Source organism: Rhamphochromis longiceps, linkage group LG12 (assembly GCF_057381845.1).
Source record: "Rhamphochromis longiceps isolate RC_006_pf linkage group LG12, R_longiceps_female_GT1.1, whole genome shotgun sequence".
NCBI lineage: Eukaryota > Metazoa > Chordata > Actinopteri > Cichliformes > Cichlidae > Rhamphochromis > Rhamphochromis longiceps.
In genome coordinates, this window is record NC_140568.1 from 26423005 (window position 1) to 26677960 (window position 254956).

General features: G+C 40.7%; 16 protein-coding genes across 22 annotated transcripts; 7 read left to right on the forward strand and 9 right to left on the reverse strand.

Annotated features, from left to right (window-relative positions):
- Positions 1-2237: 2237 nt before the first annotated feature.
- On the forward strand, positions 2238-14748 carry LOC146657387 (uncharacterized). Its single transcript, XM_085425436.1, has 12 exons — positions 2238-2386; positions 3624-3735; positions 5277-5370; positions 6113-6167; positions 8711-8851; positions 8978-9138; positions 9221-9319; positions 9662-9807; positions 9930-10101; positions 10212-10324; positions 11305-11392; positions 11769-14748. The coding sequence occupies exons 1-12, from the start codon at positions 2275-2277 to the stop codon at positions 11820-11822; spliced, it is 1347 nt and encodes a 448-aa protein (XP_085281562.1). The 5' UTR covers positions 2238-2274; the 3' UTR covers positions 11823-14748.
- Positions 14749-15570: 822 nt separating this feature from the next.
- Positions 15571-32687, reverse strand: aifm3 (AIF family member 3). 2 transcript variants are annotated; one of them, XM_085425435.1, is made up of 20 exons: positions 32168-32687; positions 27295-27509; positions 23984-24161; positions 22739-22848; positions 21823-21932; positions 21678-21722; positions 21494-21590; positions 21246-21358; positions 20705-20791; positions 20465-20556; positions 20239-20369; positions 19730-19845; positions 19406-19477; positions 19017-19080; positions 18827-18903; positions 18634-18751; positions 18433-18531; positions 18148-18223; positions 17912-18016; positions 15571-15819 (listed from the first exon to the last, which is right to left on the reverse strand). In XM_085425435.1, exons 2-20 carry the CDS (start codon positions 27323-27325, stop codon positions 15777-15779), a joined length of 1764 nt encoding a protein of 587 aa, XP_085281561.1. In that variant the 5' UTR covers positions 27326-27509; positions 32168-32687; the 3' UTR covers positions 15571-15776. The 2 variants fall into 2 exon arrangements, with proteins under 2 accessions (XP_085281561.1, XP_085281560.1); XM_085425434.1 differs by having other exon boundaries at positions 23984-24197.
- A 1744-nt stretch (positions 32688-34431) lies between these two features.
- Positions 34432-35275, reverse strand: cldn26 (claudin 26). The gene has a single exon (XM_085426952.1). The coding sequence runs from the start codon at positions 35231-35233 to the stop codon at positions 34577-34579; it is 657 nt and encodes a 218-aa protein (XP_085283078.1). The 5' UTR covers positions 35234-35275; the 3' UTR covers positions 34432-34576.
- A 1864-nt stretch (positions 35276-37139) lies between these two features.
- On the reverse strand, positions 37140-46028 carry lztr1 (leucine zipper like post translational regulator 1). The gene is made up of 20 exons (XM_085425438.1): positions 45740-46028; positions 45439-45635; positions 45289-45351; positions 45150-45206; positions 44688-44767; positions 44488-44596; positions 43649-43732; positions 43508-43565; positions 43261-43400; positions 42973-43174; positions 42415-42525; positions 42227-42319; positions 41672-41767; positions 40493-40676; positions 40227-40396; positions 39411-39694; positions 39006-39155; positions 38286-38391; positions 38092-38172; positions 37140-37655 (listed from the first exon to the last, which is right to left on the reverse strand). The coding sequence occupies exons 2-20, from the start codon at positions 45588-45590 to the stop codon at positions 37539-37541; spliced, it is 2337 nt and encodes a 778-aa protein (XP_085281564.1). The 5' UTR covers positions 45591-45635; positions 45740-46028; the 3' UTR covers positions 37140-37538.
- A 644-nt stretch (positions 46029-46672) lies between these two features.
- gal3st1a (galactose-3-O-sulfotransferase 1a) lies at positions 46673-59582 on the reverse strand. The gene is made up of 3 exons (XM_085425440.1): positions 59055-59582; positions 50101-50251; positions 46673-49841 (listed from the first exon to the last, which is right to left on the reverse strand). The coding sequence occupies exons 2-3, from the start codon at positions 50226-50228 to the stop codon at positions 48698-48700; spliced, it is 1272 nt and encodes a 423-aa protein (XP_085281566.1). The 5' UTR covers positions 50229-50251; positions 59055-59582; the 3' UTR covers positions 46673-48697.
- A 986-nt stretch (positions 59583-60568) lies between these two features.
- Positions 60569-80585, reverse strand: pes1 (pescadillo ribosomal biogenesis factor 1). Its single transcript, XM_085425439.1, has 15 exons — positions 80426-80585; positions 80170-80249; positions 75863-76016; positions 75575-75684; positions 75132-75303; positions 74952-75041; positions 74506-74622; positions 74335-74412; positions 69470-69559; positions 63279-63409; positions 63062-63187; positions 62564-62748; positions 61446-61609; positions 61188-61355; positions 60569-60947 (listed from the first exon to the last, which is right to left on the reverse strand). Exons 1-15 carry the CDS (start codon positions 80447-80449, stop codon positions 60873-60875), a joined length of 1764 nt encoding a protein of 587 aa, XP_085281565.1. The 5' UTR covers positions 80450-80585; the 3' UTR covers positions 60569-60872.
- Positions 80586-85667: 5082 nt separating this feature from the next.
- Positions 85668-93619, forward strand: p2rx2 (purinergic receptor P2X, ligand-gated ion channel, 2). Its single transcript, XM_085425443.1, has 12 exons — positions 85668-87426; positions 87935-88070; positions 88152-88223; positions 88305-88380; positions 88467-88563; positions 89713-89793; positions 89864-90017; positions 90580-90710; positions 90834-90924; positions 91272-91337; positions 91433-91510; positions 92037-93619. Exons 1-12 carry the CDS (start codon positions 87260-87262, stop codon positions 92133-92135), a joined length of 1248 nt encoding a protein of 415 aa, XP_085281569.1. The 5' UTR covers positions 85668-87259; the 3' UTR covers positions 92136-93619.
- A 279-nt stretch (positions 93620-93898) lies between these two features.
- Positions 93899-108934, reverse strand: pole (polymerase (DNA directed), epsilon). Of its 2 annotated transcripts, none has more exons than XM_085425442.1 (48): positions 108694-108934; positions 108441-108576; positions 108273-108353; positions 108136-108180; positions 107963-108055; positions 106975-107105; positions 106741-106885; positions 106557-106637; positions 106346-106453; positions 106149-106259; positions 105976-106061; positions 105536-105655; positions 105120-105252; positions 104907-105020; positions 104579-104791; positions 104373-104480; positions 104143-104271; positions 103958-104060; positions 103723-103869; positions 103470-103615; positions 103211-103359; positions 102979-103071; positions 102544-102846; positions 102269-102464; positions 101895-102109; positions 101378-101480; positions 101198-101278; positions 100967-101089; positions 100682-100891; positions 100334-100546; positions 100097-100240; positions 99861-100001; positions 99622-99775; positions 99315-99421; positions 99005-99181; positions 98679-98902; positions 98245-98465; positions 97961-98165; positions 97691-97864; positions 97302-97427; positions 96069-96201; positions 95662-95863; positions 95450-95581; positions 95135-95328; positions 94842-95042; positions 94628-94753; positions 94322-94411; positions 93899-94238 (listed from the first exon to the last, which is right to left on the reverse strand). In XM_085425442.1, the coding sequence occupies exons 1-48, from the start codon at positions 108756-108758 to the stop codon at positions 94116-94118; spliced, it is 6855 nt and encodes a 2284-aa protein (XP_085281568.1). In that variant the 5' UTR covers positions 108759-108934; the 3' UTR covers positions 93899-94115. The 2 variants fall into 2 exon arrangements, with proteins under 2 accessions (XP_085281568.1, XP_085281567.1); XM_085425441.1 differs by having other exon boundaries at positions 106975-107129.
- A 2136-nt stretch (positions 108935-111070) lies between these two features.
- On the forward strand, positions 111071-139611 carry acacb (acetyl-CoA carboxylase beta). Of its 4 annotated transcripts, none has more exons than XM_085425444.1 (54): positions 111071-111357; positions 115333-115888; positions 120243-120375; positions 120453-120591; positions 120691-120800; positions 120927-121008; positions 121104-121202; positions 122242-122351; positions 122471-122581; positions 122821-123030; positions 123121-123291; positions 123419-123580; positions 123694-123857; positions 124075-124225; positions 124307-124410; positions 124505-124586; positions 124679-124824; positions 124941-125091; positions 125176-125310; positions 125510-125656; positions 125753-125941; positions 126033-126133; positions 126275-126363; positions 126465-126589; positions 126695-126808; positions 127987-128100; positions 128215-128304; positions 128390-128508; positions 128991-129014; positions 131134-131274; positions 131369-131468; positions 131564-131671; positions 131811-131867; positions 132096-132137; positions 132222-132437; positions 132582-132737; positions 133083-133286; positions 133411-133566; positions 133649-133771; positions 133879-134148; positions 134256-134353; positions 134694-134814; positions 134896-135006; positions 135134-135277; positions 135384-135504; positions 135587-135683; positions 135764-135860; positions 135956-136091; positions 136688-136865; positions 136962-137074; positions 137169-137323; positions 137460-137630; positions 137949-138085; positions 138580-139611. In XM_085425444.1, the coding sequence occupies exons 2-54, from the start codon at positions 115353-115355 to the stop codon at positions 138704-138706; spliced, it is 7287 nt and encodes a 2428-aa protein (XP_085281570.1). In that variant the 5' UTR covers positions 111071-111357; positions 115333-115352; the 3' UTR covers positions 138707-139611. The 4 variants fall into 4 exon arrangements, with proteins under 4 accessions (XP_085281570.1, XP_085281571.1, XP_085281573.1 ...); XM_085425448.1 differs by lacking the exons at positions 111071-111357; positions 115333-115888 and adding exons at positions 117957-118446; positions 118877-119051; XM_085425445.1 differs by lacking the exon at positions 128991-129014.
- A 591-nt stretch (positions 139612-140202) lies between these two features.
- foxn4 (forkhead box N4) lies at positions 140203-146761 on the reverse strand. Its single transcript, XM_085425449.1, has 10 exons — positions 146058-146761; positions 145387-145502; positions 143057-143223; positions 142043-142155; positions 141840-141950; positions 141624-141751; positions 141372-141468; positions 141082-141289; positions 140570-140962; positions 140203-140483 (listed from the first exon to the last, which is right to left on the reverse strand). Exons 2-10 carry the CDS (start codon positions 145464-145466, stop codon positions 140233-140235), a joined length of 1548 nt encoding a protein of 515 aa, XP_085281575.1. The 5' UTR covers positions 145467-145502; positions 146058-146761; the 3' UTR covers positions 140203-140232.
- An 8496-nt stretch (positions 146762-155257) lies between these two features.
- myo1ha (myosin IHa) lies at positions 155258-166654 on the forward strand. Its single transcript, XM_085425450.1, has 31 exons — positions 155258-156694; positions 156775-156890; positions 157367-157565; positions 157668-157748; positions 158076-158255; positions 158360-158458; positions 158532-158645; positions 158727-158798; positions 158897-159016; positions 159095-159162; positions 159299-159404; positions 159525-159605; positions 159688-159779; positions 160337-160431; positions 160536-160582; positions 161757-161837; positions 161948-162053; positions 162142-162259; positions 162372-162485; positions 162571-162647; positions 162728-162796; positions 162883-162967; positions 163062-163224; positions 164421-164504; positions 164583-164676; positions 164757-164812; positions 164886-165021; positions 165117-165187; positions 165433-165530; positions 165623-165722; positions 166281-166654. Exons 1-31 carry the CDS (start codon positions 156503-156505, stop codon positions 166305-166307), a joined length of 3141 nt encoding a protein of 1046 aa, XP_085281576.1. The 5' UTR covers positions 155258-156502; the 3' UTR covers positions 166308-166654.
- Positions 166655-166672: 18 nt separating this feature from the next.
- On the reverse strand, positions 166673-171828 carry kctd10 (potassium channel tetramerization domain containing 10). Of its 2 annotated transcripts, none has more exons than XM_085425451.1 (7): positions 171749-171828; positions 170040-170253; positions 169778-169947; positions 168478-168564; positions 168325-168377; positions 168001-168196; positions 166673-167897 (listed from the first exon to the last, which is right to left on the reverse strand). In XM_085425451.1, exons 1-7 carry the CDS (start codon positions 171749-171751, stop codon positions 167679-167681), a joined length of 942 nt encoding a protein of 313 aa, XP_085281577.1. In that variant the 5' UTR covers positions 171752-171828; the 3' UTR covers positions 166673-167678. The 2 variants fall into 2 exon arrangements, with proteins under 2 accessions (XP_085281577.1, XP_085281578.1); XM_085425452.1 differs by having other exon boundaries at positions 170040-170249; positions 171749-171824.
- A 269-nt stretch (positions 171829-172097) lies between these two features.
- ube3b (ubiquitin protein ligase E3B) lies at positions 172098-184459 on the forward strand. Its single transcript, XM_085425453.1, has 27 exons — positions 172098-172649; positions 172803-172971; positions 173121-173238; positions 173447-173506; positions 173598-173702; positions 173801-173897; positions 173984-174069; positions 174183-174265; positions 174399-174504; positions 174599-174719; positions 174833-175010; positions 177981-178147; positions 178264-178431; positions 178521-178692; positions 178784-178902; positions 178986-179100; positions 179213-179312; positions 179389-179508; positions 179595-179771; positions 179880-179990; positions 180098-180235; positions 180343-180408; positions 180493-180551; positions 180689-180871; positions 180981-181092; positions 181193-181285; positions 182040-184459. Exons 2-27 carry the CDS (start codon positions 172811-172813, stop codon positions 182229-182231), a joined length of 3207 nt encoding a protein of 1068 aa, XP_085281579.1. The 5' UTR covers positions 172098-172649; positions 172803-172810; the 3' UTR covers positions 182232-184459.
- A 197-nt stretch (positions 184460-184656) lies between these two features.
- On the forward strand, positions 184657-188154 carry aldh3b4 (aldehyde dehydrogenase 3 family, member B4). The gene is made up of 10 exons (XM_085426953.1): positions 184657-184891; positions 185320-185515; positions 185629-185739; positions 185997-186117; positions 186203-186288; positions 186814-186895; positions 186984-187373; positions 187464-187630; positions 187728-187827; positions 187925-188154. Exons 1-10 carry the CDS (start codon positions 184839-184841, stop codon positions 188122-188124), a joined length of 1506 nt encoding a protein of 501 aa, XP_085283079.1. The 5' UTR covers positions 184657-184838; the 3' UTR covers positions 188125-188154.
- Positions 188155-188284: 130 nt separating this feature from the next.
- mmab (metabolism of cobalamin associated B) lies at positions 188285-190401 on the reverse strand. Its single transcript, XM_085426954.1, has 9 exons — positions 190220-190401; positions 189571-189629; positions 189386-189479; positions 189238-189295; positions 189068-189140; positions 188893-188990; positions 188744-188808; positions 188605-188664; positions 188285-188523 (listed from the first exon to the last, which is right to left on the reverse strand). The coding sequence occupies exons 1-9, from the start codon at positions 190330-190332 to the stop codon at positions 188439-188441; spliced, it is 705 nt and encodes a 234-aa protein (XP_085283080.1). The 5' UTR covers positions 190333-190401; the 3' UTR covers positions 188285-188438.
- Positions 190402-190545: 144 nt separating this feature from the next.
- Positions 190546-203610, forward strand: mvk (mevalonate kinase). Its single transcript, XM_085425454.1, has 10 exons — positions 190546-190927; positions 191182-191329; positions 191830-191974; positions 193591-193746; positions 194177-194280; positions 194425-194470; positions 194611-194701; positions 195109-195228; positions 197101-197254; positions 198164-203610. Exons 1-10 carry the CDS (start codon positions 190850-190852, stop codon positions 198313-198315), a joined length of 1194 nt encoding a protein of 397 aa, XP_085281580.1. The 5' UTR covers positions 190546-190849; the 3' UTR covers positions 198316-203610.
- Positions 203611-254956: the final 51346 nt, after the last annotated feature.

Here is a 254956-nt window from a genome sequence, read left to right on the forward strand (position 1 = left end):
CTGCCGTAAAGTTATGCTCGCAGAAACCATTTACAAAGACTAAATTTTGCACTTGAATCCAAGTTCTGACAAAGTAGCTGCCTACTGTAAGGTGCAGCACATGACCTCGGCTCAGCGTAGAGGCTGATTAAGAGGTTGAGGCACATTCCTGCTGCATGGTGAAGCTTGCTCTCGGGTAAAAGAGGGCTTGTTAACCCAAATATTAAAATAATATTCACTTTGTGTTACACACTTCACACTTACAGCTTGTTTCAACTGTCATGTGACTTTTTTTTAGTTTGGTTCATGTATTGTGGTCACGAGAAAAAATAGTACAATAGGTTCTCACTATATTCAAAGATGATAACACAAATTTATTGTTCAGGTAGCAGAAGATGTCATCTGCTAATTTGTAGTTCCATAAAATTGGATTCTATTTTCCATGGATGACTGCCTCCTAGGTAAATACATATTTGGGTTTGAATTACTTTGGATAAAAGTGATAAAACAAATAATTTCTAAAACGTTGACACTGATTTTATTTCCAAAGTCGCTGCGCTCTTAAATTTGTAAATCATTCAAAGAGTTCTGTAGCTTACCACAAAAAAACAAAAAACGTTTTAATCCCGTGAGAACTTTTGAGACTCTAAAAATGGAAATCTCAAATAGAGTTAACAGTGGATATTTTTTTCAAAATGTACAGCTCAGCTTTAGTTTCAGTCTGTAGTGATGATTTGTTGATCAACGTTAAAACAGAGACAGAAAAAAAAGGAATACTCTCGTGTGACACAGCTTAAAGCTTATTCAAATAAAACCCACTGAAGTTACTTGTAGTACAAAACAAATAAAAAAAAGGTTGCTCTTTGATAAATATGGTCATTATACTGACCACATTTATGAAACAATGACGCAAAAGATCATTCATTCAGCTGATGCTGTGACAGCGCTGTTTCCACAAAGTTTTTACCATTTCGTTGTACATGTACAATGACAATAAAGGGCGATTCTATTCTATCTATTCAATGGACATTCTATTGCACCAGCTCCACTCTATACTACAGACGCAGCAGAGCACAGTCTCCCTCAGGCTGATCTATTCAGGACACAAAAAACGTGTCATTTTTACTGTTTATGAAAAATGTATAAAAAATTGTAAAACTTGTATGATGCTTAACAAGGAGGTGCAGCAGGTAGAGTTACAAACTAAAAGGTCAATGTTTGATCCCTGGGTCCTTCAGTCAGCTTGTTGAAGTATCCTACTGAACCCCAAACTGTCCCCTCATTGGAGTGTGAATGTGTGCAAGGCATGGAATAAAGTGGTGCATGAATGTGAGCACTCTATCTGAGTGCTCACATCTGAGTGCTCAGTTAGGTAAAAGTGTGATATAAGTACCAGTCCATGAAAAATTAAATTTTTCATGGACTGGAGGGAAACCCCTAACCTCATCACTTGACTTAAACTTTTTGATAAAGATAGGGGTGAATCAGGTGACCCTCAACCATTCCTTGGTTATGCTGCTATAAGGTCAGACTGCTTATACCTTTGATACACTGAGCATTTCTTCTTCACTTTTCTTTCCCCAGGTGTTCATACACTACTGCATGCCATTGAATTGTGTCTTTTATCCCCCACAATCTGTGTTTTGTCCTGTCTCCCCGTACCCTCTTTGTCTTTTCTCTTTACCCTTACTCTGAGTTGGTTGCACCAGAAACTGAACTGGTTCTGCAGGAGTTTTCTTCCTGCTAAAAGTGTGTTTTTTCTTTCTCATTCTGGCCGAGTGCTTCCTCATCAGGGGTTATCTGATTGTTGCTGTTTCCTCTCTAACCTTACATTTAAAGCACCTTGAGGCAATTATTGTTGTAATTTGGAATTACACGAATAAAACTGATTTGAACTGTAATAGTTTTAATAATAGTTTTGTCAGTTATAATTTAGCCTATTTATAATAATTGACTTCTTAACGCCCACTTGTAGTACCATTCGGCGCCCACCAGGGGTCCGTGGCCCACATTTTGGGAGCAGTTCGGGAGGGGCGAGAGCTAATTGTAGACATTCAACATGGCAGCAATTTTGTCATATTTCTATGGACAAAGGTCAGTAATACAAACTAATCAGTAAATAATATTTAAAGCCACGCAGGGCATAATAACACCTGTGTGTTCAGATGTCATGATGACGTCTGGCCGCAGGGGGAGCGCTTCTTCAGGACATAACGGCGTTTGTGCAACCCTGAAACCCTTCCCCGTGTGGTGTAGGAAAGGGCAGAGAAGCGGGTTCCCCTGGCGTCGTTAACCATGTCGGGTAGAAAGCCCAGGTCTGTGGCAAACCCCCTGGAGTCTGCGATCACCACACCGAGTGAGAGGATACTGAAGGAGTGCCACAATCTGTATGTGGACAGCGAAAACGGTAAACAGTCGATAATCTGGATTAAGGCTAAAGCAAAGTTAGGACCGCAAAGTAGAAACCAGCCCGCCCTGGCTGTGGTATTATGGTAACCGAGCTGTGCCACTGCTGAAGCCCCCGACTGAAGTTTATGTGGACTTAAAGGTGTAATGCTGCTTGTTTAGTGTGTGTGTCAGTCTGCAGCAGCTGCTAGTGTGTGTCAAACACGTGACGTTGAACATCTCAGAGGCTCCTCTGCAGCCTCGCTGGGCAGTGCCCCATCTGACTGTATGCATTGATGCAAAATCACATACACATAGATATATAGAGACTTCATTGATCCCAGAAAGAGGAACATAATTAAAGTGCCGCAGTCGCATAGTGACGGCCTTATACTGTAAGATATTACAGTTAAAAAAATCAACAATTTAATAAGAAAGCCTCCTGTAGTGTGCTTTTTATTAATGGGAGATTATTATACCCTTCTGGGGTGCAAGCAGAGAAAAGCAGAGAGAATATCAACTTGTTTTCTAGAAGGTAAACATTTGGAAAGGTGTGGTGTCACGAATAATCCTGTAACTCATTTTAGTTACCTTGATCACCATGTGTCCTTTAAAAAACAACAACAACTTATTATAGTGTAATAGCTAAATAAAAACACAGGCTTGTATAATTTGTTATATGTCAACCTTTGCCCTCTCTTCCCCTTCCTTAAGAATAACTTGAGAGATAACAAATGAGAGATGCCTCTAGACCTTTGTATTGTATGTCAAAATCAAGTAGATATATTGGAATTACATTTCTAAAAGAAATTTTTGCTCCAAAGAGGAAAAAACCTTAGAATTTATGTTCATTCTTGGGAGTCTGATTTATAAAACAAACATACACATTGTGACCGCATAGGGTTAGGGTTCAGGTAACTTAGACTTCAGAGGTTTAACATAGTAGAATTTTACTTTAAGCATAACTGTCTTGGAGCTCATGCCAGGCAACAGGCATCAGTTTATTTTGTTTTTACTGTGATAATTGTCACTACTGAGAAGAGTTGTGAGGGAGGACAAGTGGTAGTCATTTCATCTGCCACTTTGTAAAATTTTCCTCTACCTACTCTTTAACCATGTACGATTAACTATGCATCTGTGCAGGCTTACTATTTACTCACAACTACATTATTTTATTTTAAAACCAGTCTAGAGCATCACAGTACAAAGGTACCACTATAGTCATTGCATGTCATGATTGTGTTGTGTGTGTTTTTCAGGCTTGGTAAAAATTGCCAGCAGCCTGGGAGTCCGTCTTCTGCCTCCCAGAAAGAAGATCATCGTGATGATTATGGGTAACCACTCTGCAGGAAAGAGCTCCTTCATTAACTGGTATTACTGATACTTCTTATTGTTGTTGTGATCTAATAACGCTGCCTGACCATCACATGCTCTGCTCTATGTTTCAAAGAGAGACTGGTGTCGAGAACATCCTGTTCACACATGACTTTCTGAAAGCGCTTTGTGGTTTGAATGCAGCCCAGTTTTGCCCCAGGAAGTGTGGATTTACAAAAGAAAATGGGGAAAAAAAACAGGTGTAATTTGTTATTTTGTATGTCAGTTAAATCTTTTGTCACCATCAAAGTTTTGTCCTCTTTTGAATAAATGCTGGGTAGGAAATATGTATGCTGTAAGATTAGTGACCTTTAGGCTACTCCCTTATTCGCGTCACCACATTGGGTGGATCTGCATATTTGAAATGCAGATCGAGGCATACAATGACACTGTAATACTGTCCCACATCCGTGCTAAAAGAAAGAGCATCAAATCACCATTAATAAATACCATATGTACTGAATCAAATATAAACAATGTGTGCAGACATAAGAAGGAGGGTCTTTTCTGAAACAAGCCTTCCTGGGATTTGTGTCTCCTCCTGTCCTTGAACTGGGGACCTTTCACAATCTGGGAAAAACTTCCTCTTCTCCCTTCTTCTTCTTAAGCTTCTTATTTTCCTCTTCTCCTCCTTTTCTTCCTTCTCCTCCTCCTGACCCTTCAGGGGTTGCCAAAGCAGATTATCTCCCTTCCCGACCCTATCCCTAGCATCCCCCATTGTCACTCCAGCCTTCCCCACAACCATGTACATCTTCTGTGGTCTTCCTTGTTTCCTTTACAGACAGTTTAGAATAATCAGTAACCCAACATGCTTGTCTGTGGTCTGTGGGTGGAAGCCCCAGTACGCAAAGAGAACCCACCCAAGCCCCAGCTGGCCAATAGATTCAAACTCGGGACTTTTTATGTTGTGAAATGGCAGAGCTAACCACTGCACCACCGCGCCGCCCCTGATTCTAACTGATCTGACATATTTTAGAGAGAGGGGGCTTTCTGCTGACAAATTGGTTAAGGTGACATTTTTTTTCTATTGCAATATTTGTTAATTTGTTAAATCTTTCAAGATTCTTATATACTCATCTTCGCTAATGTTGAAGATGCTCTTAAGGTCATCACTTTGATTATTACTGCTTAGAGATTGCAAACTGGTTCGAGGAGTGTTTTTCTACCTGACATTTGTTCTCTAGTCTCTTGATGTCCAAATTCTGTAATATCCCACTGATCACACAACTACATCCTTTTAAACAAGCCACAAGCTATATTATTACAGATGGATGGGTTTGTGGGTAGGTAGGTAAATTATTCTAAACATTAAAACATGAAAGAATGAATTTAGTTTCTTGTGGATAAATCAAATTTACCAAGCAAAAATTCAAACAGTGCATTGTTTGAGCTTCTTAAAATGTTAGGATTTGTTTATTTTCCCTTTGATTGTAAACAGAATCATTTTGCAGCGTTTTTTCACATGTAGCTTTCCGCAAGAATTGAGGCGTTGTTGCTTTAGCTCTTTCTCACTTTTGATGGCGTTATTATCTTTCTAGGTATGTTGAAGAGCACATTCAGAAAACTGGGGTGGCCATCGAAACGCAGGGGTTTACCTTCATCACAAGTGGACGCAAAAGAGAATCTCTGACGGTAAGATCAGCGTGGACACGGCCGGCATGTGCAGCTGTGCCACGAAAAGATTTCCCAGCCAGAGCTTAAAAAGGAAAATTGTGACAGTTAACTCTTTTACTTCAGTGCAATCCTTTAATTTTGTTCTCAGTATTTGTTAAGAAGCTTGTTTTTATATTCAGCTATCACCTTTTAGTTTTGTACTCAAGGAGATGTTGCGATTGTTTGACTTCAGTAACATGAACTGAAGCTGCAGTCAGTCATAAAGGCTGATGAAGCAGGGTGTTTGATGTTGGCATTTATGTAAGGCACTCCCTCAGCCAGTGGTGATTTCTCATTCTATATGCTGCTCCACTGAGGGGCTTTGTTGTGTATGCACACACACGCACACGCACGCACACACACACACACACACACACAGAAACATCTTTGCAGCATGAGAACAGGCTTGGGAGACACCTGCCTCTCGGTCGTCTCTGATATCCCTTCCCTCTGCCTCTCTGTTCATATCCTGATGTGGTGAAGGGTAGGAGTATGAATAATACATTTGGAGTGTAGTATGGGACTGCAGAGTAGAAGGATTATCTCCAATGTGCAGGAAGAGCTAAGGCGTGCACACTGAGCCGCAGCACACCAGCTCGTGTAAAGCACCAAGATGAGAGAGGACTCTGTTGTAGAGGGGCGGGAAAAGACTGCAGGGGAAAAAAATGCAGGTTTGTCTCATCGGGTTGTTTCTAACACTGTCCTGTTAACTCTTTCGCAGGGGAATGCAACGCTGCATCTCTATCCTCACTTTCGACCGCTCCTGGAGTTCAAAGGTAAGACTTTACTTCTTCAACTCTTTACTATACTACATTTTCATGCTCTCTCAGTGAATGTGCAGATAGTTCCTTCTGTGAAACATTAGATTTGATATATATTCCACGTGCGGGTAAACAGTAAAAACTTGGGGCTTTGCATCTCTATGCCTTTGATCGTGATATTTCTATGCTCATTGATGATCATCACCAATCAGTCTCTACAATTCGCAAATTATTGGAATCGAGAGTTAAAACTGCAGGAGATGAATGTAATCACAAACTGCAAAAAGGTAGCTGTACCTTTGAGGTTTAAGATAAGGCTCTTCTGGTGGCTAATGAATATTTACCTCTGGATGCTGCTGATCAAAGTCGGTTTTAAAGACGCGTTGTGATCTGTAACATCACAAGAATGTCTGCCTGTTTAATGCTCGGTTACTCGTGGGCTGTTATTAATCCTTATCACAGGCTTCTGTGATTTAAGGTTGGGTTTAGGTCCTTCACCTTGATGACTCAATAGTGAGTCATAAACTTGATGATAAATCGGTCCAGACTCCTGTTTTCTTCTTCTCACACACGTGCGGCGCTCTGATATTGTTTTAAGACAGTTTTGCTCAGATCTGTGCGTCAGCAGCGCTCTGGATACGCCACCGGACGGCCGCTGTGAACGTGGTGATCGTCTACAGAGTCTGGGTGTTGCCTGCTGGCTGAGTGGGGGTGTGCAGCGGAGGGTGGGGGATTGTTGATTGAGTGTTGACAGGCAGTGTGTAGAGAGTGGGGGTTCACTGGGTGCGGACCAGAGCGAACACTGTATGGCGTATGAGTCACACGCCCCATCGGCAGCAGTGCAGTTTAGTCAGAAGGAGCTGCTGAGAAATGTCACAGCTATTAGAGACGGCGCAGCCCAGACTCCAGCAGCAACAGCTTCGCTCCGCAGGCCCGAGCCTCGCAACAATCTGCTGCTGGAATACAAGCAGGATTTTTCTTTTCAATTCATTTCAACTTTATCGTCATCGTCGCCGCCGCCTGTGGAAACCAGCTGTATGAGACATTTGTTTACCTGTCACAGCAGCCGAGGATGACTCATCAGAAAAGCTCCATATATCCATACATGTGGGAGCAGCTGCTGGCTGCACACTTTGGTCTCCTTTGGGATGTGCTTCTTAATTTGGCTTCATACTTAGATCTTTATGTGTCTGTCTTATCAACCTGTTGTCATGGGTTTAGCCTGTATGCTTTGTGGGAACTGACTGCTTTTGCTGCACATTAAAAAATAATCATATCCGCTGGTTAATCAAGGTCTTTGGCTTCTCAGATTCCTGTAGAAGTATTTGCACCATGTCTGCTTTCACCTGTTCAGCTCAACAATTTCTTTTTTGGTCTTGGTCGATGCAGCGTTATTGCAGCCTTTGCCCTTTTCCTTGTGCACATGATCTCCTGCACGGTCCTCTCAGTTACAGTCAGTTCAGGAACTTAGCGCACATTGGCAAGTATAACTCTCATTTTCAGCTGGCAGAACTTTTTTCCTTTCCCGCACGGATCGATGTATCTGTCCCCGTTTGTGCCTGTTTATTTAGGATTATATGGAATAGCTGAAGTGCGGTCTTGCAGCGCTCTAAATTAAAGCTACTTTATGAAATCCGCACACACCTAAACACAAACATACATATTTTTAATGTTTCTTTTGCACAGCAGGGATATCTCGGTACTCAGAGACTTTTCTTAGGCGTGTGATAAGAGGCAGATCTATTGATATTGTGGCCATGCTGATGTGGGAGAAACATGAGGGAATGCTAATGTGCCAGAGGAGCAGTGGCTCTGCTCACTGCAGCACAAGGATGCGATTTGTGCTGGCTGTTGACACCTGCCTCTTTGCATGAAACGGCCTCAGTGTCATCCCAGGCCTCCCTGGTGTGTGTGTGTGTGTGAGTGTGGGTCGGCGTGGGAGGGGTTACTTTGTCACTAGTAGGGATGCATCTCAATAGTGATCCTGTTCTATTTAAGGGGAGGGGGGGTGTTCTTATGTGTGGTGGTTGTGGTGGATTATCGTAACCTCTCAGTGCGTTGCCTCACAGTCGTTCTTCACTGGCTAGCTTTATGTCCCACGCCCCACACTAAAGCTGCCAGTTGAAGAGCTGTTGTGTGTAACCATGACAACAAAGCTCTCCACAGAGGGCAGTGAGGAAACAGAGGCCTCGTTAATATTTTCATGATTAGAAAAACAGAAATAAAGTTTCATGTGCGAGGGTGCGGCTGCTGTATCATCGTCACAGGACGTGAACGTATCTTTTCACACGTGCACAGCTGTGTCTGTGAAGAATACGATCGTTTTGGAGTTAAATTATAGCTGCCGTCCCCAAAATGCAAAGCTCTTAGCATAAAAGTTGCCTTGAGATCTTGTTGCTGATCTCCCTCAGGCTTCCAAGTATTGACCGCACTGCGGCTTCCTGTAGCACACAATATTATAGCCATTAGAGGCGACATTTTCCTGCATGGACTGAACTCGTTACCTTAGTTACTGTGTCTTTATCTTTTTGCACATGCACGCCATCTCTGTTTTCCAGGTGTTACTGACTACCTATCTGCTGAGATCTCCACCTCCAAGCAGAAGAAATTCAGCCTGGTGACTTTCGTGGACACTCCGGGTTTGGTGGACGGGGACATGATCTACCCTTTTGATGTGAATAGTGCCATCACTTGGTTGGGTGTGTCCTTTAGCTTAAACTTGTCTCTTCAGTGGTGATCTGTCTTCTTCTTCTTCTCCTTTGTGTCTACTGTACAGCTGATGTACAGCTGCAGGAATGTAATAAATGCTTTTTTTCTCTGAGCAGGAGAACAGGCAGACCTGATATTTGTGTTCTTTGACCCGATGGGCCAAGCGCTTTGCAAACGCACGCTCAACATTGTGGAGAAGCTGAGCCAAAAATGCGCAGACAAGCTGTTGTTCTACCTCAGCAAGGCAGATGAAGCTGGGAAGGAGACAGACAGACAGGTCAGTTTACCTGATTTGTATAATTTATTTTTGTTTCAAAGAAAGTTGAACCTGTGAGATGAACTTTTTTTTTTCTCATCAGAGAGTGATGATGCAGATAGTCCAAGAACTGTGCCGCCGTCCAGGTCTTAACAAATGTGGCTTTGAGATGCCAACAATATACATCCCGAACCCACAGAAGGTAAAATGATCTGTGTTGGTTACTTTAAACTGCTGTGTTTGTATAAAAATTACTTCTGGTTGTGCAAATATTATAAACCACGGCAGTGCAGTTATCGCTGCACCATCTTATGATCTACAACCACGAAGCGTGCGTGGTAGATTTGTGCATCCCTCAAGACCTCCACTTCATTTCTGCTGAGCGAGTGCAGCTTCACTTTCTGCCAAGTCCACAAGGCTGTCAGTCAGAATGCCCTCAGGATTTGTCATGGAACTTTCCAGACCATCCTTTATTGAGATGTGCAGAGTGTTTTTCATGTTCAGTCCAAATCTGACGTGTTTACGAGCTGTTTGTCTCATGTAGCCGAGCAGGTGTGTGAACCAGATCGATGGCGTTTGTCAGACCATCGAGAAGACCATTAACCAGGCTGTTCAGAAGACACTGAATCAGCTGGAGAAAGATTCTGACCTTATTTGTTCCACTATCAGCAGCAGACTAGAGCAGGACAGGTATGACCTCTTGCAGCCTTGATAAAACATATTATGTGTACACTGAGCAGATAAGCATCACCAGATACTATCAGTTGTGGAAAATGTATGATAGCACATTATTGTTATGGTTGTGTACACAGGGCTGATGTGGCTTGCAACAAAAGCATCCGTCTTCATTCATTCCTGTGCGGTGCTTTGGGTGTTTTCCTGCCTTTACTCTTCATCCTCAGTTTTATTGTGAGCACCTTATCCAAAGAGCAGCTGGAGGAGCTGTTGGGTGAAGGTGCAACTCGAACCATCACTATCTTCACAGTAAGTGCTCTGAATGAATATCAGTTTCATAATATTTCATTAATTACTTCATTAGTGACTTAACATAGTGTCCTGAGCTCTCTGACTGTCTATTACTGTGTGTCTGAAAGGGAATAGTGATGTATTTATGGGACTGGATACCTGAAGATGGGCAAGTAGTCTTTGTCATCATTTTTGGGGCTTTTTGCTACCTCCTGCTTTTCCTGGCAAAGTATTTTGCAGGGTAAGTGTGGCAAAATGCAATTTAACTCGTAGAGATTAATTAAACAGATCGATTTTGTTCATATTGACATGACAGCATCACACAGTTGCTGCAGATTCGTCAGCTGCACGTTAATGATGCAAATCTCCCGTTCCGCCACATCCCAAACAGATAGTGATCTGATCAGTAGTGATCATTTTCACACCCTGAATTGCAGCGTCAGTTTTTGGTTCTTAGCCAACAAGAATGGTACCTGGTGTGGTCTTCTGCTCCTGTAATGTTAAAAGCAGATGGGTTAGAGAGCATTTAGAGATGCTCTTTTGCTCACCTTGGTTGTAATGACTGGTCATTTGAGTCACTGTTACCTTCCTTTCTGGTCATTCTCGTCTGATTTATGACATCAACGAGGCATATTCACCCACTGGATATTTCCTCCTTTTCTGACCATTCTCTGTAAACCTTAGATATAGTTTTGTGGGAAAATCCCAGTAGATTAGCAGTTTGAAATATTCAGACCAGCCTGACTGGCACCAACCACAGTTCATGTGTCCGTTCAATGTCACCCGATCAAGGAGTAAACTAAACAGGGACTGGTTCATTCAAATTTTCAATTTCTTTGTAGTTTTCTGCAAACGGTTTTTCTATTTTTCTGTCCTTTTGAATGCTCTTGATGGTTGAATAAGATCATTATAAGATCGCAAGGGCCTTATGTCGTATCAAGACATTAAAAAGACTCCTTTAACGCTTTAAAGAACTAGGCCTGAGAACCGGCCTGTATGATACGCTCAAACATATAAATCACATTTCTTCCCCCTTCTGATGCTTGGTTTGAACTTTTTCATTTTAATATCAACTTGACCTTGTCTACATGTCTAAATGCATTAAGTTCCTGCCATTTAATTGGCTGGTTAGTTTTGTGTAATGAGCAGTTGAACAGGTGTAGACTGTACATGCAATTACAAACACGAGTATTTTAATGCTGTCATGTTCTTCATTCTCAGCCGGAGGAATAAGACTCTGACGAAGAAGGAGAAGAGGACGATGACAGAGTACAATGATTACATCCAAGATATCGTCAAGACTAAGAAGGTTAGATGTACATTTTGTGTCCTTATGCTCTCTTAACTAAGTTGTTTTTTCATTTGGATTGTGCAAATCTAAAGGCCACAGTAATTAAGTATTTTATTGATTTGTTATTGGTATAAAGGAAATTACTGCCAACTCTGCTGCTTCCCTTCATTTTATGGAGCTTTTTAGTGTTGATCGGGGTTTTTTTAAGTGAGCTGACTGCTAACTAAAAACTAGAATGCTTCATAAGGTAGTAAACTTTATGTCAGTGTTGTGTTTTCAGCTAGTTTAACTTCCCTCGCTCGGCCCAAAAAGAAAAGAAAATCAGTTCATGCGTGTTGTCAATTTATCAAACATCAGGATTGTGAATCTCACACAGGTAACTTTTTTTCCACAGAGTAAATTATATGAATGGTACCTCCAGCAGTGTGCAGCAGAATATGACCTCTGACCCTGGGTAAGCTGAAGACACTTTGCACCAGTACCTGTAAGCTCGCAGGTGTAAGCTCTAAATCAGCCGAGATCACTGCCAGCAATTATCATCTCAGCAGCTGATTTTAAAAGTGCCTTTATTACTAATTATTGGAGAAGCTATGATTGTAGTCGTTTAATGAAAGTCAGACTGTGACTGGATTTTTTTTTTTTTATAGTCTATGGGTAATTATTGCGAGAAAAATATGAAATGTTTACAAATTACAAATTTTGAACTTGGGGCTGCCTTTACCAGCAAACACATTTTCACAGTGTCCTCTATAAAGTTAGTTCTCATTGTTGTCATGTGATCGGTCTTTATATCGCACTACACTGTCCTGAGCACAGTGTTACCAGAATGTGTTTTAAGCAATAGCTACAATAACCAATGCTGTGATTAAAGCCTGGGCATTATAGTTGGACATCTGATAAAAACATGTTTATTGCGTTGAATCCTTCTCTTGCTTCCAAAGAGCCAATCACTTATTTTTATATATAAATCGTTGTCGTGTAATCATTGTTAGATGTTCCACAGACTTTCAGTACAGCACAGTACGGTGGCCTAGAGGTGCCACACACAGCAGCAAAAAGAAACATTTGACGGGAAAGTTGGTGACAACATTTCTTGTTTGTGACCGGATAAAATTCAAGTTCCTGGGAACAGGTTGACTCTATCATTATACGAGCATGTTTGCCCTACCCCCTGTAGAAACACAATATTCCCATTGTTCAAACCAACAGAGGATATTGTATATTTTGGCCTTGTGTCACCATTGTAATGATTTATATGATCCAGTCAAAAGGCTGGATTGGCCTTTTGTTCCCGCCTTACGTTCCTGTCCGCTCTCTACTCTTCTATCAAATAGAGGCTATAAAAATGCCACCTAGAAATCCTTGCTGAGGATCTGCTTTAGCTGCGAATGGTCCCATGGTGGGGATTGTAGCTCTCAGCATAACACAACCTCATCTCTTTGACCATATTTCTTTTAAGTGGGCCTCAGGGCTTTCAAGTAAGGTTTTTATATAAGAGTAGCATAGAAGCTGGAAATCTCTCCCGACTGTAGCCGGCGAACTTGATTTTGTCCAGTCACAATAAAAAATGTTGCCCCAACGCTTCTGAGAAAGGTGAGTTTTATTTTATTTTTTGTAATGTTTTTTGTTTGTTTGTTTGAAGTTTCATTTAGTTCTTGTTGTAGTTTTTGTTGTGTTTTGCACCTCAGGGACACCATAGTACAGTGCGCTGTCAGGTACCTCTTACTTGTGTTAATAAGCACTGAATCCTGCCGGTCCGTTATTGATAGATGTAACTAGTGACACCATATATTGCCTTCACCACACTGTTTGTAGATGTATTTATCAGTGTTGACAGATGTCAACATGTGAGGTGCTTTTTCTTAGAGATGCACTGATCCAATGCTCTACATTACCATTAGAGCTGCTTTTGAGGTTTTCTTTTTTTTAATTGCAGTGACTGATATAAATAAACCTCTAACATTAGTGAGCAGGTTAATCGGTCACATGAAGATGGTTATCAGCTCGATAAGTTAACTCACAATTTTTCTACATGGCTACGAATGTGTTTACATGAACTGCATCTGATCAATCTGTAACAGCAGATCTGTCCGTTTTATAGGCTGATTTTACAATGGGAGGTAAAACTATAATATTAGAACAATATGAAGCAGTCAAACACACACAACACTGGCTGAAAGCAGAGTGTGTGTACGTAATAGAAAGATTATATTATTAAAAGGCACTTTGTGAAGAATTTTGGTCAGTAAGACTGGAAAAGCACTACTACATTAATAAAGCCTGGCCGATTGAAAGCCAGAAAGGAAAGTTGGTATAAATGCTGACTGTGTAAGTCAACAGACATACTAGCATTACAGCTCTATCACGAATAAACAGCCACAGTAAATTGTGGATGAGATGCGTGTAAGGCAATTGTTGCCTTACCCTTTCAGCTGCAGAAAAAATATGAAAAACAGGTCAAATATAGATCTAACTTAGCTGCAAATGAGGTCCACATGCACAAATATGTGCCCTGTTTTAGCATCCTATATGAAGGAGTCTATATCTATATTCCTTATTGATGCTAATGACAGAAAAACTTACTCTTCCAGGAATGGTGATACTATTTCCTGCTCCAGAGCAGATTAGCTGTCTGGCATAAGTTTCTATGGTTATATATCCCAGAAAGATGTGAACTGCCTTTGTAATCCACAAAACCCAGGCCTAAACTTGAAGTTACCTGGCTAAGATGAAATCTTGCTTCATAATACATGATGCACTGAAAGAGTTGGTGGCAAAAGCACTGAGTTGACATTTCAGAATTTTTATCAGAATAGAGAAGTTGGATCGGTGCATCCTTACTTTTATCCAAGCCTCCAGGCTATTTGCAATATAGTTGTGGACACTCCCAGTTTGTTTGTTTTTTAATGTTAGATGGCTCACAATTCAGATTTTTTATATATATAGTTGTGAAACTTCATTTATAAATTCTGTGAAATGTTTGTGCTACTGCATGAAATCTAGACTCAAGTGATTTCATCTATATTTTTAATAACCATGAATCAAAGAATGAAATCTGTCAAGAAAAACATGCAAAAACTACGCTCTGTCACCTCTTTGGAAATCATTAAACATTTTTTTTAAACCTGTTACACTTTTTTTTTTCCAGTTAATACAGTCAAGAACAGACATGCAAATAACAAGTAGAATAACATGAAAAATAAAATGTAACATAAAGCAGTTATTGTTGGAAGACTTTTATTTCAAAGTTTAGTTATAAAAATGCCATTCCAGACATCTCTGCAGGGAGAACAATGCCTTTTTAATCGCTTTGTTGACGTGTGTGTCAGAGCTCAAGTGTTTCGGGATCTGCGGCACTCCAGGATGCAATCAAATATCTGCTTTCTATCATGAAGCGCATTGCAAGCTCTGAACCACTGAAACTGCAGTAACTGTGAGGAAATATTTAAGCAACAAATTCAATTTTTCTGCTTGCAGAGGGACCGGCAAACCCAGGCCACAATCCTCAGTTCCCTGAGTTAGTAACAAACAACGTCTCTACAGGGGTGACGGCTATGCAAATTAACCTTAAGCTACTATTGCTCACTATTCATTTCCGAGGGGTTATACCTACTTGTTAGAAAATACACGAATCTACAATGCAAGCGCTAGTATGTGATCAAAGAATAAGAATTCCATTTGTGCACTCTACTAGCAAGGCAACCATAACAGAGAGGTAAGCTGTGAGTCTAACCATTATAATAAATCACAAATTAACGCTGCGAGTGAGAGTTGGTAAGTAGGTTAAAAGCTGCATTCAGGCTTGTGCTGAAGTGGTAACACAGTTTGTTTTTATTGCAGATTTAAGCTTTGCTCATGTGTCTACATTAAAAAATTTTTTTACTATTTGGGGCTTAATTTAACTCCTGTTATAGCAAGTTATACCATGCAGATCTACGGCCTGTATGCAAGCATACGACCACGTCTGTCATTCACTGGAAAATGTATGCTCTTATTTTGTTACAGTGCATTCAGGATTATAACTATTTACAATATTATCTGTACAAAAAAACTCATTGCCCTTCCCTGGCTTCTTATAAACAAAGTGTACAGGTAGATACATCTTGCAGCAGCACAGAGGCTGATACCGGTATTGCTTCATTGTGAAACAAGACAACATCGATAATAAAAGACCTGCCGACACAGTCGCTCAGTGTTTTCAGGTCGTGCGTGGCTCCTTTTGTTATTTTAAAGTATCTCTTAGGAGAAAAAGTGATGTCCTCAGGTAAGCATGTCCCAAACAGACAGTCATATCAGCAGGTTTGTGTGTGTTGTGAATAGACTGTGATAGCTGCTCAGTATCTCAGCACCATGAGTGTCCATATGGAGGTGTCCAAAGGGACTGGGAACTTCAGATGGGAAGTCATTGAGAGCCTTTGTCAATCAACCAAGAAATGTCTCCAGTCCTAAAACACACACACATAAAATCCCATTACATACAAACAAAAACATGCCAACAAAATCACACGTTAGTTGATAAATTACAGCTCCTTGTGAGTGGCTGTTAATGCGTGAAGCAGAAAGGAGAAAAAGCAGATATTTTTCCATACTTGCCAAGTCGTGTTAACATCCTTCAGGTTTTTTGCAAGCATTATTAGAAACAGAAGACACAACAACAGTATGGTCACAAAAACAAGGAAAAAGTGGACACAGGATTCCAGCAACATCATTACGGTACGGTTCTGCTGCATTTAACAGATCCAGCAGTTCCTGATAATAGTCAAGAAACTGATTTGTAAACCCTCTCACAGAGGCTCCTTAACCAGTGTGTGTAATTTCATAGTATTAATTGTGATTAAAGCTTTGTGTTACCATCACAGTTTTTAATCCTATAGCTGCACAGTCATGAAAAAAAAAGTTTTCACAGGACTTTCTGAAATCCTGTGAAACTCCAAGCACACCCCATGATTCAGTAGTTTGTTGAACCACCTTTAGCAGCAGTAACTTGAAGTAATCATTGTCTGTGTGACTATCTGATTTTTTCATCACCCCTCCAAAACTGTGCAAATAGTTGTTATGATGTGTTTGTGCTTATGTGCATTGTTTGGTTTTCACCAAACATGCTGCTATGCTTTATAAACAAACATCCCCACTTTAATGTGCTGCCCTGTTCTTTATTGAGAGAAGTTGGGTTTTTCTAGCAGCCCTTTTAAACAAATTCTAGTTGTTTGGTCTTGTTCTAGTTTTACTTAATATTATATTACTGTTAATGTTTACTCATAATAGAGAGCATCACAAGCAATTAATTCTTTTTAGAATTTATATACAGTTAAAGGCATAATAGTAGTATAATATTATATATCAATAATATTATTGGTGGTTAAAGTGAAACATGGAAATTACAACTGCTTAAACTATTTAAATACTTCATAACTATGCTGGTTCTTTCTTAAAATGCAAATGTACTCAGTGTATTTGCTATACAGTCAATGAATATTTTGTTAGGTACACCTGTTCAACTGCTTGTTACACAAATGCCTAAACAGCCAATCACATCTCAACAACATAACGCATTTAGGCATGGAGACAAGATAACCTGTTTAAGTTCAAACTCTGCATCTGAACGAGGAATTAAGGTGAATTTGAGTGACTTTAAACGTGGCATGGTTGTTGGTACCAGATGGGCTGGTGTATTTCAGAAACTGCTGATCTGCTGGGATTTTCCCAAACAACCATCTCTAGAGTTTACACAAAAAACATCCAGAGGACAGAGGAAAATGACCAGACTGCTTCGAGTTGACAGAGAGGGAACAGTGACTCAAATAACCCCTTATTTCAACCAAGGTATGCAGTAGAGCATGAATGAATGCACAACACATTAAACCTTGGAGCAGATGGCCTACAGTAGCAGAAGACCACATACGGTGCCACTCCTGTCAGCTACAAACAGGAAATTGAGACTACAATTCATGCTCACCTGAGACACAATATTCACCAAAATTGAGCAATAGAAGAATGAAAGAACTTTGCCTGGTCTGATGAGTCTCAATTTCTGCTGTAACATTAAAATGGCAGGGCCAGAATTTGGCATAAAGAACATGGACACATGGATGCATCCTGCCTTGTATCAACGGTCCAGGCTGGTAGGGGTGCTGTAATGCTGTGGGGGATATTTTCTTGGCACACTTTGAGCTCCTTACTACCAACTGGGTACCACTGGGATGTGGTGGAACGAGAGATTCAACCTGGTGCCAGCAGGGTTTAACTAATTGTCAAAAGAGTGTATATAGTTAGTGGGGAAAATGTGTAATTCTTAAAATACAGTTTTAAAATATCAATAAATCATGTAAAATATCTAAATATATAATTGCTCTGTAGTGTGTTCAAATAAAACAATTTATTTGGCTCACAGAAAACTTCGTATGATTATAAACTCCATCTCTCACTGTGGTTTCTGTCAGATTGAAAACATTTGTCAGGTATTTCTTTAACATAAACCTTAGACACCAAAACTATTATTGTAACCACGACCAGATTCTGGTCCGGAAGGACACTTACTCTACATCTCGCTTCTTAATCGTCTTTCCGGATCCTAGGACCTCTGCCACTCGGGATACAATGGGATCATAGTTCATGCTGGCGACAGAAACCACCTCCTCACTCCTATAGATGGACCAGAGGAGGAAACAATGAGAAGGTACCTTCACAATAAAAGATAAATATTAGTTCACAATAGTTAAAGAACAACAACACACAAGCGTACTAAGATATCAGAAAAATTCCAGGAATCTTACCTTGTATAAAATGCTACAAAGCGCAGTTCATCCAGATCTCCTTGTATAATGACATCATCAAATCCGTCACCATAACCTCCACAAATAGAAACAAATAATCCGACTCAGGCCTAATTCTTGGTCACGGGCTTCATTTTTGTTCAGCTAGATGGCAGTGTAGTACCAATATTTCAGGGCACACGCATTTCCTCTCAGTCTCTGATCTTTTTTTCACAGTCAGTCTTCCTCTTAACACAAATTTTCAGGCTAAAGCAAACACTAAAGATGGTTGGAAGGCCCGCCTACCTGCATAGCGTATGGTCTTCCCAAACATGGCTGACCAGAAGTAAGGCACGGTTTTGACCTCAGTGGCTCTGCCCATCATGCTAAGAGCTGCTACCTTTCCTGTTAGTGCCAGTGGAAACCGCAAACATTGACATAGTTGAGTTATAAAAGCCTTAGTTATGGAGTATGAATGCAGTCAAGAACATGCTACAACAAACTCACCGTGGACATGAGCCATTTGCCAGTGAGGGATGTTCACCTTCTTGTTGTTGCGTGGTTGGAAAGGAAACATCACCACATCTCCTCCAGCAAAGACCCCATCAACATTTGTCTGCATATTCTGGAAGAAAGATGGAAGAATTTAACGAAATGGGAGTCAAAGAGTTTAAGTGAGGCTCCAGGCTCTGCACAGCACCTTGTTTACAGTAATGAAGCCCTTGGAGTCTAAGTGGATGCCGCTCTGTTTCAGGAACCCTGTTGCAGGAACGCTTCCTGCAGGAGAGCAGAGCAAGAGTGCAAAAACACACTTTTAATGTCACCAAAGTAATTTTTAGATAATTAATGACAGACAATAAGGACATATTCTGTATTATGTTTCATATCACCTGCTCCAATGACACACACATCTGCCCGCAGGACTTTTCCACTCTTCAGTACAACCTCTTTCAACTGTAACAGGGAAAAAACAGCTTGCAGTTATGTGCTAGTGTATCTATTGATATGCTAACAACTCTCACGCAAAATAAATGTTAATATAAAAACTGGTATTTTTATTCAGTTAGTTTTTTTTTACTGAGAAATGGGATTATACATGTAAAGTCACGGCGTCTCTCAAAGTTATTTAGATCATTTCCCCCAAGAGATGGATGCAATCTTCAATATCCCAAGTTCAGTGGACACAATGTCTATCTCCTTATCTGAGTTTTGCCACGTTGTCAAACAAGAGACAATAGTGCGTCCGAGCATTGTGCTGTTTCTCTCACTTTCTGAATACCTGTCCATGATGGCCAACCATCTCTGACACCTCGTTCAGCATGTAGAATTTCACCCTGTTTGCCTCAAACAGCTGCGAAGACAAAACGGTTCTAGTGAATACTCGAAAACAGAGAGAAAAAGTTCACCGCTGAATTTTCATGTGTCTGCATGATCAATCGCCGCTAATGAGAAGATTTACACTCCCATTTGTGGCGCAGTATTGACCTGCGAAACATGATTTGCATTTTAACTAATAGTTTCCTCTCAGGGAGAATGCTGATGATAGAATTGTGGAAGTGCTTCATGTTCTGAAAAGCTTGATTTCCCAGGAGGGCGTCTCTACCTTCATTATGGCTTTCCCTACTTTCTCCCCGAGAGCTTTTTTAAAAGGGACCGACTCGATCCCGATGACAGAGACTGAGTGGGCCTTGTCAGTCAGAGCTGCAGCCACCTCCATACCTGCCGTCATAATGAATAAACAGCACTTAACATACACACTAGTTAATGCAGGATGACACAAAACAGTAATACATTAAGAGTTAACACCTTTGGAAATGAGTGGACAATTTTTTTATATGCAAAGCTGTACTGTGAAAAAAACATGAGCAATGAATAGTAGTTAATATATAAAGAAATATATAATGTCTGAATGAATTAATATATAAATAAAACAATAAATGAAAGAATATAATATAATGTTTAAAAACTGTACAGTGTATCAATATATTAGTTTTATCTGTTAAATAAAAGATAAAAATTTGAATATCTGATACTTTTCTTTTCTGAGAAAATCTTTTTTGCGAATTTAAATGTTATGAAAACAATATGTTTATAAATGTGTCTTTGTCTCACCCACAAATGACGTTCCCACAATCACTGCATTCTTGTTGTTGGCTAGCCACGCTATGCTGTTAGCATCCTCGGGCGTCCTGAGGTGAAACACATTCCTGACATCTTTGCCCTTGTAGTTCATTGGTTTTGGTCTTTCAAGCAGGAACAGGAGCACAATCGGGTGTCAGTTTACTCATTTACATTCTCAGCTCTTTGGCATCACGAGAAAAGAATATTTTTTGCTTACTTGCTTCCTGTAGCAATAAAGAGTTTCCTGTACTCCATCCTCAGGCCATCTTCAAATATCACAGATTGTGTTTTCACATCTATTGCCACCACCTAAAAAAACACAAAACAAAAACAATGAAGGTGTAAATTGAAGTTTTCCTTCAGTTTCTTTTTTTAAAAACAGTCCTAACAAAAAACAGATATATACATATCATTAAACATTAATGAATGATTAATTAAACATTTAAATATTAATCACCTCTTTCTCTTTGAGAAGTTCAATGTCATGATCTTGCAAGAAGTCCATGGAGCGCAGTCTCAGCTGCTCTGCCGTGCTCTCTAAGGACTGAGGGGTAGCAAGTTAGCACTGAGCAAAGCAAACAGTTGGAACAAAGTCTAGAAATGTCATTTAACCCTTTCATTCCCACGCTATTGCTCGAAACTGCAAAGTCACAATTAATCATATTCAGCCTGTTGTAAAAACACAACAGATCCTGCAGTCATTCTAGTCACAGAAGTAATAGGCAGTCTCTTTTTGACTTGGCAGCCTTTAAAGTGTGTTCTTACACCAGATATGACTGAAAATCTTAGTCATATTTGGAATTATGAATTATTTATATATATTTTTTATGTACAAGCCATTTTCCTTTGCTTTGTTGGTTGTTCTGAAGTGTGTAGCTTTTCCTCAAAGAATTGTTTTAGCAGCGCTGACCACAGCAGCACCTCTGCGGTCTGTTATGTAACTTTGGTGGCTAAGTGAGGTCTATCTCATTGTATGTGTTCAGGGTCTGTGTACAAACCTTACTCAGTTTAGGCCTGTCATATGGAGGATGTTTGTCCATAGTGCACATGACAATGCGATCCGTGAAGCCCTCTTCCCTCAGTGTTTCTGCACACACCAAACCGGCTGGACCTGCCAGTAAGTTAACCAAAACAGATGCACATAACATTGCAAAGAAGAAACTCAAAGAAAGATGGAGTTATTTAGGGTCAGCTGTGAGACATAAAACAATAAAGAGGATATACACACACACACACACACACTAACCTGAGCCAATAATGAGAACATGGCTGAATCCTGTGTTGGAGTTAATGACTGCTGAACATCGGGCCATGGGCTTTGACCTTTTCTGTGACTGAAGAGCCTGAAAATCATTAAAGAAAGATCCTAGGTTAATCAGGTGGTCAGCTGACTTTTCTGCATGAACTCTTCATCTTCTTCTTCGTGTTACCTGCTTGTTTGCCCGAATGATCACCTTGTCCTTTTCAACTCTGACCTGCAAACAGAATTATGTGATGTGTACACTTTTTGATGATCATTAAAAAGATGATTAGGCAGGAAATGTGTTAAGAGGTAGCACCAGTGTGGAAGGTCACCTGAAAGATGGGCAGGCTGTCCAGTCCAGGGAAGTCCTCAATGTCTCCTGTTGCAATGTTGAAACATGCACCATGCCAGGGACAACGCACATGTCCTTTGGACAGCACACCTGAAATAACAGCATATGGCCCATCCATACATTTTGTTTAGCAGTCTAAGCAGCGACATCCAGACATCTCATCCACTTCACACTCAACTGTCACTGCCTGATGAGGACAGAAGAATCACAATATCTGCAAGGACCAGAGATTTCATCCTGAGGCCCCTAAATCAGAAACCCTCCATCACTAGTCTACACCTAGAAAATCCATAAAAGTCATGAACAGAATCACTGACAAAGAACAGTCCTGGTCTTTGAGTCCAGCTTTTACTGGTAACAGGTTTACTACTGGCAATGTGGACCAAGCTCTTGCTGTGGTTATACGGGGACTGAATGGCCCTTAGTTACTCCCTACCCTCAAAGCATTGCCCACAGGAAAAAACACATAGACTGGTTGAGCAAACAATCACGAAATCTATCATCATAGAGTGTCCTGGGGTTCATTATACTTACTGACATTCTCATGCTCAAACATTGTGTTTGTTATGGACAAACTGTGGTTAGCACATAAGTTTAGTAACACAGCACCACTCAGGTTCAGATCTGTCAGGCTGCCCCTCCCAGTCATACCCCTCCTGGTCACACTGTTGTTGCCAATATGAGTATTAAAGTCCTTCAGCAGAACACTTTTAAGCACCACGCCAAGTAACTTCAAAAAAGATCAGTACACTTGATTGTCATTCAGCACAAACGATGGTCAGGACCTATTCCCCCTTCTGAGGGTGCAGGGAAACAGCCTTCTCATCCACTGTGGAACACTATGTGCAGACATCGAACTCGCCCCGTCACTCCATAACTAAAAATATATATCTCACCTTTAACCAGAGGTGCTCCATAGTGTGGACACTTGTGGCCCATGGCTGTGAACTCCCCATGTTCTTTAATCAACAGAGCCCTGCCGCTTCCCAAATCAACCTCTCGCATTCTGTCAAGCACACAAAATAAAATGATAGTCAGATCCAGAGTAACTGGACAATGACACGCTTTCTGTAATTTTGCCTCTGTGCACCAACTCAAACAGCTAAGATGTGATTGATGATGTGATTGATGTGTAAACTTTACTTTGAAAGGATTTTACAACCTCAATTCCAAAAACATTGGGACACTGTATAAAATGTAAACATAGAAATAAAGCACAATAATGTGCAATTTGCATAAATTGATATTTTATGAGATTTTATTCACAGTAAAATATAGAAGGTGTGATGGGGCAAACAAAAGGCTGGAAAAGTAAGCGGTACTTAATAGATACAGCTGGAGGAACATTTTGTAGGTAACTAGGTTAACTGGTAACAGGTCAGTAACATGATTGAGTGTAAAAAGATCATCTTTTAGAGGCAGAGTGACATCTCTTTGGACTTCATATAGTCAGTCCTGGTGAACTATCACCACTATCATCAAGTTCTGGGAATCAAGTCCAGATCTTTCATCTGCTCAGTTTTTCATTAAATTACGTGGGAACTGGCCTCACCTAGTTATTAAACTGCTTGTCACTCAAGTGTCCAACCTATTTTTGAGCTTCTGAACATCAGACACTATGTATAATAGATGTCTTTAATTCCTAAACAGTTAATTCAGTACTTCTGTTAAAGTTTGAGCTAAAGCAGAAAGTCTGCACTTCAGCCAAATTTTGATTAATTGATTTAAAACTCATTGTTTCATGTACAAAACTACAACACTATCCCAGTGTGTATGGCTATAACTGCATGTGTTTGGTCATGGATGCTTCTAACAAACAATTTCTGCACTTTAAACAGGAGGCACTGTATTTGTGCTACATCTATGCAGGTCACCTAAAAACACTAAAAACAAAGAATTCATTCATTCTGGGTGACCTCCAAACGTCCTCACAATTTAGTTCTTAACTACCATTAACGCTGGGAAATGAAATTTCGCCTTATCTTAACGGAAAAGGAAACACAATCCTGATCTCACAATTTAAGACAGTCTTACTTAATTCAATACTTCCCAAGCTTTGCTTTCCTTCAGTATTTTAACATATTTAAAATGTGCATCAACAGGTAAGTGAATAAAAAAAAGCTGCGTGATCACGTTCTTACTGTCCATTTTCCAGATCTTTAACGTGGCACACAGAGGCCTCCACATAGTCCCGGGGTTTGTGGTAGAGAGGGAGCAGGGTGGAGTCATCGTCAGAGCCGTGAGCCAGGGCCCCGTTAGGTCTGCATTCAGCAAAGGGGCTCGCTTTGCCATTAGGCGACAACCCGTCCACCTCTTTTTCTTTATCCAGGAGAGAGAGTTCCACTTTTACTTCAACTGCACAGCAGAGACATGGTCCAATCAGAAAATGTGCGAAAACGCACAGCTGAATAAATGCAGTTGATGCAGAATTATGGTGTGAAGGTTTAAAATGAAAATGATTTCAGGGGATATTGATGCTAACGATCACCAGTGGACTATCTTTATTATTCCATAAACCTGTTCTGTGCTATTTCATTTCTATCCTTCTCTAGAATTTATAGCAGCAATTTTCCTTACAGCCTAGAGAGATGTCTACAACCTTAGGACAAATTGACTCCGACATCCACAAAGCTCAAACAAATGAAAGCAGGAAGCATGTGCAACCCTGTCTTCTTTTTTTCTCTCCCTTCTAGTGCATACCTCTTATTCAGTTGTTTCTTTGGTGATGTGGTATAAAAATCCCCAAAATAGGGAGATAGTTTGACAATTTGCATTTAAATAAAAAAAAAAATCATCAGTTCATTCTCAAAAATACGATTTAACCAGGTTGAAGAGGCTTTTTAAATGATGCTCGTTAAATAATGCGATATTCATGGGAGCGGTGGAGATTTAAGTGCAGCTTCAGCTCTCCCAAGATGACAGCAAAAAATACAGACTGCAGCAGCACGGAGCACATTAATCTATGTATTTTGGAGCCACTCCGTTTTCTCTGATGCGCTGCTGTTTGCTTTGTATTTGCGAACATTAAGAAGCGGTTGTGTAACTCCTTTTTCACTGCAGCAGGCTTTATCTGTTCGGCTGGAAAAATGTGCTGATCATCCGGTTCTTACACAGTAATCTGGCTGGAATTTTCTCCCGCTGAGCAAGTCTTAATTAAAATCAATGGAAAATCATAGTAGTGAGTGCATTTGCAGGAGAAAAGAAAGAGAAAGCTTTCCACGGCTGAAGAGAATCTCCAGAAGCAGCTGTAATATCTGAGGCTAAATAAGACGTCGTCACACTGATGCTTCATTTGATCAGACTAAGTAGTTATCAGGGTTATAACATACATAAATATATTTGATCTAATTCTTGTAAGTTGCCCAGCACAGACTTACATTTACTCAGTAGCAAGCATGGCATAGATAATTATGTAAAATGTTCAGATTTTATATTTATTTTTTGTATTTCTTCACATTTTTAGGCAAATGAAGATGGTACAGCAGTTTGTCTTTAAAGGCCTCCCTCCATCATAGACTTTCTAATGGTGCAAATTTACTCCCACTTTTTACTCACTTCTATATAAATGTGAATAAATGATCCTCTACAGTATTTACTGTATATTTAGAGTGGGAGTCATCCTTATTTATAAATCATAGTATAAAGTATCCGAATAAGCTACTTTATAGGTTTCATGTTAATAATGTTCTTTTCCATCTCATGCTTTAACACGGCTGCCTGGGTAGAAGATGCTCTAAATCGCATTGTACATGTGTATAGTGACAATAATAATCTTTTCTATTCTTCTCATTCTATTAGAACTTGAAAGTGACTTCAGCCTTTGACCTGAGACATTTTTCCAGTGTAGATAGTAAATCTTTGTTGTGCATTGAGTGTGCATTAGTAGCTGGAGGTTACACTGTTATCAACACTTATTACTGTTCAGCTGCCTGACAGTCATCATTTACATACAACTAGAGTCTCTGAACAGATGATGAAATCTTATTCAGTGCACCTGAATGTGAAGTCGAGTATGTTATTAGAGTACCTCTTAGCAATGCCAACACTGAGGTGATGCATAAACAGATCTCACACATACTGTACACATGTCAGTTTTAGATATTTGTGTCTCAGTATGTAGTCCTTAATAACCAAAGACAGTAGGGAGAGCATTTAAATTCCTCCCCCACACACACACACACACACACACACACACACACACACACACACACACACACACACACACACACACACACACACACACACACACACACAAAATAAACTGCAAACAGAGGAGGCTGAGGGGAAGTGTATAACAGGATTTGGAAGCAACAGCTCTGAAAATGACAAACAAAGACACCAAACGGTCCCGATTTACATTGAAAAGCTTCATAATTTTAACCTTGTATAGAATAAAAATTAAAATAGTGTGCTTTTTGTATAATTATTGTGTTATATTTTCTTCACTATCCTTACAACTACTACAAGGACTACAGTATTTCTTTAAAAAACATTCTGCATTCATAATGCCATCAGTTTTAACAAGATTCCCAACATCACTGAGTGAAACAGCCCCAAACCACAACAGAGATTTCATCATGTTTTACAGATGGCTGTAGACACTCACTATTGCACCTCTCTCCTGCCCTGACGTACATATTAACAATTTGAATGAAAAATTTGGCTTTTTGACAGCCACGCTTCAATTGAGAGCATTGCTGATGAGGCTTTGGTGAACAACTGAAGGGTTAAATGCATCACTCAGGTCGTGCCCCAAGTCTTGTTCGATTTTTTCCTATTTCTTAAGGACGTTACTTTCACATACTATTCATGTGCTGCAGATAGTTTATAGGCAGGCTTCTTCTTCTGTCTGGCACTTGTCCAGTTTCTTCACATTTTTTAAGGACACACTGTGCACCATGCTGTGATATGGCATGTTTTTTTTTACTAAAAGCTTTTTGGGAATCACCTTGTTAGTGCAAAAATACAATTTTATATCCATCAGTCTTTGTTACCTTTGGCATTTTTCATATATTCAGCTAAAGAAATTGGAACAAATTTTGTGTTTTTGGACGGCAGTGACAAAGTGCCTATTTAAAATAGTTTTTTTTTCTAATGAACACTGGTTTATCATTGAGTTAGGTCCCTTGTTGAACAGTGTTAAACAAAAAGCATTATTTTGAAAATGGTAAGGTACAAGGACTGGAGTGAAATGAGAGAAAGCAGCCAATAAATCCAATACATTTTTGAAAGACCTACAGAAAACCCAGAAAACCATTTCTTAAGACCACTTTAAAAGAATTAAAAGCCTGGCTCCTTTGAAGCAAAATATAATGAAACGAAGGATGACTCAAGGCTTATAAAGATGTATATAAAGACAAAAAAAATATCCAAAAAAGTAAAGGACATCATACAGCAGTTGTGGATTTTACAAAATTTACTAATGCTTGAATTGGGCAAACAGGCTGTTTACCTGGTTTGGGTTTGGAGAAGCATCCTCCCATGGTGGGCCCAGGATTGAGGGACACCCAGGGAGAGGGAGGGAGAGGGGGAGAGGAGAGGAGGGGAGGTACAGTCAGATCGTGGAGCTGGGCTGCTTGTTTTGGAGGTAACGGTAATGCAGAGCTGGAGGTCTGAGAACCTGCAGGTCCAAGCTGGCCATCGCACACGTCAGCTCCTCCACATAATCTGAATGCACAGAGCGAGTGAAATTGTAAACAACACACACACCGTCACACTGTGATGACTTGCTGTTAAAACTACAAGCGGTAGAAAATGTACTTGTGTTGTTTTTATCATTACCAAACTGATATTTGTCTTTATGTCTGTGTTACTAATGTGCAGCTGATGTCGCTCTGTGAAGGACGCAGAAGTCAGACCCTGAGGAGAGCCCAGCCACTGTTTAGCTTTGTCTATGTAACCTGTTAGTGCTTGTAAAAAGGAAGCAATTGTGTTAATTAGGAACATGTCCACACACACTGTTGCCTTTGTTCATGCATATTGCATGGGAAACTGTTAAATATTAACAGCACTCCGACACCTATTAGCTTTCTCGTCACACTGCGCTTTACAGGGAAGCAGGGGCCCCTTGAGTTTTAAAATCCCCCTTGTTTTGTTTCCACATTGCCCTCACACATTTCTGCCAGCTCTGGTATTTCACCCACACATACTGTAGCTAGTTACTCACTGGCTGCTATGAATCTCAGCATACACAGGATGGCAGGTGTATCACTCAACGTGGTGCAATCCATCACCAAATTATCCTATTGAGGTTCAACCAAAAGGACTGCTTGATATTCTGAGCACATCTTAATGTCCTTGAACTTTAGAAAAAAAAAACTTTGCAGTACTGAATGGAGCGCTGCTTAGAGAAAGTTCCTGAAGACAAATGAGAAATGGAAAGATCTCCTCTAATTGGACAGAAATCTGCAGCTAACAGTGTGTTGGTGTTGCATATGTAAACTGTATTTATTTGCTCTGGATGAAGGTAGATTTACTCAAGTACTTATGATACTTAGGATGGTCCTTAGGTTCTGAGGTTTGGATTCTTAGTTAATGCAATTGAGTTTAAGGGCTCTGTTTGAGTTTTATTGTTTTTCTAGTGATGAGATTGAGATTCAGTTTTGTAATCCTTGGTTTTGAGATTTTCACCTTTTTTTTTTAGGATTTTTAGTTCCCTCTGGTTCCCCTGTCTTGTATCTGTGTTTGATATTTCATTGTTGTGTTATTTTCTATTTTCCTTTAAAGGTTAACCTTAGTTTAATGGTCTGTTTTTCCATTAGCCCCGCCCTAACTGTATTCAACTGTGCTGATTATGTTCAGTTGTGGCTCATCCCCACCAATCTCCTGTTGCCTCTCAGCCCTCTCTGTGTGTATGTGTAGACCCGCCTTCCCATTATTTAAAGCATCTGTTTATGTTCCTCTCTAATGCAGCTCAGTTTGTTCCCATATATTTTGGCTCTGTTTATTTTGGACATACTCACTGCGATAAAGTCTCTCTTTTATTTTCCTCCTTCTGGTCTCGTATGCTGGATTCAGGCTCTGTTTATACCACCAAACTTGACAACTTAAGTTTATTTTTGAGCTACTAGTGCTGCACACAAAAATATTCATTTTATGCTCTGCTTTTCTTCATTTCCAGAAAAAGTTTAAATTAAAATATTTTTAAAAATAAATAAATGGATGTTAAGTGCTCTGTCCAAAATTGACTCATTTCAGGTGGGAGGCGCAGTAGTACAGTGGTTAACGCTGTCACCTCATAGAAAGAAGTTACTGGGTTTGAACCTCCTGGGCCCCTCTCTGTATGGTTTCCCTGGCCCTGTGAGTGCTCCAGGTTGTCCCCAAAACATACGTGTTGAGTTGACTGGTGACTCTAAACTGGCTAGAGATGTTGATGTAATGTGAGGTGTTATATCCAGAGTGTATCTTTCCTTTTGTCCTGTCAGCTCAGATAACCAGGCTGGATAAGCTGATGGATGATTTGACCTTTCAGACCTGCAATCTCTTACAAAGGGCAATTTGTAAAGACCTTTTGCCAGTGTTAGCTCTTAGTCTAAAGTTGCTTTCATAAGGCGCTATAGACTGAGCGTGAAGTTGCATCTGATAATGGAAATATCTTAGCAGGTTAATTGTACATTAAGCGGTTTTTAACCTGCCAGCTCTGTTTCTTTCAATGTAACAATAGCACAGGTATTGTCCAGTGAAATCACAGCATATTTCACTCCTGCCTGCTGTGTGCTCTAACTAGACAACACTCTTCCCTAAACCTTCTGAAGTGTTGCCAGTAGTGAGAACGCATGTGAGGTGTATCATCTCCTGCTGTGTGCCACATATGAAAAGGACAACTGCAGATTCTACAAACATTATTTGGAGTTCAAACACTTTATGAGTTGTAAGTGTTTCAACAAGAGACAGAATCCCCAATAAACTTTTTAAATGGTTTGCTAATCCAAAGACGTAAAACTATCCCAATACTTCACCAAAAGCCAAAGATGGCCTTTTTGTGAAATATTGGCTAGATCTCACTTCATTAATCATCTCAGGACTCTTCAAATGTATGTCATGGCCCTTTAAGTAAACCCTATATTGGAAATTGCTACTAAAATACACTTGTGCACATTTTTTTGCTAATCATTAAGTAGGGTCTATTTTTCCGTTTTTGTTTCAGGACTTTTACTTAAATAAGGATAATATTTTAATGTAGGAAAACTTGCCCCTTGCTTGTTGTCCCTTAAATAATTCATCACCACTGAAACTTTGATGAACAACAAATTGGATCACAAATAGCTACCATACTGGAGCTCCAGTAAACCCAAGATATTTTGTGCAAAACTAAAGTAGGTTAAGCAGATTTGGTCCTCACAACATATGACGCAGATCCCTCACTCTTTCTCACTGTTGGGCCTGTCCCCAAGCAGTGCTAATAATCCTGCCTGCAAACAAGCTGTCAGCTTCACTCACTTCCCTACAAATGCAAAACCTGTTACTGGAATGTCAGAGGGGAGAATTAGCAAAATGCCAACTCCTGGTTGGTGGAAAAGAGGCTGATCTATAACGTGAACGTGAGTGAAACAAATGCCAGCCCTTTGATGGACACACCCACTGAAATTACCACGCAAACTGTGATAGCATGTGTAACGTTAGCAGAAGAGGAACATGCTGCGATCTCCATATGTACTAAGAGAAGATCAGCTTTTCATTGCCTCATTCACTTCATAACACCTCGACTATTTTAAAACACCTGCTTTGGCAGGTATCCTGACAGGTTAGCCTGTAGTTAGAGTTCTCTGATCCTTGGCTGATAAAAGGCCTCATGCTGCTTAATATTTGACCACGCTTCTTTCTTTCCCTCACAGTCAGCTCTTCTGGTTTGTGAAATGCAAGATAAGCCTGAGGAGTCATCCTGCAATTGCGCAAACCTGCTGCTGAGCTGACAGGCTCTTACTGACCATTTATTTTATTTACTAGCAATTTAATGAAGTCTTCAGTGCCCCTGACAAATGTATAAAAATGAAAGCATTTTAATCCTTGATCTTTTTTTGTTGGTGTCTTTTTGCTGTTCATGTGTTAATTGTTTGCAGTGAAAGGAGACAGGAGGGACAGGGAAGTGCAGCAAGTGTCCCAAGCCATGTCTGAAGTTAAAGGTGTTCCCTGAAATGCCACCAAGCTTCTGATTGACTTCTGTTTACTCCAGTGCCTACGTGTCACAGACTATGAAAGAAAAAAGTGTGGATTACAGTTACCACAATCCCCATTAGGAGGCTCCAGTGTGTGTGTGTGTGTGTGTGTGTGTGTGTGTGTGTGTGTGTGTGTGTGTGTGTGTGTGTGTGTGTGTGTGTGTGTGTGTGTGTGTTGAATTTCATTCAGATTATTCAGAGCAGTGTGTGTGTATAGTCTTGCTTTTGTTTCCTTTGAGTTGAAGAAATAAATTCAGCTCCATGTGACGCCAACAGAAACGGGAATATAATGTGTGATAAATAAAGTATACATTTACCTGATTACAGAGTCAGGTACAGTCCTAATTAAGCTTTTAAGGGGAATTCAAAAAACCTTACTGCTTCACATGATACAGCAGCTGCCACGTGGTTCAAGAAAACAAAGACCAAATAAGCATTCAGTGTTATTTACTGTCCAACAGCACAGAGTTCATGAAGTAGACAAGTTCCTGTGGCTTTATGTTGACTCAGATGCCAATATGTTTTGTATGTCTGTAAAGCTTAAGTTGGTTAACAATGGCACTACATGGCTCTATCAGGTAATTTTGCTGCTACTTTGAGCAATAACCTCTCCATGATGTCATGGAAAACTGGAACTGAGTTCTTCAGAGGGGTGTACACCCCTACAGGGCAGCTGTACTTCCTTAGAGCAGTTCTGAGAGTGACCAGTTTCTCAGCACACACACGCAGACGCATACAAAGATACACATGGCTGCTGTCAAATTATGATTGGAGATGTGCTGTGATATATTTGATCTGTTTTCATTTTTGTAAAAGTTACTGGTGTATATGGACTGGAAAACATTATCTGATATGTGTGAAGCTGGAGAGATCAGAATTTCTCCCAGATTTTCATCTATTCCACTCATGAATGTGTTTTTATTAACAAACTGATTTGTAGAGAAACAGTGCGTGTTTCTCTACAGAAGAGCCCCCAGAGCAAGCAACTTCCTTTAAAAGTACTGTATGTGACCACAGTGCACCAATGCAGGCAAAACCCACTTGAAGAAATAAGTGGGATCTCTCTCGCGCACGCGCACGCACGCACACACACAGCATCACATAAACACATATAAAGTAATTACCTCAAACTCTGAGTCCCTGGTGTAAAATGAATGTGAAGGGTCTTACCCGCGTGCATGGAGCAGGTGCACTGAGATCCTGTCAAAGTCCCTGGTGCTCAGCCGTCCCCGCGGACCACGGCAGCATATTAGCACGGGTCTCCTCGCAGTCTTCTCCCTCTCCGGATTGGCTCTAGTATTCCCAGTCTGCGTGTCCCTCCGTACCCTCCTCCGCACTCCTCTTCTTCCTCTTGATGCAGCAGAGGCTCCAGTGAGTGTGTGGGTGAGTGTACGTGTGTGTGCGCTCTGCCCCTCTCAGAGTCCCCCTCAGCAGCAGCAGGAGCAGCAAGAGCAGCACACTGAGCCGACCGGTCGTGGGAGTTGCTCTCTTTTGCAGTCCAAGCCTGAAAACGCAGCACGGAGGACCTTTGCCAGTTTCTCAGCTGTATGCGGTATTGATGGAGTTGCTGAGGGGATGCTAACACAGCATGAATTCTCACCGTTCCCTGCTCTCCTCCACCCAACCCTCCTCTCTCTTTCCTAAACACACACACGCTCTCTCTCTCTCTCTCTCTCTCTCTCTCTGTGTGTGAGTGCACGCGCGCCAGGCTTGCTTTTCTGTTCAGACCCTTTCAGCCTCGCCTTCAAATGTCAAAGACCTGACTTGCCAGCTAAACCTGATCAAAGACTTAACTACCCTCCCCAAAGCACTGCCCCAATGACTGCCCACCTATTACACTGGCTGCTCCCTGTAAATGCTGCTTCCATGAGCATCATCTGCTGTTAAAACTTACCAGTGTTTGGATTTATTGCAGTTACACTGACCACCAGGGAACATAAAATAAACACCGAAGGTGCACTTACCGTGTGTGTGTGCGCGCGCGCGTGTGTGAATGCTACACTTCTATCAGTGTGTGCAGCAGAGGAAGAAAGCCTAAAAGTGCAGTTGTTGCAGTAAATCCTGGGTTCAGTGAGGGGGTAGCATGGAGACGGATTACAAAGGTATAGCCTACTAAGTCTTATAGAAATGAGCTCTTGAGTTATTTCCATTCCTTATGCTCCCACTGTGGGAGAGATGGGTCAAGGTCATTCACCTGATAACCACACATTCATTTCTATGGAAATGATGATGACAGCAGTGACACGGGTGATGATCAGCATGCAGGACCAAAACCTTTATGGTGTTTTCAGAATGCTAATGCTTTCACTTTAAAAAAAACACAAAACAAAACAAAACATATTATAGAAGAATAGAGATCATATTAGATCATTTCCACTCTCCACATGGACTAATTTGATGTTTGGCAGCTGACAGGTGCACACGCACTGCTCTTGTTTGATGGAAAAAGCATATTTGAGTGAAAGCCAGGGTGGGGCATGTGGATATGCACGACAAGATGAACTATCAGATTCGCCCAGTGTGCAGGGAAGGCCATCTGACATCACTGACACATCACTCAGTTTAATTGAATTGCCAGGGGTCACAGAGAGCTGCAGTATCTAAAAAGCCAGATCAAGAGAGCAGGGAGAAGTGAATGAATCATTCCTGGCTTATAAAACAAATGCTCTGCCAAAATATTAATGCCAGCAGTTATCAGGGGTAGATTTAACCTGTTAATTAGATTTTAACCAATCGGTAAGTAAATGCTAATAACGTACATCGCCCAGCCAAAGAAACATCAGTGCCCTTTTTTGGTGAAATAAAACAAAACAGTTTACATCAGTTCTGACAAAAACAGTGAGCAACAGAGTACATTAAGCTCTAAAAGGAGCTGATGGCACCAAGCCCCCTCCCCATGAAATGAAATTCAACACAGAGGAGCTGCAGCTCAAGAATGCAACCCCTGCTCCTTTACTCACTCCTGCACGGCAGTGAGCACTCAGACTCTGCTCACAACTAATGTGGGACATTTTCATTACCGACCCGAGTGCTGTTTACTTATTGTTTAGTGTGCTGATTTTAGGTTTCTTTAAGTTTCTTCATCTTTCAGTTCAGCTAATAAATCGGTATTATGGTGCTAGTAGGTTCCTTTCTGATGTTTTGAAACTTTATGACATACTTTTGTGCGCTTATTGCACACATCACTCAACATTATAACTAATGCATGAGTAATTCAACCAAAATGTTATTTTGACTAGCTACCATACCATTAAGTGAGGTTCCAATGGTGTGTATGTTCTACTAAATAAATTGTCCTCCAATGCTTTAACAAGAATAAAAACTACAGCAGTCATCTACTGTCTCACATTGTTTTAATAAAATGTGTCGCACACAGTTGCTTCAGATTTTTTTCTTCTAAACAGAGATCACAGAAAAAAAAGTTTTATTTCCAGTTTGAAATCCAGTAAAAAAAAAACAAAAGGGCCCCAAAAACACTTCTGTGCTTCTCGGTAGAACTACTGTAATCTTTCACAGGCTGTCATGCTTTCATATAACGTACATGAACATGCAGATATTACACATATGGGAATATGCAAGTTATAAAACCTCCGTCTTTAGGTAGTGCTGTGTCTTTTGCTTCACCTGTGGGCTGTTTGGTACACTCGATGTCTGCCGGTCGTAGTCGCCCATGCACACAGCTACAAAGAACAAAGTCCCTCCGATGACCAGTGCCAGTCCTCCGAACCATCCGGAGAACATCGCCTCCCCATACTCCCATCGTGGCATCACATCAGGAAAACCCTCATCCCAGAAGTCCACCACAGTTGTATAGGCCACAACAGACACAGGAGCCAGAGTAGTGAGCCCAGACACCCAGGACAGCACCCCACTAAAGATGAGGAGCCTTCTCTTCACACCAGGCGGCTCCATACACATCTCAACCCCCTCCAGACCCGGGAAAGCAGCCAGTACAGCTGAAGCACCAGTACCAATAGACACTGACATGAGCACCCTGGAAATCTGTAGGTCCAACGGCAGTCCCATGATGGAATCGTAGGCCTTACACTGAATTCCCACTTCCTCGGTGTAGAGGCAGGTGTGCCACAGCCCAGAGAACCAGTTCTCCACTTCATTGAGATCAGAGTTCATTGTTTTCCAATGTGGAAGGAAGGTGGTGATCAGAGATGTCACCAAGCCTCCAACTGTCACAAAGAGCGCGGTCCTTTGCATCATTTTAGCTGTTAGAAAAACCATCTTCTGCCTTTGTGCAGTGAAGTCTGTGCTGTGATTCTGTGTCCAAATCTAAGTAAAGTTAGGTAAGCCATCCAAGTGGCTCTGTAGCTCGTCCCACCTGCTGGACAGACCTGGACGGCCCACTTCTTACTTCTTTAAGAAAATGCACCTGATAAGTAGGAGAAAATCTCGTACCACACAACAACGGCCATACTGTTTGGTTTCAGTGTTCAATGTCATCCCAGTGAACAACGAACTCTGTATTTAAATGAAACCAGATATGAGCAGAGGGATTCTGGGCCGTGTGTTTGCACAAGTCAACTTGAATGAAACGAGCAACCTGTGCATGAGGGGCACATAAAAAAGAAAGACATAAAAGTTACTGTTTCACGTGACTGTGAACTTCAGTACAACTTTAAACGTTTCAGCAAAATTAGGTGAGGTATGGTCTTTCGTTTTTGATTATATATTATTTGTTTAAGATATTTATTTTGATTTGCAAAATTTCTCAAGTATCTCTACTATGAATAGCACTTTGTGCTCACTGCAGCAATACAAAAGTCCAAAAGAGTCCAGCACTTTGGGAATTCCTCTGTGGGTTGTTACAGATCCTGCAGTACAACTGCCAGCTTGTAGAAAACCAATATAATGCCTCTGCATTTAGGACAAACATTTTGTCTTAGTCCCATGAACAAAATTTACTATAAACGTTCAGAAAATACTTTTCTTTTAGTTTTATTCATCTCATACTGGGATTATTAAGGGTGACCTCAGTACATACATAAGAACCTATAACACATCTCAAATGAATAATTAAAATTAAACCACTTAATTTAATTTAGATCACGTGAGTAAACCAAAATCGCTGCAGTGCAAAACCTTGCAGATTCAAAAGGAATTCATCCGCTCAAACCAGGGAGTGTTGTCTGAACTTATCATGCATGGATCTGTGGAAACTGAGACCCCTGACGGACATGCTAATTTAATGAAAGGTCAAGGTCTGACCTTCAGCTTTTTCACACTGTGTTTAAGTTGCACTGGCTTTAGTTTGCAACAGTAGTCTGAATTTTAGATTAGCACCAGTAAGGCCAACAAAAGTGTCTTTGAATATTTCACTTTAAACATCAGCTGTTTAAAATTAAAAATTATACTGCTGGACTGGATGAGGACTGCTGCCCCACTTTAACCCCAAACACTAAAAACAGCAAAACAACCTGCCGGCTGATCCAGTCTAATATGGTCCCTGCATAAAGCCAGTGAGGATGGCCAATGCTGTAGTTTTAGGCAAAGCTGACATAATGGAGTTATCGGCTCTTTGCACAGATGGCTGTAGGATTTAAAAGCAGTTTAAAAGTTAGGTTTGGGCTCAAGAATAAAGTCATCTGTTAGAGACTCTAACAGATGACTTTATTCTTTTTGTGTAGTGTTATCACGAATCTAGAGCCCAGAAGATTCGTGATAACACAACGTGACAATAGCTTCTAAAGAGAGGTTAAATCAATCAATTCTGTGGTTTCAGAAAAACTTCAGTTTTTTGACACATTCCTTTGTGTTTATTGATTAACTGACAAAATGGTTGCGCACAAACTTCAATCACGTTGGTATACTGGTGAATCAGAGCACAGGCACAGAACACATGACTCATTCTGTAAGAGATTTATTAAGGCTTCAAGTGCATGATAACAGAATAATATCACTAAATACTAAGTTCAGTATTGTAGGATACACAGATTTTGTTAATGGTAAGAATTATCACAAAGACATGTGCCAGCAACAGTACTTAACACAGAGATATATTATAATTATTTTCATATGATTTGGATTCTTTACCACAAAAGACATATGTAAATAATACAAACTTAAATGAATAGAGATTTAGATAAATAACCCATTTGACTTTAATAGATGTGATGGTTTATTGAGATGATACATCTGATGAAATTGAATCCATTTCTATTGTCACACTTGTGAAAATATACAGTAACCTGTATATTTATAAAAAAAAAAAAAAAAAGCCAAAGCAACAGTGAGCAGAATAATCTCTTTGCAAAAAAGGTCTGTCTGTACAAAATAAATAAAAGCAGAGTTATACATGAAAAGATAATTTTACACTATTTAACAATTCTAGGTACAATCTGGTTCCTTCACTGATTTCATTCCTCGCTGAGATGCAGAGGGACAAACAACAACAACAACAACAACAACAACAATAGCAACTCGATACAGTGTGGATAAAAGGCATCAGTTGAATGGGGTATGACACATGCAAGGAATGATTAGGTGGAGCAGGGATGTATGGCTTCTGCAAGAGTAGAAAAGAGCCGTCCTAAATATCGGAGCACATCTCGGCACACTGTTTGTCTGATATGTGTGTGGCTAGCGACTCAATGATGTCCAACAACAGCAGCTGGCTGAGAGACCTCAGGTTGGGGAGCTTGGATACCTTTGGGAGGGGAGGAGAACAAAAAAAATGAAAAAAAGAACAGCAAATTAAGATAAGACAATGAGTCAAAAATGGGGAATAAGCAGCACTTGATTGCTCATGCACAACAAAATGAAGATAAAAGATAAAAAGAAGATAAAAGCTTAACAGAAATACAGCAGAGCTAACACTCCAGTGAAGTAAAGTGAAAACTGAGTGCTTCTTTGTTCCTTTGGATAACAAACAATAATCAGAGCGACACCTCATCGCAATGTGATGAGGTGCTTGTACAGCCGGCCAGCCTGTAAACAGTCTCCTCTTCACGCAGAAGATGGAGGGTGATCCACTAAGAGGCCAAAGGTGTCAGTCTCCCGCAAAGAAGAGGGGACTAGAGGGTTAGCTCAGCTGCAGTGAGTGGGCAGCAAACCCCCAGGGCTTCGGATACAAGCCCACCCACCTTGATGAACTGGTGGACAATAATGTGGAGACAGTGCTTCTTCATGTCCAGAGCCTGGGTCTTATCAGCTGCCTCAAGAATCTGAGAGAGGATAGCGAGAGAGAAGTGAGTGAAGAAATGATTTATTTTGTACAAAAGTGAGGGACTGCATTGTCCAATTAGGTCACTGCTCCCCCTGGGAGAAAGCACAATACCTGCAAGACATTCTCCACAGTGACGTTCATCTCGAGATTCTGCTTGCAGTAAGCCTGCAGCCTGTTGTTAGAAAACCCATAGTAATATGGTGCAGCAAACAGATAGCTGTTAATCCAGGGTCAAGGATGTAAACCAAGTTTACCGCAATGAAACTCACATTAACCAAAAAGTAAGGCCGGGTGCTTTGACAACCCATGTGGCTTAATTTTCGAAAAAGCTTCAGTGTGATTTAGAAACTCACTATATGAAACTGCAAATTTAACAACTCCATAACAGAAACATTTTAGGCCCTATTTTGTTTCTGGCATTGACATATTTATGAATTATTTCATTGTGTCCCTGAACTTATCTACTTATAAACCATTTATAAACATTAACCAACACTAACTCTTAACTTAAACATCACCATCTTCTAACTTACAGATAAAAAGTTCACACCTTTTTTATGTTAAATATTGAGTTCTTTTGTGACGAGCCAGCAGTTTTACTGTTAGTGATACAAACTGTACTCGATACAAATGTCTCTGTAGGAATATGTTGTGTTTTTTAAGGACCTGAACAGAAGAAAAGTATTGAGGTCTGTTTTTAGACAGAAATTAATTAATTAATCATTATTATTATCTAGGCTATCTTTACTCATTTCATTTTTATTTATATTTGCAGAAATGTTAAAGTTAAAAAAAAAAAACCCCAAAAAACTCTACAATTGAAAAGGATACAGGGAATCCTCTGGAGGCATGTTCACGTCACCATAGTAGATATAACGCAGCATCGACTCAAAGGCCTGCTTACTCGGGACCATCTCACCAATGGATATATTTACTTGACCGTCCACGGGCATGAAGGAGCGGAACATTGCCTCAAAGTAACTGAGGAGTAACAGTATCAAAAGGATAAGTCACACCATTAAGCTGAAATGGACCATGACCAACTGTGATACAACATCAAGCCATTACAGAAAGCAATCAAATCTACTCTAGAGTAGATCTAGTAGTAGTAGACCTAGAGTCAACTATCGGCACAGGAGCATAAAATCCACATTAAATCAAATTCAGCTTAAGTAAGGTACCAAAAATACAAAACAAAAACAAAATAACCCATCCATAAAATCTACGCTGATCTACCTGGACCGAGCTGCTAGTATGGCTTTGTGTGCAGGCCGTGGGTGACCATCTAACAGCAGAATAATGTCACAAAACTCAAAGCCGCTTCCCTCCAGGTAGGCCTTCATGTCCTGCACCAGGGAGGTCCCGATGTCCACAGGCTGGTCAGAGTACACCCTAGGAGGAGGCTGCTGCTTTCGTCGCACAATCTCCACTATCAGGGGAGTGGAGAGATGCTCGAACTCTTTCGTCATGATAACCTGGTTAAAGTGTGACTCCTTAACCACAAAATTAAGGCAATGTTCCTGAAGAAAGAAAAAAAGATGTTGGTATTAGTGTCATAATAGCTAGTACTGTCAAAATTAAAGCGTTAACGCAAATCAAGCCGGCATCACTACTAACGCGGAAAAAAAAAAATTTAACGCATCTGGAGCGCAGAATGACTCAAAATCCCTGAAGTGTTTCTGTCAACGCATTTCGGGCAGTTTGTCCAAGTAGAGTTACCTTCGCACATGCGCAAATGGGCAGTAGATCTGGTAGTGACGGGGAGCTGAACCAATCAACTCAATTTGGAAGATATATAAGTTTTAAACAATCAGAAACAACTTTTTTTGAGTTTTAATGAACAAAATGTTAGCAGGACAGCATCCGTAAACTCTTGTTTGTTTATTTTCCAGACTAGAGTCATATTCATTTAACTTGGCCTCACTCCATCTTTTTACCATGGTCGTCCATGTTCCAGCCCAACAGTTTGAAAAGCAGTGAAATTAAGAAACTTTAACCACTAGAGGTCAGTATAAGACGCTTTTCAGCTGTTAACATTTAATCTGGACGTACCTTGAGCTGGTCGAGCTGCAGTTTGTTGGCATTTTCACAGACACTGAGAACATTCTGCAGGTCGACTGATGCTTCAATGTACTGCACACAGAGCTGCTCCAGCCGGGAAAGCTTAAAGCTAAGGGCCAGTTTGTACACATCCATAATCAGGAGAACATCCTGCACATGACCTGTGTAGACAGATACACACACGAATAAACATTTTCCCTCTCTTTTGCAGCAAGACTGGTAACAACCAAATGTGAGAAGCATGAGCAGAGTGGTACCTCTGCGAGGGTACTGGATCTTGTCTGTGTAGAGAAACTGCATTAAGACTTCAAAAGGCTGAGCCTCCGCTTCTCTGATGGATACCTCCAGCAGCGGCTGTGTGCCCGATGGCCTGTTGCCTGCTGGCATATCTTTTGAGCCTCCAGCTGCTCCTTCATCCTCACTGCTCTCCTGTTTTGTCTTCTGTAAGGCAGTAAAGTATGCAATTATCATTCTGGCTCAGTGAATACACCAGTGACCCATTACTCTTACAAATGCTTATATTATATATCTTGATGCCTCAGACCTACAAGCTTAGATAAATATGTTCATTAAAGCATTAAATGTGCAATATTTATGCTGCCGCACCTTTTCTGTAGTGAAAGCCTCACTGACTTTTCATAAAACTGAAATTTAGAGAATGTAGCTCATCATCCAGTCCATTACATTTCACGGGTTACTAAAATGGGGACCTTGACTTTGCGCACAATTTGGGTGAAGACCCAACTAGGTCAACCTTTAAATTTGATTCAGTTCTGACGAATACTGTAGGACTAGATATTCTTGTGAACTGTGGACCGACGACAGACGCCTCGCCATGGCGGATGAGCTGAAAATGAACTAAAATGATTACATTTGCAGCTTCACTTTGCGCATTAAGTCTGGACTGAGTTAATTTTCTATAAATATGAGTGTCTGAAAAAATACGAGCAATAACTCCTTGATTTTCCCCTTCAACACTATTGTTGGACAAATACCAAACACTAGCCTTTTATTACAGATAATTACCAAATCATTACTCTTTCTTTATGACAATATCGCCACTCTAACCTATTTCAGTGGAGATGGAAACCAACCAATCATGATGTGATCACGACTAATTGTTTCCTCTCCTGCGGTGTTCATTGTTTTAAAAAAAATTTTTAAAAAGGTGTTTCATTTCATGATGCCGCACAGCTTGAAGAGTGCAGGTTGGAGGATGTGGATTCAATTCTAAACCTTTCTGCCATTTAATATTTGAATTGTGACACAGGTGCTTGAAGTTGTGTCACCATTTCACCGTGTTTCTGATTTCCAAGATGTGGAATAGGTTACAGAGTTACATAATCAGCCTGATTTTTCATATTTATAAATATCTTCTGAGATCACTGACAGTCTTGTATGTGTCAGAGGAGATGCACTTGGTGCATTGTCCTAACCTGTCGCTGCCTATCTCGAGCCTGCAGGATTTTCTTCCGCAACCACTGACATCTTGCAGTCACTATGGCGATATGCCCCAAGACTCTCTCTTCACTCTGCAAACAAGACAACAATGTCAAGTCAGACAAGTGGAAAAAAACAACAACAACAAAAAAAAAACAAGTTTGGCAGATCATGTGCGAGTCACCATGAATTTCAAGAATTGCCTTTGGGTTTGTGAGCCTTTATGTAGCTTGCCATCACCAGTGTGTGAATGGGTGGATGACTGGATATGTAAAGCGCTTTGGGGTCATTAGGGACTAGTAAAGCGCTATACAAATACAGGCCATTCACCATTTTTATTACAAGAAGACAGTTGAGAAAGCTGGGGAAGAGGGCAGGGGGAAGCCATGCAGCAAAGGTGTCTGGGACAGATTTGAACCTAGGCCCATGCAACAACCTCAGAGCATACTGGTAACCTACTCAACCCATGTAGTTAAACCGGCACCTCACCTTGACGCTTTAATCAGCAGTTTAGAGGCTTGGCTTCCAGTTTTACAGCAATGAAAACTCACCTCGCCCAGAATAAACTCCACATCACAGAACTGACGGTTCTCCCACAGTTTGCCATAATCCTCATGGAGGGTACACTTTGGGTAGCATGAAAACTACAAAAGTGAAAGTTTTAGCAATCAATCTTAAGGCAGGACAGACTTTTTAACTATGGTAGTATATCTCAGCAATGAGGTGATTTGACACCAACCTGGAATCTGTACATCTCCCCACTGCGGACATTGTTGTCCACAGTCCCGCCAAAGATGTACATGGCATCCAGAATCACAGCAGCAGCATGGAAGAGCCTCCCACTGGGCATCTGAGAAAAAACAAAAACAAAAAAAGATAAGAGTTTAATTGCATATCTGTAAAATTCACCTACATGTGTTTTATATTCCTATCTGGGGTGACACAAAAGGAACACCATACCACTATGATTTACAATAATATAAATTGTCTTGCACAAATTTCTGCAACAAAATGCAGACTGTCTACAGCAACGAAGAATGTAAAGTAAGTAAACTCAAAATGGCTCATCACTCAACAGCTTTTCCAAACATATTGTGTTTGCATTACATTAAGAAATAGTACAATAGATAGGAATGGAGCGTACAGGAACAAAGTGTTCTCGTTTAATAATTTACTGTCCTAATAAATAATATTTGTGATATCATTCATCCACCTCCATATCTACTAACATAGTTCTTTGTGTCAACAAATGAATGATATCACAAACACAATGAACATTTTCCAAATTTTTTCATACCTCACTGTCATGGCTGGGTTGGATCACCTCCCAGGTCTGAGAGTCAACATCATAGCAGTGCAGCTCATTGGGCAGGGTGTTGTCAGCAGCACCTCCAAATACATACAGGTGCCGGTCAAAGGCAACCATAGTGTGTCCATAGCGCCTCTGCGGAGGTGGAGGAGAGCCACGCAGCAAATGTTCGGTTGGTATACGTGTCCACCTGAGAACATGGGAGTTATGAGTGTCGGGTAATGCTGGTAAATATAGTATAAGTAGCTGAATGATATAAAAAAGGGTGCTGCTTACATGTGGCCTTGGAACTCAAACTGAAAGAGGTTGTTAGTAATTTTGGCTCCACTCTGTCCAGAAAACACAAACATCTTGTCCCTGCATACGGCGACAGGGAAGTTGCAGCAAGACGGGGGAATTTCACCACTCTGATCGATCTGATGGACACAAAGACAGAAAGACAGACATGAACAATGACCAAGAGTTTCTGAGTCTTTAACTTTAAATGTTGTTCTCTTTTGTTGTGAAAATGAATGAAACATGCCTCTTCCCAGCACGCGTGCTCTCGGTCCTGCAGACTGATGGTCCACATGTCGTTCAACCTATACGTGGGCGAAATAGTCACCAAGGTTATGCACAAAAACAAATACATCTGCAGAAAATGAAATAAAAAATTCATACATACCTGGCATTTCCATCATAACCGGCAAATATCCAGAGTTTATCACTGTAGACTGTGGCCCCATGTGCAGATCTGGCCACTGGCAAGCTGGAACAGAGATGCAGGATTTTTAGGACTAGTTTCAAATGACAACACTTAAGTATAGTCCCAGACTAAATTTTTATTTGCCTCTGTACCTCAAAGGGCCTTGCAAAGACTTAAAACAGTTGTAGATTTTGCTTGTCCTGGATTAAACTAAGCAGACTGCAAGACTGAGGATTAGAGATACTATGGGATTAATTTGAACCTTAAATTAATTTTTGAAGGAGGTGGGCTTAACTTTTATCAGCAATTTTGCGAAGAATAGAGGATTTTGGAGTTGGGGGGGCTGTCATGCTAGGACATAGTAGAAGGCAACTGTGCACAGTGTGAGGTCCTCCAAAGTTTTAGTTTAGCCAGTAAACATAAAGGCACATGCGAAACCAGCCCACAGTTTTTCCAACATATTTTATCCTCCAGACAACCTAAAGCACGGGTGTTGAACCCCAGGCCTCGAGGGTCGGTGTCCTGGAAGTTTTAGATGTGTCCTTGAGCCAACACAGCTGATTTAAATGGCTAAATGACCTCCTCAACATGTCTTGAAGTTCTCCAGAGGCCTGGTAATGAACTAATCATTTGATTCAGATGTGTTGACCCAGGGTGAGATCTAAAACCTGCAGGACACCGGCCCTCGAGGCCAGGAGTTCGACACCCCTAACCCTAAAGTATTAAGGGTGGGAACCACGGAGGCAAGATACAATAATATCATGGCACACAATAACAATGTTTGGTCATTATTAAAAAGAAACGAGTTAATACATTACCTTCCCTCCACTTTCCATTCAGTCCACTGTCCTGTAGCAAACTTGTACTCAAAAAGGTCATTTTTATTTTTCAGGTTTGAATTTGAGTAAATGTCTCCAGTGTAGCCCCCTAGAAAATATCAAATTTGAACATTACAGAAATGCCACCAGAGTTTAAAATGGATAAAATGAAGGATTTTTATAGATAATGAAGGATTTACCAAATACAAACATGCTGCTGCCATAGACCACAGCTGAGTGGTGGTATCTGGGGGCAGGTGGCGTTCCAGTGGTGAAAGCTCTGTGAATTATAGACATGTGTCAACTTTTATTTTATTATATGGTTAAGATTGTGTATGTTTTATATATACTCTGGCTGATTTGGTGTCTTGTATTGTAATACTTTCAAAAAGTGTCCACTGTGGAAATAAACTGATCTTTATGATTACTTTTTAGTGCTCCTTGTTCTGATACTCACTGCATGCACACTATGATGGTCTTAAAATGTAAATGGCCTATATTTGTATAGCGCTTTACTTAGTCCCTATGGACCCCAAAGCGCTTTACACTACATTCAGTCATCAGTCATAAATGTGTGTTAATCTGGGTTATTCCGTGGATTGTGATATGTATTGCAACGAAGTAAAATCAAACCAACTGCGGCTGTGAGGCTATAGCCTTACCGACACCAGGAACAGTCCTTCACATCAAAGCGAAGCAGATCATTCAGCATGTTTTTGCTGTTGGGTGACACAGAATTCTCACATACATATAATAACACATATATCTGAAAAATGTCTGCAGAAGTCTTGTAGCCCTTACCCATTATCTCCCCCGAACACATATATTGCATCTCTGTAAGCCACCACAGTGTGCTTGCTGCGCCTGCGTGAAGCCGCATGAAGTTCAGTAAAACCACAGGTATTCAGTTTGAGTGAAGATGCTGCTGCTGCTCAGCTGTCCACACCTTACCTTGCACCAACAAACTCATCGCACGGAGGGAGTCTTCTCCAGCGATGAACAGTCTCAAATGGGCCGAAATTAAGTGTCAAATATTCCACGCTGTCAGAGCAGCTGTGGTCGAAATCAACACTCGGAGCCACTTTAGTTGACTTACAGGACATGTTTTTGCTAACTCCCCGGCTCAATCAGATTTCAGGGCCACTCATCTGCAGGGACGTGAACGGTTAACGACGCTGTTAATGCCCCAGGATAAGTGCTAATACTTCTGTCACTACATGTAAATCTGGAGTGACATTGGTACTACTCTTACCCAAGTCTTCTTTGTTAAAGATTAAGGCTGTTGTCCTTCAGAGAACTGTTAGCTACAAAAAAGCTCAGCTAAACCTGGCTAGCTAGCTAGCCTCTAGCTAGTGCTACGCCCCAAAACTAGCAACATGAAGAAGAAAACGACAAGTTAACGAACAACGCTAACGTTGCGTTAAAACATCTGGCCAACCGGTTCGATACCTACGATGTCATGATATTACACAGACAAAAAAACAACACCAAGAAATCAAAAGCAGTGGTAAATCCACGCCCCCCACAACCCTGTATGTTGCGGGTACTTCACTTCCTGTAATATTAAAAAGGCGGAGTCAAAGTGCTTTCAGTCCTGTAATCTTGAGTAGTATGAAACACTATAGGTATTAACGTTAATTTACACTTTGGAGTCCTACTCTAAAAACCTGTCATAGATTTAGCACCGTCTTCAAAGCTGGAATGTGTTAAAGAGTCTTTGAAATTAAAGATTTTAAAGCACGTTAAGCAAAGAAAGAAAATAAGGAAACTAAAAAAGCTGCAGTCACTCATTGCTGCAATGAGTTTTATGTTGAAAACAAGGATATAGTGTCCACTTTCACTCTTTATCTCTGAAGCAGTAAGTGGTTCTCTGTTGTTAGCTATCTGCACTGAAACAGAGGTTAGATAACTTTATAAATGAGGGTTTTGTGGAGGATGGCCTGTTTGAGTCAGGTGCCCCAGTGGCTCACCAAACTGACAAGCAGGAGTCAGACAAAATCCCCTCTGTGTTTGATTTTTCCTTGTCTGTTGGGTTGGACACACCGAGCAGAGAAATCTCAATTCCAATGAAGTCAGAAATGAAAGGTGTAATCTTTTAATTATCAATAATGGCACAGTGTAATATGTCAAATGTCGTTCATTTCAGGTTTTATTTGTCAAATTTTAATTCCTGTCAAGGGTTACATATTTTTTTCCATTACAGTACATCCTGATATGTAAAACCGTAGACTTAACAGTGTTTCTAAGTCTATAACTGTCTTAGCACAAATGTTAAGGACATCTCCAAGCAATGAAAAAGTATTGTGATCATGCAGTTTTTGTTAAAAACATAACCATCCTCATTGAACTTTTCATGTTTTATTTTTTATTTTACAACAGCAAATAGCATTGGATTTAATTACAATCTTCTAACACTGATCTTCAAAATAAATGCTTTATTAGGTCCGTTTGGAACCACTATAATTTTGAGGCATTATCGGCACCAAATGCTCATTTTAACAGGAAACTTGTGAAATGTTATTCACCCATCCATAGGCTGATACAATATGGCCATTTATCTTAACCCACCATTTTTAGGAACATATATTTCTCATTTATTTTCAGAGATGTTGAGCCGTCGTGTACATTCATTCAGAATAATCCCAGGGCATTCAACAAAATTAAATGGTTGTTTTAAATAAACAATATTACATTTCATTTTATTCTGAGACTTAGCTTATCATATATTGCTAGTAACAATGGATTATTGTATGGAGGACAAAATCAGGAAATTGCACATTAGTTAAAATCAAATCATTAATAATACAAAACACTAAGAATAAGCAATACTGAATGGAAAGAAATACTGACTAAATATTATAGGTGAATTTACAAACATAAATTAATGAAATGAAATTGCATTTCTTATGAGTGGTTCTGATAATAAGGCCGTGTAGACATCCGAGTGGTGTTTGACACTCTTGGTCATTGTACATTTAGGTAGGACCTTACTTGACAGACACATGTTTTAGGTTATTTTCCTGCTCTCTACACAAGTCACATCACATTGTCACTTTACCTCCCAAAACAACTGGCAAGAGCAACACATTATTGTTGATTATCATTGAGATTTAAGCAGCAAACAAAAATGGAACAGTAAAGTTCTCACATGAAGAAAATGCAACATTTATCCTATAAAATTAAGGTATTTTTACTGCTAATTACATCATTTTTAATGGCTCTTTCATTTATAGATTCTTCTGTTGTTATTTATTAAACATATTACATGACAGACATGGAGAAACACGTTTATAGTTGATAACATTAATGATGATTTGATTTAGAATTTGTAGTGATAGGACTCTCAAGTAGACTGATAGCTAATGCCATTCGTTTAAAAAATATATATACATATACATACACACACACACACACACACACATATATATACACATATACATATATACATACATATGTATATATACATACATACATACGTGTATATATACATACGTACGTACGTATGTACATACAGACATACATACGTACATATACATACATACGTGTATATATACATACGTACGTACGTATGTACATACAGACATACATACGTACATATGTATATACATACATACATACATATATATAAATAAGAGAGAGAGAGAGATACTCACATACTTTTTAACATCATGACTGATTTTGTCCTCCACAGATTTGTTGCATATTTTCACATATATTTCAGTCCTTAGTGGGGAATCAGTCAGTGAAATGTTTTGACTTTTTCAGGTGAACATCAAAGACTTCATTTACTTCAAACCAACTGATATTCCTGCCATGTTTTCAAAATGCTCAGAAGTTTCTCAGGGATGTAAATAAATATTTCTTATCAATCCATCAACATGCTTTAGAACGTCATTGTGAACTTCATAGTTACGTCAAGTGCTCCATTAGAACAAGCTGACATCTGGGAGTAAGAACAATTAAATGGACTCATAGTGGAGAATACTAAGCCTCGGCTGCATGCAGTAAACTGATTCAGTATTTGTAGAGCATAACTTTTTTTTTTCATAAGCTCTCATGATGTACATCACAGTGCACAATGATGTACAATTCAAACAGGCAAAGAGACAGGAAATATGATACGTCATTAACCTCCCATTCTATCAGCCATGCAGTAATTCTTAATACACTGTTTCAGATTTAAATTGGCCTCTGGTGCTCACACACTCAGTTACCAGTTAATTATATCTCGGACATGGCCCCACAACTTGGTAATCCAAAGGTTCACCCCAAGCTCTGTTAAGTACTGAATCTCAGGCATTAACATCTTGCGACACAGCTTCCGATGTGCTTTGTCTATATTCTTTTTTAAATTATAGCCCATGATAGACTTCTCTCCGATTGGCTGCCAGGGCTGCATGTCTGTCTCTTGGATGCTGCCAGCTTCTACAGCATGGCCACCCTCAATGCAGATAGATGTCATCTCTTTGTTCCTCTTCTTGAGCTCTGCCACATCCGCAGCCATACGCTTCCGCCCGTACGCATCTACTTTCTTCCAGAAAGTTTGATTAAAATGCTGGTATAGCTTCCAATCAATAGCATTCCACTCAAGGGCTCTAGCTCTCAGCTCAGGAGTAAATTTAGACACAGTGGATCCCTTACGGATATTGAGCTTAAAGAAGAGCAAATCATCCATCTCCCAGCAGAGGGCATCCTTTAGCAGGATGAGTGATTCCTCAAAGTGTTCCACTAACATGACCAGCTGAAAACGGTCACTGATGAATTTGATTCCTTCTTCCACTCGCGGATCATTCATATCCAGAGAGTTGTCCAGTCCAAAGTCAAAAAACAGCAGATTCTTGAGGTAGTAAGAGTTGAAACTCTCTGGATCAAAGTACTTGTGGGGATCACGTAGGAACTCAGTCAGCTTGTCGTCACCTGGTATCTTCCAAGTAAAAGGCACCAGGCGGCCAAAGTAGTGGAAGGAGGATTCAAAAAGCTCTGCAGGGTCTCGCAGAATGGTGATGTAGGATGTGTCCACAGGCAGCAACTTGGACACTTCAGGTGCATTGAATCGCATGTGATTACAAATAATATTGAAACACATTCCCGGTCTGTAGTCTTTAACCTGGGAGCGCTGGAAAAGAGATGGGTAGAAGAAGTCATTTCTGCTTTCGGGAAAAGCAAATTTGAGCTGGTGTTTCTCTCCAAATCGGAAAAGGATGTTAAGGAAGGTGCTGCTGGCTGTTTTGTGGGTCTTCATGAACATGATATCAACTTTAGGAGTACAGGTGTAGGCAGTGTCTGAATTGTTGATGGTTGGTTTGGGGTGGGACTGTGTTGGACGGTGGGCGCAGGAATAAGGCACCGGAACCCTACATAGATGAAAAGGAGAACAAACTATAAAGACATATGGGGTTTTGTGGAAATTATCTCTAAATGATGTGACACAAAATAAACAAAAGCATCAACCCATCGCACTTGAGAAACTAGAAAGAAAATATTTGTTTTTAAAAAAAAACTTCAGTTTTGCATTTTTTAAATACTTAAATAATTGAATGTGAAATATATTCCTTGCAGACAAATGCAAATTTTACATGAGGGTTTCTACAGAACACATCCACACCATCTTACTCAGGCAGACTGAAGTGGACCTGTGAAGTGGAGAGGCAGTAAACAAAGATCATGCAGCTTGTCAGGAATGTACCCAGGACCAGGCTTTTGCACATGGACCTCCATTGGATTCTTTGCTTGCCAGTCATGGTCCAGCAGAAGAACAGCTCACCTGAAACGCAGAACAAATCTCTTCTTCATCCTCATAATATGAGGTCTGTAAGATGAAATGGGGCCTGATTATTCAAAATCTTGTAGGATCATTCGATTCTGGATTTGACAAGGAGCCAATCAAGAGAATCCAGTAAAGGAGAAATATGCTCTCTCTTTCTAAACCCGGTCAATACTCCTGCTGCAGCATTTTGGATCAACTGAAGGCTTTTCAGGGAGTTTTTAAGACACCCTAATAATAATTAATTACAATTAAAATTGCAATTAAAATAATGACAGTAGTCTATAGTAATAATCAACTTGTTTCTCATCACCACAGGACAGGATATTTTTAATTTGAGAGATATTGTGCAAATGGGAGAAAGCGTCTACATATTTGTTTAATATGCACATTGAGCTACATATTCTGTTCAAAAACAACTCCAAGATTCCTCACAGCGTTACTGGAGACCAAGGTAATGCCATCCAGAGTAAGCATCTAGTTAGAAAACGTCTAACCATCTATATAAGATTTTTTGCGCATTGTACAATACAGCATCATGGATAGATAAAGTTGGGTATCATCTGCATAGCAGTGAAAATGTATGCTATGTCTTCTATTGATACTGCCTAAGGGAAGCATGCATAAACATAACTGGAACTAATACAAAACCCTGTGGAACTCCATAATTAGCCTTAGTGTGTAAGAGGACTCTAAATTTACATTAAAAAAGTGGAGTCTGTTAGCTAGATATGATTCAAACCACTGCAGCGCAGGGCCTTTAATGCCTATGGCATGCTCTAATCACTGTAAAAAATATTTTTGGTCAACAGTAATGACAACATGCTCTGATTGCTGTAATAAAATATTATGATCAACAGTATCTAATGTTGCTCTGAGATCCAGCATGGCAAGTCCACTATCAGAGGCCATAAGAAGATCATTTGGAACTTTCACTAATGCTGTTTCAGTACTGTGATGAGCTGGAGTTAACCCAGAAAGATCAACTGGAGAAAAAGACTCTAGATAAATATCAATGGTATTGAAAGAAGCTGTACACAATGTAATGTTTTTAAAATGGTCATGAGTATTTTTTTCTCTAATGGATAAATTTTTAGGCAGCACAATAGCAGGGTGGTTAGCCCTGTTGCCTCATGGTGAGAAGGTCCTGGGTTCCACCATCTTCTGCCTTTCTGTGTGGAGTTTGCATGTTCTCCCCGTGTCTGTATGAGTTACCTCAGGGTACTTTCCCATAGATTTGAATGTGAATGCAAATGGTTGTCTGTCTCTTTGTGTTAACCCTGCAACAAACACCTCTCATCCTACGGTAGCTGGGACAGGCTCCAGCACCCCTGTGACCCTGAATTTGCCAAGTGAAAGAATGGATGGATTTTATTTGCAAAGAAATTCATGAAGTAGTTAAGATTAAAAGAATGCTTGACTCAACAGAGCTCTGACTTTTTGTCAGCCTGGCCACAATGATGAAGAGAAACCTAGAGTTCTTATTTTCTTCTATCAGTGAAGACGAGTAAGATGTTCTAGCTTTGTGGAGCGCTTTTGAGAAACAAACTACTTTCCAGGCTAAATCATGATCTTCTAAATTAGCGAGACAACATTTACTCTCCAGCTTACAACTTATCTGTTTTAAGGTGTGCATTTGAGAGTTACACGAGGGAGTCAAATATTTTCTAATTTGAGATTCTCTTTTCAGAGGTTCTCCAGATTCAAATGCATTGAAGATGTAAAATCATTAACAAGATAATCAATTCTGTGAGATTAAAGTTCAGGTACCTGCTCTGCACTCTGCTGGCACAAGGCACTGAAGAAGATAAAACTGGGGGAATTATATCTATAAAGTTAGTTACAACCAGTGTTGGTCAAGTTACTTGAAAAAAGTAATCAGTAACAAATTACTGATTACTTCCCCCCAAAAGTAATCCCGTTACTTTACTGATTGCTTATTTTCAAAAGTAATTAATTACTTAGTTACTTTTTTAAAAACACGATTTACAACCTGAATAGGTGATAAAGCGATAGATCTTTCAGCCCAATTCTACTTTTTCTACATAATCCATCATACAAAATGTAATCAAATGGAAAGGTCCCTTTTTAAAACTTTTATTAGTTTTAATCTTTTAACTTTATGCATCAAGCAAAAATTTGATTATATGCAACATTCTCTGACTGGAAGAAATTTGTTTAATATTCAAACCTATTTTGTGCACATTCCAGCACATACATTTTTTTTTTTGTGTGTGTTTACACTCAGTCTTTCAAATAGATGCAAGTAAAACACAGAAGAAAATAAATAAAGTCAAAGACTAGCGGTCCTGTTGCTCTATTTTCACCTGTAAAGCAGGAGTTGGGTAGGCGGAGGTTTACCCTGGTGCAGGTGTGCCACAGCGGTCAGTGGAAGAATCCGCGAATTTCTCTGTGAATTTCCCATTACCTCGCAGCGCACTCGGTGCTTGCTTGGATGTTTAGGGGTTTTTTTCGCTGTAAAAAGAAGTTTTCTTCCCACGCACAATGGACATTAATGTTTTTGTCACTTTTTATGGAATCAAACTCAAAGTAAGGTCAGTACTTCCACACTTTAAACGCTGCATGCTCATACTCTCTCCCGCACTTGATATGTTATCCATTGTTGATCTACACACAGCTGTTGTCACAAACTCGCACTTGCTTACATGAGACATTCTCGCAAAAAATCACGGTTTTAGTAACGCAGCGTTCCTACGGGAAAGTAATGGTAATCTAATTACCGTTTTTGCAATAGTAATCCCTGACTTTACTCGTTACTTGAAAACGAGCAACGCGTTACTTGTAAGTACTTGTAAGTAACGCGTTACTGCCCATCTCTGGTTACAGCACCTTCAAAAAGACATGTACTGTAATGAAATGTATTCCCCAATTCTGTGTGATCCTTTATTGTAAATTTAAATGTTGGAAAATATCCGACAATAGAGGGTTTTGGGGAAATATTGTTAAATGTTCAGTTTCTGTAGAATAAGTTAGAAGAAGACCTAGAGTGTGGTTAAAGTGGTGGATGGGTTCTTTTACATTTTGAGAGAAGGTAGTCAGAGGTTAAGTTTAAAAATGCCATCCAGAGGCTTTCGTCTTCAGTATCTACATGTATGTTAAAATCACTCACAATAAATATTTTATTTGAGCACTAAATCAGATAAAAAGCCTGAGTAATCAGATGGAAACTCTGAGTAAGGCTCAGGTGGATGATAGATAACAACAAATAAAAAGTTATTATACAGTTAGTATAACTCAGGGGTGCTGATTCATTTAAACTAACATAATCATCCTGCTGTAACCAGGTTTCTGTAGGGCATGGTGAATCAGTTTGTTGACAAATGATTAATGCATGTTCTAACAGGGAGTTAGAACATGCATTAATCTCATATCTCACTGTTTTACTCTTTGGTACAGTTGTATGTGATATATTGGTACTCCTGTGATTTTTTTTTTATGTTTGTAAGAAAGAAGCTGCAGAGAGAAATGTAAGCCTGCAACTTTGCTTCCTGGTCTCAACTCTGGATAGTCATGTTTTGGGGAGTTTAATCAATTTGGCCAGATTCATAAAAATGAGAGCTGGTTTATCCAAAGTGGGATGTGTGTCATCTGTCTTAAGACCAGGTTTGCCCTAGAAAGTTTCCCAGTTATCTGTAAAACATACATAATTATTTTTGACACCACTCAGACAGAAGGCAAATTAAGAAAAACATGCAGCTAAACACGTCACTACTGGTGCGAATGGGGACCAGAGAAAGCTGCAGAGTTCGATATTCTTTTGGCAAAGTTACACACTGATTTAATATTAATTTTAGTGACCTTCGATTGACTTAACCAAGTGTCTTTACTGTTGATGTGAATTATAATTTTACAAATTTATGTTTATCTTTAGCCAGGAGTTTTAGGGTTCCCTCAGTGTTGCCTGCTCTGGACCCTGTAAGACAATTATCTATGGTTGCTGGTTTCTCTAGCTTCACGTCTCAAAACAGAATCACCAAGCAGAATTTGTTCCTCAGCGGGTGTGTCGCTGACACAGCATAACAAGAACACTTGAAATGATTGGATGGATTTTATTTGCAAAGAAATTCATGAAGTAGTTAAGATTAAAAGAATGCTTGACTCAACAGAGCTCTGACTTTTTGTCAGCCTGGCCACAATGATGAAGAGAAACCTAGAGTTCTTATTTTCTTCTATCAGTGAAGACGAGTAAGATGTTCTAGCTTTGTGGAGCGCTTTTGAGAAACAAACTACTTTCCAGGCTAAATCATGATCTTCTAAATTAGCGAGACAACATTTACTCTCCAGCTTACAACTTATCTGTTTTAAGGTGTGCATTTGAGAGTTACACGAGGGAGTCAAATATTTTCTAATTTGAGATTCTCTTTTCAGAGGTTCTACAGTATCCAGATTCAAATGCATTGAAGATGTAAAATCATTAACAAGATAATCAATTCTGTGAGATTAAAGTTCAGGTACCTGCTCTGCACTCTGCTGGCACAAGGCACTGAAGAAGATAAAACTGGGGGAATTAATGATTGATTTAGATAGTTTCTTGGTTATTTAATTGTAATTTGATTACAGGGACTATAATCTTTGTTCGGTTGTGTGTGCAGAAGTGCACACAAAAGCAAAGTGAAAAGAAAAATGCACCACAAAGGCAGGTGAAAGTTGCATTTGTCATTTAGGAAAGGAAGCACTGAATGCGTAGCTTTAACGGTGGTTTTGGTACATGTATTGCTCAGTGGGAACACTCTGACAGAGGGCAGGAACAACAGCTATTTTGGTTTAAAAAAAAATTAAAGAAGCTCACTAATAGCAGGTTTACAAACCAGTAATTTTACATGGACAGCAGTGCTATAGTGTGGCCTATAATTTAAGGTGCTAAAGAATATGAACCCACAGGGAAAGGTTACACTTACATAGTTAACCTTGGCTGTCTAGTTTATTTAGACAGAGTTTCACTGAGATTAAGATCTCTTTTTCAACAGAGACCTGTCGAAGAGCAGGTAGGTACAGATCAATAAGTACAATCTTTCAAAATGCTCCAATGAAGTCAGTGAATGTAGTTTCACAATTTGGTCCAGCTTGTTCAAATACATAAGCAGCAAAGTATTTCCACCTTTTCCAAGTTGAGTGTGAATAAGCGGTAACATACTACATACTGTATATAATGTAATTGTATCTAATGAATATTTTAAACAGAAAGAATTTGAACTGTATGAGGAATGACAAAACAACATATTTGTTTCTCAGCTTCCTGTGAAATAAATAATGCATCAACACGGAAAGTGATATTGCATTCCCTCCTGCAGACTGCGATAAGGCGAGCCATCTGCTCACTCGGCTACATAAGTAACGAGTTGAAACTCACCACCTGGAATTTGTAACATTATCTGAACCAGTGTGAACCCAATGCATATACATTCTTTTAATTAAAAATTAACGACAGCTTAGCAAAACATAGTATTCTTTGGTATCAACTTGTCAACCACTAGTGGAATAAGATCGCTTAGAGAGAAAATTACCAAATTAAACTACCCCTTTCCACCCCCAATCCTCAAAAGGTTTTGTACAGTTTTGTAGTTTAGTCAAATGGTTCCTAATCTGGGGTGGGGCCTCTGCAAAGTGTCTCAAGCAGTGTTGGGTGTAGCGCATTACTGTAATTAAATTACTCTACTTTTTCAGTGGAAAAGTAACTGATTACTGTTCATATTTAGGTATTTTAATTACAGTTACTTACAATGTACTTGCGTTACATTGTAAAATAATTAAACTCGCTGAATATCATTATTTAATTTCAATAATTTATCTTCTTAAGGTAAAAGTAAACTCTGCCGCTTTAACATCACTGTAGTGCAGGTTCACGTCATTTCGCGCCACTTTGCTGCATAGTCGTATTCTAAAGCGGAAGATGTCGGACTCTGCTGGAGCCTGTGGCTCTTTTATGAAATGGACATATTCCCGTCTCTTCACTTTTCTGAAACAAGCAGACAAGAATATTACAGTAATATGTAAAAACTATCGGCTGCTGTTAATAGCACGAGTAGTCTACTGAAGCGCCTGACACGAGAGTATAGACGAACACTTCTGAGTGATCCTTGTTCATCATCCATGGATAACGCCGCGGCAACTCCTGCTAAGCAGGCAAAACTTGATTTTACTTCAGCAGCACAGAAAGCGTCTGAAGGTGAGCTTAAAAAATAATTACAGGCTACATTGTGGAAGAGATGCTACCGCTGCGTACTGTAGAGTCTCCATCTTTAAAAAAAATTATTTATTATTTAAAGAGTTTCATTTCTATTGTTTGTCCACTCAAGGTTTATAGGGATTTTAAGAAGTATTTAGTTAAATTACTTATTGAGTAATTAAGTTACTTTTCAGATACAGTAATTAGATAAGTATTTTAAATACAATATTGATTAAGTAATTAGTAATTAGTAATTAATTACTTTTTTAAAGTAACTTACCCAACACTGGTCTCAAGATATGTGAGTGAGCACAAAATTAATAAAGAGTGTGAGTGTGTATGTGTGTGGGGAGGACTTTTCAGACTTATAGTGAAAGAGAGCAGGAGAAGAATTAGAAATATAGAAGTACAAGGACTTACAAGAAGTACATGTACTTTTGGTAACAGTTGTATATATGAATTATACAGAGCTGACCTCCTTACGGACAGAAGCATTCCAGAATGTTTGGAGCTCTCCAACTGGAGAGATTCTCGAATGTTTCGGAGTTGTAGGAGTGTTATGGCCTGGCCTGTAAATGTTCCAGTCAGTGACACAGGGAGGCATTTTGCCAGCATAGGACAGCTCTGTGTTGTGACAGAACTAAATTGCCTGTTATGTGCTGCTGCTGCTTCATAGACATGTCATCACTGTGCAACTCTGTTTCAGTTGCTGTTTACATTCTTGGATTACTGGTTCCTCTACCATCATGGCGTCAATTAAACACCATCCCACACAATAATTTTGTCTTCGTGAAGTAACAGCATACACAAAAGTTGCTAAAAATTATATTTTTATGTATAATGTAGAAAGATAAACCTATTACAGTGACCATTCTAATAACAGCTTTAAATTAGGTTTCCATTAGAAAATGATCATCTGCGTCCCCTCCTTTTCTGATCAAAGCATAACTCCTTAAATATTTTTTCTTTTAGTCATTATTAGGGATGGGTACCGGTGTCGGTTCTGACATAAACGGTAGTAACCAGACCGAAAAGCAGCGCACATTTCGGTGCTTTTTTTTCCCTGAGCTGTGATACACCTCTAGCCAATCATTTTACGTTTCCGAGGATAGTAGGTGGGTCCAGGTACGTACGTTCTTTTAGAGCAGAGCTACAGATTAAAAATGTCCAAGGCAAAGCGGTCAAAAGTCTGGCTGTACTTCACAGCAAAATATGCAAACTCAGCAGCCTGCAACAAGTGCTTTAAGCTGATACTGTGATACTGTCAAAGGAGGTAACACCTCAAATCCGATGAAACACCTGGCGACGCATAGCGTTTTTTTAAAAGCCGAGAAATGCGCCGTATTTGATAGCTTGCTGTGAGACCTCACACCGAGCACATCTACTGCGGGTGGGTTGCCTGTTATGCAACATCCCCCAAAAACACGAAGAGGAGAGTCCTGGCCCCTAGCCCTGCCAGTGTAGCAGAAATGATGACGGATGATGGCAGCAGCAGCCGTTCTTCTCTGCGTGAGTAGCTTAATGTTGTTCGTGTGTAATTTACGTTGAGTAGGCTAACCACGTTATTATATTAATGCATGTAAGGTGAACTAGCAAACATCATCATAGCTACATGCGGCTGTCCTCTTGTTTGATGGCAGATACTCCCTTCACCCTGGCCAAAAAGGCTAAAATGACCAAAGAAAAAGTGGAAAACAGTTAAACATGAGAGTTTTAGGATAAAGTTTGTGTTTTTTCCATTGTTTAAGCACTGCTTCCAGCCAAGAGTGATACCATATATGCCCCATAGCTGCAGAAAAGGCTAACATTGTTATCTTTTTACGAAAAACAGCTGAACATGAGAGGTTTTTGGACCAATTTTGTGTTCTCCATTCTTTAAGCACCGGTTTGAGCACCGGCACAGTTTCAAAAGTACCGATTTGGCACCGGTATCGGATAAAACCTAAACGATACCCATCCCTAGTCATTATAGTAAGTCACACATGGCAGTGTGCGTTTGTCTGTGCTGAACTGAATCTGACAGTGTTTTTGCTGCTTTAGAGAATCCTGACTGTGAAGTACGTCATTGCTTCTTTTGGACTGAGGCCAACTTTCGAATGAGGTTTAGAGCAGATCTAGCAAAAAGTCCATGCAGAGAAAAGTAACTGTGTTTGAAGTTGGGAATAGATTGTTCGCCTGCAAAGGTGCAGTGAAAACATTTCCCACAATAATATCAAAACACTAGCCTGGATAAATAAAAACTCCGTTGTGAGGGTAATGTTTAGATTTTCACTAAAGCTTGATTTATCAAAAATGCATCCCTGGGTAGGATCAACATTAGCATTATTTCACTTACTTTCCTGAATGTTTCCTCATCTATCATGGCTCTTAAGCTTTGCATAGCTGGACTACAAAGTTTGTTTTTTCTCTCTCCCCCATTTATATGAGAAGGAATTGAAAAGAAAGAGCATAACATTGTTTTAAGAGTAAACATTAAGGGTAACAATTACTAGATTTAGTTGAATCGCTGCATTTCGTGCAAAAACACTGGAGAAAAGGTGTTGGAAAAGTACAACATGCTTAGAATTGAGATTTACTAAAAGATTATTGTGAAAAGAGCGGAGAAGAAATTCTTACCCTTATGCGCAAGTCCAAAGACAAACTAGTGGTAATGGTAATTTATTGACAATCGTTTAGTCCGCCCAGTTCCCAAAAAGTGAATACAAGTTCATCTCCCTCTAACGGCTGTCCTTGTATCTTGATTCAGACAAAAACATGCCACTATTGACCCAGCACAGTCCTGCTGTCCTATCACATGTCCTGTGCAGCGCAGCTCATTCATCTGATTGCGGTTCCTCTTCTCTTCTTTCTCTCCGCCTCTGTACGCACACCTGATGCTTTCAGGCAGCCAGCTGCCTCCTCCCTCAACTTGATTCCAAAACTGATCACGCTGAACAAAGCACTGCAGGGAAGCTCATCAAGCCACCTGTGACGTCAGTAATTGTGTCAAGGGACAAGCACTTGCTAGGAAGCGTAAAAGAGGAGGGGTGAGAGGGAGGGAGGTTGAACTGGTGAGGGAGGAGTGAGACTGTACAGTGCCTATTCAGTGTCTACATACAAAAGACCATTGAGTGTAGACACTGGAGTCTGAGCTGCAAGCTGATATGAGGGGTAGAAAACAGCATAAGAGAAACAAATGTAGAAATCCAGAGCACAAAGACCGAGTGTACTAGTTGATCAAGGCTGCCGAGTATGTGTTGTTAAATTTTACACCACAGATCAGATATTTGATATTTATTTCACAACAAACCTGCACATAAGTTTTTCCAGCTTGTATTTACAAAGGATTGATCTTTTAAATCTCCCTTATCTTTATCTGCAATTCATTAACTAAAGGCTATCGATATTTTAACTCTACATACAAGTTATACCACACTGCCATCCTAGGCAACCATTTCAGCAGAAAGTGAACATTACTGGAGCGACAAGTCTATCTGGCTTTGTGTACAGATACTGCAATACGCTGTCAAGATACCGCCCAAAAAAAACTAAACAAAAAACAAAACCACACTACACATGAACTCCATCTTCCTCTAAACTGATTTCTCGGTTCTTGGAAGGCAGACTTGAGCTGTGCTGGTCAACCCACATTCATCAAGCTCAGGCACAACACCGTTTTTGTTCAGCGGGGAGTGGTTCTGCCTGTAGGCAAACAGAGTGCTAGGCTGAGACTTGAACTGGGTGGGCTTGTGAGGAATGTAGATTTGGGTCCTAGGCAAGGGATGAGAGGCTGCAGCGAGTGTCAAACTGTGTGAGGAAACCAAGGAGCGGAGGGGTATGATGGGTGTAGCCTTTGCCCTCTGAGATGGTGCTTTGGTCTTGTGGTTCTTCGTCATTACCACCCACTACTTAAGTGTTAACCAATCAGCAAAGAGGTTCAACCGACAGCAGCAGCATGACCTGAGCCTCTGCAGATGTGAAATCTTAAGCCGTGCGTTACAGATTATATTCTGACCTTTTGCCATCTTGTCTGATCCATGCACAGCTTTAAAAAGAAACAGCTGCCCTAAAGCTACAGCCTCAAGGATAAATAATCATTTTTCAATATGGCGCCAAGACTAAGAGAATCATTTCTTCTTAGAGATGCAATATCACAAGTAACAGGTTTAATTCAGTCCGTTTAACTGTAAAATGTTTCGGTTACAGATTTTAAAATAAACAGGAAGTTGTATTGTACAATACAGAAAAGTGGAGCACAGATCAAACAGTTACTTTTACAATAATAATCACACAACTAGCATTTGTGACAACCTGCGCTGTTTGAAGTTCTGCAGAGGTCATTAGAGTGCATGTAGCACGCAGAGCTCTACTGCACTTTCAGGTTTTATGGTATGTAAACCTGCAATGCACTGAGTCTCAAAGTTAAAAAGAAAGTCAGTCTGAAGAAGGCACCAGTTATTTTCGGGCCTTTTTCTTTTTTGCTTTTTCTGAATCATCGTGAGCCTTCCTCTTGGCAGCAAGCTTGTTAGCCTGTAAAAAGAGAAGGAGCCCAGTTAATGGAAGATACTCAACACCAGTTACGCAACCATTTTTAAGCTCAGTGAACTCAGCGGGGGTCAACGCTGGGCTGCGCCGTTCTCTCCGCAGCGGCTACATAATACTGGTAAACACTGTGGCCTGAGATAAAATGCTCAGTATCAACACTAAAATATTCAAAGTTAAAGCTTTTAGGTTGAACAAATATTCTTAGCGAAGCGGCAATGTACGCACCTCACGGACTTTTCTTTTCTTTCCAAACATGATTTTGTCATAGAGGTACTTTTCCTTTTTCTTCATCATCATAATGGCCAGACGCTTCTCCTCTGCTTTCTCCTCCTGCTCCAAGCGTGCCTTATTTTCTACCTTCAGCTTTCCAGGTGTCACTTTGACATGTAGAGACTAAAAGGGAACGAGACGAGTCAATAAAGATTCCAAAAGATCTAAAAAATAAAATCACAATGACAAAGAAATCAGGATCTGACATATCACCTTGCCCTGGGATCTTTGTTCTTCCATTTTCTTAAGGTTTTTCTCTTCTGCTACTTCCTCTTCATCATCCTCTTCATCACCATTGTCATCCTCTTCTTGTTCTTCTTCCTCTTCCTGTTCTCCCTCCTCCTCCTCTTCTTCCTCATCCTCCTCTTGTTCATTGCCTATAAAAGGAAGAAAAAGGAATTATTTAAAATTAGTGCTGCTGACATTTCAATCCTGTGTGCCTATATTAAATATTCATCTTTTATTTTCATTACTGTGTGATGCCAAAGTGGCTTTTTAGGACTCTGATCAGATAAACTATAACCTCCACAAGCTGTCTCGCTTACAGTTCTTTTAGTAAATCACAACATTTCGATCCAGCCACCAAGAAAAATTTAATCATCCAATTAAGAAATGCTGGCAGTAATTATTCACATAAGCAGACCATCAGAACAGTTCTGTGTTAAAGTCTCCAAAACAACCCAAAAAAGGAAGCAAATTATTAAACTTTTTAAATCAATCACAAATATCAATTACATTCATTCAGATTAAGAGAGGCCGTGAATGTCTATTTAACTCTCCACATGACATTTTAAAAATTCTTTTATCTGTTTTCAGGTTGTTACATGGCCTCGCTCCAAACCACCTCTCTGAGTTGCTGCACTTGCACTCCCCTTTCCTAGTCGCTCAGATCAGCTGACCAACTCCTTGTATATGCCGAGGACACAGTGCAGGCTCACAGGGGACAGGACTTGGTGTAGTGGCTTCCAAATAGTGGAATTTGCTGCCATTTCACATTAAACAGGCTTCTTTAAAAAAAGGTTTTATTCAAGTGTGTTTTTCTTCCTATGTCCAACCCTTTGCTAAGTGGTTGTTCTTTATAAATAAAGTTGGCTTAACTACTTGATTATGTACAATACTCATAATTTTATGATGTAACAAAATAATGACACGAGACCATGGTTAGAGGTTATGGTTATCTTATAATTTTCCCTCCTATGCATCTGTTGTTCATTCAGATCTGAAAGTATTTTTTGTTTGTTGTTTTTAAAACTAGGACTCTGATCAGAGGGGAAAAGTCAGCGAATTGTGGGCGTGACCTGCATACACACTGAGATATAACTGAACCACACCTGGTTTTTCTCCTCGCTGTAAGGCCATCATCTTCAGTTTCTCTGGAGGCACATAGTCACCTTCCTTCTCCTCCACAAACGGAGACAGGTGAGGGGGTAGAGTCACCCCAAGGAAATAATCCTCCACAGGCAAGAGAATTTTGGCATTGACACAGTCGTATAGCCACTGGGGTTGGATGTAGTATCTAAAACAAGCAAAGGTTTCGAAAATCATCTGTTATGATGGCAAATAAGTGCATATTTTCATGCGTCTACTATGTAATAATGAGAATACAATCTTGCTCTTTGGTGAGGATTTTTTCTGCTGCAGGACCAAGGGGTGGGGGGGATGGGAAATATTCCAGTGAAAGGAGTCATTGTAAAAGTGGGTAATGTACATGAATGACACACTTCCTGTCTCTAGGATTACGAATTCTATGACAAAATCAAATACCTCTATAAGGAAAAAAAAAACAAAAAACCTTCTCATACATGATGAAAAGCACAGCATTTCTCTACCTGTTGATATACTGTTTGCCAACACTGGGCCTGTCAATAATTTGATGGGTGATGGTCTCATCTGTCACATCGTATGTGCTACCAATGCACACAGACTTGTCCCAGGATACCTGACCTCCAAAACACCTGAAAGGCAACAGAAATACACAAAAGTGAAAAAGTCAGCTTCAGGCTTCCGTGGACGTTTCTTTGCTTCACTGTAGCATCTCTCGCTCACCTGATGACGAATGCCAGAGACTCTCTGGGAACTTCTCTGTTGAGGTAAAACTTGAGTCCCTCAAAAAGCTTCTTCTGAGCTTCTTGCTGTTTCAGTTCCTTTTCCCTAGCCTCCATCTTCTCCATGTCCTCCTGTAGCGAAGAAATAAAGGGAAAACATTAATTATTCTTCAGGGAATTTCTATTTACAATTAAATCAGAAAAGTTTAAAGTCATTGCTTTAAAAACAAGCCAGCAACTAAAAGATGATTTTTATTTATTTATTTTTAAACAACTTCCAACTTGTTGATGTATTATGGTGTCTGATCCATGACAGAGGAATTGTGCAGCTAGATTTATTGGGATTACAACCTTAAAAGAATTCCAAAAGGCAAATGTAAAAAAGCTATGTAAAAAGTACAACTCACAACTCGACAATTAATACATTTACTTATCTCTGAATTTAAGTTGCTCAGATTTAACTAAAGAATCACAGTCAGGTTCAACAAACTGTCTGAACCGGTGTTAAATTGGTCAGCAATGGTGATTAGTAGACTCTTTGTTATCTCAGCTGGAGCTGATGCACTTATACATAAAACAGTGGTTGGTGGCATCTGATGACCAATCCCAGACCTGTCTGGAGACTGAAATTTAACATATGAAAAGCAATTTAAAACCAATAAAAACATGTGACATTTAATTAAATAATCAAGGGTAAAAGCAGAAACTGTTGTGTTGTGACAATTTATATCACACTGACTATGCATGCTTTGAAGTCTAATAGAAACGACTACTCAGATGTTGGATAACCAGCTTTAAAGTACCTTATAAATAAAGTTGGCTTGGCTACTCTATCATATGTATAATACTCAAAGAATACAAAATGTAACCGAATATTAGTGCAGGCTTCATCACATAATTTCCTTAGGGATTAAAGTATTCTGATTTTCTTGCATCTTTTCCACCAGCTTAGCTTGTAGTGTTTGTTGCTTGCAGTATTACCAAGCTACTGCTATGCCTCTGCTGACTGGCTATCTTAAGACAGCAAAAACATTAACATCTCCATAACCAGCTCCTTCAGAGCCTAGACATGGCTTTGCTTGCCTCAAGATGTGGCACACAGCACCACTGCCTATTCATATGGGTGGCAGCACTAATTGCATGGATATGGAGTGGATGACCTGGCTTGCCATGTGCCAGTAACAAATGGAGTTCAATGGTCCACAACTAACAGACAAAGTCCTAGTGGTGAGATGCACTGTGTTATCCTAAAATCACCAAACAGATGCCACTGATAAGCAGTAAGCTACGACAGCTTGCCCTTGGGTCTACGTAGACTCATGGATGGCAGAAGCTGATTTTAAAGGAATGCAGTTTGTTGCATCCCCGTGGACCCCCCAGCTCTGAAATGCAACCATGGAAGTTTGCAGCCAGTTTGCTCACTAATTCCAGGTTAGGAGAATTGAATTGGCTTTTTCACCCACAATAGACCTTGAGCATACTACACCTATATCTTGAAGGGTAGATGCATTGTGACCTTACTCCTGACAACCCAGGAATAAAGTCTATGGGACCCTGAAACACCTTCAAATATTAACCTAGCCAGCGGGCAAGCCCCAGTGTGATGCTCCACTCTGGAAGCAAAGGAACTAGAGCATCTTGTAGACGGAGCTGGTCTTTGTGAACAACAGTGCAACCTGTACTTCATCAATAGGAAGTACAGGTTCCTTTATTCTGGTCAGCCTGAACACTAACCACATAACAGCAATACCATCTGTTCCAAGTTAAATTCGTGTTATTGGCTTGAAAGGGGTGTCCTCAAGGATTACCACAGCCTCACTGACTCCGACTAGAGAGTAATACCATCACTGCTCGTGCACCAACTTTCTAACTATAGACTACAGCTACAGTATCATAAATGAACCAACAAACATCTTTGAAATTTCATGCAGCCAGCAGAAAACCACTCAAGGGATTACAGTTCCTTCCTCTGAGATTATATGTCTGTGATTGAGACTCATTGGGGAAAAACCAGAGGGTTTAGATTGTCTCTAAAAAACAAAACAAAACACCAAGCTCCAAAGGAACAGGGGGTGTAACTTTCCAGGAAAAGTGACAGGTTAGTAGGCCGCTTTAATAATGTGCAGATTTTATCTGTTACGTTCTCAGAACACACAGGAACGCCCGGATAAGATTCCAAAGCTCAGGTAAAATTAATACACCAGGAAGTTACACCTCATGTCTAAGTAATAATTAAGTCCTGAAGTTCCCTGCTTTGTAGTAAAGCTAATGTCTCAGAAGCACTAACATTTTTCAACCTAACTGCACGAGAAATAGACAAACAAAAAAGTTAAATAAAAATATGTGCTCATCAGGCATGTAAAAAGTTTGAAAAGAAGCCAGATATCTATAAGATCAGCCACAGTTTCCACAGTTGATCTGTTAATGCCTTAACCCCTTAAGACCGGTCGGAGCGGGCACGCTCCGTTTTGCGCAGCCATTTTTAAATTCCTGTAGAACTGGAATCACATAAGCTAGCACAATCATTTTTTTGCATATGAAACCGGAGGAGTTGTACTTGCATCTTATGCATTCAGCTTGTCCTATGACACTGTTTCCTTCCACATATAGCTTTGAAAATAAATTGAATAAAAAGCATTTGCAGCGACAACAACATAATATTCCAGAAACACGTTTTGCTGATCCGATCAGCTGTTCATAACACTTCCTACGTTGGAATAGACGTCAGCATGTCCGCCATTACCTGCCCGGAAGTGACGTCATTTTCACGGAAAATGTAGGGTTTTTTTTTTTTTTTACCTTCAGGGCCTTATTTTTAAAAGTCATGTTTGACTTTTCCGTATCGTTTCTGGGATGCTTCAAACAAAAATTACACTGCTGGAAATAGTTTATTTTGATGCACATGCTGTTTTTTGGGGGGTAAATTTGCATTATATTTATTTTCGTTTTTCCAGCAGTATATAAAAATTGGTGTATCTAAAAAACAAAAAACACAACTATGAAGACACTCAAAATAAATTTCCTGTGGTTCAAAACTATTTTGTGCAACTTTTGTGTATTTAGTTTTGAGGGATAAACTTCTTAAATTTCTCTAACTAGAAATATATGTTAAAAAACAACCCAAAATGATTTTCATTTTGTAGTTTATTGCACGTTTTTGCAATTTATGTAGTTACTATGCACTTAATGCATATATATTATATAAATTTGGGCTATAACGGTTGTATTGACATATAGCAACTTGAAACAATCCCAAAAATGGCTCTACAGCATGTAAAAATATCAAGATAAGCTCTGGCAAACTTGGCTCTATGGTAGGTCTTAAAGGGTTAATAAAGCACTTTAGTCTGAAAGCTGTAATGTTGAAAGATCATTCAGGTGAGTTGACTTGAAAACTTTATAAAAATACAATCTGTTATTCTAATTTTTTATTCATAAAATTCTCCCGATTAAGTGCCCATGCTTGAGCAAAAAAGTTTTTCCCCCTCTGTAATTGAAAAATTGTTACACAACTGATTGTTTCAGTGGATGAAAATACTGTTTTATTAAACTGAGAACGTATTACTAAGACTTAAACTTTTTAATAAAAATTAAGAAACCCAACAAACAAAAAAAGAAGCAAAAAAGCAGAACTGTCTTTTTTGGCAAAAAACCCAAAAACACGCACACACAAAACAGAATATTTAAATAAATAAATTAAAGCAGAGTTTGAACTACCTACTACTCCTACCTATAATTATAAAAAAGCAGAATGAATTGACAAAAACAATTGTTAACTTCAAATCAGTCAGTGACAACAAGCTTCCCAGGATGAGAAACATATCGTCAGTAGCAACCAAACAAAGCTGTAAATCCCTTGTATCACAGCTTCAAAAGATCAAATGATGTAACCATTAATGTTTAACCTTAGAGACCAATTAGAGCAAAAAGAAAGAATGAAAGTATTTTCTAAGATAAGATAAGACTTTAATGATCGGACGGGGGGGGGGGGGGGGGGGGGGATTTGTGTGTTATTACAGCTCATTTACAGATAATAGAAGAATACAAGAATATAAAGCCAAGAAATACTAAATTAATAAGATGATACACTACAGTGGGGCAAAAAAGTATTTAGTCAGCCACCGATTGTGCAAGTTCCCCCACCTAAAATGATGACAGAGGTCAGTAATTTGCACCACAGGTACACTTCAACTGTGAGAGACAGAATGTGAAAAGAAAATCCATGAATCCACATGGTAGGATTTGTAAAGAATTTATTCGTAAATCAGGGTGGAAAATAAGTATTTGGTCACCTCAAACAAGGAAAATCTCTGGCCCATTCCTCCATGCAGATCTTCTCGAGAGCAGTGATGTTTTGGGGCTGTCGCCGAGCAACACGGACTTTCAACTCCCGCCACAGATTTTCTATGGGGTTGAGGTCTGGAGACTGGCTAGGCCACTCCAGGACTTTCAAATGCTTCTTACGGAGCCACTCCTTTGTTGCCCGGGCGGTGTGTTTTGGATCATTGTCATGTTGGAAGACCCAGCCTCGTTTCATCTTCAAAGTTCTCACTGATGGAAGGAGGTTTTGGCTCAAAATCTCACGATACATGGCCCCATTCATTCTGTCCTTAACACGGATCAGTCGTCCTGTCCCCTTGGCAGAAAAACAGCCCCATAGCATGATGTTTCCACCCCCATGCTTCACAGTAGGTATGGTGTTCTTGGGATGCAACTCAGTATTCTTCTTCCTCCAAACACGACGAGTTGAGTTTATACCAAAAAGTTCTACTTTGGTTTCATCTGACCACATGACATTCTCCCAATCCTCTGCTGTATCATCCATGTGCTCTCTGGCAAACAGACGGGCCTGGACATGCACTGGCTTCAGCAGCGGAACACGTCTGGCACTGCGGGATTTGATTCCCTGCCGTTGTAGTGTGTTACTGATGGTGACCTTTGTTACTTTGGTCCCAGCTCTCTGCAGGTCATTCACCAGGTCCCCCCGTGTGGTTCTGGGATCTTTGCTCACCGTTCTCATGATCATTTTGACCCCACGGGATGAGATCTTGCGTGGAGCCCCAGATCGAGGGAGATTATCAGTGGTCTTGTATGTCTTCCATTTTCTGATGATTGCTCCCACCGTTGATTTTTTCACACCAAGCTGCTTGCCTATTGTAGATTCACTCTTCCCAGTCTGGTGCAGGTCTACAATACTTTTCCTGGTGTCCTTCGAAAGCTCTTTGGTCTTGGCCATGGCGGCGTTTGGAGTCTGACTGTTTGAGGCTGTGGACAGGTGTCTTTTATACAGATGATGAGTTCAAACAGGTGCCATTCATACGAGTGGGGGACAGAAAAGCTTCTTACAGAAGACGTTACAGGTCTGTGAGAGCCAGAGATTTTCCTTGTTTGAGGTGACCAAATACTTATTTTCCACCCTGATTTACGAATAAATTCTTTACAAATCCTACCATGTGAATTCATGGATTTTTTTTTAAACATTCTGTCTCTCACAGTTGAAGTGTACCTCTGGTACAAATTACTGACCTCTGTCATCATTTTAAGTGGGGGAACTTGCACAATCGGTGGCTGACTAAATACTTTTTTGCCCCACTGTATATACAACAGTAGCTGAGGTTCTATGTACACTTATACACAGTATGTGTTATGGATAGAGGGTTGTGGAAATATGCAAGTAATAAATTTAACTATTCTACTACTACTATCCCTGTGTAAGTAACATATCTATAAGTACCTGTAAACATAGGCATGTACATGCTCAATTACATTGGTGGGAACTACTGCGTTAGCGCAGTTAGCTTGTTAACGTGTTAACGCCGTCCAGCCCCACGGTAAGTCGTTAACGGAGATTTGCCGCGTTATGGCGTTAATGTCATTTCAACGAGATTAACGCTGACAGCACTAGTGGGGACACAACGAATATGACTGCACATTTATGCCGACATCATCCTAGTGCAAAGACAAGTGGAAGCAGACAAAACCAACGAGCACGCATGCTACAAACTTTACCCGAGCAATTTACCATGACACCACAGTATCGCACACACGTCCATAGATTTATAAGAGGCATTATGCATGAAGTGGTGATCTGTGTGTTTTGATTATATTTCTCAATAACAAATAGTTATGCCTTGCCTGAGTAAATCGTAAGATACATGTGATGTGTCGTGTTTTGCAAGTTAGCTTTCTTACCCCTTCACTGGGAAACTGGTCCAGTTGAGCCTCCTCCTCATCTGCAGAAGAAACCACGCGTGCCAGACTGGCACTCAGAGCTGACAGTTTCTACAAAATCAAAAACAAGGTAAGCACAAGTGTTAGCATTTACACCTCAATGTGTGCGTACTTAATAGATTTAGTTAGTTTAGTCAACAGTTTAATTTAAGCATGAGGCTTTTAAAAACATGAGTTTACACAATTTCTCTATTAGCATACTGAATGCTTTTAGGTAGACTACATGTTGAGCTCTAATTAAAGTGTCTGAAATGATATAGGGCAAGACCTCATGTTAAGTGTACTGTATGTGTAAGTTAAATTAATACACTTACAAGTTGCTTTATTACAGACACCATAACAGTTTATTTATGCAAATACCTAATCTGCCAATCACATGGCAGCAACCTTTCTTTCTGGCCAGGCTGGTGATGTCAAGGCAACAGAAACTTGAATAACCACTTATTACAACCATGGCAGAAGAGCATCACATCAATTTCGTGTAAACAACATGAAAGCATGGCTCCATGCTTCTTTGTATCAATAGCTCAGTGGCGAAATAATAATGTGGGCCCCTTAACTGGTCATCATTTAAACCCCACAACCTACCCGAGTATTGCTGCTGACCATGCTCATCCCTTTATGACCAGTGTAACAATCTTCTGATGTTTGCTTCCACCAGGATAACACACCATGAAACAAAGCTCAGATCATCTAAAACTGTTTTCAACCTGAGCATGACCATGAGTTCAATGCACTTAAATAGCTTATAGAAGTCAGCAGATCTCAATCCAATAGAGCTCCGCTGGGATGTGGTGGATAGGGAGATTTGCACCAGGGCTGAGCAGCAGACAAATGCACTAAAATCTCTGAGGAATGTTTCCCCCAACTTGTTGAATCTATGGCATAAAAAAATTCAGGCAACTCTGAAGCAAAAAGGAGGTCCAACCCAGGCGTAACGCAGTGTTTCTCAAACTTTTCACATCGAGTACCACCTCATAAAATATATGGCTCTTGAAGTACCACCCCTATGACCGACATTAAAGTACAATAGTATAGGCCTACTGAACACCATATACAGTTTACACGAAACAATTTTATTTCTTATATGAATGTTATTTATTTTAACTGTCAGAAACAGAATGTGACAAGTGATAATAATAACAACAACAACAACAACTATACTGCATTAAAACATTCACAGCAGGTAGGATATCCAATCTTTAAGTGATGCTGCATGAACCCTGCTTCTGGGTACTCTGCGTTTATTAAGGCTGTTGGGTTTTTAACATGTTTTACTGCTTTGTATTTTATTCTATTTCATTTGAACAAGCCCCTAAAAAAAGTCAGTGATCACTGTCCGCCTGTCTCGGTTTTTATTACCACTAGTCATTTTAAAGCCCAGTTTTTATAACCTTATGATGTAACTACACCCCAGCCCACGCAGCAATATATTAATGACTAACCTCGCATTGTGGATGGATTATCGCAGTTGTTCTCCTGACTGAAGTTTGGTCCGTTTACAGCAGGGGTCCCCAATCCCAGTCAACGAGGACCGGTGTCCCTGAAGGACATGCGTCCTTGATCCAACACAGCTGATTTAAATGGATAAATTACCTTCTCAACATGTCTTGAAGTTCTCCAGAAGCCTGGTAAAGAACTAATCATGTGATTCAGGTGTGTTGACCCAGGGTGAGATCTAAAACCTGCAGGGACACCGGCCCTCACGGACTGGGATTGGGGACCCCTGGTTTACAACATCCTGCCGTGCGGTTACATTTGTCCCTAACCATCAGGAACCCTCACGTTAGCTTGTAGCGAGTGGGAAAATGTTAGCATTCATCCTCCAGCTTCACTGTGTTTATATTATGCTAACCATAGCTGTGTAGCTGGCCACCACATAGTATATCATTATATACCAGCTAGGTAGGACTGGGCAATATGGCCCCAAATTCATCTCGATATTTTTTAGCTGGATGGCGATATACGATATATATCTCAATAATTTTTTTTAAAGTCATAAAGTAAGAAAAGAGAGTTCTTAGTCAAAGCTGTGTCCCAGATGTCACACAGGCACTTTTGGTAACATACAGCATATATGTACATTAAAAAAAATTACTCAAAAATAAATAAATACATTATTAAATAATAATGCTTGATAAATAAAAGAAAACAATGTTGTTGTTGTGCACAACAAAAAGCTCACAATTGTGCAGTCAAAATGTAAACTAAAAGATGCTGAGCATAATAACAAAGAGACACATTTCGCAGCTGCTCTGTTCCGAAGTTCTACTGCGTGACTGACAGCCTGGAGTTTGAAATCCGCTTCGTGCCATTTATGGTCCTTATACACACAATACGGTAATAGACTATGTGCACGTTAACATATGCTACTTCTGGTGCGGAAACTCCTGTTGGGAGCTTGATTTCCGGTGTCCTATTCGCGCCTTGTTTACGGTCCAAAACAAGTTAAGCAAATGAATGAATCAAGCGGCGATTTACATTTCTATAGATGTCTTGAGCATTTACCCAATATATCTGTAAATGATGTTCATCGACTTGTCGATATTTTTTACCCCCGCGCCTCAGAGCAAAGCGATTCAAATGTTATATTTCTCAGCTGTCCCTCGTTTATCGCGGGTGTTATGTTCTAAAAATAACCAGCGATAGGTGAAAAAAAGTAGCCAATTTTATTTTTTGACAGTGCAAAACCTTTCATGGACATCGTGGACATACAGCACTGCACTTCAGAGTCACACTGCTAGGGATCGATGCAGCGATTCTGTACTGTACAGGAGAGACGTCACGGAGGAGATCGTCTGCAGCGATCAGGACGCAGGACACAATGTGACGTAAAAAAAAATAAGCATGCAAACTTGCACTAAAAAAAAAAAAAAAAAAAATCTGTGAAACAGCGAGGTGAAAGGTGAACCGCGTTATAGCGACTACACTTGACTAGCTGATATCGACATAACGGGGGAAACATCTGGTTTGACTATTCTTCACCTGTAGTTTGAATTCTGAACATTTGCCTGTTTAAATCATAAGACCAGTCACTGTACAGAGATGTGTTTCTGAATGTGGACGATGTGTCTTCTGCTGCAGTAATGCAGTTCTGCTTGTGTTGAGTGATGTAAACAACTGATCATCTAAACTCTTTAAACGTCAAAATTGATCATTAGATTTTTTTTTAATGACACAACAGTGGTGAGTGTTCCCACCTTCTGCTCTTTGTAACTTAACGCGATCTTTCAGTTTTCGAGTTTTGGACATGATTTTGGAGTATATCTTCGCAGTAGCGATTGACCGCAAAGTAAAGCTACCGGAAATTTACAACCCTACATCCGGTCTCAAACCAGGAAGTTAGCATTTTCTCGTGCACAGGGTCTATACTACGTTGAAGCACAGTACGTATTACTCCGCGAGGCTCCAGACTACGGTAGCCGTAATGCTCCGACAATCCATCAAGCGGTGCAGCTCCGTAGCTTAGCAAAGTCATATTAAAACATTTTTTGACAGATTGCTGAGCGCTGTGTACCACATAAAATTGGTTTGTGGTCATCAAGCACAGAATTCATACATAAGGCGTGCTGTCAACTTTTGAGAAAATGAAAGGATTTTAGGCGTTAGCATGATTAGCTCGTTAGCACGGTTAGCTCGCTAACACGTTGACGCCGTCCAGCCCCATGTGCGGGGCGATGCGCGGTAACTCGTTAACGGAGATTTGCCGTGTCCATCTTGTTGTTGCCTGCAGGTGAAGCGATGGGGGAGGGGGAGTTGTGTTCAGTGAAGGAGAGAAGCGAGGCCGAGTAACGTTGCGTAGAGACAAAAGTGGACGCAAGAGAGGCAAACCTGCGGCTCCACAAGTATAATTATAACGTAACATAGACTATATCGATATAAAGGATATTGTCACATCTTATCTCGTATAAAAATATATCGATATTTAAAAACAAACAAAAAAAAAAAAACCTCAATATAGCGCCCAGTCCTACAGCTAGCCCAACTTCAGCAACCCTACAAAGCCACTGCTGTTTAGTTTTGTCTTCGTTTATGTCAGAAGTGATAGCAGAGTTGTACGTTTTAATTCAATCCCTCAATCAGAACATGGTATCATGGCGTGTTGGGAGTGACTAGTTATCTCCAATCATGCCTTGGGAACATGTGTTGCCGTTTAAGCGAGGAAACTTGTGTTATTTACATCTGTTATTGTTGCGTGACTCTTAACTGTTCCTGTTAATGCTACAGTGTAAATGCATTGGCTGACTGAGCGGGTGAGTGCATGTAGGGGGTTATTGAACCTCTGAAGCACTGTGTAGTACAGCTAACTATTCAATAAAGAGCTCCCCCTGAGCTCCCAATGACAACCCCACTGGATATAACCTAGTAAGGAATATGGATCATATTCAGCAGAGCACAAGTCTAAACTTTATAAATGCACATTAGCACATATCCCAGTTTTATGTCTCAGTAAAGCTGAGGGAAAATAAAGACGACTCCTGCTTGAATAACAGAATGCATTGTCTTTACAGATTGCTGAAGCCAGGAAAACAACGTACCCTGTGCTTTAAAAGCTTGTTTTAGAGGTCACCTGGGACATGTTTTTTCCCAAAAAGCATCAACAACGCTTTTGCTATCCTTCCTGGAGAAGTTGTGTGACCGAGTTCTCTCTGCCACTGAAGTGGTGATATAGTTTTAACAAAACTCCAACGCTGCTTTATGCCGGATGGTTTAAGTGAATTTATTCTGTCACTCTGGATAACCAACAAGCCTCCTTTCAATGTAATGAGCACCACAAACAAAAGACATCAGAGGTCTTTTACACTGTTTAAAACAAAGTGACTCACCTCTAAGTAACTTTCTGAATTCATGGCATAGTCATCCTCACTCTCTTCCTTAGGCTCTGACTCTCCATTACTGTCCAGCTGCAAAATGAGAGGCAATATTAACTGAGGGCAGGTCTGGTTACATATGATCAATTTATCATAAATCCTTTTTTATATTACAGTCCACGATACCTTTGGTGGGTAGACCAAGTTGAGGGAACTGTAGAGCCTGAAACTGACAAAGCCCAGCAGAGTGGTGTACAACTCTGTGAATGTTGCCATTACTCTGTAATCAACATCAACGGGGTGCTGAAAGAGAAACAAATATTAGTTTGACCATATTTCAGTGATATATTTATAAGTGTGAGTTCAATCAGAGTCACTTCCAACATAATTTTTAGTATATTCTAATTTTAAAACAGACAGGCTGCTCACAAGTTAAAGCCATCAGCAAAGTCAGTTTTCTTGTTCATAAGTGCCACACATTTTCTGATTCTTAATGAGCAGGTAAGACATTAAGGACAATTTTTTATTTACAATGTTGGCCTGGCAACCTACATTATAACCCAACAGTAATAAAGTGACTGTTTATTATTAGCACTGTCCCTGTTGACTGCAATTTGTCAAACTGCACTTACATCATGGGAGAACTGATATGGCACCACCCATGTAATGAGCTGTCCCATCACCTCAGCCTGATAATATATTCCCTTGATGGAGAGGAAAACCTATCAAAACAGAAACGTTTAGCACATTACAGAACACAGGTCAACCAACTCTCACAGAGTCAGATCAATAACAGGCTGGTGAACTTGCACCTTTCGGAGAGAACGTGATGCGATCACATAGTTCATCCACTCCACAGTGAGGCGTCTGCACAGCTGGATTGTCTGCACATGACATTTTCCTGTTCGAGCAAAAGTGGAGAAGAGGAAGCACATGCAGAGGGCATCGTCGATATCACGGAGGGCATCAATGAAGGTTGGATACCTGCCAAACAAAGAAGCACAAGCAATATTTATGAGGTTTTGTTTTGACAAAAACATCTTACCTTTGAAATAAAAATAAAAAACAAAGATAACTTGCATGTTAAAAGCTGTAAAAAAAAAAAAAAAAAAAAAAAAATACTGACAGACTCCTAAAGACTCTGTTCTACTGTTACCCTACAATTTCAATTTAATTCATATAGTGGCAGAGAAAAAAAAAGAAAAAGAGATCAACTATGCCCTCTTATGTTCAGTGTGAAGAATAACCACCCCACCTTTCTTTGATGATGTGATCCAATTTATAGGTCGGCTTGTTCTCTCTCAGTCTTTCCACTGCAGACCACTCTGTTTTTCCATAAGCCTTCTTAAGCTTACGCACAAATATCTACAAGACAAAAATAAATGTTGAAAATAACACAGGTACCAAAAAGATTGTCAACCAAATTGAAATCAAACGATAAACCAAAGACATGATGAGGAAAAACTGATTCAAGCAAAGTGATTTAAATATCCTTTTTATAGAGGTAAAGAACACTAAGGTACTGGTTTCTTATGTAATATACCTTGTACTCTCTGAACTTTCCAACAATTGGCTCATGGAGCAGAAAGCGGATGTCTTTGAGCAGGTAGAAGGTCCTTGGGGCTGTAGATCCCTTGTTCACCTTCTTCTTGTGTTTTGGCTCATGAGGGTATATGCCTTTGAGAATGCAAAGTCGCCTGAAAATCAGAGAAGAGAAATTATTTGTCTGCAACAAGGCACCTTTCTGAGAAAGGCTGGAAATCGAGATTTGGAACAAACTTGGAGAAAAGTAAGTTGCTATGATGGTATTTAAAAATAAAAAAAATGTATTTTTATATATATATATATATATATATATATATATATATATATATTAATTAATATTAGGGGTGCAACGATACACAAAATTCACGGTTCGGTTCGATACTTTGGTGTCACGGTTCGATATTTTTTCGATACAAAAAAATGTTCATGCCTTTTTAATTTGTCATTTATTAAAATTATAAATATATATTTTAACTCAAAAGTACAGTTTTTAAATTTAACCCTAACCCTTGTGCGCGTTTTTTATTTTGACAGCGAATGCGCACCTGCGGACCACTTATGTGCAGCCCTGGTTATTTAGCTCGTCATATTGCAGCCACAGAAATTCTTTTGTCCATGAAACCATAAAGCTGCACTTTCTTTTTGCCTTATAGTCTCATTTGTCATAACTTCTCCGTTTTGTGGTAAGCTTTTCTTTGGCTGTCACTTCTTCACCCCGACCTGTCTTATTTGGCTCAGCAGAACTAAAATATATATACTGCTACTTTTACACACGGACTCACATAAGCTCAGCGATTCTCTGCGCGATCAACCTCTCACATGTTTAAGCTTGCTGCGGGAGATTTCACTTGTCATGTTTGCATAGTAAGCTAACGATTAATAAGACGATGTCAGAGGAATTGGTGCACAAATTATCATCACTCACAGATCAGTGCTGTCATTGCAAAGTGAAAGCAAAAAAACAAGCGCAAATTCAAACGCGATTTCAATATGTCACATATTGACAGTGGCTCACCGATGCCAATGACATAATTACCCAGCTACATTTCTGAAAGAATGCAAAAGCATTGACATATATTTTTCCTACAATAGCCCGACGGGCAGGGCAGAGAGATTTTTGTAGCCCGACTGGAAAGATCGCTAGCTCCGGGACGTCGGGCTAGCGATTTTGCAAGCCCTGTATCTGATTGAGGAATCACTCATCTTTGGAAAAGAGAGTTTATTACAGAGAAATGTCTCTTTCCAAAATAAAAGCTATACTATCCGCTTCTTCTGGGCTATATTCTCAGCAGCATAAGGAGAATCATGTGCTAACAGCTGTCTAAATGACTCGGCTAAAGTTAGTAGCATGCTTGTTGTTTTTGTCTTTGCACTAGGATGATGTCGGCGTAAATGTGCAGTCATATTCGTTGTGTTCCCACTAGTGCTTTCAGGTTAATCTCGTTGAAATGACCTTAACGCCACAACACGGCAAATCTCCGTTAACGAGCTACCGCCGATCGCCCCGTGCATGGGGCTAGACGGCCAACACGTTAACGAGCTAACTGCGCTAACACACTAGTTCACACCAATGTAATTAAGCATTGCATGGCACATCCAACATACTGTTTTACTTTAGTCCATGACTCGCTTACCTTCAGGGTCATACGTCACATGAAAACCAAAATAATTCCAAACGCCAGATCTGAATGAGGGTGGGGGAGGTCCATCTTGCAAGGAGAGCTTAACTTCTGTCTCGCTAGCTTGCCCTGCGCTCTTCCTCCTGACTATGCTGTCTGTGTTGAGCGCTCAGTGGATCTGCGCTCGACAGTGCAGCCTAGGCGGAGTAGTCGAACGCAGATTCACTGAGCGCTCAACACAGACAGCATCGTCAGAAGGAAAGTTGATAAAATAAATTACAAATGTTGTATTGTTCGATACATATGCGTACCGAACCGAAAGCACTGTATCGAACGGTTCAATATCGATACGAATATCGTTGCACCCCTAATATATATATATAAAATCTTATTAGGGGGGGAAAAAAAATAATAGTTGATTGGTCCATTTTTGAAAATTTAAATATTGTTACATTTGAATTGCTGGTTTTACAAAAAACAAAACACCCAAAAAAAGTAATATTGGCATGGAGAGTAGGGCTGCCACAAACGATTATTTATATAGTCGACTAGTCACTGATTATTTTTGCGATTAGTCGACTAATCAGATCATCATCCATTGGACGTAAAACGTACAGCTTATTGCACCAGCAGCATCTGCTCTAATATAACTATCATTAGCTTACAGCTTTAAGTGTTTAAGGTCTATGCTAACTAAAAATAAAGACAAGATGATAGTTTATTAAATTTTAATGAAATTTGCAGATTGTTTCGGTGAAGTTTAATAAACTCCTTGCTATCTAAAATATAACAGGACACCATAGTATATTCTCGAGCATCTCACACTTCTGATAACCAGCTGTCTGCTTGATGTTTATTTAGCTGTGTAAAAACTATAACTTTAATCTCAGACAAACCGATTTACTCAGGAACAAATAAAATACTAAAAAAAAGCCAAACAATAACATTGTTAAGTTATCTAAGTGACTTATATATCATGTTTAACCTGAGTAGCGGGTTTGAAAACAATTTGCCAGGAGTCCGGTGTTCTCACGGCTCTAGTGAGCCTAGCCCCCGGCTCGCTATCGAGCTAGTGGGTAACAGACGTCTCTGAAAACGTCAGAGCGCTTTTGAAAATATGTGGTGTCCTGATAAACTGAGCAGATATTTGAGGTTTACACAGCTACATTCTCGCCTGAAAATATGTTAAACGTTTATTTTGTGACCCAGAAAGAATAATAAGAGTAATATTAAAACTAACTAGCTGCCGCCATTGTTGGAAACTGAGCTGGGCCGCGCTATGAATTCTGGGACACAGCTTCTTCTTCTTCGGGGTTTAACGGCAGCTGGCATCCTTGTACATGCAGTGCTGCCATCTTCTGTTTCAGTCCGTTATTACACTCTTAAATCCTACTACTTATTCCTGCGTCTTTTGGGATCTTACAAAGCTTCAAACGACGCGTCGACTATTAAATTAGTCGTCGACGATTTTGATAGTCGACGTAATCGTGACTAGTCGACTAATCGTGGCAGCCCTAATGGAGAGTAACACTTTCAGAACCATGGATTTATTTTGAAATTACCAACCACTGCTAAATATTCTGATCACATTCACTGAAGATGTAAGACACCTCAGAATTACTTGTTAAATTAATTTATGCACATTATATGTCAGATGTGATTTATGGATATAGTGTTGATCATAGAGAATATAACTAGGTGCAGATTCATTACTAACTACTAACATAACTTTGTCTCACTAACTTTGGCGTCAATACATTCTTTCTTGTTGATGGTAATGTTTTTACTGATGTGCTAATTAAATTTTGCTCCACTTTCGAGGCTGCATTAATACTTTTTGCATTTCACTAACTAGGAGCAGACGCAGTGAAAGAGGATGAGTTTTAATGCTGGGGTCAACCATCCAAAGCAACAGTGCACAAGAGAAGTGAAGAAGAGAGTTCAGGGAGGGTGGAAAAGATGGAAATGAGAGTCAGGGGTGATTTGTGGCAGAAGGATAGCAGCAACAATGACAGCCAAGTATTGCAAGATGGTAGTGAGACGTGCTGTGAAGTATAATTTGGATGGGAGGCCAAGCTGGTAGAGCTGTAGATGCTGAGACTCTCAAATTTACAGTAGGAATGTAAGAATTGAGTACATCAAAAGGACAGCTAAGATTGAGAAGAGACAAAGTTAGAAATAGAAACAAGGCCGGGATGGTTTGGACGTGTAGAGGAGGAACAGTGGATAATTACTGGACAAAGGATGTTGATGAAGGAGCTGCCTGGCAGGTGGAAAAGAGGAAGACCACAGAGAAGATTCATGGATGTAGTGAAGGACATGCAGAGCGTTGATGTGAAAGGAAGATGCTAGTGACTGGACTACTGTTGTGACCTCAAAAGCCAGGAGCCGAAAAGAAATGCACTTTTGTTTGACCCTGCACAATTGTCTACCTTGTTCAATACAAACGCATGAGTTTCACAGCACCCCCCCCCCCCAAAAAAAATAAAATAAAATAAACTCACTCACTGAGTTTTAAAGACTTTGCGTCATAAATGGGCCCTCGCACCTTTTCTCACTCAGAAAGCGTTAGCGTTACTATACAATAACGAGAAACTAATACAGTGCCGGCGGGGTATGACTAAATCGTGATTTAAAACACACACACACACACACACACGTGTACAATTGCTAACTGCAACGTTACCTGAAATCTGGGAGGCTGAGCTGCAACTTCTTTCGAGCTCTGTTTCTTGTGATGTAGTTGGTGGCAGAGCCCCTCTCAAACTGAAAAACATAGGAAGATGCTCATATTCAACTTGTGTTAACAAGGCACATAAGCTCATCCGCGTCCAGAAGAATCTACTGTTTGAGAAAAACAAACTTCAGCTAGCTGTTAGCTAACGGGATAGTCAGATTTTTGGTAATAAGACGCCCGACATTACGCGAACACCCACACCAACCTTTTTCTTTTGAAGACCTCCCATTTAGAGACAGTTTCTAACCCTCCACGGAGTTTTATCCAAATGTAGTTGTGTACAAATTACACAATTCGCAAGGGTACACAACAACGACCGACACAACACGCAGGAGATGCACGTGTGGCTTGACATGCGCGAAAGAGAGGCCCAAGCAGTAGGACCCAGGGGTGGGCCGTTTATTTGCCTGTTTACAAAGGAAAGCCGAAGCAGTGTTTGCACGTGAAACATTCGTACATATAAAACTTATACTCATCTTTGGGATTTTGTTGTCCACAACAAACAGCATATAGCCAACATGATGAAAAGCACCTTCTTTATTAAATCCGCAGTCATCTAAAAATAAAATGTCGTGCCAGGAGTAAAGGTTTACATACACTCATCAATGGTGTGCTTTTAATGATTTCTTTGAACTGTTCTTTTTCCTGAGTGGAATGGTTGTACAGCACACATCGTTAATGACTTTAAAAACCAAGAGCTGGGTACAGAAGTTTGATTTTCTTTTGTATTTTCTCTAATCCAAACAGTAGATTATACAAAATTGTACATACTGGTTTAAATAAATACATACAGCCCCACTTATAATTAGTTCAATGTCACTTAGCAAGTTACACCTCAGCCTCACACTTGATAGAGTTCAGTTATCTTGGTTTGTTTCCCAGCACAGACCTGACTTATAAGGGTCAGTATTGGACTTTTCCATCACTCTGAGAATTGGTCAATAGAATAAGTGCTTTTTTAAAAAAATCCTTTTTATGCTGGAAAGAGAAACTACCACTTGTAGCCAATCATTATCACTAAAAATAAGTTCATAGGTCATCATAGAACTGTCAGCGTCATTTATTAAAAGATTTAACCGAGTGTACGTATATGTTTAAGCCTGTGTGTATCATTTTGAACCTGTGTGGATTAGAGAAAATCCAAAATAAATTCAAACTTGTGCACCCAGTTCTTGTTTCATCTTTAAAAGCTCAAAATTATGGCGTTATTTTTGTGCCACTATTCTGAGCACACGTAAAAAAAAAATTGCAGGTGCAAAGGTTGCATTTTGAGAAGAAATTTATTTTGAGGGAAGAAAAGCTAAATTTGAGTGAACAAAATGCATTGCTGCGTGCAAAAAACGTATTTCAGTGTTTGCTATTATCCATACACACACAATAGCAGCCCCTCTCGCTCAGTTTTTGCATTTGCGCTTGCTCGCAATGTGCTGCTTGCGCTCTCAACATTTCTGCCCATTCGCGTTCAACTCTTTCTGTACACCGTTATATTTGTGCCACAAAACCAACCAATCACAGACTTGGATGCAAAAAAAAATCAGATTGGCTGTTTTGGTCTCCAATCAGCTCGAAATGACGAAACGCAATATCCCAGAATGCATTTCGTCCAAAACTCAAACGAGCTACCTTTATAGCTTTATCGAAAAAATATATAGCTATATACAGTGGGGCAAAAAAGTATTTAGTCAGCCACCGATTGTGCAAGTTCCCCCACCTAAAATGATGACAGAGGTCAGTAATTTGCACCAGAGGTACACTTCAACTGTGAGAGACAGAATGTGAAAAAAAAATCCATGAATCCACATGGTAGGATTTGTAAAGAATTTATTCGTAAATCAGGGTGGAAAATAAGTATTTGGTCAATAACAAAAATACAACTCAATACTTTGTAACATAACCTTTGTTGGCAATAACAGAGGTCAAACGTTTACTACAGGTCTTTACCAGGTTTGCACACACAGTAGCTGGTACTTTGGCCCATTCCTCCATGCAGATCTTCTCGAGAGCAGTGATGTTTTGGGGCTGTCGCCGAGCAACACGGACTTTCAACTCCCGCCACAGATTTTCTATGGGGTTGAGGTCTGGAGACTGGCTAGGCCACTCCAGGACTTTCAAATGCTTCTTACGGAGCCACTCCTTTGTTGCCCGGGTGGTGTGTTTTGGATCATTGTCATGTTGGAAGACCCAGCCTCGTTTCATCTTCAAAGTTCTCACTGATGGAAGGAGGTTTTGGCTCAAAATCTCACGATACATGGCCCCATTCATTCTGTCCTTAACACGGATCAGTCGTCCTGTCCCCTTGGCAGAAAAACAGCCCCATAGCATGATGTTTCCACCCCCATGCTTCACAGTAGGTATGGTGTTCTTGGGATGCAACTCAGTATTCTTCTTCCTCCAAACACGACGAGTTGAGTTTATACCAAAAAGTTCTACTTTGGTTTCATCTGACCACATGACATTCTCCCAATCCTCTGCTGTATCATCCATGTGCTCTCTGGCAAACTTCAGACGGGCCTGGACATGCACTGGCTTCAGCAGCGGAACACGTCTGGCACTGCGGGGTTTGATTCCCTGCCGTTGTAGTGTGTTACTGATGGTGACCTTTGTTACTTTGGTCCCAGCTCTCTGCAGGTCATTCACCAGGTCCCCCCGTGTGGTTCTGGGATCTTTGCTCACCGTTCTCATGATCATTTTGACCCCACGGGATGAGATCTTGCGTGGAGCCCCAGATTGAGGGAGATTATCAGTGGTCTTGTATGTCTTCCATTTTCTGATGATTGCTCCCACCGTTGATTTTTTCACACCAAGCTGCTTGCCTATTGTAGATTCACTCTTCCCAGTCTGGTGCAGGTCTACAATACTTTTCCTGGTGTCCTTCAAAAGCTCTTTGGTCTTGGCCATGGCGGCGTTTGGAGTCTGACTGTTTGAGGCTGTGGACAGGTGTCTTTTATACAGATGATGAGTTCAAACAGGTGCCATTCATACAGGTAACGAGTGGGGGACAGAAAAGCTTCTTACAGAAGACGTTACAGGTCTGTGAGAGCCAGAGATTTTCCTTGTTTGAGGTGACCAAATACTTATTTTCCACCCTAATTTACAAATAAATTCTTTACAAATCCTACCATGTGGATTCATGGATTTTGTTTTCACATTCTGTCTCTCACAGTTGAAGTGTACCTCTGGTGCAAATTACTGACCTCTGTCATCATTTTAAGTGGGGGAACTTGCACAATCGGTGGCTGACTAAATACTTTTTTGCCCCACTGTATATATATATATACGGCAAATTGGTCCTGGGTGAGGGACCAGACAAAGAGCGATTCAGAAGACCCTTATGAAGAGAACATCGAGGGAACAGTTTACCCTGCCCGGCATAGGGTTACCGGGGCCCCGCCCTGGAGCCAGGCCCGGGGAGGGTGCCCGAGGCCGGGCCTTAGTCCATGGGGCCCAGCCGGGCACAGCCCGAAGAGGAGACATGGGCCCATCCTCCCGCAGGCCCACCACCCGCAGGAGGCGCCATAGGGGTCGGGTGCATTGTGTGCCGGGTGGCGGCCAGGAGCGGAGGCCCTGGCAGACTGATCCCCCGGCTGCCAAGACTGGCAATAGGGACATGGAATGTCACCTCTCTGGTGGGGAAGGAGCCTGAGTTAGTGCGTGAGGTTGAGAGGTACCGGCTAGATATAGTCAGGCTCACCTCTACGCATGGCTTGGGCTCTGGAGCCAGTCTCCTGGAGAGGGGCTGGACTCTGTCTCAGTCTGGAGTTGCCCCTGGTGAGAGGCGGCAGGCTGGGGTGGGTACTCTAACATACCTTCGGCTTGCGGCCGGTACGTTGGGGTTTTTCCCGGTGGATGAGAGGGTTTGTTCCCTGCGCCTTAGGGTCGGGGAACGGGTCCTGACTGTCATCTGTGCTTATGTGCCGAGTGGCAGTTCGGAGTACCCAGCCTTCTTAGAGTCTGGGTGCTCCACCTGGAGACTGTCCCGCTGGGAGACTTCAATGCTCATGTGGGTAACAACAGCGAGACCTGGAGGGGCGTGATTGGGAGGAACGGCCTCCCTGATCTGAACCTGAGCGGTGTTTTGTTATTGGACTTCTGTGCAAATCACAGTTTGGCCATAACAAACACCCTGTTCGAACATAAGAGTGTCCATAAGTGCACGTGGCACCAGGACACTCTAGGCCGCAGGTTGATGATCGATTTTGTAATCGTATCACCAGACCTGCGACCATATGTTCTGGACACTCGGGTAAAGAGAGGGGCTGAGCTGTCAACTGATCACCACCTGGTGGTGAGTTGGATCAGGTGGCGGGGGAGGACGCTGGACAGACCCGGTGCACCTAAACGCGTAGTGAGGGTGTGCTGGGAACGTCTAGCAGATGCCCCAGTCCGCGAGATCTTCAACGCACACCTCCGGCAGAGCTTCAACAGCATTCCGAGGGAGACTGGGGACATTGAGTCCGAATGGACCATGTTCAGCGTCTCCATTGCCGAAGCTGCTGCATTGAGCTGCGGCCGCAAGGTGGTTGGTGCCTGGACACCAGAGGTGAAGGGAGCCACCAGGCTGAAGAAGGAGTCCTATCGGGCTTGGTTAGCCTGTGGGACTGTGGGATCAGATCTCGTTCTTTCGGTAGTGACCGAAAGAACGAGATCGCAGATACAAGCGGCAGAAATGAGTTTCCTCCGAAGGGTGGCTGGCCTCTCCCTTAGAGATAGGGTGAGAAGTTCGGCCATCCGGGAGAAGCTCAGAGTAGAGCTGCTGCTCCACATCAAAAGGAGCCAGCTGAGGTGGTTCGGGCATCTGACAAAGATGCTTCCTGGGCGCCTCCTGGGTGAGGTGTTCCGGGCATGTCCCACCGGGAGGAGGCCCCGGGGCAGACCCAGGACATGCTGGAGAGATTATATCTCTCGGCTGGCCTGGGAATGCCTTGGTGTTCCCCCGGATAAGCTGGAGAAGGTGGCTGGGGAGAGGGAGGTCTGGGCCTCTCTGCTTAGGCTGCTGCCCCCGCGACCCGGCCTCGGATAAAGCGGATGAAGATGGATGGATGTATATATATATATATATATATATATATATATATATATATATATATATATATATATATATATATATATATTTTTTTTTTTTTTTTTTTTTTTTTTTTTTTTTAATTAATTTATTTATTTTTTAATTCCCCACTCGCCCTGTAGGCAGGCTTTATCCTTCAAGCTTGGCTCCCCTACCAGAGGCCTGGGAGCTTAAGGGTCCTGTCCAGTATCTTTGGTGTTCCCAGAACTTCACTCTTCTGGACAGTGATCATGTCATTCCTGGGATCTGCTCAAGCCACTCGCCCAGTTTGGGAGTCACTGTCCTGAGTGTTCTGATTACCACTGGGACCACTGTTGCCTTGACCCTCCACATCTTCTCGAGCTCTTCTCTCAGCCCATGGTATTTCTTGAGCTTCTTCTTTCTGATGATGCTATCCTAGCTACATCTATCACTATGGCCGTCTTCCTCTTTTTGTTCACCACTACTTTCAGACCATAAATGACACAGACATATCTGTATATACCAGCTTCCTGGTTATGGCATTCCATGCATGCGCTACCTGCTACCATCTTGCACCCTGGTGTTATGTGTTGGATTGTGTCAGGGACATCTTTGCACAGCTTGCACTTGGGGTCTTGGCTGGTGTGGTACACCATGGCTTCTATGGATCTTGTACTTGCAGCTTGTTCCTGCGCTGCCATGATTTGTGCTTCTGTGCTGTCTTTCAGTACAGCTTTATCCAGCCATTGGTTGGATTTCTTGATAATAGACACTTCTTCTATCTGCCGGTGGTACATACTGTACGGGGGCCTGTCCTTCCATGATGGTTCCCCTTCTTGCTCTTCTTCTTTCTCATGTTTCTGATGCCTGAAGTGTTTGCTAAGCACATGGTCATTTGTTGGCACCTTCCTGATGTACAGGGTTGGCTGTAGTTCAGAAGCTAGAGTACCTACTAATTGGATTCTTGGTTGTTTGATCCCTGGCTGCTCCAGATTGCATACCAAATATTCTTGTGCAAGATATTAACACCTCCAATGCATCCATCCAAGTGTGAATGTTAGATAGAAAACACTTAAGTATAGAAAAAGGGCTTGTATTAATGGGTGTGCATGGGTCAATGAAGGATGCTGTATAAAGCACTCCGAATGCTCTGATTGATTAGTAAAAGTACTCGTACAGTTCTAGGCATTCCAGGATCCACGTGTGAGTCATTGAGTCAGAGGCTTTCTTGAGGCTTTCTAGCTTCTTTAGTCAGTATCTGTGTATCATGTCAAGGCCTGGTGCTGTCCAAATCTTCATGCTTAAGACCCTTTCTCGGATGTCTACTACTAGCCACTGAGCATTATTGCTATAGGTTGCATCCATCCCCCACATGGTCTTCCAGTATTGCTAGGTCTCCAGCATTGGTGGGGCTGTTGTTCTCATATTGTTTCCCTGCCACTAAGAGTGCCTTGGATGGTTTATTCTCCTGGCTTCAGTCTTTCTGGTATACCTTTCCAAGCAGCTACCCAAGGCTGCGAGTCTTTGCTTGGCAGTTTCTAAGACCTTAGGTATGGACAGGTTATTGTACTTCTTTGGCATCCCTTTTTTCATCATACCTTTCTGCAGGTTTGACAGTTGACCATAAACATCCAGACCAACACACAGGGGTCAAAGCCAGTCATTTCAATTTAAAATCGACAATTTAAAAACTGTTTATGTGCAAAGTAAGCCATTATTTAAAAAAAAAGAAAGATAAAAAAACTAATAACAAGAAAATGAAAGTTAAAAGAGTCTTGTACAGGGAGAAGCTGATCCAGGCATAAAGCTGATTTATCAGAATAGAGTGGCATAAAAAAAAAACGAAGCCTGCTTTCAACCACATCAGGACCCCACCCCCTACTCTCTCGTTCACTCGCTGGTGCCAGGGATGCTTGAGAGAAATGCAGGCTGGAGCGGAGAAAAAGACACAATGACAGATATTTAAAGCTAAATATACAGATTCAATCGTAAGACTTCACAAGAACATCTGAGGATATGACGGAAACGTGCCATAAAATCATCATGGGGCTACATAACTTCCTGAAGGAGTATATTCATGGCTTTTGGGACTATGAGACCCCCAAGGTGATGGTGGTTAAGAACAGAACTCTTGGCGTAATTTACAGGGGTGTTCAGTTTCTTGTGATCACTTATTTCATATGGTAAGCTTCATGTTTGTACTTTTGCATGTCTAATGACCAGGTGTGTGGACAATATATGAAATTCAAAGGTTTATTTTGTCTTTTCTACATTTTTTCTGTTAGATCTGTTGGTTCTTTTAAATTTAATTACAGTAAAATTTTTAATGAATAATATTCATGCAGATAAAATAAATACACTACGGCTTTAAATTTGAACTCATGTAGTGCAGTTTTGTGGGGAGGAAATGCATCTCATTTGCAATTAACAGCATAAAATTCAACAATCCAACTGAGTGTGGCTCATCCCCTCTCTATATTATCAGAGATTTAAATGCTATCCAAGGAGAACAGATGTAAAGTGTTTCAGATTTGAAATAAACGAAATGCCCTGAATTAAAGTACATCATTACCTTTTCTTGGCTTCAGCAAAGAGGGCTGAGCAGATCCAGTGTAACATGACACCTCCAATAAAAACTGACATCATGGTAGAAAATGTGATATTACCGCTGTCTCTTCTATCATCCTGAAGGTATGTCTTTATAAGTCAGAAAGCATACCAAGAGAGCGAAACCCGTCCAGAGAGCTCTGTTTATACTCTCATGAAAGGCTCAGCAATTCATGGAGATGAGATCCTGGACACTGTGGAGTATGCCCAACCCTCAGAGGTGATTTCTTCATTAAACTTGTGCTGCATAGCTCATGCTTGAGTTAACCACTTTAAGTCTTTTTTCCCCCTTTTTGTTTAGGGTGGCGATGTGATTAGCACAATACTGAGACGAGAATTCACGTTCAATCAGAGACAAGGCACCTGTGCTGAGGTGAGAGGTCAACTAAAATCTACTGAGTAACAAAGACACCTTTTCCCTCCCATCACTGACATGTTTCTCTATTCACTTTAGCATTTTAATGTTGCCAATGCCAACTGCACCACCGATTCTGACTGCGTTGAAGGGGAAGTCAACTTCAGTGGCCACGGTAATGTTTTCACTTCTCATCTAATTTTTCTTCATGCCTTTTTTGGTTTGCATTTGCCACCCTTTGTTTCAAACACTTTCCTACAGGCAGAAGGACGGGCAGATGTGTTCAGTACTACAACCACACCTTTAAAACCTGTGAGATACAAAGCTGGTGTCCGATTGAGGAATACGCTGTAGTACGGTAAGATGGGTGCTACAGAATCATCAGCATCATGTCAGGTATATATGCATTGCTCTAAAAATCCATATAAGTTCTAAACAGACTCAAACTGAGCCTAAATATCCAAAAACATGGGAAACTAACATGAAATAAAATACGAATTGGTGCAGCGATTTATTAAAACATGTGCAAACATACATGGAAATGAAGGCAAAAACAAAATGGTACAGTCCTAACAAGCTTGAAAGTCAATATTTACTGAACACACTCAGCCAAGCTTTCTTGTAATTTCTTTTAGTAGTCTTCAGGAATTGAGAGGCCGGTGAAGAATATGTAGGATGAGTTGTGTGGTAGGAGTGACAGATGTTTTTAAAGTGGAGGTGGGATTACATCAGGGATTGGCTCTGAGCCCTTTCTTGTTTGCAGTGGTGGACAGGCCGACAGATAGGGTCAGGCACGAGTCTCTGTGGACTGTAATGTTCACAGAAGGCATTGTGATCTGTGCTCAGAGTAGGCAGCAGGTGGAAAAGAGCCTGAAGAGGTGGAGGTATGCTCTGGAGAAAAAAGATATTAAAGTCAGTGGAAGCAAACAGAATGCGTGTGTAAATGAGGGAAACAGATGTTACAGTGAAGCTGCAAGGAGGAGAGGTAGTGAAGTAAGATGAGTTTAAAAACCTGTTTAAAAACATTTAAATCCACAGTGCACAAGAGAGGCGAAGAGGAGAGTGCAGGCAGGGTGGAGGGTGTCAGAGGTGATTTGTGATTATGATAGCAGCAAGAGTGAAAAGTAAAATTTACAAGAGATTTGGCTTGATGCATGATTTTGACAAAAAGACAGGTGGCAAAGCAGAAAAATTAGTAAAGCATTAAATATTAAGTCATCATTAAATACAGCTTGGAAAAAAAACCTAGTCATCAAGACACATCCACATGAGTAAAACACAATAAAGTTCACATATTTTGGGCTTTATGAAAGAACCAAGAACCTTCTCTATGTGAGAAAACAGATCGACTGTGCTTCCTTGGAGACAAGATATTATCAGTTGCTTGGTCACTACTTTGACCAAATGATGACCAAACCAGTCAAACAAATTGTGTAACCTGAACCAGATGCAAGAACCACTTCAAGGTCACTTTAAGGAAATGTTAAATATTTGCTGTCTTCAACAGAGAACCACCATTAGAGGAGGCCATCAATTTCACAGTGTTCATCAGGAACTCTATCCACTTCCCCAAATTTAAAGTGCTGAGGTAGGGTCACATAGAAGTTAATACTTCTGGACATTTAAGCTGCAGATACTGATGTTCTTGTCTTTGGCAGGGGAAACATTAAGGATGCCCGAAACAAGCGAGACATTAAGAGATACCTGAATAAGTGTCACTATGATGAGGAGCGTGACCCCTACTGTCCCATCTTCCGCTTGGGATACATCGCAGCACAAGCGAGGGAGAATTTTAGTGAGCTCTGTAACACCGTGAGTATGATGCCTGCACTGCATGGTGTTCACAATATTTCATTTGTGGAGAGTGTTTCTCATTTAAAAATGTGTGGATCAACATCAACCCCCAGCCAGCAATCTAAAATTAGAACAAATCTTAGAATTACAATAGAAATTAGAATAAATTTATGTCTCTATAAATAAAATTCATATAGACATAAAATAGACATATAAAACTTAGACAGAAAGGCCATTCTTGCAATTTGTCCCAAATCAGCTATTGTAACACTTCAGTAAATATGAAACTTATTTTATAGTTTTGCAGATTCTTATGTGGTAATATCATTATGGTTTGTGCCGTCTCTATACAAATTTCTCATTAGTTAATTCTAATCTGATTGGTGTCTTGGTGTTTGAATTTTCCCAAGATTAATTTTAGGATTTGCCCAGAAAGTACTCAGGCACGTATTTCATTTGTGTTACTGATAAAGTTTGAATACTTTATATTCTTCTCCTGGGCTATTGCTGTTTACATGATGTCTTAAGAATGGCACCCACGAGGGTTAAAAATGACTACTGTCATGCTGTCTGAGTTCAGGGAGGAGTGATCGGTGTTTTCATCAACTGGAAGTGTAACTTGGATCTGGATCCCTCACACTGTAAACCCACATACTCGTTCCGTCGCCTTGACCTCCGAAAGGATCTGCCCGACGCTGGTTATTATTACAGGTTAGCACCGGCGTCCAACGCTGACTTTTATACTTTATTTTTAAAACAGTCTTTAAAACGCTCTTCTGCTGTGCTCACCTGTTTTTTTTTTCTTGTTGTAATAATTTATGTGTAATTCTACAGGTTTGCCAAATATTACAGTAAGGATGGGGAAGAAACTCGGACACTAATCAAGGCCTTTGGTATCCGTCTAGACATCATAGTTCATGGACATGTGAGTAGATTCTACTTTAGACCTGCTTATTGTTGTATCTATCAAAATATATTTTTTTATGTTATGTTTTTTTTTGTTTATTAGGAATTAACTCTTTAGTATTACAAACATTTTCAATTTTCTACGATTTTTTTCCCCCAATATTTCAATTCAATTTGTGCCAAATCACAACAACAGTCACCTCAACGTGCTGTAAGCTAAAGACTCTACAATAATACAGGGAACACCGCAACAATCAGAGGACCCCCTATAAACAAGTGCTTCAGTCTACTGAGTGTGGGAACAAAGAAAAAATCTATCTATCTAGATGTACAACTCCATAACAACTGTGTGTCATTTTTGTGCAGGCTGGTAAATTTAGTCCTATTCCAACCATCATCAGCACAGTGACTGCTATGACTTCTGTTGGGATTGTGAGTATTGACTAATTTGTTTTTATCCTGAGACATTAAAGCGGCACCGTTCAATTAGTGTAACTGTTATTCTGCTTCATCTCCCCTCTCTGTAGTGCACAATAATCTGCGACTGGATCATGCTGACATTTATCGACAAGAATGAAGTCTATAGTGAGAGAAAGTTTGATGAAGTGAGTAAAAAAAAGAGAGCGTTATTCATTAAACGCAACTCAGTTTCATTTGTTTTTGTGAATCTGCTTCTATATCCAGTAGAAGACTTTTATAAATAGAATGAAATCGTCCATCCAGAGAAGAAATCTAGTTTGTCTCCAGGTCTTGTGGAGAATGCTGTCAATTATTAGCTCATCAGCCTGAAGGACTGATGAGCTGAGGTCATGGGGAGGCGTCTGTTGTATATCTTTTCACAATTCACAAGAATCGCTGCTCCTACAATATTGTTCAAGATTTAATCAAGCATAGACTTAATGGTCAGCTAATGGGTCTTCACTTTAACTGTGGTCAAAGTCAGGGCTACATTTGTCATTTTATGGACAATAACCATGAGACTCTAACACACGTTGTGAAACTCACTGGCTTCATTACTTTGCTCCAGGCACAAATCATACAACTGTATAGCTGTGTTTTGGTGACTGTTTTCTTATTTTTAGGGACTATTTTGTGAGATGTTTGTCTAATAACATCTTCTGCCTTTCACAGGTGATCAAGGAGCCCACAAATCCCATACCCACAGAGCTCAGCTACATCAACAGCTTCGGCTCAAACCATTCTGACCTGTCAGACGGCGTACCGCTGTGACCAAAGTCCTCGCTGGCCAAGTGCATGGACTCCCCACCACCAACTGTGGCAAACAGCAACTGCATCTCAGGTGTCAGTGACAGCTCACTTTGACACTGTGCTGATGTTAGTGGGGATAAAAACGGGCAAAAGAAAGAGATCCCTGTGGAAATCTTTGCATAAGACAGTTCTCTTTAACTTGACACGACCTCAGAATATATTAACAGCATATAGAGAATGTGTTTATTTTGAAAACAGGAAACCATTTCAGTACACTGTCATGAGAAAAAGACTGGCAGCACTTTATAACAACGCCACACTAGGAAACATTAGTAAGTGCTTAATTCATCATTTGTATGTCATTACTTCTCCTTAGTATGCCGTTTATAAATACAGATGTTTATCCATCATGCACAGCTATCACTGCTACCACATCACTGCTAGTAATAATCATAGTCATAATAATATATCAGTATTTATAAAGGCCATACTAAGGAGGAGTAATGCTATGTAAATGATGAATTTGGTCACTTGCTAATACCTTAATAATGTTTGATAGTATGGCATTATTCTAAAGTGCTACCAAAAAATAAAAACCATACAGCATATGTCGATGTATTGTAGACATTCAATCCAACAATAAATAACCTTTAACTTGGTTCAAACATAAAGACTGGTGGGACTTTTTAAAAAGGAAAAACAAAATCATGAAATTGTGACAAAGATAAAACTGAAGCATCTGAAGGCTCTGATTCATTTCCTTCTTTCAGTCTGATGTGCTCAGCACACAGGAGGAAACTACCAGGAGAAACACAAGGAGGGCAATGAACAGTAATCGAATAATGCAGACATTTCCCATAAAATGGTTCCTGTAACAAGATTGTGGGGAAGTGTGAATCCATCTGGTTGCCAAGGAGCAATACAGATGTCAGTGGTTTAAAACAACAAAAAAACCCACAAAAATTTAAGACTCAAGTTGAATGATCAATATCTGCTATGAAGGTTGGCAGAAAGTCACTTCATTTTGGAAACTGTAGACTTGCACCATATAAAAAAAAATTGTGAAGATTCACAGCATACAGCTTAAATAGCTTTTTGTAATTTGTCTGACAAACCATACTAACTAAATGTAACATTTGCTGAGATCCTGATGCAAATAAGTCATTTAAGAGCACAAAATTGCTCTCATCATTTCATTTTATCAACATACATGCAGAGCATGTCTATGAGAACCTCAAAGAAGTGAAGCTGATTGTACAGCAGTTAAGTCTGAAATGTGATTACTTGTCTGGGAGACGCCCACCAGGTGGTAACGTGAGTCATCTGTGAAACAATGAACTTAAAGTGAAGGGGATGTGTGGATTAAGGCAATTCTAAAGCAGACATACATAACGTTCACTACCAGATACATATTTCCCATATGGGATAACGACAAAAAAAACAAAAAAAAACAATTTCCAACCAGCCAGAAATTCATCTTTTTCAGTCTGCAAGGTTCAAATTTGCTCAACAAAAAAAGGAAGTTAGATTTGTCAAAGTCTTCTTCACTGTCGCCAAACCAAAGAAACAATGAAAGATTACGCAACATGCAATGAGGCAACATTAGTCACGTTTCACAGCAGAAGAAATTAGAGTGGATGCAGGTCATGTAATTGAAGCTGTGCGCAATTTACAGCAGACACATTAGCAGCCGAGGGAGGGAGGAGAAAACTGAGACAGCGTAACGACAGAGTAGATGTAATTTAGGAAAAATACAGAACTGCAGCAATCACAAGCAGACCAAGACACATGAAAAACACATTTATTATCAGTGAAGATCTTCATACACATGCATAACTAATACAATCTAAACATATTTACAGGGGAATCATCTTGGTTACACAATCACACAGCAAAAAGCAGAGACCGATGCTGCTGAAGTTTGCTAAAACTCAAAAATGAATTTCAGCACTCTGTTTCCTGATTTGGATGGAGTGAAGGAAGTGTCAGTGAAGCTCATATTCAGTGAACACCCTGGTTGATCTGAGGGCTCATAACGAGCAGCCAGCCTATGGTCTCCTCCAGGAAGCTCATGTTGTAGTGGGATGCTATGTTCCTAAACACCGTGATCTGCTCAGAGAAGCTCTGTAAACAGACCAAAAACAGCAGTGTCAATAATATGCGTTCAACGCTGAACAGAATGGTGCCGTGTGCTTCAAAGTACGAACCTTGGCTGGGAAGGTGAGGTCAAAGTCTCCAGCACATTTGCAGTAGAGGGTCATGTTGGTTTCCTTCACTCCCTTACATTTGCTACACACCTGAAATTGAACAAAACCTGTGAGGCACCTTCTGGAAAATGGGCTGTCAAAAAGCATGCAAGTTAGATTTTACTGCCAGGCAAACTTTGCTTTTTTAAGAAAAACAAACAAACAAACAAACAAACAACCAGAAGTAGTGAGTGCATTTTTTTTTTTATCATTTCATTGCTTAAATTTTGCCAGGTGTTTTGATATACTGAGCACTATTTTACCCACCAGATCCTGCAGCGTATAGCTCATCAGTTTCTTCTGCAGAGCTTCTACCAGAGCCATCTCAATAGACTCGGTGTCATACTGCGCCTGACAGTTGGAGCAGAACCACTGAGGCAAAACTGAACCATCCTGAGGAAAAGATAACAAGTTTATCTCATTTAGATTTCTGACTTTCACAGTTTCGAAATGTGATTATCAGGAGTTATTGTACTCTTACCTGTGCCACTGACGGGTCCTTGCAGAGGTCAAGGTCCCGACAGAAATTGCAGTGGTGACAGATAACCTCTGGCAGGATGTAGGAGTTACACGGGTCACGGAACTGGGCTTCCTCTGAAAACTCTCCAACATCCACAAGACGTAGGAGGTCTCTCTTCAGCTTGTTCACCTGATTTACAATGTTGGCGTCTAGTGAAAGAACCTAAACAAGGGAGGGATGGGGGAAATATAAATAACCGCTGAGGAAAAAAAAAAAAAAAGGAGCAGATTTCTTTTCTTTTCTTTTTTTTTTACCTGGCAGACATATTTGATAAACTCCAGTGCTGGGTTGTTGAGTGGAAGGTGTGACCCAGGCAGGATGGGGAACATCTCTGAGGTGTGGGTAACACTCCTGGTACCAGTGACCTTCTTCTGGATTTTCTGAGTGATGGTGAAAATGTTCTGTGTCAGCTCGCTGGACACGTACTCCTGGGAGAAGGAGATCATTCCTGTGGAAGAGAATTTTTAAAGCCGTAAACATTAAACACTCGGCTGAGCGTAATCTGCAGTCCCAGAGAAATACAACAGAAGTCTTTAGCACATACAACAGCTTCCTGATCAGCTTCTTACCAGGAAGTGCACTCAGATCCCCAATTGCCTGCTGGGAAGCCTGGCTGTTGCCACGTCTCTTTACTGGTGTTGCTCCTGGGCCGTTACGTCTCAGCTCCTCTTTCATACTGTGATAGACCGCTGCAATGTACGCTGGCAAGGTAAAGGTGTTTTGAGAGTTAGTAACTTAGAAAGCAAAGAAAAAGAATGTTGGGAGATTTTCCTTCTTTTACCTGAGACGATCATGAGGAAGTACTTCTGACAGGAGGCGGTTTGAGGAAGATACTGCATGATATTCCAGTTACTCTCAATCAAATCCTCTACTTCATCTGTCTCTCCATCTCCGTCCTCCTCCTCAGCATTTTCTTCATCTTCATCCTCACTGCCATCCTCATCCCCCTCCTCTTGTCTGGTTTTCTTCTGTTGGGCTCCTTCCTACAAAAAAACAAAACAACAACATTGGAGATGGATTCAGTTCAGGGCCTAATCGCAAAAAGAGTCGCCTCAAGGTGCTGTAGTTTGTAAGATAAAGACCCCAAACCCCCAGCAATCAGACATCCCTGTATGAGCAAGCACTTGGCGACAGTGGGAAGAAAAAGCTCGCTTTTAACAGGAAGAAACCTCCAGCATCTGGCAGTACCTCTCCATACATGACGCTGGAGGGCAGTTTGCCCTTCACGCCACCATAGTTGGCAGGGTCCATCCACAGCAGGAACTCCCAGCACCGCGAGAAGGAGATGGACAAAGAGTGGAAAATTTCTTTGGAATGGATGCTAGAAGAGAAACGGTTAGAAATGTGAGATGTTGTGGTTACACGTAAAAGACTGGAAACAGGAAATTAGACTTTCAAAAGTTGTAAACAATAAAAGTCAAACATTTAAAAGGTATTGGTGCTTATTTTAGTCACATACTTTCAGAAAACCAGGGAAAAAAACCACAACAATATTTCAAGAACCAAAATCCCAGGAGGTATGTATCTCTGAGTAGCAATATTGATTTTATATTCATATTTTGTCATAAAGTCAATATTTAAATGTCACATCCATTATTTTAATGGGCAGTTCTCCCATTTTGGGTTTAATTTACAGAAATCACTTCAGCTGATGGAAACCACAACAATCCCTGCCGTCTCGCTCTTCTAATAGATTATTTTTGTTTTTCTGATTTTAGTGTTCTGGCTCTTGCTTTGCATCATGCATCATTTTACTAATATACTATTGTTAATATGTCAAAATAGCCAACAGCTGTGAACACATGCATGCATTTTTACATCTGATTGGATCTGATTTTCTCCAGTAGTTTACTAAAGGAGACGTGCAAAATCACTTTAGTTTGTGATCCAATCAGAGGGAATGAATTTTATTGATAAATGATGTTAACAGCCTACAAAAATGGAACCGATCAATTTTATTATCTGTTTTCTATCAGCTAAAAATCAAACAAACTTAGCAGCAGATTAAGATCAAATGTAACATAATTACATTTTCTGCATCATCAAGAAAATACATTCAATTTCCAGTGATGTGATGCACTAATGTTACAGCTGGAGTTTATTCTGTGAGGTTGCAAATAAAGACATAATTCTTACCTGTTGCCATCAAATGTTCAAAATTAAGTGTATTGACACTTGGACTATTTTCACTTACATCTTGTCTATACAGTTAAAGTACTGTTTTAACTTTAGAATATTTAATTTAAATTTAACATGGCACTTTTAGGGCCTCAATTGTATATATTGTTTTATAAACAAAATTTGTGTATTGAAACAAAATAATTTCTCACTGGGATTCATTCTGATTTTGAAAATAAAAACATGTGAAAACTAAAACTCTGGTCATCCCAGATCAGACTGGAGAATTTAAAAAACACTGACCTGTTGGTGATATACTCAACATAGCCAATGGCATCATCAATCCTGCGTTTTTTAGTACACAGAATGATCCTATTAAAGTTTCCGTACACCACAGTCGAGCCGAGACGTTTGAACTCTGCAACCAACCTAAGGCCAGAATGCGAGAATGAGGTCTGGATAAATGGAAACTGAAAGCATTATTATGAATCAGAGTTCACATCGTCAAATTTTCTAATAAAGTTTTACGTTTAAAACGTAAAAAACAAAAACACAAACAACACCAACAGCAACAACCTAAAAATACCAGGGCTTTCTCTTAGTGGTGAAGTCCTACTGATGTAGAGTTTACCATTATTTCAAAAGAAAGCTTTCAGATTTCATTTTTGAAGTATAAAGGATTTGGCACTCACTGCAGAAACACTTTCTTCATCATGTTATGCAGGGTGCGGTGCAGGGCGGGGTCATACAGCAGCGAGCTGGGGGAGCGCAGCCAGCGGTAGAAATGCATCACCTGGTTGTCTGCATACACATTGTGGTACTGTGTGATCTCCCTGACCCATCCCACCACCATGCTCTTTAAGATCCTGCTCAGAGAACCCAGAAAAATTAATCAATGAAAATTGTGGTTTGAGCAAAACACAAAACACAAATCCTGCGCTCAAACACAGAAGTTTACACACCTGAAGGTGTTGGAGCAGAGAGCTGTCTCATCGTAGCTAGCCAGAGCGCTTGCTCCCTGGTTTCCTGACATCATGTCCTCCAAAGATGCCTGCTGAATCACATCAAAACTGACGCCCAGGCTGGCTCCGCCCTCCATGTCGTTGACATGCTGAGACTGGAGGATGGTGTTCACCGCCAGGCTCTGCAGGTCCAACTCCACACATGCTGCACGAAAGATGATGATTAAGACAGACTTCAAAAATCCCTCTAGTGATTTCCTTTTTCTTCCTTTTTTTTTTTGTACCTGTTGAATAACATCCCTGAGCATTGATCTCCACAGAGCCTCTGTCATCATTTTCCATCACCAGACGGCTGTCATCAGCCTCTTTTCCTCCCAGGTCAGGCCTGGATGTGGGTGAAAGCCATAGCAGGTGGTTGTGCTTCCGTAGATGTCTTGCCAAAAACAAGTCTGAGCCAAAGATGGACACATCCTGTGGCAAGTTCCCCACAGGTAAGTGGTAATATCTGAAAGTAAAAGAACAATTCAAAAGTGCTTGAAAATGTTTTACAACAATTTCTGCTGCCTGGATAAATCTTTTATTAGAGGCTACAACCACAAAGTTAGCATGTAAGACGTTTATAGTGTCCTCTTACAAAAAAAAAAAAAAAAAATCTTCCTCTCCGTCTGGAACAACCTTATGTGTGAAGGGAAACTCAGCAGAAACATGCAGATCATACCTGGCCATGTCAAAAGCCTGTGACAGACAGCTGTCCAGGTTGAGGTAGTGGCGGATCATGCGCCGGGCACCGAGCCGTTGCCAGTCCAACACATTATAGCTGATCTCATCAACCACATGAACCGGAACGACCGGGAACTCCTCGAGCACCGGCATCCCGGCCGTCAATCGACGCAACTCCCAGTTTGACTGCACTGCGATGAGGGTGGGCCCACGGCGCTCCTCCTGTCAACAGCAACAAACAAAGCAGGCATTTGCAAATTTAGTCGCATGAAACTTAAAGATTAAAAAGTAATAAAAATGTTAAATATAACCAGATTATTTTACCTTGTAGTTTAGGAGTATTCGTTGGAGTGCACGTGAGATCGCCTTCATGTCATTTTCAGCCCGCACCTCAAAGTTGTGTTTCTCCGGAGGCAGAAGCTCCTCCGTCGTTTTCTCCAGGAGTGCCGTGCGTTCAGCTGTGTAGAGGTTACTCAAGTTGGGCATCTGGTTGCTTCGAACCTAAAAAATGCAAGCCAACAACTGAGCTTTATTCTCAATGCAATTAAATGTCATGATGGTACTGAGAGGAAAACAGACTTCTTCTCTGGTACTAAAACAAAGAGGACACTCAAAGAAAGCCCATTATTCTTACCGTGTCCAGGACGAAGATGCTAGCTTTGCGCTGAGAGGGGATGAAGAGGCCAAACAGAGCCTTGTGGCCTTGGCTGTGATGATACAAATACATGTGGCGAACACTCCCTGAGAAGCAAACATAGTAGTTGCAGATCAAAATTCACAAGTAATTGCAGTGAAACGGTTTTCTTTTTCACTAAAGGGAAAAGTCATAATTTAGGTCAACCTAAATATTCAAAAAAAGTAAATATTAAATTGTGACATTTATGACCATCAAAAGTCTGCTGTCAAAACTTTTAAATCTAAAGTGTCTGAATGACTCTTACCAGGTTCCAGGTAGCTAAACTGGGCCAGCGACCTCATCTCCAGATGTTCCAGATCAAACGTGTCAGCCTCCCTTCCGGCCATATCTCTTACAACATGTTTGTTGACCATGCACACGCATCCTAGCTGCACCAAAGCTCGAAACAGCAAAGGAACCTGAAACAAACGACTCGCTGCGTTCTGTTTCCAGTACTATACAGTTATAACACGGACACTATGCAGTGTAAAAAATTACACTGACCTGTGTTTCATAGACTCCTTCGATGTCAGGTGCAGAGAGGTCTGCGTTGATCTCATTGATGTGCTCTTGGTACATGTCCTCTGGCACAGAGTACTCATAGAGGTAGTAAACCATGTTGGAGCGAGGCAGCATGCGATTCACCTGTAATCACACAGCTCTGATAGTTATTTTGGGTAACTTCTTCTATAGTCACAGTGATGTCATTGCATTATTTTATGCATTTTTTTGTAGCGTGCCTTTTTGTACGTCGCTCCCTCCTCCTGTTTTGGGACTTTTTGATTGACGTAGAAGACACGTGGGATGTTGAGTTTCATGCAGTGGAGGTCATTTCCAATCACAGCCCAAAGCTTATACAGACCAGGGTGACTAGTTTCTGCAATCTGAGAAAAAAAAGAAGAAGTAAAAATAGAGAAGATCAATATCTTTACATTATTAAATTATTTGTGGATGATAACAGGATCGCTCTGCACTACCTGGACAATTTGCCACGGCATATCGAGGATGCTGCGAGCTGTTCTGCGGAGGAAGCTCCCCAGGCCTGTGATGGGACCACCTCTGATCACTCCTCCGCCCACTGGTTGAGCCTCCCCATCCAGCAGCCTCCTCCTCTTTTTCCTCTCCTTTCTCTGCTTCAGCTGTAGCTCCCACTTTTTCTTATGGTAGCGCAGCCAAACTTGACGTTCCTCCTGCACACAGAAAAAGTTGTTTGAACCTTTTAACATTCACCGCTGGAACGTCTTGGATTCAAATGCACTACAAGTGCATTTGGAATTGCATGAAAATGTCTCAAGCTTAATATACTGAAACCTCTGCTTTCCTACCCGTGTTTTTCCCGTGGGAGGGGGCGGTCCCAGGATCTCTCGCCAGGACTGCGTAAGCTCTAAATCCTGAGACTCCACCTGGCTGTCGTCTCCGTGTGACGCCCGCTTCCGCTTAGTGCTGATAAGGATAGCTGGCTGCAGGGGTTTGGGTGGCATCCCAAAATCCTCTATGTCAGCAGCAGGACCTGCTTCAAGAGGCTGATGGGCAATCTGAGAGCGAGGAAGACATTTAGAGTGCAACAATAAGGCTTAGTGGTTGACACTTTACTGTGAGGTTAACCTTACCTGTCTCTTGCCCTCGCTGGTAAACAGCTCACTAATTTTCTTCTGCTTGTATATGTCATTTTTCTCCAGGAGTTTCTTGTGTAGCCAGTCAGGATGCCTCACTCTGGGAACAGGATTCTTCACCTTATGGAAATAAAAAGTGGAAGGTGCCATTATTATTTTCTTAATCAATTAAATTAATTATTTAGTTTTAAGTTTTCTGTTTATTTATTTATTTTTTAAACATTTTACCTGTTGCAGAGCAGCAGGAATGGTGATGATTTTCTGGATTGCACTACCCAACCTCTCTATGTAATAGCTCCAATCAAGGATCTGGAAAAAAAACGAAAGAACCAAAAAACCATATGACATGAAAGTACTTGAACATTTTTGTCTTTGTTATTCGCGTTTAATTTTACCCTTAAAACTCACAGAGCGGATGTCCATGTCATGCAAGCTGGGCATCTTCAACCACTTGCGAAGGAAATGTTTCTTGACGCTCGGCTCGGCCTGAAAGATGGCTAGAGGAATGGCCCTGATGCACAGAAGCAAAAATGAGCCGATGGCTTTAACTTCTGATCGTATTAGAGATCGCTAGTTTCCTAAGGATATTCAAAAATGGGAAAGCGAGCTCAAGAAAAGTCTTTGGTGCTGTGTAACACCAGGAAACCTATCGAATCAGTAGCCTAGTTTTTAAATATGGTATTGCTGCAATAGTCTGATGTGACAGATTTTGAAGTTTGAAGTCTCAATATTAGCATTGTGGACGTTATCATCTTTTCATTTTTGTTTTGGTTTTTTAAACCAGACCTGACAACCGAGGCACCGCACACTCACACAGTAGCAACTTACCAATTATAGTGTAGCTACAGCCTAAAGGTTTCCCTGCTTTACCATCTAACATATTCAGTACGGTACGATAAGTTTACTTTAGCGGCAACTGTCGAACCTTTCTGTGACAGGGGAACCCTCAGGTTTTCGGGAGATGACATAGCGACAGCTCAGACCGGCATCTTTCACCATTTGATCCCCCAGGAACTCTGCCAGCCTCTTAGCTGTGCTGATGGACGTGGACTTCTGCTCACCGTAATCTTCGAGCTTTCTAGACATTGACCGATTCTCTGAAATCAGGTCAAAAAGCTCTGCGTCTGGCATGTTGGCAGCCTGCATCACACATGAAATGATCCAGTGAGTTTTTTTGTTATGCATTTTCTATAAAAATTATTCTAATAAACGATTGCTGAACAATACAATTCAGAAATATGACAAAAACACCTTGTTACAGGAGACCCTAGTTATCAGAACCTGATCAGAGATATGCACCTTGCTGTAAAGTACATCCAGCCAGTAGTCGGCCACTTTGGCCACTGAAGCGTAGACCTCCTCTAGAGTAGTTCCTTTGAGGAAAGCCTCGAACACAGACGACTGAAAAATCTTGATGAGCTGGAGCTCTCCTCTTCTCTTCACTTCAAAACCCTTCAGCTCGGCTAAAGAACCATCCTCATTAAACACAGCGTACCTAAAAAGAAAGGCGACTCCCTTTGTTAATTACACCCTGTAAGAAGGCCACAAATCATTTCACAAAATTATCTCCTTACCTCTTTTTCAGCTTCTTGCCCTCCTCTTTGGAGGCTGGCAGGATCATTGCCAGATACGGTCCGTCCACCTCAAAGAAGATGCTGTTCTCTGCCCTGATGTTGTAAGTGACGGACGCGGGGTCGACCAGCTCGTGGTACTGATCGTTGGTAAATCCCTCTTTTACCATGATGTTCAACATGGCACCCGGGTAGGAGATAGTCACCTTGGTCTTCTTCTCGTTACTGGTCTTCACCACAAAGTTCTCCGGGAAGGTATTGGGGAGGACACACCAGATACCATCAGTGTCCAACTCAAGAGGCCTCCTGTGTCACGGAGAAGGAGATTTATTGCAGCATTTTTATAGTTGAATAAACTGACCCGCAGCATAAAATATATACTGTAAAGTGCGTGAGCTCAATTAAAGCCAACATGCTGGCAAGAATTATGCAACTCACCCTATTTGCTCAATGAGCTCTCTGGCCTGAGTAATAATATTGGCTCCAGTGAAACACACAATGCCGGCCATCTCCATAGAGTACCATCGGGCCCTGATGGAAACATAAAATAAACAAACAAAAAAAAACAGAGCATCAAGTCAACAGCACTCAGTACTGACTGCAGCGAAAAGCTCAGGTAACAGCGCAAGTGGATCTGTGATGATTGATGAAAACCGCGGCCGGCTCCTACCCCTTCCTCATGACGTAGCCGTAGAAAGAGTTGAGGATGCACTTGTGAGCGAGCTGAAGGGATTCGTACAGGATCTCCATGTTTTTGCAGCGCTTCACCTCAGCGGCGTCTCCACTGTCCTGAGCTGATGAAAGTTTCTTCTTCCACACCTAAAGCAAAGGTAGCACCGAAAAGAAAACCTTTACCGCACGTAACTATAAAAAAAATAAATACATAAATGAGACAGATCAGGTATAATTTGATCAAATAGCTACAATACCTTGTGAAGTCCTTTGAATTCATAACGGCGATCTCTGAAAGCTCTTACAGTATCCACATAGAAGGAGTTCTCCCTCTGACAGATGGTGGTAACTCGCTCCTCCAGCTTGGTGACGTGTGTCTTTTTATAGGCCTTCTTACAATAGTCTGATTTAAAAAAAATAAAGTCAGGACTAACTTTAGCCCTGATAACCCACTATTTTCATTACTTATAGTCAAAGTCTACTATAAGGAGCCAAAAAGAAAAGAGGAACCTGCAAGACGTTTCTTCTCATGCTTGGCCTGCTCCTCCCTGTTGAGCGTGTGGAAAGCCCGAGGTGGACCGTTGGGGAACAGTGGCGGGAACTTCTCAGACTCAAGTTGCTGCTGGATGCGGTGAAACTCACTGCGGCTGGCGGGCACTGCAGAGAGAGACAGCGAGAGACAAAGGTTTCGTTTCCCCCCCCAAATCGCTTAAAAGCAGAGTACAAATATCCAAAGATAACTTACTGATTTCGCCTCTCCATTGCCAGGTCATCCTCCTCTGACACGTGGCACCAGGCTTGTTGAAGTCACAGGCAGCGCACGTGGCCTCATCAACCATAGCAGATGGCTACAAAATTAGAAGATAAAGACTAAATTTAATGCTTTTCTAGATGTGATTGTGAGCATTTTTTGATTAATAAAGTAATAACCTGAAGGCGGTTGGTGAGAATAATATTGGGGTACATCGCCCCAACGTCCAGATGGTAGATGAGGGGACATTCAATCCTGTTTGGAACCTCCTTGAGGGACGTCAGCTTTTTCTTAATTTCGTCACAAACCTGAGAAAATATCGGCGTTAATTCTGAATTTCAAGCTCAGAAAAAAACTTGAGTAACTTATTAAAAAAGACAGACAGAGGCAACTCCCCTCCTCCACAAACCTCGTTAAAGTTAGTGACTTGCTCCAGAGGGATTTTCTCCTCTTCCTCGATGGCATGACGCATCGTTCTCTCAACTCTTTGCAGCAGGAAGTCAAATGCAGCCGGGTTCTGTTGCAACATCAAAAATGAGAGCGACGTTTAAAAAACAAAACAAAAACAAACAAGTGCTGATGAAGAGTGAGCTCTGAGAATTGAGCAGACTGTACCATTTTGAAACGACACGGGATGTCACTCCGAAACACTCCAGACTCCAGCGCCTCCACGTGACCGCCCACGTAAGTCTCGGAGTCTAGGACGTGGCCGTCGTCTGTCAGTTTGTTGAAGATCTGCTCCTGCTTGTTGGGGAAGATGATGTTGGCGTGGAAGGCCTGCACCATAAGTAAAGCTTCACACAGCGTTCCCGAACCTTTACGCAGCACCTGAAACAGGTGAACAACGCAAGAAAAGAGAGACTGGTAATTAGTAAAATGCACTTTAAAAAAAAAGAAGAAGAGAACTCTACTTAATCTTTTGCAAAGCACGCCATAGACGAACCTCATCGGGCTCCATGGGGATGATGGTACACAGAGCGAAGATGAAGGGGTGGACATATTTCATGTACAGGTAATATGTGGCCACGGCATCTGACACAGAATAGGTTGCTAGAGTCTGACAGGAAGAAAGAGAAAAGACAGTAAGTGGAAAGTTAACATCCCGTTAAAATGATTCCGGTTTTTATTTTATAAAGACGGGAGTTTAGTTCTGCACCTGCGGCTCCTCGGTTGCCATGCGGCACATTTCTTCTGGGTCGAGCTCCACGGGGTCATAACCCAGTTTGGCCTTCGCTGCTGCCTTCAGATTGTGGCTTCCCACCGGCAAGTAGCTGTCTCTCTTTACCCACCTGATACAGGATAAGGAGGTTTGAAGTTGGATATATGAAAAACCAACATTACATATAACATTTACTTTGATTATATGTGTTAAAATGTGGTTAAACATGAGATTTTAAATCTTTATAAAATGCTTTCTATGTGTTGACAATAGACATTACACAAGATTCATCGTATCCAAGTTATAAAGCTACAGACAGAAAGAGATGCATGCAAATGTTACCAAAAACATAACCTCCTTGGTGGAGGTAAAGTGTATGCTTATCATTTTAAGAGTGTAAAACTTTTGCACACCTTAAACAATCCATGTGGATGGCCTGACTGGCCTTGTACTCTCCCTGGTTATCTTTCTGGAAACCGATCTCCCTGTGCATGCTCAGTCCATGGAGGGCAGCCCGAACCTCAATGAAAGGCCTAGAGAGAAACAGTATGAGGAGAGGTGGAGGATCAAGAAAAGTAATCAGCATAACAAACAGAATAAGAATATTGAATATCTAATATAATCAGCTTTTTAACAGTTTAAATAATTCACTATTAACAGCTTCATCATTATGTCGTAGCTGCCTATTGTCACAAAGAACTGGTGCTTGGGCCACTTTTGCTCGAGCTGAAGTGAAACCAAGGACTTAAAAATAATAAAAAGTGTTCACTGCAGCCACTCCCTGTAATGTATTCTACCCACTTCACCTTTAAAGTAAGTAACTGGCTTTTACAGAAACAGAAAATAGGCTTACCAATCAAAGAAGTCTCCATTGTAGGTCACAAAGATGTTTGGCTTTGTTTCTTGAACGTGATCAAACCACCTCTGAATGAGAGCTGCCTGCAACCGTTACAGCGTGTTATTAAACTGACAGAAACACACAGCAGCCTATTATTCATCAATGCTTTATTGTTAGTGGCTACATACCTCATTGTCCTCATTAAAAACAGTGAATGGCCCTTCATACTCAGGTTTGGGGGTAAACTCAAAATCCTCAATGTTATCAGAGACGATCTCTCGGTTTGTGATCAGAAACCCCTACGTGAAAACACAAGGACTGTTAGATGATACTACAAACAGGAACGTAACAATAACTTGAAAAATCAAACGCAAATGAACCTTACCTGTCCATCTATCATGTAGGAGATCATCATAATTTGATCCGTCTCTGCGTCTGGGAATTTCAGCGGAAGCTTGGTGGTCTCGATGTCAAACGCCAAAACGACAGGGTCCTGCAGGGAAACAACGTTTCACAGAAAAGCCCCGACATAAATCAAAACTTCAGTATAACTCCGAATGAATGATGGAAGGCTTAAAACAACAAAATCCTGATACCGGTCGCTCCACAAGATCGTCTCTCCGTACAATCTCTGGCGGGTAAGCGCTGCCTCTGTTTCGAACATTGTACCAGTGAGCCTGAAAAATAAAGACAGTTAAGATAAGAAGAGCACGCACAGGTGCACAGGTGTCGAGGAACACCTCACTGGAAAACACTGGAACCTGATAGAGTTGATCTTACCACGTGGATCTTCAGGTCAATGGACACACGCACATGGTAGGGCACGTCATACTCTCTCATGTCCACTATGTTGTCTAACTGATCTGAAATACTCTTTGACATCCCGTCTTCATCCACTGAGGTCACGTTGCCACCTGATAGCGCACTAAGAGGACAAAAAGGTGTCGGGGGTTATTATAAAGCTGGAAACGTCAGGCGGAACATCAAAGGAATCTAACGAAGGTTCGGTGATACCTTGACAACATTGAGGTGTAGGCATCGTTGGACTGCTCCCTCTCTCTGTTTTTACGTACCGCCGGGGCAATCTCACGCTTGACCTTCACGAGGTCGTCCACGGTGTTGAACGCCAGCTTGATGTAGTTTCTCTTCAGTCCGACAAGGTGGTTTGGCTGGAGACACCAGATCAGCAGAATCAGCATGTGAGTGGCTGCACAAAGTCAACACTAGCAGCCAATAGGGAAGTATACTGCAACCTGTTCACGATACCTTCAAAAACACTGATTCTAAGGACACTAAATACTAAGGACAAGAGTGCCACAGTGGTAAAGGGGATATATATTTTAGATTTTTCTTAAATGCGTGCACTCACTTGGCCACTTTCTTAGGTACAGGTAATCAACTGCTCACTGTAACACATCAGCCAATCACATGGGAGCATCTTAATGCATAAAAACAAGCAGACGTGGTCAAGACGGCCCGCTCAAGTTTAAACTGAGCATCAGAATGTGGAGGAAAGATGATTTAACAGACTCTGAACGTGGCATGCCTGACGGGCTGGTCTGAGTATTTCACAAACTGCTGATCTGCTGAGTTGTTCCTTCACAAACATCTCTAGAGTTTACACAGAATAGTCCAAAAAAAAGGGAAAATATCCAGTACGTGGCAGTACACCTCGTTGATGCCACATTTGGATGGTTCAGTCAGAATCTGACATAAGCAAAATGAAAGCATGGATCCATCCAGCCTTCCAACCCAGTACTAGTGAGGCATATCTAATGAAGTGTCTGGTGAGCATACATAAACAGATTAGATTTTTAAATGAGTGAAAATGTGTTGTGGTGGTGCTCTTGTCAAAAATCATCCATTAATTAACCACCAACTATTTCTTCACTAATTCTGTGTAAATAAATATAGAAAATATTTATTTATCTACACTTATTTGACTTATTTATTTACTCACTATTTATTTATTAGATAACTTAAAGTCAGTTTAAACTCTCACCAGGTCCAGGTCCTCTTTTGGGAGAATTTCGAGCTTTGCCACCTTTCCTTGGAACTTCTTAGATAAATATGAGATGACTTCTCTCTCGCAGTTCTGGACATACACATTTTGTTATTTATTACTTTTTTTTTTAAAAAAATGTTCACTTGGCATAATCACAGTCACTAACTTACCTTTTTCGTCGCAATGTAAAAGTATGGCTTGAAGGGCAGAGACACCTACAGCACAGACAGAACACATGAGAGAAAATGTAAAATGCAGGACATTTAATAAGCTGCGTTACAGCGCTCTGCTTTCCCCCCAAACACACCTTGAACCTGCTTCCATCCTCCTGTATAAAATAATAGTCCACCGCGCTGATCATCCTCTTGTCTTCATCCAGGATCTCTGCCTACAAATGCAGAGCATCAAAAATAAATGTTAAGTGTTTATTTTGCAGCAGACAGAAAGGAAAAACTGTCGCACTGCGAGGACTCACGGGGTGCATGTTGATCAGCCAGCCCGTTTTCTCTCCCGGCTCCTTCATCCTGTCGAATCCGAAGCGAGCGTCCATCTCGTCGGTGAACTGACTGCGCTCCAGCCGCTTGAGGGCCGATAAGGAGGATCCATCATCCCTGGTTCAAACGCACACAACAGTGACACTAAATTCTGACAGTCCTCGGTCATCCATTAATATTCTGAATAAGAAAGTGTTATGAAGCGTTTGGTCTGTTAGAGCTGCTGGGACTTACTGGTTTTCCGGATCCCCACTCGGTCCTCGGTCCGCTTTGTAGCATCCACTGTTCTGCAGAACCATCTTCTATCGCGATGTTCCGGGTACAAAACACTAAAATAAAACAGCTAAACGTGTGCGTGAAGCCGCATTTGAAGACACGCCGCTTTAATAGAAAGTTTTGTCTGCTGGATTTGTCTGCGCCTGTCACAGACTCGCCTGCTGTTTTCCTATTTTGGCGCGTTCGTGCAGTTGCCGCGAGAGGACGGAGCTGAGAACCGGAAGTACAAAGATCGTTAATGGTGTTGAGACGTATCTAATTAGGTTGAATGTCGTGTTCATTGTAACGTTGGTGCTCATAGATCTGCCTCTAAAAAACAAAACAACAACAAAATAAAAACAATACGTTAGAAAGCAAAGTGTTTACGTGATTTAGTGTAATTGAGTTACACTAAATCACTTTTAAGTGATTTAATAATTTTAAGTTACATTATGCAATATGGAACTGCTTAAAAAGTAAAAGTTTTTTTTGGGTGATTTGCAACAAATGTAAGTCACTACTGCTTGCTGGTAAAATCCAGCCTTCCCTGTGCGAAAGGATCTCAATCAGATTTGAGTCTGGACTTTGGCACGTGTAACAAGTGTCACCTGGTAGTTTGTTGCTCTCTGCCAGGTGATTGGCTGAAGAGCTGTGAAAAGGTAGTGGGTGTGTGGGGTGAAGTCAGCGCTCTTCTGTGGAAAAAACTAGAGGCAATTAATTCACTCAGGTGCGAGTGGGTATACTGTCGGTAAGAGACTTTTGCCATTTTTGTTTGGATCATTTGCTATTGCGTGTGCCTATTTTTAATATGTCATTGGACTTTTTTAGTGTGACTACGAATTTTAATAGAAGAATTGATCAAGCCCTAGATCGACTGCGCGCAGGGAAACTGATCAATATTGTAGGTATATTGAGTGTTTGTTTCAGCTTCATGATTTTGAATGGTTTCATAAAATTGATATTTTATTGGGTAATATTTTACTTGATAATGTTGTTTGTGTTTTTCAGCTGTGCTGTCTCTGCTGTCTTTTTTTCGTTCTTTTTTGATTGATTTGTAATTTTGTTTTGGTTAGTCCGTCCAGCCGTAAAGGCGGTTATTGATTGAAAGTAAGTTGTGTAAGGGCGGACTAACCTCCCTTTTTGTTTTTTGTTTAATTGTTTGTGCCACTTCCCTTTATCTCCCAGATCGCAGGCCATGCATAGCACTGATTCCCAGCTGCGCTGAGACCCGAATTGTTTGCAGTGTGTGCCACGATTGCAGTGTCGCTAAGCGGGGTGTGACGGGTTGCAGTGTTATTTTCGCACAGTTTGTGTGGTAAGTCTCATGTGCAGCTGGGATATCAGCAGGATGTGTTGTAAGTCCTGTCTGGAAATGACTGGGAATTTGTATGTATAACTCATGTAATAAATAAATGATCAATTTATTTCTTTGCCCCGTTTACTCATCCCTTGTCCTCGGTTACACACTGTCTCTCCAAAAACTTCATTTAGTTAAAAAAAATTGTTTCTTTGTTTCTAACCATTCAGTTGTGTACTTGCTGGTGTGTTTTCGATTATTGTCCTGCTGCATAATCCAAGTCCACCCTGAGCTTCAGGGCATGATCTGATGACCAGACATTCTCCTGCAGGCCTTTCTGGTAGAGAATAAAATTCATGGCTTCACCAATCACTGCAAGTCTTCCAGGACCTGAAGCAAAAAAGCTGTTCATACTGCCACCACCACGTTTGACTGTTGAGTGTTCTTTTTATGAGATGCTGTGTTAGTTTTACAGCAGGTTTAATGGGACTCTAAGTTCAGCTTTTGTCTCATCAGTCCACAAAAATCTCAGGGATCTGGGAAGGGAAGCTGTGTTTTTGTTGGCAAATGTGAGACGAATCTTTGTGTCCTTTTTGTTCAGAAGTGGTTTTTGCCCCGGGAGTCTCTCATCGGTGCTATTTTTGCCTAGTCTTTCTTATTGAATCATGATCACTGACCTTAACTGTTCTGCATGCTCTTGGAGTCAGTTTGGGAGGATGACAACTCTTGGAAAAGTTCATCACACACATAATACAGAAGTAACAGGAAATAAAAACAAAGGTGGGCATCATATCAAATTCCATTAATTTGAAAAAAAAAGGTGCTTGTTGATACATTGACTTTTAATATGAGCTGAACGGTCTTAAAGTTCAAATACACCTTTTCCCCATTGTTCATGAACTCAACAGAAGACCGAGGAACCAAACATCTTCCCGCTGATCGTAAATATAGATGCTTACTGCTTTTCTATCGAGCAGGAACATCTTGAGTATACACGATCTTTGGCGGAACCCTTAACTCTGGGAGAGACCCCCTCCCCACTCACAATCCGCTGAGCAGTGGAGGTAGTGGTAGGTGACTTTGACATTTGTAGCTGCTGGCGAGGCACTGTCTATAATCATAAAGACCTTGGCAGCGGTAGCGTTTGGAGGGATTCTGGGGTTTGTGTCACATTAATAAGATAATGACGGATGTGTTCATTCATGATAAGTTCCGAGTGGTGTGGAGGTGTGGGAAATAATCAGTGGGTTTAAATCGGTTAGCCTGGTACTGTAGCTCTCTGGCTGTGTGAAACAACGCCATCAACAACCCGGGAGCAGAGCTGCCCGGTTTCTGAGTTTGTGCAGGTGAGTGAAAATGGCATGTTTTGATTTACGCGTTACCTTTAATTTAAAAGACAGTCTCGTTTTTCTCCAGACTGAACTCTGGAAAAGATCCGATCAGTGCGCTGATTTAACTTTTATGTCAGGCAGAATCAGTTGTTGTGCTTAGTTCAACTTTTCTGTTAGAGTTCACAGATATTTGTATGTTTACGAGGTAAAACGTTCACGCCAGAAGTTGGACGCATTAATAACCTTTTTAAAAGTGACACTCCTATAAAAATTGTTATGTGCTTAACTTTTAATTAGAACAGCAAGTCCTGTGAGAATAAACCTGTTCTTTAAAGAAAAGCACAAGAGAAATAAATCATTCATCTGCTATATGGTATCAGGATATATTTTTAGAAAAATACAGATAAAAAGTAAAAGTATTTCATAAATACATTGCTTCAGATCTTGTTGTTTCTTGAGGAAAGTGACGGTTTAGCCTTTTCCTTTTTTTTATGTCGGCTTTAAATTTGCTCCAAAGGATAAATTCACAAATTTTGTGCTTCTATTATACAAAATGAATGCTAATAAATCCTTATAATTGTTGTTTATTTAAAAAACAAAAAACAATGATATCTTTCAATGGGACAAAGAACATGTGTGTAATGTATATTCTGTATTTGGATGTGTTCAAGTGTTCCTGCTATTGCTGCTGTTTTTTATGGATGTTTTTTTCTTTCCATCCTCCTTCACCTGAACTTCCCTTCCTTTCATTCCCTCAGTGCTGACCTTTACCCCACATGAAGCAGCACATGCTCTCCATGTCAGCTGTTACAGGCAGGCTGTTTACAGGACTCTCGCTGGGAAATGTAGCCTGCAGCCAGGTCCAGCTGTCATAGATAACACACTCGTGTGTATACATAGGACTTAGTCATCTAAAGTATACACGTGACTGTGTAGATTGTAATTACTTCTCTTGCTTCTGTTTGACTGAATTTACTGAATAATTTTCTTAATATATGAAAGTAAGAACTTCAGTGTTGCTGTCCTGAGAGAGTATCTGACCTCTGACCTTCAAATCAGTAACTTAAACAGTACACAGAGACAAACACTACTTAGTATTTCAGTTTTTCTTATAGTCATGATGTATTTTAATATGCTTTAAGGAGTTTATTTCTTATGGGGATTCATTAAGTTTGGACATCAAAAGAATTGTGCTTTTTCCAAGAAGGAGAAAGACAAATATTTAATAGTGATCTTTTAAAAAAAAAAAAAAAAAAAAAAAAAAGTCTTAAACATTAAGTATATGAACAGTTGACCAATTAAAACATAATAATGGCTGAAAAAAGCAATTACTTCATTGTTTTCTAGTTGTTTTCAATACAGGGAGTGCAGAATTATTAGGCAAGTTGTATTTTTGAGGAATAATGTTATTATTGAACACCAACCATGTTCTCAATGAACCCAAAAAACTCATTTATATTATAAAAGCTGAATGTTTTTGGAAGTAGTTTTTAGTTTTAGCTATTTTAGGGGGATATGTGTGTGTGCAGGTGACTATTACTGTGCATAATTATTAGGCAACTTAACAAAAAACAAATATATACCCATTTCAATTATTTCTTTTCACCAGTGAAACCAATATAACATCTCCACATTCACAAATATACATTTCTGACATTCAAAAACAAAACAAAAACAAATCAGCGACCAATATAGCCACCTTTCTTTGCAAGGACACTCAAAAGCCTGCCATCCATGGATTCTGTCAGTGTTTTGATCTGTTCACCATCAACATTGCGTGCAGCAGCAACCACAGCCTCCCAGACACTGTTCAGAGAGGTGTACTGTTTTCCCTCCTTGTAAATCTCACATTTGATGATGGACCACAGGTTCTCAATGGGGTTCAGATCAGGTGAACAAGGTGGCCATGTCATTAGTTTTTCTTCTTTTATACCCTTTCTTGCCAGCCACGCTGTGGAGTACTTGGACGCGTGTGATGGAGCATTGTCCTGCATGAAAATCATGTTTTTCTTGAAGGATGCAGACTTCTTCCTGTACCACTGCTTGAAGAAGGTGTCTTCCAGAAACTGGCAGTAGGACTGGGAGTTGAGCTTGACTCCATCCTCAACCCGAAAAGGCCCCACAAGCTCATCTTTGATGATACCAGCCCAAACCAGTACTCCACCTCCACCTTGCTGGCGTCTGAGTCGGACTGGAGCTCTCTGCCCTTTACCAATCCAGCCACGGGTCCATCCATCTGGCCCATCAAGACTCACTCTCATTTCATCAGTCCATAAAACCTTAGAAAAACCAGTCTTGAGATATTTCTTGGCCCAGTCTTGACGTTTCAGCTTGTGTGTCTTGTTCGGTGGTGGTCGTCTTTCAGCCTTTCTTACCTTGGCCATGTCTCTGAGTATTGCACACCTTGTGCTTTTGGGCTCTCCAGTGATGTTGCAGCTCTGAAATATGGCCAAACTGGTGGCAAGTGGCATCTTGGCAGCTGCACGCTTGACTTTTCTCAGTTCATGGGCAGTTATTTTGCGCCTTGGTTTTTCCACACGCTTCTTGCGACCCTGTTGACTATTTTGAATGAAACGCTTGATTGTTCGATGATCACGCTTCAGAAGCTTTGCAATTTTGAGACTGCTGCATCCCTCTGCAAGATATCTCACTATTTTTGACTTTTCTGAGCCTGTCAAGTCCTTCTTTTGACCCATTTTGCCAAAGGAAAGGACGTTGCCTAATAATTATGCACACCTGATATAGGGTGTTGATGTCATTAGACCACACCCCTTCTCATTACAGAGATGCACATCACCTAATATGCTTAATTGGTAGTAGGCTTTCGAGCCTATACAGCTTGGAGTAAGACAACATGCATGAAGAGGATGATGTGGACAAAATACTCATTTGCCTAATAATTCTGCACTCCCTGTAGTCATCATTTGCCCTGAAATGCCAAGTTAAAACAGTCTATCCTATTTAAAAAATCTAGAAATGTCTTTTTTTCCATATTTCTTTGGGGTCATTTCATCTCAAATCACCTTTTACTTGACCATATTTTCCAAAAAACAATTGCAAATGCAAAATTTTGCATTATGTATCACAAACCTTTATACCCTGATAGTGGCCTTTCCTACCATTAAAGATTAGTCAGGATCTGTAATTTGGGAAAGTTAGACTGAAAAATTGGGGAAAAATCTAAAAAATAAACCATGAAAGCAGCCCTTTAAAAAAATGCAACAATTTTTCATAAGAACCGAGAATTCATCTTTCATTCCTCTTAATGAATCTTAATTGATTTGCTGCATTTATTTGCATGTTCAGAGAAGATTATATCAGTACTTGTTGTCTTTTTAATGGGTCTTAATAAATTTTATTCTTAACATGAATTATCAGACTCGTCCAGGACAAAGTGCACGTGGTTTTTGATAATTAAAATCCTGCACATATTTATCAAAATTATTATTTCAGATAGAGTTAATAAACTCCAGCATTTACATATTTTATTTTTCATTATTGTCAAATACAGCTATAGACCATTCAGACATTGTCTTTAGTTGTCTTTTGCAGAGTTAAGTTTGTTTTATTAATGTATATTCAAATATGGGACTTCACTGAAGGCTTTAATTACAGTGTGGGGCCAAACAAGGCCTGAAAGATGGGCTTTAAAAAATCTAGGATAGGAATTCACAGGCAATTTTCATACATGTCCAAGATTTGTGGCAACTCAAAGATGTTTCATGATCAAGAAATGAGATGATTTGAGATGGAATGACCCTTTTGTTTAGACCAAAACTACAGCTTCAGCTTTCAGCCACCAGGTGGTGTCTGACACTAAACTACTTTTCACATTCATAGTTCAGACTCCAGTTTTTAATGCACTTACAGAAAATCCATTCCAAGTGTCAAAAAAAACAGTTGGTATACTGTTAACTTGGCTCACATTTGATGAAAAAATGTTTCTGTTCTCTCAAATTAGTTTTGACATCCGCCTTATTCCTGTTGCAGTTTCAGGAGGATGTCTGTGAATGCTGGAGTTTGCACTTTGGGGATTTATTCTGTGGGTTCTGCTGCTGTGGAGGATAAATAGTAAGACCGTAACAATGCCCGTGAAAGGGGAGGAACTTCCTTCTGCAGCCGAGGAGGACGTGCCCACTGCACGCAGCCCTGATGCAGGCATGGATCCTCTGTCAACAGTTGCAGCTGCCTCACAACATGCTGAACATAACGTGCCTCAGGCTGCCAGTGCATTTGCGGGTCTTTGTGGCAGAATAGTGGACTCTGATGCTCTGCAGGGCTCCATGGAGGCAAATTCAAAACAACCAACGGTGCTGCCGACCACCCAGAAACCTTCTAAGAGCGTCCCACCAATGCTGAGTTCAGGACCTAAGGCGAGGGAGCGCCTGAAGTTTATTCTTGGAGCATCAGAGGATAACTCTTCGGACGAAGAACCTCTGGTCACGAAACCTCCAAGCGGTGCATCTCAGCCACCGACCTCCACCATCAAATCTTCCCCTCCACAGGCGCCTTCTGTAGTACCACAGCCCAGCTCAACGGTCATCAAGTAAGGGCTTTAAGTAAATGAATGTCAGCTATATAGGTTGGGGCGTGTTTTTACTGCTCTGTCATGTTATAAACAAACAAGCTGTTCACTTACACCATTTATACACTCGCACTATAATGAGGGCATAATGTAAACTGGATTGTTTTTTAGGTCTATCAGGGGTGGGCAATCTCAGTCCACGAGGGCCGGTGTCCCTGCAGGTTTTAGATGTGTCCTCGAACCAACACAGCAGATTTAAATGGCTAAATTAGCTCCTCAACATGTCCTGAAGTTCTCCAGAGGCCTGGTAACGAACTAATCATGTGATTCAGGTGTGTTGACCCAAGGTGAGATCTAAAACCTGCAGGGACACCGGCCCTCGTGGACTGAGATTGCCCACCCCTGGTCTAGAGGAACATTCCCCCCAAAAAATTGGGCACACATTATCGCATCGGTAGCGCGCTGTCTCCACAAGCTGACCTGTGTTATTGTCACATGCCAAATATCTTGGCTCTATTAATGGAACAAGAGCCTCAGCCAATGACTTTGACAAGCGGTGGTGGCATTAGTCGAGGTCAGAGCACAGCAAGTGCTTTGAAATTGTCAACAAATGTTAGTTTTCTTCTTGTTCCTCTGCGATATCGGTAAATTAAGAATTACTTTCATACCAACGGGTGGTTTGTGATATCATGGAGGGTACAAGGATTCCTTCAGTGCACACAGGTAAGTAACTAGCTTGACACGAGCAGCTGAATTGACTTATGGTCTTTATTGTAGTTTAAATATTCTTCTTTTTATTATTAATTTCCTTTCTTTCTTTCTTTGCTGTTTAAACAGTTTTCTATTATAACTATTTACCAAAAGCATATTCGGGTTACTCTTATACTCTATAATAAACATGGGCTTAAACTGCAGACCCTCAGCTTTAGTTTGAGGGTATTCATATGCATATTAAATGCAGGGTTTAACTGTCAAATATGTCTAATCTGTAGCCTCCTCTCTTTTGAAATTGGAAAATGACCTCAAAAGCGTGGCCGGTGCCTGCTATTTCCTCATTTTTCATAAATGAACCAGTTAAAAGGTCAGTATTTGTTTTATTTTCTATATTTTCTTTTTCCTTGGACCCACAACATGTGGTCAAAGGAACATTCAGTGCATGTAAAACATGCAAGAGAAAAGAGCGGGATCATTAAGCTACATTCTGACAAAATAAGGAGGCTCTGGTGAACTCTGCAGGTTAAACATGACACCAGTGGCGGTGGTGGAGGCTCACAGGATCCTTTCCATCCAAACCAATCAAGAAGACTCTCTAAAAGGCATCCAAGTGATACTTATTCAAGTCTACTTTCAGAAGAAGACTTGAGCAAACAGAGATGTAGAGACCCACCATAGGGTGCAAACCATACATCCGCCTGGTGAATAGAAAGGTCAGATTAATCTTTGCCAAATATCTTCAGTCTCTGGATGATTATTCCTTACACAGATTAATCAATATAAATATCAGAGGGATGGGGAAAAATACGGAAGCCAGAAAAATGCGGCTCAGGAAATAGAGCAAGTCATTTTCCAATTAGAAGGTCGGTGGTTCAATCTCTGCCTCCTTTCAGCCCCTGCGTGTCGTTGGGCAAGACACTGAACCCCAAATTAGAATCTATCCATCACCACTGGAGTGTGAGTAATAAATAAAAGGTGTGTAAATGGGTGGCTATGAATGCCACTGAACTTCATGTTCACAGCACAGATAGGCGATGACCCAAAACATACCCTGAAGCCAACCCAGGAGTTTGGAGAGTAAACAAGCTGCAGCAAATCTCAAAGTTAGAAACCGTTTCTTGATTAATATCCAGAAGTTCTAGACATGAGATAGCCACTAGCTGACAAAGATTTTTGTTAGTTTTGTTCAATTAGAAAACTGTTTTGTTTATTTTTGTTTATTTATCCCTGTATTTATTGCATAAAAACAATAAATACATGGATATTTATTAGACTGGCTGTAGCTCAACAGGTAGAGGAGTCGATGCTAAATATCTTTGGTTAAGTTATTCTCTGACACGCCCACTGGGGCGTGAATGTGTATGAACGTTAGATGGAAAACACTTGAGCCAAGAAAAACCTACTAGAGCTCCATCGGCCTGGATTTATGCGTGTTAGTGGGTATATTGTGGTTTACACGGCGAAGAAGAGAAAAGTGAGATGTTTCGAAGCGTCTTCCTATACTTTGTTGTTACTGCACTTAAAAACAAACAAACAAAATCAGTCTGCTCGTGTCGTGCGCGACCGTTTTTAGCCCTTTGATGCCCAACAATAAACATTTCCAATAATGGATTTAGTGGAGCACTGCTCGCTTTGTTTCCAAAGAGCAGCCAGCGCTTTGGCTCAGGGGACTTTATTTGCAGATATGCGGCTGCACATGTGGGAGGGGAGAAGGGAGGAAGCGGACAAGAGGAAGCACTTTGTGGAAGTCTCCTTTGTTTTGGTTTTAAAAACTCTTTTTTAAAATCCTAGTAGTAACACAGCGCGATGTATTCCTTCGACGGAAACGACTACCCGAGTATCAGCTTATTCCCATATCTCCAGAGGTAAGTCCGATAATGCAGAGGGCTGCTGCAGTTTTCGGTAATGTGATACTCTGGTATGTGGAAACTAAACACAGAACTACTCTGTGTTGAAACTAGTGCCGCTGCAGCACCTTTCGTAGGCTCGTTTGTGAACAGGAAGGGCCGCTGTAGTTTACGGGCTGTGCGCAGCTTGCACGCATATAAGGAAACGGTAACAATCAAGCAGTCATTATTGCCGCAAGCCTGTCACTGCGACAAGCCACCGATTTTTCTAGTAATCCCCAAGTCGTGGTTATGATTAGATTATCACTGTTTGTGCAACGCAGTAGGCGTATCGGGTTAAACTAAACCCTCTTGTCCCGGAAAAAAAGTCAGCAAGTGGTTGATACCGAAATGGAAAGCGTTATCAGAAAGCAGCACAATAACAGACTGTATTTCCCCGAGTGAACAGGAGTGAAGTGTAAAGTTCACATATCAGCACAGGCGCACAAACTGCTGCTGCGCTGCAGCTTTACTGTGTGGCTTCACTGATGGGGCAAGGGCGTATCTCCCCGGGGGTGGTTTAAAAAGAAACAGCGAAACCCCGGACTGAACGGCACCCCGGCGGACAGATGACGATAACGATGGTATGTGCGTGAAATGTTCAAATGTTCTGGTGCTGTGCAGTCCAGTTATGTATTTCCAAACATGGGGAAAAGCTTCGCCTGTTTCTTATCGTGTGTGTGTGTGTGTGTGTGTGTGTGTGTGTGTGTGGTGGGATTCATGTGGTGTGATATCACTTAAAATAAGTACAGCTCAGTTTAACTTATTTGCATTTATTTCATATTTATCTGTAGTTGATTTATTATTGTTATGTGAAAAGTGATAACAGAGACAAACATTTCATTGTCCTTACACCACTACTGCATGGCAGTCTGTGGGCAGAGGTGGAGGATCCACGGCTGCACTTGTTCAAAATGACTCGTATATACATATACCGCTAAAAAGACAACTTAACTGCTAACTCTTAACTCTGATTTTTGAAGCCGGGTCTCAAAAGATTGATGATTTTGGTTTCCACTGACCCTTAAGACATTTTGTTTTCAACAAATTACACAATGTTTATTAGCCAAGATTGTCAAGAGTCTGTGTTTGATTTGACTATTTATTTATGAATGACTGATTATTTTGGGTCATGATTATTCTGAGCCATTACCTCCAGCTGTACGTCTGCGCTGCTCTGACATGTGAGACGGTGCACTGCCAAAATCAAAACGCCAAATAAAGGGCAGTTTTTAGAAGAACGGTGCTTCATCTCTCCAGTACTGTTCCAGATTGTAGTCATCGGGGGTGTTTTCACTACTGTTCATGGGGTATAAAGGAAAAAAACATTTTAAGCACACTACATTTTAACATGTCACTGTAGGTAGGTTCTCAGTCATCCAGGGCCAGGCGATAGGAATTATGCTGTGTGTATATAATGAGCAGGAAATTGGACTAAAGGTAAAGTGTGCATGATTACACCATGATGACAACACATGTACATTTATTGGCTTAGCTGTGGTGAACATCTGATAAAAGGGGCCGTCAAGAGTGGTAGATTCAGTGTAACATCTGCAGCTATTACTGTGTTCAGGTTACTGTTCTGAGTTTTGTGCGCAGACTCTTGGATTTAAGGGTATAAAAACTGGGCTGCTCCACAGGCTGCCCTTGCCTGTTGCAGAGAGACTGATTCTAGACTTTGGGTTTTGATTTTCAGTTTAAATTCAGTTGCTTGTTGCCTTCATGCAGTTCACTTTTTGGAGGGGTCAAGACTAACTGTGAACTTTCCAATGCAGGCCTAGCATGTCTGGTCCTCACTTGGTGAAAAAAGGACGTGAACACAGAAAGATGGATCTGCACAGGGACTTTACCGTGGCCTCTCCTGCAGAGTTTGTCACAAGATTCGGTGGCAGCCGTGTCATAGAAAAAGTAAGAACGAAACCCTTCTTGAATTTCTCATTTATCTACATTTTTCTGAGCGATATTTATGTTGGGTCCTCTTACAGGTGCTGATCGCTAATAATGGCATCGCTGCAGTCAAATGTATGCGCTCTATCCGCCGCTGGTCCTATGAAATGTTTCGCAATGAGAGGACCATCCGCTTTGTTGTCATGGTAACTCCTGAAGACTTAAAAGCTAATGCAGGTAATTGTTATCAGTCATCGCCTAAAACGTATGTGATGAACCAGTAGAAATGCTTTTCTCACTGTGAAGTTCTGAGCCTTGCTTCCTGTTTCCCTGCAGAATATATTAAAATGGCCGACCACTATGTGCCTGTACCCGGTGGCACCAACAATAACAACTATGCCAACGTGGAGCTAATAGTTGACATTGCAAAAAGGATTCAAGTGGAGGTGCTACTCACCGTTTATTTAAACAGCGGTTCTTTTTAGCACGGGCCCACCGTGGTGTATTCAGTTGTTACTTTCTCTTCCTGTAAATAAACAACAGTCTGTTTCTGTGCACATTGCTCTTTACAGGCTGTCTGGGCTGGTTGGGGTCATGCATCTGAAAATCCCAAACTGCCTGAGCTCCTGAGTAAAGCGGGCATTTCATTTTTGGGTAAAAGAGCAGTTTCTTTCATTTTATTACTTTCATTTAGTTAGAAAGCTTTGTGCTGCTTCTCATGATAAATTGACCTCTGCTGTTTCTCTCAGGGCCATCCAGTAAAGCCATGTGGGCTTTGGGGGATAAAGTGGCTTCTTCCATTGTGGCCCAGAGTGCCGACATTCCCACACTACCGTGGAGTGGATCAGGTGATGCTTTTCCTCTCTGCACTAACTCCGCCATAAACAAAGCAGGTGTGAGAGAGTTATCACTGTGCTCTATGCAGTCCTGTGAAAGCTATGTACACCTTTACTGCTTCAATAGGAATTAAGAGGGTAAGTAGTAGCCGGGTGATGCTAATTGAATGTGCTCGATTAACTGGTCATCAGCAGATATGAACATCTTTACAAAAGCAGAAGTTCAGCAACACAATGCTGAGGAGTAAAGAGATCAGCAATGATCTCAGAGAAGCGATTGTTGTTGCCCATAAATCTGAGTGGTTATAAATCAGTTTTCACACAAGTTAAAGTCCATCATTTTACAGTGATTAATCATAAGTAGAAAACATTCAAAACATTGTTCAATCTTCCCTGGAGTAGACTGAAATTTGCGCACCGGATTAAGATGTGGTTACACAAACTCCATAGGCCTCAGTTGGAACGTTAAATGTTAAAGTTCTTGACAGTGGAAGTAGAAAAAGACTGAACAGGCATGGCCTGCCTGAAAGAGTTACCAGGAAAAAGCCTCTCCCCTGTGAAAAAACAAACAAAACGTGGCAGCACGGCATAGGTTTGCAGAGCTGCTACCGAACAAACGAAATGTCCTTCGGACAGACGAGACCAAAGTGGAGATGTTTGACCCTGATGCAGCGCGTTGTGATTGGTGAAATCCAAACACAGCATATCGGCATAAACACCTAATAACAACTGTAAAGCACAGTGGTGGCACAGACCTGTGCACATTGTAGTCACTCAGTCTGTCATGAACTACTTTGTATACCAGAGTCAGAGTCAAAGTCCAGACCTTAGCCGAACTGATATACTGCGGCGGGTCCTTAAAGGAAAAATGTGAACGAATGCCCACAAACCTCGAAGAACTGATTGTTAAACCCCAAAAACAGTGGGCCGCATGACTGTTACATGCATTAAACTTATAATGTGCTATTTTGCACATGGCGTAGACTCTATTATGCAGTACATACTCAGTTGGGACCACTTTGTTCTTACCTAGTGTGTGCTTGTACTCCAGATCTGAGACTGGACTGGGCTGAAGAGGACCAAAGAGAGGGCAATGTCATCAATGTTCCTCCAGAGGTCTACAAACAGGGCTGTGTTCACGATGTAGACGAGGGGATAGCAGTAAGCATAGTAACAAATCAACAATATTAATATCTACAAATTAATTAGTTTTAATCGAAATCTTTAGTACATACTTTTGGTTATAAGTTGTCTGGTGCGTATTTTTCTTTTCTCTTCAGGAAGCTGAGAAAATTGGTTATCCGGTTGTAATCAAGGCCTCTGAGGGTGGAGGTGGAAAGGGTATTCGGAAAGTTGAGTGCTCTGATGATTTCCCAGGTTTCTTTAGACAGGTTGGTGCAGTTACGTTTTACAAACTAATGTCTAATTTACCCAGTTTCTTTTAATTTTCTTAGCAGCCAGGATGTCCACACTCAGTTGTTAATTTGCATGGTCATAAAATAAAATGGCACAGTACTCAGTTTGATAGACTTCCAGATTACAGCTCTATACTATATAAACTGTGATTGGATAGGCTGTGATTGTCGAGGAACAAGAAGACTTTACACTTCATGTGTTATTCTGAGTGCAGGTCCAGACGGAGGTGCCCGGCTCACCCATCTTCATCATGCAGCTGGCTCAGCATGCGAGACACCTGGAGGTCCAGATACTGGGGGACATGTATGGAAATGCCATCTCTCTTTTTGGACGAGACTGCTCCATCCAGAGGAGGCACCAGAAGATCATCGAAGAGGCTCCTGCCACCATAGCTCCCGCTTCAACATTAGAGCGAATGGAGCGGGTAAGTTTATGTCCTTGTATTCTAATGCTAACACACTAAAGTCTGCTCTTAGAGACATATTGTCTCATCGTTATTTCCTTTGTGGCCTAGTGTGCTGTGCAACTGGCCAAGATCGTAGGCTATGTGAGTGCAGGTACTGTGGAATATCTCTACTCTGAAGATGGAAGTTTCCATTTTCTGGAGCTGAATCCTCGCCTGCAGGTGGAACATCCTTGTACAGAGATGATCGCAGATGTAAACTTGCCAGCTGCTCAACTTCAGGTAAACCTCGGTTAGGAGGCTCAGACACATAATTATACCCAAGGAACAAAATGAGAAATTTGTTCTTATTGATCCTACAGATGCTGATCAGATTCTCCCATCTAAATATTTGCTTAATCTCTCACAGATTGCGATGGGCATCCCACTTCACAGAATTAAGGACATACGTGTGCTTTATGGAGAAAGTCCCTGGGGTGACACCATTATTAACTTTGAGTCTCCAGATTGCGTCCCTCGTCCGAGAGGCCACGTCATAGCTGCACGGATCACCAGTGAGAACCCAGATGAGGTGGACTTCAGCTTCATTAACCAGGAAACATGACACTGTTATGTACTGTTCATGTTTTTTTTTTTTTTTGTTTTTTTTTTTTAAACCACTGATTCACACTCACTCACCCACAGGGGTTCAAGCCCAGTTCGGGCACCGTGCAGGAGCTGAACTTCCGCAGCAGTAAGAACGTCTGGGGTTATTTCAGTGTGGGCGCGACTGGTGGCCTACACGAATTTGCAGATTCCCAGTTTGGACACTGTTTTTCATGGGGCGAGAACCGTGAAGAAGCCATTTCGTAAGCTCCTTTATTTTATTTTAATTGTATTTTTTCCTATTATCAGCTACTTGTAGGCTGTGCGGCAAAGAGTACCGCTTTACCTGATTCCAGATAAAGCGGTACTCTGTTAGAAGATGCAGCATGCTTTTGCCAGCAGTACAGTTGTCTTAAATTTGTCAGCCTTAATTGGTGTTAGATTGTTAGTGTATGTATTTGGGTTTTCTGTATTTTCCAGAAACATGGTGGTGGCTATGAAAGAGCTGTCCATCAGAGGTGACTTTCGGACGACGGTCGAATACCTCATTAAATTACTTGAAACCGAAAGCTTCAGAAACAATGACATTGATACCGGATGGCTGGATCATCTCATTGCAGAGAAAGTGCAGGTAAGAGACTGAAGACAGATATGGACCATTGAACTTGTGTATAATTCCTTTAATTCACAAAGCCACGTGTTCTTTCTGCAGGCAGAGAGACCAAATACCCTGCTTGGTGTTGTCTGTGGGGCTTTGCTTGTTGCAGATGCTATCTTCAGAAAGAGCATGTCTGACTATCTACATTCCCTGGAAAGGTCAGTAGGCACTTGTCGTTAATGTTTCACTGCAGCGCTCTTCCCGTGTCTTTATGCAATTGACTCTTATAAACATTATCTGCTGCATCTGTAGAGGTCAGGTACTGCCTGCAAACAGTCTGCTCAACTCTGTCAATGTGGACCTAATATATGAAGGAGTCAAATTCTGTCTGAAGGTATCTGTTTTGTTCCTTTCCTGCTTTGTTTTGTTTTTAATTCAGCCTCTTACCTTTTTTAATGAATAGATTATCACTGCTGTTTCCTGCAGGTGGCTCGCCAGTCCCCAACAACGTATGTCGTTATTATGAATGGCTCGCACATCGAAATAGACGTCCACCGTTTGAACGATGGCGGCCTCCTGCTGTGCTACAATGGCAGCAGCCATATAACCTACATGAAGGAAGAAGTGGACAGGCAAGGCTACCACTGCGGGGTTTTTTTTTTTTTTTTTTTTTTTTTTTTCCCCCAGTTTGGTTATTTACTTCTGGTTTAACTGATTACTCATTACCGGCACTATTTTAACGTTTCAGGTTTCGCATCACCGTTGGCAACAAGACCTGTGTTTTTGAGAAGGAGAATGACCCCACGGTCCTACGCTCGCCCTCTGCTGGCAAACTGCTGCAATACATGGTTGAGGATGGAGATCATATTTTTGCAGGGGAAACTTATGCAGAGATTGAGGTAACAGAATATACGGTGGATAGGATTTTGTGACTTATGCCATTTGTGCCGGTTCGTTTTGCTTACTTGTCCTTTATTATTCAGGTGATGAAGATGGTGATGACGTTGACTGCGCAGCAGTCTGGCTGTATCCACTTTGTCAAGCGACCAGGAGCGGTTCTGGAGCCTGGCTGTGTGGTGGCACGTATGGATCTGGATGATCCCAGCAGTATACACAGGGTGGGTTATTCCAGAGCACATCAAAATCTTCATTTCAAATTTTTTGCAAAAATTTCTAGCAATACTTTGGTGTCCTGTTTATATATTTGGTCTGTATCCATTTATTTTATTTTATTTTATTTTACTTCAGTGTAAGTTCTTCCTGTTATTGAAATTGCTGTGAAAACTTCCTCTCATTTTCTTTCCTCTTCCTTCACAGGTGGAACTCAACACAGCGGTGCTACCGCCTCAGCAGCCACTTCCCATGGCTGGGGAGAAGCTTCACCAGGTGTTCCACAGTGTTCTTGAAAACCTGGTTAATGTCATGGATGGGTACTGCCTTGAAGAACCCTACTTTAGCACAAAGGTATATATCAGCCCTTCTGCCACTGCAGATTTCTCATTACAAGACACAAAAGCGTTTTATTGATGTATACGAGCATGTTTGCATGTAAACTTACAGCTGAAAGAGTGGGTTGCTACCCTGATGAAGACTCTAAGGGACCCCTCACTGCCGCTTTTGGAACTTCAAGAGATCATGACCAGCGTGGCTGGCCGTATTCCACCTACTGTTGAGAAAGATATCCGCAAAGTCATGGCTCAGTATGCGAGCAACATCACCTCCGTCCTCTGCCAGTTCCCCAGTCAAAGGGTAAAATGCTATGCAAAGGCTGCTTGTGAGCTTTTTAAATAAATTGCTTTTACCAGTGTGATAAGATGACGTTTGGCTTATCTGATTCCAGATTGCAAACATTTTAGACAGCCATGCAGCAACCTTGCAGAGGAAAGCTGACCGAGAGGTTTTCTTCATGAACACTCAGAGCATTGTACAGCTGGTGCAGAGGTCTTTTTTTTTTTTTTTTTTTTTTCTTTCTCCCCCCATTTGGTCAGATGCATAATTGTGTAGTGGTGGTAGTAGCAGTAATATCTTTGAATTATGTTATCGTTGTAATTGTTGACACATCTGAATTTTTTTTCTGTTCAGATATCGGAGTGGAATCCGTGGCTACATGAAATCTGTGGTTCTCGATCTGTTGAAGCGCTACCTGCAGGTAGAGATGCAGTTTCAGCAAGGTAACATCAGCACCCCTTCAGGTTTTATGTCACCTCTTCTTTATTGCAATTGCAGCTCCGTTATGATGGAAATGCTTTTATTTATTTTTGGTCCTTAACAGCTCACTATGATAAGTGTGTCATCAACCTGAGAGAGAAGCACAAACCTGACATGAGTCCTGTCCTCGACTACATCTTCTCTCATGCTCAAGTATCCAAGAAGAACGTCCTGGTCACAATACTCATTGTAAGGCTCTCATCGTTTTTCACTGAAGCAAACCTGATAACCGTTCATCCTGCACAAAGTCACGTGGACGGACAGTGATGAAGGTTTGTCTTTAACTTTGTATAGGATCAGTTGTGTGGACGGGATCCCACTCTGGCAGATGAGCTCATGGCTATTTTGAATGAACTCACACAGCTTAGCAAGATGGAGAACTCAAAGGTAGCCTTGAGAGCTAGACAGGTAAGAGAGCTTGCATTGAGTTTTGCTATTTATTTTTAATATAGTAAACCTTCTAGAGAGAGAGAAGCAAAAACTGTAGGAATGTCCAAATCAACATTCTGTCTCATTCTTAAAAAGAAGGTCTGCACTGACCAGCCCAGCAACACCAAAAGGCCTGAAAGACCACAAGAGACAAATAAATTGGATGGTGACAGAATTTTTTTCTGTGGTTAAGAAAATAATGTCTCAAAAAAACCCCTCAAGAACAACAAGGTGCAAACCGCTGGTTACACTCAGGAACACGAAGGCCAGATTGGAATTGGCCAGAAAAGATGCTGCACCTTTGTGGCAGAAAATTCTTTGAACAGATGAAACCAGAATGAACTTGTACCAGGAAAAATATGGAGGAGGATCCAAAGCATTATCTGTAAACATGGTGGAGACAAAGCTATGGCATGGGCATGTATGGCTTCCAGTAGAACTGGGTATCTAGTGTTTATTGATGATGTGACTGCTGATAGACACGGCAGGATGAATTCTGAAGTGTACAGGCCTGTACTCTCTGCAAACTGGTAATGATCCAAAGCGTACTGCAAACACAACCCAAGAGTTTGTCAAAGGCAAATAAATGGGATATTCTTCCGAAGAAGAAAAAAGTTTTGTTTTCCTTCCCCCCCCCCCCCAGAAATCTTTCATTGGCCAAGTCTGTCACCTGATCTCAACCCAACAAAGCAGCTTTTCAGTTATTAAGCTGAAGGTGTCTGTGGTGTAAGCCTGGCAGAGCATTTTAAGGGAGGAAGCAAAGCCTTTTGTGATGTTCATGAGTTCTAGACTTTCAGGCAGCTACTGACTTCTAAGGATTTTCATCCAAGGATTAAAAACAGTTCTTATATATAAAATTATGTTAGTTTGTCCAGTTATTTTGAGCCTCTGAAAATGGTGGACTGTGCATAAAAACTACTATAATTAGTAGTAAACCCATAGAATTAAAGATGAAAGTCGTCACTTCGATCGTGTCAAGGTTTTTGATTTGAAATCCACTGTGGTGATTGACAGCAGCAAAGCTACATGATTCTGTCTTTGTCCAACAAATTACAGATCTAACTGCATATGTTTTGTTGAAGTTTGACTAATCATGCATCTGCTTTAAAGTTATTTTATTTGACTATGTTGTTATAGTATTTGCAAATATCTCATAGGTCCTGATTGCTTCTCATTTACCATCATATGAACTGAGACACAACCAGGTGGAGTCCATCTTCCTGTCAGCCATTGATATGTATGGTCACCAGTTCTGTCCAGAGAATTTGAAGGTTGGCTTTGTGTTTTGTATTTAAAAAAACAAACAAAAAAACGTCTTTGTTACATCACTTTAGAGCAGCACATTTATACCGTGAATGATAAATATATATTTTTATTTGCCACAGAAACTCATTCTCTCTGAAACGTCAATTTTTGACGTTTTGCCCAACTTCTTCTATCACTCCAATCAAGTTGTATGCATGGCTGCTTTGGAGGTATGGTTAGTGCATTCACACAGACATGTTCTGTCTTATGCGTTTTTATTAAATGGTCATTCTGTTGTTCTGTCTTGACTTTCAGGTGTACGTCCGCAGAGGTTACATCGCCTATGAGCTAAACAGCATCCAGCATCACCAGCTGCAGGATGGAACATGCGCTGTAGACTTTCAGTTTATGTTGCCATCATCACATCCAAACAGGTGACACTTTTACTTCACACCGAGCCACAGACGAATCAAATGATATTCTCTAATTTCTGAGTCACGAATGAGTCACTACCACCTCCAAATTTGACCACATATTTCCTCTTTGTAGCATCCGAGGATGTAAGCTTTCTCTTTCTCTGTGGAGATTGTTCACTTGTATTAAAGAGACTTTTCATATGAAATCCAGGCCTTAAAAACATAATTTAGGTGTCCTCTGTACAATGGTGGCTTGATCGATTACCGGTAATCCAGAAAAGAAATGTTCACCTGTCCCCATGGAGTACAGGTGCAGTGCCACCCTGGTGCTGTGAAGTAACATATGGCTAACCCTGAATGCAGTTTTGCCATACTTGACTTTGATGTGAATGTGCTTAGTCTCTTTAAAATTGCTTCAGTCTAATCATATTACCAGACGTAGTAGACATACAGTTTGATCATGCACTGCTAATATTCACCTGTTAATCATCTTATTTCAGAGGGAGCAGCCCTACTCTGAACAGGTAGAGTAAAGCTCCTCCCAAACAACCAAACCACCGTATCCTCTGTTTGTCTCACAGCAATGCATGCTGGATGCATCATGTTGCTTTTTCCTTCTGCCCAGATACATTTGCTTAAGAACTGATTTGTCCTTTTAAATTCACTTTTATGCTGAACTGGGCCATCTGATTTTTTTTTTTCTGCTTCTTTCAACATGTAAAGCATAGCTGGGCTTTTTAAGAGGCACATTTTCAGCTTCTTTTTCATGTTCCTCTTAAAAACCTCAGGCCTGAAATTACATTAGTTGTTACCTAATGGCCAGCCTGCATTCTCCAACCTTTAATTTGCAAATCTGAAACCCGATATAGTAACAGTTGCTCTGGATTACAACAGCTCATAATCCCTTTCAGCTCACTTCCTGGTGGGGAATCGGCTTTGAACTGAGCCGGACTTGAGTCATGCATCTACTGACATCACTTGGACTTTAGCTGATGACTTGACTTGGCGATCCTCCCTATACTCCGAGATAAAAATACATTACTTAGCTAATCAGCCAGACAGCAGATAATCGGGCCACGTAAGCAGAAGACAAAGGTGCATGCACATAGGCACATAATAAAATTCAGGCAGTAAAACATTTTGGTAATCAGAATTACAATGTCTATATTCCATAATTTAAATGACCGAGTATTGTGCAATAGTCTTGAGCCACCCCTTGTTTTGTCATATTTTGTTTCCAAGGAGCCAGACTTCATTTTATTGTGCTTTTTTTTTTTTTTCCTTTTCCAAAGTGGTCTTGGTCAACAGTTATTCTGGCTTTCTGGAGGACTTTCAAAGTTTTTCTTTGAAATTGGCGGCTTTTTCACTTATTTTCAGTTCAATCCTAATATCTGATTATTTTCAAAGGTGATTGCCAAAGGAGCTATTAGCTGAAAACTTGGCATATCTTGCCATGCTATGCAGTGTGTCCTTAAAAAGAAAAGAGGAAACTGGAAAAAGAAGTTTCAAGCCTTAAAATAACAAACAAAAACCCTACAGCTGGTTAAGTCTTTGTCAGGAAAAAAAAAATCCACCCAAGACTGTCAAAGACTGACTGTAAAGGATACATTCTTAGGAAAGGGGAACAGGGAGAAAAGGCTGATGTTCACTAAATTACACGAGAACTGAACTGAATATCAGCAGCAACAGATTTTTTTTGAGTGATGGACCCATATTTGACATTTTTGCTTCAAATCATCATCAATGTGTACAGAGGAAGTCAGGAGAGAGGAACAGTGAGTGTACACAGCCCTCTGTGGGTGGAGGCGCAGTTGTGATTTAGGGCTATATTTCCATCAGTGGTGTTTGGAATCTTGTCAAAATAGTCCTACTTGCATGACAAGGATCCCAAACACACTGTCAGTGCAGTAAAAGCAGACCTGGATTAAAAAACCCCCACAGTGGAGCACTATCAGTAACGGATTGGCCTCCCAGGAACCCAGACCTCAACATAATTGAAGCAATGTGGGGTCATCTTCACAGAGAACAGAACAAAAGGTAGCCAACATCCAAAGAAGAGCTTTGAATGTCCTTTATGAAGCCTGGAGAACTATTCCTGTAGACTACATAAAGATATTAGAAGAAAGTTGCCTGAGAGAGTTCAGACAGTGTTGATGAATAAAGGTGGTCTCACCTTTACTTTCAAGCTTGTCAGAATTGTGCAGACTCAGTTTTTGCCTTATATACTGTTTTTCCACGCATGTTTGCACGTTTCAGCAAAATATGAAGAAATGAGTGGCAGTTTAAGACTTCATCACTGTACAAAATCTGATACTAACAGGTTCTGTCAGTTGTGTATATATATAACCTGTTACCCACCCTTACTGGACGACTGAGAACTTTATGCTTAGGACTTGTAACCTTAAAAAAATCCTTTAAGCTGCCTCTGCTATCACCTGTATGTAATTCCAATATGATCTGATGGTGGTGACACTCTGTAATTTGTTTTTAAATAGACAAGACGAGTTATCCACTCTTGCTTTAATTGCTCTCTTTATGAATTTTTGGGCATCTTGTTCGTTGTCACCTCATTGTCCAGTGGTTTTGACTTATTTTTAAATGTGTGGTTGTTTTTTTTTTTTTTTTGGTTTTTTTTTTTTTTAGGGTTCCTGTGCCAGTCAGTGGATCAGGCCAATTTAAATTGAGAAGGCAGGGCAGTGAGCTCCTCCTGGATGGAGCCTTGTCTCCACCGTGCCAGCGAATGGGGGCCATGGTGGCTTTCCAGTGTTTTGATGACTTCAAAAGGTCTTTTTTATTTTATTTTTATTTTTTTGGGATTTGATGAATTATCTCAAAGTGAAATTAATCAAATGTTAATGTCTTTCTTTTGGTTTTGCAGGAATTTTGATGAAGTTCTTTCCAGTTTTGCCGAGCCACTTATGGAGAATACTCCTTTCTCTGAGTCCTGCTCCAGCTTCTACGATGAGGAGCACTTCAAGGTGAGCAGCTGTGACTGTATAAGGAGGACGGGGCTTAACAATAGACTGTTTTAATCTATATGTGCACGCTCTGATTTCTCTTTTATCTCCTGCAGAGTGCCAGGGAGAACCCAATCCACATCATTAATGTGTCCATAAAAACAGCAGACACAGAAGATGACGATGCCTTGGTCCGAGCCTTTACTGCCTTTGGACAGTCAAAGGTTACCAACCAAATCTAAAATAAAGCATTCTTCTTTTAAATAGCAGATCACAGTTTTCCTTTTTTTTTTTTTTTTTTTTTTTTTTTTTTTTTTTTTTTTTTTTTTAGTGATTTTGACTTTTTATTTTATTTTTTTACAGAAAGCTATTCTCTTCGAGTATGGAATAAGGAGAATCACCTTTCTGATTGTACAGAAGGTAATTGTGTATCTTATGTGCAGTGCATCATGATCATAGATGGCTTTAATTTCATTCACATATCACTTTTCATAAAATCAAGATTGGGGGGGGTACTTACCTTGACTAAATCCTATTGTTTGTGTTTTTCCATTTTCATTTCATTTTCCATTTGGAAAGTCCTTGCAGGCTACTTTTTACTTTGAAAGGCTGCAGTCTAATTATTGTTTTAAATTTTCATTTAAACAGAGAGAATTCCCCAAGTTCTTCACATTCAGAGCTAGAGACGGGGTAAGAGTTTTTAAACAACCTGCATTTACAGAGCTGACATGTCATTTCTAAGGAAACGATGACTGAATCTGTGCTTCCCTTCAGTTTCAGGAAGATCGTATTTACCGGAATCTGGAGCCAGCTTTGGCCTTTCAGCTGGAGCTCAACCGAATGAGGAACTTTGACCTGACAGCTGTTCCCTGCGCCAACCACAAGATGCACCTCTACCTGGGAGCTGCTCGTGTTCAGGAGGGTGCTGAAGTTACGGACTACCGCTTCTTCATCCGAGCAATTATCCGCCACTCAGATCTCATTACAAAGGTAAGTAAACAGAACAAATTTTGACTTTTGTTTTATATGTCCAACAAGATGAGAAATGTGCTTGTAGCATGTGTTATTTTGCTGTTTGAAAAAGATTTTTGCACTCAAAGAACTTAAAGCCACTACATGTTTATTAATAACCAGGAAGCTTCATTTGAATACCTCCAAAATGAGGGAGAACGTCTGCTGTTGGAAGCCATGGATGAGTTGGAGGTGGCCTTCAGTAACACCAGTGTTCGCACAGACTGCAATCACATCTTCCTCAACTTCGTCCCCACTGTTATCATGGACCTATCTAAAGTCAGTGTTCTGCAATCTCTATTGCAGTATATCTTCACAATAAGTTATTAAGACAAAAATATGCATACAGTTCTCGAGATTATAGTATATTTTATTTTGGTGAATAAATTGTGCTATGACTTTTTTAATATGCACTACATAATATTAGTGTTTTATCAGTCTTTCAGGTATGATTCTCTCTTTCATAAATGTTTTACTGCTTTTAATATTTTACTTCTTGTTTGTTACTAATATTTTGTTGTATCAGTAGTCCACATTCACAGATTCGATACCTAAACCGTGACCTGTAAAGCCTTCAGACTTCACATGTAACATGCTTGCTTGTCCTGATCTTTGATTTATCAGATCGAGGAGTCTGTCCGCTCCATGGTGATGCGATATGGCAGTCGCCTTTGGAAGCTGCGCGTCCTTCAGGCAGAGCTGAAGATCAACATCCGCCTTACACCGACTGGGAATGCCATTCCCATCCGCCTGTTCCTTACTAATGAATCTGGCTATTATTTGGATATCAGCTTGTATAAAGAAGTCACTGACCGAAGTTCTGGACAGGTGAGGACAGAGTGTTTAGCTTTTTCTTTTTTCTTTTTTTTTTTTAAAACCACCAGGCGTTCATATTTTATTTTTCACGGTCATACAAATGTAAAAAATCAACTTGCCAATTTTCCCTTCTCAGATCATGTTTCAGTCATATGGGGATAAGCAGGGCCCCTTGCACGGGATGTTAATCAACACCCCCTATGTGACAAAAGACCTGTTGCAGGCCAAACGCTTCCAGGCTCAAACTCTGGGTACCACATATGTCTATGATTTCCCTGAGATGTTCAGACAGGTACTGTTAGCTCACTGATTTACTTATTTCAGTCTCTGATGTTCTGATGTTGTCTAAGCTCACTGCGAAACTCTTCTCGTAGGCGTTATTGAAGCTTTGGGGTCCAGGGGACAAATGCCCAAAGGATGTGCTGATGTGCACTGAGCTCGTCCTGGACCCTCAAGGCCGACTGGCACAGATGAACCGCCTGCCTGGAGACAACGATGTAGGATTTTTTTTTTTTTTGTTTGGTTTGTTTGGTTTTAAAGATCATTTTCGTCAAAGGATGTTTCTTTGGTGATGCTTTTACCGATTATAATGATTCTCCTCCAGGTGGGAATGGTTGCTTTCAGGATGAAAATGAAAACTCCGGAGTACCCAGAGGGCCGAGACATTATTGTCATCTGTAATGACATCACTCACATGATTGGCTCATTCGGCCCTCAAGAGGACGAGCTGTTCGTCAGAGCCTCGGAGCTGGCTCGCACAGAAGGCATCCCCCGAATTTACCTTGCAGCCAACAGTGGGGCGCGCATTGGCCTCGCTGAAGGAGTCAAACACATGTTCCACGTGGCCTGGATTGACCCCGCTGACCCCTACAAGGTCTCTACACGTGTTCACTTTGTGAAAGCAGATGAAATAACCACTGATTATTGCAGCTCTTATTTTACATTTATAGTGGGTTGTTGTTGTTTTTTTTCTTCTTGCAGGGTTTCAAATACCTTTATCTGACACCTCAGGACTACACCCGTATCAGCGCCACCAATTCTGTTCACTGTCAGCATGTAGAAGAAGGTGGAGAGTCCAGGTACGATCTGTGCTCAAAGGAAGTTGCAAAGTATTTGACATCCTTTACTTTTTGGATGCTTGTAAAGTATTTTACATATTCATTTCTTATGTTGTGGCTCCTTGTTGTTTTCTTGGACTTACATTTTAAGGTAAAGACGTTACAACATTACAGTTTTATTAAAGAAATATTCAACAAGCATAGAGAGACAAACGACAAGCAAGACAAATCACAAACTACAGTTTGTTAATAACAGGCAAGAGTGTGAATAAAAGGCTTGTTTATTGAAATCTAAAATATTTAACTGAAATCTAACTAATCTGAACTGATTTGAATGATAGAGATTTTTCACCTGTTTCAGGTACATCATCACTGACATTATTGGGAAGGACGATGGTCTTGGTGTTGAGAATCTGCGAGGCTCAGGCACTATTGCTGGAGAATCTTCTCGGGCCTATGAAGAGATCGTTACAATCAGTCTGGTGAGAACATGGATCTGATTTTAAGCAGCAGCATGCCAGAGTCCCTGAGATTTTCATGTAAGCCTGTTGGTGCTCTTGCAGGTGACATGTCGTGCTATTGGAATTGGAGCTTATCTGGTCCGTTTGGGGCAGCGAGTGATTCAAGTAGAGAACTCTCACATTATCCTGACGGGGTCAGGTGCTCTAAACAAGGTTAGTAAGTCTAATCAGTTTTTCGCTCATCCAGCTAAAGGACCAATGGGCTCATGCATGGTGTGCTGTCTGTCCATCTGTCCCCAAGAAGGAAAAAAAAAAAGTGTCAGTTCCTGTTTCTCTCCAGGTTTTGGGCAGAGAGGTGTATACTTCCAACAACCAGCTTGGCGGAGTTCAGATCATGTACAATAATGGAGTCACACACACCAGTGTGCCAGATGACTTTGAGGGTGTCTTTACTATCCTGCAGTGGCTCTCTTACATGCCAAAGGTTCTGCTGACTGAGTGAATTTCACACATTTTGTGGTCTAAATATAATCATACAATAACTCGGGCAGTCCTTCAGACCATCTCATATAGTTCTTCTGTCTTCACAGGACAAACACTCACCTGTGCCCATTATAGCAACTACAGATGCAGTGGACAGAGAGATAGAATTTACTCCCACTAAAGCACCGTATGATCCCCGCTGGATGCTAGCTGGCAGACCTCACCCGCGTAAGCTGCAAGATCTAAACTCTAAAACTTCTTTATGTCAGTAGTAGATGAAACTTTTTCCTTTTTTCATTTGTGTTGTTAGTGGTGAGAGGTGCCTGGCAGAGTGGATTCTTTGACCATGGCTCTTTCATGGAGATCCTGAGTTCTTGGGCTCAAACAGTGGTGGTTGGGAGAGCACGGTAAATCTGCGCACTTGAAACGTACTTTATATGTATGCTAAATTGCAACTAGACCTTAACCACAAATTGAATGAACACAGGTTAGGAGGAATCCCCCTCGGCGTCATCGCTGTTGAAACTCGCACGGTTGAGTTCACTGTGCCAGCAGATCCAGCCAACTTGGATTCAGAATCTAAAGTGAGTGAATGTCTCTTTGCATTTTTGCCGTATAATAAAGCCATCACTCTTATTTGAAGAGCATTTAAACTCCATATTCTGTGTGTTCATGTTAGGTCCTGCAGCAGGCGGGCCAGGTGTGGTTTCCAGATTCAGCTTTTAAGACGGCTCAGGCGATTTGTGACTTCAACCGTGAACGTCTGCCTCTCATAGTGTTTGCCAACTGGAGGGGCTTCTCTGGGGGGATGAAGGGTACACCATGAATATGCTAAACTCTGCAAACAGATAGCATGACATTTGCACAGTCTGATATTTTTTATTGTTTAGGCACTTTTAAATTAAAAGTATGGATCGCATAATGAAGTTATATTTACAGCAAAGCTTAACAGTTTAGAGAGAAGTGTCTCATACATGTGGTGCAGGACATATATGAGGACGGTGACACAGTGTTGAGGTGTGCACCTCGAAGGATAGATTGGTTTGGAGATGGTGACATTAACAAAAAGGCAGGAGGCCTAGCTGGAAATATTCAGACTTTCATTGAGAGAGACCAAGATGGTGAAGATTAGAAATGAGAACATTACAGTGACAGCTCAGGTTGACTGATTTAGAGAGCAAGGCTGAGATGGTTTGGACATGTGCAGAGGAAGGATAGTGGATATACTGGGCAATATGTTAACTTTCTTTCATGTCTCATTATGATCTGATAAACCACAGCTGAAGCTCTGCACTTTTAATGCAGTATTCATTATTGCATTTCATTTAAAAAAAGAGCTGTGTAACTGCGAAAATATTTGCATTCTGGACTATCAAACGCTGTTGTGTTAATCAAGTCTTCCTTTCTCCAGACATGTATGACCAGATATTAAAGTTTGGGGCCTACATTGTTGATGCTCTGCGTGATTTCCGCCAACCAGTGCTGGTGTACATCCCACCACAGGCTGAACTGAGAGGGGGTTCCTGGGTGGTGATAGACCCTACTATCAACCCACTGTGTATGGAGCTCTATGCTGACAGAGAGAGCAGGTACATGAAGAAAAGTAACGCTTCAAATCTTAGAAATGGATATATTTTGAAGGTAATTTTGATGTTTATGCTTCTGGGTATGCTTTTTCTATTCAGAGGGGGCGTGTTGGAGGCTGAGGGTACAGTGGAGATCAAATACAGAAGGAAAGACCTCCTGAAAACCATGAAAAGGCTGGATTCGGTCTATGCTAGTCTGGCTGAGCAACTCGGTAAAGCCTCTTTCTGTCTCAAATCTAAATATTTGAACTTTTTTTTCCATTACAACGTTAAAGAGAGCTGACTCAGAGCTCTTCTGTTTAAAAGCTTCCCCAGACCTGTCTGACAAAGAGTGCAAAGAGTTGGAGGCAAAACTCAAAGCGAGGGAGGAGTTCCTGTTGCCCATCTACCACCAGGTGGCAGTGCAGTTTGTTGATCTCCATGACACCCCAGGCCGGATGCAAGAGAAGGGGGTCATTAATGTGAGTGTGCACTTCATGAACAATTTGGTATCGTGTGTGTGTGTGTGTGTGTGAGTGTGAGAGAGAGACCAGGAATTACAATGGAATCCAAGCTTTTCAAACTTATGCTACTGCTCCCTTTTGATCCTCTTAACAGGATATTTTGGACTGGAAGAATGCTCGCAGCTTCTTCTACTGGCGCCTACGTCGCCTCCTGTTGGAGCAGGTGGTAAAGAGTGAGATTCTACAAGCCAACAAGGATCTCAGCGACGGGCACATGCAGTCCATGCTGCGTCGCTGGTTTGTTGAAACCGAGGGAACAGTGAAGGTATGTGAGAACAGCAGTTGCTGCACAAAATTCAATTTGCTCTGTTTGGGGGGTTTTTTTTTGGTTTGTTTTTTTGTTTTGTTTTTCTTGAAAAATGCAGGTATTAGAGAGTAGGTTACTTTATTTACATTAACATTTTTGAATTGTCAAAGATTTTAAATCATCAAACTGAAATTATGAGACTTATTTACTGCTCATCCGAGTCATGCCTAGTAAAGTTTTTTTTTTTGGCTGTGGATCACAGATCATGAGCAAGTCATTATATATTCCATGCATCACTGTTCATAGGTTTAAAGACATGTTCTCATGCTTTTTCAGGCTTACCTTTGGGATAATAATCAAGCAGTAGTTGAGTGGCTTGAGAGGCATTTGTCCCAAGAGGATGGCATCAGGTCAGCTGTTCGAGAGAACATCAAATACTTGAAAAGAGAAAACACTTTGAAACACATTTGCAGGTATGGAGACACACACAGAACATTCGTTTATTACATCTCAATAAATTCATAAAAGGAGCTGGACTGTGTACATAATTAAGTGTTTTGGTCAGAATGACTTATCACATTTGATCATGTTTGAGTAAAATTACCTGCAGAGTTGCATTATTTTTAAGGGAACCTGAATCAGTTCCCAGTATTTTTCCGGAAACTCTGTGAAAGCCTCGCTTACATTCTGGGTTTGGCAAAGTAATTTAATACCTGTGGAGTGATGGTGGTGATAGACGATCAAACCGACCTTCTTGATTATAATTGATGCCACTGAAAACAATATTTTCTCCAGCCACATGCAACTATAGTTTGGTACACTACTACATACATACATACTATATACACTACTATTACACATTAGTATTAGTCACACAGCCTGAACTCTCTTAGACAAGCTTTATTGTCATTTCTTGTAGTCATCAGTGTGAGAACATGTTTAAAAGACAACTTCCCCTTGTGTCTAGTCTGGTCCAGGCCAACCCTGACGTAGCCATGGACTGCATCATCCAAATGAGCCACATCATCACTCCGTCTCAGAGGGCCAAGCTGTCACATCTACTGGCGACTATGGACAGCACCAGCGATAGTTAACATATGATGCCTTATCGGGATGAACTAAAACAAAACTCGGTGAATCTTGCGTTTAAGATTACAGTTCAGGTATTTAAAAAAAAAAATAGTGCACAAGGAGAGCGTGTCCTAAACTTTTGTTCTACTGAGTGCCTTCCCGTTTGAAAATGTTAGTTTTTCACATTGTTCATTTATGCACTCACTCACTCAGTCCAGGAACACAGTTTCCCAGCCCCCAGGCTATCACTGTGATGCACATTTCACTTTGCTGTATTTCTGCACAAGTTTAAGTGTTGAATTTGCCTTACTCGACTATTTCCAGTCTAATGAGCCTGAAGTTATTCAGACTTCATGAAATGGAAGACTTAATATGTCGGTGCTAGTTATCGTTGTTAAAGATATTACACCAGGAATGAGCTTTCACTTTTGAATGTAATCCGTCTAAAAATAAGCTTTAAACTGCCTGTTAGTAATTTGATAATTATTCAAATAAAACCAAAAGAAAACACCGTTAACCGTCAGTTCTGTCTTACTTGTACTTTGAGTCAATAAATAAAAGTTTGACTATTATTGCGATCAAGAATATTAAATATTAAAATAGCTTATTTTATCAAGCAGGTTATGATTTTACTCCTGACGTTTGACTTCAGTCCATCTAGTCTGTTTGTGGTATGTTTGGGTGGATTTGCACAGTATTATGAACGATGGTGTGACACTGTGTACTCAGCACCTCATTTGTAAAACTCAGGTTTTGTGAAAAATAGATGGTAATTGCCAAAAAGGTCATAAAAGCCTTACCTGTGACTAAAACACCAGAAACACAAGCCGTGACGTTTCATTTGAATGTATATAAACGATTTTTGCTATGACTGTATGACTTGTATTTTACCAAAGGCTGTACTTTAATAAATATCATTGATGTATTTAAATATGAAGAAGCTTCTTTTATTTACCCATTTGACTTTTATTATGATCAAGTTAGTGAACGTAAGATGTACCAGACCTTCAGAAATGTTAATCCATGTGTAAAATGATAATGTGTGAACAGGAAGTGTTGGCAGACCTTCACATTTGGGAATGAAGTCAGAAAGCTTTTCTGTGTTGATAGCAATTTGAAACATTCAAATATATACAGCAAAAACATTGATAGAGTCATTACTTTCTCCAGCTGTCCTTTTTATAAATATAAATAAAACATCACAGCAAAAATGTCTAGCACAATACAACAGGCAAGAGTAAGGGAGCTACATTTATGGAAAGGCTTTAAAATGCAGTGTGAACAGTAGAAAAACTGGTGTGTACTAACACTCGTGTTCTCATACAGGCTTTCAGTCTTTGCTTGGCAAAACCAGATACTTGCAGTCTTGCTTTGTCTTTCTTACAGTCGTCTCTTTTTCACTTCTCAGTGAGTTTTTCTGCGGACTCCAGGTGGTTCTCCAGCTGTGATACTTTCAGTCGGACAGAAGAAACCAACATTTAGACTTTGATTTCAGGCCTCCTTTAAAAGTATCCAGACAGTGGAATCTATTAGAAACAGTTTGGCTGGTTCAGAGCAGGGCAATAGGCTTGCTGTTAGATGGTGCTCCCATGTACTGGGAAGACAGGGCATCTTGGGAAGCGTAGGAGGTGTAGAGCCCCGTCACCTGCACGTCTGACAGCGACAGGTTTGCGCCACTGGAGACGGGAGGGAGATTGGCTGTTCCCAAGTCACAGTCTGATAGTCGGAGAGGCGAGTTACTGAAGGTGCCTAAAGCATCCAGGTTAAAGCTGTCGTCCTTCATTTCTTCCCACAGATTACCTGAGCACATGGATGGAGAGGTTGGTGTAAGCATGTAATGACACCATAAACAAATACCAAGCCTTAATTTTAGAAGAAGTTGTTACCTTGCAGGGCAAAGTCCATGATGCTCGGGTCCAGAGCGTCCACCTCTGTGTGAGCGTCCCCTTGCATGTTGTAGAAATCATCAGGGGGTTTGCTGGGCTGTTGGGTGAGCGGACTGTGGGACAGGTCGGGGACTGTGTGGAGAGGGGGAGTCTGGGCTGGGGCAGGGGACACGGGGGCCAGTCGAGCCTGAGCCTGAAGCTGGGCCTGAAGCTGGTGGTGCTGGTGCATGGGTAAACACGGCAGGGACAGCGTGACTATAGGTTGAGGTTGCATTTGGGCTGGGACTGGCAGTGGGAGGGCATTTGGACAGCTGTTCAGCCGGGTCATGCCTGGCTCTAAAGGCTTTCGTCTGCAGTTCTCTGGACGATCTGTGATCAGCTTGTCCAGCTCATCTGTAAGGACAAAGACAGGCTGTCAGGTCAAGCAAAAGTGTGGCCTGGTCAGATTTGTGACAGACCTGTTGCCTCATTAACTGTTTGGTCTTTTATATTTAACAAAATACATTTCTGACCAGGGTTAGCCATGCTGCGCCGAATGGCTGGGAGGTCCTTGCGTTTCCACTTCTGCATCTCTTCTTCCATCTTGTCAATTTTGGCGGGGTTCAATGCCCATAAGCAGCCCTTACGGGATGAGCTGCTCGTCTTGTTCTCCACCTTTTCGAAGCATTTGTTTAAGGAGAGGTTGTGTCTGACTGAATTCTTCCATCCATCAGGTGCAGTCTGCAAGCAGAGGTAGAGCCGCTTCTTATTTACAGGCAAGTTCTAGTTTTAGCCTTATTTGATAACATTCAGAGTACTGTACCTTGAAATAAGGGAAGTGTTCCTTCATAAAGCTATAGATCTCACTGACTGGGAGGCTGCCAGTTTTGCTGTTCTTCAGAGCCATGGCAATCAAACAGCTGAGGGAGGGGACAAAAACACGTTTCCAAGCGAACTGAGGTAGAAATATGGACACTTGCACACTTTGCGATTCATAAGTCATAAATTTTGTGCCAACAGCTAAAAATGTTTAGTTGTGAATATTTTTATTTTAAGTAAGGTTTTGAGCACTGACCTGTAAGAGTAGATTGGCTTGGGGAAAGACTTCGGCTGCAGCTCCTGTTCTTGTGGAGCCAGGCGAGGTTGTGTGAATAGACTTTGGTTGTTGAATGAGACATTGCTATAGAGTCCACCAGTTGTACACTGAGAGAGAGAGGTGTGAATACTGAGGATCTGATGACCTTTTTTTAACCATAAAAACAAGTATTTTCATTAGCTTAACGTATAATACCTGCTGTCCAGTTTGGCTTAAAGAGTACACCTGCTGGGATGTGGGTTGGTAGACTGAGGTAGGGCACTGGTATCCTGGAGAAGGCAGCCCATTCATTGAGAACGGAGACATCTGGGAAATAAACATAGAGACAGGTCATTTTATATTAAAGTAAGCACTGTCTAACATAAAATACACTTTCTTACTGTCCCGTGAAAACTTACATTTCCACTGTGGGTGTTGATGATACTGATTCCCAGAGGGCTGTGCTGCATATTGCTCTGGAGGTGGAGCATGGAGCCCTGACTTGTGGTCATAGTCATGTTGTTCATCTGAGCTGTAATGACAAACAGATGTCAGAGTTCCCTGTTTTTCATGCAGATGTTGTGCTCATGAATTATTTGGAAGACATTTTCTGTAACCAGTGATGGTAAAATGAAGCTCAGTAGTATTTATACCATACACATGAAGCTCACATATCAAGATAAGTGTTCAGAAGCAAAGCTCTGATTTTTCTTTACACTGACATTATAAAAGGAAGTTGGTGAACTTTTCTCTGGTGGATGTTTTGTTTTTGTTTTTTGTTTTTTTTAAAAAGACCAAAGTTTTACATGAAGACCTCAGGCTACTTTAATCTGGACCCTGGTGTGGAGCTGATTGGATTTTATCCTTATATGGTAGAGAAGGAGGCTGGGCTTACAAGCACTGGGTTCTGTTTGTAGAAGCAGGCAAGGGGCAGCCAATAAGGAGAAACTGGACTTGATCTCTTGAAGAAGAGATCAAGTCTAAATCAGATATCAGCTGAAATATGAACCATGCAAAACTACTCGAGTCAGTTTCCAGAATATGAGCCTAACAGGGGGCTTTAAAACAGAATTTAGTGCTACATATGTCATTTATAGGCCTTTACAGAAAAAAACAATAACTTTACTTTGACATAGTGGCTGGTCTTGTTTAGTCAACAAGTTTATACAGGGCTGAGGAAAAACTGAGAGTTTAGACCTGATCACCATAGGTATCAAAACATTGTAATCTCTAAGATTAACTATTTCTGTGATTGTAGATTTATAGATGGGCAATCCCCAGTGGCACCAAAGCAACCTTGATCTTTTGAGGGGGTCCTCTATAACTTTTGCAAAGAAAACAACGAACCAGAAGAATCCAGTAGCCCTGATCTATCCAATCAGAGAGTTTTATCAGATTTTGAATGTTGCACTGTCCCCTCCCTGTCACCTTACCTGTCTGTTGCTCCAGCAAGCTGCCCTGGGAGGGCCCATTGCTGTGGCCTCTGCTATCAGCCATCTGCTGCAGCCGGGGCACATCCACAGAGGTGAGCCATGACAGAGACTGCAGGTCCCCAGGGAGGTCCTCCTCCCTCAGTTGGGAGGGGTCCGTGGTCAGAAGCCTTCAGGAGGGGAGGGAAGAGGGGGAGGTTTGCAGGGTTAACACGGCTGTCAGCCCAGACACACACAGACCACAAGTGGAATTTAAATCTAAACACTCGATGCAACATCCTGTCCTTCAGACAAAACCTCTATAATGAGTCTGAATGTGGGGTACATGTGGGGATGAAAGCTGCTCGGTGAGTGCGTATTAACCATTGAGGATTTACCATAAGAAGATTACCTACAAGTGTTATTTAACAGTGACAGTTTTAATCAACAAAGAGGGACTTAAATATGCTTTTCATTCACAGCAAATCATCTGTTTACATTATCGTGGATTTTTTGGTTTTGTTGTTTTGCTCGAGTGGCGCAATGATCTTTGTTTCCCTCTCGCCTTTTAATTCTGGATTCTTCTGCTATGCAAATTTACAAAACAAACAAACAAACAAACAAACAAACAAAAAAAATCATTTCATACACATTACTTTTCATCAAAGAACAGTTTTCAGTCAATCATTTAATACATTTAAACTTAGAAACTGGATTAATTCAGGCTTTCTGTTTGCCCAGAGCACTACCAGTATCAATCAACTTTCAGTTATTGTGTCTTTTATTATGGCGAGCCCTAAAGAGAAGGAAAGAAAAGAGAGGAATCCTCTTGAATCCTCTCCAGTCTTCTCTGCACACACACTTACTGTGCAAAGGTTCAGTAATTGGGGTCGCTATGACAACACATGCTATTCAGTTACTTTGTGTGTCTGTGGACAGTGCAGGAACCCCCCCCCCCCCCCCCCGCCCCCCCCCAATCCCTCCATTGACACACACCAAATCTCCTAATAAAAAAAATCAACCCTGTGTCAGGTGACCACGGTCTCGCCTTAGCCATTGGCTGAATCATAAGTAAACAACGCAAGAGATCGTTTCAAACATGGGACAGCAGCACATGTTGCCTGCAACAGTTGGCCTTGTCTATTGAAAAATGATCACCTATTGTGTCCTAAACGACAAATCTGCCCAGTGGCACGTGGCTCCATTGTCTTCTCCAGACCCTTCCTTGATTGTCTCTGTCATTTCTTTTCTTTACCCGCCCTTGCATTAATCTGTTGGAATGACAGCCCTCACATAAGAGGGACAAATAGGATGCCATCTGCTTCCCTGTCCCTTTCCAGCCTCTATCCCCACAGCCCCCCAACCCCCTCCATCACCCCCCAGCCCTTATCGGGGAAATCAACGGAGCCTCAGGCCAAAGGGGGGCTGCAAGTGTAGTTTGAGGTCAGGGTTCTATATCGGCCATCTGAATGAGTGACATCATTACGGCCAAGAATCAGCAGCGCACGTTGTCAAACACCTTGCATCCACATCCACAAAGGTTGAAGCTAGTTAACCTTTCTTTGTCCCTTTTGTTTGTTTTTTTTGTTGAAGGCTGAAAAACAAATCTTCAAGTACAATTTCAGAAGCAACAAAAGATGCATCAGCAATTTTGTAGGTTTTCCAGAGCTGGCCTATTACACTTTTGCTTGAAGAAAAAAAATTTCCTGCAATCATCCATCATCTGTGGAGAACAACTACTGATAAAAAACAAAGAATAGATGACACACTTAGGACAATCCCACTTCCCTTCTTTCCTCACTAGTCAAGCATAGAAAATGCTCGCTGATGCAAAACATGTTGAGCTGGTGTTTCCATCTATCATCCATGTCTTTGCAGAAATTCAACATCAACACTGTGCCTCCCCCCCTCCTTTCCTTCCTCCCCCATCCCTCCTTTTCTAATTGGGAGCCACTTGTGCACACTGGTGACCCAGAGCGCCCCATCTCCCCCTGAGCTGGCAAACCAAGAGATTCAGGCTCTCCGTGCGCCGACAGCGGGAGTGTAAACAGAGCTGATGGTTTCTGACAGATCCATTCAGACTGAAAATCATTTATTCTTTGGGATTTTGTCCCTCTCTCCTTCTTCATGCAACCCCCCATGCACAAAAAGAGCTGTCCATCTACCATTAGATTAAACACAGTGGACTACAAAGTTTGCTGCACAACCATTTCAAAATCATAAAGTCAGAAAAATATGGATTTGATCTATTACTCTCGTAGTGTTTTATATAATAAGAAAAAAACCCCACATTATTTAAGGCTAAAATTTTGCAAACTCTTGTTCTAATATGGCTGAAAATGGTTTTGTCCTACCTGTAATCCTGTGGAGACGGATGATGTCCAGCATTCTCAGTTATTCCTGACATCCTGGAAGTTATTCCTCCTTCTATCATTTCCTGGGATATGTAGTATCTCTGCAGTAAAATACGCTAAACAAAAACAGCATGCACTTCAGTTTGTGATTTAGTGAATCTTCAATAAACAAGTGTCAATAAACAAGCTATACAGAAATAACATTTTTAATATAGATAATATTGCTTAAAATACAAGTAAATGAACATGAGCACGTGCAATTGTAGAAAATAGAAAGTTGCTCCATGTTTTGAAGGTTGATTAGAGGTTTGATAAGCAGCTAATATAATAATAAACGAAAGCATAAAATTAGCGTTGGTCACCTGCATGCATCTGAAGCTCAGTTTAGTGTTTCTCAGTAATTAGATTACAGAGTCAAAAATATGTAGATTAAGCTGTTTATATATTTTTTTAATTAAAAGAAAAAGCCCACTGTGCTTTTGTACCGTGTGCTTTACTAAGTGCACAGTACAAATGTTAGTTTCAGTCTAGATTTGAGTGGCTAATTATAAATCCAGCTATAGAAATTACAGTTACACACTAAAAATCGTTTACATGACAGCTGGCTTCACACAACTAACAACCCGACAAAGACTGTGTTGCTGAAAGAGAGAAATCAGGAAAACAATCACCTGTTTTTGGTTGATACTGAAGAATGTGAGAGCCGCTGCTGAGCCGCTGTACTGTATTGCACTTGATTCTCGAAAAACCGTTTTTAAATTTCCCTCTCTGGAGCTGTCCAGCGCTCTGACATGCGCAGTGGAGACCTCAGCGGCGCTCCCACTGGTGCAGGGGGCAGGATCCCATGAGTTTGACAGCTGTTGTTAATGCAGTGTCTCTCGTAAACCCTTGTAACATTCACACTTTCAGCAGCAAGTGCTTAAGTAGCAACGTGGAGAGTTTATTTTCTGTTTCTGTGGATTTTGTGCGCTCGTGGTGCGCTCCTTAATACATCCAGTAGTCAAACACACGTTTGTTGCGTCAAAAGTCAGGCCATACTCGATCCATACACCGCAGTCTTCTCATTGAATGATTATTGAACAGACGAGCCCCTGTGCACTTTTTTGTCCAGGGGTACACAGGTGCGCTAAGAGCGTCTCAGTAAAACAAAACACACAAGTTCAGGCCTGAAACCTGTTCAGTTAGTGTTTGAAAGTATTTTTGATTCCAGCTGAGCAAAATAAAACCAACTGAAAACAAAAAAATAAAAAAAATAAAAATGAAATCATCAACGATCCATTTTGCTCCACCTGTCCTCCTGCGAGGTCATTCCCAGTAACTCCTTCGTGCGGGTCTTAAGACGTTGTGAGTGGCTGCTTGTGGTGGTATCTGTGTATGTGAGTGTCAACTTTTTTTTTTTTTTTTTTTTTTTTTTTTTAAGGGATGTACTTGTAGATAATTTGCTTCCCGCTGCTGTGGCCGCGTCCCGCTCCCCTCGGCAGTGGGAAAAAGACCCGGGGAGGCGGGTAGGGAGGACAGGGGCTGCAGCAGGAGGCGGCAAACGCTTACACTTGTCTGGAGACCAAGTGTAAAAAAAAAAAAAAAAGCACAACCCCCAGCACACAAAAAAACTGCGGCATGCACAATTCTGTAATGGAATAATGGAAAATACAATTAATAAAAAAAACAAACACACAAACAAAAAAAGCTGAAAACTGTATAACTTTGCATATTATGAGAAAATATTTATGACTTTTTCTAACTTCTTAACTCTTTCTCTGTCAGGTATGGTTCTTTATACCAGGATCACATTTGAAACCAGGCTGAGATTAAACTTCTGCAGGAAATTAAAGGGGAATTCCTTAAAGTCTGCAGGGAGACAGCAGTAGGCCTATCAGCCCCATGGGACTCTACAGATGGTAAATCTGCCTGTCACAATAGGCACAATCAATGATTACATGCATGAACGTAACGGACAAAAACAAGACCGTCCTCACAGGGCAGACCTTGTAGGTCCTAAAGCCCGTGGGTTTATTATGTGGAACCAGGGGGACGTCCACAGAGCAAGGTGTGCTCAAACTGTGTGAATACTACCAGGTTAGTGTTGTTGGTGTGGTGATGCTTAAAAACTGACACTAGATTATAGTTTGACCTTTGGAATCAGCGTCCAAGAGCGCTGCCAGCAGCGGCTGTTGGATTATACAACACAAACACCTCATCACCTCTGGAAGTGTGACAGCCAGTTAATAATTTCAGTGTTTTCATTTCACCAAAAATGCCAAAGAAATTCTCGGACGTGAAGATTTTATGCTTTTGTTTAAGTTTGCTAAGCAAGCAGGGTTATGTCTTCACTATGGAGACACATTTTATGTTCGTTATATTATTAGTGTTTACGCAGCTCTGCAGAGCCTGGTGTTCAGGAAGTGATTTTCTGAGCTCTGCAGATAAAGCCTTGGCTGGTAACGTTAGTGGTTTCTAAACTGACATTAGGTTAACTTCATGTACACCCGCCCCCCCCCCTAAATCCACTTCTTATTCTTTAATCTAGTTCCACACACTGATCAGTCTTAGTAATGCAATTTATTTAACAACTTCACTCAGTATCTTTTTGTATCAGTAGTCTATAGTATATTAATACCCCGTTGTGCTGATAATTTACCGTTTAGCGTCCTGGCAGTATCCCCATCGTCCCATGCTATGGCAGTATTGCTTTTCAAGTTTGTGGTTCTACCATTTCAGGTGCAGAATTTCTTTTTTCATTTAAGGTTTTGACTTATTTCAGCTGTTCCTCAGCTGGTGTTGTATTTTTCTTGTGTTTTCTGTTTGCTGTATAAAAACAAGGCATTTTACTATTCCTCCCCATTCACCTGTGCATGCCTTTTAATGCTGATTTTAGTAAAATGTGGCTTTTTAGCTAATGGCAGTGACCTGTGGGCACCTGGGAGGCTGTGACCTGGCTCTGTGAGATACATACAGACACAGTGCTGCTAACTGCACAAGGACTCCCTGCAGCTCAGGGACTCAGAGTAAATGCTTTCCTCTCTCATGCCTGTTCAGGAGTAATGGGGAAACAATGGGATCACGGCCTGAAGGTTGGCCTTGTTTGTAACCAGTGTTTTTGTCTTGCATCAAGTGTTTACTCAAAACACACCAGCCTCTCTGAGAACGAGGTCAGCTCACCCCTCTAATCGCCTCCACAGGCAGAGACTGAGTGTCCCCCAGAAGAGCATGTTACCCAGAGTGACCCTCTGGCCATACAGAGGAAGCGGCTGTCAGCCACACTTAGCCAAAGAGCAACATCAGTGTCCTGCCAAACACTTTGTTTTCCCACTAAAACCTCCACCTAAATGGAGCAGGAGTGCCCAGGTTGCCAAGCTGTGAGTTGTCTTGTCAAAGATCATCAGTTAGAGATTAAAAAATAATAATTGTTTGTTTTTAAAGATGACCTTTGGGGACATTTTATGCCTTTGTTTGAGAACGCAGTGGAGAGAGGAAACAGGGCGAAGAGACAGGAGGAAATGATTCAGCCAATCAAGACTCACTGCTCAGAGGTTAATCTCCATGTGGTACTAGTACAGGCCTAACTTGACTATTGTGTTATTGTGCTTTTATACAAAACTTATATAAAATACACATATATAGCAAATGATGAGAAAATTGAGGGAATGTTCTTTACACATCATGCGCACTACACTCATACCTATACCCCCACAATCACCCCGTAACTATTAGCTTGGATAATATCCCTGTAATCGATTTTTTTTTATCTTTAACAGACACTTAATGCAGGGATGTCAAACTTAACTCCCAGGGGCCAGAAATGGCCCGACAAAGACTTCAATCTGGTGAAAAATGTGAAACTGTATGTATAACTGTATTTTCTGCTTTGGCTACATATAAAAAAAAACCCCATCCCACACAGCCAATTATCCTACACTAGAATAAATAAGTACTAGATGAACAATGAAATGACAGAAAGGCTCTTGATTTTCCACTATAGAAATTTCATTTTTTACAATAGGTACACAATTAAAAAAGCATTTTTCTCTCAAGCAGATGATCATACCAGCTAATTATTGGATGATTTCTGTGTGATGTCAGTGCCTGAAGATGGAAGACACAAACTCTAATTAAGATTAAGGGTCTAGAACACACTCATTTAAGACAGTCTTTTAGAGTTTAAGGTATTCTACCTATTGTAGAATTAGTTTTTAAACCATGACAATGTATGGTTGCACTTTATACCATAGAACAATATATATGAAAGTATTAAAATTATGACCTATGAAAACATTGAAGTAAAAGTCACTAAACACTTTTTCGGCTTTGTGGACACTTTTTCTGATGTTTTTTTTTTTAAATACTCACTAATGATAGTTTAGTGAGTGAAGTATTTTCAATGCGAGATACTATGAGTTTTTGGTTAGACTCTATAATACGGCTTGTGGCTAAGGCTGTAATTCCACTATAATGAAATGGAGTTCAATGTATTTTATTTGAAATTATGACGTAATTATATTTACTTTCAAATAGTTAAAGGTAGGTACACTAAAATAAGGGGGTAACAAGTCAGGTTACAGGAAACAAAGACATAATTTTACTGTAAGTAAATTTAAATAGTGCGTAATTTCTCTGTTATTTAACACTAGAACACTATAGGCCATGTTATAGAGTGGCTTAACCTTGACCATCTTCTAGGTGTTTTACAGGAAAGGAGACACTAATTAAACTGTAATTTTAAGTACAATGTAACAAAAAAAGACAATTGAATAACAGAAAATTCATAATGAATATTAAATAAAAATGTTTTAAAATAAATGCTCTTCATAATAAAGCTTTTCTGCTATATTTTCAGGAAATTACACAGATTTAAAATTACTGACAGTATAATTTGTGTCTCCTTTCCTGTGAAATACCTGCAAGTTAGGCAAGGTTAAGCCACTTTATGACATGCACCCCCAAAATATAGCATACCAGCACCAAATTACAGAGAAATTCTGCAGTAGTTAAAATGACTTACAGTGTCAGTCTAAACCTGACTTGTTACCTGCCTGTAATAGTTTACTTGCCTGTAAGTACTTGTATATAAACATATTTCTGTTGTAATTTCTAATAAAATATAATCAAATTCCATTTAATTACAGGGGTTTAACATCCTCATATTATAAAGTGTTACCAAGTTTTTAATATCAACCATCTGTTTCTTTTGGCGTGAACAGAGGAAAGGTAAAGTTGCAGTGGTTTGACAGAGTAATGGTGAATACTGGTCAATCACAGATTCCCCTGCAGCTGAGATCACACCATCTTCTTCTCTTCTACTCAGCAGGTGACCTCTCTGGACAGACTGCTGAATCCCCCGCCCGAGTCCCGCTGTCCTCGAGGATCACCTTTTTTTATTGACCTCTAGTGACCTGTGTCACCCCCAAAGCCTCTGGTCTGAGTTGAGGTCAAGCCTTTTTCATTTCCTAAAGGGCTAAAGATTGAGCAAAAGCCCTCTTGTTTTTCATAGCTGATTGAGTGCAAAAGAGCTTCATTTCCAAAAGAGCTTTTATTTAGTTTTTATGTTGCACAGCCAGTACATGATGTAACCACTGTGGATAACAGTTAGACACCCATAAGTCAAGTTTTATGAATTGCAATCAGCCCTTGTGGTGACCTTTCTAAGTGGAAACATGTAATGTGTCAAGTGTAATGCAATTAGATATCTACAGGTGCATAAAAAACGAGTAAAGAATAAGAAGTCACAATTATAATAGATAGATAATAGAGAGTTATAATGATGCTATCTATTCTGCTTGGTTTTTAAGAGAGACAAAAAACAGTAATTTGAGAAAATGCAATGCAGGGTATGAAATAACCTCACTGACCCAGAATTTTGGGACTAAAGTAATGACGGGGCCCAGTGTTCGTTACGGTGCTCTGAAAAATTAGAATAATGGACTATGGAATAATGAGGAATCCAAAGAAAAGGATGGGGGAAGAAAGAAGGTATTTGGGGAAAGAGGAATAGGAAGACAGAGAGAGAAAGAAAAAAGAGAGGAGAACAGTGAAATGGACAGAAAATAAGAAGAAGAAGAAGAGGAGAGAGAGAGGGGGGCAGCAGTGGTGTTATCATCAGCTCTCATTCTCAGCATGGAATCTATAATGGGAAAATCAACCTCTCTGACTCCTGTGTAATTGGATTTGCCACATCTCGTGCTGAATCAGAGCCCAGTGGGTAGCACAAAGCTTGTTAAGATTGGACAAGCATTGCTGGGCTGAGGAAAGGTGGGGCGACGGCAGAGGTAACCTTGACAACTTTTCTGTGGTGGAGAGTGAATAATTCAATATGCTGAACACTCAACTGGTCACACATTACAGCCGACTGACTGAAAGCTTTCCAAACATTAATCAGTTCATAAATGTGGTGAAACCTGAGCTTTTATCACATTTAGGTCGTCGCAGCAGAGAAAATGGACACCTGTGTTTCCTTGGAAGGGGCATGTTTTTCTAACACTGGTTACTAGGTTACAGAGATAAACCCGGTATAATTCACACCTGCTCTGGCCACATATGCAACCACTACTTTAAGGCATGACAATTCTATTTCATTTACTTAGTATTCACAGTGAATTAGAATTTCCTTTAAGTGTGGCTATCCATTACTTTCTCCCTATCCACTGTCACCAGGTGATAATTGAAAAACTTAATCCAGTTTCTTTTGTACAATTGTGCCATTTATATTTATAGTCAGGTGAGTAGCTGCAGTGTTCTTGAGATAGCAAATGTGGTCAGATGCAGAGTTAGTCTAGTTTTGTAATATATAATTTGCCCTTATAGCCTTCATTTTATTTCATTTCAACTTTTTGCTTTCAATTCATTTTAGTTTCAATACAATAAACATTACAATAAAAACAGATATTTTTGAAAGCAGACATTCAAGTGTCAATAAATATGTCTATCAAAGCCATATAAAATAAATTTAGATAAAAGATTATTTTTTTTTTTTACCAAACTGACGTACACTACAACTAAGGATATTTCCTCCATGTTTTAAATGTGTTAATAATTAGTTTTTTTAAGTTTAAACAATCATTTCAGTTCAAAGGTCTTTTCTTTTCTTTTTTATTGATTTTATTTAACCAAAGTGTTTTTCCACATCTAGTTTAAGTTTAGATTTGATTTTAGTTAACCGTAATAACCTTGGTTGGATGGTAATATTTCAAATCAAATCAAATCAAATCACTTTTATTGTCACATCACATGTGCAGGCACACTGGCACAGCACATGCGAGTGAAATTCTTGTGTGCGAGCCCCACAAGCAACAGAGATGTGCAAACACAACAACACAAACGAGCAAAATACAAGAATGGCCAACCTGAAACTAATAAATATATGTACAATATATAATAGTGTATGCGTATGTAAGTAGTGTATGTAATATTTTATTACAGACAAGTAATGTTGTGTTTTGGTAGTCTCCAAAACAACTGGATGAAGTGTAATTTGACTTTTATGCCACCCGGTGACCTTTGGGTTTAAACAAATGACTACCAATTGAAGTTCTCACAGGTCAGCTCATTGTTGCCCTACCGTTGTTTGTGTTGTCACTCAGTTCCTGTCAGTTCAAGTCTTTCAGCTCTCCAACACAGGCAAAACAATGCAGTCATTTGAATTCTATCGTCTTTAATTAAAGGTGCTGATAATTGTTTTCACTGAGGCATAAAGTGTGTTAATTGCATTTGGGCACCAGCCTAGTAGAATTTTACAAAAGCACAATTAACACCAGCAGCTCAGGCGGTAGCTCAGTAGCAGTGGTGCTCCCCTGAGTAACATTGTTATAATGAATACTAAAGAAGTGGTGATTAGTCTGTAAACGTTCCCACCTAATCAAAGATCAGTAACCAGACCTGGAATGTGCCAGTTAGAAGAATGGGGCCTTTTTTACTGTTGGTGGTGATGTAATGGAGTTTAGATGGAGTAGTTTGGATCTTGGATCTTGTTTCTGTATTGTTATGTTACACTCAGTAGAGCAGTAGATACCCAGGTAAACGCTGAATAAGATCTCTCTGTCCCTCCACCTACCACAACATGAATGATTAACTACTCGGCCCACAGAGCCCTTTGCCTGAGCCTGGTTCAGCATGATGTGGAGAAACATATATGTGCACATACAGCATCACCAGCATAGTACTACCACAGCATGCTGCACCAGTGAGCAACTAGCTAAGGGTGTTTTTTCCTATTTACATTATAGAGTCCTGACCTTTGGTAACTAACTTTCAAGAAGCCAGTCTTTCGCTGATTACTTCAATGCAAGCAGACACAGGAGGATACACTATTTTTGTCTCACTTCAGTAGGAGGGGGGGCCTTGTTTGACTTTGGATCCTCACTGAGTTTCTGCACCTGGCTGCAGCAATAATACAGCTTCAGAATGCAGGTTTGGCTTTTCTCTTATGCTGTAACCATTGCTGTGTGTTCTCTTCATCACAAGGAGTTTTAAAGTAACCCTGTGTGTTGTGAGTGGTGTTGAGGCCTGGCCTTTATTTCTCACAGTCACCTAAAAGCTAAGATAATCAATTCAGTGAGTTTGGAGGTAACAAGATATATTCTTCTTAGCAAAAAGGTGTAAAATATCAGTTTTCATTTCTTTTCATGAGCAAAGGGATTCATGTTAAGAGGGGTTGGTAGACAGATTTGGTAGCTTGATATTCAGCATGCAGGTCTAAAAGCGGTCTTACTCATCTCATCTAAGTCTTGCTAAATGATGGTTTGGGAGAAAAAGAGCCATTGTGAGATAAAACTGTGCTAAGCTAACAGGAAGTATTATTGTGATTTAGTGGAGCTATTCTTTACTGGATGTGAAAGTTTCAACTGCAACCCTCTTTAAAGGGGAGATAACTTTTCCCTGTAAGTTCATAAATTGTCCTAGCAGCTGCTCCCTTCCTCATCTCACCGATGAGGTCACTGTCTCAGGCACCACTGACACTCTAGACCAAGATGAGGAACCATCTCTTAATTAAAATACAATTGGTTGCGCTCTGAGGTAGCAAAGCAATTCACCTGATCTGACAGCGAGTTTAGGGATTCATTACATAATCCTTCTTTCCACTGTGCGTCAGATTGTGCCATCTATTGTTTAATTATAAGTATCTAGTTCTGTTTCTAAACTGTTCCCCCCCCCCCTCTCTCTCCATATATATGTGGAAAAACAGAGTTACAAATAACACAAGGATGAGGGGAATGCTTTCAATAATTAGGCGCTTCTTTCAGCTCAGACTCTAAGGATTTAGCCTTTCTTGCATAGTGTCATTAGGAACGCTCCCGCTTGCTGCAGACAGCTTTCTTAAAAAGAAATACCTGCAGAACACCAAAGGAAGCCTGAATGGAAACCAGCAGACCTTTAGATTTAGTCCAAAAATCTAAAACATTAGCATTATTATCATGGCTGAATGCAATAATCCTTCTCTTGACAGGAGCTTATCTGTTCATGTTATTACTTGTAATACTGTATGGCAGATCTCTAAGTCACGCTGTCCCAGCACATTGTCTGCTTGTGCTGCCCTGAGAGAAGTTTGTTCCCATGAAAGAAGGGGGTGTCAAAGATACCCCACAGCAGCACCACTACCATCACAGTGCCAGATTGATTCTGACGTCCAAAAAAGAGTTCCTTCAATGATATTGTTCACCTGTCTCATTGGCTTAAAGTGGGTGGGTGGGAGGTGGGTGAGGGGGGCCGGGTGAGGGTTATTGGTGGGGACATGGGGTGAGGGGTATTGTTGCCGAGAGGGGTGAGAGCACTGGGGGTCGGGGGCTGACAGGTGGGAAAAAAAAACAACAACAAAAAAAACCTCCACTCTCATCTGACTAGCCTCCTCTATCCTTCTTTGAGGCCCCATATGAGCAAAGTAATGAAGTCCAAATTACAGCACAAGATTGCTAAGAACAAGCCTCTATTGTTTGGCCTCGGGGCACACTAAAGCACACTAAATGAGTGTCACAGCAAGCAGCGGGGCACAGACCGTTAGTGCACTATTTAGTCTGTCCCGTTGTCTCAAGACAGCCCCGTTTCAGAGGTTCTCAGATCAGACAAATACTGCTCCCCTCCTCCCGCACTCCTTTCGCCTTCGCCCTTCCTCTGTACAGCGAACCCCTCCCCAACTCCTCACCCCAAAGTAGGCCAAATCTCCTCTATTGTGTTTCGACTGCCTAGTGTGAAATTCACTGTGACGTTAAATGTTTTCTAATGAATAATTACTGAATGGTTATGCAGGGGGAATATGTGTAATGGATTGTAGACTGCATTTTAAAGACGTCTTTTTTGTCTCTGCTCCGTGGTATTTACAGGACAAAAACACTTGGCCTTTCTCAGAAGAAACGAGGGCCATAGGCGGAGGATAGAGGCAGGGGAGGAGAGTGGGTTGGTGGGGAAGAGAAGGAGGACTTTGTGTCAATTAGATCCAATGGATTATCTTTTTTAATGTTTTACAGAGAGAGCTGAGAATCAAAGGACTTCTGCTTCCAAAGGAGAGAGAGAGACAGAGAAAAAAAAACACAAAACCAACAAAAGCTGTGAAAACCTTTGGTCCGAGTGTTGGTGCTGCGAATGCAAAACAGATTGGTGGAATTTTTTTCCCACTACGCTTCTTAAATGTGCCGCTGTTTCGGGCTCCCCAAGTCCATTTGCACAGTGTGTTGTGTTTGGTTGGTGCGTCAGCTCAAGTGAACCATGGGCTGCCAGCCAAGGTCCCTGTGCGCCGTGTAGCGATCATTATCTTCTGTCTGTTCATCTGCACAATCACAGACCTTAGCTTCAAAGACACACAGGACCTCTGGACCTCTTGCTTCAATAGAACTAAAGGACACCATGTTTGTTCTTTTTATGGCACTTTTTTTTGTGTTGTCCTCCCGCTTGGAGCCATTAATCCAAACATTCAAACATCCAGCTGCAGTTGTCAAAACACATGACTGAAAATTCTGATATAATGTTGTATATGCACAACATGAAAATGTTACTTTTGCTCTAAACTTTGCTCATCTCATTAATATGGGGGAAAATAATAAATAAAGTAAAACTGTCCCTGTGAAGCACAGAATATGCGGCTGTGTTGCAAATTTGTTTTAGACATATACATTTTTGGAAGTAAACACTAGAAATGTCACTTTTCTTAGTGCATTCAGCTGCTATGTTGTTGCTACAACTTGTTGCACAGGGTCAGCTAGACATGGAGGGTGCCCTGACTGCCAGGGACCGTGTGGGAATCCAGGATTTTGTACTGCTGGATGAAACCACGGAAGCTGCCTTTCTGAGCAACCTCAAGAAACGCTTCAGCAAGGATCTCATCTATGTGAGTACAATTTAAACCTTACGTTCACACGTGGCATTTTCTTTGCAAAAAATTTGATGATTTTTAACTCATTCTTTTAGACTTACATTGGAACGTTGTTAGTCTCTGTCAATCCATATAAAGAGCTGGACATCTACAACAAGAAGCAGATGGATATCTACATGGGTGTCAACTTTTTTGAGCTGCCGCCCCACATGTGAGTTTGTATACACACGCTTTTTTTGGTGCACCTGTTTACACCAGTAAGTCTAAACTTCATCCTACTCCTTTTCCAGCATAAACATTGTGTAGACATGGAGATAATCACGAAAACTTGTTTTTAATTTTTCTTTTCTCTTGTTATTCTAGTTATATTTGCATATTCAAAATAAAATCAACAGCATCACTCAGTTCCTGCAAAATTGTCGGCAGCACGTCCATGATGGGAAACTCACGTTCCACCACATCTTAAATGTGCTGTATGGGATTGAGACCTGGTGACTGTGGAGGTCATTTATTGCAGTGTTTAATAAATCAGCGTGAGATGATTTGAACTATGTGACATGGTGTGTTATCCTGCAGAAAGCACCCATAAGGAAATGAGCCCACTCCTGTGTTCTTTCAACTGAAATAACTCCGAGTGCGGTTCAAAGTTTACTACTGAAATACTGTAACTGCTCTGCAACCCAACAGTTATGCCTTGGCGGATAATGCGTACCACACCATGCTGACAGAGTTCAACAATCACTTCATCCTCATCTCTGGTGAGAGCGGAGCAGGAAAAACAGAGGCCTCCAAGAAGATTTTGCAGTATTATGCCGTCAGCTGTCCAAGCACCACTCTGCTAAACACAGTCAGAGACAAAATGCTCATGTCCAACCCCGTCCTGGAGGTTTGATGGTTACTACATGCTGTAGAAGTGCATTGACATATAGTGAAGAGGGACAGATCATCAATTACTGTGAATGATTTGACTTTTTTTTTCCCCCCACAGGCTTTTGGAAATGCCAAAACACTAAAAAATGACAACTCAAGCCGATTTGGGAAATATATGGACATCCAGTTTGACAGCCAGGTAAGGATCAGATGCTGTATTCACAGAATAGGAAAAAAACTTAGCTTACTGTTGTTTGGTTCCTAGAGTGTAGTTGGTTGTGGTGTGATTATTTTTGCTATACAAGACAAAAAAAGTTGTAGCATGAGTACAAACAACATTACATGAAGCCTGAAAAACATCAAGTTGGTTCCAGATTTATTTAATTTATGTAAAAAAACGACGACTGCTTAACAAAAGTCAACTTTACTGAAACAGAAGGAGTTTCTTAATCTGGCCACTGGACCATAGGCTGTGTTTTTTCTGCAAGTTGTAGAGCTGCTGTCTTTAGGATCATGATGCCCATAGGGGGATGCTGTTGGAGGCCATATCCTGAACTACCTGCTGGAGAAATCAAGGGTTGTGCATCAGAATCACGGGGAGAGAAACTTTCACATCTTTTATCAGCTGGTAGAGGGAGGATCAGATGACTTGCTGCATCAGCTGGGCTTGGAGAGAGGTTGCCAGCATTATAACTATCTAACACAGGTACGCATAAGTCAGTGGGCTTTGTTGTTAACATAGAATCTGATAAGAAAGTAGAACACTTTCAGAAACAGTGTTTTTTTTTCTATGTTCATTGTTTCTGACAGGGGCAGTGTCCCATTGTGCCCTCCATTAATGACAAAAACGACTGGAAAACAGTAAAAAACGCACTTCAAATCATCAGCTTTGATGAGACTGCCACCAATGTGAGTTGGATGCTGTTGCAGATGGCTTCATTCACAGCAGTCAGTCTTGCTTATAAATTATAATTTTGTGCAGCACTTGTTTGAGGTCATTGCAAGCGTTCTCCACCTGGGGAATGTGCGGTTTGACTCTGATAGTAAAGGTCACGCCCTCCTGAACAACAACACAGAGCTGCACTGGGTCTCAAATGTAAGAAAGTAGAAAATATAAATTCTTTAGCTATTCATTAAGCATATCAATAAGCTTTTTAATGTTTAGTTTTCTTCACAGCTGCTAGGAGTGGATGCACACAGACTTCAAGAGGGCCTAACATTCAGGAAGATTGAAGCCAAAAAAGATCAGGTTCACATTTGCTAAAACCTTCTTTAGTTTTAACAATAACAGACTTGTGTTTCTGTTTAAACTATAAACTCAGGTATGATGCTTTGTTACTCTAAAAGGTCCTCAGCCCTTTCACAACTGATCACGCCATCTATGCCAGAGATGCCTTAGCCAAAGCTATCTATGGGCAGACCTTCACCTGGCTGGTCAACAGGATCAACGAGTCAATGGAGAACGAAGTGACTATAAGGATGTATTTCAAATGACAAATCTCACCTGCCAGGATGTGTTTTTATACGTTTTTTCTCTTTCACTAGGACCCTTCACGAAAGACTGTTATAGGGCTTTTGGACATATATGGATTTGAGGTTTTCTACGTAAACAGGTAGGTGTAATCTTTCTGTGTTTTTTTCTTTTTAATTTCAGCTGCTTTTGCAAGCTGATAGCTGTTTTATTTACCTTATAATCTTTATGAAACCTGCAAACTTACCTTTCACCTCTTCCTTGATCCTTTCCCTCAGTTTTGAGCAGTTCTGTATAAACTATTGCAACGAGAAGCTGCAGCAGCTTTTCATTGAGCTGACACTAAAATCGGAGCAGGAAGAATATGAAGCAGAGGGCATTGAGGTAAATCCCCCTCTCCCCAGCAAACAAACAAGCAAACAGACGGACGTGCAGAAAACATATAAGCGGCTGCTTTTTTTCACGTGCTTATAACTGTGTATTTCTCATCTCTTTTTCCACCAGTGGGAGCCAGTTCAGTTCTTCAACAATAAGATCATCTGTGATCTAATCGAGGAAAAACACACAGGAATTATATCATTACTGGTGTGTATGTTCACACTGGGATGGCCATTTATAACTGTTTTAAAAATACTGCTCAAGATTATTCACAATGATTATTTTGCAGGATGAGGAGTGTCTAAGGCCAGGAGATACCACAGATCTGACCTTCCTGGAGAGACTGGAAGAAAAGATGGGGAATCACCCCCACTTTGTCACGTGAGTAATGACCTAAAATACACACACACACACACACACACACACACACACACACACACACACACACACACACACACACACACACACACAGTACACGAAATGAACAACATAAATAGAATTGACATTGACACTGTATGCAGCACCAGTGCTTATTTCTCTGACTCCAAGAGATCTTGAATGCTCCTGCTCTGATCCTGACTGACTCTAAGAGAAACGAACAGTCTTACGCACTGAATCAGCCCCATGCATCGCACTTATATCTATAAACAGGAGTGCTGGTTATTCCAAAGTCACAATAAAGGTTGTTTTTTGTTTTGATAATGTTGATTTGTGACTTCAAAAATAACAACATTTAGCGTAATTAAATACACTGCCTATCTACTGTACAATTCAAAGCCTTTCCTCGGCTCTAAAGTCTGACTCCTTTCATTGGTGTTCTGTTGACTGGTGGCCTGTGAGGGAGTCGACAGTGAGCCGATAGAGACGGAGGATTAGGATTCGACTATAAAGCCTCTCACTCTTCATCCCTCTGTCTCTCTCCACCTCTTTGACTCCAGGCACAAACTAGCCGACAAAATGACACGTAAGACTCTGGAGAGGGGAGATTTCCGTCTCTTGCATTATGCCGGGGAGGTCACCTACTGTGTTGTGGGTAAAGAAAACCACAGTCTCATCCCCTGTGACTCAACCATTTAAACCTTTTTGCTTTGAACTGACATCCCTAAGACACTGATATTTTTTTTTATGCTAATCTAGGTTTCCTGGACAAAAACAACGACCTACTATATAGAAACATAAAAGATGTAAGTCTACAGCTGATATTATGTCAGATAAAGACGTGTTTTAGACTTTACTGTAAATAGCAAAAGATGGGGGTATTTTCTCAGTATTTGATTAATTATGGTTAAAGTAACTGCCTAAACCTGTGTGTTAATTAGGGCTGCCACAAACGATTATTTGGATAGTCGACTAGTCACCGATTATTTTTGCGATTAGTCGACTAATCAGATCATCATCCATTGGACGTAAAACGTACAGCTTATTGCACCAGCAGCATCTGCTCTAATATAACTATCATTAGCTTACAGCTTTAAGTGTTTAAGGTCTGTGCTAACTAAAAATAAAGACAAGATGATAGTTTATTAAATTTTAATGAAATTTGCAGATTGTTTCGGTGAAGTTTAATAAACTCCTTGCTATCTAAAATATAACAGGACACCAGAGTATATTCTCGAGCATCTCACACTTCTGATAATCAGCTGTCTGCTTGATGTTTATTTAGCTGTGTAAAAACTATAACTTTAATCTCAGCCAAACCGATTTACTCAGGAACAAATAAAATACTAAAAAAAAGCCAAACAATAACATTGTTAAGTTATCTAAGTGACTTATATATCATGTTTAACCTGAGTAGCGGGTTTGAAAACAATTTGCCAGGAGTCCGGTGTTCTCACGGCTCTAGTGACCTAGCCCCCGGCTCGCTATCGAGCTAGTGGGTAACAGACGTCTCCGAAAACGTCGGAGCGCTTTTGAAAATATGTGTTGTCCTGATAAACTGAGCAGATATTTGAGGTTTACACAGCTACATTCTCGCCTGAAAATATGTTAAACGTTTATTTTGTGACCCAGAAAGAATAATAAGAGTAATATTAAAACTAACTAGCTGCCGCCATTGTTGGAAACTGAGCTGGGCTGCGCTATGAATTCTGGGACACAGCTTCTTCTTCTTCGGGGTTTAACGGCAGCTGGCATCCTTGTACATGCAGTGCTGCCATCTTCTGTTTCAGTCCGTTATTACACTCTTAAATCCTACTACTTATTCCTGCGTCTTTTGGGATCTTACAAAGCTTCAAACGACGCGTCGACTATTAAATTAGTCGTCGACGATTTTGATAGTCGACGTAATCGTGACTAGTCGACTAATCGTGGCAGCCCTAGTGTTAATGTGTGCTTGTGTGTCGCTCCACCTTCTCAAAGCTTATGTGTCAGTCTAAAAATGACATAGTCAAAGAGTGCTTCTCATCCATGGATCCAGACAGCAGGAGAAGACCAGAAACAGTACGTTCGCCCATGTTTGACCCTCCATATCCTTCATCCATAACATCTAACTTAACTGCTGAGGGGAGTCAGGCGGAAAGGACATTGTGACCCTTGTGTTGTGTTTGCAGGTGGTGACTCAGTTTAAGAGCAGTCTGCAGAAGCTGACAGAGATCCTTGTGGCTAAAGAGGCCTGGTACATACGCTGCCTGAAATCTAACGAGTCCAAGCAGTCAGGTACCTTAACTAACAAAAGGTAGATGTTAATGACACAGAAATGTTTGAATAAGACCAAATCAATCGTGTATTTATCGTTACATCACAGGTCAGTTTGATGAAGCACTGATCAGGCATCAGGTGAAGTACCTGGGTCTGATGGAGCACCTCAGAGTCAGACGAGCTGGTTTTGCTTACAGACGTAAATACGACGTTTTTTTGAAGAGGTATAAAGGACCGTAGAGTTTCTCAATTTCAGGGAAATTTATGTTTTAAATGTAAGCTCTAGGTGAACTGAGGGGCTTCTTTCGAGCACAGTTTGTTTGGCTCATCTTACAGATATAAACCATTGTGCCCAGCCACCTGGCCACACTGGAGAGGAGTAGCCGCCGATGGAGTGGAAGTGCTGGTTCAACATCTGGGCTACCTGCCAGATGAGTACAAAATGGGACGGTGAGGAAGTCTTTCTCGTTACCTCAACAAATCCAGCTTATGCGAGGAATCACAAAAGTACAAGTTGCTGATTTGTTTATTGCAGGACCAAAATTTTCATCCGTCACCCCAGGACACTGTTCGCCACAGAGGATGCTTATGAGAAATGCAAACATGAACTGGGTGAGTGTCAACTGCCTTAGACCTACAGTCATCCCGTCTCACAATCATGCTGATTTATATTTTTTGCTCTGGATTTGCAGCAACACGCATCCAGGCAAAATACAAAGGCTACAGGGCAAAGGGAGAATACAGAAAACAGAAAGAAGCTGGTAAATGTCACAACATCCAGAATGATAGAAACAGTTTTTGTTAGCAATAAAAAATATTAGATAATGTCTATTTTTAATCTCCTCAGCCACTAAGATTGAATCTTGTTGGAGAGGAACACAGGCTAGGAAGGAGAAGGAGAAGAGAGCCTGGGCGGTAAAAGTCATCAAGAAGTAAGTAAAACACGTAAATATCAAAAATAAAAAAAGCCCCCATCAGTGTCTCTGTTACATTTGAACTGATCCTGTTCTTTGCCACACATTTCAGATTTATCAAAGGCTACATGACCAGAGGGCAGGCAAAAAACACAGATAACTCAGAGTACCTGGCCTTCGTGAGGCAAAATTACCTGAACAGACTTAGAGACAACCTGCCAAAGACCGTTTTGGATAAAACCCCCTGGCTAACTCCACCAGCTGTGCTCACAGAGGTGCTATAAGTCATATAACAATGAAACAGAGAAACAAAATCAAGCAACTGTTTCTAATACTAATGCATTCATAACTGTGGTCCTTTTTAATTTTTCACACTGTATTTGAATCAAGTAAACATTGAGTTACATAACAAAAAATGTCACAAGTATTTTATAGAATGAGATATGTGTGTCTTATATGTTCCTATAATTTTCTGTATTTATTTCCATGTGAGAATGCACTCAGTGGCCACTTTATTAGATACATCTTGCTTGCCCTGTTGCCTTTGAAACTGCCTTCATCATGGCACAGATTCAAAAATTTCTCTGAGATTTTGGTCCAGTCTGAGATGATCTTTCAGGAGATTGGTACATGTTGGTCATAAAGGGATGGGCATGATCAGCAACAACAATAAGATGATTAGCTCTGTCTGACGGACCCAAAGTTGCCCACACCATGACGCCACCACCAGCCCGAACTGTTGATACGAGGCAAAATGGATCCACGCTTTCATGTTGTTTATGCAAATTTCTTTATGTGAAAGTAGCGTCAGAAATTTAGGTTAATCAGAACATGCAGCTTTTTGTCAGTTTTTATTGTCTAATGTTTAACACCGATGAATACTGCCACCTCAGCTTTCTGTTCTTAGCTGACTGGGTGGCACCCACTGCGGACTTCTGCTGCTTTAACCCAACTGCTTTAAGATTTGATATGTTGTGCATATCTTGATTGTAACAAGTGGTTATTTGGGTTACTGTTGCCTTCCTATCCGCTCGAAGCAGTCTGGTCATTTTCCTCTGACCTCTAGTATCAATGAGACATTTTCACCCAGAGAACTGCCACCCACTGGATATTTTCTCTTTTTCTGGTCATTCTCTGTAAACCCTATGGATGTTATTAACAAAATCCCAGTAGATCATCAGTTTCTGAAATGCTCATACGCCAGGTTACACTGAAACACACTTAAATCATCTTCCTCCCTCACTGTCATGCTCAGTTTGAACTTCAGCAGATAGTCTTCACCGTGTCTGCATGACTAAATGCATTGAGTTGTATAAGGTGCACTTAATAAAGTGGCCAGTGAGTGTATGCTCTTTTTTATTTCCACATAGCAATATATAGTAATAACGACTAATCAACTTAAATGCAAAACTGACTGAATACAGCTTTTATCTTGACTTTGTGGTGAAGAACTGATTTCGTTCTTCATTAGACATCAGAGATGCTGCGTAAGCTTCACTACCGTCTTATGGTGCGGAAATATGTGCGAGGAATCACACCGCAGAAGAAAGCACAGGTAAGCCACATTAAAGGGCAGTCTTGTTCTCTTTGTAGTCATCACAGTTAAATTTTCCATTCCTTTTTGCCCCTTCAGTTCGAAATGAAGCTGATCACCAGCTCCGTCTTCAAGGGGAAAAAGGACAGTTATCCACAGAGTGTTGCCCATCCATTTGCGGACACCAGAATCAGTAAATATCAGACACCCTCACACAATGCCTGTTCATTTTAGAACCATCATTCATATGTCATTTAACATCTCACTTAATAGGCGAGGAAGACATAAACACAAGGGTCATCCAGATGATTCGCAACGAGCGTATAAAGGTAATAAAATGTCTGTATACTTCTATGGGCAGTTCACACCAAAGATGCACTGATATATGCTGTGTTTCTGCAGTACTGCGTTCCAGTAATTAAGTATGACAGGAATGGCTTCAAACCGAGGCAGCGACAGCTCATCCTCACCCAGACAGCTGTCTATGTGGTAGAGGAAGCCAAGATCAAGCAGAGAGTGCTGTACACCTCTCTCAAAGGTCAGACCAGTGTGCTAATATATATTTTATTAGCCATCAGATATCTTCATTCTCAAATGTGGGGCTACATGCTTCTATTATTTGACTCACTGCAGAGATTTCTGTCAGTAACTTGACTGACAGCACCATTGTATTCCACATAACACGTGAAGAACCTAAACAAAAGGTATGCAAATGTATGGATCAAGCTTGCCTTTTTTTTGTTTTGTTTTTGCTAATGGTGAGACCAATGAAGTTTATTTGTAGCTTAAATGACATGATTAGATATGGTGGAACAAGTTAAAACATAGAATGGCTTTTGCTCTGCTGATAATGCAGAGTAACTAAAATGAAGGAGGAACATGCATGTAGTGAAAATTTTGAAAGATTTTCAGGTGGATGATTCTAACACAACTTGTCTGGCTGTTTCAGGGGGATCTGGTAGTACAGTGCGACCATTTATTTGAGCTTTTGACCAAACTCTGTGTCATTGCTAACAAACAAAATGCCATCAAGGTGGTTCAGGGCAGGTGAGCCTGAGTTTTGAAATTTAGAGATCTAATGTGAAATGCACATTGAGCTAAACTGCTTGTGTATGCATTGTGTTTGCATTAATTCACAGCATCAACTTTGAAATCCAGGCTGGAAAAGGAGGAGCAGTGGACTTTAGCACTGGGCCTGAGCCTATGGTATACAAGGCCAAGAATGGTCACCTGATGGTGGTGAGTTGGGCCTTATCTCTTTTATCTCATGTTTCTCTGCAGATTGGCTACCTTTTTTTTTTTCAGATTATATTTGAACATTTATTATTTGTTTTAAAATCCTTAAATGCTCAGTCCTAGCTTGCCAAAATCCTGCACTTTTGTGTCACAGCCAGATCAGTTTGCTCATGTGTCAAAAAACTCTTAATGGTTCCTAAATCCATATTTACAAAAGGTGCTTGTACCATGTATTTTCTAAGGTTTGGAACAGACTCGCCTTAAGTGTTAGATTGTCCCATTTTAGTCCATGTTTATCCCCTAACATGACTTTTAATCAAGCTTAGGTTTAGACTCATTTATATTGTCGCTGTTTTATACTGTCCTTTTTCTTATTTCATCCACTTTTGTGTTTCCTACAAGTTATACAGCACCTTAGTTAGTATTTGCTGCTTTCGATTGTATCTCTATACATAAACTTGACATGGAAACTCAACGACCAGATGTGCCATTTTAAGTCTTCAATTAAGGGCTACAATGAAGTTACAAATGCTGACACAGCATCATTGTTTGCTACTGCAGGTTGCCACTCGGGCAAGGACACGGTAACGTGTGAGGCTGAGGAGGAGACACATAAGACGCCTCTGCATATTTCATCAAGAGACCACTAAGGAGATGATCACCATGTCTGCAGAAAACACATCTGCCCAGAAAGAGATGAACCTGAGGAATCTTGGATGAGGTTGTTTGCTGGACAGAATTTCACACTAGTCATAATTAAAATTTCTTCACTTCATTATTAAGAAAAGAAAGAAGATGTTATCATTTCACAATTGTTTGTGTCTGAAGAACACTTAAAATGACAAAACTCTTAAGGTACCAAAAACTGATGCAATTCTAATTTTGAACAATGAAGCCATATGTATAATAAATTTGTACGTTCACTGATGTTGTAAATTAAAAGCAGCACAAAAGAATGTCTGTATAAATTTATTTGTGATAAAGTGTGTATAAATATAAAACATACATTTATGTTTACTTCTGTACAGCAGACCTACAAGTACTGTGATTGTTAAACATATAACAACTTAAACTAGTGTGCAAACGGTACATTCTGTGATGAATGCGATGATGGAAGACAGGTCTAATTTCTATCCCTGTTATAAGCTTGTAGACAGGGTTCCCTTCCTGCTAGAGTGATATCGAGTTACAGTCATTCACATCAACCTCAGCATCCATCATTCAATCAGCCCAGTGCATTTAACACCTCAGGTCACAGCTCAAGTTCCCTCCACTGAAAATAATGGTTTGTTTAGTGAAGGGAACTGCGTCAATGTTAGAACTAAATGCGGCAGAAGTATTACAGGAAATTTTGCTTCATCCACCTGTAATTTTTATTGTCTAATGATAAAAAGAAAATATTCAGGTTTTGGAATTATAGACAGGCTACATTATAGCCATGGTTAATATCATCTAAGAGTAAAACAGTGCCACCGTGTGACTTCATTAAGTACAACACCCGGTTCATCCACTTGAGACTTTAAAATGTACCTTTTGGAACCACGGCAAAGAAAAACTAAACTATCTACATTACTAGCTGCTTCCATGATATAACTCGTCTTCTGCATGTAATTTAATTAGGATCTCTTCCTTCCTGCACTCAGTGATGAATAAAAACATCCATGTTTATGAGCGTCTACACAGTAGCAGAAAGCAGTGATACAAGTTATCATGACCAACAAAAAGAGACAAAAAAAAAAAAAAACAACACAAGATGACAAAGAGGAAAACTGGAGAAGAGGACTGCACACAATCACTTCACCACTACACACCGCTGTATGACACTCGTGTCATAATAATCCTCTGGGGAATGCTGGTAAAATATGAGGGAAGTAAATGAAGGAGGCGCTGGGTGTTGTAAGGCACAAGCATAGTGCAAATACTGTCTGGGATCCCAGATTGACTGGTTAAAGTTGAGAATCACTGGTGGTGGTGTGTACGGTCATCAGGTCGTTTGATATGAATCCTACGGACGCGCTCAATTCGTTCTCGCTCCTCATCCTCATCCAGGTGGTTAGATCGCCATGCAGGACCCCCTGTGGCCTCTAACAGAGCATTGTCTGGACCTCTGCCATCATGAGACTCATACAAAAGGATGTTGAGGGTCTCCTCGTAGATTCGAGCCTCTGGGAATTCAACCTAGGAAAAAAGTAAAGTGTTACTCAAGAGACAGGTTTATTTAGCCAAAATAACATAGCTCTATGCTTATGAAACTGCAAAGTACTCTGCAAAGAATATTTACCTTTGTCTGCTTCTTTTCAGTGGCATAAACAATAGAAGTGCAACACACTTCAGCAATTTTACGCCCCTGCCCATAAAAAGACCAGCAACAGATCTCATCCCCAATCACGTCTTTGATGAAGAGCACTCGCCCATTGAACCGCAACGACAGTTTGTCAAAAAGCTCAATATTCTTTAGCATGTTGTCATCAGAATTGCTGTGGAGGAAAGAAAGTTAAAAGAGAGGTCACTTATTATGATAACTGACTTGAGTGTATGTAACGACTTGATTTTTTTAATTTATTTTTTTATATCTAGACAAACTTGACCCCATGATCGGGCTCACCTGGTATATGAATACTTGTTGTTGCTTCTGTTATACAGCAGTTTGACTGTTGGCTGTGAAGACAACCAAGTTTTTAAAAAAAAGAAAAATCTAAATGAAAAATGTCTTGATTCTAAATGAGTTGCTGCACATTATATTACAGACATAGCATACCTTATTTGAGGTAGCAATCAGCCTCTGCTCCTCTTTGGATGACGTCATCAGAGGCACTTTACAAAGGGGTTCATATGTTTCCTTGTTCTGGAAAAAAGACATTTTTCCACTGAGAACATTACACAAACACACAAAACTGCTGCATACTGTTAATTTCACAGGATCCCATTCTGTTGGTACAGACTTACATGTGGAAAAAAAAAAGAAAAAAAGAGAAACATAAAAAGGATGAAAACTTTTATTAAATGTATTAATTTTTTTTGCATGGAGCTGGACTCTCTAAAGGTGGTGTTAGAGAGGTAGATGTTGTTCAAGATAAGAACAATGCTGGACAATGCCTCCCACCCACTGCATGACGTGCTGGCCAGTCACAGGAACACGTTCAGTGAGAGACTGAAATTACCCAAATGCACCACTGAATGAAACAGGAAATCATTCCTGCCTGTGACTCTTTCTATACAATTCCTCCATGAAAAGTACAGTACAAACTGCAATAGTTCCACACTCTTATTATAACATCCTCTACAGAGAAAATTACACTTAATATTATAAGAAGGGAACCTCACTGCCAACTATAAATTTTTAATCTTGTGTGATATACTGTAATATTTATAATTAGAACTATGTGTATTTATTAGAGCTATTTTGTTATATTTTATAACTTTGTAATATATAGTATTATTTAATTTAGTTTAATTAGTTACTGTTATTACTGTCTTGGAGCCACTGTGACCACATAATTTCCTCTGGGGATTAATAAAGTATTCTGATTATGATAAGTTACCAAAGATAACCAATAAATTATTTGAAAAAATTAATTGCTGCAAAAGGTCTATATTTTTAAATCAACCACAAGTGTTACTAATCCTACGAAATGAGCCTCTGCACCTTTAATAATATCATTAGTGATGCCTGTGGACACCTGTTAAAAAGCTATTGTCAAAAAGCATTTTAATAAATATTTCTGCTGCTGTTTCCAGATAAAAACGAAAACAGATTTTGACTTGTAATTTTTGTTTGGTTAATTGGGTTTTTGTTTATAACACTTAATTTCATTCTTTAAAATACACAGACTAATGCTAGTCACATTTATGACTGCATTAAAAAGCAAAAAAGACAACAGAACATTCATGGGAAAAGGGAGCTAATGAAGATTATGGTGGGAACATAGCATGTTTAACAAAAAGAGAATGTAGATTCCAAAATGTAAATTTTGTAATTTTAAATGTATCAGTAACTTTGCTGAAACTTAGTTACTTAACATTTACTCCAAAGGTAAGCAACTTTGTAATGATTGTACCTGCAAGGCAGCTGTGCATTCATCGGCAAGGCCTTGGACAAGATAATACTTGGCCTCAGCGAGGAGCTCCTCGGTTTCCCGTCGACTGTCTGGGAGTGGGACTGCGCCATCTCTAAGGTAGTTAAGGATTGTTCCAAAATGTTTCCCACACCGATCAATCAGGATCCAACCTATGGGTATCAAATGCCAAAACATCAGTAACAGTTTAACTGCAATGATGGAATAATTGCTGCATATGATCAAGGTTTTACTAACAGCTCACCTTCACTATCTGTGAGGACCTCCATTCTCCCACTGAACATTGCTTTGAGCATTGTGTCCTGTTTAGTTAGTGTCTGCATTGTAGTGTAGTACAGTGCGCCACCCACATTCAACTTCACATATTTTGAGCTGGGGCTGGAGCTTTTGAAGGACGTAGTCCGGGTTGTAGCTGCCGGCACTGGCGAGCTCACCACGCTCTCTCCTGACATCTCTTCCTAGAACAATACAAAATACAACAAAGTCACACATGGATATCAGTGGATTAGACAATGAACTGTTACATTTTAATTATTGAATGTTCATTGTTTCTTTATTTTTTTCTAAAGGTGGTGACAGTAACACCGAACAGCACCTTTAAATGGCTAAGACAAATGAGTAATATCAGACTACATATACAATTGGAAAGATCAGTTTAATGGTAGTATTGTCCTAACATGTCTTGACAGTATGAAACTATAGATTGCTTCTGATTTAAGAATCAGGATGACAAAGAAAAGCAAAATTATATTTAGAGTGCCCCATTTATTGTTCTGGCAATGCACTCTGATATCTGAGAGCTAACAACTCTCAAAACCTGGAGAAAAGTAGTAGCCTTCTTAAGGGAGTAATGTAGGAAAATGCATAAACATAAACACATCAAAAATCTGTATCAGTGAAGTGCTTACTTCCTTTTGCTCATCTGCTAAGCTCCGTGTTCATAATCTAGATGTTATATTTGATTATTCTCTGGACTTTCATTTGCATGTCTAATCTATTTTATGGTCTTGTTTCTTTCATTTAAAGTAACATTTCGAAATCATCTCTACAGCTAAACAGGAGAAATTTTTTCATCCATTTGATTCATCATGCCTATACTGTAATGCCCTGCTTACCATCTTATATAAATCAACTCTGTCACACCTCCAAACAATAGAAGATACTGCAGCCAGACCTCTTAACACATCCAAGTAAGCAAGCTCACATTACTCTCACATTACCACTTTTATAGTTTCTCCATTGGCACCCAGTTGACTTCGAAACTCGTTTTAAAAGTCTCAGTTGCATACAGAGCACTAAATGGAGAAGTTCGAGACTATTTATCTCAGCTTCTTACTAAAGATCCTGTAGGCTTAAAATGTATTAGTTGTCCCTCGTACAAGACTGGAGACAATAGGGTGGTTGCGGGAACTGAGCCTTGTAGCAACCACTCCAGCTAGCATTATCTGACTTTCTTTTAGAAAGCGATTTTCTGGGGCTTACTTTTGAGAATTTTAATTATTACTACAGTTTTTACTACGTGTTTTTGTTCATTGTGGCTTTGTCTCGTTATTTACTTTTTAATTTTCTACGTAGTTTAAAGGGAATGAGGGTGTGTGACATCATTTGACAGAAGCCCATGCACTGTCTTTTAATTTCTCAGCTATGAACACGCACTTTTGTTATATATCTAATATGCATTTAACTACATTAATATAAAGCGTCATTACATTTATACGGACTTTCGTAGTTGTTTCCAGTGAAACACTGGGCCGTATCCTTTAATCCAGCGAGTACAAATTTCATTTTAGCCAGCCCGGCTAATGAGCTAGTTAGCATTAAATAAAGTTATGGACATTGTTTTAAACCAACCAAAACATGATATACTACAACACGAACCATAAAATAGCATTCTTTATATTATATCGACAGCATGTCTATTAAATTAAAAAACAGAAAAACGACCATATTTACCATAGAACCCACAGCAAACTTCGTAATTGTAGCTTGCTAACGTCAGTCAGCTAACACCCACTTCCTTCCGGTGCGCTGCTGCGCAGTTATTAAAATGACGTCAACCGTCCGGAGTTGTGTTTAAAGGGGCAGGTGACATTTTTATGTTAAAGTGCAAAAGTGTCCCGGCAGTGATAAATGATAAATAAATAAAAACGCAGTAGTTTCCCTCAGCTCGCGTTACATCCCATCCGTTATACCCTAATATTGTTACTCGCATATTTGAAAAAAAAAATGTTTTAATTACATTAAAATATTTCCGTTTTTTAAGGGGTAACAGGGATAATAGTCCCCCCTCCACCCACCCAACATACTGGGTTGTAGCTTTATTCAACGCCAGAAATACAAAGTCGCTGTTGTTACAATACCACCCAAGATAGCTTGCCACATAGCAGACATTTTATTAATACCGACTCTCGAATCGTGAGTTATAATTGGAGACAAACGCTACCCGGACTCATTTAATGCGACACAGGGGATTAATGGCTGCAGTCAATGTACTGATCTCCTCTCATTGTTTACATTTCGAAACGGTGTGTTCGCGGCGTTTGCGAGACTGTCATTGACATGAGATAAAATCTAAGCCCGCTGTGATGAGAAATATCTCGAAATTGATGTGAATAAATTCACCCGGATCAGTATTAATCCAGCAAGTAGCTAACTAGCCCTATGTGCTAACCAGCACTGCTCGATTTTTACTGTTTCGCTCCGGAGATGGCAAGTTAGCCTCCTTTTTAAATAAATAATTAAATAAATTTGCTCTTCTCCTGCATGGATCTCATGGACACCCAAATGACCGAGGAGCTATAGCGGAAGGTGAGCCCAAAGGACAGACAAAATCCTCTGAACTTAACTGTCGCAGGTAAGTTTACTGAAAACAACATAGATGTTGTCTTATCACAGACTTCTTAAAGAGCGGATGTTTTCGCTGGTACCACTGCCAAAATGCAATCAATAACTGCACATGCATAGTTTTTGTACAGCGGCCAAGCGATTTTGAATAATTTCTTCCCAGGGTGCACGATGTTTAGTGTACCTCAAAGCTCCAAGTCCGAGTTCCTGGACAAAGCCAGGCAGGCCAGAGAGGAGAGAAAGGGGCAGAAGGAGAAGGAGAGAGCAGCAATTATCATTCAAGCTCTGGTCAGAAGATTTATATGTCGCTGCAGGCTCCAGAAGCAAATAAGGTGATCGCTGGTTTCTTGTTGCAGATTTCTTAGAAAACTGTGATTTAAAGAGCTTGGTTCACTGCTTTTACCATAGATGCAATGAGTGAATATTATATTCATTGCGCGTGTGTGTGTGTGTGTGTGTGTTTCCCCTCTTCTCTAAACAGGAAAGAGATTGATGACTACTTTCAAGCTTCTGAAACTGGGACATCTAAAAGAAATGCACTTTCAATTTTCAAAATTGCTCGCAAATTACTATTCATATATTGCCAAGAGGATAAGATGGTGAGTTACCAGCTATACAAGTATTTAAATCAATACGTTAATAATAACCATTGTCATATAGCTGGTAAAAATAAGTTGAGATTCATATCTGCACTTACCATTATTGACACTTTTGACAGACCCTTGAGGGTTCTGTAAACTTAGCAGTAGTAGTTTATACACATGTCATTTGCTCTGCAATTCAAGTGGCTCTTATTTTGTTTTTCAGAGGTTTGAGAAGCTCTGTCGTGCTATCCTAGCCAGCATGGAGGTTGAAAATGAACCTAAGGTAAACATGCATGCGTTTAAAGTCTCTTCATGCTGAAAACTTTTTCAATCATATTCTCATCTTAATGGCTTTTTGGCTGTTTGGCCCTCAGGTGTGGTATGTTTCCTTGGCTCTGTCCAAAGACCTCACTATTCCCTGGCTCAAACAGATAAAAGATGTGCTTTGGACTTGCTGTCAACTGCTGAAAAATTTAAAGGTTAGTCTTAATTTAAAGCTCGAAAATAGGTTTTGATATTCATTTTATCACTATAAATGTGCAATAATAAAAATAACTGCGTGTTTTGTGATTTCCAGCCTGACATACTTCAGGACAACAAACTGGTGACACTGTACCTCACCATGCTAGTAACCTTCACAGACACATCAACCTGGCGGATAGTCAGGGGAAAGGGTAAGCCTGAAGTCAAGCTTTGGAAAATGTTTCATGGTCTTGCTTTTTGCAAGGAAGAAAAATATAATTTCCTCTGAATATTTTAGGTGAGGCTCTCAGGCCTGCTTTGACAAGGATTTGTGAAAATATTATGGGCCATCTCAATCAAAAGGGATTTTACTCAATACTGCAGGTTCAGTATTACGACTCATTTGCTCATTTTTATGAAGATATGCGTTGAAATAGTGTGACATTGCCTTTCTTCTGAAATGCAAGGCTCACTGTATGTCAGCTTTTCTTCTTTAGATCTTGCTGACCAATGGCTTGGCTCGTTCTAAACCGTCTCTGTCCAAAGGCACTCTGACAGCCATTTTCACTTTGTCATTAAGGTAAGCTAATATTTCACCTTTAATTAAGTAGAGGAGACATGTTAATTGCTGTTGTGTTATGTCTGTTTGTTCTGTTTATAAATTAAATTTTTGTTTTCAGGCTACGTTTGTAACTAAATCAAGTATTTTTCAGGCCCGTCATTGCTGCTCACTTTTCTGAGAATCTGCTGAGATCATTCCTCATCCACATCATGTCAGTCCCAGCCATCATAACCCACCTCAGTGGGCTTACTCCAGAGGTAAAAGCACTGTGATGTGTGTTTTTCATTGCATAGTGAGACAATGTAATAAAATGTAAGGAAGTATTTATTAATATTTTCTTTGCCTTGACAGTGCATGGCATCTATCCAGACGCATGACCTGCTGCGGAAATTCATTCTGTTTCTCAGTAGAGAAGAACAGTGTTCGGATATCTGTGTGTGTCTTGAGGGCAGCCACACACTGTGTCTACTAGGTATAGTATTTTGGTTCAAAGAATTGTGCACATTCAGTCAGTTGCATCTTGTGTACAAATTAATAAACAATTAAGTAATATCTATTTAAATGTCTCCTTCTCATTTTTGATAGGAAACCTAATTCACTTAGGCTACCTTAATGAGAAAGTGCTTGAAGAGGAGGCCAACCACTTTGTGAAGGACCTGACTGACATGCTGTCCTACTGCCAGAGATATGTATCCCAGAAGAAGTCCAACCTAACTCACTGGCACCAAGTGCTGGGCTGGTTCTCGCAAACTGTGGACTATGGGTAAGTTAAATTCTTCATGTTTGTTTAAATCATATGAATAAGTTCATATTCACTTGGAATAGTGATCCCCAAAGCTTCAATTCAAAACTTAGACAGTATATTAAGCTAACATATATGGCTGGCTCATTTCACATACCTAAGGAGGTATGGAGATGTCTAGAAGAAAGGGCACTGGACTTTTTAACCTGATTGTTTAAGACAATCTTGGAGAGTGAAAGGACACCTGAGTGAAGTGCAATGGAGAACCGATTTTCAAGGACAAAAGTGCAAAGTTGTAGCAACAACAGAGGGATAGAGTTGATGATCCTATCTCTCTGACAGATCTTTTATGGTGAGTATGGATACATGCTCCTCTAAGATCCATAAAATGACATGTGGTGTGCCTCAAGGGTCGGTTCTAGGCCCTGTACTTTTTAATTTGTATATGTTGCCTCTCGGCAGTGTCATCAGGAGGCATGGAGTGAACTTCCACAGTTACGCTGATGACACGCAGCTGTACATCTCCGTGTCTCCTGATGACACCAGACCAATGGATGCCCTTTTTAACTGTATCTTGGATATAAGATCTTGGATGGCAGAAAACTTTTTACAGCTTAACCAGGACAAAACTGAAGTTTTAATTGTCGGTCCTGAGGCTCAGAGAGAGAAACTCTTGTCTAAATTAGAGGCATTTTCACTATGTCCTTCGCTACAAGTGAAAAACCTGGGTGTTATTTTTGACTCTGAGCTTGGTTTTATCCCACATGTTAAACATGTAACCAAAATTGGATTTTATCATCTAAAAAATATAGCCAGAGTCCGCCCTATTCTCTCTCGGGCCAACACGGAGATGCTGATGCATGCTTTTATTACCAGTCGCATTGATTACTGTAATGCCCTGCTCTCTGGTCTTCCTAAGAAGAATATTTCAACTTTACAACTCTTGCAAAACTCGGCAGCTCGTGTGCTGACGAAGACCAGAGGGCGGGCCCACATTACACCGGTTTTAGAATCGCTGCACTGGCTCCCCGTGTGTTTCAGGATCGATTTTAAAGTTCTTTTATTGGTTTTTAAATGTCTTAATGGTCTTGGGCCTTCTTATCTCTCAGATCTGCTTTTACCATACGAACCCTCGCGGACCCTGAGGTCCTCTGGTACTGGCCTTTTGATTGTCCCTAAAGTCAGGACACATACTCACGGAGAGGCAGCTTTCAGTGGTATGGTCCTCGTCTGTGGAACAGCCTGCCGGAGGAGCTCAGGGCCGCAGAGAACGTACATGTTTTTAAGAACAGGCTCAAGACCCACCTTTTTAATTTAGCTTTTACTTAGCGTTTATTTATTTTTTATGCTTATTTATTCTATCCTGTCATTCTATTATTAATTTAGGATTTACCTAATATTTTTTGATTTTATTCTTATTCATTTTTTAATCTTCTTACTCTATTTATATTTATATTTATATTGTATCCTGTTCTTATTTATTTTATCATTTTACCCTGTATATATCGTATTGCGTCATATCTCCAGTGTTTCCTCGGAGGGCGCTCTCTGCACCGGGGCTGTTATTGACCGTGGCTGCTGGGTCTCTGGGGTCCTCTCAGCCTGGTTGGGGGGCTCCTTGGCCTCCCTCCTGCTGTGTGCCCAGCCCGGAGGCTGCGGTCTGTGACCGGCTCCCGGTGCAGACGGCTCTCTGTTATAATGTTTCCTCACTTGGCTCATGCGAGCCCAGCCCAATTTTTACTCTTTAAGTGTGCGCGTGTGTGTATGTGTGTGTGGGTGGGGGTGGGGGGATATATGTGTATTGAGAGTGTGGGGAGTGAGTTGGAGGGTGGGGTGGGCTGCTTTTAACTATGTAAAGCACTTTGTGCTACATTTTTTCTGTATGAAAAGTGCTTTATAAATAAAGATTGATTGATGAGCCGTGGCATGAATATGTGGGGAAAAGATGTTGAAGCTAGTTTAAGAAGAGCCATGATGATCAACGAGCAGCAGTATGGCTTCATGCTGAGAAAGAGCACTTTCCCTTTATGTGATTAATACATTATGTATATAGTCCGTGAAGAAAATAAACATGAAACAATCTATCATACACATGCAATGTTTGCTTTGAAAGTGTTGATGGTGAAGTATAGAGAAGATCAGAAGGAGTTGTGCTTTGTTTTTGTGGATCTGGGGAAATCATATAATAGGGTACCAAGAGAGGAAATGTAGTACTGCACGAAGAAATCAGAATAGGCAGAGAGGTATATGAGGGTGGTGCAGTGGTAGGAGTTACAGATCGGTTCAAAGTAGGAGTGGGATTACTTCTGGCACAGGAATCCCAGAATCTGAGCCTTTTCTGGTTTGCGGTGGTGATGGATGGACTGACAGATGATCTCTGGCAAGAGTCTGCATGATGTTTGAAGATGGCATTGTGATCTGTAGTGAGTGCAAGGAGACAGGTGGTAAGATGAAGCTACAAGAAGTAGAGATAGTGAAGCTAAATTTAAATACGTGGGTTCAACCATCCAACGAGAGAACAGGTGAAGCTGGAGGTGACAGAGTTGAAGATATTAAATTTTAATTGGGAGTGACCAGGATAGAGAAGATTAGAGGGACAAGTCAGGTAGAGCAGTTTGAAGAAAGGCATGGCTGAGGTGGTTTGGAAGTGTGCAGAAGAGGGATATAGATATACAGGACAAAGGACGGTAAAGATGGAGCTGCCAGGTAGGAGGAAAAGAGGAACATCGCAAAGAAGATTCATGGATGTCATGAAGGAGGACGAGTTGAGGGTTGGTGTGACAGAGGAGGATACTCGAGATAGGGTGAGATGGAGGTAGATGATCTTCTTTGTCGACCCTTGAAGCGAGCAACCAAAAGAAGAAGAAAATATGTCTACATGTTTGTATTCTTGCATACTTTCACTTTTCTTTTGCTAAAAAAATGATGAAAGAAATGGTGTACTTAACTATTTTTCTCCCACCTGCCTTATTTGTCTTCTGTTCTCTGCAGTCTTAATGAGTCAATGCCCTTGGTAACAAAACAGCTTCAGCACCTGTGGGGCGTACCTGTTATTAGAACTCTTTTCAGTGACGTCCTTTCTAAAAAGCTGGAGAGTCAGGAGCCCACTCCCCCACCACCACAACCTAGCACTTCACAAAATAACCTACCAGTTAAAAGTAAGTTCCTAAGTTCTGTTGTGATATTTTTAAGTAAGCACAATGTTTATTTTTTAATAAATGTTTTGAATACTTTTTGAACTCCTGTGTCTCTGTTTTTTTTTCTTTTTTTTAAGACCTTTTCAAACGAGCATTTCAGAAGTCAGCCTCCGTGCGTAACATCCTGAAACCAGTCGGGGGGAAGCGGGTCGACTCAGCTGAAGTTCAGAAAGTGTGCAGCATCTGTGTGCTCTACCAGACCGCACTGTCTACACTGACGCAAATACGCCTCCAGATACTCACTGGTCAGTCCAAAGAACTGGTATTTTATCTAAACTTGAAAGTACGAAGGATACAATACTCAGTCTCTGCTCATTCTGGGTTTTTTTTAAAGGTCTTACACATCTTGATGACCTTTTGCCCAAACTTTGGGCTTTCATCTGTGAGCTGGGTCCTCAGGGAGGCCTCAAACTCTTCATGGAGTGTCTGAACAATGACACCGAAGAGTCAAAACAGCTCCTTGCTATGCTCATGCTCTTCTGTGACTGCTCGCGGCACCTTATCACGTAATTTCACAGATTATTTATTTACTTTCATTAGCTATGCTTTCTAAAAGGTGGTTGCAGCATTTTATGACACACCTTCAATGTGTTACAGAATTCTGGATGACATTGAAGTATATGAAGAACAAACGTCCTTCAAGATAGAGGAACTCGTTACTATCTCCTCTTTTCTGAACACATTTGTGTACAAGATGATATGGGATGGCATCTTAGGTGAGTGCGGTGTCACAATGGCACCTGTTACGCAGGTCATGCTTTCTTATTGAAACGTCTGTTGTGTATTTTGTGTTTAATAGAAAATGCAAAGGGAGAGAAACTGGAGTTGTTCCACAGTGTTCATGGCTGGCTGATGGTGCTTTATGAGCGAGACTGCAGGCGGAGGTTCACCCCTGACGACCACTGGCTGCGCAAGTAAATACAAACAGCATGACTAGCCTTGTGTTTCAGAATGACATGTTTACGTGATATATATATACATTTTTTTTATAAGCACATCTTTACATGTTGCTGCTGTTGCATTCAGGGATCTAAAGCCTAGCGTGTTGTTCCAAGAGTTGGAGAAAGGCAAGAAGAGAGCGCAGCTTTTACTCCAGTACATCCCACACGTTATCCCACATAAAAATGTGAGTAAATGTAATTCTTTCATTTATAGCAGTGATAGGGGGGTCAGTTGTGTAATTGTTTTTTCTCTCAATTTAGAGGGTGCTGCTGTTCAGGAACATTGTTACGAAGGAGAAAGAAAGCTTAGGACTGGTGGAAACGAGCTCTGCTTCGCCGCATGTCACCCATATTACCATTCGGCGCTCGCGGATGTTAGAGGTATGGCTTCAGCCAGTCAAATAGATTTACTTGGATGAAAGCAAATATATTGTTCCTTAATAAAACCAGGATTTCTCTGTCTTAAGGATGGATATGACCAACTGCGCCGGTTACCAGTGAATTCCATAAAAGGCGTAATTCGGGTGAAGTTTGTGAACGACCTGGGTGTGGATGAGGCTGGAATCGACCAGGATGGTGTCTTCAAGGAGTTTTTAGAGGAGATCATTAAGAAAGTCTTTAATCCTGCTCTCAACCTCTTTAAGGTAACTCAAACAAATAGTTGACATTCTTCAAACATGAAGACTTAAGTAGCGAAATTTCAGTGTGTTTTCTTTTTTTCCTAAATATGTTGTGATGATTGTTTGTTGTAGACCACAAGTGGAAACGAGAGGCTGTATCCTTCGCCCACCTCTTACATCCATGAGAACCATTTGCAGCTGTTTGAGTTTGTGGGGAAGATGCTCGGGAAAGCTATATATGAGGTACGTGTCATGTCTAAAATATACCATGTCTGTAAGCTCTTTGAATACATTTCAAACAAAATGTTTGGTTGAGCTTCAGTGTTTCACTGTCACTTCTGCCTATTCAGGGCATTGTTGTGGACGTCCCTTTTGCCTCGTTCTTCCTTAGCCAAGTCTTGGGTCACCACCACAGCACTTTCTACAGCTCCATTGATGAGCTTCCCTCACTGGATTCAGAGTTTTACAAGAACCTCACTTCCATTAAGGTAACTACACACACTTCTGACTTTGTCTTTTTTGCAATTTGCAGCTCACGTTGTTGTATTTCAGTGTCTGATATCCAGGGCATATTTCACTTCTGATTTGTTTTCAGCGCTATGATGGAGATGTAGGGGATCTGGGGCTGACATTATCCTATGATGAGGATGTTATGGGGCAGGTAAGGATGGGATATGTTTATACATTTTAATTTATAAATATACAAAATACATTAGTTAAGAGTTAACTGTATGTTTCATTGTAGCTTGTCTGTCATGAGTTGATACCTGGGGGAAAAACCATGCCAGTTACCAATGAAAACAAGTATGTGCATTTAAATTCGGTAAAACAATAAAAGGATATGGAAGCACTTCATGTCTGAAATGTTGTTTTGTTGACTTTTTGTATTCTGTAGAATTCGCCAGTTATCTCGATGATGTTATCTTTGTCATGTCCTGCAGAATCAGCTACATCCACCTCATGGCCCACTTCCGCATGCACACACAAATTAAGGAGCAGACGGCTGCTTTCATCCGAGGCTTCCGCAGCATCATTAATCCGGAGTGGTTGCACATGTTTTCCACCCCTGAGGTTCAGCGTCTCATTTCAGGAGATAACGCGGAGATTGATCTAGATGACCTAAAGTATGTACCATTTTACCTTTGTCTTTTTTTTCGAATACGGAGGATGTCTTTTGCTTGTAGTACATGCTTTCTGTTTGTGCAAACAGTTAAATATGTTCATCATTCTCAGGAAACACACGGTCTACTATGGAGGTTTTCACAGCAGCCATCGTGTCATCATCTGGCTGTGGGACATCCTGTCCAGTGATTTCAGTGCTGAGGAGAGGGCTATGTTCCTCAAAGTAAGGTGTCATTTGTTGAGCCAGATATTTTTTTTTTATCGGTGCCACAATAGTTTAACCATTTATTGTCTTTTTTTTTTTTTTAAATGTGTTTTCACAGTTTGTTACCAGCTGCTCAAGGCCACCTCTCCTAGGTTTTGCCTACCTCAAACCGCCTTTCTCCATCCGTTGTGTGGAAGTTTCAGATGATCAGGTAAGAAAAAAAGAGTTAGGAATATATATTTTTAGACACTAACACAGTATATAATACCACAGTTATATAACAAAAAGCAGTGCAAACTTTAAAGAAGGTATTCACATTTCATTTTAGATAAAAGGCTAAAGGCAATAGAAAGACAGGAAGGAAAAAGTAATGTAGAATCCCTGAAATGGCTTGTTATGTTAAGCAAACATCGTATATAAACAATAGTGGAGGTAGTGGGGTGGTATTATACGACAGAAGAAAGAAAGAGCTGGATGAGCTCTGATGTGCACAATTAAAATCTAGAGAGGGCTACAATTTCTATTCAGATTCAGCCTGGAGAGCCAAAGTTAAGCAGACAGTTGCCTGAATCATTTACATTAATTAGATTATGTTCTTAGTGGGATCGCTGTATTTCATTTGCTGAAGACAAAATTTAAGCTAACAAACACAAACTTCCCAGACAAATCATCACAAAGGAGGAAAGACATTGTTTGGTGATCTTAGCGAGTTTCAGCCTTGAAAGGTTCTCCATAAGCTGTTAAACATCAACATTTTATTTATGATTGTGTTTATTTGTCCTGATATATTTGATTGGAACTCCTGAAAATAAAGGACTGTGCACAAAGATGGCTGTCAAGCCTTCTGCTTTTGATTAAGTTAAACCTAAAGGTCTATACCAATATTATGTGCTGCTAGGTTAATTCCTGTGTATGATTGTGTCCTTGTGTTCTGATGAATTTGACATTTTCGCCAATGTGTGTAGGACACTGGGGACACCCTCGGCAGTGTCCTCCGGGGCTTCTTCACCATCCGAAAGAGGGAGCCTGGTGGGCGACTTCCGACTTCATCTACATGTTTCAACCTGCTCAAGCTCCCCAACTACAGCAAGAAAAGCATCCTACGTGACAAGCTGCGCTACGCTATCAGTATGAACACAGGCTTTGAGCTCTCCTAACTCTGTTGCATCAGGACAATCTGCACAGGAGGGCTGTATTATACAGTCTGATACCAAGCAAGAGGCTCAGCTTACCTGCGTTGGAGCCTTTAACATCAAAGGGGCATCACTCAAACAAAACAGGACTCTTGAAGGACCCTGTACTTCTTTTTTTTGTCTCTTTTATAATCTGGATGAGCTCTAAGGGAGTGAGCTCCAGTTAAGCTGTGTCTCCCATCAAAAGGGGAATGCTGTTTCTGCAGAACAATCCAATTTCTAACATCTTCCTCTCTCTTTTTACCCCTCCAGAAACTGAGTATACATGTTTCTCAGGCTTAACAGAATAATGAGTCTAACACTCCCACTTTAAGCGAACTGGAAAGCAATACAGAAGCAATGCAAGCCATTACACACATTGTCGTCTCACTTGTGTAAAACTAAGCGATGCATTGTTACTTGTAAGCTTGGATTCCATTATCCCGACACCCTACAGCTTATATTGAATGAGTCTTAATGTGTCTTTCCTGAACATGATGCTTCTCGTATAAGTGGAAGACAAATCAATGTTTTGTGTTCAGTCTCCTTGAAGGAGTGGTGGCTCATAACGCTGATCCTGTCCGTTACGTTATGTCCCGTTTTTAAGGAAAATCGTTTTTGAGCTCTGTCCCTTTTCTCCCCACTAAAAGACACTGGGTCCACCTGAGAGAGACGTTGGCCTTCTGGTTTTCATGTTCCCAGTAGATCTTAAAAACCAACAATCTGCCTCAGTTCCAGTGACGCAGCAAATAATCCCCTAAAAGGTTTGATCTTACTCTTCGATAAAAGAAAAAGAAAAGAAAGAAAGATGTCGTTTCTGTAGCATCAGTTACTTTTGACCAAAAGAACTGGAAATGTTTTGTCACTATTTGTGTTTGCAGCTGTTCCATGTTGCACAACTTCCACCTTAAAAACACAAAGAAAAGCAAAGCAAACCAGTCTTCTTACTCTGTGTATCTAATGCTAGGGAAAAAAATAAATCTCACTACACCTTGGATTAATGCCGAGTGCCTCACGAATCGTCGTCACCTGTTGCTCACACGCTTGACTGTGTTTCAACCGTAACCAATAACCACGATTTGGAAACAAGCCATAGAAATGTGGGGGCTATGGTCCTGGATATATTCTCTGCTTATAGGAGCAACACAGAGCGGAACCACTGTAATACCACAACAACCGCGGAGGGCTTCACTACAATGCTCTCTGATCTCTGTGGACTTTTGAAGCCATGCAGAAAAGAATGATGTCATGGACTGGTTCGTCAACCAAATGCGACCGCTTGACTTGATGATGTTCCCTTGGAAACGTTGCACACAATTTTGCTGTTTGCGGCAGTTGGGAGGGAGGGGGAAAGGGACATGAGAGTGAATGTGACTTTATAAGCTTAAATTTTTTTACCTTACACAGGGTTCATTTACAGCAGAAGGTCCAGGCACAGACTTTTGGTTATTTGGAGAAAAAAAAAAGGACTGCATCATTAAAAGCGATAGTAGTAGAAGAAGAAGAAGAAGGAAAAAAGTCTAACCTAACAAAGTTCTTTATTATGCAAAAAAAAGTTTTGTCATGAATGAAAATTGAGATTTTTGTTAATATGTAACCATGTTTCTAAGAAGTTATATGATGGCCACTAACTCGTGAAAAAAAAAAAGTGATTTATAATGAAAATGCAACCATTACATATATACACATAAGACTGGTTGTAATAAATTTATCTAATAATCTAATAATGTTGTTAAATGATGTTAAAATCAAACCTGACAAATCAGTTAAGGGGATCCTTAAAGTATTTGGGCAAGAACTGAAAGCACTGCAAATGGATTTATATGACACACTACTGCAACTGCTCACGAGTGTGTGTGTGCGTGTGTGTGTGCGTGGTAGTGTGCAAGAGTGGTGAAAGATACCTCACATGCTTGTCTGTCTCCCGATGAGGTGGCTCATCTGTTTAAATGATGTCAAGAGAAGACTTTGAGTGTACCAGTGATTGCTGATGCTGACTCTTTTAGTACAACAAATAAATAAATAAAAAGAAATTATCCCGGAAATGTTCTCAACCGCTCTTTGTAAGTTTTTTTTTGTTCCCCCTTTCTCTTTTTAAAAGTGAATGTCTATGAATCTCGCTGCACTATAGTAAGGCGCATTATTGATTTAAAAAAATATCCCATGTAAGATTTGTCCATTTGTAAGATACCTCCTCATGTAATGTTAAATCGTGTACACGAGTGTGATATAAATCATTTGATCACAATTTGTGGTTTTTTTTTTCATTCGTTAATTAGTTGATTACAAACACCTGTAGATCCTGTTTAGAAAAAGCAAACAAGAGTGGAGACACAGGCCTCTGTAAAAGGCTGGTAATTCACAGCATGCATGAGACATTAACATCAGGCTGTGGGATTGGTACATTTTCTGGTTCCCTTGAATACCGTGGATGGGGGATTATCGTGTAAATACGCGCGTCTGAAGCAAACTCTCCGTTGTGCTCTCTGATTGCACCGTGTGACCCTTAGTGAGAGGTGGACGGCGCTGCTGGGAAAGCTGCTGGTCGTTTTTACTCCGGCTGCTGCTTGAGATTGAAGCTTCTCAATAACCATGAGCCGTCCTCCGAGTCCGACTCCAGCACGATGGTTTAAGGCGCTGCGCAGGTAAAAAAAAAAAAGTGAAAAGACCTTTGTTTTGGCCTACTTGCGAGAAATTGAGACTTATTATTGCAAATGACCTTAGATTAGATACAGCTGTTCTGGGTGGCTCAGCTTAAGCGTCCAGCTTTGTTAGTTTTATGTGCATCACCTGACTGTCTGCACTGCAGTTATTCGGATTTTCAATATATGCCGGTGGGAGGCTCTTGCTGAGCGGGTGCACAAGCTTAATTTCACACTGGTTCATTCGGAAAGGCCAGCGGTAGAGATTTATTGACTGACACAGACATGAGTCGAAAAGTAAAGGCGTGCTCTGCTTGTCAGAGACATGGGCGGCTAACATGCAGAAGGTGTGTGTGTGTGTGTGTGTGTAGGTGTGTGTGTGTGCGTGCGTGCGTTCGCCTTGTGAAGTTAAAACTAGCGTACTGTTACAGGACCAGGCTCGGGGACCCCTGTCTGAAGACGTATCCTCTGGAAAGCGTGGATCTCCTGAGGAGGGCTAGAGTCGCCTTTCAAGCTGGACGTACCCTGAAGGAGAACTTCAGACTGGCTCAGCTGGAGGCTGTGGTGCAGATGCTGGAGGAACACGAGTGTGACTTTGTGGATGCACTTGGAAGGGACCTCCATAAGGTCAGGGCTGAAGCGGTCTCCCTGCAGGGTTGTTGTTTTTAATAGTGAGAACTGATGGTAGAGTCAAATGTTTTTTCTTTGACTTCATATTCGTTTACTCTGTTTTTAACCAGCCTCGGTTTGAAACGGTTGTGTCTGAACTGATCCTGGTCAAGAATGAGGCTCTATATGCTATTAACAACTTAAAGAAGTGGATGCAGCCACAGAAAGTGGAAAGGAACCTGGTAAGACTGTTGTTTAAATCATCTTGATAATGTGACTGGGATTAATCATGACCTTTTTCGAGAGAACATTCCACGTACTGCTACAAAGAAATGTATTGTGCTGAGCCCTGCAAAGCAGATTAAAACAGAAGTTGCATTGCCCCTTTCTAAAGGAATAAAATGAGCTCATGTGTATTTTCTCTTTGTGTCATGATGAACCTTACCAGCTTTTTACTTGTGCTGTTTCACTTGTAATGTAATTTGTTCGGTCTGTGTAGTCCACCACGCTGGACGACTGTCTGGTGATCAGTGAACCGCTGGGAGTGGTGCTTATCATTGGGACCTGGTGTAGTCCTGTACAAATGTGCCTTGTGCCACTGGTCGGGGCCATTGCAGCAGGTGCAGCCAGTATTATTTCATCATTTAGTTCTCCTGTACTCAGGCTAACTGACAGCAACTGATGTTTTATTTTCCATTTGTGTAGGAAACTGTGCAATCATCAGCCCCTCCGAGTCTACTGTGCACACAACAGAGCTTCTCCATCGTCTAATTCCCTCCTACTTGGATAATGTGAGTAAGCTAGCATAAAGGGACTGATTTTTCCCTGCAAGAACTTGCAGTATTTTTCTTAAAATATCAAAGGCAATACTCCCCCCCCTTTTTTTTTTTTTTTTTTTTTTTTTTTTTTTTTTTTTTCGTTCGTTCTGAAGCTGATTAGACTGCACACTATGAATTTTTACTTCACTCTCTTTAACATAAGAATAACTGACTTTGGTTGCTACAGTGAGAGTGAAACACTTCATAGTTTTAGCTTCCAGAATAATTTGACTCCTTTATAAGAATCTGTTTGAGCAGGTACCCTTTTATTGACCTGTAATCAAATGAGCTTTCATTTGGTGAGATTACACTTTGAGATACTTAAATCTGGCATTTCAGAATTGAGCACTTTGTCATCCATGACTGAATATCTGACTCACCAGTGATATTGCTTTTTTATTTTTTTGTGTGCTTTTAGTTTAGTTGAATTATAAGAGATGCTTGTTTGAAGAGGGGGAACAAAAGGAATTCTCATACAAAACTCTTGTTTTCCTCAAGGAATGCTTCCATGCGATTCTTGCAGGCTTGAGTGACTTGCCTGAAGTGATTGAGCTCAAATTTGATCATGTTTTCTTTACAGGTAATTTTTATTAGTCATCCTTTAATTTAAAAAAAAAAAAAGTGTTCTTTGAATTGTTCACTGTTTAAGCTTGGCTGTCACTCTGCAGGAAACAAAGAGGACGGAAGCAAAATTGCTCTGGCTGCCGCCCGCACACTCACACCCGTCACCTTGATTCTGGGAGGGAAGAACCCATGTTACGTGGACCAGCACTGTGACATTTTCACCACTGTGCAGCGCATTGCTTGGGCACGTTTTCATAATGCTGGACAGAGTTTGGTGGCTCCTGACTACATTTTATGCCACACAGATGTCAAAGCTCGGCTGGTGCAGGCCCTCAAGTGCTGCCTGATGGAGTTTTATGGCTCTAATCCCCAAGAGTCACGTAGCTTTGGCCGGATAGTCAATCTAGAGATCTTTAACCGTACTAGAGGGATCTTATGGAGATCTGGCAAGGTGGCTGTGGGTGGGCATGTGATAGAAGCAGAGAAATATATTGGTATGAAAAGCTGAATTCCTTGACACATATTGCACTTAATAGATTGCTTTAACATGGCTGTAATTTTATTTTATTTTTTTAAATCTGAAGCCCCAACAGTTTTGACAGATGTGGCTGAATCAGACCCCGTCATGCAAAAGGAGATCTTTGGTCCAGTTCTTCCTATTTTGACTGTAAACAATGTGGATGAGGCTATTAGTTTTATCAATAAGCAAGAAAAGCCCCTCTGTGTGTATGCATATTCCACCAACGGCAAGGTAGGTCTACGAGGCAAATTGAACAGGGGGGGAAACTGAAGCCAGAATTCATTGTAGGATTTATTCTGATCATGTGGTGGCTTTTCTGACACTGCAGGTAATTTCAAGACTCATGAGTGAGACCTGCAGTGGAAGCTTCTGCTCTAATGATTGCATCCTGCAGAGTGTGATGGTGGCTCTACCTTTTGGTGGAGTAGGTAAGTCTAAGCTGCAGTAGTAGTATGGATGGTGGGACAGTCTGTAAGTGATCTGCCAGTCTGACCAACTAACCCCCCCTCCCCCCCCTCTTTGAAGGTGCCAGTGGAATGGGTTCTTTCCATGGCCGCTACAGCTTTGATACATTTTCTCACAAGAAATCCTGTCTGCTACGAAGCGCACGGTTTGAATGTGTGACCTACCTGCGCTATCCACCCTTCGAGGACCGCAATCTGTCTCTAATGACATGGGCCAGCAGCCTTTCCCAGAAAAGCCAGGGCTGGTGCCAGATTATGTGACTGTGTGGGAGGGTAATGACAGCCATGCTGGAATTAAACAAACTGCCACTTTTGTTATGAGCAGGCCATGGAAGACAGAAGCGCATTATTATAGAATCAACAAGAATGGATTTCTATGGACAAAATTGTTAACTGTATATTAACTTATAGGACACAAATATTTTGGATGTACACTGTTTATTGTGACCTGTGATTTTTTTACATGTGGGGAAAATGCATTAAAATAAAAATATATGTATTGTATTTATAGTTTGAATAAAGTATATGCATCTCAAAAGGTAATGCTTTTTATTTTAATCTTCACGTGAGACTGGTCATTCTGGCCTCTTGTAGATTTTCTCTTCACTGCCCTCTTTCATAGATGCATATCTGGCGACTGTGAACAGGTAGTCACTTAACCTGAGTGGGAGGGAAAGGATATTTGTCAGCTACGTAGTAGAAATATTTATTTTTTTAATAAAAAAAAGGTACAACACTGACCTGTTCAAGAACTTGGCAACATCTGGATCTGCCTCACCTGATCGCACAATTGGAGCAACGCTATGGGGAGGGGAACAGAAACAACTACAGATTACTTTGTCATTCAGGACGACCTTACATAGATCATACTAAAACTAACCTGCGCTCTGCTCGCCGACAGACTGTCCGAGCTAAGTGCAAAGCTGCGCTGCTCTTCCCACCAGACTGTGGGGGGGGGGGGGGGGAGAAACAGTATATATTAGTGCAACAGGGACACGCAAACATTTGTTAAAAACGTGCGCAGCTTACTGGTAAAATGAAGCTGGTTAAAGGAGGGAGTTCTTCTGTAAACTGATCAATCCAGGTCTCCAAGTCCACAATTGGCTGTGCAATAAATTTTGTTCTCTCTTGCAAAAAACAGAATAGTGTGATCACATGTGACACAATAAATAAAAACAGACTTGATTAGCCAAAGCTATCATACTTATATGGCTTTCTCTTGCAGATGATCGAGGGGTAGCAATGTTGGAGCCCACATCTTGTAAAACGCACTGGATCTGAGGTGACAAAAGCCAAATGATGACAAACCTTCTCTCTGAATTTATGGTGTAGGAACTGAAAGAAGTTAAGAAATGCAGTATGACAAAATCAAACCTTGTCCAATTGATGAGTGAATGTATGACGTTTATCAAGGCAAAACTCTCTTGCCAGCCTGTAAAAGTTAAGAATGTAACTTTAGACAAGGCATGTCATAAAAAAAATGCTAAAATGACATGCCATATTTGAATTGTAGAAATGTTACCCTATAGCTGATGACAGCTCGTCTGTATTCCCCAAGGCTTCAAAAATGTGATCTTCTTTTGGCCTTCTTTCTCCTGTAAATGTGCTTGAGAAACCTAAGAAGGAATCAAGACAAAGTTTTTTAAAATATTGCTTATTCCAAAAGTACAGTGCGGTAGTGTTGTCTGAGTTACAATGATAAATAACCTTTGTCTCCTGTTTTGGTGTATATTTTGGGCACCCTGTTGTCCTCACCAGTGGCATAACTGTTTTGAAAAAGAAGGATATTAAGGGAAAGGTGTTTAAGTATTTTTATATATTCACCAAACACTATATTAGGTACATCTTGCTTTAATCGGTTTGGTCCCCTCTCCTGTCTTCAGAACCTTAATTCTATGTGGCATAGATACAACAAGGTGCTGGAAACACTCCTCAGAGATTTTGATCTATATTAACATCACACAATGATGCAGATTTGTCAGCTGCCACCACAACCACATCTTAAAGGTGCTCTACTGGATTTAAATCTGGTGACTGCAGAGTGCATTTAAGTACAGTGAACTCATTGTTATGTTCAACAAACTAGTTTGAGATTATTTGAGTGGTATGGCACATCAACTTATCCTGCTGGAAGAGGATTGGTACACTTTGGTCATAAAGGGATGTCATTGTCAACAACAATACAGTACCTAACAAAGTGACCATTGAGTTTAATTCTGTTGTATTTTTAGGAACGATCTGTATGGCAGATGCCAACCAGCAGTTGCTAGTTACACAGACAGTTACACGAACAACACGAACAGAAGCACAACACTGTGCACACAAACGCTGACACAGGACTGTACAGTATAGCTACCTTCTGACTGAAAACAGGGTAAACAACGGTCTCTTTGCCCGATACTCGCTAATGAACCTGCATGTCCCTGGAACGCCGCGAAGGAGAGAATGTCTGAAAACAAACGATGTCATTTTTAGCTACAACACAGTATCGACAGCAGCAAGGGTAAACGACAGAATTGCCCTTTTTGTCCATCCGTGGTGTCCGTAGTTCATAGGCGTTTCCATTTCATCGCATGATTGGCCAACTCACCCGGTGGTGGCAGAGTTCTGAATGCTGATTGGCCAGACGAAAATATGCTCGACCAGCTGAAGGGGAGTTGATTGGACACAGGAAATCCTCGCTCGTCCCTCGTCCCGTGTGTCAGGTCACGGTTTAACACTCTCAGATACTCGTGAAGAGAATGTAGTGTTGCTCCATGATTTTTTTAAATCACCAAATTAATTTGTAAAGTTATTAACAGTCATTAATGTTCGCGTAAAGGACGGTGCTGTGGAACTAAGCTGTCTACGGCTTCTTGCCTGTTCAGCGGATTAACATTAGCTAAGCTAGCTTTTATTAATGCTGTCAGTGAAAAGTTGAACTGAAGCAATTGAGTTACGTAGATTTGGGCATATTTTGTGCTCTGTTCTGGAAGCTTTTACAGAAATGCAAGTGACGGACCTTTACGTGTCAGCTCCTGGAAAGGCGATCCTACACGGAGAGCATGCAGTCGTTCACGGAAAGGTAAGCTCTGAAGTGATACCATAATGACATTTAATGCACCAGTCAGCATCTTAGCAAAAATATGACTAATTAAGATTTATCAAACAACCGGTCCAATTGCAAAAGTGTCATTTTATATTTTAATATTTACCCCGTTATCATAAAGCTACAGCATGTCTTTGATGAAAAGGTTAATAACCAAAAATAAAAAAAGAGGAGATTTTATTTATTTATCTCTTTAACATTTTGCTTGTTCTAATGTTGCTTCATGGCAGGTGGCTCTTGCTGTGAGCTTAAACTTGAGGACATATTTGCGATTGAAAGCCGATACTTTTGGCAAGGTTTGCATCAACCTGCCCAATATCGACACATTCCTCAGCTGGGACCTTTCACAACTGAAGCAGCTTGTTACTTATTTCCATGGTAAGGTGCATCAGAGGTGCTCCTGCAAATTCTGTTTTTATGATATTGCGCGCAGTTCAAGCATCCTACAGTGAAATTTTAGTACTGATACCAATTTTGGCCTAATGTTGGTGGTACAGCAGTATATCCACTGTAACACCAGTCTGTGTCTAAATGGGAGACAAAGGTGTTTAGTGTGGAAAAAGTAGGAAAAAAGTGCAACTCATTTACTGTATTTCCCATAATTATTTGAGAATCATTGACAGTACTATAAACTCACCACCATCCAAAGTGATTAAATTTACGAGCTTCTGGGTGAGAAATATTTATTGAGTTTTTTTGCAGCTGTAAATTTCCATTTACTGTCTTTTTATAATGTCAGCCTTTGGATGTGCCAACTAATGACAGTCTTAATTAACAGGTTTTTAAGTAATTTGCTAGATTAAACTATATGCTTTGGTTTTGTACAGTTACAGATCAAAGTGCATTGGTGTGATATACCTTTTAATTGATGTTATTAGGTAAGAGGGATGAGGTGCAATGCCTGGATGCTGAACTTGTGAGGAGACTGCGGGAATTTATTGGCGTAAGCAATGGAAGCTTGGATACTTGCAGCATGGCCAACTTATCCTTCCTTTACCTCTACCTGTCGCTGTTTGGATCAGGGTGAGAGAGAGGACTTCTTCTCATCATTTGCACATCTGTAGCCATTTTTGTCACAAAGGCATCAACAAATTGCAGGTGTATATATGAAAATGTTCTCTCTATGCACATAGGAAAGTAATAACTCGTGCCTTTTTAAAAACCTGTAGTCAATCACTCACTGAACTCTTTAAAAAAATATCGGTACTTCATTCTGAGACAGAGCGTTACAGTGTAAAATTTAACATTATTTTAGAAGGAACATTTTGTGCTGAGTAACAGGAAATCTGTTATCATGACTCTTGTGTACTTTTCTAGGAGTAGTGGGGGTTAAAGGTCATTTGTCTAAAGCAGTCAAAGTCTTTGATGTTTAGTAAGTACAGGATAGTAATTATGTTATATTTCTGTTATAACATCTGAAAAAAGATGAAGTTTCATTTCTATATTAACTCACAGGTTACACAAGTGTTAAAGGCAAACTCTCAAAAGTAAACACTCAAAAGAGAAGTCCAGTAAAAATGATGAAAGACTGCAGCTGTAAACTCATTGCCCAGAGGTGGTGCAACTGAAAATGGCTGCAGCTATTACTTTCCCCACCTACTGGTGATTCAGACAGTGTGCAGACAAATAATGACAAATGACAAAATGACTCTGTCTTGTTTAAACTCTACAGTCTTTCTGTGTGTGTGCGTGCGTGCGTGTGTGTGTGTTTGTGAGTGTGTGCATGAGAGTGCGTCAGGGAGGGCTATTTATTGTGTGTACCATTGTATTCTGTGGCGTATAATAGTGGGGTTTCTTGCATTTCAGATTTTATTGTTTGCTCAGTGATAACTCTGTTTATATTTAGATGTCCCTATTAAAATGATATACACATTACAGTAGATTAGTTTTGGTTTTGTGCCCACTTGCAATAAATGTAGTTTTAAGTTCAATTTCCAAACATCTAAGTTACCAGTGAAGTAGATTAGGTTCAGGGAAAAGTTTCTCTTCTTTAAAATGAAGATGTTAAAGGTATTGGTTGGATGTTAGTATTAACTGCTTCGGCAGCTGTTAACAGAAAAGATGCTGAGGAGCATTAAGCTGCAGATTGTTGGGAGGTTTAATCGGCGTTGACAAGGCGGTGGCATGTCTGAGAGAGGTGATGGGTTGTGACAGGATCCCCGCTAATGAGCGTCTGGCACTGAGCCAGTCTGTGCCCTAGTGCCTGTATGCATTTTCCTCTAAAGAGAAAGAAGAGCTGGACATTTAGTTTACAGTATTCACCTCTGCCCAAAAGCAGCGTCCCTGACAGGCATTGACAGAAGTGTCAAGTTTCTGTTGAATGTAGTAGTGTACATGTGTGCTGTAAGAGTCACATGACTGTACAGAAGGCAATATCCCATATTATGTACTTTACTTAATGAAGTATTCTCTATATATTAAAAATGACTGATAGCTGATTGTAAATGAGAAGTAATCAGTAGGATTTTTAAATCTACAGTGATGCTCACAGGTTGTGTTCATTCTAATTTTGGGGATACAGTTGCAAATTTCTATTATCTGCAACTATTTTTTTACCGTTTCAGTGCATATGCAGTCAAAAGTCATACATATACACAATTTAAATTCTATAAAAGCAGTTTCTGTATTTGTTTTCTCAGTGAGCTGCCCAGTTTGACGCTGACTGTGTGGTCAGAGCTGCCTACTGGAGCAGGACTCGGGTCAAGTGCCGCCTACTCTGTGTGTTTAGCTGCAGCTCTGCTTTGCGCAAGTGGAGCCATCCCCCCTCCTCTCAAAGAGTGGGAACACACTGCCAGGTAATGTTCAGGCCTCCATCTCCATCACGAGCTCTGTATGCGGTAGCTGTCAGCTGCCGTTTTGTATAGGCGTCACGGCAGGGCTGCAAAAATGGGACAGCAAGCGTAAAATTTTAAATTACACATCACACAATGGAAATGGTGTCACACAGGCTTTTGGTTTGAAGTTGAAGGTGAGGCCTTAAATTATAACATTCAACTTGTTAAAAAGAAAAATTAATGGATGGGTTTGGTCAGCACCACAACACAACTTGTATTGCAGTTCACAATACAAAAGATATTGCATTTTACACCAGTACTTTTAACATTTTCTGGCTAAATTTCCAGATTTTATAACAACTGCCTCTTTTTTTTTTTAAAAACTGTCTCGTATATAATCGTTTTAGGATTTTGACACTTCTTCCTTTTATTTTGGTATGACTGGTGTCAGGTGGTGTCAGGAGGAACTGGAGCTAATCAACAGTTGGGCTTTCCAAGGGGAGATGATCATCCACGGTAATCCTTCAGGAGTGGACAATGCTGTAGGAACGTGGGGTGAGGCATTAAAATGTGTAGCTTGTTACACCTTCCTTCATTTTTGTACCGCACTCTTTCATGTACTCATCAGAGTTTTGCACCATCATTGTTCATTGTTATCTGATTATTGTGATTTTAATGATTCATCTTTGGTTTACGTAGGCGGCATGCTCAGATTCTTGGCTGGAAAGATAATACCGCTGAGCAGGTACTAAAGAAGGATTATTAATTAGATTTTGTTTAAAGGGTCAATTAACAAACTCATTGTCTGGACAAAATTAATACGTCAGTAAAGCACCAGAATAATACGTCTGAATGAACCCTCTGATCTGTCTGTTTTACTTCCAGGGTGCCGTTATTAAGAATCCTCCTCACTAACACCAAAGTACCACGAAGCACCAAGGTACTTGTTGCCGGGGTGAAGGACAAAATTAACAAGGTACTAAATGGTTTCTTCCTCCCCCGTGTGTTACTTGCCGACACTGTAATTAATATAATAGGCGGTGCTTTTGCTTGGCAGATACTCCTGCGTGTGGTGTTGAGTGCCTTCATAAAATATTAAAATTAAACTCTTAGCCGGCACCCCTGTGCGCTGTTGCCTTGGTGACACCAGCAGGTGTGCAGATTTCTGTCTGAGACAGAGAATTCGGCCTGAATGGTGTTGTGACAGTGTTGTGATCAAGCTAGAGCACAAGTCAAACCTGCCATCCCAGAATCTGTATTTGTATGCAGCTTATCCATCAGAAAACAGCCATTAAAAAAAATATGTGTGTACAGATGTTATTGTATTGCACGAGTGATGTTGGAAAAGTTAATCTCTTTGGGTTTTGTGTTCCCCTCCTGTAGTTTCCATCCATCATGGTACCTGTTCTTGACTCGGTTGATGCCATTTCCTGCACTTGTGAAAAGGTCCTCTCAGAGATGACCTGCGAGCCCATCACAGGAGAGCATTACAATATTCTAGAGGTACAAATATTAGTTGATTTTGTGAAGCAGTTTGCGTTATAAACATGTCATTAAATGTCAGTGTTACTTCTTTTTGAAAGTCTGCTGCATCTAAAATAAATAATGTAATAGATGTATTGTGGAGTACTGTACAAGTCTTGAGCCACCCCTCATTTCTTTATATTTGGTTTCCACTTTATTTATTTATTTATTTATTTATTTATTTATTTATTTATTTATTTATGCGGTCTCCAGCAATCTAAGGAGCTTGGAAAGAAAAGCATCTGGACTTCTTTAAGTTTCTTGAAGACGTTTCACCTCTCATTCGGGAAGCTTCTTCAGTTCTGAGAGCAACTGGTGGAGAGTACCAGATTTTTAAGCCCTATTGGGAGCATCACTAAGAGGGTCATGGACCCCCTTGTGATCCTCTGCCTTATCACACGAGCCAAGGTGTGAAACATCTTCAAGAAACTTAAAGAAGTTCAGATGCTTTTCTTTCCAAGCTCCTTAGAGTATGATGACCTGGATGACTGACAAACTTCACAGACATACGGACTCCAGCAATATTTCTCCAGGCTTTCTGAAGTTCTTGAAATAAGTTTTTCTTTGGACATTGGCTGCTTTTTCAGTCATTTCAGTCCAGTCCCTGTACCTGATCATTTTCCCAGAAGTGTTTTTTGTTTGTTAAGCTACTTAACACTAACCTATGAATCATTTAAACATAAAAAGGCACCTAACTCAAGGGATAAACTAGTTTTGTCTACACATAATAGACAACTTAGCAAAGAAACAATTATAAATTATATCTTTAGGCACTTTGTTACTGGCAACTTCTCACAAAACATGTATTCCGATTTCTTTAGTTGAATTAGTACTGCAGACATAAAATAGTATTTTTGTACCAACAAAGTGTTTTCAAAAGAACTATTAGCTGAAAACTTGTCATATCTTGGGGCAGTGTGTGTGTCCTTAAAAATTTGAGGAAAGTTGGAGGGCAAAAGAAGGAAAAAAAAAAAGATCCACCATGCAATACCATCTGGAAAGCATCTGATTGGTAACAGCATCACAATGATCCCAAACACACTGCCAGTGCAGTAAAAGCATACCTGGATAGAAAAACACATCAGTAGAGCATTATCAGTCATGGATTGGCCTCCTCAGTGCCCGGACCGCCACGTTATTGAAGCAGTGTGGGAGCATTTTGGCAGGGAACAGAACAAAAGGCAGCCAACATCCAAAGAAGAGCTTTGAATGTCCTTCAAGAAGCCCCAAGAACTTTTTCTGAAGACTACTTATAGAAAAGACAAGAAAGCTTGCCTTAGAGAGTTTAGGCTGTGTTGAAGAATAAAGGTGGTTATACCAAGCATTGACTTTCAAGCTTGTTAGAATCATTCACTTTGTTTTGGTCTTAAATATTGTATTTTCATGTATGTTTGCACATTTCAGTAAATCTCTCCACCTATTTCTCAAAATGTTAAGAATGAGGGGCGACACGAGACTTTTGCACAGTACTGTATAATGTATAGTACCTAAGAAATATACTGTATACTTGAGACAAAGCTGACTTTGATCTTTGAGGTGATCAGAGAAGGGGTGCTAGTTGTGCAAAGTTATCACTTTGTTTTCCAAAATAACTTCCTGGCTAAAGTCAAGACCATGTTAGACCACATTAGCAGGTTAGCCGAATAGTATTTACACTCCGGCATGATACAGTTGCTAGCTACGCAAGTGTAGGCTAGCTGTCTAACCTAGTTAGACAAAAGTTAGTGCACATTAGCTAGTGTTGTTAACTGTTGTAGCATAGTGCTGTTTTGAAAATGTCTAAACCACACAGCTGATTTTCTCCCTGTAGCATGTATGAATTAACCAACAGCTGTGTGATACCCTTTAAAGGAACTCATTGATATCAACCAGCACCATCTGAATGTGATGGGGGTGGGGCACCCTGCCCTGGACAGACTTTGCCAGGTCACACTGGCCAAAGGGCTCCACAGCAAGCTAACAGGTGCAGGGGGAGGAGGCTGTGGCATCACGCTTCTGAGACCAGGTGCTTTTTATTGTGCATTTTTAAATGATTATGTGAAGAGTAATTTATTTTAAAGGAATGTACTTTATCTGCTGTTATAAGTACCTTTGCAGTTTAGATGACTTGCATAATTCAAATTAATCATTCATTTTTTCCACATCCTTCAGCTGATTGGTCTTCAGTCTTGTAATGAATTAATTTTGATGAGGAATGTTTGAAGAGCTAAACTGTCATGCTCCTGCTGACAGCAAGTTTGTTTTTGTTTTTTTTCCCCTCAAATTCTCCCTCACTCTCATATTAACGATTTGAGTGGCAGAAAATGATGAGCAGGCTGTGCAAGAAAACGTCTTTGGTATGCAAGTATTACTGTGCAATTGGTTCTAAGAAAACTTTGTATCATCCTCTCTTTGACAAAGCAAACAAGCAGGGAACCTGCAAGTTCAGCCTTTGTTTATGCCTGCAGCCTGTAACATACCGAATTTTAACAAGTCTTAACCACACCAAATAGATTTCCAAAGGCTTTTTTATTTGTTTTCTTAGCAAATGTTTCTGACTGAGGGAATTTCCAAGTGTTTCATATCTGTCTAGTCTACATGCTCTCAGAGGGTTTTATAGCGCAGCTCTTTAAGTTAAGGAAGCGAGGATTAAGTTATTTTATCTTTGTGTTTTAAAGCTGCTCTTGAATGTGAAGCTTTACATTTTCATCTGAGTCTGTGTGGTTACTGTGAGTATTACTATGCAGCTGCATCCTTACTGTTGAGATGATGTCAAGCCCTGTTTTGGACCATTTCCTTTGCAAAAAGCAGCAGATGTTTGGTACAGTCTCACAGAGCACACAAGTCTGCCTCAGCTTATTAACTGAAGTGACTTACTTTTATCCCTGTCTTGACCTTGTCTTATATTACCTGTTATAACTGGCTTGTTTTATAGAAACCAACTCCCTGATGGCCCAGAGTACAGTGCAGGAGTTGAAAGACTGTGGCTTTGACTGCTGGGAAACAAGCATTGGTGGGCCAGGTGTCCAGCAGCATTCGGCCATTTCTGTTAAGGAGGAAATTCTGGAGATTTTAAATTACTACTAAGACTCACCCGTGGCAGTGTCTGCGAAGGAGGACAGATGTAATAGTGGGCTTTTTATTATCTCAAGACCTGCGGTATACTGAACTAATAAAGGAGGCCGAATGGACCAAGGAGCATTTCAATCTGGGCAGGGTGGGGTGGGATGGGGCGGGATGGGGCGGTCTAATCTCTCTTAAATCTGTGACGATTGAACTATGTTGTGTTTTGGGTAACACTTCTTATTCAGTGAAAATGTACTCACGGTTTACGAGCCTGTGCACTGACATCTAAGTCCAGTAGGTGGCATCAGAGTTGCACAAATGCTTCTTTATGGAAGGAGAGTTGCAGAAGACGGCACTCATAAAATTGACTGACATGGAAGTGAAACACTGGCAGGATTAAGTTATATTTTCTTCCAAATGCTTAAAGCAGTAGGGGTCAGTATATTTTAGTACATTAAAAGATCACCAATCCTGAAATAATACTCCTCTAATACAATGTTGTGATGACGATGAGACATTATTTAACAAGAACAAAGTCAAACTCAACAGATTTCACTCTCATGAAATATTTAAAAATGATGCAAATCATTTAAAAACCTCTGAATCCCATCATGCACTGCTGCATTGCTCTGAAATTTTGGTGTGCTAAAATGTATTCTAATTATGCTAAAACCAAAGAATTTGATGTGATTTCAGTTGTTTCCTTGTTGAGAGCGTCTATAATTTCTCCAGCACTTTGGTAAAATGTCACTATTTTATGGTCTGTTAGTTTTTGCAGTGAAAGGCTAACCGGCTGTGTTGTTTTGCTAATACAGAATGGGGAAAGAGGGAAAGCAGGAGTGTGTGACTTTCTCTGGAGCCTCTGGATTAGCGCTACTATAATGTGAATCAATGACGAGTGTCCTTCTGAGTCACGCGTTTGTGCTGACACACACACACACACACACACACACACACACACACACACACACACACACACACACACACACACACACACACACACACACACACACACAAACCAGCTTTCCCAAATTCTTCTCCACCTAATCGCTCCCTTGAAAGCATTACAGAGTTTTCTGCAAATGTCGCAGATGGAGAAGACGGATCTGTTTAGAATTTCACTGATTTGGGGAAAAGGTCATTGGGGGATTCAGTTGAGTTTGAATATCTATTTCATTTTCTGCTTTTTTTTGTAAATGTCACAAAGATTGAGTAGTACAAATCTGGCACCGTGCGTGAATATACGGCATTTGTCACCCTTCCTCCTTTTTCTGCCTGGCGCCCCCTCTGTCCTCTTGAATTGTGTCATCTTTGTCAGGGCAGCCCCCCGTCAGCGTGCCGCACAGTTGCCCCTAACCCCTGCTGGAATTTAATTACCACTGCGCTTTTCAATTGAAATGGCATTGACGAGGAGGGGAGGGGGAAAAGAGCGAGACAACGGAGCCAGTTTTATTTGAAGCCCCTCTCTTTCTTTTCTGTCTCATTCTCTTTCGCTCCTTTTAGCCCTGCGAGGCACAGATGGTATTTTTTTTTTATATCAGTGTCAGCGCCTGCTTCTTTCTGCTCTGATGAATAGAATCTAAGGAGCAGGCCTAAGATGATTTCAGATAACAGAGGGAGTGAGGAAGGGGGTCAAGGATAGAGGGAGAATGTCAAAATTAGAGAGATACAGTGGAAAAAACGTGCGCTGTCCCCGCAGCGAGGAGCGAGATGTACAAACCATTTAACATTTAACATTTTGAGGGGTTTTAGGGAGTTTTGTCTGTGTGGATCAATGTGATACAATCTGGGATGAATAATTCATTCTGTCCAAGCAGGAGGAATAAAATGCTAAATGTGAATTTGCTGAGTGGTCATGCACACTGTGGCACATTCCCTCTGGTCCCCGGTCGACTGGTGAAATGCTTGTCAGGAGCCATTAAGTTTGAATACAGAATTAGACCTGACTGACAAGATATCATGTTGATGTCTACTGGTTTCGCCAATGGGGATCTAGTGTATGACTTCCCACAGCGAACGTCTGCATTTGCATCTATAGGCTTTTGGATCACAGTTTGTTATTGGGTTGTTATTATGGGAAACGTCTTGTACTGATTGAATTATATGTCTTCATATCTTTAAAAGAGGATGTGGAATTGGCACACAGCAGGAAATATCTGCGCAACCCTCCTCTGCCCAGCATTCAAATGAACACAATGACAGAGGCAGAATCAACATCATGATGATCCTCTCTGTCACGATGAGCTGCATGACCCTCCTGGGGGTGTTTGCCCTTTTACTAAGTCGAGGTCGGTGGCCGGTGTTCTCAGCAGGGGTCCGATTAAGGCAGCATGGTGCGGGAGGGCCGTCGAAGATCTCGAAGGATTCAGGTTTACATTCACCAATATGTCAAGAAGTGCTTTTAGTTCTTACTCTTTGATTAAATGATTAACTTTTTCAAAAAGCATGATGAACAAATAAGACAGTTTTTTCATTATTGATAAAGTAACCCAGTGCATAATTAAAAACACTTTGTTGCTACAGTGTTAATCGGTCTGCTATGCCTTAGTGTGAGTGTGCTCACTTTGAGTCTGGTCTGCTTGTGCTTTGTGACAGTTTTAGCATTTAATCATCATCCAGTGGTTGTGACTTGAGTAGACAAACCAGAGTTACTCATTTTTTTTAGGATTTGCAAATACTTCTGTCCTGTGAACGCTCGGTGGTGGAGGAAGTTTTGGTTTGTTTATTAAAATTATCTTCAGGGGTCTGAAGGATGGAAATTATTCTACTCAACCAAACAAAAAACAAATAAATGTGAGGCTAAAAATTTTTTTTTAATCCATACATGATTTAAGTGTAGTTTGGTTGCCTTCTCCTTCAAGGTTATCTCCTTGTGTAACACTGCTAGCTTTCTTATGTTTAGAGCACTCCCTGGAAATCCCATTGTGCCTTTTTGACTTCATCATGGGCTTCAAACTTGTGCAAAGAGCAAACATCCTTCTCATACCCAAGCTTCATGCCAAGGATAATCAGTGGTGACGAGAGCTTGTGGCTCTCAGCTATGACCCAGAGACCAAATAGCGGTTTTCAGAGGAACTGTCCAGTTTGCTAGCCTGAAGGTGGTATATCGGGTCAGGAGCATGCTTGTAATTTTCTTCAACCTTAACAGGGTTGTGCACCTTGAATTCATCACCCAGGGCCATACAGTCATCACTGAGTCCTACTGTAATGTCCCGAGGCTTCTGAGGGAGAACATTGAGCACAAAAGACCTAAACTGTGTTGTATGCCATCATGTGCCAGTCAGGCATTTATGGCCAAACCACCTTGCTTACTCGCCAGATTTGTCCTCCATCACAAAATAAAATTGGACACACAAGTGGTCAAGAAGCAGCGCAAATGGAGAAGGAGCAGTGCAACATTTTATAAAAATGTTATGCATTTTTATATCAGGTAGGTTTTTTTGTGTTTTTTGTTTTTATTTTGGGTGCTACAGCTAAAACTTTTTAATCACACCCCATCTGCAGACCAGTGCTTTATGTTAGCATGCTAACACGGTCATGCTAATTCTAATGTTTACAATATTCACCATCATAGTTTAGCATGCTAAAAAATGGTAGTCAGTGTTAATCGCAGCTAAAATTTCACTGAATGGAAAGTTAAAGTAAGTATCTGCTCTAAGGTATTGAAATTCAATATTTTTAACTGACACTAAAACTCTGGAAACCTTTAATATCTGTTAAAAATGTAAATTATTTATAGTTTTAACCTCCTGGACCTGGTGTCCACATATGTGGATATCACATTTTGGGTTGTCTAGACGAAAATACAAAATTTTGCTCTACAAGAGCTTGATATCCACTTACAAGGACATTATATTGCCACTGTTCTATCAAAATTTAAAACGAATGTCCTCATATGTGGATCTTATTTTTCTCAGAAATAAAAATCAGGTAAAAAAACAAAACGAAACAAAACTGGTAATTCTTTGTTTTTACATTCATCCAGCCCAAATGGCAAAGAGAAATTTAAAAATGCATGAAAAAGTTTGGGTCTTAGGAAGTTAAATTATACTACAGTCTGGAAGCCTTAATTTTGCTGCAACATTTGGATGGTAGCGTCAGAATTTGGGGTAAACAACATGAAAGCATGTGTCCATGATTTCATGGGATGTTGTCTTGGCACACCGTGTCCCCTTATTATCAGTAGTGCATCATTTAAACATCACAAACTACCTGCATGTTGTTGCTCTCTTAATGACCACAGTGTACCCATCTTCTGATGACTGCTTCCACCAGGATAACTCACTATGACGCAAAGCTCAGATCATCTCAAACTTTTTTTTTTAACATGACAGTGAGTTCACTGTGCTCAAATGACCTCTACAGTCACCAGATCTCAATCCAATAGTGCACCTTTGGGATGTGGTGGATGTGGCAACCACTAAATTTGCAGCAACTCTGTGATGCTTTCATGCCTAATTATCAGTTCTGAAAGCAACAGGGGGTCCAACCTGGTGTTATTAAGGTGTAACTAATCGGCCGTCTGAGGAGTAAATATTGCATTATGTTGAGATTTTAGCCTGTAATGGAAGAACTGTAGAGAGGAGGAACACTAAGTTAGCATATAGGCCTGTTTTGAAACAGAGTCAATATAAAGCTAAAGCTATGCATGTCACTGTAAATCCTACATGTGTTTGTGCAAATGAATCACATTAAAACAGTTTTTATAATAAAACAAATAGCAGTGTTTTCATCCACAGATTTCATTTTTGGGCATTTGGAATCCATAGTTACAAAATACTATTTTTAAAAAACATGGTGATATAATATATGTATATATCATGTGTATACACACACAGACACACATATATTCCCCAACCTCCAGACTTGTAATCCCCTTTTAAACTGGCCTTAACACAGACAGTAATATTTCAAAAGAGGTTTCCACCTGGAGGATCTGTTTGGTCTAGAACGAGGCTTCTTTCATGCCTATGAAATGGCTCCACAGCTACAGACCAGCTTGAGCTGTTTTACTGTGAACATCTGAAGCACATGACGCAAAGCAGCTCCAGTCCACGTCTCAGTTTCCATCATGGAATTGTATCATGTTGTAGTATTGATCCTGTAATTGATCCTGTGAAGTCGAGGGCACCTGTACATACTCTGTCATCCCTCAGTGCCAGGAGCGCTCTTGTTTAATTGCAGGCTAAGGCGCTGGTTTTTCATGTTGCCTTTGAAAAGCCTCATTGATTTTTATACCACCCTTCATCCTTGCTGTGCTCCGTTTTAAGAGCAAATCCCTGGTGTCGAAGTTGCCGTGAATGTAAAAGTATGAAATCTGTCAGCGCTTTTCACAAGGCTTCCAGGTGTTATCCAGACACGTTAACACTCGTGTTTAAAAAAAGAGTTGGCTTTCTTTCTTTTTTCTTTTTCTTTTTTTTACAATTTTAAACAGAAGAAGGAAGAATAGAAGCTGTGTTACATGCTACTCTGGCTCATATGGGGCCAGATGAATGTGAGCTTGTGAGACTTGTAAGGTCAAGGTTTGTAACTTTGCGCTTGTTTCTGTTGCTTGAATTAAAAGAAAAAAGTCACACCCAAGTGAAGATATGTTGAATTAGCTTAATTATTTTTACTTCTTTGATGAGAGTGCATGTAGGGCTGTTGCACCAGAAAAGCATTCTACTTTAAGAGTTCATTGCATTAATTCATGAAATAATCTGAATCCAATAATCCAAACAGGAATGGGTTTTTTGTCAGGCTTTTAACTGCGGCTTAGATACTGGCACAGAAATATATTCAGTACATGAGGGTCTATATAGAACAAAAACATCCTAAATGAAATTTGATTTGCATTAATTTGAGAAGCAGCTTATCTAACATTCATACTTTGAACTTGCTTTGAATTCGAAATAGGTTCTCATCATTTCCCTGGGATTGCAGCCAATTTATTGGATTCGGGGGTTTTTTTCCTCAGAGGCTCAGGGAGGCGGATGATCTCAAAATGTTATCACATGACACCATGTGATTGATGGACCATTAAAACGTCAGCCAGATGTACTTAAAACCACAGCTTTTAGGTTGATAAATCATGGCACAAATGGATACATAAAGCTGTTAGAAACAAATATTCCCATCTAGAGCTATCTGCAGTCAGATGGTAATGGATGTTCTATCTGATGGTTTGTCTGTCTCTCTGTATGTTTCTTTCTTCGCATTTTCCCTCTCGCCATGTATCTCTGGACTGCTGCAGTCATGTAATTACAATGGGCCAGGTAGGAGTGTTCATATTTCATCTGCTGCATTCACGATAACATCTAATAATCCGAAAGCGTTGCAAAATTGGTATCTCGTTGCTCATGCATTATGAATGAGTCACTGATTGCTTTTTTGCATAGATTAGCAATCATTTTACAGAAATCTTTCTTATAAAAATGTGCCAGGAGGGTTCTATCGCTTTTTCTGAAGAGTTGAGTTGCCACATCCCGCTCCTTTTTTAAGATCAGGTGATACCACTTCTCCCCCTTGCCCCACTGCTTCTTCTCTTGCTCTCTGATTTATTTCTCTATGCATATCATCATGGGGGGGATAAGTGTAATTTTCAGCCCACTTTGCAACTGATTGCTCACTTAGTGAATATATTCAGCATCTGCAGTGTCATTGTGTTTGGAGCCAAGTGGCTAAGTACCAATGAGATTCTTTGGCATCAAAGTAAACATTTGCAGACTCTAAGAAGTAAGAAGCAACTCTTCAGAGCTCAGATTGTGTGCCCTAAAAATGGATTTCTGTGACTTTTGGTTGTACTCACTTGTGACCACAAACTGGCATCGCACATTTTGGGTTGTAAGGTCTAGTGGTTAGGAAAATAGGCTGAGAACCACATCCCAGTGCAAAGTCCCAGGTAAGGTTTACATAGTACTTTTGTTTCCTGTCAGGCAAATAACCTGTTCCACAGTCACAATGATCTGCGTCATCCAGTGAAATGTCAAGTCATATTTATTGCACAGAGCACTTAAAGAGAGTGTTAGAACCAAGATGAAAAATGTCACACTTCTTAAAAAAAACTGCATGAAATTATTTCAATACATAAATGCAGTTTGAATTAAAACTGAATTTGTTCTTGTTGCAAACTGAATTACGACAAGAGTGCCAACAGTGTGAGTCTGTGGTGAGGTGTACCATGTATGGATGCCTGAGCTCATAACCTCTGGCCTTTGCCCCCTTCCCCCAGATGGGCAGACTCTCAGCCAAGGCCCTGTGGACATTGGTGCCCTCTGCTTGACAGCCCGTCACTGTGCTATAGTGGTGATTTTTTTTCTGCAGGAGATGGTGTCTGATTGGGAGCAGTGTGTGAATAGCCCTGTCACACTCGATAAGCCAGCAAGACGACCTGTGACGGGGACATATGGCATGTTTGACAGGGAGAGAGGGTGCGAATCGCACTGAATGATAAAGTGGTGTTTTTCCCCCTTCGGCAATGTCATGCTTTCAGGCAAGCGTGTGGACCATCGCTCACTCAAGCGGCTGACTCCAGCCTCCTTGTGACATCTCCTTCAAGGTCCTGAGTTTCTCTGCCTTGCGCCTGGCACTGCAAGCCTTTGCTGCTCGCAGCTGCTCGGTTAGCTTGTCGATGTGGGAAACATAATTGGATATCAGTTTAGTTTAGCGATGCACACTGGGAAATTCATCTTAAGAGCCTGTTCGTCAGTGCTCCTCTTAAAGCTCTCTGGCAGTGCAGCCCTTCATCTTGTCGCTTCTCAGCCTGTCACACGCCTCACACTGTTGATTAATACACACCGGTCTCATCAGACGACTCTAATTGATGGGTTCAGCCTCCTCAGGACCCTGATTTATTTAAAGGGCCATGAACACCGAAGAAAGAGAACGGAGGAAGGAGACAAGCAGGGTTGGATTTAAGTGTGTCGGGGAAATTATTGAGTTGAACTGCACGCCTCTCATCCTTACTGTCAGCCGGGTCTTGACTTCAGCTGTTGCAGCCTCAACTTCTATCCTGTCAAGTGTCACATTGTCAGTGTTTGTGGCCGTGACAGACAGCCCAGGTGTCACACTCAGGCTTCAGTGCACCATCAGGGACCTCTGCTCTGGTCCCCAGTGGCTCACAGTCAGAGAGACAGCACAGTCCAATAACCCCTCTCAAACCCAGCATGCCTTGCTCCCTGGGGAGTCCCCTGTGGAGTTTACTCTCTGTCCATTGGGCCAGAACTTAGAAATTCTGCCAATGGACACATAATCCTGCTTTCACTCTGAATGCTAATTATAACACTCCAACTGCTACAGTGCTACTTCTGCCTTTATAGTGACTTTTTCTTCTGCCTTTTTTCCCTCTAAGAATTAGGGCACATTCCTAAATTCATTGGCTGCTGCTGAACAGGGGACAGAAGGTTGGTATAAGCTGATCTTATCTTATAATGAGGATAATTTGGAAGAGAACTCTAATTGCGATTCAATCTCAGTGGGTGAACTTGTTTAAAGCCTTTACACAGATCAACATTTTATATTAACATATTGTGAACGCGGTAAGAACTGCAAAGAGCCCATAGAAAACATCACCACTGGTACTCTGCAAAACTCCAGTATCTAACAGTTTATTGACAAAATAGGATGTAAAGATTATGTAAATATGGGATTTATATTGCTTGGAGGACATAAATAGGACTCAAAATGAATGTTAATGTGACTGCGGGTCTAGTAAATGTGTAATTCTAACAAGTTCACTATATCGACTTGAGAGGTGATAATATGCCAGTGTTGTGCTCACAGCCCATTTCTATAAATATAAGTAGTTGGTAGGTAATTGGTAGGTTCAGGCATTAAATTTGCCACAAGGTTTATTGAAAAGTACCTGATGCCAATTAGTGACATATTTTAAAAGACAAGCAACTTTTTAAAATATATATATACAGTCAAAACTTTCATTTTGTAACTTGAGCTTTGATGAAAACCTGATTTCTGTCTTTAGGTATGCTGTGCTCTTGAATGGGAGCCTTTAGTTATTTGTTTTTCCAGCACATGCCGCAGATTGACTTGGGATTTAGAGAATTTGAAGGCCAATCAACATTTTTTTAAATCCCCAGAACAACTTCTGAACATTTTTATTTTATTTTTTTAACAGTTTGGCAGGATGCATTATTCTGCTGAAAGAGGACACTGCCTTCAGATGTGGTCTCCACCCAGTGTTTAGGTAGGCAGTATGTCAAAATAATATGCATATAAATGCAGGGACTCAAGGTTTCTGAGTCAAACATTGCCAAGAGCTTGCCTTCTTTCCATAGTTTCTCCTGCTGCCATCTCCCTGAGCTAAATGACCCACATACACACATGGCTATAAAGAAAAAAAAGGTGATTCATCAGACCAAGCCAACTTCTTCTATTACTCTGTGGTTTAGTTCTGATGCTAACTTGCCCATCATTTCCACTTTATGTGGCAGATAGTTGTCGTCATGGGCACTATTGTGGTTTGGAGATATGTAGCCCCATACTCAGTAGCTTAGTTCACTGTGTGCTCTGACACTTTCCCATCTTAGCCTGTGTTTTTCAGCTGGATAACATGATCAGCTGACTCCACAGTTCTAAAACATTTGATAGGTAACTTCTGGATATTGGGAAGACGTGACCTGCTGTTTTAGAGGTAATAACTCTGACATTGTCAAAGTTGCTCAAACCCTTTTGCTTCCCCACTTTAATTGATCTTTTTCTGCTTTCAGTTTATTGGCTTCAGGAACAAACTGTTTACTTGCTTACAAGGTAATCAATGTTATTTACTTCATGTTTCAGTGATTTTTATATTGGTTTCAATCAGAAGGTAAATGGCCCAGTTTATAAGGTAGTTTAAATTATTGCTTCCTCGGTGTGCTGCTGCAATAAAATGCTGCTTGCCCAGACTGGATCTTTGACCTTTTGTATAGAATTTTATGAATCATTTCATTCTGTTAAACATTTTGTGTGAAATTATGTTATAATTAATGCTTAAATTCTTCATTCTTCTTCTTCTTCTTCTTCTTTTTATTGTTTTTGTAAGGTCACAGCGTCCACCAGTCACCGAAAAACAATACATTCATTATCCTATTCTTCACCATGTTTTTCTCTCAGGTATGTTGTTACTGCATTGGCAGTGTGTTTGGGATCTTTGTCATGTTGAAAAATAAAGCTACTGCCAATCAGATGCTTTTCAGATTATATTGCATAGTGGATCAAAATCTGTCTGTACTTTTCTTCATTCATAATTCCTTAAATTATGACAAGATCAACACCGCTGACTGAAATGCAGCTCCAAACGTGACAGAGCCTCCACTGTGTTTTATAGACGACTGCAGACACTCACTGTTACACCTCTCTCCTGTTTGAAATGCTTCAGCCTCTGTTTCCCTAACAGTAAATGGATCAACTGCAGGGTCAGCTTCATTAATGACATGACTTTTGGACACTGTTCACCTGGTGTAGATAGTTCAATTTCTTCTTCTATTGTCCAGCCGAAATATGCCAAGCTCTTTGTTAACCTCATTTTACGTGCAAAAATATTATTTTATGTCTGTCAAACTGTGTTATCTTTGGCAGTTTTCATTGATTCAACTAAAGAAATGGAAACAAATTATATATTTTGAAATAGCCTGCTTGTAACAAAATATCTAAAGATACAATTCAAACTTAGTTCTTTGTTAAATTGTAACAAACACCAATTTTTATCTTGAGTTAGGTGCCTTTTTAAAAATATATAATTTGAGGATTCACAGGTCAGATTTGGTGGCTTTACAAAAAACCCTTTCTGCAAAAATTGTCAGTTAGAAGGACTGGAGTGAAAATATGTGAAACAAACCTGGAGACCACAATTACCAGAAAGTCTGCCCCCTTGAAAGCAGAACATAAAGGAATGGTGGCCTTTGCGATTTACCGTATAAGAGAAAGCAGTCATGATTTTGGCCACGGATATCACTAGCTGTTGTTGCATCTTAATTTGAACTTTTTATTATTCAGTTAATTATTGCAATAATAATTTATTTTGTTTGCTACTTTGTTTTTTCAAATTAAATCAACATTTCTTTTATTTTAAGTAAGTAGTGAAACTCTGAAGTGAAACCACTCTGGCTCCCATTCCACATTTCACATGTTTATTGGTGTTGTATAAATCAGTCACAGTTTGGCTTTTGTTTCTTGCATAGCCATAAATTTTCTTGACAATTTTCCATTTCTCAGAATTGCTGTCCATGCCTGTGTTAACCCTGTGTGACAGTTTCTGTTCCACTGGACACAGTTTCAAGCTGAGCAGAGATAAGCCAGGACCTTCACTCATTGACCCTGCATCTAATTTTTTTGTTCTGGATTCCATCAATAAGGCTTGAGTGACAAGCTATCCTCTCGTTCAGCCACTATGCCGAATGCTAAATCGGACTTGGCCTTGCAGCAAGAGATGACCTCAGTGATATGATAGTCCTGCTGCACTGCCATCAGGAGACAAGAGGGGGTCTTTATCATACGCTTCACATTAGTAGTGTGCCATCTCTGTGTGGTGATTGTTTGTTAATCAGCAGTTAGGGCCCTTGGTAGTAAGAGAAACTTTTGTCAAGAAGCCATTTTAAGGATTTGGTCATAGATTTTTGTGCATTTCCCAAGAAGATTATAGGGATAGCTGGCACTACAACAATATTCATAAATATGCATCAGGCTTTGTGGAACACTAGAAACACAAAAGTGGCAATTTTGCATGATTGCATTCACTTACAGGAGGATAATATTGTGGGGGAAGCAATTTAAAGAAATGCGAAATAAATCAACTCTTAACATAGCCAACCAAATCTGGGACTGCTGTGAAAGGGAGGATTTCTCAAGGATAAGAAACCAACAAACAAGACACTTTTGATGCAGCAAATAAAGCAGTTTAACTCAACAAGGATGGTTATCAATGTGGAAGATGTTTCTTTTAGTCAGCATGATTAGCTTTACTTAGATGTTTTTGAATAATTTAATAATTTGAAAATTATTACTAGCGTGTTAGGGAATTTGCAGATTCCCATTTTGAGTGGAATTTCCCCCCCAGCTTTTATGCAAGAAACTATAAATGTAGATTGTTTTGAGTGCTAGATGTCTACAGGAGAGTGTAATATAGTCACAAAACTGAGCACATGTACATATGGAGTCAAAACGATGAGTACTGGGAAAAAGGGCCCCAGAAATGGGCCCTCTGCTTTACGGCCCTGCCCAAATCTATTGTAAAATGCTATGGTGTTTGTATTTGAAGTATTTTTCTCTGGTGTATAAACATGTAACATTTTCAAAGATGGGTGTGGTATTCATTGGCACTGCAGTTCATGTCATCCTATCACAAGATAGTCTCGTGTAGTTGTTGTCTTTCTCATTAGATGTGTAATGGAAAGTAAAAAACAGAGAGAGAAAAGAAAGAAAGAAAGAAATCGCTACCATTGAGGATGAACAGTGAAGTATTTAGACCTCATCTGTAGTCATGAGGGCATCAGCACTGATGAGCGTGGTCAGGGTCACAGCACTTAACTCTCCAAAGGAGGACCAGTGCTTGTAATCACATAATAACGTATGATCTCTCATTCAAGTGGAGTTGACATTCAGCAAATGCAAATTATTCCACAGACTGTGGCTCTGAGAGTTCTGGTCTTTGTATGCTTGTTATAAGGTACATTCGCATTATGCAAAGCATGCCAAATGTGGGCTGTTATGCTTAAGCTGGAAGAATAATTGATAATCTATTGACTATTATTTTTAGCACAGCATGTGGACTGTTATGCTGCAGTAAATGTTCAATTTGCATGTGTTCTGCAGCTAAGAAATTGAACCCTGGGGGATCATGCAGGAGCTGTAGCCCCTCTGTGTGCTGCCTCTCCCCCTCCGTAATTAAGAACAACATTTTGTGTTAGATTATAGGGAGACCCATCGTGCCATTGAACTGGGCTGCCTGATTAATAAAAGGCAGCTAATTTCAGTGGAGAAAGTCAGCACTCCAAAATGGCTCCTAATTACACATTAGGAGTGTGAAAGGCTCCTGCCGCTTCGGCCTCAATCCTCCACCCAACCCCGCAACCCCTCCCCAGCCGCAATGCATGTGCCTGCCTACCAGCACATTAACGCTGCTCCCAGGAGTGGCTAATTCCAGCCAACCCGTCGGCACAATCAGTGGCAGATGTCAGGAATCGAAGATGATGAATTATGAATATCCCGGAGATGTGGATAGGATACCAGCGTTAGGGGAGGGGAGGTAGGGGGGATCCTTTTTTTTTTCTGTGCCATTTTGGGCAGTCAAATAAGCAGGCAGATTCAGGAGGAGTGTGCAGTGGTTAGAGCGATTGATTTCTATTTGTCATTATAAATGAGGTCCGATTGAAATTGGATGTTTTAGTGAAGTCGTCAAGGACTTTATGAGTTGGAGGGGCTGTCTGGCAGTGTAGGGACTGTGCCTGACTGTGATAGCAGTAATGACTTCCTCTTCTCCCTCCCCTGGGTGGTCAGCTCAAGGGCTCAGGCAGCTGGGAATGATGTCCCAGAGAGGGCAACATGAACCTCTCAGCGCACAGCATTTGCATGGCTACATGATTACAGCTGAAATGGAGGAGGTGTGGTGAGGGTAGGGCTGGGGGCAGAAGGTGGTGACAGTAACAGCTGCAGAGAAGAGGACAGGAAATGGAGAGCGGTTGTTTTTGTTGCAACTGAGCCACATCCACAGAGGCATGATGGGAATGTTTTGATGAAAGGGAACTGATATCCTGTCACCAGCGCGTAATAAAACCATGCTCGCTTGCTTGTAATTACATTACCATAAAAATTGAGTTGAGTTGAGCTTAACTTTAATACATTTTTCCCCAATACCAGATCAAATGTGTTGTTTTTAAGCAGCAGGCGGTTTAAACTATGCTGACCTTTAAATATAGCCCTTTCATATGAATAGAGGAGACACAGTGGACACTATCTGCTGCATCCAGGGACCCTGGGACAGGCTGATGGAATCAACTTCCTTGTCAAAACAGATGTCAAACTGATGCCGTGGTTTATTACTGACTGACCAGCCGACTGATGAGCTGGCTGCGGATATATGAGCGTGCACCTGGACGTCTGTGGGGGGTGAGGTTCGAGCCTGGGGCAGGCTGCCAGGCCAGACTTCACCTTGCTACCTCCAATGAGGCCACAGTACATTTCCTCAGCCTTCCTGCCATTCATCACCACAGCATGATGGGCAAATTCATCTGAGCAGGAAAGAGGAGCTAATCCTCGATGTCTCAGACAGTGATTGACTTGCTCCTCCACAGGACTACAGCAGGACCAATGAAATTTAGTCTAAAACTGCTGTGGGGGTTCACAGGAAATTGGCCTTGCCAATCATAGGCAGCAACCCAGTGTTGTATCACTAGGCTCAAATTTAATGTCAATTTCAGCAGCATCTGTTCATTTACACTCCCCTATTTTCATAATGAATCCGTATCCATCGGTGACTTTCATTGCAAAGTTGTTGCTTTCTCAACACGAGTTAGAGATTAGTGCGAAAAATGTTTTGAATCCGTAATTCCGGACACCAGAGGTAAACAGCAACCTTATGTCCATAGCAGAGGATCAAGTATATATTATTTTAGATCTCTCCAATGCTCTGTGTGGCTGTATTGATGTAATTTCAACCCATTTTCCTGATGAGTGCCTCAGTTCTGACGCCCACACAGCTTCTCATAATCGCAGCGGTCAGCATATAAGTGGGCTCTCCACTAGCAACTCAGCAATATTGAAAAGTGAAAATCTATTCATCAACATGTTTTTCCGTTAACTACATCTGAATGCAGAGTGGAATCCCCAATAGGGTTGAGTCATTACTTTCAGTAAAATAACTCCATTAAATAAGAGTGAACACAAAGCTGTCCCCCACACGCTGCCTCTTCTTTTCCCCGAGCTGCGGTCCCTCCTGCTGTCTCTCAGAGCTCTGTGTTCAGAAACACTAATGCTGTCTGCCAGTTCAGTTCTACATAGATTTGTGAGGAGACCAGGGGTGATCATTTCTTCCTCTCTTTTTTTTCTCTCCCTCCCCTCAGGTGACACTCTGAAATATATTTTGTGTGCCCTTTCACTTCAGACGAGCTCAGTGTGGAGGAAGCCCAGAGGAGACTAATGAGAGAGTGCAGGGGTATGGCTCCGTCTGCCTCCATGCCTCATTTTTCTTGATTTCAGCCGCTCCAGTGTCGGCACGGGCTCCTGCTGGTCAGGTGATGGCGATGCCAGCTGGTGCATCCAGCTCGGACGGACAGCGATTCATTTCCCCCAGCTGGTGATTTATGGCACGGCAAAGCAGAGAGAAGCTGGTGCGCATGGCACCAGGCCGCCTGAGTTAGTGCACTGTCCGGCCCCGTCATGCTTTACCACACAGCGGGCTGGACTGCCTAATTTACGCTGGCAGACAGTCACATATATCACACCCCGTCTGGCCAATGAAGATTGGTGGTGTTTGAAAGGGTCTGTATACACAGTCGATTTTACCCGCGTTTTATTCCCTGCCCAACATTGCACCACGGAATATTGTTTTTCTTTTTCTCTCCTTCTTTGTCCATTTGCTCTTTTATGCTTCATTTCTGTGCCTCTTTTTTCTTCTCTCATTTCTATCTTTCTCTGTCGCCCCCTCTCTCAGTGTGTGGACTTAATGTGAAGTGACTGTGTTGGAGGGAGGCCCTCTCTCACTGTACCGGCTCCTGAGGACTGTGCCCTTCTGTTCAGGGAAGCTGGGGGAGGTCACAGTAGGTAGCTCCCCCGAGCCATGGCGTATTAATGCCTGGGCTGACCTCGGTGATAAGAAGGAAGCTTTGGGCGCATGTTTGATTCATGAGTCCATCCTCAGTGGGCCCTGGGGGGCTTTTGCCACTGCTGTCCTTTTACTGGCAGGATGGAGGGTTGCTGCGGGGGAGATCAGTCCTGTCTGTCACAGAGAGGTTGGGGTACGATAAAGGCATTGGGTTGGGAGTGGGCCAGAGCACACAGATCGGCCCCAGTGTTGGACACATGCGATGACTTAATGGTGGGTGGTGATGTGACAGCCAAGTGTTGAGGGGATATTAGAACGGATATCAGCGATGGGGCCTGACATCTCGAGCACCTCACCTGCCTGGAGGAGGGTTTGTTCGGGACTGGAGCGAGAAAGTGAGCTGAAGGACACTTCTCCACTTTTCTCAGCTTTTTCGTGTCCGTATTTTACATTTTCTATCATTTCAAAATATTGGACATGTCTGAGGGCTGGCAGAAAGGAGTTAGATGGCTCAGATGGGGTGGAAGATGGGGGTTTGTGGGAGTAAGCCGACACAGTTTCAGTTCCAGCACATATCTCCAAATTACATCCTCTGGAGTTTGGTTAGGGATTACTCCTGTCTAATCCTGACAAATGCTGCAGAGTGAGACACATCTCTGACAACAGAGCAACTACACAGCCTGCGATGACCATGGTGATCGGTTTAAATAAGCACAGGGTACAGGGTGTACTCTCATGCTCCCACAACATAAAAGCTGAATGCGCCGCGATACAAAAATTAGACACCTTGAATTAAAACCACAAAGTTCCACTTTTGACACATTTGAACGACTTTCTCGTTAAGTAGTCTCGGAAACATTTACAGTAGGTTGTGCTGTGAGTATTCAGGCCATGATTGTGTGCCTTTATAAAAAATCGTTTTCTAAAAGCGCAGATTTGGGTAATTACAGTGCAGACACAGGGAGAGAGGGAGAGGGAGAGGGTGGTGCATCCTTGAACAACAGATTCTTCAGAGCTCCTAATGCCAGCTGTTTGAATATGGCTATGTAATACATAATCCTGATTTGTGTTCCTTTCAGTCACCAAAAGATCTGTACATGCCTCAAAGAAACTTGTCAAGGCTTTTCAGCGCACATTGCCTTCTCACAATCAAGTCGATGCTTGTCAACCCTACTGCTATCAAAATAGTCACAGTAGGGAGGGGCAATCCACTTTTCACACATCCCCATTGCTGTCACCTCCTTGTGCCCATCACTAATCTTTAAAAGCTATTTGCAGTTTCAATATAGATCTCAAATCCCGTTTCCCTTTCTCTCCTACTCGCACACACACACACACACGCACACACACTCGCACAGTCATTGTTCTTCTTTTGTGGTTTGCTGGAGATCTGGGTTTGGTGGGCAGAGCAAGCCTTCTCATTCCTCTATGCGTTCCCATGGTCTTGCTTTTGTTTTAGCTAAGCTGTTGCCCCCGGATTAAAGAGAAAATAATCCTTCTTTCATTGTTGTTTTTGTTTTGAGAACCTGCTGAAAAGCGATCTGTTGATTTTTCTCTCATCTTTCACAGATTAAGTTTAAATTGAACGATGAAAGGGGAATTTACTGATAATGTCTGCTTATGTTTGTGCACGCTAAAACGGGGGTTATGTTGCCACCAGTTTTTCTTTTTTCTGGTGGTAATTTTGTTTGAACACGGTTGAGCGAAGTAGCTCTTCAACCTTGTCCTGTTTTGGGTAATGCAAATTTGTTGTGAAATGTACTGTATGTTTAATTCATGCAATCTCTGATTCGTATCCACTTGAATTATTGTCTGATCCATCAGCCAAGCTACCCATTTGTGTCAGATGGCAGACTAATGGTGATATTAATGAAGTCATTGCTTTAGTCAGAAAATCAATAGTCACTCGAAACAGTCAATGCAACCGAGTGTGCTTGAATGGTGACCTAGTTCCCATGTAATGACGTCTCCTAACCCATTCTGCATTGTTGGTGCTCGCAACATCTGCTACCTTACTGTTGTACCATCATATTCATGCAACAAAACACAGTAGACTACAATGCACAGCAGTGCAGTGTTTATGAGGGGGAATTGGGGCAGCTGTAATTTCTTTGTTTGTATGTGACAATCAACACTGCGGTGCAAAAATGAATTTGCTGATACTTCACACGACTAATAATAGCAATATTATTCCACTTCATTAGCTTTGAAAAATAGCTCCAAGAAACATCAACCCCAATCCTCCTTAAACCACAGAAGGCAGGGGCCAAGTGGGGCCAGGAGGTTAACCTGGGTTTGGTATTAAACAGCCTGGCTGTTATTGTGGGGTCTTCTGATTCTGTAAAAGGACCCCGCATTGTTAGCGTTGGAGTGAGGCCATGCAGAGGTCAGCAGAGGCCCATGAGGAGAAGGTGAGGGGGTCTGTATACAAACTCCGGCTCCTGCTTACACAAAGCCATCCTGCACTTCGCCGACATCAGTCAAAACTCACGACTGTGTTAGAGCAGCGTTCTGATGAGCACTCTGAGATGAATAGGCTCCGCATTCAGCCTAACAAAGAGTCTTGGCATGCATACAGGAGCAGGAAGTGGGAATTCTAATACTGCTTTATCGTGAGCAATAAAAGAAGACAATGCGAGCTGTCCCCTCTGAACTGGTTTAGTGAATACTCGTATCCCTGTCTTCTGTGGAGAGACACTCCCTGTAAGTCATTTTACAGAGAAAGCATTTTTTTTTCTTTTCCAAAATGCCTTTCAGTGAGTGAAAATGGGTTTCAGCACTGATGGCTTCATCAATGGCTGTAGCAGTGTCATGTGGTACCTTACCACAGTCACCTTTTCTTAACAAGCCAGTTATCTCTACATTCAGACACCAGTTGCTGTGTGGTAAATGGCTCTGCATGGGACTTTGTTTAATTTAAAAGGAGTTTCTTCATTAAGGCGGAACAGGATTTTAGGAATCTATGACGATACAGTACCCATAATAATTTACTGTGATACCGTTCCATTCAAGTTTCCTTGTGAGCATGCAGATTTCCAGTGCTCTCAAAACAAGCACAAGTAAGCGGAATTTCCCCATTGTTATTTTTATTAATTGCACCTGAGCTTTTGAACTGAAGAGTCTCCTGTTTTAAACCCTTTGGCAACTTAACTATCTACTAGTGATGTGTAGTGATGTGTCGGTCGCGAACGAAACGGCTCTTAGAGCCGATCTTTGAAGTGAACGACGCGAGCCGGCTCCTTATCGCGAGGTGTTTTTTTTTTTTTTTTTTTCTTTCTCTCACCCTCTCTCTCGCACTTTTTTTCCGCTTCACTCCGCATGCAAGTCTTGTGAGATCCAGGGACAACAACGTCACATTAGAAAGGTATAGTAATCATCCACAACTATTTTCAGTTGCAGATGATAAAGGATTCAGAAAGTTTATTCATGCAGGTCCATATGACAGAGAATATGCATGTTCTTTTTGTTTTCATATTTTAATTTATATTTAATTGTGTTGTGGTTTGCAGTGTTTTGTGTTGTTTCACTTTAAATTTGTTTAAAAGGAAAAAGCTGAAAATGTAAATATTTAAAAGTTGAAATGTGAATAGTTGTTTTTTGTATTATATAATTTATTTATTACATTTAATGTGAAGTGAATAACATGTAAAAACTCCAAAACACGTAAAAACTCCAAAACACGTACAAAAGACAACAGAAGTGCTCCAGGATGCTGGGCGCAGTGTTGAGCTTTTGTTACCTAGTGGCTACACAAGCCAGCAAGTACCAAGTTTGTACGTGCTTTGTCTCAAGGGGCCATCGCATATATTTATATATAAACATATATAAATAAAACCACTTTTTCTTTTACACTAGTAATTCCTTTTTTGCATAATTTTATATTATTGTTAATAATAAATGAATTAAAGCAACAAAACAACCTGAAGAGCCGGTTTAGAGCCAAAAGAGCCGACTCTTTTTAGTGAGCTGAGCCGAAAGAGGCGGTTCTCTAAAAAGAGCCGGAAATCCCATCACTACTATCTACCTCAGACTGTAAAGGTCATAGAACAGGATTTGCATAATTTTCGAATTCCCATGCTTGTAAATGGCTACAGTTTTCATTATTTAACATATTTTAGTGTTTGTTATTTGGTGGGGGAGGAAATAGTTCATGTTTTTCAATTATTTTATCTGCTCTGTACATTTGAAATTATAAATGTAAGTAAGTATCATTTGCTTTAAAGTATAAAGCAAACGATACAAGTCGATCTCTATGTGTGAATAACTAAATTCTGCAAACTCTAAGCTCAAATCTGTGGATCAGCATATGGGACAATAAGATGTAATGGACGTGATGAGGTCTAGACCAAATGATTGGAGGTTGCACTTTTAAAAAAGTTCCATAATATTTATCTCTAACTCTTTATATGAATGCGCAGAAAGAAACTGCATAAAGGAATCATTGTTTGTGGTTGAACCGTCACATATCAGCAGAACAATGACACTGATTTTCAAGTTTCTGAAACTCTGGTGGAGGAAAGTAGCACCATACTTCCACCATATATTCCCTCATTTGGTATAACTGAGGTGGATATTGCTGTCTAGCATGAAGGTTTAAAATCTCTCACAGGTTTTCAGTGTGGCTGACTTTGGCAGCTGTGGTGGCTAAAGGACCTGTATTAGTAAAGAGGTAAGTCCTTTCATTTTTCTTCACTCAACAGTTGTTCAACTGCTCTTTAACACTTATATCTAATCAAACAATCACATGGCAGCTATAGGAAACTGAGGCTACAAAGGCTCACCAAAATTGGAAAAATCTTGCCGGGCTTGATGAATCTTGACTTCTGCTGCTACATTTGGACGGTAAGGTAGCAACATGAGAGCATGGATGCATTCTTCCCTGTATTAATGGTTAAGGTTAGTTATAGTAGTGACAGATATTTTCTTGACACACTTTGGGCCACTTAGTATCAACTGAACTTTATGACTTCTATGCTGTCTTCCTTCTCTGGCCCCGCCCCTCCCTGAGCTTGGTTCTGTTGGAGGTTTCTTCCTTTTAAAAAGGGAGTTTTTCCTTCCCACTGTTGCCAACGTGCTTGTTCATAGGGCTCATATGATTGTTTGATTTTTCTCTGTGTGTATTATTGTAGGGTCTACCTTACAATATAAAGTACCTTGAGGCAACTGCTGTTGTGATTTGGTGCTGTATAAATAAAATTGAATTGAATTGAATTAAATACCACAGCCTACCCGAGTATTGTTGCTGACCATGTCCATCCCTTATTGACCATGTCAAAAAGCTCACATTATCTTAAACTGGTTTCTTGAACATCACAATGGGTTCCCTGTATTTAAATGCCTTTCACGGGTACCAGAGCTTAATCCAACAGAACACCTTAGGGATGTGGGGGGGATTCTCATCATGGATGAGCAGCCGACAAATCAACAGCAACTGTGTGATGCTTTCATGTCAATGTGGACCAAAATCTCAGTGGAACGTTTCCATCATCTGACTGAATCTATGCCAAGAAGAACTAAAGCCAGAAAGGGTCCATCCTGGTGCTACCAAGGTGTACCTTATAAAGTGGCCAGTGAATGTAAATGCATTTAATTGACCTTACTGTATGTAGTGCTTCACATACACAACTCTAGATCACTGTGTATTCACTGACCAATAGAGAATTAAAGCTGCAGTATTTTCCTAGTATTACAAGTTTTAACAGACTCAGAGTACAGATGCAAACACTCTACAGCCCTCTAACTGCTCTGACTGGCCTAAGTGAACTGCACTTACTCTAAAACTCAGCTTATATTTTGTGGATATTGACATTATACTCTTTTATATGTGCATGGAGTGTTGCATACTCCAACCCTTGCTCCCAGCTTTCAGTACAGCAAACAAATATTCACACATTGCCAACAACAACTCACACACTTTCAGGATGATGCTACTAGCAAGTAAAGTCTTTTGTGCCATTTTGTCCATATAATTGTTCCACTTCAATTTTCTCATTCGGGTTGATTCTGCAAATATACAAAAATTCCATAAGGTAGGAAGGATGTGGACTTGTACATGACTTGAACAGGCACACTGAGAGAAGGACGCTGAACGTTGTTGCTGTGCGAACACAGGCTTTAAAATCCAACGAGCTTATTTATAATGATTATTTGTGCACAAAGAGTCATAATATGTGTCTGTGGGGCTAACTCAAGAGCTGTGATGTATGTCTGCGTCTCTTCTGTGGGCTGTGGAGCAGATGCAACTAAAACGCTGTTACCAGAGACAGCTTGGTCCTCAGGCTCAGCTCAAATACCCAAATGCCAGCCCCCCATTCCCACCTCCTCTTCCTTTCAGCAAAATTTCCACATTTTAATCCAATAGTGTGCATAGAGCTCAGGGAAATGATATTTAGGAGACAATGTGTGCCCTGCAGAGAAAAAGAAGGGAGGGGGATTAGAGTGTGTCTCTGAAGTGGCTTTGACTCCCCTACTGATGGAGAGTAATTAAAGCAGCCTACTGTGTTGTCATTGTAGCTAAAGGGGGATAATAATGAAACATCACAGCTCATAGAGCTTTGGCCTGTAGCACCATACTTTGGCCTTGAGCAGCGATTAGGAGGAAAGTCACTATGTAGGTTGTTTCTAGATTTAATGCACACCAACACTGCTGGCCTTCAAATGTTGGGTTTTGTTAGGTACATTCCCCATTTACAGGAGGTGCTATAGCTAACTCAAAGGCTAGTCCTACATTTTGATCAGATAACATGCAAACGAACAGACTCTCTGCCTCCGCTGGGCCGAGAGGACGTTAGTAAAAATGAACGTTAACTTGAGCAGTTATCTAAGGTCACTTTTTTCCTCACAGGCCAATTACACACAAAACCATGCAAAGTCCATGACTCATCCTGGTTGCCTGACTCTTCCCTAAATGCCACTGCTTGCATCTTGAAACATGTCAGTGTGCTCAACAAAGTGTACAGTGTGATACAGCATGGAATTAAAATGGATGACTGACTTACACATAGTGTCAAGGCTCCGAGCTCCAGTGTCGGCCAACACCTGGGGCGCATCAGCTGTGGGCCCTCCTCTGAAAATGTTCCTGAAACCCAAAGAAACGTTACAGCAGGCAGATAAATCCCTGCTGAAATGACCTCACATGACTGTATTACCACAGTGGCAATGTTTTGCTTTTTATGTTAAGGGACTAACTTTGGGTATCATAGTGTGCTGTGCATCATTAGGGTTGCAATTGTTTCTTAATAGTTACAATACTGCGGAAAAATCCTTGAACTATTCCTCATTGTTTTCATATTTTGCTTTCAAGCAGCCAGACTTTTAAAGCCAGACTAATTTTTTTAAAGCAAACCTAACCAATAGCAAAGAACCAATTTAAAATTGTATCTTGAGGCATTTTTTTTTTTACTTGCACCCTGTTGCAAGAATGCATCATTTGTTCCCATTTCTTTAGTTAAACCTACAAAAAAGGCCTAAAATAACAGTTATGACATAAAATTGTCAACTGTTCACCGAAGCCTCATCAGAAATAGTCTCAGTGGAAGGGTGGCTGTCAAGAAGCCATTCTTAAGGACAGGAAACAGGGAGAAAAGCCTGAAGTATGCCAAATTACACAAGAACTGGACTGAAAATCTCCAACAACAGGTCTAATAGAGTGATGACTCCATAAGAATTTTACATTTTTGTTCAAATTACTCTCAATATGTACGAGGAGGTCAGGAGAGACGTAAAACGATGAGTGTCTGCCACCACCGATACTAATGTAGATTAGGAGAAAGAGTTAATAGATTTAATTGCTTCATTCTAAATAAATCCCAATAAATGATACATAGTTGTTACACTGTTAATGAAAAACAAAGGTGATACTGAAACAGAAAGAAGCTATACACATATCGTCTGTGGTATATTTCTCTTTAAATAAAATAAAGTACAGACTGATACATTTCCAAGCTTGAAACAGTTAATTTACAGTGAACTTACTATAAAAACACAGTTTCTTACAAGTTGGGGCTCAAAAGTTTCTAAGCTGTTGACCTTGTGATCTACACTTACAGTTTATTCTTGTATTTTGAAAATGTAGCTCTGTAGAGCATTATTCATAAAGATGAACAGGATCACTCATCTGCCATAATTCAGATTCTTGTTTTTAATGAAATGTGGTAGAAGCTTTTGTCCCACCCTTGTAGTCAGCACTGAAAATTAAATAAATAAATAGCGTGGAGATAAATGCCGGCCAGCACAGATCAACAGTCAAAGTGTGGCAATACTAAAAAATAATAAACTTGTGATTTGAATTCTTTAGCTTCTCTGTGACTTGATGCAACGTGATGTTGTAATGGCAGGACAGAGTGCGACTCGAGAGTGACAAACTGTACTGTACCATAAAGTTTTACAGTGGCTTGCTGTTAAATGAGCTCAGCTGCATTTAATTAAATTAGAGTTGAGCACAGCATTAGGTTTGCAAGTCTGGAATCCACATAAAATCTATTTCATAATTCAAATGTATTAAGCCTTAGTGCTTTTTTGTGTTTTGGCCAGTCCCAAAGACAAAATCCTTATATTCCATATTCATCAGGATCAAATGCTGATCAAGTCTGTGCTTTTGTGTGCTTTGTTTTTCACAAAGTAAATAAATAAACCAAAAACAAAGGACTCCCTTGTCTGCTCTTGCTACCAAATGGAACATATAAAGACAGTAAAGACAATAAAAACATATTTGACTGAGACTCATTTCTCATTACTGAGGTTCAAGGTTAAACACAGCACCTGAGGAGAAGGACAGGACTTGTTTTCCTACTTAAAGGATGATAACACACTTTATTGCGTTCCTTAGAGGGATCTACCCTGGGTATTATGACTTGATTTTATTGTCTGGGGCAGATTTGGCCAGACTTTACAGAGAGCACCTTGGTTTGCAGGTGGTTAACCAAGAATGGAAAAAGAACTTTAGGTGATAGAAAACTACATATGGTCATTTCCTGTCAAAATCAACCTTCTGATTACCAGTTCTTTTCTTTGGAGAGCATATTATAGTGGAAATTACAGCTACAGAGAGAAACAGCAGCGATGGAGCTCACTCTGCCCAGAAACATGTGGATAATGGATCATTTTCATTCCATCTCCCATGCGTTTACCCAAGTTAAGGGCCATAGAGCAAGGGTGGAGACATCAGTAGATGTTAAATTAAGCATGGCGTGAACACATAAGGAGTTATTAAAGCAGGAAAACATGTCCTAAATATTGTGCTATTTTACACACAGATCCATAATGGTCAAAGCACTTTCACTCAAAGCCACAGTCGCTACGGTAACCCTGGCAGGGGATGGGATATGGGGAGGTTTGATTTTTGAGGAGGGCAATTCTCGTGCTTTCTGAATTTTGGATTTCAGCATTTAGGTCAAACTTTACCCCGGGTCTTGCAGCCATCTGCTCCTGGGATGCAGGCCAAGACCACAGGGCAGTTCTGGATCCATCAAGATCTATAAAGAGGCCTTCTAAAGCTCAGTTTATCCCTGTGATGTGCCTTCTTCATACCCTGTGTTTCAGGTGTTTTCCCTTTTTAGCTGCATCCTCCAGGGAGCCAGCTTTAAAATGGATGATTGCCTGCGACCGTCGCATTAAAAGCATTAATCCCGCTCTTATCAAGCAGAGAATGATGAATTAGGAGCGTCAGCTCTGGGCTCACCTTTGTTGTCATTTGAACAGAATCAAAGCTTTAAATCACAGGGCTGCACCTGGTAATAGGAGGGAGGGGGGACGTTCTAATACTATGTGTGACAGAGCTGCACTGCTTCCAGCTGATTTAATAACTCCAGAAGGAGGGGGTGGTGCTGGGATAGATGAAAATTTGAGCAAGGTTTTAAAATATGATTGCAAGATGAAATGGCAGTTGCCCTCATTTCTTTTTGGTTAGTGTCCCTTTTGCATGCTGTGTAGGACACAGTCCGGCTGAAAGTGAGCTGTTATTAAGTCACCATCAGGCCAGTTTTTCAGATTTTAGCTTCACATTTGTAACAATTCGGCACTTTATTTGCTTGCTGTACTTGCTTTGCCTTTTGTAACTAAAGTCAAAAAGAATCTTGGGTTCTTTTTGGCACAGCAGACTTTATCTACTACATTTGATTTGTTTGTAGATTTAACATGTGTCATTAGATGAGTAGAAGACATTGTCTGCAGGGGTAGGACTTCACTCTCAGTAGTGCTGAGCTGCTACAAATACAACTTTAAACTCACAACAATAGCAGGTCACACTGTTCTCATGACACAGACTACTGATCTGATACAAAATGTTCATATGGCGTAAATTCTACTAGCTTCATGCTGAGCGCTAGTTTAATTTAATCCTTTGCAGTCTTTTCATATCATTTTGATACTGAGGTGGGGGAGCGCACCAATTGAACATGACAAAACAAATCTACCCAGCTTTTATGTGTTTTTAATTAAATTGAATTGTTTATGCGCTAGATTTAACCAGTTAGCCTCTTTTCTTTTTTATGGACCGCCGCTGTGTATTTATGATAAAAAAAAGCAGAATTAAGCAAGTGTTTAATGAAAACTGACAATGTACCTCTGTTATTAAAATTATTTTCCTGTGTTCATTTCAGTAAATTCCCACATCAAAGCAGCTCATTACATTTTGTTAATTAGACCCAGAATAATTGACCCTTCCTTCTAAATGTAGGAATATGAAAGTAGGCTTCTGTTGTTCATTGAAATATGGGTTGGACTTGAATAGTCTAGCCTCTCTGGAACATCTGAGGCAGCTAAAGGTGATTTTTCACTTTTTAAATTATATTATTATTCCCTAGTCCCCATCTTCTATACTCTTCCTGTTCTTCCTTTTTTCATCTCTGGCTTTGTCATTTCTTTTCTAACCACCCACAAGGTCTGTAAAGCACTCAGCCAGCTCTATCCATACCCTTCAAGTAACATGGAGTCTACCCTTCTTTGAGTCTGTAAATGCTGCAGAAAAATATGTGGAAAGACAGTTGCGTTGCAGTGAATATTAATGGCTCTTTGAGTGCTTACTCCGTGGTAAACAGAAGGATTGAGTTGACATGTACCCAAAGACATAATTTGAATCTGGGGAGGTCACAGGAAACATTAGCAAATTATCTACCCAATGCCTTCCAAGATCTCCCAGCAGATAATGGAAAAGCCAATCTATTTGGCTGATCGGTATCTTATCGGAATAGGCTGAGAAAAGCTCACAGTAATTTCACTTGATATGATAGAAGATTTCCCTTCACTTTGAGATTAGGTTTGCCTCAGGGGTCTTTGCTATAATTGTAAACCTCTAACAAGGTGAAACATTTGTGGAATTTACAACTATATTTTTCATGACACATGCAAAGAGAGGCTGGCACTGAGTGAATTGTGTATGTGGGGATAAACCTACATACCCTGTGGTTAATGCTGAAGCAGTAGATTATTAGCAATACATAACTGTTGTTTTATAACCTTTAATTTTAAATGCTCATAGTCTAGGTTATGTACATCCTTGCTAATTCTTTTGTCATTGTAGTTTCATTACTCTAAAAACTACATCCAAAGCATTAGTGCAACTAATGCAGTGGGTATTACACTTTTTGACTTGAATGGTTCATATTAATGGCTCATAATGGCACTTGTTGGCTTGGGTATGAGCCAAAAAAGGCTGCAAAAAATGACTAAGAATATACAGCCATGCTACCAGCTTAGCTTTGCATGCTCTTAGTCATTGGGTCTTTGGGCTAAGTCCTCAGCCCATTATACATCATCATGTCACCATATCACTTAGTGCAGGGGTCGGCAATCCTAGGCACGTGTGCAGAAGGGTTAACTGATGGCGCGACCATAGCTGGCCATCGGGCATACTGGGCACTTTGTGCCAGAAAGAGGAAACCGCCGGATGTCGCGCTAAACAACAGCAGCATGTTTAAGCTTGATCAGCTGTTGTTAGAATTTATTTAATATTAATTTCTAGTATCAGCTGATGTTTGCTGGAGCCACAGCTGTAAAGCTGCTGGTCATGATATCGGTTTGGTTATCTGGTGAGAGGGAAACATGAGGATGAAACCAGGAGATGTCCTTACTGAATCATCAGAGCTGAACAGGTGATGGAGAAACAGGTTTACCTTTTAGGTGACATGAATGAGTTGAAGTTATGAACTGTTTCTGAGAGACAAATAACACCAGGATCCTTTTCTATGTAGCTGACAGCTGGTAACTGTGCAGGTGCGGGTCTAGCAAAGTTTTGCCAGGGGGGCCAGGTAGGGCATTAACAGGGAGAGGGGGGTACAAAGAAATACTTTCTTATTCTCATTTAAAATGTCTGGCTGTTATTAAATAATTATCTGAAGCTTAAAACCAAAGTTTTTATCTGACGTAAAATGTATAGAAATCATACATATACCAACAAGACTGTACATCACTGTCACAACAGCGTTTGTTTTCATTCAAAGGCTTTATGGCTTTAATACCTGGTGGGCCGGTCTCTAGTCAAAATGTCCGGGCCGATTTTTTGTCCCAGTCCAGCCCTGGGCACGACACGCAGTGAATTAATCTGAGGTGCATTAAAAATAAATGGCCAGGCCAGCGGTGCACATCGTAAATTAGCTCTGATAGACAGATTAGTTGTGCCTCTTCTTAATGACGGTATCTTAACTAACAACCCCAACTACCAGATTCAACTTGTAATTGGCTAAAAATAACTTAATGAGAGGGATGTTGTTAGCTTTCCACATTCCGACACTTCAAATGCTTCAGGAGCTTTCCGCTCAGTGCAGCATTAGCACCATGGAAATACACGGATACATCCATAGACTCGAGACAGAATTCACAATGTGTTTTTGGGACTTTCAGGTGTATGGACCAATGTTTTCTTTTCTGATCAAACCAGAAATCTTTAATGAGCAGCTGAATTTGTCTCGCATTAACTGGCTGAGTTAATGCCAGTTAATGCAACATCGAAGCAGCTGGAATCCATAGCTGTGTGTGTTCATGGAGCTTGCATTTTCACCTGCTGGACATCACTACCTGACAAGTTTAACTGTCTTCAGAACATTGCAGAGGCCTTATTGACAGTATTTGGTTCTACATATCTGTGTGAGCAGATTTTCTCTCACATGACTGTCCTCAGGTAGCCGTCTGAATGCTGGACCCTCGGAGACCTGTGTCTCTGAGTGGGAGACCAGAGATCACATTAACATGTGTATTAACCCTTTAAAACCGGCCAGAGCGGGCACGCTCCGTTTTGCATAACTATTTTTAAATCCTGGTAGCACTGCAACCACATGAGCTAGCGCAAAAATTTTTTTTGCATATGAAACCAGAGGAGTTGTACTTACATCTTATGCCATCAGCTTGTCCTAGGTCACAGTTTCCTTCCACATATAGTTTTGCAAAAACTGCATAAAAAGCACTTGCAGCAACAAAAACATAATATTCCAGAAACAGGCTTTGCCGATCCGATCAGCTGTTCATAACACTTCCTACGCCCATCAGCACGAACTATCTCATGTCCACCATGACCTGCCCGAAACCGGAAGTGACGTCATTTTCGCGGAAATGTAGTTTTTTCCCATCAAGGCCATCAAGGCCTGGTGTTTTTAAAAGTTATGTTTGACTTTATGACTTTCTGTGTCGTTTCTGGGATGCTTAGGACTCATATTGCACTGCTGGAAATAGTTTATTTTGATGCATATGCTGCTTTTTTGCAAATTTGCAATATTTATTTTCGTTTTTCCTGCAGTGTATAGAAATTGGTGTATTTCAAAATTAAAACTTTGAAGACACTCAAAATAAATTTCCTGTGGTGGGAAACTAGTTTGTGCAACTTTTTTGTATTTACAGTTTTGAGGGATAAGCCTCTTAAATTTCTCTAACTAGAAATATATGTTAAAAAAACAAAAACGATTTTCAATTTTTTTATAGTTTATTGCACTTTTTTTGCAATTTATGTAATTACTATGCACTTAATGCATGCATATTATTAAAATTTAGGCTGTAATGGTTGTATTGATGTATAGCAACTTGAAATGCTCCCAAAAATGGCACTACAACATGTAAAAATATAATATAAGCTCTGGCGGACTTGGTTCTATGGTAGGTCTTAAAGGGTTAACAAACATGCCATATTGGCCCAGTTTATTTTTCTTACCATTGTTGTGAGGAGACCATAAATAGCATTTGTATTTTCTGTTGTACAGTTCATTTGCTGTTATGGAGTTCTTGTTATTGATAAAAAGTGTCTTTTTTTTTGTTTCAAAATAGCTGATAACTATTTGCTGATAGCTGCAAACATCTGCAAACAAATATAAAGTGGTTCTATATAGTGTGTAACTGTTAATATAGAACATTATTAAATTTATTGCTAATGCAATCATATGGCACACTGACGGCACTTGTCATCAGAAAGGTTGCCGACCCCTGACTTAGTGTATTGAATTATAGTGAATACAAGGTTGAAATAGCAATGTACAGCTAAAGTTGATGGAATTTAGTGTTTTTTGCTGATATTTGTATTTAAAAAATATTAACGAATGAATTCTGTTCTGGTGTTGATGCCCCACTTGTGATTTCAGAAGAAAACGCAGGGAATCCCCCAAGTCATAGGCCTCGTCCTCTGGAAACCATGAAATTTGATTGCAGGCCCTCTAAAAGCTGTTGATGTACTTTGGCAGATGGATGGAGCAACAGACTAAACTTTCCTGTCCAGAGCACAAAGAAATAAAAAAAAGAGTAAAGAGTTGCAATGCAAAATGTACCACATGGACAAAGGTACTGGGCCACCAATACATTATACCTAAAGAAGCTGCTCAACTCTGGAAAAGCATACCACGAAGCTCCCGGTGCACAGTTTCTGTGCTGTTGTTAATGCCAGAGGAGGTTTGGAGATCTAAAGCTGCCGTTGGCAACTTGTATGCACTTTGTGCCTCAACACTCGGCGACCCTGCTCTCTGATTGTGGAATATCTGGGAGGGGAAAAATTTCACAAACTGTCTTGTTGCGGTGGTGGGATCCTATTACAACACCACACTCAACCTCAGTGAGCCCTGTAGAATGACCCATTCTTTAACAAATGTTTGTAAAGGCAGACTGTGAGTTTAGGGGCTTGAGTTTAGACACCTGTGACAATGGGACTGAAAACTCCTGAATTCAAAGATTAGGTGTGACCCAACATTTTTTGTCCATATTATGTAGCTGGCTGCATAGATAGATGCTTGTATGATGGCAGAATTAGTTTGTTTAATTTGTGTAATTATACTGACCCCTGTGTGCCCAAACTGTCATTCCAAATAGTTTTACTACCACAATGTAATTGTTCAAGGTGAAAAATATTTCCACGATGTTGGTAAATCACTGTGTCTGTGACCTCAAAAATCAGGAAATGAGCCATCATTAAACTTGAAGCCATCTGTTGCTCATCTGTAGATTGAAGATCTGTTTACTTCCAAGAGTAAAGCTGGAGAAGGAGGGAGACAGACAGGCAAAGAAAGACTGAGGACAATTTTGCCTTAATCTTCTCTCTATCCAGTCAGATTCCATCAGACTGCTTTCTGTTCATATTACTCTTCCCTCTAAGGTTTTGTTTTAGTTAAACCCAGCAGAGCTACCTTCAGAAACGGTCATCCACCTTGAAAGAAATGAGCTCTGACAGCTGTGACTACAAAGTGGAAACAGATCTGTGTCTCTGTGTATGGCCTCTGGAATTCCACAACTCTCTGGGGCCAAATCAGCTGTCCTCTACACCGATCAATCGGAGACAATTGATTCTCCCACCGATTTAATTTTCTTCTCGGTGTCTGATTAGCAATGATTTACAGAGCCCTTTGTTCTCTATGCAAAAACCTTTAAGTGATCCTTTAGATAAATTGCCAGATTTCCTTCTGTGCAAGAACTTTCAAATTCACGGGTTATGACCCCACCCAGCAGAGAGGAGCATGTTGTGCCCTCTGGTGATCAGTGGAAATCGGAGGAGCTTATTTTCACCTCACCACAGTAAATCTAGTAATAGAGGTCATCAACTCGAGGGACACTCATGAAAACGCGAGCAGGCAGGTTTCTGCGATCTGGACTTTAATTAGATTATTGAGGTTTCTGTGAAGATGTGTGTTAACCATCTCATCATAAAACTGATAATGAAGTAAGTTGTCAGTCAGCTGTGGTAGGTTGCTAAAAGTGTTCTGAAAGCATGATAGCAACAGCAGTTGCTAAAAAATGTGGTGCAAAGCATTTATCAGATGAATTTAACAGATGAATGCTATTAGCGGTGTAATTTGTAATTGACTCTTTTAGAAAGAAGAAATTAAATGTATAGTGCAGAGTTAACCTTTTTTTCATCATAACTAAACTAAACTAGCAACATATTTAGTAGTCACAAAGAAGCACATGTATTGCTTTGAGGTTGGGTCCACCTGAATTTGTGCCCCCTATTCATGCAACTTTAAAAATATATAGTACACTGTACAAATTTGGGAATGGTAAACCACTTTTTCTTTATACACACCGGGAAAATGTTTCTCTGGACATCCCAAAAAGCTTTTAATGGAAATGCAAGCCCAAAAACTGTGATATGGAAGAGTCCAATAATTTCAACCTAATCGGTCTCAGCAACATCAGAGGAATATCAAGAGTGTACGAACAAAAATAGCCTACTTTACAGAGACCAACCCTACATGCCATGCTCTCCACTGTGTAACCTCCTCCCACTGTGGTGCATAAAGAGCTCTGAGGTCACAGCTGCAGCATGCGGGGGATGTCAGGCCAGGCAGGGTGAAAACCTGGGCCTGAAAGGAGAGTTTTTATTGAGGGAAAGATTTAGAGACTCTGACTTGCTGTCAAGATGAAGGGCCGGAAGTGAAACTTGTACAAAAACAACCTTGTAAGCAGAGGCCCCCTGCCATGACCCAGTGACTTCTGCTGCAGGTTTCTGTGGTTTTTGCAGTCCAGTGATAAAACACGAGAATGCTTTGGATAGGAACTTTGTAGTTGTAAAAATAAGCATTTGGCAACATCTCTGTGGAGACCTTTAAAAAATAAACAAACAGTGGAAAAAAAAATCCATCCATCCATCTTCTTCCACTTATCCGCTTCAGGGTCACAGCTGGATAGGCTGGAGCCCATCCCAGCTGACATGGCAAGCGTCAGAGTACACCCTGGACTGGTTGCCAGTCCGTCACAGGGCTAACACAGTCAACCACTCACACCTATAGGCAATTTCAAGTGACCAATTAATGTAACTCCACTAACTGCATATATTTGGACTGTGGGAGAAAGCCGGAGTACCCGGAGAGAACCTGCGCCAACACTAGGAGAACAAACAAACTCCATACATATGGTGGAGTCAAACTCAGGACCTTCTTGCTGTTAGGAGTGCCGCTGTGCTGCTCTATATGATATATGTAATATCTAAAATTATGATACATATATCCTATATATCCTACTTATTTAGCTTAAGTTGTATTTTCAAAATATATAAGTAGTACCTAAAGTACGTGTACTTTTCAGAATGATATATGTATTATTGGATCATAATTGCTGATGTATTCAAGCGAGAATCTCTTTCATTTTAAAGTGGCAACTTTAATGTTGCAGTTTTTGATGATTGTCAGTCTAGGTGGTGCTTGGTACCATAATCTATAATGATGTAGTTTATCAGCAAAATAATAAATAATTGAATTGTATGGAATATAAAGTACAAAGATTATGTCCAAAATATAGTGTAACAAAAGCAGAAAGTAGCATAACATGGTAATATTTAAATAATGTGCAGGTACATTAGACTTCAGTAAAATACTTGGGTAAATCTAATATTGACAGTATTTCAGTCCAATTCCTTTGGTGTGGGAGCAGCAGGGAGGGCCAATCGTATTACAGGAGGGCTAGTGCCACCCCATGCCCCCCTCTGGATATACCCCAGCTCAATTTTTTTTTAAATATCAAACAAAAAGCAGTAATGTTGATATTTTAGAAAATATGTTTCATGAAATTCTCTAGTGGAGATTTGCTAACTATAAAGACCAGATGCAGTGGAAAACAAAAGGTGTGTCTTCAGGTGAAAAAAATCACAAACACTTTTGGACAAATTGTTTAAACCCGACAAAAAACCTCACTTAAACAGTAATTTAACAACAAAGAACCAAGAAAGATTGTCCTCGTGTGTGTGCTTTTTTATATTCATATATTTCAGTTTTTGTACGTAATAAATAAGACTTAGTGCTTTGTCAGCTTTAGTGTTACTTGTAACTACATTCTTTTTACCTTTGACCTTGGAGCCAGCCTCATAATTTCACTGTGTTTCCAAATCTGGCGATAAGCTATCCATAGCTGCTGGCTCAAGTATTATTATAATTTCTACAGTTCATTATGGGACATGCCTCCACTGCCATCATATAACCATAGTTGCTAATTCACTACAGTAATATTTGGTTATTATTATTCATTTAAACTGATATATACTATAAACACAGCCTTGAAAGCCAGTTAATATAATCTGATTAAAGGGAATACCTGGATTTCTTTTGTGATTATTGTGATAATATATGATTGTGATCACCAACACCTTTTATAAAACAGTGTTGACAGTACTTTAACTACCAGTATGTAGGAGTCAAATTTCCATATTTCCAGGCTTTTGCTGATGGGAAATAAAGGTAAGGCACGTAACCTCTGGTGTGTAAATGTGAATGTTTCCCCCAAGTCATTTGCTTGTCAACAGACATGAAGACTCGGGGGAAATGAGGTGTGACACACGGGCCCACACACGCCAGGTTGTGGCAGTTGCTGCTTTGATGATTCTGTGAGCTTATGGGTCTCCAGGTGAAACGCAAGTCGCCGTCCCAGACGTTGACTGTAAATAACCTACTGTTGTCTACACCGTTCAAGTAAGGGTTTGACTTTCCTTTCACGTCCTTTCATGTTATTTCACCTTATGTGTTATTCACAGTCTTTCTTTGCAGATTTGTCGCAGTGCAAAGCAACAGCTCATTAGATTTTTATCCTTTCTTTTGTGTGCGCTGGACTTTCCGCATGGAACAATGCGTGGAGATCATCTCTGATTCTGTTGAGACAGCTGATAATTGATTGCGATGTTTGAGCAGCAGGCTGGTAGATTACAACTCTGCTGAGCATCCAGCTTCACGATAACCCCAAACCTGCCCCGATGGAGAGATAGTTAAAAAAAATAAGAGTCTTGGTTATCTCAAGATACCCCTGCAAAAAAGAAGAAGCCAGTAGAATAGTTAGGGACAACAAACTTGTTTCAGATAAAAGAGGCATGTGCACCAAAAACAAAACAAAAGCCACCTTTGCCTCTTGATATGTAAGTTCATGTGAGGTGACATTAATAATAATACCAATTTGTTTGCGATCATAAAAAGCATGTTGTGCCGAGCTTCCCCCGTGTACTCAGAAGCAGGCCCTGATTATTCTTCCACCCTTGCCTTCAAAGTAAGCTTCAATAACACTGCTTCACTTGCAGGTGTCAAAAGTACAAGGCCTCCAAATACACACTGTCAGATTCTCTTTCTCTGTCAAATTATTCCTCTCTGTCTTTGCACTTTGTTTGCCATCAAAAACATCAAGCAGGGCCCCTGTGTTGTTTCCAGGCTTCTGTTTGTTTGTATATGTGACTGTCTGAGCGCATGGGTTTTATGCGCACAGTGGGTGCACACAAACACATAGTAAAGCTGATGATGGGCCGATTGATTTCTGACAAAAATAAAGCAGGCTGCACTGAGACAGCGGGTGGAGAAATCTGCTAATGGCAGAGCGTCCCAGATTGAGCCCGTCGGGACACCTGGAGTGAGTTTAACGCTCTTAAGGTCAGGAATGTGTTTGTGAGTGTGTGTGTTGTGCTTTGACGAGCTGAGTTACCAGAAAACAGCACAGTGTTTGATACTGTATACGTGTCTTTATTGATATTATAATTTTAAAAGATCAATCAAATAAAATCAATAAAAAATCACTGACAATTTGCTGAACTTGTGCTACTGTCCAATAATTATGATGTTGCACAAGAAAGAAAAAAGAACATTACCGACTATGTGTCTGCGTGTAATCACAGCCTAAATCATGTCTGATTATACCATAAGCTCATAAATAATATTTTATGAGCATAGACTGAAAATCAATCAGTCATATAACTAAACAGTCTTGTCAAACACGTCCCCAGTAAGAAAATTTTGAGCACTCAATCCACCATTTTTAACTCCAGCAGAAGTTTCGTCAGGTATATAGCAGCTCTAAGAGGCGTGGCTTAGTTATTTAAAAACCCTTTATGTCCTGTCTGGTTAATGTGTAACTGCTTCCTGCCTCCACCCACAGTTTTCTCATCTTTATTCCTTTTTCCTCTCTTTTGGAGGAGGTGGTGGTGATGGTGGCTGGGTGTCCTCTCGCCTCTCCTCCCCAGAGGGCCCTCTCCCTTATTCACTTCCCCCTTATCTGACACATCAAAGGATCTCATTACGAGCTGTGACACCAGCCCCACCCTGAGCCAACCTGTTCCTACCATCACATTTAAATAGCATCACATTGTATTCATAATAAGTAATGTCATGCACTGTGGTCTCTGATGTCTCACAGATGCCCTATTCCTTTCCTTTCCTTTCCTCTTCTCCCTATTTCAACTACACATGCCAGACAGACACCCCTCTATAAAATTCTCTTTTATTTATAGCTTGTTTGCTTTTTATAAGGCAGCTGTGTAGACCAAAGTCGCTCGTCTTGTTTGATGTGCACATCTCATCTGTGATTACTAAGTGAATCTTAAAAAAAGGACAGGCTGTTAAATGAAACGACTGGAGTGGAGCCTTCTTACTGGAGATTATTCTGCGCGCATTTTATTTGCCTCCTCTCCATTGACAGCACATAATTTGTGTCTGAGATCCTGCATTTGCCACAGCAGCAGACAGGAGGGCCTAGTTTGACAATCCCACCTGGAAACCTTAGTATCCCAGACCCTATCTGTTAGCTCAGGAGTCCCAGAGCTGCAGCCAAGGCCATAATTAACAAGAGCGGGGGTCCCACTCTTGCCATCCCCATTTACTGACTTAATTTATTTACTAAACAGAGCAGTGCCACTGGCTCAGCTCTGCACATGTTCCTGGTAACTCTCTGCACACTGAAAGGCTGTTAAAGAACAGAGCACTGCTTTTCTTGTGTGTTGTAGATAATCTCTCTGGCAGACTTCACTGGGGCCAGTGAGCACAGCCAGAGATGAATTTGATTGTAATAGCGGATGGGGAGTATCTGTAAGCCGCATTTATCATGACCAACGCGAAGACAATAGCATCCGAATGATGGATTTTTAACTTTGTCTCCTCTTTTTGTTCACTAGTTTGACAGACATCGCTCATTCCCCTGCCTAAAGACAGTCAATAAAATCAGTATCAAGTCCACCGTAGATGCTCTCGGTTGACCGACCCAGCCGTGGTACATAGCCGAGTGTGTTCGTGCGTATGCTGCGTGAGTTTCATATTTGTGGAGGGGGACGGGGAGAAGGCACATGCAGAGTTTAGGCAGAGAAAGCACAACTGCAAGGACAACTTCTCCATCTCTTCCAGACATTTATCTGACACTTGAGAGTAATAGATGAAGGTTGCAGCATTTTCGGATGGGGATGCTAGAGTTTTATTTCACAGGATGTTTTGTTTTTCCCGTAGAGGATTTATTTTGGCAGGGCTGTTACTCAGAAGTGCTGCTCTTTCCTCCCTCCCCTCTTTCTCTCCATCTATCTCTGTCCTCTCTACATCTCCATCCTTTATTTCTCTCTGAGGTGCAGTCTCTTTCTCACAGCCTCACCTCCGTTTGATAAACTTTTGAGATTTTGTATAACAAAGCACACAAGAAACAGCATCCATGAGGAAGGGGGGGGGGGGGGGGGGGCACAATCACACTGTCAAGGTGCTTTGAAGAGCAGAGCACTGCAGCAGCAGATTAATGTCCTCATAAAGCGAGGGAGCTGATTTTGATGGAGGACTTTATAGATTTTGTAGGTGGACCACCTCCTTTGGGTAATATTTCTTTTCTCTTTTGTTCTACATACTTGAAGAAAGAGAGAGGAAAGGTGGTGAAATTTAGGAGTGGGAGCGTGCACGGGGGCTGATGGTGACAGTGACAATAACCAGATCAGCAACGCAGTCAGTCATGTATATGGAAATCTCTGCCTTGTGGGAGATTGCCATACTGTTTCGATGATTATTACCTCTCGGGAACAATAGACAGCATGTGTCGCCCTTAGCCTTATCCTCCCATACAGGCAAACGCAGAGTTTTCAACCAGCCGTAAGCTGCGACTGATTTTTCACCATTAATTGGAGCTTTTGAGACAATTGTCCAAGAGTGATTGGCTCCTTAAAAACAACGAGTCAATAGTTACTATGGAAATGGAGTCAAAAAGAAAACAGCAGTGGCTATTGACGTGGGCAGGTAATGAAATGATAATACCTCGCAGATGGAACAGTTGTCAAGGAGTCATTGACCTTGATTCACACCAGAGTTCCTTTCTGTTCTCTCTGCTCAGGGTTGATAAGAGCAAACTAGAATGTGCATGTTTAAAAGATCTGTCAGATCAATGCCTTTGTCTCACTACACATTTAAAGTGTAACACAATCTAAAAGTATTTCATGGTTTTATCCATTCCATGCAGTATGTGTCAGTGCTTGACGATGACAAACAGAAAGCGAGGGTATATCTTCTACTAGTGAGTAAAGCCTACTGGAGTGATAAATCAGATGGTGTTTGCTTTTTATAAAATCAAAAGCAAACAGCAGCCCTTCCTGAACATTGACTATATGTGATTGCATATTTGCCTGCAGGGCAAATGGAGAGTCTGTGGAATACAAAAGCCATATGCTATATATCTTTCTTTTTTGTTGAGACCTTTTGGTGAAATTCAATTTAATGGCTCAAACAGAAGTAAAAGGAGAGGCTTGATGGAGGGGAGTTGAGCCTGAGCCATGCAAGCCAGGGTAAGGAGACCTCCCCCTGGGCCTGGCAGCCCAATCCAGTTTATTGATTTTCTGTCCTCTCCTTCAATATGTGGAATGCACCATACCCAATAGATTATGACAAACGTGCCCGCCAGAGACCACCGATCCTCTAATTGATCTTGATGGAGTACAGCTGAGGATCAAAGGTTGGGAAAATTCGGTGACATAGCAGGTTTCTCTACTCGTCCCACAGACACTCCTTCAAAGTCTATAAAACAGTCTGGTGTCTTGAGGGAAAAGGGTGTCTTCCCTTCTTTCCATCTAGCCATCTCTCATGTCTTGTCTTCTCTATGGCTGTGGACAGCAAGACTTTCACCGCACTGCTGAGCACAATGGAGTCAGTGCTTTACAATAACAACCTCCTGCCAAAAGCACAAAAAAACAAGGCAAGAGAAAAGCTCAGTGCTCTATTTTGATGAAAGTAACAAGCACAGCTTGTTGTAAATAGGCTTTCTGAAGCCTGAGGCAGCTTTTCTCCCCAGGGGACGTGCTTTCTGCATCTCTCCCAGGGTTGCTGTCGCCAAAAGGTTCTCTCTGTAAGGGAAAAGGGAGGCACAAACAAGAAGTTGCTTCAGCTCTTCTGGCAAAAGGAAATCATTCCTCAGTAGAGCACACTAGCCGGGATTTACCATCCATTCAGATTAGGAATAAGACATTTGGGTTACAATGCAGGATTGTGTTTGGACCTTTTTTTCCGCTCTATTGTTAGGTTTACAGTCCAGGTGCACACAGAGACCTATTGTTAACTGAGTTTGTTGAGGTGTTGAGCTACTGAGCACAGAAATTGCGCCCTGTCTGTCTTTGAGCTCCTCTTCCTGATCCGTGATAACTCGAATGTGTGCTTATTCAAATGAGTTCTGCTCCGGGCACCCTCTTGCAAATCAGGTGCCATCCACACTGGCATTGTCACACAAATTAGAAACGGATGTTTTGGGCAGAGCAGAGGTGCAGAGACATAGTTAGCCCTGGTTTCTTTGACGAGTTTATGTGCCTTCCACATCTTCACTGGAAGCTCAACCGCAAGACAGAATCTGTCTCACCTCTCTCTGCCTCAAAGAGGGAAAAGGGACGTAAAAGATGATTGTTTCCAACCTGCCACCCACATTTGAGAAAGTAGGGTTTTTTTTCTTTTAATAAATCTCCTCAAACCTCTCTCTTCAGTTACCTTTCTCCTCAATGCCTATAAGCCCCTCTGATCCTTTCCAATAATAATGGCATTGCCAGCCAATCTCTCTGAAAATGGGTTCAGCGCATACCTAATCCCATTTAATTACTTAGACACACAGGGCTCAGGACACACTCCTCAGGCAGCACCCCCCACCCCTCTGTAAGCATGCCCTGTTTGCACCCCATCCACCTCTTCTCATGAATTATGGATCCCTGGCTGCAAGGCGAGGGGTGATCATTCTGCCTGCTATGTCATAAGGCTCAGGGAGAGCCTTAGCTCAGTGTAAATATGGTGCCTGTCTGGGGTTGAGGTGCCCTATTGTGCATGGTATTAAAAGCTCACCACTCTCCCACTCAGTCCCTCCACCGCTGCAGTGCTCACAGCAGGGGGCCAGGGGTAATCGCACAGGCCTTCCAGCACTCTGCTCTGCTGCAGCCGGGCTCATGCTGACCGGCATTATGGCTGACAGTCATCATACCTGTGAGGAGGGGAGAAATGAAAAAGAGATGGAAGCTGAAAAGTGGAGAAGTGGGCTGAATCAAGTCGGTTTTACTGTTGATTTGTCACACAAATGCTGGTTTACCCAGTGAGAAAACAGCAACACTTTCATTGTGATCAGATGTCAAAGTCCACCCGACTCTGTTCTGGGTGATGTAACGGCGATATAACTTGGACAGAGAGTGTCTGAACGAAAACCAGGCAGTGGCTTTTTGCTGGTTTAACAGAGATATATTTATGCCACCTGTACACCGAGTTGTGGCTGTGGATTCCAGTCACTTCATAGCATTAGCAGATGTGCAGCACACTGGATAAATCATGCTGTCCACTCCTTATGTGCTCAGTTGACAGGATCAGACCTCTCCTTTCTAGCTGCTAACAGGTGCTTCAGCTGCACACACTTCAAGGCATGATACACTGTTCTCTTGCATCATTTGCTGGCTGGAAACATGATGACATGTTTATTGAGAAGAAAACCTGACAAAAGCCTTCAACCAGATTTTATACATTCACAGAAACACTACAAGACGGCCATCTAAGGACTCTATAATTGGCAATGTCACAGTTCTCCCCTTGCCCTAGGAAAAGAAAGGGAAGATGATGTCTGTGTCAGCTCTGAGATGGTTCGATGCTGTCTGTCAGGGCCCTGAGCACATTTCCCTGAGCTTGATACAGACAGGGCTTGTCTCGCTGCCCTCAGCAGCAGACAGACGTCTCATCTTTATCTCTCCAGATTTTTACCTAATCTGTTTCTCTCCCCTTGGCCTCTCTTCATGAATCTATCATAAATCATTTTTGGATTCTGGCCCCGTTTGCACAGACGGTTTCATAAAGGCAGAGGAATGGGGATCAGATATCCGGACTAAATAGCGATCAAATTACATGGGATATGAAATGCTGTAGTTTGGAATCCATTATACTACTCAATAAGAGTCTCTGCACTTTAATATGTCAGCTCTGGCCCTGAAGGGACAAAAGCACAGATGGTACTGTATATGTGCAATATGCATATGACTGAACAGTCTAATAACTATAGCTGACAGCTGAGTGAGCAACATACAAGCTTAGTACATACAACTTGTTCATCATGCAAACCATCTTTAGTGCTGGTCCCACCATGTATCCATCAAAGTTTGTGTGATTGCAGCTAATTTTGAAAATATGATATAAAAAAAAGAGAAAAAGATCAGATACACAGCGAAACATTTAGGGGCTTTGAAAATTAGCTTCAAACCACCCACACCAGGTGCTCTTATGCACAGATGAGGGCTCCTCTTTTGCCTGGTCTTCTTTACTAGCTGCATTGATCCCAGAGGTTAATTACAATGTTTTTTTTCTCCATTTCGGGTTTACATGAAAACAACTAATTACATTCAATAACAAACTAAAGTGACGAAGGCACTAAATGGACTGCACCTATCTGCCGACATCTGTTAAAACCACTGTCTTTTTTTTTTTAAAGGGCTCTTCATTTCCACAAGTATCATTGAAAATATTCAGTCGCCATGGCAACGGCAGACTCATTACATTTAATCCACTAATTGCTAACTAGCTCCACAATTGGCTGTAATTGCTTTGGGGACACAGTTAACCCCTTGGTTGGTATGCAGAGCAAGGCTACTTCTGCAGGCATCGGACAAAGGCCAGAAATGAAAGATGCTGCTGTGGAAACCCCACCCACGACTTCCAACCCACCCTCCCCATCCTATAGAAAAAATATAAATAAATCTGCACACACTCTCTGTCCTCGCCATCCAATCATTCCTAAATCTCCAAGTGCAATATTAATTAATGGGGATGGTTGCCATGGTGATTGATCACCATATTCTCTGTCAGCAGTATTTAGTCAAATGGGCCCTAATGTTTGTTTGTTAATGGTGCCGTAAACAATACTGCTGGAGGTCTTTTATTACCTCCTCAGCAGCTCAGCTAGCACCTGGGCCATTCAACAGCACACTACACAAACATCAAATGAAAGAGAGGAAATCTGCTCTGCATTTCTTCTTCTCATAGATGTAAGATTAGGAAATAGAGACGGATAGCCATCTAATGCAACAATATTCTAATAAAAATATATATTACCAAAAAAGAATTATAATAATAATAATAATACGGTCGCCGTTAAAATGTTTTACACTCACTCACTTCTCCTTAATGTCTGTTTAGGGGATTCGTCATAGAGAGCTATACTGAGCTTATTGGCAAAATGAAAAACACCTCTGGACAGTACACAGTTCATTTTCTTTGTACTGTTAATTATGCTGTTGCTATTGCATAATTTAAACACAACAGATTAACTTTGGTTTAATAAATAAATTCCACCGTGCAATTCTGTGATACATTTTTTCCCTGTCTGCCATTTTTCCTTTAGTGCAGTGCATGATGTTATACGGCGCTTGAGTAATGACAACTGATTCTACGCTGCCTTTTGCAAGGCTTTGTAGGATATTTTGAGTGCACTACATGGGGTATAGCAATATTCACTATACATTTGGACAGCACTTAAAAATGACAAACCCACCACAGAGTCCACTATACATTGAGGAGCAAGTGATTTAGAACACAGCCTGCATTGTAAAGGGCATCAGAGTGTCCTGAATACATGCCTGCCAGACCAAACAAAGGGCTCTTTTAGAAAAAATTCAACTAATTATTTAGGCAGCATTTTTGATGGTATCATGTCATCATTAAAATGACTCACAGAAATTACTTTGTGATGATAAAACATACAGGATGACCAATTTGAGAAGTGCTTTTAGTTTTTCTCTCTCTCTCTGTGTGTGTGTGTGTGTGTGTGTGTGTGTGTGTGTGTGTGTGTGTGTGTGTGTGTGTGTGTGTGGTGTGTGTGTGTGTGTGTGTGTGTGTGTGTGTGTGTGTGTGTGTGTGTGTGTGTGTGTGTGTGTGTGTATGAGTCAGGGCACTGAACAAACCCAAACCCCTTTGAAGAGTGAAAGGCTCAAAGGATGGAGAGGCAATCCGAGAACTTCACTGGCGCAGAGGGGAAATTGCCTTGAACCTTGAGGTGTATGAAAGTGCAATTTGTGTCCCATCTGTTCTGCTTCCCTTCCATTAGGAGGAAGGGTGCTCTAAGGCCACCGAGGAGAAAATGCCCCTGTGAGGGTCTCAAGGTACACAGAGGCTCTCGTAGATTTAATTTACCAGACTAGTCATTCCCTTTTCCTGTCTGTATTATCGCAGCTTTTAATGCTATTACCTTGGTCCTCTGTGTATGTGTGTCTTTTTTTTTTTTTTTTTTAAATAAAAGAACAATGCATTTGGGGATCGTTATTTTATTTTATTTATTTATTTATTATTCGAAATTTACCTTAAAAAGTGGGGGGTTATGTGTCTATTGTGTCTGTGTGAGTTAATAAGTCCTTTGACTATTTTCACACTATTTCCACAAGAGATGGGAACATTGGTGGAGAGAGAATGAAATGGGAGTGAGACAAGCCTGCAGCTCTATTGAGAAAGGAGTCTCCCCACTTTCACTGAATCCTGTCTCTGTCATACCACTTTGCAAAGTGGCTGGATGGGCTTCCTTAACTTTTTGCCCTTTCTTCAGAGGGATTTGCATGACAGAAGCAAGGAGAGAAGTTTGTTGCCCGGGAAACGGATTGCCTCCATTTGCAGTTGGAGTAGAGGTGTTGGAAACCATGGCATCAGAGATTAGATGGGCCCAAAGGATACATGTTTGTCAGGGCTAAGCTAGTAGAGTGCATTACTGGCACCAGAAAGAGCCCCTATCATTCACATTTTAAATGTAGCATTGTAGCAGGGAATCTTTGAGGCTTTACTGGTGCATTAAGTCAACTGTTGAACGTTTTATCAGGGAGGGATCAGCACAGACATTTTCGTTTAGAAAGGTATGTTGACACTTTTCAATTTGAATGTTATAGTTTGACTTCCTCTAGAAAAATCAGTTGCATGAAAGTTTAAATTTGTTTCTAATTAGTTGTTGCAATTACTAGCTATGATTTAAGATTTTATAATAATGGATACTTTATTGATCCCCATGGGGAAATTACTTGTTTTTCTCTGCATTTGACCCATTCACTCAGTGAAGCAGTGGGCAGCCCACTAAGCAGGCGCCCGGGGAGCAGTGTGTAGGGACGGTACCTTGCTCAGGGGTACCTCAGGGTAGCCGTTAAGTGGATTCGAACCGCCGACCTTCCGATCATGGGGCGACCACTTTACCTACTGAGCTATCCCTGCCCCACAAATATATATATACCAAATCAGGAAACTCTAATGGTTCTCCATTGCCAGTGCATTGGCAGACTGCAGGGAGATAATGACTGCCCTTCTACCTGCCCCTAATGTTGACAAAGGTCTTTTGCTAGTGGTACAACTGGTCCGTGAGCCAGTCTGCCTTATGAAGCTGTTGGTGGATCAGCAAGTACCAGAGAAGAGCAAAGTTATACAAAGAGCAGAACTGAAACTGACTGAAGCTGACACTGAAACGTGTCTGCCGCAGCCTCTGCCTGTGCTTTTCATGCTGTGTTTTGGTGTTTAATACAGTATATTTATTATTTTTCACAATGAAATACAAAAATACAAAGCGTCAAATAAAAGTAAAAGAGGGGAGAAAAATTAAAATAAAAACCCACCCTAACAAACAACACCCCTCTTCGCTGTCAAGTAATCAAAAGTTTAAAAGGAAAAACTTTCAATCAGTGCAAAATAACACCAGCCAAGGTATACAGAATAAGAAGGAAGAAAAAATAAGCAAACAAATATAATTAAAAATAAATAAATGAAGGTCACTCCTGAACCTGTGTAGATGGTTGGTCAAAAAATATCAAAAAGGGTTTCCAGATTTTATTAAATGTATTTACAGAGCCTCTCAAAACGAACCTAATTTTCTCTAATTTAAGATGAAATAATACATCCTTAACCCAATGCGAAACCGTGGGCGAGGCTGCGTCCTTCCACTTCAAAAGTATTCATGCTGTGTTTTGTTGATCTTTGATGTTTTATCATGCTTCTTCCCTTCCTTACGAATTCCTGAATGGAAGAAACGAAGCTCTCTTCCCTCTCCTCGCCCACTTGCCAACCAATCAGCATTCGACCCACACACAGCTGAGCTACGTCTTGTTAGGTTTCTAAAGGACTGCATAGGATGTAGTGAGGGTTGAAAACCCCTCTCTGTAGGCTCTCCGTAGGTCACACAAATGGTCAGAACGTTGGTACAAAAAAAACCAAGCATAGCACCATCTCACCGTCTCATTTGCTGTGATACAGATGCAACAACTTGATGATGAGCTGACCAAACTAACTTAAGACCTGTTGTTCTACACAGAAGACAACAATACAGGAACTCTCATGCAGTGGTTCTCAATCATTTTTCTGGCATATCCTACTTTGGAAGCCAAAATGTTTTTCTACATCGTTTTCCAGTCCAATAATTAACAATATGAATTTATACAAGTTAAATGTTAGAATAATAAAACTCATCACAGCAGCATTGCCAAATTTTTGTTTGTTTGCTTTATTAATTTCCTACAAAAATTATTACTTTGTTACTTTCACTCCATATTTATTTCTTGGTCATCCAAAATAAATAAATAAATTAAAATAACAGGGTTTACACCAAGTACTCTTACTTGTCAGTTGGAACGGATTTCAGACACAGCATCAGAGTAGGAATGTCTGCATCTTCATTCCTCGGACTGCACTCTTCTGGACAGAGGCCACTGATGTTGGAATCAGCTGGACCCATTCTTAGAGTTTTGGGGTTACAGCTCCTAAGGCTCCTATTCCCACTCTGGAATTTACCTTCCATATCTGCTTCCATTGTCCCTTCAGCCCTTGGTACCTCTCTATTTTCTTGTGTGCCTTCTGGGATTGCTACACTTATCACAATTGCAGTCTTCTGCTCCTTGTCAACCACCACTATCCAGCAGCTGCTTGTCTGTCTGGAACTTGAAGTCCCATAGGACCTTAGCCCTGTCATTCTCAACCACCCTTGGTGGTCTTTCCCGTTGGGAACTGGGGACTTCTAGTCCATATGCGGCACAGATGTTCCTGTACACTATCCCAGCCATTTGGTTTTTCCTCTCAGTGTATGCTGTCCCAGTTTACATCTTACATCCTGCTACTATGTGCTGGATTGTCTCTGGGGTAACTTTGCAGTCTTTAACTTGGGTCCTGTTGACTGTGGCCCTGCCTCTCTGGTGCTTAGGGCCTGTTCTCCTGCTCCCATGATCAGAGGCTCTGTGTCATTATAGCAGCTGGACAGCAACTTTACCGTATCTAGAACAGTTGGTCGGGGTTTGAAACCTGGTGAAGGCATGCAACCAGAAATGGTACCAGATAAATACATCAGAATTTATTTATTCAATATTTGGATTTTTTTTTCAATTATAGTAATTTAAAACAATGAATGCCAACAATAACAGACATAGATTGCATTATAGAGGGCGATAGTATTTGGTATGAAAGATTTCCTGTTTCTGTCCTTGTGGCAGTGGAGCTGTATCAGTCTCTTAGAGTAAGTTGTGCTGAGGGTGGTCAGGATAATCCATGGTGGATAAAAGTTTGTTTGTTGACCTTCTCTCCAACACAGCTTTAAAGGTGTCCAGTTTGCAGCCAATCACAGAGCCAGCCTTCCTGATCAGCTTATCCAATGCTGGTGTCACCAGCTCCAGTGTTGCTCCTCTAGCAGACCACTGCAAAGTAAACTCAACACAACACTCAACACAACCAACTGATGGAAAAACATTTTCCTGTACATTTTGAAGGATCTCAGAAAAAGAGCCTACTCATCCCCTTCTTGTAAATAGCCTCTGTGTTGGTTTTCCAGTTCAGCCGGTCGTTAAGTGATGATGTGACTTCCAGGCCTAAAGTAGTCTGCGTTTAATATGGCTTTTGTGTTGTTAACATGTTTAAGTTTTGTATTTTCTTCTATTTAATCTCAAAAAGCTCCTAAAACAGTCAGTGATCACTGTTGACCTCCCTCGGCTTTTATTACCGCTAATCATTTATTTAAGCTCAGTTTATAAAACCTTAGGATGTAACTACAGCCCAGCCCATGCAGCAGTATATGAATGACTAACCTCGTATTGTGGATGGATTATTTCAGTTGTTCTCCTGGCTGAAGTTTGGTCCTTTTACAGCATCCTGCCATGCGATTACATTTGTTCCTGACCACCGAGAACACTCACGGTAACTTTTATCGAGTGGAAAAAAAGTTAGCTTGTGGACCTGCAGCGGAGTTTAGGCCCAGACACGGCTAGTGACGTCAGACTTAACGACCAGATTGTTGATGCGGATACTCAGCTACCTGTATTCCTCCAATACACCAACATCCTGTTCCAGGTTAGACATGGGTCGTGTAGTCTTCCTCTTCCTTCTGAAGTCAATCACTGTATTTCTGGTGTTGATCCAATCAAACATTTACAGAATGTGCCAGAACAAGCCAGAACCATGGAGGGTAAACCCAACAATCAATACGACCCAAAGCCAGACACACCAAAACCCAGGTCCTGTGTTCCTGTCCTGTAATACAATGGACATCTGCACAACATTATCCAATGATGTAGCAGCTAAAGTGTTATGTGTAAATGATATTACTCTTTTGGTCCCGTAGTTGATTTTCATATCTGCAGAGAGAATACGTTTTGCTTTGTGTGTAATCTCTTATATTTCTTTTAAAATCCTGTGTCAACTGATCTTTCTGTTTGTCCTGATAAAAACTTTTTAAGGTGTGTTCCCTCAATAACAACCTATTTAAATGGAGTAAGGTCAAGGGTGCAGACATGTCAACCCCTTCCCTGCTCATAATAGTGAATCTTGATGGCACCTTTGAGTGAAACGCTCGTCTCGACAAACTGATTTCCATGTGTGAAAGTGAGACTTGTCCCCTGAGACAACAGCTCCTAAAACATTCTTCACACATATATACTGCTAATTCAGAGGAATGGACAGAAAATTAATGTGAAATAGAAAAGAGGCTGCATTGCTTAAGAATATTCAGAGTTAAAGGGGGTGGGTTCAGCCGGCGATTAGAACCACAGTTTATACAGAGGAGAGTGCACACAGTCCCTATTGCCAACTGTGAAACAAATGGCATCTAAATTGAATAATTCAGTCTGGGGGAGAAAGATGTGGGATTTGCACACAAAGACTGACTGACAGATAGAGTGAGAAGAGAGGCAGCCAACCTTTAACAGAGCTGGAGAGAAAAGACAGTAAATGGCAAGTTAGATTAATAGATTGGCAAGGTCTCACAGAAGATGGGATAATAATTCACCAAGCAAAAGAAAGGCAGCTTTTCTGAGGTTAGAGTTGAGTGAGGAGGAATGATGTAGATGGAAATATGAATATTGAATAATGCAGTCAAGATCCTTCCTTGAAACAAAAAAGGGATTAAGAGTGGTAGGAAGAGTCAAAGGTTAGAAGCAGTTGAGAAAGAGAAATGAATCAGGTGGGTGTTGAAGGAAAATCTGTGAAGAAACTGAAGTGAGGAAACTAGAACAGTTGAAGAAAGAAGAGTGCAGTGCTAGACAGAGGTCAAGGTGTTATTATGATCTGCATCGAGCAATGACTGTGTAGTTTAAGCATTCACCACTGTCGGTGCACCTTTTAACCATCATCTGACATGCAGACACGAGGTAGCAAACGGACATGTAAATGAACACCTGGATTCCTGAGAGCTTCTTTGGATCCAGTTTCTTTTGGAGTGATTTTAGCCGAACAAATATAAATCACCCTGAAAGTCAATTACGTCGTGGTGAAATGGGAAATGGACTATTTAATTTTTACAAAGCATCCTCTAAGTCCAGCTAATTGCATGCCGCTTATATCAGCTAGTTTTTCTTCCCATGTGAAGTGGATGTTTCTATCTTGCTCCAGCTTTCCGCTCTGAAGACTCCAGTTTAAGATTTCGCTCTGATCTTGTTCATACTTTGTGCTTTGACTTAAGATGTCCTGCTGGGAGACTTAACCTGCTTTCAACACAGACTTTCAACCTGCTCTCTCATTTCTGCCTAAATATTTTGATAGTTTATTCAGCTTATTTTTAAAGGGTAAATCTTTATGTCTGTGAAGCAGCCCCTCATCGCAATAGCACAGTGAAATGTTCAGCTTTAAAGTGTCTATAATCAACAGCCTTTTTTACTACATATTGTTATAGAACAATAGCTAACGCTACAGTCATACATACAGTGGTTGGATCACCAAAATAACTGCGGACGTTTGGAATGAACTTGTGATCTCGTTGGTTGAAAATGGTTCAGTGATGGGAACCATGCCTGCTACTACTTCCAGTCAGTTGCCGTCTTCCAAGTGATTTTGGTGCATCAAGATGGTGATAAAACAGCAATAAGATGGACAGTCTTCTATCAGGTCATGATTAAATGGATTGGCATTTACATGCAATTTGCTTGCGAGAATATGGTAATAACCAAAATCTGTGGCTGTCTATGTAAATTTCCTAATAGTATAGACTCTGTATGGAACTTCACCAAACCTTTTGAGACTTGAGTTTGTCATTATTTAAGTTACATGTTTTTTCATCATGAAGTGACCATGTATGGAAGAGAGCGTAGAGTGCTATATTTTCAGCTAACACTGTCCATCTGTAGCTAATGTTAGCTAGTCTGAATAGCAACATTGCTATGCAAGGATTTTTTTTTTGATAACTTTTTAATTTTACTTCCTACATTTTGATACAAACATCTATAATTTCTACTCCTTGGATTTTCAAAACAGGCTCCTTACTTTATGTTCAACTGTATCATTTATAGTGTTTTATTCAAGGATTAAATTAAGTGAGTTAGATTAAGTACCGGTGTCCATAAGTGGTGGCCTTTGTACTTTAGCATTTACAGGGAGTGCAGAATTATTAGGCAAATGAGTGTTTTGTCCACATCATCCTCTTCATGCATGTTGTCTTACTCCAAGCTGTATAGGCTCGAAAGCCTACTACCAATTAAGCATATTAGGTGATGTGCATCTCTGTAATGAGAAGGGGTGTGGTCTAATGACATCAACACCCTATACCAGGTGTGCATAATTATTAGGCAACGTCCTTTCCTTTGGCAAAATGGGTCAAAAGAAGGACTTGACAGGCTCAGAAAAGTCAAAAATAGTGAGATATCTTGCAGAGGGATGCAGCAGTCTCAAGATTGCAAAGCTTCTGAAGCGTGATCATCGAACAATCAAGCATTTCATTCAAAATAGTCAACAGGGTCGCAAGAAGTGTGTGGAAAAACCAAGGCGCAAAATAACTGCCCATGAACTGAGAAAAGTCAAGCGTGCAGCTGCCAAGATGCCACTTGCCACCAGTTTGGCCATATTTCAGAGCTGCAACATCACTGGAGTGCCCAAAAGCACAAGGTGTGCAATACTCAGAGACATGGCCAAGGTAAGAAAGGCTGAAAGACAACCACCACTGAACAAGACACACAAGCTGAAACGTCAAGACTGGGCCAAGAAATATCTCAAGACTGGTTTTTCTAAGGTTTTATGGACTGATGAAATGAGAGTGAGTCTTGATGGGCCAGATGGATGGACCCGTGGCTGGATTGGTAAAGGGCAGAGAGCTCCAGTCAGACTCAGATGCCAGCAAGGTGGAGGTGGAGTACTGGTTTGGGCTGGTATCATCAAAGATGAGCTTGTGGGGCCTTTTCGGGTTGAGGATGGAGTCAAGCTCAACTCCCAGTCCTACTGCCAGTTTCTGGAAGACACCTTCTTCAAGCAGTGGTACAGGAAGAAGTCTGCATCCTTCAAGAAAAACATGATTTTCATGCAGGACAATGCTCCATCACACGCGTCCAAGTACTCCACAGCGTGGCTGGCAAGAAAGGGTATAAAAGAAGAAAAACTAATGACATGGCCTCCTTGTTCACCTGATCTGAACCCCATTGAGAACCTGTGGTCCATCATCAAATGTGAGATTTACAAGGAGGGAAAACAGTACACCTCTCTGAACAGTGTCTGGGAGGCTGTGGTTGCTGCTGCACGCAATGTTGATGGTGAACAGATCAAAACACTGACAGAATCCATGGATGGCAGGCTTTTGAGTGTCCTTGCAAAGAAAGGTGGCTATATTGGTCGCTGATTTGTTTTTGTTTTGTTTTTGAATGTCAGAAATGTATATTTGTGAATGTGGAGATGTTATATTGGTTTCACTGGTGAAAAGAAATAATTGAAATGGGTATATATTTGTTTTTTGTTAAGTTGCCTAATAATTATGCACAGTAATAGTCACCTGCACACACAGATATCCCCCTAAAATAGCTAAAACTAAAAACAAACTAAAAACTACTTCCAAAAACATTCAGCTTTGATATTAATGAGTTTTTTGGGTTCATTGAGAACATGGTTGTTGTTCAATAATAACATCATTCCTCAAAAATACAACTTGCCTAGTAATTCTGCACTCCCTGTAGCTAGCAATACAGAAGAGGAGCAAGCATAAAGCAAGAAAAGTTTTTTTTTAACTGTCAGATAATTTCAAATGCAACATTTCTAACAGCTTAACAAACATCAGCAACCACACAAACTGTGTACAGTCTGTTGCACATTGTGTTGCTAGCTAAAGGTTCAGTTGCTGTATTTAAAAGGGAGCAAAACAAGTGTGAGATACTCAGAAATGAAGAAAGATGTAAAAGTCGACTGGAGCTCACAATAGAAATTTTTGTGAGTTGTGATTCTTTTCCCCACGCTGAGCCATTACCACCGATCTCAGGGTTCTCCCACTTGCCAAATCTCACTTTAACTCCTCACTGCACTTATTTTCCTTCTTAAGTGTGGAGGCAAACTCCCCCTCTACAATGTAGGCAGCAGAAATGTTATTTTTTCAAAATTCTTCTCCTACATAACAGATTCCAGATGAGAACATTCATTTAAAGTAGAATTTAGATTTTAATCACATTTATATTCTTATGGATTAATATAATTTTATTTTCATATTAATATATATTAATTTCAGCTAACGTTGCATAAAAATAAATAGAATTGTTCTTCAAGGAGTTCTTACCTCGTGTACATTTCAGAGCCTGTACTTTTCACTTTTACCTGAGGAAAGAAACTGATTCAGTACTTTTACTGTACTGCATACTGAGTATTTTCTTTAACACAGGTATCTGTACTTCTACTTAAGTAAAAAATGTCTGTAATTATGCCACCTCTGGTAGCTTGCATATGTTGGCATCACCCCTCGAAATACGTAATTTTTTTTTTTGTTTTTTTTGTGCCTGTCCCGTTTGGCTCTTTTGCCATCAGAATTGTTGTCTAAAGGCAAAGAAAGATGCCCAATGGATTTACTTTACCAAATTGACCATCCCAGCCTTGCCGTAATGGTCCATTTGATTCACCTTTTATTGTTTATTTTATTTTCACTTACTGAATACGGGACAGACTTGACTGGGGGAAAGAAGGGGAGAAAGAAAGAGGGGAAGAGAAACAGCTGAGAAGAGGGACGGGGGAGAAGGGCAAAAGACAAAAACCAACAGAACGGGCAGAAAAAAAAAGAAAGAAAAAAAAATGCATATATCAATCACCTGCTGAGAAAGAAAAAAGAAAACAAGCAGAAGAGAACAAGAGTAATAGAATAAACAACATCACAATGTTATATGGGAATATGACAGTAAATACTAAATGTTAAACATTATTGTGCAGCACATAAGATCAACAGAACACAGTGTGCTTTGAGGTAGGAGCCAAAAAGGGTGTAGTTTGTGGGTGTGATCACCCGTGTGTACACCTGTGAGCATGGACGCGCTTGTTTTTTTTTTTTTTAAAGGTTCCTTCATGTAATGATCTGCTAGAGTGTGGGGGAGGGGGGGCACAGCCTCCTCTGCACCCTGGTGACATACCCCTACTCCAAGGTCCTGCATGTGTGGGTGGTTGTGGTGGAGCGGGAAGAGGGAGGCAGCTGGAGATGGGGAGGGAAGGAAGGGAGGGGCAAGTGACCCCTCCCTGGGGCCAGCTCCCCCGCTGACCCCAGTAGGCACCCCCATACTCCGCGACCCGCCAGGGAAAGGGGGCCCAGGCCCATCCAGACCGGGGCCCAGTGCAGCAGCGCCTCCCGGCCCCACAGAGCCCGGGACAGTCCACCCAACCCCACCACAGAGAAAACTGCACCCACCCCACCATCCACTCATCTTCCAGACTACATAAGACAACAAACACCCAGGCTGAGATCTTCCTCCACCTCTCCTGTATCTCCCCCTCCTGCAGAGAGAGCTCCTGAAGAGAGGAAAGCTCCTGCAAGATGTGACAATCTCCCCCACCAGTTGAAGAGCCCCCCAGGTGGCTTGATGCACCGGTGGCACCCTGCTCCAGGGCTGGGCCCCCATGCACCCACCCGCCCACAACCCCGGCAACACACCAACCTGGACCCAAGCCCCCGAGGCCCGGCCCGGGCCCCAGCCCAGAGACGGAGCGCCCCCAGAACCTCACACCCATCCCGGACCCACCCAGGGGCAGCCTGGGTGGGTCCGGGATGTTAATAAAAAGAAGTCCGAGTTAGTATATAACATTTTATGCCCTGTGCAGTTTTCACTGGAGAAATACATAAAATGACTATAAAGACTAAAACCATTTTTGGCACTTCATGTTGTTTCTTTTTCAGTCACAGAGGTTATAGCTTTCAAAAAAGTTAGCCATATCAACTTTAAAATATGCACATCAATGTCGCGTTGACATTCAGCTTAAGAAAATTATGTAAGCCCCATAAGACAATAGTGACAGTAGCATAAATACTATATACTATAATTTACCAAAGTTGTCTACTCATTGCAATAACATGGCAATGTTTACCTTAAATATTTAAGAATGTGGTATTAAGTACAGATTTCTGTTTATTGTAAAGCTGTTATAGTGAAAAATTATCATATAAACAATGTAAATACGAACAATTAACTTAAACATAGTATTTTAATGATGATCATTATCATTATCACCGTATAGCAGCTAAAGCTCCTGTAGTGTCAGAGAAATGCAGTCATCAGAGCTCACATTCCAGTTGCATCAAGGACAATTTGTATGGAGTTAAGTAATTGAACCAAGAATCTGATGAGACAGTTTCAGCGTGGTGATTGCTTCCAGGAGACAGCAGTGCCCCAGTGTTGTTGAGAGGTTGTCTTTAATGTGATTAGCTGTCTGTTTCAAATTAAACACAAGCCAATAATGAAACTAGGGACAAAGTATCCCATTGTCCTCAACATCACTACAGATATCCTCAGTTCTCTGTTTCTTTCTATGCTTTGACAGCTTTTGTTTCGCCTTTCATTTTCAGCCGTCATTTCAGCCGTCATCCTTTTAAGACACAGACAGTAGAGAAAAATGTGCTTGTGTGTGTGTTTTTTGGGGTGCAGGGTGGGTGAAAGGAGGGAGCACTCAAATCCCAGTGGCTCTGGGGAGCTGTCAGAACTGATAGTGCTCTATCACTTGCAAACGGAGGTGCAAAATTGGGCAGAGCTGAGCACTGCGCAAAGCAGAGGATGATGGTCCCTCTGTCCACTGGAGCCTGACTGACTGAGATGGAGAGACGCGGAAAGTGTTCTGCCAGCTACCTCACAACTTGAATTGAACAAGCCAGGGAAATTCTAAAATTGACACAAAAAATTCAGAATATGGTAACTGGCAAACGGGATTACAAAATCATGTGAATCTATTAATGCAAATAACTGAGCGCAGCCAAGACTAATATTAACAGACAGACAACTTTGCTACTTTACAAGACCTTACAATGAAGTCACGATATGATTAATTTCTTGCAGAGCTAGGTGAACAGTTCAATGTCAGTCCCATATTTGTACGTTAATCCTTCAGCTTCAGCTGGGAAATGGCTAATTTTGCTTAAAAGAAAAACAGTCTTCACAACACACAACTCCGCCTACTTGGATTGTTCTTTGTAACTGTTGTACATTTAACATGACACAATATTTAATGAACTCAATATGTGCTGTCACAATAAGACAGACAGAATGGCTATTTTCAGTATCTGTTTACAGCTTACTTCTCACTCCAGCTTCATGAGCAGAAAAACAGCGTTGGCAAGAAGATAGCACTAATAGACTTATTACACAACATGTTTAAATATGGCTTTAAAATGTTAAGTTAAAAAGAATTTGGTCCCCTTTGCAGTGCATGGGCTACAAGCATTTTGACATTATTCAACAACCCCAATTCTAAACAAAGTTGGGGTGCTGTGTTAAATGTAAATAAAAAGAGATACAAGTACAATGATCTGCATAACTCACAAACCCAGATTTTATTTACTGTAGAACACACAAAGCATATCAGATGCTTAAACCTGAGACATTTTATTATTTAATGAATAATATTTTGGCTCATTTTGACTTTGATTGCAGCAAGATGTCTCAAAAAGGTTTGGACAGGGGCAACAAAAAAGCTGAAAAGTTGCACAAAAAGAAACACCTGGAGGAACAACAGGACAGAGGTTCACTAATAAATACCCACATCTACAAATTGCAGAACAATTTCAGAATAAGGATCATCAACATAAAATTGTGAAAACTCATCATGTCATCATCTACAGGGCGTATTATCATCAAAAGATTGAGAAAATCTTGAGAAATCTCTGTGTGCAGCACTGGATGCCCGAAATCTTTGGCCTTCATGCAGGACTGCATTAAAAACAGGCACGATTTTGTCATGGAAATCACTGAATGGGCTCAAGAACACTTGCTGTGCCATCAACAAATGCAGGTAAAAGATCTATCATACAATAAAGTAGTCCAGAATCCCTGGCATCTTCTCTCGTCAAAGCTCATTAAAATGGATTTGGGAAACTATTATGTGGTCAGTTGAATACAAAGTTAAAATGCTTTTTGAAAAACATGAACGCTGCATCCTCTGGACTAAAGAGAGAGGGACCATCCAGCTTGTTATCAGCACTGGGTTCAAAAGTCTGCATCTCTGATGGTATGGGGCTATTGCCAATGGAGTTGGCAGCTCGCGCATCTGGACAGGCACCATAAATGTTGTAAGATGTATACAGGTTTTAAAGCACCATATGCTCCCATCCAGATGTCGTCTTTTTCCTGCGTATTTCAATAGGACAACGCTAAACGGCATACTGCAGCAGCAGGATTTGATGGTAGAAGAATCCGGCTGCTGAACTGGCCTGCCTGCATTTCAAACCTTTCACCAACTCAAAACAATACAACAAAGAAGACCGAGGACTGTTGAGCAGCTAGAATCCTGTTTTAGACAAAAATGGGACACCATTCCTAAAAGCCCCAAAACTGGTCTCCTCAGTTCCCACATGTTTATAAACTGTTGGTAAAAGAACATGTTTTGAATTTGCCACTATCAAATT

Excerpts from the sequence above, each read along its gene's own strand:
- foxn4 (XM_085425449.1), bottom strand. The coding sequence starts at position 145,466 with ATGATAGAAGGAGGAATAACTTCCAGGATGTCAGGAATAACTGAGAAT. Across the intron at positions 141,752-141,839 it reads TAAGCCAAACTGGACAGCAG|TGTACAACTGGTGGACTCTA; the intron begins GTATTATACGTT and ends TCTCTCTCTCAG. Across the intron at positions 140,484-140,569 it reads CATGGACTTTGCCCTGCAAG|GTAATCTGTGGGAAGAAATG; the intron begins GTAACAACTTCT and ends CCATGTGCTCAG.
- LOC146657387 (XM_085425436.1), top strand. The coding sequence starts at position 2,275 with ATGTCGGGTAGAAAGCCCAGGTCTGTGGCAAACCCCCTGGAGTCTGCG. Across the intron at positions 2,387-3,623 it reads GTATGTGGACAGCGAAAACG|GCTTGGTAAAAATTGCCAGC; the intron begins GTAAACAGTCGA and ends TGTGTTTTTCAG. Across the intron at positions 9,320-9,661 it reads ACATCCCGAACCCACAGAAG|CCGAGCAGGTGTGTGAACCA; the intron begins GTAAAATGATCT and ends TGTCTCATGTAG.
- mmab (XM_085426954.1), bottom strand. The coding sequence starts at position 190,332 with ATGACATCGTTTGTTTTCAGACATTCTCTCCTTCGCGGCGTTCCAGGG. Across the intron at positions 188,665-188,743 it reads TGTCGGCGAGCAGAGCGCAG|CGTTGCTCCAATTGTGCGAT; the intron begins GTTAGTTTTAGT and ends CCCTCCCCATAG. Across the intron at positions 188,524-188,604 it reads GTTGCCAAGTTCTTGAACAG|GTTAAGTGACTACCTGTTCA; the intron begins GTCAGTGTTGTA and ends CCTCCCACTCAG.
- pole (XM_085425441.1), bottom strand. The coding sequence starts at position 108,758 with ATGGTTCTGCAGAACAGTGGATGCTACAAAGCGGACCGAGGACCGAGT. Across the intron at positions 104,792-104,906 it reads TCCCCATGGAGCCCGATGAG|GTGCTGCGTAAAGGTTCGGG; the intron begins GTTCGTCTATGG and ends CACCTGTTTCAG. Across the intron at positions 103,616-103,722 it reads TGAGAAGAAACGTCTTGCAG|ACTATTGTAAGAAGGCCTAT; the intron begins GTTCCTCTTTTC and ends TTTTTAAATCAG.
- cldn26 (XM_085426952.1), bottom strand. The coding sequence starts at position 35,233 with ATGGTTTTTCTAACAGCTAAAATGATGCAAAGGACCGCGCTCTTTGTG.
- lztr1 (XM_085425438.1), bottom strand. The coding sequence starts at position 45,590 with ATGTCCTGTAAGTCAACTAAAGTGGCTCCGAGTGTTGATTTCGACCAC. Across the intron at positions 42,526-42,972 it reads AACCCAGCCATGACAGTGAG|ATGCCCAGTGGGAGGCTCTT; the intron begins GTATGAAAAAAT and ends GTTTTTTCTCAG. Across the intron at positions 40,397-40,492 it reads GATCCAGTACCCTCGCAGAG|GTCATGTGCAGGATGTTCTC; the intron begins GTACCACTCTGC and ends CTGTCTACACAG.
- mvk (XM_085425454.1), top strand. The coding sequence starts at position 190,850 with ATGCAAGTGACGGACCTTTACGTGTCAGCTCCTGGAAAGGCGATCCTA. Across the intron at positions 191,975-193,590 it reads CTGTCGCTGTTTGGATCAGG|TGAGCTGCCCAGTTTGACGC; the intron begins GTGAGAGAGAGG and ends TTGTTTTCTCAG. Across the intron at positions 194,281-194,424 it reads CAATGCTGTAGGAACGTGGG|GCGGCATGCTCAGATTCTTG; the intron begins GTGAGGCATTAA and ends TGGTTTACGTAG.
- aifm3 (XM_085425434.1), bottom strand. The coding sequence starts at position 27,325 with ATGGGAGGATGCTTCTCCAAACCCAAACCAG. Across the intron at positions 21,933-22,738 it reads TGGAGCACCTCTGGTTAAAG|GTGTGCTGTCCAAAGGACAT; the intron begins GTGAGATATATA and ends CTGTTATTTCAG. Across the intron at positions 19,081-19,405 it reads TGGTTGGCCATCATGGACAG|TTGAAAGAGGTTGTACTGAA; the intron begins GTATTCAGAAAG and ends TCCCTGTTACAG.
- p2rx2 (XM_085425443.1), top strand. The coding sequence starts at position 87,260 with ATGACGGAAACGTGCCATAAAATCATCATGGGGCTACATAACTTCCTG. Across the intron at positions 87,427-87,934 it reads GTGATCACTTATTTCATATG|GTATGTCTTTATAAGTCAGA; the intron begins GTAAGCTTCATG and ends ATCATCCTGAAG. Across the intron at positions 88,224-88,304 it reads GACAAGGCACCTGTGCTGAG|CATTTTAATGTTGCCAATGC; the intron begins GTGAGAGGTCAA and ends TATTCACTTTAG.
- myo1ha (XM_085425450.1), top strand. The coding sequence starts at position 156,503 with ATGTCACTTTTCTTAGTGCATTCAGCTGCTATGTTGTTGCTACAACTT. Across the intron at positions 159,405-159,524 it reads ATGAAGCAGAGGGCATTGAG|TGGGAGCCAGTTCAGTTCTT; the intron begins GTAAATCCCCCT and ends TTTTTCCACCAG. Across the intron at positions 165,188-165,432 it reads GTGAAGAACCTAAACAAAAG|GGGGATCTGGTAGTACAGTG; the intron begins GTATGCAAATGT and ends TGGCTGTTTCAG.
- acacb (XM_085425444.1), top strand. The coding sequence starts at position 115,353 with ATGCTGGAGTTTGCACTTTGGGGATTTATTCTGTGGGTTCTGCTGCTG. Across the intron at positions 126,134-126,274 it reads ATTGTACAGCTGGTGCAGAG|ATATCGGAGTGGAATCCGTG; the intron begins GTCTTTTTTTTT and ends TTTTCTGTTCAG. Across the intron at positions 135,684-135,763 it reads GTGGTGGTTGGGAGAGCACG|GTTAGGAGGAATCCCCCTCG; the intron begins GTAAATCTGCGC and ends GAATGAACACAG.
- gal3st1a (XM_085425440.1), bottom strand. The coding sequence starts at position 50,228 with ATGACTGGCAAGCAAAGAATCCAATGGAGGTCCATGTGCAAAAGCCTG. Across the intron at positions 49,842-50,100 it reads GTCCACTTCAGTCTGCCTGA|GGTTCCGGTGCCTTATTCCT; the intron begins GTAAGATGGTGT and ends TCATCTATGTAG.
- pes1 (XM_085425439.1), bottom strand. The coding sequence starts at position 80,449 with ATGGGAGGTCTTCAAAAGAAAAAG. Across the intron at positions 75,042-75,131 it reads CATCACGTTCTCTCCGAAAG|GTTTTCCTCTCCATCAAGGG; the intron begins GTGCAAGTTCAC and ends CTGTTTTGATAG. Across the intron at positions 74,413-74,505 it reads ACTTGGTCTACCCACCAAAG|CTGGACAGTAATGGAGAGTC; the intron begins GTATCGTGGACT and ends CTCATTTTGCAG.
- aldh3b4 (XM_085426953.1), top strand. The coding sequence starts at position 184,839 with ATGAGCCGTCCTCCGAGTCCGACTCCAGCACGATGGTTTAAGGCGCTG. Across the intron at positions 185,516-185,628 it reads TTGGAAGGGACCTCCATAAG|CCTCGGTTTGAAACGGTTGT; the intron begins GTCAGGGCTGAA and ends GTTTTTAACCAG. Across the intron at positions 187,828-187,924 it reads TCTACCTTTTGGTGGAGTAG|GTGCCAGTGGAATGGGTTCT; the intron begins GTAAGTCTAAGC and ends CCCTCTTTGAAG.
- kctd10 (XM_085425451.1), bottom strand. Across the intron at positions 168,565-169,777 it reads AATGCACAGCTGCCTTGCAG|AACAAGGAAACATATGAACC; the intron begins GTACAATCATTA and ends TCTTTTTTCCAG. Across the intron at positions 168,197-168,324 it reads AACAAGTATTCATATACCAG|CAATTCTGATGACAACATGC; the intron begins GTGAGCCCGATC and ends TTTCCTCCACAG.
- ube3b (XM_085425453.1), top strand. The coding sequence starts at position 172,811 with ATGTTTAGTGTACCTCAAAGCTCCAAGTCCGAGTTCCTGGACAAAGCC. Across the intron at positions 172,972-173,120 it reads AGGCTCCAGAAGCAAATAAG|GAAAGAGATTGATGACTACT; the intron begins GTGATCGCTGGT and ends TTCTCTAAACAG. Across the intron at positions 178,903-178,985 it reads GATATGGGATGGCATCTTAG|AAAATGCAAAGGGAGAGAAA; the intron begins GTGAGTGCGGTG and ends TGTGTTTAATAG.